We start from the raw sequence: 288358 nt of genomic DNA, 5'->3' as shown, positions 1-288358 counted from the left end.
GAATGTGTATATAAAAATCAACTAATGGTGAGGCTTAACGACAAAGACAGGGTGACGCGGGAGCCAGGAAGTATATCTGAATTATTGCCAAAGACGGCGTTACAGGGATGCAGGAAGTATGGCAAGGGAGACGCAGCGTATTGTTCCCTTCTCAGGGAACAACAGTTACATACGTAACCGAGACGTTTTCATGTGTCAAACACAACTATGCAAAAAAAGCATTTTGGTATGAAGCAACAATCGCATACAGAAGATATAAACATTTAAAGCGAACAGTTTAGCATGTGTGCTTAAAAGGCTAGAAATTTATGATATTATTCTACACTACACAGGGAATAATATGGATTTTTTCCAGAAAACTTCTTGCATAAAATAGATTCAAGCACTTTCAATGACCTGCACCTATGCATGTAAATTTTCAAAAACTTCCCAGCGCCTTGAATTATTTACACCAGATTTACAAACTTTCAAGGATTTCAAGGACCCATGGGAACCCTGTATCTTCTTTTGTGTTTATCAGAAGAAAAAAATTCATACAGCTTTAGAACAACATGAGGATGAGTAAAAGATGACAGAATTTTTATTTTAAGGTGAACAATCCCTTAAACATTTGTATTTACTTTTGGAGCTGTTGAATATCATAATCTATTAGCAGATATCAAATTTTCCAAAACTGCTGAAGCTTTTATCACAGTAATGTGACTGTGCTATATATTGCTTCCCATTATGAAACAGACAAAAAAAAGACTTTGCCAAAAGTCTAGTGCAGTGGTCACCAATCCTGGTCCTGGAGGGCCGGTGTCTCTGCAGAGTTTAGCTCCAACCCTAATCAAACACACCTGAAACAGATTATTAAGGTAGAGACACCGGCCCTCCAGGACCAGGATTGGTGACCACTGGTCTAGGGTGTACTATAAATGTTGTGTATTACGTTTGTTCCTGATTGCTTTGGACTAAAGCATCTGTTAAATAAGTTAATGTAGTAAAGTTTAACACCAAATAAAAAGTAACAGAAAAACCTATGAACATTTAAATAAAGTTTGAAAAACAGCTTTATCTCCCTCTGCATGTTGGACCTGATGATTGTGTGTGTGTGTGTGTGTGTGTTTATTTTATATGTGCATTTATGTAGTAATAGAAACCTTTTCCACACGCTGCTCCTTAATATTATCAGCAGACTGTGAGGCCTCCAGGGCGAGCTGGTTCTTGAGCTCCTCCAGTTGAGAGATCGTATCCTTCAGCTCAGCTGCATGACTGAAGTCCTGACAGCTGATGCACTCTTCTAGACTCTGTTTTGCCTCCATTATCTGCACTCGCACCTCAGCTAGCTATGAACAGAGCGTGAAGACAACCGTTTAAAATAAAGCCAAACTTAATGCAATATTAGACTCCTGGGGGCGTATTACAGAAACTTTCTATCTTAGGTCTTAACTTAAGATATGATGGGTTAAGGTAAGATTTTTCACAAATTCATATTACAGAAGCAAATCTTAAATTGATTTAGGATTCTCATCTTATCTCACCAAATCTTATCTCATCTCTAGTTAGGAAATCCCAAATCGCTTAATCATGTTCGGCTATCAACTGTCATGTCTGTTACCAAGCAACCAGCAATGGGCCAGAAAAATACATTTTATTAAATTCATAGTAATCATAGTCTGTGTTTTTTGTATTAGTGTTTTAGCACATCATCTATCAGTTACCATTCAATTTAAACATTTAATGTGACTTACAAAAATTAAAAAAAATATTCTTCCTAAGTGCTAGGATACTATTGTACATTTCAACATTTGATAGAGACATGACAAGAAATAGATGCTGAGTCAAGTGTGTACTGTATTCACTATAATCCCATCAAGTGTTCACGGATAAGATAACTGTTTTTTAATAATGAGAGATGACAGAAATTGAATGATCGCTCCACTAGTGAGAAACATTGTGATTATGTGAATGTGTGAAGGTAAAAAACATTCAAAGAGTAATCCAAAAACAAACATTGATGTTTTTCATCCTCCACTTTGTTAAAAATGTACAGTCATTATCCCGGAGCTCTATCATAATGTGATTGTTTCAGCTGGCTCCATTAAAGTTTTAAGTTAGGACACCTGTGAGGTTACCCTAAAGTTAAGACCGTTTTTAGGATGTTTTGTCAAGTTAGGATGCTTCTGTAATACCGCTTTCCTATCTGCAGTTAAGATAAGATCATGCATTTAGGAACATCATTCTGTAATAGCTTTTGGCTGTTTCTCAATTCCAAGAACGCAAAGAACGGACTTGCGTCCTCGTGGAGATCGGTCTTGCCAGGCGACCTTGGAAGAACGAACTCGGAAGTTTTGCCGCAATGACTTCTGGGGCGTAAAGCGATTTCAGCAAGTCTGCATTCGATGCATCCTCGATATCAAGAACACATCCGGGTATTTTCATGCGTCCTCTGTCCTTGCGTTCTTGAGAATTGGAATGCAGTTCGACCGTTAATGATGACGTAGAGCGAGGACACGAGGACGCAAGATCGCTGAAGAACGCATATTGAGAAACAGCCTTTGTCTTAAATGAGGTCCTAACTGAAATTACCATGGTTACCAAACAGTTAAGATAAGATTTTAAAGTTAGGACTTTTCTGTAATACGCCCCCTGGGGTTAAACGGGCCTCACTTACTCTGACTTGTTTCCTGCGTTTTTCATTCTCATCCACAGGTTCAGCAACGGGCAGGATGGGCTCTCTCACATCAGAGATTATTTCAGCAACCTGATTATATTATAAAAATGCACATATAAAACAATTACACCTAATTGATGTACAGCAACTTTTTTCTACAGCAGAAGATCAATAAATCAGAATGAAAACATCTTTAGTGAAATGAGGACTGTTTTACTCAAACTGACCACTTGAATTTTCTGTGTGTCGTCTCGTAGAATGCCAGTCAGTTTTTCAACCAGCAGACCAATCAGAGAGATGGGCGTGTTGGGCAGCACAAGAATGTCTTGTAGTACTGCCACCATGCGCTTCCTAGAAGAGATGGTCATAAAGATTGAATTAGTAATATAACCCGAATAAACAATTAACTATCCTTCCAGACCCCTAAAACGGAATACAAAGTAAGTGTCTATCATAAGATTGTGTTTACTTCATTGATCAGTAAGAGACTAAGATAACTCAGACCTGCCACCCTCTTCAGAAGTGTCCAAACACCCTACTAGCAGAATCAACTGCTGTCCAACAAACTGCTGGGTCATCACTATCTCAAGCTGTGTCATATCAGCTCTCTGCTCTTCAGACAGCTCAGAAATGCTCTTCAGAAAACTGAAACAAAACACAAGAGCTCTTATAAAGGTGGGATGCCAGAATAAAAACTTCTTGCAAATGTCTGAGGAAGACAGTGGAAGTTTAAAAATCAAGTTGTTGTGCCACAAACACAAGTCTGTTAAAAGTAGAAGCAACTGACATGTAATAAACGTCTAGCAAAGGTTGCAGCAAATCTGTGTGTGCGCATTTTGATAATGTAAATAGCTCATATTCACCTGTACAAATATTCTGCATATATGGCTGCTTCAGGCAGTAATTGCTCCAGTATTTCCTCTCCCTCATCTCCTTTACTTTTGACAAACTCACACAATGCTCTCCAGTACAACACATTTTCACACGTAAGCGAATCCACAGGAATTAGTTTCCTAAATACAAAAACACACATTTAAATAACAAGACTTTAATACTTTTAATTGCCAATAGTGACAGAAGAATGTGTCGCGAGACCTCCAGACATTAGTAAACGCGTCTTTACATTGACTTAAAGGAGCATTTCACCCACAGAAACATTAATCTTTATTGAAAGTGTGTCATATGTAGTCGAAATGTAACATACATTTACAATTTGGTGCCTATTTGACCGAGAAAAGGGGTGTTTGTAGTCTCACTCCCTCAACAAGGTTATTGGACTTCCTTCTTTAAATGATGCAAAATGATGATTTTTACATCAATGAAAGAAGGAAGTGCGACACTGAAATCTGTATTTCTCCTGTCTCAGGGGAAACAGAGAAAATGATGCATGACCATTCAAAAATATGACTGGGGTTCTAACTATACAAAGCTTAATGCAAATGGGTGAAGTGTCCCTTTAACATTGAAATCACTTGCGCTTGAAACCTCTACCACGGTTGGTGTGAACTAGGGCTGTTGAAACGAATTTCAGTAATCGAATATAATTCGAATATTAAAAAAATAATACTAATCGAATGTTAAAACTACTAGTCGAATGGGATTAAAAAAAAATAGATTTAAAAATATTTTTTTATGTGTTCACTAACGCATTTATGCTGTTAAATACCGCTAGCTACATCGACCCGCATTTCCATCGGCTAATTCATTTGAAACAAGACCAGCAGCAGGAGGTACGTGAGAAAGAGAAAGCGGAGCTGATAGCGATTGCGGAGGAAGGTTATGAGGAAGACGAGAACGAAGCAGCCAAGGTGAAGAGGACAGTGTCAGGAGAAAACCGCTCTCAGTCATATGGACGACCGTTTTGGGAATGTCTTTAATGCTAATTTGTTTGGATAAGTTTTCTTTTCGACCACTGACAAAATACTTGTTCAAGATCACACTTCCTCTAAGGTGTGTTTAAATGAAAAAAGAATAGTGAAATTGGAGGCCAGGGGATGTGTGTGCTGTGTGTATTGTATAACTAATGATGCGATCTACGCAGCCGTCATACGTGAACAAAGAGAACTGCGTTGATAATGAAATTTTTCATTAAAGTTGACAACTTTGTTAATTTTGTGTCTAAGCTTAATCATTAATTAGCAAAAAAGCTATCACCTGTTATTAAATAATTAGATGTTTATTAGTAATACTGCAATGTCTTCTAGTGGACATAATTTAAAACAAGTCAACTATACGAGCTCATAGTGGCATTGGCAATGCATAAGCCCGTTTTTACAAAGTGTGTAGATAGGCTAGGTAGCTATAGTAAATATTAATAAGTCAAATTTGAGCATTAAATAATCGATTATAAATCGAATATTAAAAAAAATAATGAATGAAATTCGAATGGGATAATAGAGGAAGATTGACAGCCCTAGTGTGAACGCAGCATGAGAGGGTCCGATACAGAAAATGCAAATACGGTTAGGATACTGAAAGCAAAGACCATCTCTAGTAAAGCCTGCAAGATTAGCATAGCAACACTGCTACACACAGGGAAGTAGACCAGAGGCTGTTTTTTAATGAACAGATTAAAATGTAATCTTAGGCCCTTTCTCAAATGTCAAGGATACTTCCTTGGCAGGACTAGTCCTTATGAGTCACTTCCTTCAGAGGCTAGGCGAGGCTCCTCTTAAGGATTCGGAGAATACGTTAAATTGAACAGGCTAGCAAGTGCAAGTCATTGCGTAAATGAAAGGTGCGCTTTCGGTGCTGCGCGCACAGGATTGTGGGTGATTTCAGCACGCGAAGAGTGCAAAGGATACACATATGCATCCTTTCCTGTCTATGGGATATTTCTCGAACAAAGGACTCAATTCTTGGCTGAAATTCCGAGGATCCTCAACATTGGAACAGTCCTTGACGTAGCATCCTCGAAATTCTGGCTTCCGAGGATCCTTCCTTGACATTGAGAAACGGCCTTAAATTTTGGCAAGAAACTTTAAGATGGAAACTGACTCTGATTGCCCGCAACAGATATCACTGATCATTATTGACTGTCTGAGGCGCTGCACACTAGCCAAATCGACTGTTGCGGGTTTTATAATGTAAGGTTGCAATCTCCAAAATATAAGCATCTTTGTTGAAAGTACGCCGCAGGTCTAAACTAAGGTGACGACGGGAAAAGTGCCCTCCGTGTGCTTCTTGGATATGATTACAACAAACAGTGTATCAATGACTCGGAAAGCAATGTAAATTTGGGGGATTTTTTTAAGAAAGTGGAGTAGGGATGCACGATATATCGGCAGACATATTGTTATCGGCCGATAACTGCTTATTTTTATTAGTATCGGTTAACGGTCTGATAGCAAAATTAGGCCGATAAATGAAAGCCGATAAGTTATGGATTATTTTGGTTTGTTGAACTACTTTACTTGCTCATTGCTGGCCATGTGGAGTTTTGATTGGTGCTTTCTGTGACATAGCACGAAGATGACACATGTTGCAGGCTTAAGAAGAGTATGCTAGTCTAGCGCAAAGACAAGATGTCCGCGGTCTGGGAGTTTTTCATTGTGAAATGAATATGAATATTTATCAGCCTATATATAACGGTTATCGCCCCCCAAATATAAAGAGTTATCGGTTATCTGTATCGGCCAAAATGTCCATATCGGTGCATCCCTAAAGTGGAGTAATTCTTTAAGGGGTTAAAAGAGAATATAGTGTTCTTAAGCATTGCTGGTGCCATCCTCTCAGAGCAAAGAAAACCTGAACCGATCCAAGGCTCCAAAACCATAATATGAACCGAACTGTGGCACTGGTTTATCTTTTCAAACCTACATAAATTGTTTGTGGGAAAACCCTTTGAGCATTGGTAGAGCAGGGCTCCAGTATGTGTGACCAGTAAATTTGACCTTTTTTGTATGTGACACTGAATTAGAAACAGCACATTGTACTTTCTGCATCTATCAAAGTATTTATTAGTAATACAGTGTAAATTAGTAGAAATGTGAATATTTGGTTAGCATGTTGATTTAGGGTGTGTGCCCCTAAATTTTCTGGTTGCGCCCCTAAAATTTTCAGTTGGGGCCACTGTGCTCCTAGTGAAAAAAGTTAGTCTGGAGCCCTGTAGAGTTGGTTGCTGGCAAACATTTAACTGGATTCAAGTAACTGACCTCTCATCCAACCCAGCAGCATTTTTCAAGAGATCATCAGAACTTGTTGCCATGGAGAAGATGGCATGCAGGGTGGTCACTGCAGTTTCGGCACAGTTCTCTACATCCAGTCTGTGCAACAGCTGTAACACATCTCCTTGCACCAAGCGAAGCCATGCGGGCAGCAAATGGGTCTTAACAACTTCTTTCACAGAGTCTTAGGAGAGATGCACATGAATTTTAATGCACACAGTCCCTTGGTTCTTTGTCAGTTTGATAAACGAATGCTACATTCCTTACCTGCAGAGTCACTGAGGCCTTCATGCAGTAGACTAACTCTCTGAGCAATGGTCAAAGCTCGAAGATGCACTTTTTCTGCAAGCACCTAAAACACAAAGGTACGCTTTTGGTCAGATAGACGATAGTAAACAGCGACTTGTTGCAGTTTGAGTTAAATCACTCCTCAACTTGGCCCATCTTTTTTTACTAGGGGTGTGACGAAACACATACTCCACGAGACACGAGATTGGGTTCACGAGAACGAGATTTTTACACTTTTTAAGAACTCTTTAATGATAAAATATATGAATGGGAAATTCTGAAAATTTTACCTGATACGCAAGTTTCCTGACTTTCTCTTTGACGTCCCTGGTGCGCTTGTAGATTTTAGGGAGTGTTGAAGCCGAGGGAGCGATGCAAGACAGCACAGCTCGTCGAACCTCAGGGTTTGAGTCATTTTCCAAAAGCAACAAATATGCTACACACAGAATGAGACAAAAAATGTATTCTGTCACATGCTTCATTTGTGTTTATAATTACTACAACACGTGTATGTTCATATGTATGAGTAGTAGCATTCTGAATACCTTTAATAGTCGGGCATTCAGGGTTACTGGGATCTTGAAGTCGAGCCATTGCCAGTGCTGCTTGTATCCTGACATTAGGGTATTTGTCTGTGACTCTGACCAGCATAGCTTCATGTATCCTATCACACAGATCATCATCTATCTGAGCGTTTTCACTCAGACTACCCAGCAACTTATTCACCAGCTGGCACACACGAAAGCGGACCGCATGACTGTTTGCAACATGAGACTGAGGGAGAAGAAACACAGTAAATTGGTAAAGGTGAATACAAATCCAATATAAAGTACAAACGTATCACATTCTGATGTGAGATAGTGACATTACCTCCAACAGGAAGGTAAAAAGGAAGTTCAAAAATTCATTGTCATCTTCCTCCTCCTCTTCCTCTTCAGCCTCCTCATTAACAGGCGTTTCAAAAGCAGCAGCAAACTTTGTGACAAAATCAATGACGTTCTCCACAGCTGGCTCCCGGGTGTAAATGATCATGGCATACTTCAGACAGCGGATGAACTCCTCATGAAATTCAGTCTTATCCTCCAACTACACACACATAGGTTTTGCATTTACATCTCATTCAGATTCAGGTTTATATGATGGTGTTTTTCTACTGTACCTTAACATATCTGTTCTTCAAACTGGCAACCAGTTTGGCCTTGTTATTATGAGCCTTCTGTGCCCGCCGGAAAGCCTCTTCAATTTCAAGATCAGTATCTCCAGTCATGTTGAGGCTTTAGACAGTAACACATTACTACAGGTCAGATAAACGCTTCCATTGATATCACAGTTATCTAGTTCCACACAGTATGAATAAAAGACATGGTATGCTTAAGCACATTTATTTTATTAAACTTCAGACCAGCACAGTAACGTTAGAGGTGTTAATAGCACACTTCACATTCATTAAAGTAGCAGTTATGGCAGACGTATCGGATTATTTCCACTAGAGAAGCGTTAACATTACCTGATATTTCCTCGACCCATCGGACACTTTTAATTATCTAAATGAAGAATTATTAACCGAATGAGCAATAATTTACAACACGCTGCATGTTAAAGTTAATAACGTTTACTTCAATCTGTTAACCTCTGTGAAATAAATAAACGATGTTTGTCAGATGCTGGGCGACACCCGCCTCGATTAACTTAACGGTTAGCCCGATAGCTAACAACAACACTGAGGAATAAGAAAAGTAACTTTTCATAATCATCGTTTAAAAAATACCCTCTCGTTCGTGTGTCTGTTTAATATCTAAACGTTCAAAAACGAATTTAAATGTGAAACACTTTTATACCATACCTGCAAGAAGTTAGCTTTGAAGATTCTTGAGTTAAACAACCGTAAAGCGCCACTTTTCAAATTCCGATCTCGCGAGAGAAATACGTAACGTTCTTCCTGCTCCTCGGCTCCTCCCCTCAACCATGGACAACTTTAGCCAATGAACGAAACGTCAACTGCCTCCAGGGGGCGGCATTACGAAAACTAGAGCCTGACACAAGGCTTGTTCGACTTCATACGGTGCCGCAAGAACCAACAGCAGGATGACGTCAAAGTTTCGCGAGAGCGATTTAAAAGCATACTCCTCCGTATAATTTCGCGGTACTTTGACGTCATCCGGCTGTCGATTCTTGCAACGCCGCATGAAATCGAACAAGCTTATCGTCTACGTCTACGACAGTTGGGAATAATACAGTTTATGTGAGTACAAGCACATGTGGAAATTCAAGGAGATAAGGAGGCTGACAAAATATCCAAAACAATAAATTAATATGAATTAACCAAATATAAATATAAATGTCAGAGAGATTGGGATGCATGTCATACAGGTCTGCACTATTACAAAATTCAAAGAACCATAAAAACAAGAGTAAAATAAATAACAATTTAATCAGGAGAGAACTATTTTTTTTACAGGTTTACGTACAGGTAATTTTAATCTAAATCACACATTCTATGGATAACACATGATTATGTGGCACCTGTTCTATGGAAGAGATAGAGCATGTCTTGAAGGCACGTAAGGCATATAAAAGAGAAAGGTGGAGGTAACCAAGATGACTACTATGTCGGTTCAAAATCAGGAATACAAATAAATGCAGAATTGAAATTAAGGAACACTTGTTTATATTTAGGAGTTATTAAATATATCCTAAGGATAAATATATTCTTATGTTTAGGATTTAGGAGTGCGTATGTCATTCTCTTCACGCTCCTTCACAGTAGGTGGCGGTGTGCACCTATGAACTTTGGTCAGTGAGCACGCAGTGAGAACTTTGGTCAGTTGAGACCGTCGTAGTGAAGAATCATGGCAGACGCATCAACGTCAACCAGGTGAGACTTTGTTAAACCTAATTTTAAACCTAATTTTGTTCGGTATTTAAATATTGTAGAGTCTATCCTAAACGGTCAAATAAGCTGAGTTTTACCAATGATAAGGTAGATTGTTTATATTAGGTAGTAGTCGTTGGAAATAGTTCAACATTGGTTTATAGTTGTTTTATAACATTCTAAGTTACAGTTTTATGTTTATTTGCAGTAACGAAGCTTGCACAAGTGTCTATAATGCCGTGAAGGTATGTTTCCCTCACTTAAATCACAATGCTTTAAAATCATTTAATTAGCATGATAGTGTTTTTAACACATTAACTCTTTAACACAGGAGTATTACGGAAAGACGGTAAAGCATTCATCTGATCTGAAAAGCAATGCTTGTTTTCCGTCTACAAGGCTTGTCCCAGAGCACATAAGAAAAGTGCTAGATGAGATCCATCCAGATGTTATAGCAAGGTGATATGTTGATGCGAACTGATTTTGTTTGAAACGCATTGGTATGGCCCTCTGTTATGCTGAGATAGATAGCTAATGTAATCGAAACTCTAAGAAACATCTACAAATAAGATGTTTAAAAAATTGATCTAGTCTAATATCATTTGGTAAATACGATACTTTATTGATGATTCTTCTGGAATTTTGTGACATTACGTTAACAAAAAGATATTTTGGTTAAATAAATAAAAGACTGTCTTTATCCCCAACTGTCTTAAATGCTTTGGCCCCCTGGTGGTAGAGTATGTGTCGTCCTACTTACAGGTTCTACGGTTGTGGTCTGGTGGTCCCTGAATGTTTGGAGGGCTGCAGTGTGCTTGATCTTGGTTGCGGGACTGGACGAGACTGCTACATGCTCAGCCAGATTGTAGGAGAAAAGGGACACGTCACAGGCATTGACATGACAGAAAACCAAGTAAATGTTTTCCTGTAGTTTTTTTCCTGTGTAGAACACAGAACCAGGGACGTGCACAGACATTTTGAGGGGCAGGGGCTCAAGTGAAATAAAGGGCACCTTTCATAATTATGTATATTTTTTCTTTTATTTTTAAACAAAAATATATAAATTAACACAATTCTGACTTCCTTTTTAAAAAAATTATTAAAAAGGTTAATTAATTTTATCTTCCTCAAACTCACGCAATTGTTTAATTTTCAAAAGATGTCTACAAAATAATGTTCAAACAGACACCATGGTCTCCTTAGTATTCTAGGTTTATAGAGCAGCAAAGGAAGCAATTACATGTTTTGAAAACATTAAATTACACATTAATTACAAATTTGTTAAAATGCTAAAAACAAAGTTGTGACTGCTGAGTTAGCGCTACATGCCAATAAATGCTATATCATATGCTAGTGTTTGGCTGATTAGTTGTTACTCAAAATTTATTTTTGTCTAATAAGGGCTCAAAATAAGGTCTGTTTACTAATGTGAGCTTCTGGCATGAGCCTCAGAGCAGAGCAATCAGAGCAGAGCTCAACATTATTATTCATGACCCTTTCAAATAGGGCAAAAATAGACCATTTAATTCAAATGACAAATTCTAGGGTTGTAAATAGACATGTAAAAACGTTTCTGGATATTTTTTGCACTTAATAAAGCAACATACCTTCTATGTAATTATCAAAGAACAATTTAACATATTATGGCAACACATCCTTTGGCACCTTTAATCTTAGGTTTCATATTTATTAGGGTTACACATGTCAGAAACAACAAATATAGATTAGGCCTATTTTATTTGTATTTTATATTTTACTTTTTTGTGATGTCAGTGAAAATTCAGACTGGGCAATTAAAATTCTGAACCATCAGATTTCTTCCCAATCTACTCCAGCACTCCAGTATGACACATTATACTTATTTAACAGACATTACTAAAAACGCAAACCAAAAAGCTTACAACTGCAGTTAGCAATTATTTTATTGTTTGTGCTTTATTATTTTATGAGCAGTCTGTTTAAACTACATACACTACACTGTTACAAGTTTGCAACTCTTCAGATTAATATGGGATTGCCATGAAAAACAATGTCCCTGAATCGTTATGTGTAACAACGTGTCCCATATTTTGTGCATAAAACTGTTAATATAAGAATGCTTTCTTCCTCACACACTTACCGGTAGCTGCCTGCATAATCATGGACATCGCGTCTCGTTCAGGCTCAGCTTTGGCGCTTGAAGCGCGAATGATGCAGCACGAGTGTAGACAAGCCAATTATAAAGCGAAGTAAGTTAGAGAGGCGGGACTAAGGAAAGGTAAAGCCAATCATATTAGCGATGTGAATTTTGGAGGCGGGACTCATCTGTTAACCGTTTGTGTGCCACAAATAGCGCTATTTTTCTTTATATAAGAGTTTAAATCTCATTTAAATGATTCCTGAATAAATTCATGTTAAATTAAATAAGCAAAAAGTAAAAAACACAAGAAACAGACAGACATCAGTTGTTATATGAATAAAGATCATATTATTATTTTTTTTAAAAGCACCCCAGAAAAAAAGGGCACTTTCTTTCCAGGAATAAAAAGGGCAGGTGCTCAAGCCCCCTTTTATGTCTATGTGTGCACGTGCCTGCACAGAACGGATAATTAATGATGATGTTTCATGTTCAAAACTATTTAAAGGTGCATGGTGTAATTTTTAGAAGGATCTCTTGACAGAAATGCAAAATAATATACAAAACTACAGGGAGTGCAGAATTATTAGGCAAGTTGTATTTTTGAGGATTACTTTTGTTATTGTACAACTACAGTGCTCTTGGTCAATTCAAAATGTTAACAAACCCTCAAACCTGAACATTTAAGTAGTAAAAGTGAAATTTTGGCTTTATTAAGAGAATATTTCTATGTACATCATTATTAGGCAACTATTAGTGTGCAGAATTATTAGGCAACTAAATGAAAAACAAAGATTTTACCATCTCACGTGTTTTTTTTTCACCTGTTAAAGTGAGAATAATAAACAGACTCTATATTTACAAAAAAATTAATAAAACAATAAAAAATAAAAAAAGATATAGACTCAGTGACCAGTATAGCCACCCTTCTTTTCGATAACAGTCACAAGCCTTCCATTCACGGATTCAGTCAGTTTCTTGATCTGGTCTGAACCAACATTTGGTGCAGACGCAACCACAGCCTCCCAGACACTGTTCAGAGAGGTGTACTGTTTACCTTCACTGTAAATGTCCTGCTTAAGAAGGGATCAAAAGGTCTCAATAGGGTTTAAGTCAGGTGAAGAAGGGGCCATGTCATTCGTTTTTCACCTTTAAGGCCTTTACTGGCCAGCCATGCAGTGGAGCACCCCGATGCATGCGATGAAGCGTTGTCCCGCACAAAAAAGTCTTCCCGAAAGATGCAGACCCCCCCCCGCACCACTGCTCGAAGAAAGCGTCCTCCAAAAATTGGCAGTAGGTCTGAGAGTTGTTTTTTATTTCCATTTTCAACCTAAAAAAAGGTCCAACAAGCTCATGTTTAATAATACCTGTCTGTGCCTGCCTGCCTGTAATGTAGAAGACACTTTCTTCAAGCAGTGGCACAGGAAAAAGTTTGCATCTTTCAAGAAGACTGATTATTCTGCAAGACAACGCTTCAGCACATACACCACAAGCACTCCACCGCATGGCCGGCCCGCAAAGGCCCCAGAGATGAAAAACCAATGACACGGCCCCCTTATTCACCTGACTTAAACCCTATTAAGACCTTTTGATCCCTTCTTAAACAGGACATTTTCAGTGAAGGTAAACCGTACACCTCTCTGAACAGTGTCTGGGAGGCTGTGGTTGCGTCTGCACAAAATGTTGGTTCAGATCAGATCAAGAAACTGACTGAATCCGTGAATGGAAGGCTTGTGACTGTTATCGAAAAGAAGGGTGGCTATATTGGTCACTGAGTCTATATATTTTTTTATTTTTAATTGTTTTATTACATGTTTATTTGTAAATGTAGAGTTTCTTTATTATTCTCACTTTAACAAGTGAAAAAAAAACAAGTGAGATGGTAAAATCTTTGTTTTTCATTTAGTTGCCTAATAATTCTGCACACTAATAGTTGCCTAATAATGATGTACATAGAAATATTCTCTTAATAAAGCCAAAATTTCACTTTTACTACTTAAATGTTCAGGTTTGAGGGTTTGTTAACATTTTGAATTGACCAAGAGCACTGTAGTTGTACAATAACAAAAGTAATCCTCAAAAATACAACTTGCCTAATAATTCTGCACTCCCTGTATATTATCAGGGGTGTATAAAGACCTTTCATAATGAACCGTTAAGTGTTTATTACCTTAGAATTATACGTTTTATCTACATACACAGAAGGTCCCCTTTTATGGAAGTCGCCATTTTGTGCCACCATGTTTCTACAGAAGCCCTTAATGCACAAACTTTTTTACTAATTTGTCTCCAACGATGAAATGATTGTCCGGTGGCGGCTACTGTAGCTTCTCTATGTGTTTCAAAAGCGAGGGGTGAGCAGTGGACTGAGCCGTTGGTTGCAATTCGCAACCTCACCACTAGATGCCGCAAAAATTTACACGCTGCACCTTTAACATATGGACTTTTGATTTAACTGGAACATTTTTTTTTTTTTTTTAATGTAAATGTATGTTTTTCGCCATTTTGTTTTGCCTAATTTCTTAATGAGTTGGATCATTAATAAACAGTGTATATGACCTACCTAAAAGTCCAGACAGGGGCATGTATCCCGAGAGTTGGCAACGACTGTGGTGCCCTTGAGTAAGGCCACAATAGCCCCAATTGCTCCCTGGGCACTGGGATAGCTGCCCGCTGCTGGTGTTTGTGTGTTCACAGGGATGGGTTAAATGCAGCGGTCACATTTTGAGTATGCATTGCATACCTGACAAACATGTCACACTTTCTTTGTTTTGCAGCTTGAAGTGGCCCAGAAGTACATCGACTATCACATGCAAAAATTTGGTTATAAAAAACCAAATGTGAATTTTGTTCAGGGTTACATTGAGGCCTTAGCAGAAGCTGGTCTGAAGGAGAAATCTTATGATGTTATAATGTAAGGATTTTACTTATGTCAAAATGTCAGTCATTTAGTTTCTGTCAAATTCACAGTTAAATTTCCAAACATAAGCAGCGAATAAAACATCTATTTCATGTTCTTATTGACAGATCAAACTGTGTGGTGAACCTGTCACCAGATAAGGCCAGTGTACTGAGGGAGGCTTACCGTGTTCTGAAGGTACTCCTGTTTTGTACTCACACATTTAATGATGTAATGATAGTAATAGTCATGCTAAAACTGTATGCATTACTTGTCTACCTATTATTTGAAACGTTAGGGTGTTTTCACAATGGCACTATTTAGTTCAGCCCAAATGAGCTTTCGGTTCGAGTACGGTTCTCAGTGCGCCTCATTTGTTTCAAGAAAATGTTTATGTTTTTGCTGTTTAGGATGGAGGAGAATTGTTTTTCAGTGATGTTTATAGTGATACTAGAATCCCAGAAGACCTGAAAAACAACAAAGTATTATGGGGTGAGGATCCTAATAAAGCTATTTTCTGCCTACGTTGCAAGCTACAATGCAGTGCTCATCACTTTAGTTGTGATATTTGTAAGTCACAAATAACAATGGCATTGATGTAGGCTTATTTGAACGCATTCATTAGGTGAGTGTCTCAGTGGAGCCCTTTTCTGGGAAGACCTGATACGATTGGCTGAAGAAGTTGGATTTAGCAAACCACGACTGGTTACTGCCAGCAAAATAACCGTTGGCAATCAGGAACTTGAGAAACTTCTTGGTAAGTTTCAGATGTTTGTTTTTAAATGTGCCACCTTGCAATACAAGGTAAGCAGTAGTTGACTTCATACATTGGCTACATTTATAACTATTTTTTGTTGATGATGCCTCCCCGCAGCATTGGTCTGGTTTTACACTCACCCGATTCTATTAAAGGACAAGTTCGGTATTTTACACTTAAAGCCCTGTTTTCAGATTGTTTATGGTGAAATAGAACGGTTTTGATTGAAATTTGGACATATGATGCTGGCCCGAGAATTTTCGGGTGTTTGTTTTATTACCCCTCACCTCTACAATGGCTGCATAGGTGCACTGGATCAATCCTTCCTAAAATGCATTAAACTTTCGTTTACAAAGACGTGAAACCCACCGAGTGGTCAGGGGTGTCCACTGATATTCACTGATATGCTCACACAAAAATCGCAGCAAAAGATGCTCACGTTAGGGATGCCTTCCCATTAAAAAGACCTGTCTAAAATCGATTCTGAATCGTAAGGCTCTGATTAAGTGTTTCATGCACAGCTTGTGCATGTACTACGGCTTTGTGATCAGTAGGAATTATCAATCTAAAATCACTACGAGTTTGACTTGTTTATAACGTACATTTAAAAAAGCAACACTCATCAAACATAATCATTTAAAATGTTCTTTATTATCATAAAAATGCCTGAAAAAATCTGAAGAACAGCAATATAAATATGCCTCTAGATATTTCCTGGAATAGTGTTAGTAATGATACTTCTTCTGTGGCACAAATGGATTTTCTGCATGAAAGCGCCCTCTGGCTTTTGGATGTGGTGGCATTTTACCGTAATTCATTCAAATTCATTCATTGAGAAAACGCGCATTTGCCTGATTAATTGTCACAACCCTAGCTCACGTGCACTCTCACTTGAAATGTGTCCCCACATTTAGTCCTTTAATTTAAGGGTATTGGACCTGGAAAGTCCTTGAAAGGTCCTTGAATTTGAAGTTAACTAAGATGTGGGAACCCTGTGACAATCCACTCAATTCGTATTATAAACATCAAGATGTAATTAGCCTTTCGCCGAGCCCCGCCCCCCTTAGTTACTGTTGCTACTTCCGACAAACAAATGACCAGCGTGACAGATTGCCATGACGGAAAGGGATATACCCGTGCGTGTCAGTGACATTTTTTGGAGCTATACCGCCGCGATTTCCTCCAGATCGAGGCAAAAGGGGTTACAGTATGCAGTGGAGGGATATATTCAAAATATAAAAATATGCAATGAAGGGGACACGACTACTATCGAGGCTAATGCTTACCGGTCTCACGTAAGAAATGAGAAACCACATGACCTGTAACTCAAATGCAACCAGCACAGCCTTGTGGACCAGTCATGCTCTTGCACTGCCGAGTAAGTTATCTTTCATATGGTATCTATTAATGTCTATTGCGAGTAGCTATTTTGTTAAAATACAAGGGTATGTTGGCTAGCTAAACCTACGTGTGTTTCAAAGCCATTCAAAGCTAACTAACATTTCTCTGTCTGTTGTTTTGAGGCTAGCCGTTTTGAGAATCATAATGTTTTATTTATGGTGATAGATTTCACAAATAGGAAATAGTTTTGTCTTAAAAGTTGCAGGACAGATAATATAATAAATAACACGTATAATATAATAAAATTTCACAGCATTTACAGGATTGGGAAACTCAGGGGTAGGTTTTCCGTTCATAGAATGCTACATAAAAGATAAAAACAAATTATTTAAAGTTGATTGTTAAAGGAATAGTCTACTCATTTTCAATATTGGAATGTGTTGTTGCCTTGACTGGGAGCTGTTGGGTCATCCCTCTGTCGTCTGTGTGTGTGCACGTGGGCGCTGGAGCGCGCTGCGACGCTGCGGTGGCATTTGGCTTGGCCCCATTCATTCAATGGTGCCATTCGGAGGTGGAGTTGGAGGTGGCCAGACACATCGGCGTTTTTCCTGTTTGGGACGAGTGGTTGTGCGAGCAAGTTTGGTGGTACAAAATAAAACACAGCGCTTTTCTAAGCGGATTTAAAAGAGTAACTATATTTTATGGCGTAATAGCACTTTTGGGAGTACTTCGACTCGCCTGAAAAGTCCGTTCCCCTTCTCACTCTCATAATGGGAGAGGGAGGGTGTTACTGCGCCGAGTCGAAGTACTCCCAAAAGTGCTATTACGCCATAAAATATAGTTCCTCTTTTAAATCCGCTTAGAAAAGCACTACGTTTTATTTTGTACCACCAAACTTGCTCGTATAACTACTCGTCTTAAATAGGAAAAACGTTGATGTGTTTGGTCACTTCTAACTTTATCTCTGAATGGTACCATTGAATGAATGGGGCTAAGCTAAATGCTATCGTAGCGTAGCAGCGCGCTCCAGTGCTTACGTGCACACACACAGATGACAGAGGGATGATTCAACAGTTCTTAGTTAAGGTAATAACATAGTTTAATATTGAAAATGAGTAGACTATTCCTTTAAGGGCGCTATGTTCAACTTTGTCGTAAACTGACGAAAAATAAAGTTGGGGAGCTGAAAGTCCCAACACAACAGGAGCTAATGTAGCTAGCGTTAGCTAACATGTTAACTAATGTTGGCAAAATAACTCATTAAATTTAGCATAGAGAGTAGGTTAACATTCTGGCAATTATATTCATGGTAATCATCGCTAACTTTGGTCCAATTTGTGTTCTTGCCTCTAGTTAGTAGATCTAGACCACACAGTAACTAGTTAGCTGTAAGCCTTACCTTTGTGCAGACGTATTTATGCTTCGTAAATGTTCGACACATTTAACTGAATGGGGTAGTCCACAATGTTTTATCCATCGTATGGGCCAGTCCACACTGTTTAATCCATTGTATGCACCGCTCAGAAACGCTGCAGGCGTGAATGTTTGTCGGAGGTGCTCGCATAGTAACGGTTGCTGTGATGTGTGATTGGACAATGGCCGTTTTGGGGGAGGGGCCGGCGAAAGGTCAATTTTTTGGAGTCAGATAAAATTGTGACGTTAAAGGAATAGTCTACTCATTTTCAATATTAAACTATGTTATTACCTTAACTAAGAATTGTTGATACATCCCTCTATCATCTGTGTGCGTGCACGTAAGCGCTGGAGCGCGCTGCCACACTTCGATAGCATTTAGCTTAGCCCCATTCATTCAATAGTACCATTTAGAGATAAAGTTAGAAGTGACCAAACACATCAATGTTTTTCCTATTTAAGACAAGTAGTTATACGAGCAAGTTTGGTGGTACAAAATAAAACGTAGCGCTTTTCTAAGCGGATTTAAAAGAGGAACTATATTGTATGGCGTAATAGCACTTTTGGGAGTACTTCGACTCGCCGGAAAAGTCCACTCCCCTTCTCCCTCTTATAATGGGAGAGGGAGACTGTTACTGCGCCGAGTCGAAGTACTCCCATAAGTGCTATTACGCCATACAATATAGTTCCTCTTTTAAATCCGCTTAGAAAAGCACTACGTTTTATTTTGTACCACCAAACTTGCTCGTATAACTACTTGTCTTAAATAGGAAAAACATTGATGTGTTTGGTCACTTCTAACTTTATCTCTGATTGGTACCATTGAATGAATGGGGCTAAGCTAAATGCTATCGAAGTGTGGCAGCGCGCTTACGTGCACGCACACAGATGATAGAGGGATGTATCAACAATTCTTAGTTAAGGTAATAACATAGTTTAATATTGAAAATGAGTAGACTATTCCTTAATACTGTAAAAAAAGCACCGGAAAAACATCACCACAGTTGAAGGAGTGGATCAGTAGTTCAAGCCATATGTATGGATGCCACATAGATTTGGCGCAGCTACTACAGCTCTACCTTTGCTATGGTCAGTTGGTCACATATGCTGATGGTAGGTTTACTTGAACAGTGAGAGACAGAATAACAATAAAAAAATCCAGAAAAATGCCTCTGGGAGCCAGAAATTTTGTTGATTGATAGGGGATCAAAGACTTATTTTACTCATTAAAAATGCAAATCAGTTTTTAACTTTTTTTGTTATTCTGTCTCTCACTGTTCAAATAAACCAACACTTAAAATTATAGACTGATCATTTCATTGTCAGTAGGCAAATGTACAAAATCAGCAGGGGATTAAATAATTTTTTCCACACTGTTTGTGAATACAAATAATCTGATTTTTTTACAAAATTAATTTTATTTTAAAACAACTATGTTATAAAATAAAATACAAATTTTGATCATTGTCATCCATTAAATTGTTACACTTGTTACACTATTTAGATGTTTTTAAAAAACTTAACTGCTAACTTTATCAAATATCAATTTTAGGTGACTGCAAATTTGTGTCAGCCACGTACCGACTCTTCAAGTTACCAGAAGGTTTAAAGAAGAAGCCCTGTCTGGCCATGTACAATGGAAACATTACGGGTGTGGAAGAAAACTTTGAATTTGATGTCCAATATACCTTCAAGGTATACAATTACGACCAGCACATGATCTGCCAGAAATAAAATTTACAATGCCTACTTTTTTCATTCTTTATATCGTTTATAAGGATTATTGTGAGCATAATTGTAAGAACTACTTTATATATTGCTCAGTTTTATTTTGTTATTTTTTCTTTATGCAATTTATGCAAGTTTAGTTTTATACAAATTAGGGCTGCACGATAAATTGCACGCGATACCACGCGCATCACGTCAGTAATGCTGGTTCCTTGATTAGTATTAAAAAAGTTTATGCATTTATATCAGGGGTGTCGAGCCTTTGTTCTGGCGGGCCACTGTCCTCACAGTTCAGCTCCAACCCTAACTTATCATGGTTTCCTAGGTCATATAGTAGATGTGTGTTGCATTCACCATTGAATCATACATCAATGTTGCACCACCATATTAAACCAATATGTAAAACTTTCCTAAAAAACATACAAGTAAAAAAGCTTTGTTTTTTCCCTGAATGACACAATAATATTTACGTTTCTTATTCAATTTCAATTGTTGATAATAAATCATTTTCCGACTATAATTAACAATTATGACTTTCTTCAAGGCAAATACAGTAATGGAAGTGGATGGTGATGTTGCAAGTATTCTGAGCAACTCCAGATTTTTGGATGAATTCACATTGCAACCACAAGGGGTTAACGTCTCTGAAGGCTGCTGTGCTAAACCCAAGGTAAGTGATTCATTTACTGTAACTGATTGGTGACTGTTAAATTGCACACTCATAATCTGTTTATAAAACAATTTGGGCAATTTTGTGATTAAACTTCAACTCATGTGAGTGCAATATTTCAATTTAAAATGTGATTAAACTCGTAATTGTAGCAAAGATAATCATAGTAAAATATGGCATATGCTGATTTTAATTGCAATTAACTGGCACGTAAACACTTCTCCATCTATTCCCCTGTAACCAAAGTGTGCATGTGACAGACAAGAATGATGTGTCACAAACCTGCACAGATTCCTAAAAATTAGTTTTCCTCCTGAAATCGGTCAACAAAACTAGCTGCGAGCCGTCACTAATCTTTTATCCAGGGATAGCGCAAAGACAGCATAGACATTGCTGCTCCATTGCCATCATATTTCTGTGTTTCACAGCACTGAATAGCCATCAAATACATCAATAGAAGGTGTTTTACATTTAAACTAGATTTATGAAAACAGTAACCAGTACCTACAGTATTTGAGTTCATCATTTGTGCTGTGCATTGGGGTGTGTGAAACACCCCATGGGGGAGGTTTTTAGAACAAAACTTTAAACAGCATTTTAGCTGTATTGCTCTTTTTATTGATAGACAGACTTGAGTTATTAAAAGCACACATCTTTAATTTACATATAGTAGGCATGGTAAGGGGTGTGTAGAGAAACTGTGATCTCGATTGGAATGATTTTAAATACCTGAGTTTTAAAAAGGTGGATAACAAAAATCCATATTTGATTTCAACTGGAGAGTTAGCTTTAAAGTATTAAACTTGCAATGTGTTTTATTATAAAGAAACCGTCTTGTACATTTGTAAATAATATGAAGTGCAGTTTGATTTGTCATGAAAGTACTGTATACACTGTTTGTAAGATTGGCCAATAATTTGATGTAGGCACAGCAGCCTCAGACACAAGGTCATACATTTACCACAGAGCCTTGGCCACAAAGGGAAGTCTGTCCTTCCAACCAAAAAAATGCCATGTTTTCAGTCTTTTTGGTAGTTTAGCTCAAGCAAACACAAGAAAGAATTGAGAATGTATTTACAAGCACACTTAACATAGTCATAGGCAACCCATTTATAGTATTTGTGCATTTATAGATAGATTATCCTTCTGCCATTTACTGGTTTTATTAAGATTTTAAAAACATTTTACATTTTGTAGATACGGTACACTACAGGAAGCCATTTACCCAATTTTCATTTGTCTGATTGTCAAGATGTTAAGATTTGCAGGTGTTATATTGTTAAATGTGTGGTATACTTGGAGCAATTTTGCGCTGTGTTCTGGAGCTTCGGTTGAAAAAATTTGGATCTATCTCATTTGTTCCCTTTATGGATTAAACTTATACATACTAAAGAATCTTTGCTCATAAATTAGAAAATGCTACCAATATTCAATAGTCTTAATAGCTCTAGTATAAATGTACTGTTCTCTTTCTTCAGATGGTGTCTAATAATCCCTTTGAGCTGGTCAAGCAGCTGGGAAGTGCGGGTATAATTCCATCCACTGGAGGTTGCTGTGCAGGCCAGGAATCATGCTGCAAGTGATTGCAATAGTTTTAAATTTAAAAAAAAAGTATTAATTTTGATTTTGAAGTTTCATTTGAAACTAAAAATGTATACTTGTTATTGTTAATTGAAAAAATATTGCTTGATTGTAAATAAAAATATTACCATTAAATTTAAGAATATGAATATTATGTAATATTATGACGGTGTAATATAACGGATGTGTTAAAAACAACACATTAGTGTTAATTCTGGGCCAACACACTAAATGCATTTTGTGTTACTTTTAACACAACTTGTGTTATATTTATACACAAAATGACACATAATGTGTTAAAAGCTTAATGCACAAAGATGTGTAAAAATTAACACATCCTTTCTAAGAGTGTACATTTGCAGCATTTAAAGGTTAATTGTGTTCATACACTTAAATTACTTACCTCTTGTTTTGCAAATAAATGCTCATTTGATTAATTATTTGACATTCATTTTTGTCACTTGCATTATTTCAGCAGCATAATTGAAACAACATTATTCTAATTTACATAACAAACTTCAATTCAATAGCAAACTTTAGATTTGTTTGTGCGTTTGTGTATTTGTTATGTATATCTGCATATGAATAATCCAAATAAGGCAACATCGTTCAAAATCATCCAATCAGACGATCCACATATAAATTTGATCCCATACACGTCTCAGATCAATGGCTGTAACGCCCCATTCAGACCGCCAGCAACAACCAATAGCAGAGCAATGGGATCTTATATAAGTGTGTATTAGTACATGTTAATGATATGCAAAAGATACATACGTCAAAGTAAATGATGACGGGAGTCTTTTCTTTTAATACAACAAACACACGGATTGTAGGCAACAGTTTACTTCCTGGCATGGTTGACGTGGACAAGACCGACATTATTATAATTCCTCCCGCTTGGACTCACAGCCTGTAAGTTAACTCCTGTTAGCATTGCATTGTGACCGAATCTTTCAAACATGGTACAGAGCATCACATTTCAGCCTGATGTCAGGGGTATTAAGGCCACACGCAACGTACAGATTAACTGGCCAATCAGGGACACAGCCCTTTTCAAATTGGTGAGCTTTGTACAAAATGAGAGCGTTTAAGGAAAGCAGTATACACCAGTGGTTCTCAAACTGGGGCCCCTAGGTGGTGACACATAAGTTTATCATACATTCTTTGTAATTAAACCTCAGAAAAATAAGGCTATTAACCAACAGCAATACATTTTATAATTTAAAGGAACAGTATGTAGGATTGTGGCCAAAACTGGTTTTGCAATCACAAAACTTGTGGCTAAAACTGGTACTGCAAACACACACCTGGTGGCCAATACACAACATGACAACATAAACATCAGTTGAGGGCTGCAACTCCACTTTTTAAATGACAATATCCTGGCCAGACCACTGTTGTCAGTGATATAAGTATTTGAAATTAAATGATTTCTTAATGTCTAGTGACATATCAGGGCCATGGCATGAAAATCTGACTTTTTCCATGTTTAAGGGCTATGATTGGGTCCCCAGTGCTTCTATCAACCTAGAAAATTTGAAAAAGATCAACACAGTAACTTAGTTTTGGTAAACCATTCTCTACAAGTACATGAGAAAATAGGTCGTTGAAATTTGGATCTCCTTGTGATAAGGAGCTCTTATTATAATAATAAACACATGCTATATTGCGTACCATAAACGCAACCATAGCTTTAAAAACACAGGAAAAACGGGACCTTTAAGGTTAGTCCTCCTAGAATAAAACTTTCAAAAAATCTTTGAGCTGTGCACTGACATTTTAAAACATCCGAAGGCCATTGATTTGTCAACATACACACCAGTAACGTCTTTTTCTAAGACATGTTTGAAAAAGATGCATAAATGTCTTAAATGAAGGCCTAGTCCTTGCTTTAGAAAAGTTTTGTCTGAAAACAGGCCAATTTGAACTAATTAAATCTTTTGTCTTTAATTTGGCTTTGGGGAATGACTGTCGAGCACCTGCAGGATATCAGTTGAAATAATGACTGACGTGATGATATCTACTAACCCACTTCAGAACCAAGGTACAAATCGGAAATGTAAAGATGATGCATTATTACAATTGCTAAATATATTTTTATTTACCACAGAAACTGCTTTGTAACTCTCACCACCAATGCCCAGAAAGCTACCCATGAGAAATCCCAACCAGAAAGGGATTTTTAGGGATGGCTGCATCTTCACAACTCTTCACTGACCACTGCCTGCATTTATGCATCATCTGGTCAATAGAAAGTTTTAAACACAATTGGGTGGTTTCCTGGACAGAGTTTAGTTTAAGTCAGGACTAGGCCTCAGTTTAATTAGTTTTTAAGGAACATGCCTCACTAAAAGCTTTCTTGTGTACATTTTGAGGCAAAACAAAGGGCACTGATGTATTTTAAGATATGTCAGTGTAAATTGTTTTCAGTTTGGACAAATCTTACATTTATTTTAGTTTAGAACTAGTCTTATCCCTTTCCAGAAAACTGCCCCATACATTTAACTGCCATTATTTTATAGATTGTTTATCCAGAGGAAACAGTGTATTTACAGTGTATTCTGGTTTCTCCAATGGTTTTTATTCCAAAATCTATATTTCAAAAAGTTTTTGTCTTCACTTGTCACGGTTGCATGTGGCTAGCTTTATTATGTAAAACATTAGAGACATATACAGACATACAGTGTTTTTTTCTGTAAAACACTTTAAAATGTTATGCATTCTGAAAAGCTCAAATGTCATACAATAAAAGTGTTCACAAAGCTTTAGAATTTGTGTAAATAATGTAATGTAAGTTATGATGTTACTTTATATGCTCTGTAAAAGTAAGCAATATTACTGTATGTAACGATTAACTAATTACATACTGTGTAAGTGTGTTGCATGATTACATTGTGTATAAACAATATGCTTGATACATTATTGACCTCTTATTAAACTTTATAATTGTAATGTAATGTAATAGTAACACTAAATGAACTGTTCTATCCTATGAAGACTAAACAATATTGAAGATTAGGATTGTTGTAACTTCAAATTGAAGTAATCTACTAACTTTACACAATACAAAAGTGGAAAGGGTACAGTATGTAATATCTAAATAATAAAATGACACAAACAATCATTTAAAAAAAAAAAAACTCAATTCATTGCCATATTAAATAAACACCAAAAACCACATTTCAATTTTTATGTTATTGATTGGACACAACTGTAACTGTAATTGGACACTGTTATTATTTACTTAGATATACGACTGATGACTTATTTTTATCTGATGTAGTGTTATTGTACAGTGAGTGCAACTGGTGTTTTTTTTTCAACTGGTGTTTATTTTAAAATATCTTACTCGCTAGCTGTACGCTAAGCTACGTCACGTGAAGCTAATAAAAAAACATCTGAGAATGATTCGATTTGGTAGATCTTTTTTTATTGCAAGACAAAATAAATACAAATACAAAATAGCACTGCATTGACATACAATGAAAAGGAAAGAAGTAGGAAAATAAATAAAGCAAAACATAAATCATTCTTTAAGTATAATAGAAGGCTGCATGCTCCGGAGGTCGCATTTCTAGGCTGCATGCGTCATCAAGAGTGTCTTATTTCAGAATATTACTAATTATAAAGTTGACAATTATTTTTAGTCAAGTGTAAATTTTTGGTAAATGATTATGACTTGCGAATTTAATGCTCAGTTAACTTAAATAAACCAGGCCTGATGACGTATGCAGCATCCATATGCGACCTCCTCAGGCTGCAGCCTTCGGATTGAGAAACAGCCATAACCTAATTTACATACTACTGTATGAAATATCATTTAAAAGACATCAATTGTAATTTTAACAACGTTTAGTCAAAAGTAAGCAACAGGAGAGAAACGCGATTGGTCAAAAGTAAGACACAGTAGAGAAACACGATTGGTTAAAAGTAAGCCTTCTGATTGAATGACGGGGCAATCGACACATAACACAATTAAAAGAAATATACTGATTAACAAATATATGAATTGTGGGTTTAACACTTGAGGGCCTAAAACTGGAAGGATTTAATCCACGTGAACTGGAAACATCACATGACCTGGTCGCACGTGCAGGAGGTAAGTCCAGTATGTCCAGCGGGAAATCCCCACTGTACGTTCTGTAAATTACACGTGACCTATTGTTTGGCAGAGCGAATAGAATGTTTGACGTCACAATAGAACAGAGCGAATGGAATGTTTGACGTCACAAACAGAACATATAAAAGGACGCGCTCTGGAAAAATTCTCTTTAGAGCAGCGATTCTCTGAGCGAAAGCAAAGCTAATCCTGACAGCTACAGACTTTCAGTCCGTAAAACACTTGCATACCAAACGTTTAAACGCGACAAGTCAATAACACTGTTACAGACTGTCGTGAAATAGACTGAGGTAAAAATGCCTAAATCAAATGATCAGCTCAAGAGCGGCTTTTCCCTTCCGGGAGCCGTAATGGAAGATGAGTGGATGCCACCAGGTCAGTAAATCACAACATTTGGGAATATTAAACTCACTAAGCCTTTTGAGCCTTTGACACATATCTGTGACTCGGACAGCGTCCGAAAACTAGCGGAGACAACACAGAGAGATACGCTAATAGGCGGATTTCAAACACAAATTTAATTGCTCAAACGTTTTTATAAACTCAATAATATTATTACACTAGACAACCAAACTAAGCACATTACGACGAAACTTTCCGACGCTAATGAGAACATATAAATCATTAGCACCGGCTTTAAAGTGACAGCGCCTCATTTTTGGTCCGTTAAATGATTATTAGCACAGAGTACGAACCCCATACCAGCTTGGTTTTACTGATGGATGTATAATTTTATATTATGTATAATGTTAAACATTATATAACAGCTTATATTATAAAAGTTATTTCGCGTTCTTGAAATTGATTGGCTGAGAGCCGTGCGATATTTCTCCTCAGAGCCTTTTTCATTGAGAGAGTTACATTGAAATACATTGAGTTAGAGGCAAAGAGCTGTGATTTTTCTTAATTAACTCATTGAAATACAATATTTATGTGTCACACCAATATGTGTAGGTAGTATTTTTATGTAAGTCTATCAACAATGTTTTTAAAAAATTAAATTCACTGATATGGGAAGATTAGTATGGTCAGGTCAGGTGGCTTGTTAAAGGTGCAGTGTGTAATTTTTAGAAGGATCTCTTGACAGAAATGCAAAATAATATGCAAAACTATATTATCAGGGGTGTATAAAGAACTTTCATAATGAACCGTTATGTGTTTATTACCTTAAAATAAGACGTTTTTATCTACATATACCGAGGGTCCCCTTACATGGAAGTCGCCGTTTTGTGCCACCATGTTTCTACAGAAGCCATTAATTGACAAACTTTTTTTACTAAGTTGTCTCCGATGACATGTTTGTCTCGGGGCTGCTACTGTAGCTTCTCTGTGTGATTAAAAAACGAGGGGTCACCAGCACTTCACCACTAGATGCCGCTAAAATTTACACACTGCACCTTTAACATGTTTTACGCTGCCTCAACAACTTTAAAGGTGGGATGAATCGGCTGTTTTTATTGTTTTATACTGTTGTCTGAGGTATACATATGACGTTCGTGTGGTTTTTACATTTTAAAAACATTGAAGCATTGAAGACCTGGATGTAAACGCCCACTGCCAAAGCTTGTTTTGTGGTCCGGGGATTACAACTATATAGTAAAATATGCAGAGGTGGGTAGAGTACTTAAAATCTGTACTCAAGTAAATGCACAAGTACTTATACAAAAATTTACTCAAGTAAAAGTAAAAGTAACAATCTAATTATTTACTTGAGTAAGAGTAAAAAAGTATTAGATGAAAAAACTACTCAAGTAGTTAGTTACTCGTTACTTCCGATCTGATTGAAAAGAAGCGTAAAATCCCTGAATTTCAGACTACTTGGAGGGCTTTCACAAACCTCTCCTTAAAAGTCTCATTGTTCTGCTTATATACTACTAATAAACCTAGGTTAAAGTAAAGCAGTCTAACTCAGTCCTCCAACACCACATAACGTGTCATTAAAAAAACACACTGACTGTTTTCTGACAGTTAACTGTGTCTTTATTTTCACGTTCACAACAAAATTTGGCTGCATCTGCCTTTAAACAAGCTTACAGTAAGCAAAAAAGAATGTGTGTGTCTGTTTGTTATCATGTTTTTATATGAATAGGTTATTTTCATTGCCATTAATGTGCAATTAATGAACATAAGGAGCTTGATAAAATGCTTATTTTAGAATTTCAAATGGAACTCATCTGTTTTTGCAAATCAACTCTACATTTATTATAATATATAAAACATGTTTCTTTAAAAACATACTTTATTCTTTTATTTTTATAAGTATATAGATTCTTTAGGAAGGAATTAAATAAAATACAACCCAGTTTTTATTGGTATGTATTTTCTACATTTAAGTAAGGTGTCCGGTTATGTGTAGGGGAGAACAGCGAAAAGTAAAATTTTTCAGATTTTTTTTAAGTTTTTACATTTTTAAAGATAATGTTTCAGACAGAGATATATTTTGCTGTGGTCAGTAACTATCAATACCATGTGGAATTTTGAACAAATCTAAAATGACTAGTATAATTTCACTTTGAACATAAGTGGTGAATTGTTTTTTTTAACACAACAAACAGTGTTGGGCAAGTTACTTCCAAAGTGTAATACATTATATATTACAAATTACTGTCATTTGAAAGTAATTAGTTACATTACAATATTACTGTCTCTGAACTGTAATGAGTTACACTACTTTTGCATTACTTTGAGTTACTTTCATCAAAAGAACAGAAGTATGACTAAGCATTATAAAATGTTAAAATGTAGTTTGTTGCTGCTTATAAATCTAGAAGTTATTTGTTGGCCCTCGAGCTTTGAATAGGCAAAGTGAAGATTTATGGCAAAATACAGTAACAATCACTGTCAGAATCAAAAACATAGACAAATGATCTGGTAAAAGTCTGGTAAATTATGGTACACATACCAAACACAATAGAGCCCACTATAATGCAACCTATAGCCTAATAACATGGCAAGACACGCAACCTCTTTTCATTTCTATTCTTAAGTGATAACTCTTAATTCAGATTCACAGCACAAACCTGGCATGCACTGGATTGACACAACTTATCAAAAAGTGCTATTGGAGGATTAGGCCTCAAGGAATACAGCTCATTTCAGTACAATATAAGGATAACATGTAGGCTAACATATAATTGCTTAATAAAACACAGACAAACAGAAGAACATTGCTTTTTGCCAAACAATGAATATAGGCTCCCATACAAAGGCTGGTAAAACTTTAAACAGTGATGTTTAAATGTACTAAATTATATTTAGATAACCATGTTTAAGTCTTCACTAATGTTATGTTGTAGTTTAGGTTGCTGTTTGTAATAGAACTGTAGATAGCATAGGAATAGCCTAGCACTGTAATCATAGCAAAGCTTACCTTGTCATTGCTGGTGTGATATGGATTTTACTGGCAACATTTGTAAAAGTCTCTTTACTTCTGAGGTTCAAGCAGCACAGGAGACCGATAGAAACGTTCTGTTGCTTTTACTTAGTGCTCTTATTCGCAAAATTATGCGTGTGCGGCGCTACCGGACCTGATTGCGACCACTTTAGTCAATGCTTACGGCCGCGGACTTCTACATGTCTATATTTGACGCGCACCGCGTCCAAATCGCATTTCAAATACAAAGTTAAAGTAAAAATTTACATGTTGCATACAGCACGTGGAAACAGACATACGCTGCGTCTCAAACCGCCTACTTCCATACTATATAGTAGGCAAAGAGTACGAGAAGTAGTGATTTTCGCCCACTATATAGTATAGAAGTATGCGGTTTGGGACGCAGCCATAACTATTACACGCAGCTTTTTCATGTGTGGATGCTGGTCGCGCGCATTGGTCAAAAATAAAAAAAATAAAATAACACAGTCTAATTTTGAAATGCATTGTTGTAACGCGCTCGTTACTAAGACTGTAACGAGTAAAATATTACCAAAATTTTATTAGTAATGCGTTATATTACTGCGTTACAGCAAAAACTAATATATTACTGTAATATATTATATTTTGTAATGCGTTACTCCCAACACTGACAACAAAACAATGTAGATTTTCGTGTTACACTTGTTTTTATTAACTAATAACTATACATGACTATGACCTCTTTAATATGTAACTGCAAACATATTTTGTAATTTATCTTTGTAAAAAATAATGAAATTATATTTTCATTTTAAATTTCAGTTTTATCAAATGTTTCAAAAGCAACCAACAGTACAAATTTAAATTTAAACAGTTTGAACACTATGAAAATTAAATAAAATAAAATTAGAATAATATAAATGGTACAAAAGTAAGTGTTACTTTCGTCCCGACAGGATCTCCTCACATTTAAACCCGATTTACTTTTATTTTGAAAAACTCTTGAGAAGTCAAACTTCAGGATGTGTTAGAGCACTAAATAACCTGAAGATTGATGAAACGAGAAACACAACGCGTTATAAGAAAACAATGACCGCTTTTGGAATTTACTTATGGTTGAAAACACCTTTCTGGATCTACACCCGGAAAATGGTGAGTAAATAACGCGATATTTGTCAGCTCTGTCAAGGGTTGCGAAGATGCTGTCATGGTTTGGGATGCAAATGTTATCAGTCCTCTGAGAAAATAGCTTTGTTACTTACGTCCAGTGTTACTTTTGCCCCGGTTCTCCCGTATTATTAATGCAAGACTTAAAGGAATAGTCTACTCATTTTCAATATTAAAATATGTTATTACCTTAACTAAGAATTGTTGATACATCCCTCTATCATCTGTGTGCGTGCACGTGGGCGCTGGAGCGCGCTGCGATGCTTCGGTGGCATTGGCTTGGCCCCATTCATTCAATGATACCATTTGGAGATAAGGTTGGAGGTGGCCAAGCACATCAACGTTTTTCCTATTTAAGAAGAGTAGTTATACGAGCAAGTTTGGTGGTACAGAATGGAGCGTAGCGCTTTTCTAAGCGGATTTAAAAGAGGAACTATATTTCATGGCGCAATAGCACTTTTGGGAGTATTTCGACTCGCCTGAAAAGTCCGCTCCCCTTCTCACTCTCATAATGGGAGAGGGAGGGTGTTACTGCGCCGAATCGAAGTACTCCCAAAAGTGCTATTACGCCATAAAATATAGTTACTCTTTTAAATCCGCTTAGAAAAGCGCTATGTTTTATTTTGTACCACCAAACTTGCTCGTATAACTACTCGTCTGAAATAGGAAAAACGTTGATGTGTTTGGTCACTTCTAACTTTATCTCTAAATGGTACCATTGAATGAATGGGGCTATCGTAGCGTCGCAGCGCGCTCCAGCGCTTACGTGCACACACACAGATGACAGAGGGATGATTCAACAGTTCTTAGTTAAGGTAATAACAAAAACGTGCGTGAAATAATATTATAATAAGGCACTGCACAAAGTGACACTTACCGCCGTGTTGAATTCCTGTACGCTGAGATGTCAGTTCGTTTTGGTGCACAAAGCATACATCGCATTATGAAACTATTCTTTTTGACCTTTTGTAGTGTAAACATAGACCAAACTTGAGGCCAAGCGTGATCTGCCTCCGATAGCTTGCATAGGTCATCCTCCGCTTCAGTCATCTCCTTTCATCTACGCGCGCTAAAGGGTGATACGTAGCCACCCCTCGCAACGCACACAGCCTCTCTAACGTCTCGCGAGACTTTCGAACAAGCCATATAAACTTAAAAAATAAAATATATTTATTATTACCATTTGAAAGTAGCGTAGTAACGCCACCGAATGTAGCAAAGTAAAAGTACAGTTTTTTCATTAGAAATGTACTTGAGTAAGAGTAAAAAGTACCCATCCTTAAATTTACTCTAAAAGTACTAGTTACCCAAAAAATTTACTCAAGCAAATGTAACGAAGTAAATGTAATTCGTTACTACCCACCTCTGAAAATATGTTAGATTTTAGGGAAGTTTATAAAGTGTGCTTGATTTTTTTGTCTGTCCAGCTGTTAGACAGAATACAATTCTGTCTGCATCAGCTCGTGGGCTTGTGACCAGCAGCGGTCTAGGTGGTGCTCAACGGAGGTTGAACATCTCTAGACCTGCAGCTGGTCACATGAGGTTCACTCTTCCAGGAGCTGTGGAGGATGATGAGTGTAGCCCGACAGGTCAGTCACACTTTTATGATGACACCTCAAAAATATACATATGTAATAATATATATTATAAGTTTTTAAAATGCACATTTTATATATTATTTCACATTAAGAGTAAACTCAATAAACGTTTGGAATTGGAACACAATGTAACAGTAGCATACTGTATATATAATGTTTGTCAAAACACCACAATAACTATACAGTAAAATATGCTAGATGTTATAGAAGTTTATAAAGTGTTCTTGATTTCCTGTCTGTCCAGCTGTTAGACAGAATACCATCCTGTCTGCGTCAGCTTGTGGGCTTGTGACTGGCAGAAGTGTAGGTGATGCTCAACGGAGGTTGAACATCTCTACACCTGCAGCCAGTCACGTGAGATGTGCCCTTCCTGGGGCTGTAGATGATGAGGAGTGCAGCCGAGCAGGTCAGTCACACCATTATAATGACACCTCAAATATATACATGTGTAATAAGTTTCTCAATAGAGGTGTGGAATAATATAAAGTAACCGTAGCATACAGTATATACAATTTTTGTTTAATATGTTTCATAATGTTTGTCAAAATACCTCAATAACTATACATTAAAATGAGTTAGATTTTAAAGTTTATAATGTGATGTTCTTGTCTGGTCTGTCCAGCCGTTAGACAGAATACCATTCTGTCTACGTCAGCTTGTGGGCTCGTGACGCGCAGCAGTGCACGAGATGTTCGGCAGAGGTCAAACATCTCTACACCTGCAGCTAGTCAAGAGAGCATCACCCCTCCAAGGGCTGCAGAAAAGGAGGAGAGGAGAAAGAAAAAAGCAGGTCAGTCACAACATTATTATGACACCTTAAAGGGACACTACACTTTTTTTATATTCCAAGAGTTAAATATTTGATTTTTGCTGTTTTGGGGTCCATTCGGCTGGTCTCCGGGTCTGGCGGTACCACTTTTGGCATAGCTTAGCATTAAACCATTAGCATTGCGCTAAAAATAACCAAAGAGTTTTGATATCTTTACTATTTAAAACTTGACTCTTCTGTAGTTACATCGCGTACTAAGAATGACAGAAAATTAAAAGTTGCGATTTACTAGGCCAATATGGCTAGGAACTATACTCTCATTCTGGCGTAATAATCAAGGACTTTGCTTCCGTACCATGGCTGCAGGAGGCACAATGATATTACGCAGCAGCCAAAAATAGTCCCCTGCTATTGAAATTTAATAAGGGGATTATTTTCGGGCACAGCGTAATATCATTGCGCCTCCTGCAGCCATGTTACAGCAGCAAAGTCCTTGATTATTACGCCAGAATGAGAGTATAGAGTATGTAGCTATGCAGGGAAAGAGTTAAGAAATATATTACTGGTATCTGTTGGTAACATTATTATTTGTGTTTTCTGTGTTTTAGATAAAAAACCAAAACAACAAAAGGAAAAGAGCGTCCGTGCTTTTTTTCGTAGAACATTCCAGGCTATACAGGATGCTTTCTGTATGTGCCAAAATGAGGATGACCTGGAGTCATCTGATCCATATAATCCTCAGCCAGGTCCATCCGACCTGCCGTCTAGTACCCGTGCAGATCACACTGATCTGCAGAAAAGTCCATCTGGACTCAAGCATACGGGTTTTCAAGAACCAGCCTATTGCCTGGCTGGTTCATTTACCTTGGAAAAAACAGAAATCCAAGAAGAGACTGATCCTAACCAAGGTCCATTCGACCCGGCGGAGCTTCGTGCTCAACCTGATCAGACTTTTTGTAAGTCGGGCCCTTTCGGCCTGCACGGAGCCCGTAAGCAAAATAGTCCCTTCGGACTTGAGCAAGCGAGCCATGAAGAACCAGACTATTGCCTGTCTGGTTCATATACCTTGAAGAAAACCAAACTTCAAGAAGAGACTGATCCTAACCAAGGTCCATTCGACCCGGCGGAGCTTCGTGCTCAACCTGATCAGACTTTTTGTAAGTCAGGCCCTTTCGGCCTGCACGGAGCCCGTAAGCAAAATAGTCCCTTCGGACTTGAGCAAGCCGGCCATGAAGAACCAGTCTATTGCCAGGCTGGTTCATTTACCTTGGAGAAAACAGAAATCCAAGAAGAGACTGATCTTGAACACGGTCCATTCGACCCGGAGCTGCAGGCTCAACCAGATCAGACTTTTTGTAAGCCAGGCCCTTCCGGTCTGCAAAGTGCCCATGCGCAGAATAGTCCCCTTGGACTCGAGCCAGCGGGCTGTCATAAACCAGGCTGTTGCCCACCTGGTTCATCTAAATTGAAGCAAAAAGCTCAAGATCAAGATCCAGCTGACTCTCAGCCAGGTCCATCTGGCCTGCAGTCAAGTGGCCCAGAAGATTCCCAACCTGCTAGTGAGTTTACTGTTATTATGTTCAGTTTTTTATTGTCAGCTTTATTTTCTCTCTTGTCAAATGCTCTTCTCCTAATTGTTTCAAAACTGTGCCCATTTACTGTAATAAGTGTATTTATACACCATATGTTTATGTAATACCTTCCCCTTGTATTCAAAATATAATGTGTTATTCTGAAGGACTCTTGATTCAGCACAATGAATCTTGAGCTTTTCCATTCATCTTGTCATGATTGTAAATAAATATTTAGGGTTTTTTAATGGTTGTCCTGCTGTTTCACTCATACTTGATCCCAAACATTCCCAAACACACTTTTTTATGATGCTAGTAGCTGATTAGCATTGGATGTACTGAACAACTTGCATTACATGAATATTTATTCTGTCTGTTTTATTATAAGCAGCACTGCTATTGGAGACAAAAAAAAATATTTTCATTTTGTATTGATTGTTTTTCAGGGGCATTTGACATGCTTTATACAGTAAAACAGCATATAGGACAAGGTGGCTTTGGTACAGTTTATGAGGCGACTCGAAAATCCGATGGCAGAAAGGTAAAAGCGCTCTTCATCAAACAGCACAATGTGACCTAATATATAGATCCATGTTCAGTGTTTTGATTTAAATATGTTTATATCAGTTATAGTTTGATGTGACTTACAAATTATTACTTTCCCTTGTAGGTCGCCATAAAATTTATTAAGAAGTCAGGGCTTGACATTTTCGTTGAAATAGTAAGTTAGCAAGATTTTAATATATACAAAATTTTATATACAGTGGGGTTCAAAAATGCAAGAATATAAAGAGTGAAGTATTATTTTTTTAGGTTACTGTTCAAATACCTAAAAGTTAAGGACAATGACACTCTTTAAGACAGATATGATGTCTTTGGCTCTGTTGAAGCACACAAGATGCTCTTTAAGTCATATTTTAATCATACTGAGATAACATGAAACATCAGGTTTTGTCCGTGCCACCTCGACGGGGACAGTTACACAGGGGAAATTGACAGAGCTCAAGCTGAAACAAGACTTAATATCAGCAGGGCTTTTCAATAGTTTTAGGATGTTTTTCATTCTGGCATGTTGATGTATAATGACCGATTCGCTCTGATGCGGTGATCACAGACATTGGATTTGAAGCACAAAGCTCATACAGAAAAGTTACTGCAGTTTTATAGTTCAAACAGAGATGACGATAGAGAGGCAAAAGTTACAGAATGCAGGTGTAAAAAAATCATAAATAAAGACCCCACTGTATCTTAGGAAAAGTGTTGCATGAAAATTGAACATCTCAGCTTTCTCAGCTAACCTCTTTTAATGCTTTTGTACTAGCCTGGACATGCCAAGCCTCTTTACTCAGAAGTAGTTATTAATCTGATGCTGCTTAAACCAAAGAAAAGCCCCTTCATTGTGGAAATGTTGGACTGGTTTGAAGAGGAACATCAACACATCATCGTTTTTGAGTTTCCTCATCCCTGCATGGATCTCCTTGAGTTTGTCCAGAGTAGTGGAGGTTGTCTGACAGAAGTCATGGCACGTCATTTAATGCGTCAAGCAGTGCTTGCATTAATGCACTGTGTTGACAGTGGCGTCTATCACGGAGATTTAAAGCTTGACAACATCCTTGTCAACACAGACTCGATGGATGTGAAATTAATAGACTTTGGAGTCAGCGAACCTGTGATAAGTTTTGGGTCAAGTTATCGCAGTGGTGGGTTGACTTTCTGTATTCTTCCCCCAACGGGACACTAATGCAATTTACAGGGATGGATCTGATGACTTGACTAATGAAATATTTTGTCACCTGTTATTTATGTTACAGGGCGACGCTTTGTTACTGCAGAGATGGTCGCTGAGTTGGGTTTTTTATTGAACCAAATGTTGCATGGACCACGTCTGCTTGGAGGCAAAACCACTGCTAGCAATGCTGTGATATCCAAAGGTAAGAGAACGGCACTAAGAAAAAAATGTATTGTTAAATTTTCTATGTTTTAATTTGACGAAAACAAAGGATATCACTACTTAAACTTCAAAATGCCAACATTGATTAATGTTTCTATATAGTACATATTTCAGAAGCTTATAAAAGATAGTATATATATATATATATATATATATATCATTTTTTTTTTTTTTTTGAAAAACATAAATGTCTAATCAATGCCCTTGCCTACACTTGCGAATACAGAGTGCCAAGACTTAATGGATCGCTGCCTGGATCGTGATCGAAACAGAAGGCCAACATTCGTAGAACTCTTACAACATGAATGGTTTAAAAAGTTATGAAGGTTAGGAGCATATCAAATTTTTCAGAAATATTATACATTAGCTCAAATCTAAAACAGATGCTTTCAGAGGAAAAAGTAGAATGCTAAAAACAAAGTTCTTTACATTTCTTGAATTAGCAGATCCACAAATTGACTCCAGTGATTGAGAGCAGAGGCAGAAGTCATTCATCAAAGTGTAGAAGTCAAAGAAGCAAATGAAAATACAGCACAGAGAAAAAATACAACAGAATTAATAAATTTATTTATTGTCAAAGCACAGAGTCGTTGTGTTACAGAGAGTGCATGTATAAATCAAAAGATAAAGTGAGGAAGTAGTAAAGAAGTTGAAAAATTTGTCCTATCTGCATGCTTTTATGCATTGCACTGTTGGTAGTTTATTGGCTAATTAGTGCAGGTGTTATTAAAAAAGTGTTTTGTAAGTATAGTTGTTAGTTAGATGACAATCGGTAGAATTCACAAATAAATTAAAGTTGATTTGCAAATTAAAATGTTAGTAATGCAGGCAGCTCACACTGTATGCGTATGGACAAATTCTATGTAACACCCACATTCATTGTGTAAAACACATTACAATACTACTGTTTATTCTTATAAACTTAGTGTAACTCTATAACTTAGTTTTATTACTAAGCAGGAGCCGATCCTCGTTGTTTTATTACACTAAGCATTTTACAATCTTCTGTTCGGTCCTCGCTCTAAATGTAATTGTAAAGCAAAATGTGATTGGTTGAAGCTAGAGCGTGTCTCATTGGTCAATGCAATGCGGAAGCTATGCCAATTGGCTGTAGTAGACAGTGGGTGGAGTTCACTTATTTCTGGATTTGTGAGCACGTCTTGACGTCACAAGTGTTTTATAACTTCACAAATGAGCGCAGCGATCCACAAATGCACAGCAAGTAAACCACACATAAATGGCATTAAAATATATTTGTAATTTTTTTTATTTGCCAAATTATTTTGTAAATTCTGTTCATTGTTGTGCAACATCTAATATATTTGTAGATCACTTTCTGTGCATTTGTGATTTCAACATTTATTTGTGGATCATAATCTATTTTGTAATATGCAACAACTCTAACTTAGGAAAAATGTGAATTCATGTAAGACATGCCGCAGTCACACAATACTTTTTGTTCCAATGACATGCAAATCAGCACATCATTCATTGGCATGAATTCATCGAAGTGGCCCATAAGTAGATCTGTAACACTCCTCCGCTTTTTCCTTTGTAAGCCTCCTTTTGAAGTGAGGGAGAAGGGGGTCTTGCATGTAGCATGTGCCAGCACTGCCGCTAAACCACTGTCAGTGGCGACTAATAAAGAGCACTCGGCAGAGTCGGCACTAAGGATGTTCCAGTGTGTGCAGATGCCTATACGTCAGGTGACTCGGGTCTTGACAGATTACGTAAAAAATTATGTGATCGTAAAAAGTGGAATCGAAATTATAATTTTATAACAAGTATCCAACTCCTTCCTTATGGATCTGATTCCAAAGTTGTAATTGAAATTCGATTCCCAACCCTACTCATAAGTACACATGCTTTGTGATGGAGGCTGCAGAAATAGATCTTCAAAAGATTCATGAAGTTAAACTCATCCCAAGAGAGAAAAAAATACAGATTTTTTCAGATGGTTAGCAGAATTAACTACCTGCACCAGATCTTAAGTGTGAAAATATACTCTCATGTGTGAAGATCTCTAACTGTGATGTTCAAGATCATTTTCAACTCAATGACACCTGCAGTTCTGCTGCCTGAAGTCCTCAAAAATAAACCATAGTATGATACATTTACATTTAGACATTAAGCAGATGCTTTTATTCAAAGCAACCTACAAAGATTAGGAAACAATAAAGTGATTTGTCATAGGGAGGCAATAACACAAGAAGTTACAAGTTTTTACTGTTCCAAAACAGTACCTGTTAAGAGAGAGAGTTAGTCATTTTTATTTTTTATTTAAGATAGTGTTTGCAGTCAATATCAATTTGTCAAATATTTTTGGAGTAGATGAGTTTTTAGTTGTTTTTTTGAATGCTGCAAAATATGCAGCTGACCGGAAGCCTATAGGGAGATCATTCCACCAGCAGGGAGTAGAGAAGGAAAATAAGCGGGAACGTGATTTAGTGCACTTTTGCAAAGGTATGACGCTGCTTATTTACACAGAGCTTGGGGGTAATTTTTTTGGTCATGGGCACTGGAGTTATTGTAATGATACAATAAAGTGGAGGAGGCAAGCGCAGACGATCAACACAGTTTTATTAATAATGATGGTAAATATAATGAAACAACAGAGTGAATGACTGAGTCCAGGATGTTGGCAATGGTGAACGAAGGTCTACGGTGGCGTGAAGAGTGTTGAATGGTGAAGTCGGTGATGAGTGTGATAATGGCCAGTGGGTAGAACCAGGAACAAACCAAACACTCACACGGAGACGACAACACGAACACAAATCCAACACGACGACGAGAGACGATAATCCAAGTGATGCAGCAACATGAAATGAGGATCTGACAACAGGGAGAGAATCAGGGTGAGTATTTGTAGCTGATGGGTGATGAGGATCAGCTGGAGCGAGGCAATCATACACAGGTGACAACACTTAATCAAATGAGCACATGGCAGAGGTGAGTGAACAAACAAACATACACACACACATGACACGGAGGAAACAGAGGATTTCCTACCGTGACAGTACCCCCTCCCCTAGGAACGCCCCTTGGCGTTCCCAGCCTGCTTTACCTGAAGATTGTAAACATCAATAAGGCGGTGATCCAGTATGTCCCGAGCAGGAACCCACCTTCTCTCCTCCGGACCGTAACCTTCCCAATCCACCAAGTACTGAAAACCGCGTCCCCTCCGTCTAGAGTCCAGAATACGATTGACCGAATACGTGGTTTCCCCATTAACGATACGAGGCGGGGGGGAACCGGGGCAGGCGGATTAAGACGGGAAAAAATCACCGGTTTAATTTTGGACACATGAAAGACAGGGTGAACCCTCCTGTACGCAGGAGGAAGGCTAAGACGCACTGTTACCGGATTAATGATTTTGGTAACAGAAAACGGGCCAATAAATTTGGGCGCAAGCTTATTCGAAACGGAACGCATCGGAATGTTCTGGGTTGAAAGCCACACTCTTTGACCGACGACGTAACGGGGAGGCTTCGACCGGTGGCGATCGGCCTTAGCCTTGGTGCGCGACCTTGCCTGGAGTAGAGCTCTACGAGCTCTGGTCCAGGTGCGGTGACACCTCTGGACTAGTGCGTTTGCGGAGGGGACCGACACCTCGGATTCAGTACTAACAAAATTAGGTGGTTGGTACCCTAAACTACACTTAAATGGAGACATGCCCGTAGATGACACTGGCAGAGAATTGTGTGCGTACTCCACAATTGAGAGTTGTTGACACCAGGATGAAGGATTGTTGGATGCCAAACACCGCAATGCCCTTTCGACATCCTGATTGGCTCGCTCGGTTTGACCATTGCTCTGGGGATGGAACCCGGAAGAAAGACTAACAGTCGCTCCTAACAATTTACAAAACTCTCGCCAGAATTTGGACACAAATTGGGGACCCCTGTCAGAAACCACGTCTGTCGGAAGGCCATGTATACGGAAGACGTGGTCAATGACAGTTACCGCTGTTTCCTTGGCTGATGGCAATTTGGGCAAGGGGATAAAATGAGCCGCCTTCGAGAACCGGTCCACTACGGTTAAAATCACCGTATTACCCTTGGAGGGTGGGAGGGCGGTAATAAAATCTAGCGAGATGTGGGACCAGGGTCTCGAAGGGACAGACAGCGGTAAGAGTAACCCATCTGGAGGTCGATTGGAAGTCTTACCAACAGCACAAACCGAGCAAAAGACGAAGTCGTGGACATCACGAGCCATACCAGGCCACCAAAATCGTTGCTTGACTAGAAATCTAGTTCTACTAACCCCTGGGTGACAAGCAACACTGGAACAATGACCCCACTGGAGAACGTCTGACCGTAACCCCTCCGGCACAAATAAACGGTTCGGTGGGCAACGAGCCGGGGGCGTTACCCCTTCTAAGGCAGTCAACACCTTCGATTCGACCTCCCATCTGAGCGCGGAGATAATGATGGTCTCCGGTAAAATGGGCTCGGGAGTAGCAGTACGATCGGAACGCTCAAAAAGACGGGATAAAGCATCGGGTTTGATGTTTTTGGAACCCGGCCGGTAAGAAAGTGTAAAATCGAAACGACCGAAAAACAATGCCCACCGAGCCTGCCTGGAGTTAAGTCTTTTAGCAGTTCTAATGTATTCGAGATTCTTATGGTCCGTCCATACAATGAAGGGTACACCCGACCCTTCAAGCCAGTGACGCCACTCCTCCAGTGCTAATTTGACGGCCAACAACTCCCGATTGCCAATGTCATAGTTAACTTCCGCAGGAGATAAACGATGAGAATAATACGCGCAAGGATGAACCTTTCCGTCTGAGGATGCGCGCTAGGATAACACTGCTCCTACCCCCACCTCTGACGCGTCGACCTCCACTATGAATTGACGTGAGCGATCAGGGGTGACAAGAATAGGAGCTGAAACAAAGCAGCTTTTCAGTTTGGCAAACGCAGCCTCAGCTGCATCTGACCACCTGAACGTCAAACTAGGGGAGGTCAAAGCGGTCAGAGGCGCGGCTAGTTGGCTGAAATTGCGAATAAAACGCCGATAAAAATTGGCGAACCCCAGAAATCTCTGCAGGGCCTTGCGAGACTCTGGGGATGGCCAATCTACCACAGCCTTAACCTTCTCAGGATCCATGCGAACACCCTCAGTCGAAATGATGTGTCCTAGAAAAGAAACAGACTGTGCATGAAAAACGCATTTCTCCGCCTTGACAAACAATCCATTCTCCAGCAACCGCAGAAGCACTCGTTGTACGTGTTGCACGTGTTCCTGGAGAGACGAAGAAAAAATCAATATGTCATCCAGGTAAACATATATGAACTGATCGACCATGTCTCGCAACACGTCATTAACGAGTGCTTGGAAGACTGCCGGCGAGTTAGATAGACCGAAAGGCATCACGCAGTACTCAAAATGGCCACGAGGGGTGTTAAAAGCAGTCTTCCATTCGTCCCCCTCCCTAATGCGGACCAAATGATAAGCGTTACGTAAGTCCAATTTAGTGAAAACGGCCGCTCCCTGCAACCTCTCAAAAGCTGAAGACATAAGCGGCAAAGGATAAGTATTCTTTACCGTTATGTTGGTCAACCCTCGGTAGTCAATACAAGGTCGCAGAGATCCGTCCTTCTTTCCCACAAAAAAGAACCCCGCCCCCGCCGGAGAAGAGGAAGGGCGAATGAACCCCGTTGCTAGAGAACTGGATATATATTTCTCCATGGCCGCCGTCTCTGGAATAGACAAGGAATATAACTTGCCCTTAGGCGGAGAGGTACCTGGCAATAACTCTATCGCACAGTCATAGGGACGATGAGGAGGAAGAGAATCAGCCCGCGACTTACTGAACACCTCCTTCAGGTCGTGGTACTCCGCGGGCACGTTAGTCAAATCCACTGCTTCCCCCTGAAACACAGACTCAGAAACATTAACACCAGCAGACAAAAGACAAGACAAATGACACTCCTCGCTCCAGCTAACCACAGATCCGAGACGCCAATCGATCCTGGGGTTGTGTTTATGGAGCCAAGTGTGACCGAGAACAATGGGAGTCTGAGGTGAGTCTGTGATGAGGAATGAGATCTTCTCCGTATGGTTACCAGATGTGATGAGTGAAACAGGAATGGTGGTCTGAGTGATGACTGGAAACTTGTGTCCATCAAGTGCAAAAGGTGCAATGGGGTGTTTGAGAGAGGTGAGAGGAATCTTGGTCTTACATGCGAAATTAAAGTCCATGAAACTGCCCTCGGCCCCAGAATCCACCAAAGCGTGTTGATCCAGTGTGTGAGTAGACCACCGTAGTCTCACCGGAAGGAGTGTCGATGTAGATGAGGTCTTCCTGGCAGAGATCCCACCCGATAGTAGCCTCAGATTTACTATCGGGCTTGATCTTTTACTGGGCAGCGCTGGATGTGATGTTCTGGACTGCCACAGTATAAACACAGTCCATGGGATCTCCGCCTGTTCCTCTCCTCCCGGGAGAGCCGAGCTTGCCCCACCTGCATGGGTTCCAGATCTCCAGGTGGGCTGACCGCAACCTCTGGCCGCCGATGCTGAACCTCGGGACTGGTTGTGCGAGTGGTTCTCCCCCTCCGTCTGGCGGCTTGGTCTAGCCGGTTGTCAATGCGGATAGTGAGATCGATTAATCCATTGAGTGAAGATGGAAGTTCCACAGCTCGAATCTCTTGTGGATGCGGTCAGCCAACCCATGCAGGAAATGATCCCACTGCGCCTCTTCGTTCCACTTACACTCCGCCGCCAGGGTGCGGAACTCGATTGAGTAATCAGAAACGGACCTCTCTTCCTGACGTAGGTCCGCTAACAGTCTGGCCGCCTCTCTCCCGGCGACGGAGCGGTCGAAGACCCGTTTCATCTCCTCCGAGAGGGCGTGGAACGAAGAACAGCAGCTGTCGTGGTTCTCCCACACCGCCGTCCCCCAGAGGGCAGCCTTCCCCGTGAGCAAGGAGAGCACGAACGCCACTTTCACTTCCTCGGTGGTGAACGTGTGGGGCTGCAATGCGAAATGCAAAGAACAATGAGAGAGAAATGATCGACAAAATTTCGGCTCACCCGCATACTTCTCCGGAATCGGAAGGCGTGGTTCGGACTGGGGAATACCCCCGGTGGCGATCGGCGGTGTGGGTGGCATGGGGGGCGCAATGGGTGGCGATGGATGTTGTTGTTGAGCCTGAAGGGCGAGCTCGGAAACCTTCGTCACCATTGCTTGGAAGGCTCGACCCATCTCATCTATCGCCTTGTCCTGGCGATCCATACGACCCACAGCTCTCTGTAAAAACTCTTCTAGATGAGATGGGGAGCGATCGCCTGCTGCCTCCATGAGGGTCAGATCCTTCTGTAATGATACAATAAAGTGGAGGAGGCAAGCGCAGACGATCAACACAGTTTTATTAATAATGATGGTAAATATAATGAAACAACAGAGTGAATGACTGAGTCCAGGATGTTGGCAATGGTGAACGAAGGTCTACGGTGGCGTGAAGAGTGTTGAATGGTGAAGTCGGTGATGAGTGTGATGATGGCCAGTGGGTAGAACCAGGAACAAACCAAACACTCACACGGAGACGACAACACGAACACAAATCCAACACGACGACGAGAGACGATAATCCAAGTGATGCAGCAACATGAAATGAGGATCTGACAACAGGGAGAGAATCAGGGTGAGTATTTGTAGCTGATGGGTGATGAGGATCAGCTGGAGCGAGGCAATCATACACAGGTGACAACACTTAATCAAACGAGCACATGGCAGAGGTGAGTGAACAAACAAACATACACACACACATGACACGGAGGAAACAGAGGATTTCCTACCGTGACAGTTATGTCATTCAATTAAACAAACTTGGAGCAAACTTGCAAGACTTCAGGAGAGGCCAAGTGGCAGAACATCCGTGGCTGCAGGTGGCCACTGACCAAGACTAAAAAGCTAATAAAAAAATTTGATTAAATGTTTGATGGGATAAGTTTATATTCACATTGTTTTCAAATTTACAGTTGAAGTAAACAGACTGTTTTCAAGCTATGGAGTAGAAGCCAGCAGGAGATGTTTAAGTCGTTGTAATCGTTCTGCAAGACCTCGCTGGAGCTACACGAGAGTGCTCTGCTGCTTAAGTAGCCTGACACTTTTGCACCAACAAAGTTTGAAAGGGAGGAACTGGAAGCTGCCAGACTCTGAAAGGAAAAAGGTAATTTTTTTGGTTATGTTTTTTATAAACGGAGAATGTTTAGGAGTTGGTTAAATGTGTGGTTAAATTTTGCTCTGACTTTTTACTGATGCTGAAAATAATTTTAAAAACTACATTTTAACTACAAACTCAAAACTTAGTAACTGTGGGGATTCGAGAAACGTTAGGCATGACTTAATTTTTCTGAATTCTGTTTCTTACATTTTGTAGGTAATGCAATATATTTGAAGAGTTTGGTTCCAAAACGCGATAAACGCCATTTTTGAAAAAAAAAGAGTTACTGCCAAATCAGTATTATATCAGGTCAGTAGTTAAAAGTAAATTCTTAATTTTATGCAAAATCCAATACCCGCCGTGATATTCTGTCATCTTTTCTCCCTTTTTTCCCAAAATGCGACAAACGCCATTCCTCCTTTTTTACAGAACGCAATAAATCCATTCCTGATATTACAGCCCACCAGTCACGCAATGTAAACAAACAATGGCGGCCCGCTGAGTACACGGAGTCCTAGTTTTTCTCATCTACTTTGTACTTCGTGATCAACAAACAAAACAAAATAATACTTTAATTGCATTGCTAAACCTGTGATGGTTTTCTGTGACGGGAAAGAAACGTATGCCATCAACATCTAATAATTTCCGCGAGAGGCACTCGGTTGCTTGTTCTCCCGACAGCATCAAGCCTATCATGCTAAAACATTGACCCCAGAGGATCTTATGAAAACTTTACATTATTTTACTCAAAGTCAACAAAAATCGAGCGGGACCAAAACATTTTACAGCTGATCGCTGTGAAAATGTAAAGAGACGAGGTTAAGTATAACTCCAGCAATGTGTTCTGAATATAACAAAGTAAGTGTTTTGGTTAATGCCATTAATGTTTATTTTTTAATCATTGTATACCACTAGTCAACTAAATAAATATAAAATGGTAAAGATAAATTCACATTTATACATTGATTTAATAGATTTATAGCATTTTGAAATAAAAAACTGTCATGGATTTATTGCATTTTGTGGAAAAAATAATTCGTTTTTATAATAAATCTTTGAAAATCAAGTTATGGATTTGATTTTTTTTAGTTTTTATAACCTAAAGATGCTATGTGAAAGTTTGTAACAGAAAAGAGTGCTTTTCATCTTGTCACTTTCTTGGTATAGAAAATACGTTTTTACCGAAATTTGTCAAAATGGATTTATTGCGTTTTGGAACCAAACTCTTCATTTGTTTATAATGAACTTGAGTTTCTTTTTATAACTTCGGAGACTGCTCTTTTAATTTTTAAGACTGTCTGTGAGTCTTTCAAGCTTGGGCCAATGAAGGATCTTATCTGAACTTCATTGTGACTTTATAATGGACATCATTCTGTGTATTAATCCTTCTGTCTGATTTTGTCATTTGTTGCTTCAGGAACTTCAGAAGATAAATATTTAAGAATCTGAGAATAGACACAGAAAGATAAGTCTGAGTAACAGTAATAAGACATATTTACCTTTTAATGATTTTTGTGTATTCATATCGCAGATTTGAATATCAAGTCCGGGATACGCTCCCTATCCTACAGTAAGAAATAATTTTTTAAATACACAGGATAGAGGCAAATTGCTCAAGAATATTAACAGCACCGGTGATGGCTACCCGAGCTCGTATACTGCGCTTCTCTAGTCACAAACTGAAGGGCAGTGAATGAACAGACACGGCGGTGCTTTGTGACAAATGTGGCGACACATTATATCACAATATCTGAGCTTTGCAATATATCCTGCCACATTGCTCTGTTAATCAATACAATAGATTGTTTTAAAGGAGCATTTCACCCATAGAAACATTAATCTTTATTGAAAGTGTGTCATATTTGTAGTCGAAATGTAACATACATTTTGAATTTGTTGCCTATTTGACTGAGAAAAGGGGTGTTTGTAGTCTCACTCCCTCAACAAAGATATTGGACTTCCTTCTTTCAATGATGCAAAATGATGATTTTACATCATTGAAAGAAGGAAGTGCAACACTGAAATCTGTATTGCTCCTGTCTCAGCGGCAACTGAGGAAATGATGCATGACCATTCAAAAACATGACTGGGGTTCTAACTATACAAAGCTTTATGCAAATGGATGAAGTGTCCCTTTAATAGATCGTCAAATGTTTTTATTTGAATCAGCCTTTTAGATTAGATGTCTGTAGTGATTTATAATACAAAAATTACATTTCCTTTTCCTGCATAAACTGTTTATTTCCTTTTTGAATTGTTGCTTTTTAATTACACCGGCAAATTCATCACAACGGACAAAATAAATATGAAGGTTTTAAAACAGGTTAAAGTTTTAATCTAAGATTTGTTAATCTGTGTTTAAATGTTGCAACACAACTTGAATTTAAGTTAAACTGAGATCAACAAACCCTAGATTAGCTCCAAACTCTGCATAATTTAATCCTTGATGGTGCAACCCACCTTAAGGGTTATGTTTCTATACTAATAAAATCTGAATTTCTTTTTCAGAACTTCATCAAAGGCCATGATAGCTAAGATGAGCCTGAAGGGGAAATGTGGGAACATGCTGTTTCATCTCTGCTTTCCAGATCATCTGTGGTAAGTTTGTATAACAGATATTAAAAAAATAGGACCAGAACATTTCTAAGTGCGTCTGTCTTTTTTTAACACTTCAGGCTATGCATGTTCAAATGACATGAAAAATCAAGAAGCTCCAAATTTGGATTTCTCATCAGTTATGAACCCCTAACATAAGTTAAAGTAACAAAGTCTTTTCATTTTCTGTCCCTTTTACATTCTGTGATCAAAAGTACATCCATATAGTTAATTTTAAATTGTATATTATAATATAGTTTCACTTGTACCAAGCATACCGTTCCCAAGTAAATGTATGGTATGTGGAAATGTTTTTTTTAAAGGTGCAGTGTGTAATTTTTAGAAGGATCTCCTGACAGAAATGCAAAATAATATACAAAACTATATAATCAGGGGTGTATAAAGATCTTTTTATAATAAGCCTTTATGTTTTTATTACCTTAGAATGAGACGTTTTTATCTACATATACTGTACAGAGGGTCCCCTTACGTGGAAGTCGCCATTTTGTGCCGCCATGTTTCTACAGAAGCCCTTAATTGGCAAACTTTTTTTACAAAGTTGTCTCTGACGATGGCATGTTTTTCCAGTGGCAGCTACTGTAGCTTCTCTTTGTGTTTCAAAAGCGAGGGATGAGCAGTGGACTGAGCAGTTGGTTCAAATTCGCAACCTCACCACTAGATGCTACTAAAATTTACACACTGCACCTTTAACCATAAACCACGCAAACACAGTATTATACCAAATACACAAAATAACATTGTTTTTTGAAGAAATGTTTAACTTTATGCAATATTTTCGGGAGCGACTACCAATGAGAGCAAAGCAGTGGAGTTCACGTCATCCTTCTCTCATCAGTTACTGGAGTGGATGGTACTCATTTGTTTATGACAACCAGATTTAGAAACGCCTTATTGAAAGAGATAGGTGACACACAGTGAAAAAGTCGCTGGCGGTCTGAACGAGGTGTAAAGGGGAATAATCCCTCGTTGTGTGGCCCGTCTCTTTAAATGAGGTCATCAGGAGGGGTTTCAAAATCTGGTTGTCATAAACAAATGAGTGCCGTCCACTCCAGTAACTAATAAGAGCTCTTATTGGTAACTTGTGAAGCGACCTTGAGCTTGGGAAAGGCGCTATAAAAATTAAACATATTATTATTGGTGGTTGCTCCCAAAAGTCACTCATTATTGGCATAAAGTTAAACTTTTCTATACTTTGTCACTTCGCTAGACACGCCCCATCCGGTCACCAACGGTCAATGTCGTTTCGTGTGCCAGATGTCGCCAAACTTCTATAGAAATAAAATCGTGGTCTGACCGAGGCGTTATACTCATTTATTATACTTAATGCATTTTTAGACTCAATGTGCTTCCTGTTGTACTGTTCTTGGAAACATCAGAGGTCGACTTGAGTAATCGGATCCAGACCCAACACAAATTAGATGATAGAAGAAGTCATTGCTGCAACAATCCTGGTACTTGTAACATCAGAGCTAAATATATAAGTATGAGAACATGAATAAAACAACAATCTCTTAAATGATTACATTTTATTAAGGTTTTTACTAAATAAACAATGAGTCTTGAGGTTTAGACTATATTTTATTCATCACCCAGTGTTATTCAATACAAATATAAGTCAATAGTTCTGAATCGTATGTAAAATAATTATTGGTTTAACTAGCAAACGTGCCATACTTTAACGGGCGGTTTTCCAGACATGATTTATATTAATCCAGGACTAGGCCTTAGTTACTTTAGGACATATAAGTAGTTTTTACAAACAAACCTTTCAAAAAACTATACAGGTTTGCATCTTGACACAAAACATTGTATGTTAAAAATATGTCAGTGCAAGTTGTTTTGAAATTAAAGCAGCTCAAACATGCATTTTAGTCTGGGACTAGGATAGGTCCGGAAAACCTCCCCTAAGAGTGTCAGATAAAGGCCGTTTTTAAAACGGAAGGCTGCATCCTCCGGAGGTCGCATATGCAGGATGCATACTGTATAGCCCTTTTCACACAGACATTACGTAAAATACATGGGAAAGGCATCCGGGATTTTTCCGGGATCCTTCGTTTTTTTGTTCATTCACACTGCCTTGATTACCCGGCTTCTGATGGTCCCGGAAAGACACGTGACCTATTGAAAGTCTCGCCCTCTCTTCTACGCAGCGTCTGAAGTTTGCATATTATATATTATTTCTCTCTCCAAGAACCACTCGCGTGCATTTGTGTTTATGATAAGATTATAAAGGAGCGCGTGAAGCGCCGTTCTAATGCTGGTGAATGATCTCAGCTTCAGAGTGAATATTTGACAAGCTCCCTGATCTCTGCTTTAATACAGTTTTCAGACATTTCTCATCGTGATTTTTTATATGCATTTAAAACCTGCATTTTGAGGAACTGAACGATATATCTTGTTGGGATGACGCGCGGGTATTTTCCTTTATTATAGCTCAATGAGCACGTGACGCAATATTCTTTTATGCTGCTGAATGATCTCCGTTTCAATGCAGTAAGTAACGAGCTAACTTACCTGATATCTGCTTCAGTCTAGTATGCTGACATTTCTCGTCGTGAATGTTGTAAATCCCTCATTTTAAAGAGTTGAACCAACTTCATGTTGCCATGACACGCGCGTCCTCACTACGGCACGTGCGTCATTGTTTATGCGTCTCATTTATCATTTCCTGATAACTGCTTCAATCTAGTTTGCAACATTTCTCGTGATGAATGTTTATATGCATGTTATCTCTCGTTTTAAGAAGCTGAACCATAACTTTTGTTGTGATGGTGCGCGCGTCCTCACTACGATACGCCCATTACGGCATTCTTTCGGCTTCTTGTTCACACAGAGGGTTATCCGTGTATCTGACTAGGTCCTCTTTCCGGCAACGATCCCAGAAGATTAACGGGACAAGTTTGTGTTCACACAGACGCTTGTCTGGCAATTTTCTGGGTATTTTCTGGGACCAAAGGTCTGTGTGAATGGGGTTTATGTCATGAAGCCTGGTTTATTTCAGTTACTTAGCATTACATTTGCAAGTAATAAGCATATTACAACAATTTACAATTAACTAAGAATATTAACTATGATTGTCAACTTTATAATTGTTAAAATCCTGATATAATAATTAGATTATGTACCCTACAAATGCGACCTACGAAGAATGCAGCCTTCCGTTTGAGAAAAGCCCAAAGAGTGTATGCATGGTTTTGCGTGGATTGATCAGAGATTTGTCACAGGCATGCCTACTGAGCCAGAATGGCCTTGAGGTCAGTCATTTTCAGATTCGTAGCCACGCACACGGTTAAAAAAATTGCTGTGCACACCGCCAAACAAAACACCAGGCAATGATGTCATTTTCGCAGCACGCACCAATGCACTCATGCGGACATGGGTGCATCACAATTCGAAGGCTGTGTCCCCCGAAGGCCATATTTGAAGGCCAATGACATCACCACGCTGTGGCAAAGGCTGTCCCAATATGGAAGCTTTCAAAGGCCTTCAGCAGCTGGAGTGGCTGTCACAACTTTGTTAGGATCCTTCTCTCCTGTGCTCATCCTTTTTTTATTTTTAATACATCCCAGTCATCTCAAGGAAATGAATAGTAAACAAAATAAGCTTTAATTATTGCAATTAGTTTTTTCATATAAGATGTAAGTTCCATTTGCAGTTGCTCTTAAAAACCACAGGAGTGGAATTCAGTTCCAACCCCAAATCAAACACATCTGAACCTGCTAATCACAGCGCTGCCAACTTTTGACTTTAGCTCGGAGTAGGATTTACCGGGGGTGCATATTTTGCATCCAGAAGTAGATGCTATCTGACTTAGCTTGCGCTATTTAATGAGCACGTCCGGTATGCGATACTTTTAAGCCTTAGCAAGGCCTTTCTTTTATTTTCATTATTATTTTACAATATTATTATATTTTCTTTATATATTTATTTTTGATGTTTTGTTTAAAGTAATTGTTAATAAAGCAATAAAAAAACTTGATGTTGAGGATGAGGAATAGTGATCTGAAATGAAATTTACCAAAAATATTAAGGATTTAAAAAAACATATATATTTTTTGGTCATTTTTCTATTTATTTAACAGTGATAAATGAGGGGGACCGTAAAGTACAGGGAGGAGAGATGGGTATGGAAACTGCAAATGACCGCGAGCCGGGAATTGAAATGGGCCTATTTTACATAACAAGGAGAAAACACACACACAAAGCCATGCAAGAGGGTTTGAATTACTGTAGATTAAAGTTAGAGACATACAACTGTTTGTATTAGTACTTGTATTAGAAACTATGACGTATACATGAACACACACACACACACACACACACACACACACAAACAAACACACACACACACACACAAACATATATATATATATATATATATATATATATATATATATATATATATATATATATATATATATATATATATATATATATATATATATATATACACACACACACACACACACACACACACACACATATGAGTTCTATTTATTATTACAAATGCCTTATGTTAGTTTGCCAAATGATAGTTATACTATCTTTTATAGCCTTTATATTTCAAATATAATTATAGATTTTATATTTTTTTATCTTTTCTGTCACATAAGTGTAGATTTGTCATAATGCTTATTCACAGTAATTGTATTGTGTATGCATAAGATGCACTAGGATAATATGCGCTGTATTGTACTTATTTGACTTCTGCTGCTTTAATTCCTATAATGCTCATAACAAAATAATGGTGAATGGAAATTTTGCGCGTGCGTGTGTTTGTGCGTATGGGAGTGTTGGTGTACATGGGAGGGGTTATGATTACACTGCAGTACCCGTGACTCGTAATGTAAGACTGTAGTCACGCCCCGGGTGAGAGACAGGTGTCCGGGTCGGGGACACATGCCGTCACCGTCCTGTCCCGCGCCGCGTGCTGCCCTGTCCGTGTCCCTGATGGCATTAGCGCGTAAGCTGCGCGCTTACCGGGGGAAGCGTCGCGGTGCAGCGCGAGAGTGTTGGACGATCGCTTTAGCAAGCACAATGCTTTCGGCTGTAATAAGGACTCTGCCTTCAGGATCACGTAGAGGCGAGCAGGGTGTTGCGCAGTCGGGTTTGTGATTGATCAGCGTGATCTAACGGAGTTATTATGGCTTCCAGCGCTGGGAAGATGACCCAGCCCACCGGTAGCGGCGCGTGTAACGGGACCGCTGGTGCTGATCCTTCCAATGTGGAGCAGGAATTGTATGATTATCAGATGCACACAAAAATGTGCAAGAAAATAGCGCAGCTGACGAAGGTAAGCGCACAATTAATATACGCACCTAATAAGAGCCATTGAACTATTCAGGTTACAGAGCCTGTCTCCAGGATAACCGCATGTGTGCCGCAGTGATGTATGTATGTGCCTATACTGATGATCCAGTTCGTGTCCTTTAAATGTTTGCTTATGCATGTGCCTATTTAAAGCACTACAATGGAGTGTAATCTATCAATTATTTGCACATGTATTTGCGGTTTGATCCTCTGGCTTCTCTTATTTGAAGGGAAATGCAACAGGATTTAATGTTCTGAGCATCACATCACTCTTTACATTACAGGTGATGCAGAACCACACAGAAAGCTATTCAAGTCACGACTAAAATATTGACCTTAGTTGTATGTTATTGTGCTTATTAAGTTTATATAGTAATACCTCATATAGACAACTGAAGTTCACACAATATAGCTCATTAGAATGTGTGTCGTTGGTTAACAAGAGGTTTAGATGTGTGTACTGTAAGCAACTGTAATACACTTCACTAGTAGAGTTGCTGTTAAAAATGGGTTGTTACGTTTTACACTGTATCTGTTTCTTAAATAGTTTTGTGTGTATTGGTTTTACTATACATTTAGCTGAAAAGCGTGCAATAAATGTGTGTTAACGGCATATTCAAATGTGACAAATGACCCCATATAATGTGGCAATATACCCCACTATTTGGGCATATTGTCAATAAAGGTCAAGGTTTAATATATATATATATATATATATATATATATATATATATATATATATATATATATATATATATATATATATATATATATATATATATATATATATATATATATATCACTGATTCTTGAGAGTCGGGACAAAACAGGTTTTAAAAAACTGTTTTTTAAAATACACACTATATCAATTAAAGTTATATGTTTCTGCAGAGAAAGGTCTTAGCTATTTAACCATGTAAAGGAACAGGTTCTAAATAAAAACACATTTTTAAAAAATAAACATGTTTCCCTTCAGAACTGGATTTGTGTCAACTCCATCAGACACACTAAAAAGTATAAAATTAAAATTCTTTCAATCCAACCAGAATCTAAAGTTCTCAAGTATATTGTTACAGTGTTTAGTTACTCTGATATGTAAAAAAATACAATATATAAACTTAGGTTGTGATTCCACACTATTCTGAAAACTCAGATTTCTAAATATTAGCATTTGCAAACATTGATTTTAACTTTAATATTGTAAAAACAATTTCCTTAAATAAATAAAACATAAGAGATGGTAGATCAGATGGTCCATTATTACAAAAACAACATAAACTGAAGAAAGAATATTTTTTCCCCAAAAGATTAACAAAAAATACATCCAACGCTGTTGGAAAATCTGACGGTGTTGACAGAAAATCTGACGGTGTTGACAAAAAATATGTGTGCATTGCTGATTATTGAACAGATGTGCTCTTCAAACACTACTAATAAAACTACTCATTGTTATTAGAGTATTGAACTTACTGTAAAGCAAACTATAATAAAGATATTGCACATACACCGTTTCCTACTATCAAAAAAAAAAGAACAATAAGGGAAACCAGGGGCCCTCCTCCGCCTCTGTTTTCATTTCACATGTGTGTGTTTGGGTGTGTTGGATGTATGATTGCCCTGCATCATATATATAATACACTCACCGGCCACTTTATTAGGTACACCTGTCCAACTGCACGTTAATGCAAATTTCTAATCAGCCAATCACATGGCAGCAACTCAATGCATTTAGGCATGTAGACATGGTCAAGATGATCTGCTGCAGTTCAAACCGAGCGTCAGAATGGGGAAGAACGGTGATTTAAGTGACTTTGAAAGTGGCATGGTTGTTGGTGCCAGACGGGCTGGTCTGAGTATTTCAGAAACTGATCTACTGGGAATTTCACACACATCCATCTCAAGGGTTTACAGAGAATGGTCCAAAAAAGAGAAAATATCCAGTGAGTGGCAGTTTTGTGGGCGCAAATGCGTTGTTGATGCCAAAGGTCAGAAAAGAATGTCCAGCCTGGTTGGAGCTGATAGAAAGGAAACAGTTACTCAAATAACCACTTTTTACAACCGAGTTATGCAGAAGAGCATCTTTGAACACACAACACGTCGTACCGGATGGGCTGCAGCAGCAGAAGACCACACCGGGTGCCACTCCTGACAGCAAAGAACAGGAAACTAAGGCTAAAACTCACACAAGCTCACCAAAATTGGACAATAGAAGATTGGAAAAACGTTGCCTGGTCTGATGAGTCTTGATTTCTGCTGCAACATTCAGATGGTACAGTCAGAATTTGGCATCAACAACATGAAAGCATGGATCCATCCTGCCTTGTATCAACGGTTCAGGCTGCTGTTGTAACACAGTCTCACCCCATGTCGTCAATATTTGACGACACTTGACCATTCGTCAATATGTGACGCGGAGGGTATACCTTTCGCGTCATTTTTTGACGAACTGGGGACTTCAATACTATTACGTCCGTTGCATTCTCTTCTCCTATTTTCTTACCATTTTCGCGTCGGTTTAGGGTTAGATTACGCAAAATTAAACAGTGTACGCGAAATTAAACAGTCTACGCGAAATTAAATAGTTGTCACCTGGCGTTGGGGTTAGAAACAGTTGTCACCTGGCGTTGGGGTTAGAGTTAGGTTTGGGTAGGGATGTCATTATGTAAATCTAACCCTAAACCGACGCGAAAATGGTAAGAAAATAGGAGAAGAGAATGCAACGGACGTAATAGTATTGAAGTCCCCAGTTCGTCAAAAAATGACGCGAAAGGTATACCCTCCGCGTCACATATTGACGAATGGTCAAGTGTCGTCAAATATTGACGACATGGGGTGAGGCTGGTGGTGGTGTTGTAATGGTGTGGAGATATTTTCTTGGCACACTTTGAGCCCATTAGTACCAATTGAGCATCGTGTATTGTTTCTGACCATGTTCATCCCTTTATGACCACAGTGTACCCATCCTCTGATGGCTACTTCCAGCAGGATAACATGCCATGTCATAAAGTGCAAATCATCTAAGACTGGTTTCTTGAACATGACAAAGAGTTCACTGTACTCAGATGGCCACCACAGTCACCAGATCTCAACCCAATAGAGCTTTTTTGGGATGTGGTGGAACGGGAGCTTTGTGCCCTGGATGTGCAGCTGACAAATCTGCAACAACTGCGTAATGTTATCATGGCAATATGGACCAAAATCTCTGAGAAATGTTTCCAGTACCTTGTTGAATCTGTGCCACGAAGGATTAAGGCAGTTCTGAAAGCAAAAGGGGATCCAACCCAGTACTAGTAAGGTGTACATAATAAAGTGGCCGGTGAGTGTGTGTATATATATGTATGTATATATATAAAGTTACATGTTACACAATGACAAGCACACTGCCTGCCTATTCTTTACAAGTCAGATGCGTATGGTTAAATAATGTAATGCATGCTATATGTGCATTTATTTGTAAATAAAACCCTGAAATAACGGTTTAATCCTTCACTATATTCACAAATAATATTATAATCGCACATTAAGAGGTTATTGGTGGATTTGTCAACTCCATCAGCTTACAGGTCAACTCCGTCAGACATAGAACCTGACGGAGTTGACGTCTGACGGAGTTGACATAAGGGCATGTATTTTCCCTCCAAAACATGTATTGTACACTGCAGCTAGGTACTTTTTCCTCAGTTGCTAGCTGTCCCAATAACCTAACTAAAATGCTTAAATTCAATCCACCATGGTTTAAAAAAAGTATCCTAACAGAAAGATGGTGTTGACATGGTACAGCTGTGACCATAGGAATATTCACGTTGTTTGTCTAAAATATATAACAAATGTAAACATAACAGAGAATGTGTGGTAGTGCTGCATTCACCACAGGCAGGGAGATGAAAATGGGTCCTCAAGGATATAGCTGACCTGAATTTCCTGATTTAAATAGCTTTATAAAAAAAATCTGACGGAGTTGACAGAAACTGAGGACACAACTTTAATAGGTAGATTTTTATTGAAAATATTGTTTGATGTTCACTTCATGCATAGTTTTTTATATTTATACCCCTTATTTTTTATTGGATATATATGTTTTCACAATTGTAGAGCTTTTTTAACGTTTTTTGGGATGATTAATATTGTGACCTCTTGCTGAGGACAAGTGCAATAACATGGACCGTCTAACCACAGACCACACATTTTTTTTAAAATCCCCCCAAAAATAAAAAAGTTTATTCTAAAAATCAAATTGGTATATACAAATCCTATAGATTTAACTTTGTAATTATGTCAATCATGATGAATTTCTTAAATTTTGCTATAAATTAGACTTTTCTAAATGGGACATGTTTTGTCCCGACTCTCAAGAATCAGTGATATATATATATATATACACACTCACCTAAAGGTTTATTAGAAACACCTGTTTAATTTCTCATTAATGTAATGGTGTGGGGGATGTTTTCTTGGCACACTTTAGGCCCCTTGGTGCCAGTTGGGCATCATTTAAATGCCACACCCTACCTGAGCATTGTTTCTGACCATGTCCATCCCTTTATGACCACCATGTACCCATACTCTGATGGCTACTTCCACAGGAAAATACACCATGTCACAAAGCTCGAATCATTTCAAATTGCTTTCTTCAACATGACAATGAGAATATATATATATATATATATATATATATATATATATATATATATATATATATATATATATATATATATTTCACTGGGATATCATGTAGGATGGTAGTTTTTAGGTTTGTGCCTTAGGTTTAGTTTAGGTTTGAGTATCAAAATACTGAAAAATTCTGTAAAACGTGTGACAACTAGGCCAGATCTTGCCTTAAAATGTGCAAATTTTAAATTCCATCTAAATCTTATCCTAAAAAAAGTATTAATTCCATGTATTTTCTTTATTAATATTGTCATAATCACAAAAGCTACTCTGCAAAAAAATCTGTAGAAATTACAGTATTACTGACAGCTGGTTGCCACACTGTAAAAAGGTTGCTGTAATTATGCAGCTGGTTGCCAGCAACTTACTGTAGAAGATAACAACTGTAAAATCTACAGCAAGTTACTGCCAGCTAGTTGCCTGTAATACCCAGTAATACTGTAAATTCTACAGAAATTCTTTACAGTGCAGTAACTTACTGTAGATTTTACATTTATGTTATTTACTGGCAACAGTTTGTTCAAAGTGAAATAAACATGAAACATTTTCAGTCTTTATCTTCTACAGGAAGTTACTGGCAACCAGCTGAATAATTACAGCAAGTTACTGTCATGACATAAACACACATATGATAAAACAAAATGTTTATCTCCAAAACAACTTTTTTACTGAAGCAGACAGTACTTCCATCCAAATTCTGGACTTTTGGAGTCTAATTTGAAATGATGCATGTTTTGCACGCTGGTGAAGCATTATGAAATCAATAACCATAAACATTTTGACACTATGAAAAATGATTACGATGAACATAGGCTCAAATGAAAACTAGGGTTAGAGGCTGTAATACACACACACACACACACACACACACACACACACACTCAGTTGCTTGTGTATAAGTAGAGAGATGGAAAGTGAGAGTGTGTATCAGGTTTTATTAGCATGGACATTAGTCAGAGTAGACACAATATTTAATTAGACACAAATCTAGGCTACAATATAAAACCTCATGAACGCTTACAGTCTATATAACTGTCGTTTAGACCTGCTTACTTTCTGATCAAATGAAATATGGCGTCTGTCCTGCGTCTTGACTGAGGTCCATTGAGGTCAAGCTGAAATATTGAAATGTCAGCAGTGCCAACAAAATAGGCCAGGGCTTGAAATTGTAAACCACCACTGTGTTTTTATGTACATCTGTGTATCTGACAGTTTGCTTGTTGGCAGGAATATTGCAGCTGCTTTGTGAAATCCCTTTATCGTCATGTAAACATACTCCATACGCATTATTTTTAGCTGTAAGTGAGTGGATGGATGAGTCATAACCTGTCTGCAGGCAGTTTAATACATTGTTTAATACTAATGCTGTGCAACAAATACTATTTTTATAGATAAGGAGTGTGTGAAATGTGATATTGTCAGATCTAGGTTTTACTAGCCCCATACATATACAGCGAGGAAAATAAGTATTTGAACACCCTGCTATTTTGCAAGTTCTCCCACTAAGAAATCATGGAGGGGTCTGAAATTTACCCAGCCTCGACCCATCTTCAATGCTCTAACTGAGGGAAGGAGGTTGTTCCCCAAAATGTCGCAATACATGGCCCCAGTCGTCCTCTCCTTAATACAGTGCAGTTGCCCTGTCCCATGTGCAGAAAAACACCCCCAAAGCATGATGCTACCACCCCATGCTTCACTGTAGGGATGGTGTTCTTGGGATGGTACTCATCATTCTTCTTCCTCCAAACCCGTTTAGTGCAATTATGACCAAAAAGTTATATTTTGGTCTCATCTGACCACATGACTTTCCAAATGGTCATTGGCAAACTTAAGACGGGCCTGGACATGTGCTAGTTTAAGCCGGGGAACCTTCCGTGCCATGCATGATTTCAAACCGTGACGTCTTAGTGTATTACCAACAGTAACCTTGGAAACGGTGGTCCCAGCTCGTTTCAGGTCATTGACCAGCGCCTCCTGTATAGTTCTCGGCTGATTTCTCACCTTTCTTAGGATCATTGAGACCCCACGAGGTGAGATCTTGCATGGACTCCCAGTCTGAGGGAGATTGACAGTCATGTTTAGCTTCTTCCATTTTCTAATGATTGCTCCAACAGTGGACCTTTTTTCACAAAGCTGCTTGTCAATTTCCCCGTAGCGCTTTCCAGCCTTGTGGAGGTGTACAATTTTGTCTCTAGTGGACAGCTCTTTGGTCTTGGCCATGTTAGTAGTTGGATTCTTACTGATTGTATGGGGTGGACAGGTGTCTTTATGCAGCTAACACAACCTCAAACAGGTGCATCTAATTTAGGATAATAAATGGAGTGGAGGTGGACATTTTAAAGGCAGACTAACAGGTCTTTGAGGGTCTGAATTCTAGCTGATAGATACTTATTTGCAGCTGTATCATACAGATAAATAGTTAAAAAAATTCTGAATTTTTAGGGAATAAATGAGAAGATTGTGCATCATTTAGTCAATTTTTACTTTAACTGAACAAAATAAAAACAATTATTCAGCAATAACCAAACATATGACTTGAAGAAGATGAAGGGACCGCAACAGCTTCACATATTAACATAAAGATAATGATGTTAATATGTGTAATAATAATAGATAAGAATCCGTAGCTTCTTTACAAGGCAGCTAATTCACATGAATTTTTACGATGTGAATCGTACAAAAACGTATGATTATTAGAAAAAACTGTAATAAACGCCCCGCCCCTAAATCCAACATCACTACATACAAATTATCCACCTCGTAAAATAAATAGAAATTGCCTTGAGATTATGTTGAACATTCTGCTTTGTGCACTCCAAATTATGCTCACTGTCCCTCTATATAAGCTAGCACAGTGTTTCTCAACCCTGGTCCTCAAGGACCCCCTTCCAGAATTTTTTTAGATGTCTCCTTAATTAACACACCTGATTTAAATTATTAGCTTGATAGGGAGACATTAGCCGTTTCTCAATACCAAGTACGCCAAGTTCGGACTTCTGTCCTTCCTAGTTCGGACTTGCAAGTTTAGACTCGGAAGAACGAACTTCTGACGCAAAATGCATTCTGGGAAACTTCGCTCTCATAAGCCCACACAAGTCTCTTCTGATGGATCCTCGATAAAATGGGCGGATCAAGAACACATCCGGGGATTTTATGTGAACTTGGGCTTGATGCGAACTTTGAATTGGAACAGTACTTGGGCCGCGACTGATGACGTTTCACAAGTCCACAAGAACGCAAGTACAGACAAGAACGCATATTGAGAAACGGCTATTCTGGAAGGAGGCTGTTGAGTTGGTTCAGGTGTTTTAAATAAGGAGGCATCTAAAACTTTCTGGAAGGGGGTCCTTGAGGACCAGGGTTGAGAAACACTGAGCTAGCAGACATTTCTGTGTCACAAATATGTAACTCACTTTCAAGCATGCGCTACTAGTAAATAAATGAAGAGTTTCGTGGCAAAACGAGATAACCACCGTTTTTTTTATTTGTTCAGAAATCTCGTTTTTTGGTTGTGCATTACAATTAATTTCAATTCAACTGCAGTTGGTTTGTTTTGATTTAAACCTTCATAACTTAACAAATACAGCTAAGTAGCACCATAAAACAAAATAATAACATGATAACATAATATTAAACATGTTTTGACAAAAATGTTAAAAAATGGATTTATCTCGTTTTGCAACGAAACTCTTCAAATACTGGTCGTAGTAGCAAACACACTGTGCATTGATCATGCTGAATTTCTGACACTGCCAGAAAACTATTGTAGGTGATCTTTGGTCGCAAGACTGAGAAAACATCCTTCTTTGAACCTCTCTCACTGTACGACATAGGAACCACCGATTAAGAGCCACAATTGTTTCACAAGGGCAATCTTTCGTCTGGGACAGCCAAAAATCGTACAGTGTATCCCGGGCTTTATTCTGTGCACTGTAAAACATAAGAGTTCATTTTCATGGACTGGGACGGAACGAGAGAGAAAATAGACAGAGGGCAAAAGTTAAAAGAGGTAGACAGAGACAGACAGAGAGATAGAGGGCGGATAGAAGACTGCGGGGGCAGGCCAATAGAGAGAGAGATAGATTGGGTGAGTAAGGAGAGAGTGAGAGTGAGTTCCTCGCAGTCCATCATATGGAATGTCCAGCTCTGCTGTGGCGGCGATTAATGGCAGACAGTCAGGCGTCATGGTAACACACGAGCCGCTGGAAGGATGAGTGAGACGTTGGGAATCTGATGACACCCCAGGCATGGGGACTTACGGGTAGGACAAGTTGACAGAGAGCCATAGTGACACGTAATATTAGGACCCACTCATATGCCCACACACTCATATGCTCAGACACACGAATACTTATGACCTGTAAAAAAAATACACAACATAATGAAACGCATGCAAACAGCTGCACACAACCAGTCGCAAGCCTTCACAGATGGTTGATGCGTGCAATACAATCAAATTCAGGCGTCTACAGTGTGCAGTGCACATGCACACATACTTTGTATGTTTTGTTTCTCTGTAGACTTTTTAATTATTTGTTTCATAATATTTTTTATTTTCTATTTTATTTGCAAAAAGATGACCTAAAGCTAACATTACCCCAATGGATAACTTGCCTTCAATAAGACATTATGCATGTGAATGTAAAAATTTAATCCACAGTGGCAGCTGTATACATCCCCTTTTCACAATTATGTGTGCATGTTTTATGTACAGGTCATATATTCTTTAAACACTAAGAATGAGGAGCAAGAGGCAACTCTGCAATCGCTACGGCGTGTTGCCACGGAGACGCAGGGCACCGTTCAACCAACCACTAGCCAGGATGAGGAGGAGGAGTCGGCATGTATTCTGAGGACACGCCTTTTAGAGCTCCAGGCCACAGTAGAGGAGGTAAAAACATGATTACACACATAAACACAAATAAAATGACGTCATATTGCTTCATTAGCTAAGAGTCTGTGTCCATTTCAGGTGGAAGAACGTGGACAGAGAGTCGAATTAGAGTATGCGGAGCGCATAGCCGTGTTAACCCAAGAGACAGCGGATCTCCGCAGAGACTACCAGAGTCTTCAGACCGAGAGAGACAACCAGCACCTATTACTGCAAGAAACACAGGATGAAAACAAACGGTTAGAGAACGAGTGCCTGGAGCTACGCAGAGCCAGAGATGAAGAAAGAAAGAGAGAGGAAGAGGAGAAGACCTATAGAGTGGAGGAAGAGAGAAGGAGAGAGGAGGAGGAGAGGAACAGAGAGACAAAAATCGAGGAAAAGTATGAAGAGAGGTTGCAAGCATGTACAGAGGAGTTACAAGCTCTGAGGGACGAGAAGGAGAAATTGGAAAAGGAGTGGAAGAGAGAGGTCGAGGAATGGAAGAAGAGAATGAAGAAGGTGGAAGAGGAGAGGAAGGAGGAGCAGGAGGCAGCTAAGAGGACAGTACAACAGAGTCTCAATGAGCACATCAGTCAGTGGCAGCAGAGAGAGCAAGAGAACCGCAAGTCCCAGAATGCAACGCTTCAGCAGAGACTCAGAAAAGCAGAGGCAGAGTTGGAGGTTCGAGAACAGAGGCTGAATGAGAGCAACAGACATTGCAGCAAGCTTCAGGAGCGAGCAGAGGTACACATGTGCACATATGCCCCCTAAGCAGGGATGGGCAGTATTTCAAATACATGTATTTAAAATACGTATTTGAAATACAAAATAGTATTTTGTATTTTGTATTTTAAAGCCTTTGAAAAAAATGAAATGTAATTTGTATTTAAATACATTTAAGATGAGTATTTTTGTATTTTTAAAATACTCAAAATACTTTGAGCCAGTCAACCAGTCAGGGTGCTGTTTTCATGCATCAACTAGTTCAGACCAGACAACAGAGTTCAGGTAAGCAAATATATCTGGTGCAGCTTTTAGTGGGCAATAATTGAAATGTTGGAGTGGGAAATAAAGCAAAGGCTATTGAGTTATTGGGTGTGATGTGATTTGTGTTATAACTGTCGCAAAAGGAAATTCAAATTCACACTTGCACGTTGGCAGGCAGTTGCACGCTACAGTTGCACTTGCACATTGCACGACTGAGACAGAGTGTTGAACGCTGACAAATTGGCCTACACTTTTGACTTAAAGGAAAAACAAAATTCTTTATGTTTTAGTATGTTCTTACCTCAACTTAGACAAATTAATACATAACTATCTTTTCTCAATGCATGGAGAAAGAGCACACAGCCTGCAGCATTTTGACCTCAGTACGCAGTAACATCTTCACAGGAGTCATGATGATGTTACTGCGCCAGAGGTTGAAGTGCTGCAAACTAAGTGCTCTTCCGCCATACAATATAGTTCTCATTTTTTATTCACTTAAAAATCACGTTTTATTTTGTGCCACCATACTTACTTGTGTAACTATGTAACAGTCTTTAAATAGGGAAAACATGGAAGTGTTTGGTGGCTTCTAAATTCATCCCTGTTTGGATCCTAAGGAATAAATGGGACTAGGCTAAATGCTTACACATTCATGACATGCTGTGCAAAGATTAAGTGCACAAACAGTATTGAAAAAAGATAGGCATGTATTCATTCATCAGGTAAGAACATAGTAAAAATATTGAAAAACTGTGTAAACCTAAAAGGCTTTTATGCTTGACGTGCTTTCCATTGTATAATTCTGTGAAATGACAGAGGGCGACTTGTGAGTAATTGTTCTCAAAACCATCAAAAAGCAGCAATGAGAGGAATTAGTTTGCCGAATAATTTGTCTCGTGAGACGTTTGTAAATCCATGGATTTCTTAACATATAAACTGATTAGGTTGTGGGTCATTTTGACGACACATGAAAAAGTTTTTATGATGTTTTTATAAAACATCACTTTACTTGAAGGGGTGTTTATAAGGCATGTCATGAATATGAAGGAGATTTTATGGATGTTTATGACAACTGTCATTAAGTGTCATTTGTTCAATTATGTCATTTTTATTGCAAATATGACATTGTTTGAGATGTCTTTGTTATAACTTAACTTGCCATGACAACTTGACATTAACCAAGACAACATAACTGACCACTTTTTACCAGTGATACAAATATAATTTGTCATTAAAATGTCATTAAGTGTTAATACTCTGTTAAATAGATTTTATAACAGCATCATGAATATTCTTCAGTTCATAATGTTAATTTGACCGAGTATTAATAATATTTGACATAGTATTAACACTTAATGCCATTTAAATCATGGTTTAATGTAATGTTAACCCACAAAGTTAGGTAGTTTCTTAAGTTTGATAATTATTGTTTATAATTTATAACAAGTTGTATTGTATTGGTTTATGTGTCGGGTTGTCATGACGAAGATTTCTCGAACAGTGTCATCTTTGCATTAAAAATTACATAATTAAGGAAATGACACTTAATGGCAGTTGTCATAAATGTGCATAAAATCTTCTTCATGTTCATGACACATGTCATGTTATGATTATGAAGCTGTCATGTCAGTCTTATACACACCCCTTCAAGTAAAGTGTTACCAAGTTTTTTTTTTCTAGTTTTTTATTTTTTACATGGCAGGGGAAAGCAAGAGGTACGTAAAATAAAATGAAAGTTTCTACGCAGTTGCACACATCTAAATGCTTTTTGGCATTCAGAAATAGACCCAGATAGATTTCAGCCTAATAGGGATACTTGCACAGAATCACCAATTTCACATGTATTTTGTGTATATTAAAAATACAACAGACTGTATTTGAATTTAAATACATTTTTTGACACAGTATTTTGTATTTGTATTTAAATACATTTTTCGACACAGTATTTTGTATTTGTATTTGAAATACATTTCCATGTATTTATGCCCATCTCTGCCCCTAAGCATTAGGCAAAATACGGTTGAAGTCGCAATGAAATTGAAATGAAAAACTATATATATTTTTCTTTAATATTGTGGTATTATTAAAGGAATATTCCATTTTCTTAAAAGAAAATTCCAGATAATTTACTCACCACCATGTCATCCAAAATGTTGATGTCTTTCTTTGTTCAGTCGAGAAGAAATTATGTTTTTTGAGGAAAACATTGCAGGATTTTTCTCATTTTAATGGACTTTAATAGACACCAACAATTAACACTTAACTCAACACGTAACAGTTTTTTTCTACGGAGTTTCAAAGGACTATAAACAATCCCAAACGAGGCATAAGGGTGTTATCTAGCAAAACGATTGTCATTTTTGACAAGAAAAATAACAAATATACACTTTTAAAACACAACTTCTCGTCTAGATCCGATCCAGTGCGACCTAACGTAAATGCGTAGTGACGTAGGGAGGTCACGTGTTACATGTATAAAACGCACATTTGCGGACCATTGTAAACAATAAACTGACACAAAGACATTAATTAGTATCAGTTGACATACAACAATGTAGGAACGGTCCTCTTTCAACACACTTGTAAACACTGGGGCGGAGTTTCGCGTTCGTCTTCTGTGACCTCTTGACGTCATGACGTATTGCGTGGGGTCGCGCTGACGCATCACGACCGGATCTAGACGAGAAGATGTGCTTTAAAAGTGGATATTTGTTGTTTTTCTTGTCAAAAATGACAATCGTTTTGCTAGATAAGACCCTTATTCCTCGTTTGGGATTGTTTATAGTCCTATGAAACTCCGTTGAAAAAAACTGTTACGTGTTGAGTTAATTGTTAATTGTTAGTGTCTATTAAAGTCCATTAAAATGAGAAAAATCCTGCAATGTTTTCCTCAAAAAACATAATTTCTTCTCGACTGAACAAAGAAAGACATCAACATTTTGGATGACATGGTGGTGAGTAAATTATCTGGATTTTTCTTTTAAGAAAATGGAATATTCCTTTAACAAATGACTTATCTGTGAGCTTCATTATTTTTTTAAAAATTTGTGTGTGCTCATAATCTTTAATCAAAAATGCAAATCTCCTCCCCTCCTCAAAACGATCTCTCTTCACTTCCGGTCATAAGTATGGCAGGTGGGCGGGGTCCGGGAGAAGATCGCAGTGATTAGCAACTAGCAACACGACCCAACTTCAAACGATCCAATCAGATCTCGATGGACAAATTCAAATCCAGCCCTGCCTTATTTCATCTCAAAAGCCGTTTCATTCGGATATACGTCACCACTGGGAAAATAAGGCAATCGCTACTTACGTTTCATGGTGACTTTAAGCTGATTGAAATTCATCTTAAGGGAATAGTTCACCTAACCCTGAAATACGTGCAACACAAAAAGAAAATTGTAAAGATGCAGCTCTATACGAACAACTGTCAAGCCGATAAATATACAAAATAATTGCATCAAGCACAATAAAAAGCAATATGATAGCTTTATTGGAGAAACAGTCCCACATTTTTAAATGAAGTTTATTGAAACTGTGTTCGAGAGGAATGTAATTTAACCAATCAGCGCAAAGAGGTCTCTATGTATACATTTGGTGCTTTTCATTGCATAGTACCCCACGGTTTGGTTTGGGTCGGGTCAGCTTACTTTTGCGGGCTTTCCACTGGGTGCAGTACGTAGTACCTGATACTTTTTTAGTACAACCTCGGTTGGGGTTCCTCAGTAGAAATACATGCAGGGGAGACCCATTCGAGATGGCGGCCACGCTGATACATCCGCTCCAATAGGCAGCCTCAGTCTATGAAGCGTCTATGTATATAATGTCTATGTATAGCTGTCCCTCACCTCTGCCCCATAACAGTTTTTTCAGCATCCCTCCTCCACCCCATTGCCACACTGGTATGTCTATCCCAGTTAAGAAGGGGGGGGGGTACTCTAGGTTCAGGCTAATATTTCAAGCCCTCCCCTTGAACCACACGCTAAATATGCTTTATTGTTTATGTTAATGCGAACTCGTGAAGTCAATATTTTTAATGAAAATTGTCCCATATGGAATAGCTCTAAAATTAAAAACTGCTGCCTTTGTGCATGGTGCTTACATCAATCACCATCATTTGCCATTAGAAACCATTAAAACTGATGCAACATCTGATCTGATCTGGAAATATTGTTAGTGAATAAAGTACTGAATGGGGAAGTAGCGTGCAAAATGGCCCTATTACCCAAGATAGCACGTATATGGTGTCCTAAAATACCATCCCCTATGTTCTGCAGACAAAAATGTGGCTACATAGAGAAATGCTTTGGGGTGTTTTCTGCAAGTTAACAGGGCAGCCCATATATGGAAAGCAGGAAGCAGTTTGTTATGTAAGAGCTTTTTCTGAAATCACCTCCTTCCACACAGTATAGTAGGCGAGGCGAGTAGTATGTCCAAATTCATACTCATAGTAATCAAAAAACAGTAGGGAAAAAGTACACAGATGACCTACTACTTCTGGCAAGATTTTGAAGTGTGCATTCGATGGTCACTTTACTATTCTGTGAGCCCCCGGGAGAGGAGTCACCCAATGAAGAAGAAGGAGAGGCATCCTCATATTCAAATATGTGAAAGGCTTTATTCAAATGTACATAAGGAAAACAGTTGTTCCTTGTGAGTAAATTGTGCTTGTTTAACACCATAACACCAACAAGTTAATGGCTCTCTTGTTATGACGATGTATGTAACGTCATGTATTATCATGCCAGATGTAGTATGTCCAAATTTCATACTTTCATACTTTCATACATATTCATACTTCACGGTCAATGAGTGGATATTTCATCTTATTCAGTACACACTGTTACAGTATGTGGGTCACTGCATTAACTACTGAATCGTATGCCAACATTGCTGCCATATTGGGGAAGACAAGTGTCCTGTAAACTGAATAATTTGATTAGTAGATTATTAGATAGTCCTGCTCCTGTCCTGATTATCTCGGTCATAAGATTCTTTGTTTATGTGCAAGTTATAAAGGGCTGGATTTTGGGGGAAGGGGGCGGGGCTAATTTAGATGATAAGTCTGAAAAAAATTCTGCAATGGCTAACTCTTCCCCACATATTCCTCACGTATTTAGAGGACTTAAAATATATGGCAGTTGTCCTGACTATTATTATGCTTTTTATGGTGTTTTTGTCCTTTTGAGAGCTTGACATAGCCAGTATGTAGCCTACTATAAAAGAAGCAGATGGGTTTATAACCATGTCAGTAAAATGTTAGATAAACTGTTCTCTTTTTAAAGCTAATATGCATTTTTCTAGTTATTCATAGCTGTTAAATATTTAATTGGCCAGAAATTGCTTTTTGTGACTGTGATCCCTGCAAAATCAATTTTTATTCATTTATTATTCAGCAATACCTGAATAAGTAATTAAAATTCTTTGGTCAAAAGGTCTAGAAACCTTCTATAGAGAAGCTGGCTTAGATTGGACACATACACATAAATGTCCAAAAAATATCATCAGATACAATATTTGTGACCCGTGCTGTCTACATTAGTCGGAATGTGCACAGTCTAATTTTAAGCTACAGGCAAAAGAAGTTAAAAATGTCGATTTTGGTCGAATTTGAGGTTTTCGTAAAAGTAAGTAACATAAGCCCTCGCCTAGCAATCCCACTTCTCAAAATAGAACTTAAACATCTAAAATGATCTTTTTTGTATGCTTTCTGAGATGTGAAGTCTTTTCGTAAACAAAAGCTGTGTGTCCATCAGAAGCAAAGCACTTTTGCGCCTGACATTTTGGTTTTAAAACGTGCAGAAATGAGAAAATAAAGTGCAGAACTTGTTTGAGTCATTAAAGTGCACCTATTTCATTGCTAAAAAAATACATTATTTTGTGTATTTGGTACAAAAGTGGTGTTTGCGTGGTTCATGGTAAAAAAAAATTATTTTCAACACATACCTTACATTTTTGTAGCTTTAGATTTCACTCTCTTCCTGAAACGCACAGATTTGAAAAGCACTGTGTCACTGATTGGCCATTTATTTTGTCCGTTGTGATTGGCCTGAATACCTCTGACGTCAGCCGGAAATGTGACGGTCCTTACCATGTTTGAAAGATTCGGTCACAATGCAATGCCAACAGAAGTTAACTTACAGGCCGTGAGTCCAAAGCGGGAGGAATTATGATAATGACGTCTTGTCTACATCACCAATCCAAGGAAGTAAACTGTTGCCTACAATCCGTGTGTTTGTTGTTTGTTGTAGTCCAAGAAAATAGATTTACGTTGGAGATGATAATTCACGTCATCGTTTTCTTTATGTACCTTTTGCATAACGTTAACATACTAATACACACTTATACACCAAAGGAGATGTAAAAACGTGAATCGGACAATAGGTGCTCTTTAATAGAGATAAAGTGCTTGATGTTACAAGAGTTATTAAGAATGATAAGACACGCAAACAATCTTCTCATGCTGACTGAATTCAAAATTGACTTTTCTGACTCTATCAACTTCAAACAGGTGTAGCTCTGTCATTTTTTTTGTCAGATTTCAACAAATCATACATCATTTTGAAGCTTTTTAATAGAGAATGAAGCAGTAACTCATTTTTGAAAATGTACTCACACACATATGAAATCAGTCATGTCATGTGAGAACACAGAGGAAATACACTGCTGTAAAGTGCCGGAGAAATCAAGATGACATAAATCGAGCCGAGTGGTCATGTGTTACTGACCTTTCAGCAGGGTGCGCGTCTCAATGTAAGGGCCGGTAATTACTCCTGCGACTGACACTTCCGATTCTAATTGAGACAGAGATTAAAGGGATCCCACAAACACCCACAATTACTGTCACTCAAACACACAAACAGCTGCGCAGAAAACAGATGGCAGATCCGACTACAACAGTCAACCTACAAGAGATCTGTACTCAACTCTAATTCTGTTACCTGCATCAACGTCTGCACAGAACCAACAGAAAAAGACTTAATCATTACATGTGCTTTGTAAATGCACGCCACGCAAGCAAGTTGTTACACTTGGCACCAACAGCTCGGCTGTCTCTGATGCATCGCCACAGCTAATGCGCATTAGACCTGCTAGAAATGCTAGACGTAGAGTGGAGATGAGTAACACTTTCTGCTTTGGCTTGACATACTTCACAAAAAATTAACAGAGCCACCTCATATCTGCTAACTTTGAACAGCTGCCTTGATGTCGTAGGCTCCAAGTGTGCATGAGACAGCCAAAATTCAATGATTAATGTCAACCTGGGATTCATGAGCCTTAGATCATAGCTGCTGTACGGTTATCCAATTAGAAAATCCTAGTGGTGCTAGCTTGTGCAAAGCCCTCTCTGTCTGTCTAAGGTGTTGTGGGTGGATTTCAGGCTGTTGCTACAGTGTTCTGAATGGATTTTATTACTTTACATTCAAATGTCTGCAGAAGTTAAAATATGTGACCCTGGACCATCATTGCATTGATATATGGATAGGACAATACTTGGTCGAGATCAGTGGGGGCCAGTGACTTCTTTTTTTCGATGCGAAGTTTGTCACAACATGTATGTAGCCCGTCATGTGTGTGGTTCTTTTTTCAAAATATGTGTTCTGCGCATTGAGAGGTCCTGGGTGCATCACGTGTCTTGTCAAAATAAGTGCCTGCTGCAGATGCGTCTAAAGGGTTTATGATAAAAGAGAGGCTTGTGTTTGCCAGATACTCGCATAATCTCATGCGTAATCAGAGTTTTCTGTTAAGGGAGTGTCTTGCGTGTATTTTGTGAACGTGAGCATCTCTTTTATCATGAACGGTTTTGACGCATGTGCAGCAGGCACTTATTTTGACAAAGGACGTGATGCACATGGTTCACATGACGCAGCAAACACATATTTAAAAACACGAGCAACACACATGACAGTCCTAACACTTATTTTGAATTAGCGCCCCTCGGATGAGCAGTCACAAGCCACCACTGGTCGAGATACAACTATCTGGAACTACAAAATCTGTAATCTGAGGATGCAAAAAAATTCAAATATTGATAAAAGTCCCATATAAAGTTGTTCAAATGAAGTCCTTAGCAACTGCATCCATTTACAAAAATAACATTTTAATATATTTACGGTACGAAATTTACAAAATGTCTTCATAAAAAATTATCTTTACATAATATTATACTTTTTGGCATTAAAAAATCTATAATTTTGGTCCATACAATGTATTGTTGGCTAGTGCTACAAATATTCCCGTGCAATGTTTTGTGGTCCAGGGTCTCATAGGCTGGATTTACACAGCAAATCTTTACACTGCCCAATTCTGATTTGTTGCCTGTATCCTGATATATCTTTGACAACACATTTACATCATCTTTTAAAAGCGGCATTTACACTAAACATTTACACATTTACACAACATTTACACTAAACACTTGGCAAAACAATTTAAGGTAGATACTGACCTGGAACAGAATAAACCACGTTTATTACGTTTATTTAAAACATTGCGATATGCAATGGACACAGACAAAACGATAATACAATGTTTACATAGATTATACCAGTTTATTTATTTTTAAAACTTCAGCATTACTCCAGTAAGGGGAGGTTTCATCCTCCGTTGCGCTGCTAAGAAGAGGCATGTGATCACGGGTGGTGTCCACCTGAGGTGACGTCATAGACCAACACCGCTTTATCAATGACGTACAACACTGCAGACGCGAGTGCATGTATCTGATTCCGATTTATTTCCTCATGTGAATGAGGCCTGCAACTCATCTGAGAATTTCGGAATCTATGCGCTTTTTACTGCTTACAACTTTGTGGATCATATCCAATCTGTGCCACATGAGAGAGAAAAATTGGAATTGAGTCAATGTGAATGCAGCCATAATGTCTTCTAAAGCCAAATGATACAGTGATTGTAAGATGAAATATGGCGGCAGGTTCATGACGTTGAATCTCATTGGTTCTTGCATGTCTTTTTAAAAGAGATGGGATGGTGAAAAAATTATGAGATAATTTTTATTTTCTAGTGACCTAGTCATTTTATTGAGTAGTTCTTTTTAATCGCCACTAATGATTAAAAGAAACCAGAAGTCTTTATTAGGTATGTTTATGCAACATTACTTCATCTCTCTTTGATTTGATTTTGATTTGCTGCAGGATCTGGAGGAGCAGTTAGAAGATGGGCGTCGCCGGGTGGCCGAGGCAGAGGGCGTGGCGAAGAAAGCAGAGGAGGAGTTAGCTGTTGCTAAAGAACGATTGCTACTGCAAGAGAATGAACTCCAAAGCAAGTCAGGTACACACACAGGACAAATTATTAACAACTTTTTGCCAGTCTTTAATACTAGCAATGTCAAATGTAAAATGTTGAAATGATATGTTGAATAAATGAATCAAGTTTAGCTCACATTTCACATAAGATAAATAAATCAGCACTTCCACCTCGGCACACAATAGAGGGTATATATTGACGTCACTTTTCCACGTGACCACGCGAGAGCTCGCTTGGTTGAGTGGCAAAACGTGCAACAAAATGGCTGGTTTTTATAGGGGCTGCTGCGAAAATGCCAGTAAAACTGACTATTATCAGCTTAAATTGAATTTAGTTGGACTTGATAGCAGAGGTGGACAATACTTAGTAACATTAGTAACATTTTCCAAGCCTCTGTGCTTTATTAGGATGTTTGTATTGGGAAAATTTTTTACTTCACTACATTCTAAAGCATAGAATCACACTGTGTATTCTTTAAAGGAACAGTATGTAAGAAATTTATATCAATTAATCATAAAATGGCCCTGATATGTCACTAGACATTAAGAAACATTTTCATTTCAAATACTTATATCACTGACAACAGTGGTATGGACAGGATATTGTCATTTAAAAAGTGGAGTTGCAGCCCTCAACTGATGTTTATGTTGTCATTTTGTGTATTGGCCACCAGTTGTGTGATTCCAGTACTGGTTTTGGCCACACGTTTTGTGATTGCAATACCCGTTTTGGCCACAATCCTACATACTGTTCCTTTAATATTGCATATTAAAATTAATTTAATACCTAATTACATTAGAATTGTGTACTTTTACTTGAGTGAAAGTACGTTAATGTACTTATTAAATGTAAAACAAACACGTGAATTTATGAAATGTAATAGTATCAAAATTATGATAATATGCTTTGGAATGTGTTTTCCAAAGAAAAACACGGGTAAAATACAAAATACTTGAAAAAATATGTTTAAGTAGAAAGTAAAACCTCTGCTTGATAGTCACCCAGCTTATCAACCCACCTGTGGTCTGTGGACTTTGGCATGAACGATCAATTTACTTCTCCTTTCGGTGGTTTTTGGCAGTCTGTAAAACGATAGCTCCGAAATCTTGTTAATCTGTTAGTACAGTCTATCGCAAAACAGCTTTTTCCCATTTAGACGAGTTTTCACCATGTTTTCGTCGATGTCACGCTGAACTCAAATGCTGCTGCTCTGTCTTTTGCCACTCAGTGGGCGTAACTGCAGTCCCTCTCGCTGACGGTGACGTCATATGCATACCCTCTATAACATCATCACTCCTGACTCCTCCCCCTCTTGCTCAGACCTCCGTCAATATTACAGTGCTCAAGGTCGAAGTGCTGCAAACTAAGTGCTCTTCCACCATACAATATAGTTCTCATTCTTTATCCGCTTAAAAAATCCCCACGTTTTATTTTGTGCCACCGTACTTACTCGTACCTATTCACGTAACAGTCTTAAAATAGGGAAAACATGGAAGTGTTTGGTGGCTTCTAAATTCATCCCTGTTTGGATCCTAAGGAATGAATGGGGCTAGGCTAAATGCTAACACTTCACAACGCGCTGTACAAAGATTAAGTGCACGTATTGAAAAAAGATAGGTATGTATTAATTTGTCTAAACGATTATTTTTTTGCCTCATAGTTCCCTGACAAGGTTGGAAAGTTTAGGGCACACCTTAAATCAGCCTGCAATGCAATTATTCACATTTTTCCCAAAATAACTGCATTACTGAAAAATATTAAATAGACTTAACTCTATGCAGATGTTGCATGTCATTATGTACAATTGATGAAACTTTCAGAATGGGAAGTTATGAACCAAAGAATCATACAACCCCCATGACTAATTATAGACATAAGATACATACATAATAAGTTGTATCCAGATAGCATATTGTAATGAGATGAGTAGGGCAAAATACATACTTGGACTGTATCCTTTACACGTTTCTTGTATTCAATCAATTTTTTCTTAACTGGGCACTGATGTCTAAGCCATTTATTCTCATCTGTAATGCTTTTGGTGTTAATGTAGACTAGAAGTTTTCCCGTTCTCTCTCTCCGTCATCTCTGAAGTGTCTAATTAAACTCACGCGGGCGCCTTTTCGCGGTTTTGAGTGAGTGAGATGCAGACCAGGTGTTGTGTCGAACTCAGTTCCCCCTATGTTTCCCTTTAGTGTAGTGCTTTTATAGCGTTTTCATCACGTTACATTTCGAAAGATTAAAGATTTGAATTGGTTATACTAAAAAGACATAATATCATGTATTTTATAATACAATTTATTAAATATTTCATACATTTGACAGTTTTCTATTAGGGTATTTCTTTAAAATATAGCCTGTCTTTTTCTTTTTTTTCCTTTACTGGTTGTTTTAAAAATGTAATGTTTGCATACATAATTAAATAAATATTATACATATAATATGATTCATACTGTAAAAATAATTGACTTACCATTAAGAACAATACAGATACATTACAGAAATCCACACATATACATCTCAGTAGCCATTAAAACTTTAAATATATAAATAATAAAACCTATAAAGTGATAAAAACGCCATAAAAACACTACACTGAAGGGAAAAATAGGGGGAACATAGGGGGAACAGACTTCGACACAACACCGGCGCCAGACACAAATTCACGGACGGGCATTTCATTTTTTAGGGGGGGCACAAATGAGAGCAACGTCACTGCAATGCATAATATCATCAGTTATGCATTAAGTGGACAAAAAAAAGCGAGGAAGAACTAACATACCTCTCCATTAACGCAATACGGAGAAGTCGTAAAGATTGGACCTAGCTTACTGAAGCAATCTAAACGCAAATAAAACACGTCACAGGGCTTGACATCAACGCTTGTCCGGTTAATATCAGAGACAAGTGGATTTTTTAAAAGGCCAAGTGAAAGAGAATTTTACTTACTCGACCGAACAAGTAGTCTAGTCTGATTAAAAACGCCAATAACAATCACCAAAACAGGATGATGATTCTGCATCCTTTAATCAAAGGCGACCGAAAGTGCATAATGTAAAAACGCAAAGTTAAACAAATAAGCACAGCAAACACAAAGTGTGTTAACAAAGTGGGTTAAACATACTGCGGTAAAAATTTGGATTTTTTAATAACATGATACAGTTAAGCAGCATCATATCACGGTTGAAAATGTGACAGATTTAATGACAGTTCACTACAAGTAATTAATATTAAGCCACTTACATTTTAGACGCAATATTGACTGTTTTTGTTGTTTCAGCAGCGAAAATAGTGAAAGATAACAGCAGAACCATAACGTGTCAGTCTCACTGCAGGCAGCACTCAATCGTGTCTTAACATTAAGCGGTGGCGCGCTTAGCAAACAACCAAACATTTCCGCGCTCACTACTGACAAACCAATCAAATTCGTTTAAAATATATATATTTTTTAAATCAGACCAAACACATTTTTATTTTTATTCATGAGTTATATGTGTACAAAACAATAACTTTAATTAATAACAGTGGCCTATTGATAAAAACATGGAGCTGGTGAACAGGTGAAGGGAGACCGCAGGTTCGTCCAGGGCGGGCACTAGTGACTCACAGGGCGGGCCCGGCCCCCTAAAGCCCGCCCATGGCGCCGGGACTGGTGAGATGTGATGACATTACCCGGGCTGCTTAGAGACCCATCGGTAGATTAAACTGAGCGCGTGTGCGGTAAAAACCCAATCGCGCATTCCGTATTTTTGTCACAGGTGCCTGCACATTCGCGAGTACTTCTTAAAAAAAAAGTACTGTGCTTCTTTTGGGCACTAGATGATCCTGCTGCTCAGTTAAACAGTGTTTGAGTTCTCCTCCATGTTTCGCTGTGCCACTGACAGGACGGGGCGGAGTTACGCAACATCACACGCAGCAGTTTGTTTTTAAAGGGAAAGTATTAACAGGATTAAAAACCGAAATAACCGACATGATAAAATAATGCCGGTTAGAGGTTCTGAATTTCGGTTTCGGTTATTTTTCGATTAATCGCCCAGCCCTATAGAACATAGTAAAATATTGAAAAACGGTGGTGTTTTCCTTCAAGATGAATCGCTTCTTGTATTCCTGTAAGTCGTTTTGGATAAAAGTTTTTTTTAAATACATAGATGTTAAAGAGCCCCTATTTTCCGTTTCATGATTTTACATTTCTTTTAGTGTGTAAATGTGTGTTAGTACATGCTAACAATCTGCAAAGTTACAAATCCCAAAGTCTACGATAGTGAGTTGCAGCTCACTAGATCAAACTGTGACTATGCCAAAAACATTAGGTCATCAGGATCTATACTGTCGTACTCTGCCAAAAATGATCAGCATTATTTTCACCCTCTTTAGAGGCTAAAAATAATATAATAGGCTAAAAAATTTACAGAGATCCAACTTTAAGTTTTAGATCCACCTCTCATATAAAACACACACAAACACTTCCTGTGTCCCCGTAAACCATGTTTATGGCATAATAAACGTCATTATTCACAATTAGTGTTTTCCCTTTGGAATCTAACCCATTTTCTCGATGTTGTGAGCAGCATGCTGTACGTTCCTGTAATTAAACATCATCAATATATCTAAATCCTTTAGTAGTCAATAAGCCGACATTTCTATTTCAGCAATGATTGTTCACAGTTAGTTTGATGCAATTGTTCCATTGTTGCTATTTACATCTCCGCTGAAATGATTGTTTTTGTCATATGACAGTTATGATTACCAGCTTTAGTTTACTGATTCTTCTGTCTCTAATGATCTTATCATCCTTATGCTTGTGTGCTTGTGTGCTTGTTTGTGATTTTCTGCAGAGGAGTTAATGAGTCAGAGTTCCTCTCAGGTCAGGGTCTCTGCAGAGGTGGACGAACTAAGGGCTCAACTCAGTCGTCTCAACATTAGAAACAAAGAGCTGGAGCTTCAAAACAGTGGCCGTTCTAATGACCACGCCCGCATGCTCAAACAGGCAAGCCACGCCCACACGTTCAAATGCATCACTTACGCTGCGTCCGAAAATCGCATACTGTGACAGTATGTACTGAATTAGACGAAATACCCACTCATCAACCGTTAAAACAGTAGATACTCAGGGCTCAACATAAAGGACTGCCCGGTGGCCCGGGGCAAGCATGAGAGACATTCGGCCCAGTAAAAAGTAATGTCCCTTGCCCAATCGGGCCAGAGCTTTACCCTCAGTCACTAAAATATAATTTATAATATATATATATATATATTATTTAACATTGTGGAAGCAGACATTAACTTGGGTTAAACACAACGGAAGAAATTATATACAAAAATCGCAGCAAAAGATGCTTTCCAACAGGTGTTTTAGCATTCGTTGTTAACTTGTGGACCTATTTTTCCAAACGCCTCACACCAGTATGTTCTTCCGCTGAGAGCTTAAATAATAGACACTCCAGCCCAGGTGGTGGCGATAATCCGCCTTTGCCAATTGCAAGAACACAAACAAGGTTCCCGGCGCGGAGTAATACCGTACCTCACAGCACATCTAATACAAGTCAATGGAGTTGGACAAAACTACGATAAAACCTGTTGGAATGCGTCTTTTGCGGCGATTTTTGTGTGAGCATATCAGTGAACACCCCTGACCACTCGGTGAGTTTCACGTCTTTGTAAATGAAAGTTTAATGCATTTTAGGAAGGATTGTTCCTGTGCACCTATAAACCCATTATAGAGGTGGGAGGTGATACAAGAAACACCAGGCCAGCATCATATATCCAAATGTCCAGTCAAAACCGTTCTATTTCATCATAAACAATCTGAAAACAGGGCTTTAAGTGTAAAATACAGAACTTGTCCTTTAAAAAAACACCAACATTTTTCACTATTTTGCTATGTTTTTACCTCAAATTAGAATAATGAATACATCCCTATCGTTTATCAATGCGTGCACTTAATCTTTGTACAGCACGCCGTGAATGTGTTAGCATTTAGCCTAGCATTCATTTCTAATTATGGGTTCATACCAGCTGCGTTTGAGGTGTCAAATTCGTGTTTACCGCGTATAGTTTGCCGCTTGAACATTTTAAGTTCACTCGCTTCATTCGCGAGTGAAATTCTAGTCATCAAGGCATTCAGGCAGAAATTTGCGTCATGGAAGGGGCTTCTGCGACTGTAATCACGTCACTACTTGATCAAGCTCCTGATTGGTTAACGCAGCACGTTTTTTGCCAAAGTTAAACATTTTCAGCTCGCGCGTTTGCCGCGGCAATGCTCAATTCGCGCTAACTAGACACGGAATCGGAATCGTGTCTACCGCGCTGCGCTAAATATCTAATTCGGGCCGCGAGATCTCCAGACGCGCGTTGACGCGTCTTCACATTGACTTAACATTGAAATCACTTGCGCTTGATGCCTCTACCACGGCTGGTGTGAACGCAGCATTAGGATCCAAACAGGGATGAATTTAGAAGCCACCAAACACTTCTATGTTTTCCCTATTTAAATACTTGTCACATGAGGAGATACACAAGTATGGTGGCACAAAATAAAACGTGGCGATTTTTTAAGTTGGTTAAAAAATGAGAACTATATTTTATGGCGGAAGAGCACTTAGTTTACAGCACTTTGACCTCAGGTGCAGTAACATCATCACTCCTGAGAACTCCCCCTCTCGTTCAAGTAGTCAGGAGTAATGATGTTACTGCACTCTGAGGTTGAAGTGCTGCAAACTAAGTGCTCTTCCGCCATACAATATAGGTCTAATTTTTATCCGCTTAAAAAAATCACCACGTTTTATTTTGTGACACCATACTTACTCGTGTAACTAATCATGTTTGGATCCTAAGGAATAAATGGGGCTAGGCTAAATGCTAACACATTCACGACGCACTGTACACGCATTGAAAAAGATAAAGATGTAACAATTCGTCTAAGATTTGGTAAGAACATTGTAAAATATTGAAAAACTGTGTTTTTTTTCTTTAATTGTCACTCTTTCATTTACACTTTACTTACTGTACAATATGACCCTGGCGATTTTCATTCATGTTTTTTGTCAAACTACAATTTACATAAATACCTAGCTTTGCTTCAAACAACTTGGTGTTGACAATGCCTGCTTTCACATTCTCATACACCAAAATAAAATTATACCGTACACAAGCTTTAATGTAGCGCATCAGATAATGGTGTGCCTAGACAAGAAGAAAGAAAAGTTATGTTGGAAAATTTAAAATTATAGTCAGTTGTGGCTAAGCAAAAAGCAAACTGCAAATAATGTTGATGGTACATTTACATTTATTCATTCAGCAGACGCTTTTATCCAAAGCGACTTGCAAATGAGCATTTAACATAATAGGATTATAATTTGAAGGGAACAATAAATAACCATTTTTGTTCCATAGCGGAATGGTTTTAGACACACACACACATAAGTAATAAATTGTTGTGCTCCTATTGGTTTCATCATTAGGTAGCCATCATTTTAAATGTATGTGACAGAACCTTCAAAGCTTAAGGGCTTTGCAAAGACAACTAATCAAAGACAAAAACCGAATGATTTTGTCCTAGGATGAAATAAATCACTTGCAATCCGTGAAATCTGGCACAGACATAAATCGCACAGTGTTTACTCAGCTTTAAATCCAGCCTCTGCTGTTTACTACAGCTATTCTGATATATGAGCACAAACAATTCAATGGTGAAATACTGTGGCGTGCCTGGCTAAATGTGATATGTTCCTTTAAAAGCATTTCTATGTGCATCAACCAATTTTAAAACATCTCTGCTGACACCTCAACTATGTGTTTTTATCCTGAAAGCATCATTTGAGGTTTTATATCATGAAAAATGTGTGTGTTTGTGCTTTAGCATGCTGATGCTCTGTCCTCTATGCGTCTGGAGCTGCAGCGTGCTCATACTGAAGAGATCAGACGCCTTCAGCAGGAGGTGGAGAAAGAACGTCAGAATGATAGACAAGAGCTGGAAGAGGAGAAGAAACAGGTGCAGCAAAAGATGGACGAAGAGAAAATAAGGTTGAAAGAGCAACTTCGGAAAGCCCTGGAAGAAGTCATACGCAAACATGCCAGTGAACTACGGCATGCTCACGCAATGCTGGATGCAGAGAAGAAGAAGACAGAGCAGGTACAAAAGCACGCTCCAGCGGAAAATGCTAATTTTTCATGACAAAAGTGTCGATGTACTAACCTTCATTGATAGTTTCCCTTAAATAAATCCAACTCCTCACGTCATTGTATAATCTGTTTGGTCTATTTTGAATTTATCAATAGGCCGTTGTCACCATTTACTTTCATTGTGTGAAAGACAACAAGTCATGACAGAATTTAGATTTTAGGTGAACTTTGACTTCATTCAGTCCCTCAGAAATTAGACATCAATTCATAACAGTTAATTTATATGTGACCAGTCATGAAGGTCAGATTGGTCATTTTTAGAAATGGAAATTTATACATAATTTAAAAGCTGAAAAATAAGTTTTCCATTTATTTTATTTCATTTGGCCAAGATACAACTATTTTAAAATCTGGTGCAGAAAAATCTAAATATTGAGAAAATCACCTTAAAGTTATTTAAAGGGACACTCATTTATATAAATATACTCATTTTCCAGCTCCCCTAGGGGCTGTTTACACTTGGTATTAAGATGTGTTTTCATCGATCGGATCACAAGTGGACGAGAGAGACACATTACGTTTACACCTGGTATTTAAATCGGTCTCTTTTGTCCACTTTCGACTGCTTCTGTCCTGAATACTGTGAGGGGGTGATCTGTGAGACGGTGGGCGAGTCTCTCTGCTGTCATTTAAACCCGAGCGGGAGTAATTATGAGTTTATATGGACGCAAACTAATATTATGTCGGAGTCCACTGCTTGTTTAGCAAGTAAACATGCTGCACAATGTTTTGTTAGTGTATATGTTAGAGCTTTCTCTGAATTTTCAGCGCAATTGATGAAATAGGATTGCGCAACTTTCACACGCTTTCAAAACAAAACTACGGAGATCAGCCGATTTAGTTTTATCAATGAATGGCTAAAAATAGCACTGTTCACGTATGTTCACGAATCACGCCAGAAGTAAAAAAAAAAGAAGTAAAACTTGTGTTTAATACCTCAGATAAGATAAATGGGCGGAGAGAAGGCGGTTGCGTGTGGCTGTTCGAACACATTCAACCACATGTGCGTTCCGCAACTCCAAAGCGATCCGATCGAAAGTGGTTTTGACTACCTCTGGATGTGGTTGAAAGTGGTCGAAAGTGGACGAGCTCAAAACGTTTTGAACACCGTCTACACCTGGCATTAACGTCGTCCACTTGTGATCCGATCGACGAAAACGCATGTTAATGCCAAGTGTAAACAGCCTCCTAGAGTTAAATATTTGATTTATACTGTTTTGGAATCCATTCACCTTATTCTGGTGTAATAATCAAGGACTTAGCTGCTGTAACATGGCTGCAGGAGGCGCAATGATATTACGCAGCAGCCGAAAATAGTCCCATTAGTAACTTTAAATGGCAGGGGACTACAGCCAAAAATAGTCCCCTCAGTAACTATCAATAGCAGGGGACTATTTTCGAGCAGTGCGTAATATCATTGCACCTCCTGCAGCCATGTTACGGCAGCAAGGTCCTTGATTATTACACCAGAATGAGAGAATAGTTCCTAGAAAAAAAAAAATGTTTTGTCAGTCATGTAACTACAGAAGTCAAGTTTTAAATAGGAAAAATATCCAAACTCGTTGGTTATTTTTTAACGCGATGCTAATGGTCTAATCAGATTCAATGGATTATGCTAAGCTATGCTAAAAGTGGTCCAGACCCGGAGATCAGCTGAAAGGATTTCAAAACGGTAAAAAAACTCTAGAGGAGCTGGAAAATGGGCATATTTTCAAAAATAGTGGAGTGCCCCTTTAAATAAAGTCCTTAGCAACACATATGACTACTAATTACATTTTTATGATACAACATTTAAAAATATCTTCATGAAAAATAATCTTTACATAATAATCCTAATGATTTTTGACACAATATTGCTACAAATATATCCGTGCAACTTATGACTGGTTTTGTGGTCCAGGGTCACATTACAGATGTTTTAGGAGTCCTATTACAAGAAGCAGCCAGAAGTTTAGTCCATAAAGAAAAGTGGAAAATGGTCACGTACAATTAAATTACGATTGGTTGCTACACAAACTGAAAGCAGTCCAAGATTGCAGGATTACTTCAAGTGACTTCAATTTTATGTAGATTAAAGTAAAAAAACTTGTTATAAGTGTTATTAAAATTGCCCCCATTAAACAAAGACACTAGTAACTGCAATGGTATACATAGTACAGCAGACAGATGCAATAGCTTATATATTTGGTTTCTTTTTAAGTAAAGAGAGAGATGATCTTGAGAGATCACTGACCATATCAACATTATGTTGGCTTTAATGCAGGCTGAGGAGCAGATGAAAGCCAGTCAAGAAGAGAGACAGAGTTTAGAGACAGAAAGAGCAGAGCTACACCAACAACTACAACTGTCCAACACAGAGATAAGATCACACACAATATACTACACAGGAACATTTTGTGATTAAGCGTTTCTTTTTAAAAAGTCTTGGATATGAGTATATTCCACTTTGTACAATTGGTTAACAATATATGGCACAAATGTAATTTTTTACTTTTACCTAATAAAGTAAAAAAGCTAAAGATGCAAAATCTTCAAAAACCTAAATATTAGCTATTCATTCTATTTTCAGGTCAGTTCTATTAGTTTAAAGCCTTAAATGTCACGTTCTTCCTGATCTTATTTTTTAAACCCTAGTTAGTATGTAATGTTTCTATAATAGCATAAATAATACCTGTAAAATTAAAAAGCTCAAAGTTCACTGCCAGGCAAAATATATATTCGCCTTTCAAAGCCTTCAGTGAACGGCTGGTTTGGACTACAGCCCTGTATTACCTGCTTTAATGACGTCACTAGAACAGTTTTGTGACTAAACTCCGCCCACAGGAATACGTCAGTCGCCAGCTAAGCTAACGGCAAGCTAAGCTGCTGTCAAATCACAACACACTAAACAAACTTCACAATCAAAACTTATTACGTATTTCTGAAGGAAGGACTTTATAGAGTAAGGAAGACATCAGCCTGTTTTTAGGACAGTGAATACAGCAGTATATAAGTAAAGTGTGTGAAAAATACTGGATTTTTTCACACGAAACATGAACACACGTTATATTGCGCACTGTAACCACAATCAAAGCTTCAAAAACACAGAAAGAACGGGACCTTTAGTCAGTTCTTTTAGTTCAAAGTTTAAGCCAATAAACATTGGAATAAAAAATAATAACAAAAACTTGCTCCACAATGGGTAACAGGGTTGCAATTTTAACTTAAATTAAAACGTAATAGGGATTTATTGTAGTTAAGGACTAACAAAATATTAGTTTACATGTAATGAAAAAAACGTATTTTCCATATATTAAAGGAAAATATTTGATTTTTGTAACATTACCTTGATGGATAACAGGAATTGAGTCAAAAGAATAGCAGTATTAACATTAACAGAGACATTATTTAACAACTTTCTTATCTAAACTTTGGGGTTATCCCTGAAATTATGAAACCCTGCTGGTCCTGCTTTTGTGGGGTTAACCCTGCATTGTGGTGCCAAATACAATACGTATTGTGAAAAGCATGTGACGACTTGCCCCAAAGTCATTGAGACAACTTTCCCCAAACTAACAAGTGTGCTAATGTTGGCTGAATCTCAGGGTTTGCTCAACATAGCACGTCAGCTAAAGTATTGTCTCCTCTATTTTGTGCAAAATAATCATTTTTAACATTTATACCTACACTAACAAAGTTGTATTGCATAAAAAGTGCAATTTTTACTTTTTAAGCCAACGTGTGCAAACGTAAGATTAGAGCGATCCTGCCCTTAGTTTTTTTGCTGTATTGATTACTATTAGCAAAACCATGATCTTACTACACTAACCATGGTTCAACTGTGGTTTTTGAAAACCATGGTTGCCAAAACCATGGTTATTTTGTGGTTGCCATAGTTTTACTACAGTAACCATAGTTTTTTTTTATTTAACTGTAGTAAGACCATGGTTGATTTTCGTAAGGGTGACCACATGTTAACACAAAGTTGACTATAGAAGTCGTCGTCACACAAAGTGGCTATTTGATTTTTGAGATAGAGCCTCTAGTGTTGGCGTTATGAACAGTGTAACAACTTACCCCGCTCTCCCCTATTGAGTTTTTTAGTAATAAAAGTTAAACAAAATCTCACTATTGAAAGTATTCATAACTAATTACTAGCTATTAAGATAGTTTAAGGCCACAATAATGTTTTCTGATGTCTTCAGGTTAAGTAGTAATGTAGAGCTGTTCACAGATCCCTGGCCAAACAAAGGCTCTGGTATGAGAGTCAGAAAAAAGAGGTTAGACACAGACTGTGAGCCCCAGAGCTCTCCAGATGACCATGATAAATGAGATAGCAAAAATAACATTTGTACTACCCTAGGGAAAGGGATTCGGCTAATGCTAAATCTGCCAGCAGGCTTGAAATTGGGTTATGATCGCAAACTAGTACTTAACAAGTGATAGAGGGAAAGAAGAAGAGAGTGTTGTTTTATTGCTGTGTCACATCATAGCATGAATCATCACAGCTCCTGCTATATTTTAGATGACAGCCGTTTGTTTTATAGGCCACTTCTAAGTCAACTTAAATACCTTGATTTAAAGGCTATAATACACGGTTAGTGCAAAGTTTAGTGCATCAGGTAACCATAAAGTTTAAGGTTCAATTCCTGAAAGGGGCAATCTTTGAGAAACTCGGTGTTGGAATGTTTGATTGGAAGATTGATTTCAAAGTCAATTTTTTGAAAGATGGGCCCCATAAATGACGTACAGTATTATTACAGCTATTATATGGTTTTAAAGGTCTTCAAACATGATTTTCTCTGGCTTGCAGATAGCGAAATTGGAGGGGGTAATTCAGACACTGGAGAGTGAAAGAGAGGAGGAGAGAGAAAGGATAAAACAAAGAAAGAGGGAGAGCGCAGAGGTGGAGCGGCGGTCTGCGTGCTGCCTGGAGTGCATGCGGTTAAGAGAGGAACTGGAGATCGCACACAGCAGCATGCAGCAATTACAGGTACTCGTTCTTGCTTGCTCAACACACGCTTCCATCTGACTCAGTGTGGCAATAGTGTCCCTTTCTGTCACCGCAGCACTCCATCACACACACACACACACACACACACACATATGGAAGGCCCTTATGGCAGCACAAAGATGCGCTGATCTCAGCAGATCTAAGAAGATGAAATAATTGGAGGATTCTGAACAGAGACATCAACATTTACCTAGCAAACAATCCACTTCATGTACCCCTGAATAATCTATGCATCTATCTTCCTATCAATCCCTGTCTTTGTTTTTATATGTCCAAAAGGAGGAGTTTTCTGCTCATAAAGAAGGACTGCATGCGGAGATCTCTGCTCTGCAGCAGGAAAGAGAAATTCTGCAACAGTCCAATCACGGCATAGAAGAGAGGATCAGGTGTGTGACATGGAGAAAGGGAGTGGCTTAGATTGTTGTTTAATATGTGTATTTGAAATGTTTTATGCTGCTAATATTAAAATGGGTAGACTGCAGTGTTATTCATTGAAAATTGGGTGTTTGACATTAGTTTAGTTTAGGATTTGTACATTTGGTTAATAACATTAAAGAGCCCCTATTGTCCGATTCACGATTTTACATTTCCTTTGGTGTATAGGTGTGTATTAGTACATGTTAACGATATGCAAAAGGTACAAACCCCAAAGTAAACGATGTTGCAAGTTATTGTCTCCAACGTAAATCTGTTTTTTTGGACTACAACAAACACACGGATTGTAGGACACAGTTTACTTCCTGGGATTGGTGATGTAGACAAGACCGACATTATCATAATTTCTCCCGCTTCGGACTCAGCCTGTAAGTTAAAGGCGGAGTCCACGATGTTTGAAAAACGCTTTGGAAAAGAAGACGGGCCGACTACCAAAACACACTTATAGCCAATCAAATCAAATCAAATGCCGGGTTGCGTATGTGTGGGGCGGGTCTATCAACAGAAGGTCCAGATTCTATTGGGGTAGGGGCGTGTTTGTTTAGGTGATTTCAAATATCAACATTGGCTTTCAAACATCATGGACTCCGCCTTTAACTCCTGTTAGCATTACATTGTGAGCGAATCTTTCAAACATGGTAAAGAGCGTCATGTATCCGGCTGACGTCAGAGGTATTCAGGCCAATCACAACATACACATTAGATGGACAACCAGGAACACAGCACAATGAGTTTTGTACAGAATCAGTGGGTTTCAGAAAGAAAAGGAAATCTGGGGCTACAAAAATGTACGGTATGTGAAAAATAATGCGAACACAGTGTATTATACCAAATACACAAAATAATGTTGTTTTTAGCAATGAAATAGGTGCTCTTTAACATCAGTAGTACATTTTTTGGTATTACTAAAATGGTATTATTGCAAATTCTCTATGTTACACTTTTGTTCTTATAAAATTATTTAGTCTTTTCAAAGGAATAGTTCACCCTTAAATAAAAATTAGCCCATATTTTAGCTACCATCATGCCATCCTTGGTGTATATGACTTCTTCTTTTAGCCAAACACAGTCAAAGTTATATAAAAAATATTCTGGATCGTTCCAGGTATATACCGTATTTTCCGCACTAGAAGTCGCTCCGTAAGTCGCATCAGTCAAAAATGAGGAAAAACATGTATAAATTGCACCGGATTATACGTTGCGTTTATTTAGAAAATAATTTCACAAAATCCAGAACAGACATTTAATCTGGAAAGGCAAGTTGTTCAACTAAACAATAGCACAGAACAGCAGCCTAAATAGTTGTCCGTACATGTTAAAGGAACATGAACAGTTTTTTACACATACACAATAACATACAAAACATACCTGAGAGGCTGAATAGGCTAAATTAACACGACAAGCCAAATCAACTTCACCAAGCTCCCGAAGTCATTCAGCATCACTGAATCCATTGAATTACATAAATACAAGAGCAGCATAGAGCGGACTCTCACGGCTGTAGACGATAATGGTTTCTCTTGGTTCATATGAATTAATTTTGACATACAAGTTGCACCTGACTAAGGGCATTTTCACATCTGTAATTCGGTTCATTTGGTCCGGACCAAAAGCAAAAAATTATACATTGTAACTTTTTTAGCAGATTTGGTTCCATTTCACACCACACTGATTGCTCTGATCCGCACCAATTGGAACGAACCAAAATTCTGTCATGTGATAAGATCAACATCACTCATTGGCCACATGTATTTGAAAGTATTTCCTAAACGGCTTCACGATTGGTCAGAATCAACGTGCGGGAAATTCCAACGGAACCCCCGGAAGTAAACAAAAGAAGGATAATACAGCAGACACCATGGACAGACGTCTGCGCGCTGTAATTATGTCTCCGTGGTTGTTATACATTGTTTGTATACAGCACTCTAGACAAACTGTTCATTTTCAGAATGAATCGCGGATGCGGCTTGAAAACAACGGTTTAATGCACTACAAACGGCGAAGACAAAAAATTTCCGAGGCTCTGCAAGCTGGTCTCGGTCCGCTTGTTTGGTCCGCTTTTGGTGCGCACCAGAGTTGGATTGCCGCATTCTCACCTGCCCAAACGAACTGCACCAACTGAGCAATCGAATTCTGGTACGATTCAACCGAACTAAACAAGGCAGGTGTGAAAACCCCCTAAAAGTTCCAGGACCAGCCAAACTATGAAAAAAATTTGACTTATAGCCCGGAAAATACGGTAATGGCTTTTATACCACAGGGCTGTTGAAGGCTTTATTCTGATGAGAAATGGTCCACAGGTATGCATTTTTTTTCGATAACTGCACACCTGGCCTGTCAAATGTCTTAAAATAACCACAAGAGCAATGTATTAGCAATGTCTGTGGTATAAACAAAATAATTGACTCCGGGTCTTTGAATTATTTGGAAATTAATGCACACCCACGTCTTGCCGCATTACCACTTTGGGTGTGCATTATTTTCGAATAATTCTCAATTATTCCCTACATAGTGTCCCATTGTTAAGCTCCAAAAAGTGTATCCATCCATCAAAAAATAATCCATATGGTTATTAAATGTCTTCTGAGGTGAAGCGACGGGTTTCTGTAAGGTTGCGCAACTCTCTCCTGAACAGGCATACTGTCATGGTTTATACAATTTGAAATATAAATGTATCCTAACAAAAACTCAATGCTGCAATATTAGATTACAATCTTTTCATAAAGACAATATACTGTATTTTATCTGTCTATCCATCTATCCATCTATCCATCTATCCATCCATCCATATATATATATATATATATATATATATATATATATATATATATATATATATATATATATATATATATATATATATATATTTATTTATTTATTTATTTATTTATTTATTTATTTATTTATTTATTTATTTATTTATACAACGGGGCTGTTGAATGCTTTATTCTGATTGGCTGAGAAATTTTCCATGGGTGTTAATTATTTTTCTGTAAACCGTACACCTAACTTGTCAAATGTCTTAAAAATAAACACCAGAATAATGTTTTGGTAACCATGATATAAGCTGAATAATTGACTCTGGTCCTTTGAATTATTTTTTTTAAAAAATGCACACCCGCTTTGCGTTGTGCCGCATTACCACCCTGGGTGTGCATTGTTTTCAAATAATTCAACGGCCAGTCATCAATTATTCTTAAATATCTTACATATCTATGTCCATATATTTATCTATATATTTTCTGTGTTTTCTTTTTTATGTAAAGCTGCTTTAAAAGAATGCAACATTGTAAAAAAGCGTTTTAGTAATGGATTTGAATTTTGGATTTGTTTATGTGTAGGCTACAGTTTGAGAAGCAATTCTCCGATCAGGTCAAGGAGCTGAAGAGAGAAAGAGAGGAAGAGATCAGAAAGATGAACCAACAGTGGCAACACAAAGTAGAGGAGCTGCAGACGGCGGTAACAGACGTTGGATTGGTTTCGATCAATTAATCGTATGCATGCCTGTCTGCATCATTGTTTGATTTCTGTGTGTAGTTGGAGGAGAGGAGAGCACACGCTGAGAAGATAGAGGGAGAGCGAGACAGGCAGTATAGTAATGGTGAGATAGAGCGAATGAAGCAGGAGATACAAAAGACAAGAGATATGAACACTACCCTCAGAGCTCAGCTTCATTCCACTATCCAGGAGAAAGAGAGAATGATGAGGCATCAGTTACAGGTGAGGGTACAACTTCTCCAGTGTTCATATGCATTGTTTAAAATGATTTATTTATAAAGACTCCAGGTCTTGAACTTTGGAAATCAAATTAAAATGTTACTTGAAAAGCTAATTGAATCTTTATTTATTATTATCTCAATTATTATTCCTGAGCGAAAGATGCCTGTAATCTCACTGTATTTCTTCAAGAGTTATAAAAGAGATCTCCACAATATTTGTGAACTTTGCCAATATAATTTAGGGTACGCAATTCACATAAATTGTATAGCTCTATACTCTTACTTCTATGTACAGCAGTCCTAGTACACGCACACAACACTCTTTTGTGTTTGGGACTTTAATCGTCCCTGTCCGTGAGTGCTGTAGGTGGTCAAAGAGGAAGATGAGGACGATGAAGATGGAAAGGTTGCAGGTGATAGAGATGAAGAGAGGGACAAGAGGGTTTGGCGCGAGCGAGAGGAAGAACTGTTGCGTGTGGAGAGAATAAACCACCAGCGGGCTCTTCAGGCCCTGGAAACACAAGCCAATGAGGAGCTTCAGTCAGAGAGGCAACGCTTGCTCACACAGCACAAACTACAGCTGGGTAACCATCAGATCCTCTATACATCATCATTTTTATCATTAAGGGGATTTCTAAGTGGGCTGTTGACATAGGGTTTCCACCAGATGTGGCCATCAAGCCAAATATTGAATTCATTTTACTTTATTTATTATGACTCAACTTGTATACTTAAATGTTCTGATTTCTTTGTATGAATTCAATGTTTGGCTTGGTGGCTACGTCTGGTGGGAGTTTTGTGTCGGTAGCCCACCTGGAGATCCCCTTGATGATAGAAATGCTGACATGTCAAATACTTATTTTTCCCTCTGTACATACAGATATGAAATATTTAAGTACTATATTTCACTGAAAAGTACTGAAAAAATGGTAGCTGTTTTAATTGAAATAATTTAATTTAATTTTAAATCTCATTTAGAAAACTACTTTTTTGTCTTACTGACTACGCTAACAAGCCAAATTGCGGTTCAATATATTACATAAGTAATCTTTCAAACAGCATTTTTATTAACCAAATAAATGTATGACATTTTTACATGCCACCATATACTGTAGACCTTTGCCAAGATCATTTTTATTTGTCTGTGTAGGGAACCATATAAACAATTGGACACTCTGGCCTTAGAATTGGTATTAAATAGTATTGAATGGTACATTGGCAAAGTCATTGTATTATTTGCAGACTGCTTGTTGGTCCTTGTGGGAACAAATGTCTCATGAGTCGCCACAATGACCTAAAGCAATGGAAGTTCATTTCTAACTTAAGTGTGATAGGTTGAAGGTCAGTCTATAGGAACTATATTCAAGTGACAAACCGGATGGTTCCTTTAATTGTGTGTGTACAGACAAGCAGAAGGCGGAGCTGACCCAGCAGCACACTGAGTGGGTGAGACAGGTCACCCAGAGACACATGCAGCAGATTGAGGACCTTCAAAATGAAATACACACGCACACACAAATGATGGCCTTGCAGCAGGTACACACACACACAAACAGACCTACAGAGATGACTGTGGGTACATACACATACCCATACACTGCCTTAGGGTGTGAATCACAGCACGACTCTTCCTCTCTCCTTCTGTCTTTCCTTCTCAGGATCTAAAGCAACAAAACCGTTTACAGTCTTTAGAGAGACAGCTGGATGAGAAGAGCAGTGAAGTACAGGAGCTAAAGAGAGAGAACGAAGAGCTTAAAGAACGATTGAATGCAGTGAGCGCACAAAAAGAGGAACAAGACCACAGACAGAAACATAGGAGGTCAGTAAGACGATCACACAAATACAGTAAGCTCAGTAACAAGATGATCATAGACAAACTCACACAAAGTAGCTCAGTGATAAGATGACAACAGACAGCATTACATTACATTAAGGAGCACAGTAACAAGATGACCACTGACACAATCAAAACCAGGAGATCTATAACGATATAACTAGAAAGGCACTCATACACAGCATGTCAGTAATTGGATGATAATTGACGCAATTACAAACAGGAGATTTGTAACAAGATGACCACTCGCACAATAATAAACAAGGGATCAGTAACAAGATAATGACAGGCATAATCACACACAGGAGTCCAATAACGAGACAATCACAGGCACAGTCCGCACACAGGAGTCCAATAACGAGACGATCACAGACACAGGACTACAATAACGAGACGATCAAAAACACACACACACACTGGAGTCCATTAACGAGGCAATCACAGACACAAACTTACACAGCAGTCCAATAACGAGACGATCACAGACACACACACACACACATACACACAGGAGTCCAATAACGAGACGATCACAGACACAAACTCACACAGGAGTCCAATAACGAGATGATCACAGACACAGGAGTCAAATAACGAGACAATCACAGACACAAACACACACACACACACACAAACTCACACAGCAGCCCAACAACGAGACGATCACAGACACAGGAGTCCAACAACGAGACGATCACAGACAAAAACACACACAGGAGTCCAATAACGAGACGATCACAGACACAGGAGTCAAATAACGAGACGATCACAGACACAAACACACACAGGAGTCCAATAACGAGATGATCACAGACACAAACACACACAGGAGTCCAATAACGAGACGATCACAGACACAGGACTACAATAACGAGACAATCAAAAACACACACACACTGGAGTCCATTATAGAGGCAATCACAGACACAAACTCACACAGGAGTCCAATAACGAGACAATCACAGACACAGGACTACAATAACGAGATGATCACAGACACAAACTCACACAGGAGTCCAATAACGAGACAATCACAGACACAGGACTACAATAACGAGATGATCACAGACACAAACACACACACACACACACACACACACACACACACACACACAGGAGTCAAATAACGAGACGATCACAGACACAAACACACACAGTAGTCCAATAACGAGATGATCACAGACACAAACACACACAGGAGTCCAATAACGAGATGATCTCAGACACAGGACTACAATAACGAGACGATCACAGACACAAACACACACACACACACACACACACACACACACACACAGGAGTCCAATAACGAGGCAATCACAGACACAATCACACACAGGAGTCCAATAACAGGACAATCACACACAAAGTAACGCACAGGAGTCCAGTAATGAGACAACAATCACATTCACAATCACACATAGGAGTCCAATAACGAGGCGATCACAGACACAATCACACACAGGAGTCCAATAACAGGACAATCACACACAAAGTAACACACAGGAGTCCAGTAATGAGACAACAATCACATTCACAATCACACATAGGAGTCCAGTAACGAGGCGATCACAGACACAATCACACACAGGAGTCCAATAACAAGGCGATCACAGACACAATCACACACAGGAGTCCAATAACGAGACCATCACAGACACAATCACAAACAGGAGTCCAATAACGAGACCATCACAGACACAATCACACACACAAGTCCAATAAAGAGACAATCACAGACACAATCACACACAGGAGTCCAATAACGAGACAATCACACACAAAGTCACAAACCGGAGTTCAATATGGAGACCATCACAGCCACAATCACACACAGGAGTCCAATAACGAGACCATCACAGACACAATCACACACAGGAGTCCAATAACGAGACCATCACAGACACAATCACACACAGGAGTCCAATAACAGGACAATCACACACAAACTCACACAGGAGTCCAATAACGAAACCATCACAGACACAGGAGTCCAATAACAGGACAATCACACACAAACTCACACAGGAGTTCAATAACGAGACGATCACACACAAAGTCACACACAGGAGTTCAATATGGAGACCATCACAGACACAATCACACACTGGAGTCCAATAACAGGACAATCACACAGAGGAGTCCAATAACAGGACAATCACACACAAACTCACACACAGGAGTCACACACAGGAGTCCAGTAATCAGACAACAATCACATTCACAATCACACACAGGAGTCCAATAACGAGACCATCACAGACACAATCACACACAGGAGTCCAATAACTAGACGATCACAGACACAGGAGTCCAATAACGAGACAATCACATACGAAGTCACAAACAGGAGTCCAGTAATGAGACAATCACAGTCATACATAGGAGTTCAATAACGAGACAATCACAGACACAAATTGCACACAGGAGTCCAATAACGAAACAATCACAGACACAAACACATGAGAGTCCAATAACGAGACGATCACAGACACACACATGAGCCAAATGACCACTGACAAAAGAATCACACATAGCAAGTCAGTCACAAGATAACGACAGCATGTGCGAGTATGTGTAAACAGTATCTCATAATTGGTCATTATAGTCAAATCTTGTTTCACTATTCTAATGTTTGTTGCATGTGCATCTGATGTGCAGTTTTGCAGATGACAGAGATGAAAGTAGTGAAACCGATGTGTTGGAGCACAGGAATGACATGGAGAATGTAAAGAAAGAGCACAGAATGGAGATCCAGACCATAATATCAGACTTCAGCTCCGCCCAAACACGACTACAGGCCCGCATTGTTGCCTTGGAAACAGAGTACATACCCCACCCACATCAATAATTCAAAAAACACACAGACAGAATTAACCAGGCAAGACCGTTTCAGGCTGTAATGATTGATTGTGACTATGCCTGCACGGCCACTGCTCACAAAGTGATTTTGCATGTTTATTGTAGCAGAGGCATTCTTTTTGCGATAATGATCGCCTTTTTGTACATTATCCAGCTTTTTATACAGCTACTGTCATTATCAGTTGATTTGAGCTTAAATTGTTATGTGAAAAGAGAGAAGCTGCAGATGCATAAGAGATAGAAAATTAGTGTAGGAGACATGGGACAGGAACAATGACCGGCTATTTTACAAAAAACATCTGACCATTGAATACAGAGATCAATACAAATCAGCTACTACAGAGGCATTTACTGTCATATAGATAAGGGATAATGTACAGGTGATCAGGATATCAGATAACAGACTGACCAATCAGGATGAAGTATTGCAGAAAATCTATGTAATTCATGCTTGCTTATGGTATTGTTTGTGTAGGTTGAGAGAAAGGGAAGATAGAGGGAAAAGGAGAGCTGAAGACCTCCACACCATCGCCAAACTACAGGACAAGCTTACAGAGAGGGACCAACTCATTAAAAGTCTGGTGGTGAGACACAGTCTTGTGTAAAACCGGTTGCTGCTGCTGTGCTCTCTCTTTATCTTACTGCTTTTACACTTCAGGAGGACCTCCACCAGCTTTCCCAGCATCCTCCTCTCTGCAGCGATGAAATATTGAAGCCTTATGACTCAAGGACTCAAGCAGGGACCCTCACACCTACTTTGAAGGTAGCACACATATGCACTCTAGAATCACACATCGCTAATACAATACGTATAGGTCATGATGTCCTACAGTCAGCACAAGTATGCTAATGTCTCTACAACATATCAGGTGAAACTATTGAATTATTGATTGTTTATGTTACTCTTTGCCCTTGGCGAAAAAAATTCTGCTGTTTCATCCCTAATGAAAGAATACTGTAACAGTAGCTGGGAGCTGAACTTCCAAGAAAAGCCCCATGTTTTTTTTTTAGCGAAGTTGAAAGAAAAGCATAATCTTGCCATGTGTTTGAAGAAAAAAGGGGTGGAGGAAACTAGCATGCCCAACCTCTGCTCGTACGATGGAGGGTCGCCCAAGACAAAGTGCTCACCTATTATGGATCGTAGATTTTCCAGTCTGGAACAAAGCAGTCGAGGGACTCCCCTAACAAGGACACATACACCCACCTCGCCTCATGCTGAACGCAGAACTTCTGTCAGACACAGCCGCCCACCCTCACAAGAAGTTCGACATCAGTCCCAGCTTAAAATGAACTATAACCAGCATATCAGGTATTTACAAGCATACTAGTACTCCAATTATATAGTTCTGAACAAAGGCATTTTAAAGGTACACTCCACTTTTTTGGAAAATATACTCATTTTGATATTGATGATATTACACAGTGCCCTAAAATAGACCCTTGCTTTTGAAAGTTACTAAGGGGACTATTTTCGGCTGCTGCGTAATATCATCGTGCCTGCTGCAGCCATGTTACGGCAGCAAAGTCCTTGATTATTACGCCAGAATGAGAGTATAGTTCCTAGCCATATCTGCCTAGAAAATCACAACTTTTAATTATCTGTCAGTTACACGATGTAACTACAGAAGAGTCAAGTTTTAAATAGGAAAAATATCTAAACTCTTTGGTTATTTTTGAGCGCAATGCTAAATGGTCTAATCAGACTCAATGGATTGTGCTAAGCTATGCTAAAAGTGGTTGCGCCAGACCCAGAGATCAGCTGAATGGATTCCAAAACGGTAAAAATGAAATGTTTAACTCTAGGGGAGCTGGAAACTTAGCATATTTTAAAAAAAAGTGGAGTGTCCTTTTAATAAGTAAATTTTGCTAAATACAAATCTTAATGTGTGAAAGTTCTACCGTGAAATCAGTGATTTTATACTTCCTATATATGAGGGGTGTTCAAGTCAAGTATGAGAGACAGGTCCTCTTTTGACTTCAACAACCCTCTTATTATTTAATGTCCACCCCTGTATGCATTTCATTTTCCATGAAATCCCTTATAACATGCATACATTTGCGAATAAGTGCAAAATACTGTATCACACAATGCAGTTCACTCAAGGGGTATATTATTTCCCATGTGACAAATTAGAAGTATTCACAACTGCAATTTTTAAAATCTTTATTTATTTAAAAAACAGGTTTATAAAAATGTGCCTTTTACCAGGATTGGACAAATCAAGATCAGTAGAGTTTGGTTTAGAGCTTGTTCAAGCAGATTTGTGACCCAGTCTGTGAAGTAGTTTATTAGTTATTTACTGTTTTCTACATAAAATTATCCTACATAATGTACAACCTTGATATCTTTAATACTGACTTGAGTAAGGCCATGTCTAAGATTGAAATGAAACTTTGATGCTCCTAAACTCAAACAGATTGAGACTTCAACTTGGATCTTGCAGTGACATTTCTAAAAAGACTAGGGTGTACCTAGCCATTAAGGCCCTGCCCCAAATGGCACACTTCATTTGGACTTTCGGTCTCGTGGCCTTACATTGCACATGCTCACTTCGGCCCTGTCCCAAATGGCACACTCCGGACTTATGGACTTCCTCAGATTCAACCCTTTGATGACATCATGTAGTGCAGACCTTAGGGACCCTTGACATGAGTTTCAAGAGGGCGCACCAAAGTCATATTTTGGGACAGACTCGAGCGCCACGCCGGAAATAGGAAGAGAAGTTGCCCATCAGTGTGAACTTCCTTCTGTCATCTGATTGGTCTGATTGCTTTTTCGCAAGGAAATTCTGGGTTGATAAAGTGCGCAAAGTCTGCTGCAGTGCGGGCTTCGCCAAAGACAGCATCAAGGGTGCAAAGGGGGTGCTGATGAGCACACTTTAGAGCTTAAAAATGACAGATGGGACACCCCTCAGACTCGTAGACTAAGCAATCACACGCAATTTTAGGCCACGAGGCTAAAAAGTCAAAATGAAGTGCGCCATTTGGCCTTACTATGGGTTCACACTAGCAAGTGTTTGAGGCGTCAAATTCGCATAGCGCATCTAGTTTGCCGCATGAACATTTTGAGTTTACTCGCTTCATTTGCACATGAAATTCTAGTCATCGAGACATTCACGCGGAAATTCGTGTCATGGGAGGGGCTTCTGCGATTTTGCTTGCTTCCTGTAATCACGTTACTACTACAGCATACTCCTGATTGGGTCACACAGCGCGTTTTTTCCGCCAAAGTTCAATTTTTTTAACTCTCACGTTTCCCACGGCAATTCGCACAAATGAGGCGGAATTGCATATACCACGCCATGCTGAACGCCTCATTCGTGCTGCGAGACCTCCAGCCGCGAGCAAACGCAGCTTCACATTGACTCTACATTTAAATCACTTGCGATTGACACCTCTAGTTCATTAGTCTATTAGTCCGTAGGGTGTCCCATCTGTCATTTTTACGTGCTGAAGTAAGCTCATCAGCACCACCTTTGCACCCTTGATGCGGTCTTTGGCGAAGCCCGCACTGCAGCAGGCTTCACGCACTTTACCAACCCAGAAGTCCTTGCGAAAGAGCAATCAGACGACGGATGGGAGGAGCTCACACTGATGTGCAACTTATCTTTCCAGTGGGAAACTTGAGTCTGTCCCAAAATACAACTCCGGTGCGACCTCGTGTCAAAGGTCCCTAAGGTCTGCACTACATGATGTCATCAAAGTGTGGACTCTGAGGAAGTCCACAAGTCCGGAGTGTGCCATCTGGGACATGCATTTACATTTTAATGCTTACAGTCACAGTCATGTTTAAGCTTTCAAGAGAAGTATAGTCATATTTCATCCTGAGACCCAGCCAATTATTTTTGTCCACTGAAGTGGACGTTAGGTTTTCTCTTGTGTTATGCTTGTCATTCTGTTAAATCCTGTTATTCCTGAAAGTGTACACTTGGCTCTTTAAAATTACGTCACATGTGAGGGGATGTGACCTTGCCAACCTACTTATTTTGTATTTTCAAAATAATTGCCAATTCAACCATCACTTTTATGACGTTAAAATAAAACTTATAAGTAAAAAGTACTGTTTTCCACTACAGTGGACACATCATAAAATTACAAAAAAAAATAAGTTATGTAAGCAATGTGTTCGTTATCACCCCAACCCAAAGAAATTCTACAACTTTTTTCCTTGATCTCAGGAGGTTATTCATATAACCAAAAACGTGTGCATATATTTGTGTTGTAGGACTCCAGCTGAGCATAGAGTTATTAAAACAGGACCTGATGGACAAGACCCTCAGAAACAGGAGTGGTTCACCAAATACTTCTCTTTCTGAGCCACCATCAAATCTTCCAGTTTGTGCCCCAAGACTTTGACAACAGGCTCACCAAAGGCTCCTTTTGTGCATACTCGACACCAAATAAGCTTTTCTACAAGATGCATCTCACGTTTATCTTGTTCCCGATGTCTTAAATGTCACAAAACAGCAGAAATTATGCATTCACCCTGAACAACTCCTCATACTTATGAAGGACAGCAGGGTAGGACTTTAATGGTAATGGAGCACATGGACACCTCAAAGAGGTGGCAGATGACGTTCCCTTGCAGTGGTTTATCTTCTCACACATTATACCTCCAGCACAAGGAAGATCATGCAAGGTGAACCGAACAATTCAACAATTCTGCACAAATTTCAATGTGGACATATATTAATATATATATATATTAAGTGAACTGCCAAGTTTGTAGTGGTGGAAATGTGGTGTGGAATGCTGAAGCTTTCATAATTAATAAAAAATAATGCAAAAAACTTGCTGGCTTTGCCATACTATGCCAAAACTGTATAACTATATTGATGTATATTAATAAAACTACATATTTTGTTTTTTAAATAACATGATAAAACATTTTATTTGTATTTTAACAATTTTATAGAGATAAGTAAAAATATATACTTTTTACTTTTCCTAGACTTGCAATCCTAAATACAGAGGTCTACCTATTGTGTTCATTAAAACACAGCCACGTACATATTTTACTGAAACAATCTGCACTTTGTAAGAGCTTCTGTGGCTGACGCGTAATCGAGTATTTCAGAATGGAAAGACTTGATGGTGCTTTTCAGTGTCTTCTGCTGGCTTGACTGGGATTTGATCTTGTAGTTCATGCTTAGCAGTTTGTCAGCCAGATAGTGCAGCCACAGCACATTAGAATGGGGGTTATATGTTGACCAGCAATTACTAAGAGAGAGAGAGAGAGAGAGAGAGAGAGAGAGAGAATAAGAACAATGAGAAGCATACTCGAAAACAAATCAATGCAAATCTCTTTCTTTGAGGTACACACTTGTTTTCCTTCTTCATCATGCGGTAGATTTCAAACTGGTAATCTCCCTGACCCATAAACAGCTCTTCATCAGCTGAGATGTCACATGATACTGTCAGTCCATCTAAATGAGAGACAAAACGTGTTGAAGTGAAGAAACAGCATGGGAAAGATTCATTTAAAGCTGAAGCGTGTCATTATTGTGCCACTACTATAAGGAGCCCCCCTGATGGTTAAGAGTCATGCCCCTAATTCACACCATTGGTTCAGGTAATGTTAACTTGTGTTAGGCTACTTAAACAGAGAGACAAAGCATTTAAAATGTCAGAGAAAAACACACTTAACATTAATTAATGCACCATGAACTAACATGAATAATTGTATTGACAATAATAAGAATTAACACATGCTGAGAAACTATCGTTCATTGTTTGTTTATATTAGTTAATGCATTTACTAATGTTTACTAATACAACCTTATTGTAAAGTGTTACCTCTTATTTTTTAATTGAAATTAACATGAACTAAGATTAATAAATGCTGTATAAGTATTGTTCATTGTTAGTTTATGTTAGCTAATGCATTAACTACAGTGAGGAAAATAAGTATTTGAACACCCTGCTATTTTGCAAGTTCTCCCACTTAGAAATCATGGAGGAGTCTGAAATTTTCATCGTAGGTGCATGTCCACTGTGAGAGACATAATAAAAAAAATCAGAAATCACAATATATGATTTTTTAACTATTTATATGATACAGCTCCTAATAAGTATTTGAACACCTGTCTATCAGCTAGAATTCTGACCCTCAAAGAAACCTGTTAGTCTGCCTTTAAAATGTCCACCTCCACTCCATTTATTATCCTAAATTAGATGGAGGTGTTTGAGGTCATTAGCTGCATAAAGACACCTGTCCACCCCATACAATCAGTAAGAATCCAACTACTAACATGGCCAAGACCAAAGAGCTGTCCAAAGACACTAGAGACAAAATTGTACGCCTCCACAAGGCTGGAAAGGGCTACGGGGAAATTGCCAAGCAGCTTAGTGAAAAGTTCCACTGTTGGAGCAATCATTAGAAAATGGAAGAAGCTAAACATAACTGTCAATCTCCCTCGGACTGGGGCTCCATGCAAGATCTCACCTCGTGAGATCTCAATGATCCTAAGAAATGTGAGAAATCAGCCCAGAACTACATCGGAAAAGCTGGTCAATGACCTGAAAAGACCTGGGACCACCGTTTCCAAGGTTACTGTTGGTAATACACAAGACGTCGTGGTTTGAAATCATGTATGGCACAGAAGGTTACCCTGCTTAACCCAGCACATGTCCAGGCCCGTCTTAAGTTGCCAATGACCATTTGGATAATCCAGAGGAGTCATAGGAGAAAGTCATGTGGTCAGATAAGACCAAAATAGAACTTTTTGGTCATAATTCCACTAAACGTGTTTGGAGGAAGAAGAATGATGAGTACCATCCCAAGAACACCATCCCTACTGTGAAGCATGGGGGTGGTAGCATCATGCTTTGGGGGTCTTTTTCTGCACATGGGACAGTGCGACTGCACTGTATTAAGGAGAGGATGGCCATGTATTGCAAGATTTTGGGGAACAACCTCCTTCCCTCAGTTAGAGCATTGAAGATGGGTCGAGGCTAGGTCTTCCAACATGACAATTACCTGAAGCACACAGCCAGGATAACCAAGGAATGGCTCTGTAAGAAGCATATCTAGGTTCTGTCGTGGCCTAGCCAGTCTCCAGACCTAAACCCAATAGAGAATCTTTGAAGAGAGCTCAAACTTCATGTTTCTCAGCGACAGGCCAGAAACCTGACTGATCTAGAGAAGATCTGTGTGGAGGAGTGGGCCAAAATCCCTCCTGCAGTGTGTGCACTGCAAACCTGGTGAAAAACTACAGGAAACGTTTGACCTCTGTCATTGCAAATAAAGGCTACTGTACCAAATATTAACATTGATTTTCTCAGGTCTTCAAATACTTATTTGCGGCTGTATCATACAAATAAATAGTTTAAAAAATCATACATTGTGATTTCTGGATTTTTTTTAGAGTATGTCTCTCACAGTGGACATGCACCTACGATCACAATTTCAGACCGCTCCATGATTTCTAAGTGGGAGAACTTGCAAAATAGCAGGGTGTTCAAATACTTATTTTCCTCACTGTAATTGCAATTGTTTATTATAAATCGGTCCTGGAGGGCCAGTGTCGGCCTAAGGGCAGGGCTATGTTGACAATCCAATGGCCAGACCTCCAACTTCCACCAATTAATTCCCAAAGGACAAAATCAAGTTCCACCCTACATTTTTTTCATTGCAGATGCTGTTTCACTTGGATATTTCTCACAATATGGAAGAAACGCCATCACAACTTATATTTCTGCTGACTTGAAAAGACATAAGTAGTGTAAAAAATGTAGACTCACCAATCTCCAGGCGTGAGAGCGAGTAGTCGATTATATTGACGTGAACTCCTCGCGTCTCTACAGAATGCACCGCTCCGTTCAGGATAAACTCGCTCTTCTTCTGCTTAGTGTTTTTCACCAGGATGTTCCCCCAATGAAGATCTCTGAAAAATCAACACACATCTTTTACCTCGCCTTACACTGATAAACATGTCTTTTTCTACATGCTAACTAGTGTTCCATTTAAAAGAGACATTTTTGTTGTGTTTTCACATCTAGTTAGTTTAAGCCCTTCAAACGCTCTTGGGACAGTTCAGTATGTATATGTGAACAAGCCAAGTGATCTCAGAGCCCCCTAAAAGGACCCAAAAGCAAACCGTACTCAGACCACCTCCCAATGTAGTCTGAGTATGGTTGGATTTTGGGCTCTTTTGTGGTTTGATTTCTTTTTGACATTTAAAAGCAATGAGGTCCTGGCTCTTCGCACATGTTTTGACATTGTATCAAAATCAACCGCTGCACAGAAAGCTGGGGTCTGAGTTCTTATGAAGTTGTGATGTGAACAAGAAAGGGTCTGAGATCACTTCAGTTCTGAAGAGGACCAAAAAAAGAACTGGGTCCTGTTTTGAGTCCACTATATTGTGAACACCAAAAGGACTTAGGTCACATTCGGCTAGTTTCATTTCTTCTTCACTATAAGTGATTTCTTTTAAAATTAACTATGTGAGAAAACCGCGTTTAAACTGCATGATTTTAGCCCTGATTTTGACCCGCCGACAGGTTTTGAGAAATCACAGACAAGTGCCTGAAATGACAGGCAAATCAGTGCCCGTGCACCCGAGTGACAATCACACAGTGTGAACTATCAAACACATGATCTGAGACAATCGCAGTCGAGTCACCGACACACGTGAGATATCTGGCATGCTAGATATCTGGACCTGTCGGCGATTCAAAATCATGCTGTGTGAAATGTGTTCTGACTGAAAATAACATCGCTAAAGACCTTCAGCCAATGATAGAGCAACATACAGGGCAGCTGGAAGTTCAGGGAGGAGTTATGATCCCAGTCCCACGTGAGAACTCCGGTCTTGCACGCGTGACCTCGCGTTGATTTATTGTCACTTCTCACGTGCGTTCGGTTGTGAGACGTAGTTTGCGGACCGGGACAAAGTTGTCTAAAATATAACCCTGATACCCTTAATATTAACTGAGTAAGACCATGTCAAAGATTGAAATCAAACTTTAATGTCTAGTTCTCATGATTGAGACTTAAAGGAAGTCATTTAAAAAAAAAAAATCCAGATAATTTACTCACCACCATGTCATCCAAAATGTTGATGTCTTTCTTTGTTCAGTTGAGAAGAAATTATGTTTTTTGAGGAAAACATTGCAGGATTTTTCTAATTTGAATGGACTTTAATAGAGCCCAACACTTAACAGTTTTTTTCAACGGAGTTTCAAAGGACTATAAACGATCCCAAACGAGGCATAAGGGTCTTATCTAGCAAAACGATTGTCATTTTTGACAAGAAAAATAAAAAATATGCACTTTTAAACCACAACTTCTCGTCTAGGTCCGGTCCTGTGATACGCCAACGCGACCTAACGTAAATGCGTAATGACGAAGAAAGGTCAAGTGTTACATATATGAAACGCACATTTGTGGACCATTTTAAACAATAAACTGACACAAAGACATTAATTAGTATCATTCCACATACAACAACGTCAGATGGTCCTCTTTCTCCAAACTCGTAAACACTGGGGTGTAGTTTCGCGTTCGTCCTCTGTGACCTCTTGACGTCATGACGTATTGCGTGAGGTCACGCTGGCGTATCACAGGACCGGGGAAGACGAAAAGTTGTGGTTTAAAAGTGCTTTTTTTTGCTAGAAAAGACCCTAATGCCTCGTTTGGGATCGTTTATAGTCCTTTGAAACTCCGTTGAAAAAAACTGTTAAGTGTTGAGTTAAGTATCAAGTATTGGGCTCCACCAAAGTCCATCAAAATGAGAAAAATCCTGCAATGTTTTCTTCAAAACACATAATTTCTCTTCGACTGAACAAAGAAAGACATCAACATTTTGGATGACATGGCGTTGAGTAAATTATCTGAATTTTTATTTTAAGAAAATGGACTATTCTTTTAAGGCTGGATTTCACAGACAGGTTCACATTTAATATAATTTAATAATATAAACATTACCTGTGTTCAAAGCACAATGCCTGCTCAGCTACAGCCAGAGCTGCAGTCACTTGATGTAAAATACTCTTGGCCTGGGCCATGGAGGACAGCTGAAATAGCAAACAAAGTTTTTAGTTTCTGTCAAAACGATTGTTCACAAATCTAACAGTAATAGAAGTAGGCAAACCGGTCTCTAAAAGACAACAATACCTTTCCTTTCATGTTCTCCAGATCACTCCCTCCAAACTCAAACTCCAGGATTAAAAACATCTGCTCATCATCAAAGAAATCTGTGCCAAGGAAAAAAACCCATTAAATATCATAACACAATTAAATAACTTTTAACTGTTCACACCAGTGGTTATGAAACTCTGGCAATCTACTAACTTTTTATTGAGAACATATTATTGTTATTGAGGAATGTTTGTAACAAAACCGATCAGAAGCCCTATTGACTTCCATGGTATTGTTTTTCCTACTATGGAAGTCAATGCGCCTTCAGTTTGGTTACCAACAATCCTCAAAATATCTTCCTTTGTGTTCATCGGAACAAAGAAATTTATACAGGTTTATAACAACATTAGAGTGAGTAAATGATGACAGAATTTTCATTTTTGGGTGAACTATCCCTTTAAGCATATCTTACCAGGCCTGTCATTTTCAGATCCCTTCTGCGAGTCGAACTTATCCCAGGCTTTAAGCAGAGCTTCAGGGTATCGTCCACGAACACAATGAAGACTAAAAGATTAAGATTTTTTTAAATGACTTTCAGTCAACGCATTTCTATTCACAACTACTTCAGATCCTGATTTAACTTTATAAAAGTTTGCTAGAAAAGACTCTCATACTTGTTGAGTCCGATGAAACCGTCTGTCTTATTGATTTCCTTTAGGTTAAGGCTGCTCAGTTCTCTGTGGGAACATTGAAGATTAGCATATCTGCTAAGTTTTACATTGTATAACGCGTTTGCTGAGCTATGCCAAGTGCAAGTCTTACTTGGAAATAATGATTTCATGAAGAATTTCTCCAAATGTTTTCTGGTCTTCACCATTGACCTTCTGACTTCCCTCCACTGGGATAATCTATAGTATTTACAAAAAATTTATGACTTTAAACAACTTACACAGATACAAAATGTGTCTGCCTATACAAATATCCTCAATTATGAACAGAAAAACTGAAACCACAAGCACCATATGAGCGTGCATAAATGCAATCCAGAATCAAGTATTGAAATGAGACTACAGACCCATAACAAAACAACAAAAGGTCCATATAGATGTTTACAATTTCATTTCTGTTCACAGTGAAACATAAAAGTAAGTGCTGAAGAAACATCACCTGAAACAAAAGAAGCTTTAAAGCAAAGGAAAATTGTACGTTTACATTTTGTCTACGTACTTTGAGAGCAACAGTCTGGTTGGAGTCATTTATGGTTGAGAAGACCTCTCCGAACGTTCCTTCACCGATCTTACTGCAAACCTTCATGCGAGATGGAGGGATACAGTCGCTGAAGGAAATTGGGCCGCTCTGCTGACACTCCTGATACACTTTTTCTGCATCGCTGATGTCATCATCACAAGGAGACTGAACAACATACAAAAAAAGAAGAGAATAAAAATGAGACGATACTATCCCATTAAATCAGCTTAAAGGTGCAGTGTGTACATTTTTTATAGTTTTATTTTGACAGCAATGCAATATAATATGAATAACTATGTTTTCAGTGGTGTTAAAAGACCTTACATAATGAACTGTATTGTTTTTATTACCTTAGAATAAGCTGTTTTTATCTACATACACTGTGGGTCCCCTTACATGGAAGCCGCCATTTTGCGCCATTATGTTTTTTACAGTCGCCCTTTAACGGACAGACTGTTATAGAGAGCACGTATACCTACGTTGTCTCAGACAATGACATGTTTGTCCTGTGACAGCTACCGAAGCTTCTCTATGTGCTTTGAAAGGAAAGGGTGCAATTCGCAAACTTACCACTAGATGCTGCTTAAATCTACACACTGCACCTTTAAGTACATTTTTAAATTACATACAAATATACAAAAGGTGCCAAATACAAAAGTTATTAGCAATAATTCAGAAAAATAAAATAATATCAAAATAAACCATGATAACAGTGTATGGGAGATACAATTTAGTATAGGAAATGCACCTTCATAGTACAATAACTGAGGAGTTACCATGGGTGTATTTATGGTGGACCGGAGCAGGCGTGAAGGCGTGAGTCTGGATAAAGGTGTGCAGGCAGGTGAAGCAAACAGTTCTTGACTGGTGTCTGCTAGAAACCGAGAGCGTGGGGTCTTCAGATGAGACTGAGCCAAACGTTGAGGGGTGGGAAATGCTGTGATAAATAAACATGAAGAAAACACACACACATTATTTAAAGTGTTTATGTGGAAATGGTGACTTTAAGACTATTGACACAAGTGTTCAAGCTCCCAAATGTGCAAGTTTTTTTGTGTATGAATAAAGTTAAACTGATTCACCCAAAAATGAAGATTCGGTCATCATTTACTCACCATCATGTTGTTCTAAACCTGTTTAAGTTTCTTCTGTTGAATACAAAGAAGATATTTTGGGGAAAATACTGTCAATGGGTGCCATAAACTGTGTGTTTACCATCATTTATCAAAAGAAACTCATACAGGTTTAGAATAATATGGGGGAAATGATGACACACTTCATTTTTGGGTGAACTATCCCTTTAACTTTGTGCGTGTTTATGTCAATGTGGATTATTTGGCCTGCTTCAACACATACCGGTTTTCTTCTTATGAAGTGATAGCGATGCCTTGAGTCGACCCCATGTGTTTGTGGTGAGTGTGTCAGGAGTAAAATTGGCTAGGATGGAGGACAGATTCATCTGGTCCATTCTGAGAGGCGTCACAGCCAGAGCAATCCCACTGGTGCCCTGCAGCCAGCCACATGCTGAGTCCTGCATGTATGCATAGAAAATTATTGTCAAATTTTCTGACAGATAGCACTTTTGATTTTGTTTAACTTCCACTGAAACAGGAAGTTAAATATCCAATAACGTTAATAGCGTTTACCTCACAGCCTGGAATCTGCTAAGCAGCCTTGCATCCAAAATCACTATAAATCCTACTTATTCAGCATTAAAGGAGTAGTCCACTTTAAAAATGGGGTCCACTGACTTTTCATAGTAGGAAAAAAATACTATGGCAAGTCAATGAGCCCCATCTATAAAGTGGACTACACCTTTGAAATGGAGCATTCTATAAAGCATTTTTGCGTGCAGTATAAATAAATTTTAGACATAGAAAAGATTGATCATCTGGCACGTTTCTATTGTCATATGACTTGTTGGTTCACCTGTGCAGTACAATTTAACCAAAAGAAGACATTTCTAGGTAACTAAATTACTTGCACATTAAAAAGCTGCATGGATCACAGTTTTCCAGTATTTTTTTAAATTGTTAACTTTTTTAAACAATAGTCTATCTTGGGGTTTTCTTACATTTTTGGATTCACAAGTTTGCATACTGATATTCAAAGTATGGTCATAAGCAATTTTGGATGCATGAATGCTGAAGTACAGAACGATGTCATAGAAATTGTCGATCAAAAATGACAGACATAAGAGTCTGTACATTTTAAAGCTTATATTTTTAAGGGGCAAATCACACCAAACGCATCTATGGCAGTTGCAGGCGCATTTTTTGAAAGATTTTCTATGGGCAGTAAACATTATGTACGTCGTTTATGCGCGCCGAACGGCTTGCGTTTTATGCCGCAGCACACGGTTTTGAAGAAGCGCTGAGAATGGAAAAGCGATATAATTCGCACCTTTCCATTGTCCAATCAAATAAGGGGGGAGGCGTGCCTTTCGATGTAGTGACGGAAGTTTACAGTTGTTTGAAACAAGCGGACTGCAGTCACTCACTGTCTCCTGCGTGTTTGTGCACCTTTCTCCCTTACAGTGGGTTTACACCAGATGCGAGTTCAACGATTTGCGCGAGTAGATTACATACAAAGTCAATGCAAAGATGCGATCAGATGCGTCCTCGCGTGGGGGGATGCGAATGATGCGTTATGGGTGGTGTGTTTGCCGTGAAAACACGCGCCATTCGCCTCAAACGTGTATTCGCCCAAGTTGAAAATATTCAACTCGAGCGAAAAATTTGCATGACACGAAGTTAAATCCCTCGAGTAATCTAGAGCGAGCAACGCGGCGCGATTGCACGCTTTGCTTTTGTTGTAAACCCACAGTAATGCTGAGTTTACACCAAACGCGTTTTGGCCGTCAAAATCGCGTCTACCGCGCCTAGTTTGCCGTTTGAACACTTTGAATGCATTCGCGCGTGTAGAGCAGAGTAGACGCGCGGAAAAAGCAAGCATTTGACGCGCGTCCGAAGCAAAATCCGCTTCTTGTGGGAGGGGCAACTGCTGTGCGAGTGTCTGTTTGCAAGATGACTGATGTTACTTGTGCATTTATCAAGAGTTACCAGTTGATATTGGGTAACCTTACTATAGGGGGAAAATAAACGGCGCGGGTCGATAAACGTCACGTGACTCAAAAGTGAAGTGTGTATTACAACTAACCAGGTTGCCCAAAGTCCTTACTGACACTCTTCCAAGCGAGGTCCTTCTTATTCTCGTCTCCTCTATAGAAATAACAACTTGTGTCATATAGCTTCGAGTGACTGCTTGAGTGAGTGACTCCGGGCGGGGCTGCCACCCGTCTTCCGCGCCGCGGGACCTCCTGACGTGCGTCAACGCGTCTGCACATTGACTTAACATTCAAATCACTCGCGCTTTACGCCTCTATCGCGGTTGGTGTAAACGCACCATTAAAGGTGCTCTAAGCGAATTCACGCGTTTTAGACCATAAAACATTTTTGTTACATACAGCAAACATCTCCTCACTATCTGCTTGCTGCCTGTCCTCTGATCAAACTGTAAAAAAACGCGATCTCTGTAGACAGCCCAGGCTTCGCAAACTGCAATAAAAACAAAGTGGCCAAACCTACCACCAGAAACGATAAAAAAGTGTTCCAGCCAATAAACGACAAGAAGGATTTGGGGGTGGGGGTTGGGCGCGTTCATGAAAGCACGGAAGGGAGGGGGAGGAGTTAGCCACGGTCTGTTTGTTTGAAAACAGTTCAAACATCAACAAAAAGTGACGTTACCCAGATTTGCTTAGAGCGCCTTTAAACAAGGTCAGAGCATGCGTTCTTTTTTTCAAATGTTCTGCTAGTATGACAGTTAACAGCAAAAGAGCGCTCAATGTTTGACTGACAAGACAGCTGCATCGGTGGTTGCCTAGCAATATAAAAAGCCGTGCCACACTGCTCTTTTGAAAGTGACAAAAAAAGGCAGTGCAGCACGCCTTGCGCTTCCTTATGTTTAAAACATGTTTGGTGTGATTGGCCCCTTAATGCGTTTTTAGAGCACACTAATTTATAGATATCCTCAAGCCAAACATATTGTACTGAATGACAAAAAAAATATTTTTGATTTCATGTGGACTTTAACAAAATTTGCGTAAAAAATGGAAGTAATGGTCACCCATTTAAAACAAGACTAACAACCTATCAAGGAACTACAGAAAACTGAACAAATGCCTTCCAGGGAGAATGATAACTGACCCCTGCTAAAGTTTCCGCTCCACCAGACAATATGCTGCCCCATGAACTCGAGTTTCCAGACTGTGCTTTTGTTCGTTCTTCCCTTTTTCTCTGCTTCACGTTGCGTTCTCCAGTACCCCTCCGTGACCAGCGGCTGACATTCAGTCCACTCACACAAACTTTACGGCCAGTGTTAGTGCTAGCACCTGTGCGCTCTTTAGACACAGCTGGTGGTCGTGCCGCACTAAGACCCGCCGCAGCAGCAGGATGCGCTATTCGTGGTGGCTGAAAAGACTCAGACAGACGGCGAACAACTGTTTCAGTATTACTATGACTCATTGGGCTCTTTGATGTTACAATGCAGTTCTCTGTCTCCTTAAAAGGTGGAGACGCGGCGCTCTCTGTCTGGCAGATGTTTGGATAGTCAGTACAAGGTCCTGGTGCTACCACCTGGTGGACATAAGAATAGGCACCCATATCAAGACGAGGAATTTTGACAGTCAGGCAAGATAACAGACACTCAGCCTTGAGACGGTCAATAAGAGGCTGGTTTGACCACAGGTTTGAACTGGTTTGACTTTCCTCATTTAAAGGGGAACTGGGGGGAGATTTAGAGAAAATATAAAGGGGTAGAAGAGATGGTTTGGATGGTGAAGAATAGCTGGATGGTAAAGGAGAATTGGTTTTGCTGCTCCGACTTGTTGCAAGGAGGGAAAAGTTTGAATTGTTTAAGGAAATCTTCCTGCCCTGCTTCCTATGGCAGCTCTGCATTGACTGTTTCTCGGAGATGTCTAATTTGTTAAGCATTACAGCTGCACCCACACTGCGACACCTGCATATAAAAACAAGACAAATCTATTTAAAAGAAAAACTTTCAGTACTGAATGAATTCTAATGTATGCTAGGCACTTAATGGTTGCTTAAACATCTTAATTTAACTAAGTTTTAGTCCTGGCTTTAGCTAAGCCTTGTCTGTGAAACCAGGCCCAAAAAACACAAATATAAATATAAGCACAATTTAACTGGCCTTTCAACTTCATAAAAACAAAAAAGTTGTTCCCCAAAATGAAAATGTTCTTAAAGGGATAGTTCACCCAAAAATGAGAGTAATGTCAGTAATGACTCATCCTCATGTGGTTCCAAACTCATAAGACCTCTGTTCATCTTTGGAACACAGTTTAAGATGTTTTATGCGGCTTTCACATAGGACGCGATGTGTGCTGCACTCGCCACTGGGTTCAGCACAGCGGCGCGATTTGCGCTCTGCTGGCCAGACCAACTAGGCGGGGTTTTCAATAAATTACTACAGTATTTATATTTGGGTTAAATAGAGGATGGGAAAAACAGAGACTGATGTTGCCTTTCTCCATTTCACGTAACTTTAAGCTGCCTATCTATAACAAGCTACTTGACTTAAAACACACCTGACATGCCAACTTGAATTGCTATGACACTGCTTTCCTTGCGATGTCTCTCTAGGAGCATAAACTTGTATTATAAAGCAGGGAAATTCCGAGTATAAGCTTTTCGTTAACCGTTTCTATTGGCCGCGCGGGTAATCGTCACGAAGCGCAGCGCAAAAGTTAAACTATTTAGAACTTTGACAGCGGCATGAGCGAAAGCTATGCTTCGCTACACTCGCTCTTTGCTCCACTCGCGCTTTGCTCGACGCAACAACAAACCGCCCTCGCGTGGCGCAAGCCATTAAAATGAATGGGTTTCATAGCGCAGAGCACACCGCATCCTATGTGAAAGCCGCATTATATTTAGTCCGAGAGCTTGTTGACCCTTCGTTGAAAATCTACGTGCAGAATACTGTCCATGTCTAGAAAGGTAATAAAAACATCATCAAAGTAATCCGCGTGACATCAGTGGGTCAGTTAGAATGTGTTGAAGCATCGAAAAACATTTTGGTCCAAAAATAACTAAATTACGACTTTTTCGAGCATTGTCTTCTCTTCTGCCTCTGTTGTGAAGCGTATGCGCGAGACTAAAAGTCATGTGACTGCAGTGACGCGGATGATGTATGATGCGGCTGACGTGTTATCTGGTGCCCCCTGTTTTTTTTTGTGCGCCCGGGCTTTGTTTACAGTCTGAGGGAGACGCACGCTGTAAGTTTGAGAAAAAAAAAACTTTGCAAACATGTCTGCGCTTCACAACAGACACGGAAGAGAAGACAATGCTGAATAAAGTCCTAATTTTTGGAGATGTTCTTATTACTTTTCTGGACATGGACACTGGACAGTATACCGTATGTAGATTGTCAATGAAGGGTCAACAAGCTCTCAGACTAAATTTACAACACCTTAAGCTGTGTTCCGAAGATGAACGGAGGTCTTACAAGTTTGGAACGACATGAGGGTGAGTCATTAATGACATTATTTTCATTTTTGGGTGAACTATCCCTTTAATTTATGTAATTTAACTGGACAATTTACAAGAACTTAAACATTTTAATCCAATATAAAAAGATAAAAGAATGCCATTTTTATGTCATATACTGTAAATCTGGGATGGCATGAGGGTTTGTAAATTCAGAATTTACATTTTTGGATGAACTACTCCTTTTACCTATCAGAAGTTTGGAAACAGTTTTTCACCACAGCTATAGAATGATCTCAGGCATTACTCACCTTTCCTTAAGGCTCTCAGCTAAAGAGTCAACATGTGATGGAGGCGAAACACATGCAGAACCAGGGTTTGCCTGTGCAGATGTTACACCTACACCTCCCTCTTTTCTCTGATCCCTCACTCCATCCCCAGATGAAATCTCCACAACAGAATCATCTCCCCCCTCTGTCACCTCCACAACCGAATCATCTCCCCCCTCTTTCTCCACAATCACTTGCTTTCCCATATGATTTGTGGGTCGCTGTCTTTTTGCTGTCTTCTCATTCTTTAAACCAAGTTTACTGCTATTGGCTTGCTGATGTTCATCAAAGCTGAGGGAGGAGATCTCACTGATGGAAGGCTCAGGTAAGTGCAGGAGCTGTTTGCAGACCACAGAAGGGGTGCTGGACAATAGGGGATGTTTGGCAACAAGGTGCTGGTCATCGCTATCATTGAAAGAGACCTCACCCAGGGCTGCACGGTTTTGGGAACGTTTTCGATTCTTGTAGGTGACGGGACTGTTTAAGTCAAGGTTCTCCGTGCAGAATGGTTTCCTGCCCGCTTGTCGCTTGTTTCGTAACGAAGGGAGAAAATCGTCGGAGGAATCTAGCGTGCGGTGAACAGCAACAGACTATGATAAAAAGACAAAGAGGGAGATACGTTAACAACTCTAATGCTTTATAGATAAAACTTCACAATTATCACGCTTTCCCAAACACAAAGTATAAAATATTGTTACTCACAACACGTTTGCTGGTGTGTTTCTGAGCTTGGACAGGTGCCAGTGGTCTTTTGCGTTGTGTGACAAACTTGCCCATACAAGGAAGGTCCGATACTTTCTCGGGACTAAAAGGACGCAAATATAATCTTACTGATGGACTCAAGACTCAACACTAGTGATGTTCTTCATCATAGGACTTACCCAGCACATTTTTCAGCAGATGGTTTTGGAGGGATTATAAGGGAGTCATCCTCATTTTCACTGCTGCTGAGAATGGCTTGTATATTCTGTTTCTTCTTCTTTGTCATTCGAGGCTTTCTTACAGCTTTCCTCACTGATGGTTTAGCATTATTCTTTTTCCTACATATTGACATACATAAAGAAAAGAGTTGCAGGTGTTCAGCTCTATTTTTTAAGCTCTATTTTTTACATTTTTGATAAAAAAAGACAAGTATTGCAATGTTTCGCAACATGCAACGCATTGCATTGTATTGTTATACGTATTGTATCATTACCCATGTATCGTGATACGTATCGTATCTACAGGCCCTTGCCAATACCCAGCCCTATGAATAAGCAGAAAAGGATGTGGCCTTTTCTGCGGCTTTGCATGTTTTTAAATCAAGACAGATCAAATGTGCATTTTAGTCTGGGACAAGGATAAGCCCTGTCCTGGACCCCCCCCACCCATGTGAATTTAAAATGCTTTTTAAACAATTTTACATTTAAAGTGCATTTGTGCACTGTTTAATGCAACACAGAAGCAGCAAAAGGGCATTTACACAGAAATTAAAATTGCAGAAATAATATGAATTTTATATGAATATAAAAATATAAAGTGGTGTATGTGATATTACTATTGTATTATTGTTATACATTATGTAATACATTTATTTGTGACCCAGCCTGTGACTAAAGCCTCAAAGTTTGATTTCAATAATTGATTTTAATATGATTTTAATATAATTTTAAATTTTGTCTTTCTTAGTCAACATTAAAGATACCAATGTTATATTTTCACAGAATACATACATAATGTAGGATGTAGTAATGTAAACCACAAAAAATGACTTTAGCTAGGTTTTCACAGGCAGTATCACATACTGTATGTAACTTTACTGTATTAAACACACAATCTAGAACAGACAACACCCTGCTCAGAGCACAGCAATTCACATACCAAAAATGTACAGGTAGACAAAGTGTCATAATTTAAGGGTGTTTTAATACCTTAAAAGTAAAGTTTATTAAGTTTAAATAACATGCTGTAATGTTAAATCAGGAATCAGGTAACGACAGCTTAAATTGCAGTTGAACAGAAAGATTGTTAAGAGATATTCCCTGACCTGTACGATGAAGGTGGGGTATAGTTCTCATCATCACTTTCTTTGTCCTTAGCAGTCATGCCTTTATTCTTAGCTGGACGAGAGGCTGCATTTCTCATTCTTCAAAAAACAGAGAAAGTGAGGGAAATTAGCATGATGAACATGGTTATATTAATAAGTCAGTCGGTATATTAGTGTGATTTACCGTTTCTTGGGTTGAGTGGTCTCTGAAGTGGACTGATCTGATGACAGAGTGCTCGAAAAAGAGAAAGCCACTTTCCTGAGATCAGGTGAGAACCAAGGGTCAACTTTACACATTCGTTTACCATATGTTTTCATAAATACAGGTCCATTTCTTCCTTTGCCAGCCATCTTGGGTCTGAACTAAAGAAAATATAAACATTTAAATTGTTAATAAACCTGTGATGAACATCTTTGTGTAGTAAATGCAGTAAAAAAAAATGCATACTGTATTTTACAGTATCGTCATTTGTAAATAATCTTGACATAGACAAATGTCAGTGTTTAAAAAATTCAAAGATTCAATCTTGAATTTAAACAAACAAACCTCTCAATTCTTTGAATTTTACTAAACATTACAAAATGACAGATTTTGAATAACTACAAAAGATTAGGGACAAATCATTGTTTTGTTGTTTCGTTTTATTATGTTGATTGTAAAGAGACGTTTATATAAAACTACTCATTAATCCATGTTTTTCCATGACTTGCATGCACTTATTTTTAAGACAAATGTCATGGATCTTAAATGCGCTACGATTAGAAGATAAACCAAAGTTATTAACATAAAACAAATTAAATGTGTAACTAAAACTAAATGAAAGTTAATCTTTCACAGAGATTCTTAAAACAACTAATAAAAACCTAACACTAAAAAATTAGCAATATGCTAACTTAATCGGGAAACAAATGTTTTAGCTTGAAGCGTTTATTATTTTGACAACTGAATTTACCTTGTGATGGTGTAACCGACATGCAGATCCACTGTCGTCTGTTTGAAAATGAACAATATGTAAAATATTATAAAAAGTAAAGTCTAATACAAAATGAAACAATGAACATCACTGAGAGCCATGACGGAAAAACCGCTTCACGTTCAAACTGAGAAGCGTTGCTGATTGGCCGTTAACGGAAGACGTCACAAAACAGGGCGTGACATGTTCGCTTGTTCCTTCTTCCTTGGATATCGAGTCAGTCGATGTGAAAACTATATTTTCCTCCTGATATTTTTAGGCAAGTTGATATTCTTTCAAAGTAATAAAGGCCATTAGTAGCATTATTCAGGTGTTCATTAGCAACTAGACTGGTAAACACAATTTGAACCGAATTGGGTACGTGCTGCTTTTCACAGCACAGTCATACTGGACCAGTCACCATCGTTTGTGATTAAATGCAACGTCAACTTGTATAAATACATAAGAACAATTTTATATAACAATTTGTGTACACATTTATCGGGGTAAACAATAAAGTACAGAGTCGAATTGGACTCTTTCTGAGTCGTCAAGCGCCCCCTGGAGGGATACAGGGTATTCATACATAATAAATACACACATACACACGCATGTATATAATTAAGAAACATTTGCATGTGTATATACACGTTTATATTTATATATAATCTATATTAGATATAAATATATTTTTTCTTAAAATTATACATGTATGTGTATGTATTTATATAAACATAATTATTATACACAGTACACAAACACATATATTATGTAAACACAAATTTTGTTCTGCAAACAATTAGTCGCGACTTATCGTGAGGCAGCACTAGTCCTTATAGCTTATTTTAGCATGTCACAGCTGTGTAATTCGCCTAAACTACAGCGCTGATGGATAATACATACCCATGTAAATCTTGGATGCTGATCTTTCAGGAAGTCCACCCACACCCGAAGTCAAATAAAGTGATCGTTTACCCAAAAATGAAAATTCTGAATTTATTTACTCACCCTCAAGTTGTTACACACCTGCATCAATTTCTTTGTTTTGCTGAACACAAAGGAAGATATTTATTATTATGCAGGAAACAGAACACCATTGACTTCCATAGTAGGAAAGAAAAATACTATGAAAGTCAATGGTGCTCAAAAACGATTTGGTTTAAACCATTGCTCAAAATATCTTCCTGTGTGTTCAGCAAAACAAAGACATTTATAGAGTAAATGATGACCGAATTTCCATTTTTGGGTGAACTATACCTTTAACTTGACCTCTAGGGTGTCTGTGTTTACCAGGAGATTCTCCGGTTTAACACCTTGTCAAAGCATCTTTGGCAATAGCACACATATGCGGCTTTCTTTGCTTGCCTCAAGTCTCACCAACTTCTCACTTAATCTGCCTCCATGGTGCCTTCTGAAGTCAAACAGGTCCTTGTGTGCCCCTCCAGAATGATGATGCACTGGTCAGGCAGTTCCTTCCAGTCCAGCAAATTTATGATCTCTGGATGAACCTTATTGGATCACCCCTTAATCAACTAAGTGAGCAAGACAATGTGTCCCCGTGTGCATGCTTTATTATTTTTATTGCTTGAGGGGATTTTACCTTTCTTACCAAACTGCTACAGGAGCTCAAGTGTTGTAGAAGCTAAATTAGGTTGCAGGGGCACAGAAATATTTTATAGGTTGGGGTGCTGTGTGGTCTTAATCAGCTATGTCTTCAGCAAACTACAGGCTACTTTAAAGGAATAGTTCACACAAAAATGAAAATTCTGCCATCATTTACTCTCTCTCATGTTGTTACAAACCTGCATAAATTTCTTTGTTCTAATGAACACGAAGGAAGATATTTTAAGGAACGTTTCATAGGATAAAAGGATACTATGGAAGTCAATGGGGCCTCTGATCGGTTTGGTTACAAACATTCCTAAAAATATCTTCCTTTCTTTGTGTTCATCAAAACAAACAAAATTAATACAGGTTTGTAACAACATGAGAGTGAGTAAATGATGACAGCATTTTTGGGAGAACTATGCTAATCTATACTAATTCTTTAATATCCTCTCTGAATAACAATAAAGTTACTTTTGAGTGTCTGTATGTATAATTTACTTTATACAGTTCGCTTAATTGTTAAGTGTTTGTGGTGTACTTTAAGATCGCTGCAGTTTGAGAGAGAGTTTTGATAAGGGCACGGGTGCAGCCTCCGCAGCCATCTTTATATTGGCAGATACTATTCGCATCTCAGTATTTTTGTACATTAACAGGATGCAATAAAAACATATTATATGTTATGTTAGTATAAATAATTATATATTTATTAAAATAAATGGATGCTGCACTGTTGAGAGTTTAAAAGACCTCCCTTTTCTGTCCCCTAGCCCACCCAATAAATACTTGTATTACTAATAAACTCTGTAGACACTTTTTCCCCTTTTTCAAACATTTTCTTGATTTTTACCAAAAATAAATGCCTTTTTGATGTGATATGTGATAAGAAACAGAAGACGAGCAAAGTCGGCAAAGGGTTGATTCGCGCCAGGGACATTGTGTGAAAAGCGAACCATATTTACTACACACTAGGATGTGTTTTGTGCTATCTTATTTAACACATTATGTGTCATTTCGTGTTGATTTTGTGTTTAAATTAAATAAAAGGGACAACACAAGATGTGTTAAAATAACACAAAGGGTGTTGTTTAAAAAATAACACAGATATGTGTTAAGTTAAGGACAACACATTAGATGAGACACAAGATGTGTTATTTTAACACATTCGTTTAACCCTTAAGGATGTTAAGTTCTGCATCTCTGCATCTTTTAAACTTTAATTTTAGTTAAATAGCAGTTTTGTGTTAATAGTGTTTGCCAACAAAGCTATTTCTTGCATTTACAATCCTCTGAAATTAGGGGGTGCTGTAGCACCCTCAGCAACCCTATTTCCGCACCCTTCGGTTATGAAATTGGACCTCTGAAAGAGCTTTCTTCTGGGCAATGATTTGGCTGGTGTTAAAGTTATAGATAATAAAATATGTTTATACCACCAGATTTATATATTTGTAAAGTGGTATAAAAACATTTTAGTAATATTCTGCAAACTTGCCACTTTGATTACTTAAAAATTATTTGTATTCAATATTTACATGTTGTGGTCTAATTGTGCATTATAAATATCTATTAGGGTGTGTGTATGTGTGTGTGTGTGTGTGTGTGTGTGTGTGTGTGTGTGTGTGTGTGTGTGTGTGTGTGTGTGTGTGTGTGTGTGTGTGTGTGTGTGTGTGTGTGTGTGTGTGTGTGTGTGTGTGTGTACATGTGCAAGGTTAATTATGTATTATTAATGTGTGTTCATGCCAGACAAAGATTGTGTTACTCTACATACAAGTGGAAACACGTATACGCATAAAACATTAATCACATTTCTTTAACTCTTACAGAAAAGAATCGGAGGGGGAAAACAGATTAGACAATGAACAAAGTGACAGATACAAACAACCAACCAACCCTTCAGCCGTTACTTATGCTCGATACAGCACTTGCCTTGAGTACCTTATTGCTTTTATATAACGGTTACCACACAATATTAAAGTAAAAAAAAAAATATTAGTGCAACTTTCATGAAGTTAAATCAATAAAAGCATTCCTTCCGCTAGAAAAAATAGTCCCTGACTGCAAACAACAACATGAAAGCTCAAATAAAAACAACAAAGTGTTCTCAGACTTTGGCTGAATCCCAAACCGCCTACTTCCATACTATATAGTACGCAAAGTAGCGCTTTTTACATACTATATAGTATGGAAGTAGGCGGTTTGGGATTCAGCTTTGTCTCATTATATGTTTATGTGTTGCTAAGGGTGTTGCGAAGGGCGCAGTGATATTAAATAGAACCGTTGGGTGAAGCGGTCATAGCAGTGTTTTATCGTGAATAAAGCACACCTTTTGACCAATCAGAATCAAGGATTGGAACTAACCGTTTTATAAATGTACAACATGTCCCCATTTGTCAACAAATACAGGATCTGTAATTAACTAATATTAATGCTCACTAACTACAATTAAATTAATAGTTTTCCCATAAATGAAGAAGTTCGCCATATTCAATAATTTGGAATAACATTGAGATAAGTAAATGACAATGTCATTTTATTTTTAGGTGAACTCTTAAGTTGAATGTACAACATTTGCCAGCAAATACAGAATGAGGTTTTGGGAGTTTTGACACATTTACCCATTATATAGTTATTTGATTTTGAGTGATTTAGGCGGCATTGGCCATGACAAGGATGCTCATAAGAAAGACCATGATGAAAAACACCCACATGAAGAACCTATCCATCACCTTTGCAATCTTTTTCCACTCAGCTCCTTTTGCCTGGTGTCCCCTCTGCTCTCTGAAACAGTTAGCGATGTACTCAATGTTTCGCACCGCTTTCTGATGTTGCCCACAGATACAGGGCTTATTGTAGTTGTCCGCTCCATACGTTTTGCTGTAGCCATTGTCATATCCAACTCCACTGAAATAGCCATTGGCATCATCGTAGGTATATCCCTTGAGTTTTTCCGGAATTGAAAGTTCGCTTTCTTTTAATTTCTCCTGACTCGTCAGTGGGTGCTTTTCGCTTCCGTCTCGACCAATGTAGTGTGTGTATTTGGTTGGATTGCTTTTCTGTCGGACAGGTGAATGTGAGCGGGTCCTTCGTTGATGTCCATCCCTCTGAAATTCCCTGTTCTTATGATGGTATCCGTTTCCAGGGAAATTATTATCATGCCTGTGCTCTCTGTGATTGTTGTACCTATTAAACTGACTGTGGTTTCTGTCATCATGGCGACAGTCAACATAAAAATCCTTGTCGAAATACCCATCTCTCTCCAGGCTGGCCAGGGGGTCTTCAGAAAACAATTGGCCTCTTTCGCTTTCAGGTGTGGTGCAGTTCTCCCCTACCTCATAGACAAAGAAGATTTTTGACATGTAGTCTATGATGAGGACTTTGGCCCAGTGGGGTACAGGTTTTGCTTCTGCTCCACAGAAGTGGATATTCATGATAAAGATAGTCAAAGATGTTGAGGCGGTTATCATGGTCATTGTTGCAATGTAGTATTTGCCTACGAGAAAGACAAAATAAAGAAAGAGATGACACCATTCAAACAGTCTGTGGTTAGGATTGGAAAGCACTTTTAACAACAGTTGTGACTCTCAAGCAATAGATTAAAAGGGAAGTCTAATGCTATTTTATGCATTCTGAGTTATTAATACTGTAAAGAGCCTGGGGTCAAATTGACCCAAAAGATCACTGATGCTACAAAATGTGTAGATGACCAGTGTTGGGGAAAGTTAGTTTTAAAAGTAATGCATTACAATATTAAGTTACTCCCCAAAAAAGTAACTAACTGCGTTACTTATTTACTTTTCATGGAAAGTAATGCTTATGTTACTTTTAAGTTACTTTTGCGTTACTTTTTCTTAAGGGCTCGTTATAGTTGTGCGTAGGTCCTACGGCGTAGCCGCAACGGCGTTGGTTCCGCGTTGGTTTTCATGTATACTTTTGCGTCGTCGTCCGCGTTGACGTGCAAACACACGCGCAGACCGCTGGTAGGCAGTATCCACGCGTGTAACCACAGTAGCAGCGCGACCGTCAATGAAGAAGAAGCTTGGCAAGTTTAACCCACAAACGAAGAAACAGCAACTTCTTGTGTATGCTTTGAGAAGACAAGCAATGATGGAAGTAAATAAACAGCAACTTTTGTTGCAGTTTGAGTTAAATCACTCCTCAACTTAGCTCATCTTTGTTTTCAACGTCGCAAGCAGAAATACCTATGACGCGGTTTTTTTATCTGACGGGAGGGGTTCTGGTGGACCGGTCACAGCGCTTGCGGTCTGCGTGGAACTGACGCGCTGTTAAATTTTTTGTGAGGTGCACGTCAGGCTACGCACAGGCTACGGATAGCCTACGCTGTAGCTACGGCATAGAACTTACGCACGACTATAAATCGGGCTTTACTTGGCTGAGGCTTGATCTCTTTCAGGCCTTGCAGGTGTTTTTTATAATCGCAAAAATGTCAAGCTCTGGCCTGCCATCTCCGTTTCTGACTCAAACTGTTCCTGCTCAGGCGCACAAAGTGCGTAATTCTACGTTAAAATGTTCATATCAATTCAGTGCATTATTTTATTTTTAAATTGAATTAATTAAACTGAAAAGTTACTTTTTTAAAAAAGTAACAAAAAAATTAATGTGTACATTTATAAAGTAATGCATTACTTTATTCCTTACTTCAGAAAAGTAATATTATTACGTAATGCGCGTTACTCGTAATGCGCGTTACTTGTTATGCGTTGCCTCCAACACTCTAGACGACATTGAAAAAATATCATTATGTAAATTTTAGGTTTGCCAACTTGTCCCCGTTAAATTAGAACATGCTATTAAATCTGAAGCAAAAAATGTCGATCATGTATATACAGACGTTAAACTTTGAATGGGGTCAGATTGACCCCGAAGATAATAGGAGGGTTAAAGAGTTGGATTCTGATGCTAAATATCTACACTGAAAAAAACAACTTGTAAAATTTACTTAAAAAATCCTCGTAACAATTTGCACGAACTTTTTTTAAATACAATTTACTGCTTTTTTATAAGTAAAACTTACATGCTAAAATCAAATAAAATTTACTTAAAATTGCATGATAAAACATATGTTAAATAATTAATTAAATGTTACTTAATTATTTTATTTAGAAGTTAGATTTATTTTAATCGTTTAGGTAAAGTCTATTAGGTTTTTTTTAAATTGAAGCATTGCTGTCCTAATAATATTAAATAAATCGTATTTTCTGTTTGTTATTTTCTTTAACATATTCCTATGGACCTAGTTATTTTTAGTGTTATAAATTGCATTATAACACAAAATTATGACAACAAGTCAGTCATTGAATAAACTTGATTCGGAACAGAAACGCACACAAACTGTGTTTCTGACATGCATTATCAGCACTGTGGAGAAAATTACAATACAATGTTCTGAACAGGGTTCATGTAAAGAAACACTGATCACCTAAACGGTGACTTCACAAAATTATTATTTACAACAAAACAACATCAATAATATAAGAGCTTAAACCTTTATGACAAATATTTAAGTAGTTAAAGTTCTTATCAGTTCTTATTCTGTGATAAAGCTTAAAAAATAAAAATATTCAGGCGCAAAGAATTGTGGGTATTCCTTACAACATGTGCAAATAAATGTAAGTAAATTTTACTTATAATATCTAATAAGACTTACTATTCCCACACAGTTCATTTTTTACATGCATTAATTGTGTATTTATCATCATTTTACTTAGGAAAATCTAGTTCTCAATAAATGTTATTATTATTATGTAGAAATTATGAGAGTTAATCTAATAAATATTACTACACCAAAAAGTTCGTTTTTTCAGTGTAGTTGTACGTATTTCTGTGCCGAATACACTTCGTCAGGGTTGGTATAAGTCTCTGAAAGTTTTGTTTCGAGTATGGCCATTTATGTATTCATATGTTTTTGTATGGGCACTTTGCATGAGTCTCTAGGAGCTTGGCTGTTTTCAGAAAGCCATACAGCTGTATACATCTTTTATAAATCGGATCAAACTTAAGAGTCTTTTGAGATATGAGGGATCTTTTTACTGTATTCTCCACTTTGTTTGTCATACTTTGTGCTGCGTGATGATGTGGATCAACTTGTCAGACGTTATTCTTGATTTTGCCGTTCGCTTGTATGGTGGCTTTGATGTCAAAACACCTCTTGAAATACTTGCTACAGATGCGAAAAACGCATAAAATCGAACCTGATTTAAATGTTTTAAAAGTTTTGGAAGCCGTGTGTAAACGTGATTGACACAAAATAAGGTCATATTAATTTTTTAGCATGCAAAAATTTCGGACGAGTATTTTGGACCCTTGCCTCTCGTAATCCAGTTGTTTGTGAACAGAATCATATTTAGCCCTTTAAAGCAGCCTAACATTCATATTCAGCTGCTGGGTGTGCATAGCCAGAAATAATGCAAACATTTCTAAAAGCTAGATAATCACACTGCTCTTTTGTAAACTCACCAATTAATGGAACGCTTTCTGAAGGTGGCATGCTCTCCGCCACCATCATCTGAAACACGGTCAGGGCCAGCAGCACCGTCACCCCAAGCGAGACCTTTTCTCCAGAGTCAGCAGGCAGGTAGAAGCCCAGCGGGGCCAGGAAAGAGATGAGGAAACATGGCAGGAGCAGGTTGAAGATGTAGAAGGAGGAACGGCGTTTGAGCAGAAGCGTGTATGTGATGTCGGGGTACGGATCAGAGCAGCAGCCATACATTATGACGTTCTTAACAGCTGGCATTCCATGACATTCCCATTCCACATTCTCCACAAAGTCGGAGAGGTCACCGCTCTCCATCCCCATTCTGATGTCCACCTGAGGTTACGGTGAAGGAACATGGATTTTTAGTTAAACAGTTGTAGGCCCCTGTTTTTTATTTTCACTTGCATTATGTAATTTATATTTTTTATTAGATCTTTCTTTGAATCACACGGTTTATTGTGGCTTTAAGACACCAACACTGCTGGAAAAAAGGTACAAAACGGTTAATTTTTGTACCTTTATGGGCATACAACACATTGAAATGTTATACCTTTTGGCGTACAATATTATACCCTTAAGACATATTGTGTACCTAAAGGAACACTTAAACTTACATTTTAGAGGTACAAAACTGTTAACTGTACCTCTGAAGGTACACAATAGAAGGTACAATAATATTCCCACAAAGGTACAACCTCGTATTATGTATGGTAGGGTACCATCCCAGCGACAGAAAGGTACAGTTTTGTACCGTCTTTCTGCATTGCATTGCTCAATTTTGTCTATACCAGTGTGTATATGTACCTGGTTGCCATTATAGGTCCAGGAACCAAAGGTGAGGTTACACTGCTGACTGTCAAAGGGGAAATAAGAGACGTCCACCCTACAGGAGCTCTTGGTAATAGCAGGGGAGTCCCAGGTGATCTCACCATTGTACCTTAACACCACATTAGTTTCAGGAGGTCCTGAGGAGTCGTCCTCATCCGCACTAAGACAAAGAATTACAAATGTCTATAATTATGTGTAGCAATTACATTTGTGGTTATGCAATACATTATCTATATAACATTATTGTTGCAGTAGAGGAGTTTCGGAGCATGTTTACTTATTTTATTACAGTCTATGTATATTTGCACAATGTGTGTGATGCTAAATGTACTGAATGCACAACACGTTTTACTTGTTATACAGAACGATGTCTGGTCTCCAAACACGGCTACTGGGTATTCGAATGACCTCAAGTCCATCATACTCATCTTTGTCCCAGCTTAGGTATGCATCATGCCAGACTTGACGCACCCACAGGTATGTGGTCAACACCTGGTTCCTCTCATCCTATGAGCGTAAAGCACACATTATTTGTTGGCAAATTACATTTGAAATCCAGATACAGCCACATTGTGCAAGTTTTGTAGATATACACTGGTAAAACTCAAATGACCAGTCACCAATGATTTTTAAAGCTAGTTAAGAATAATGCACACTAGCATCCTATACCAAGGACCACATTAATAAAGACAAATCAATTTTTCTTTCATATAACAACAGTAGGAGTCTTTGAATTAAGCCACACAATGTCTTACTCTGCAAAATTAAACCCCTATTGTTTACTTTCTCACAACAGAGAAGAATGAAAGGGAAGAAAGTCTGAATCCTTGGGTTGCACTTAGTGCCTTCTACATATCACATCTCATTGGTTAAAAGTACTACTCAGGTTCAGTAAATGAATATTTGATTGATCTTGATCAGGGTGAAAATTCAGAGTCTCTTAAATGAGAAATGTATTGTTCTTTTAGACACACACATACAACAACTACCAGCATATCATCAAACAATCACCCAACCAACCAACCAACCAACCACAAAAGACACACAAACACTGAAGAATGCGTAACAGCAGTTTTTAGAATTATGATCAGAATCTTCCGTATAAACTAATTTATCTGTTGTCCTTTCAGAAACGTATACTTAAAATAAGAAAAAGAAACGTAGAAAAATCAAGTCTAAACGAAAGAGCACCACCTGTAAACATATTTAAAAACTAATTTGTATATTATACGCAGCCAAATAACCCAACATGTTAAATAAGAGAAGGAAGGACAAAGTTTTTTTTTACATTTAAAGACTAACTAAACCCTTAACCAACTTTTTTTAGTTAATGATCTGTAAGAATTATGCTTTATTAGTGCTGTTCATTGATTTTAGTAAGTTTTTTGACATTTGGATATAAAGTGTTTCAATACTACAATATATGGTGTAAAAACGTCTGAGTGCTGCCCTCTTCAGGTTGAACGGTGGCTACTGCAGTTGAATTTTCCTATTGGATGTTGGGTCCAAAAAGTAACTTGTGACATAAGCAGGTTCAAGCTCACCACGCCCTTGTTACGATCTCACCACATGCTTGGTACGAGCTTAGTTCGTCCCCACTATCTCTGTTGGGATCTGCCCACTTTTCTTGCATTTTTCAAATATTGCCAGTGGGTGGAGTCAGGCTCTGACCAGGGGTTTAGTTACGCTTTAAGGTTTAAATAAAATGTGTGTCCAAAAAATAATAATAAAAAGAACTTAACCCTTAATGTCCTCGTTTCCTGTTTACACTACTGGCCCTTGGGGTCTATATGAGCCCAAAATTGAAACATATTTGTAAGAAAAATATAAATTTTCAATAATACAACTAATATATAATTCTTTTGTGTTTACTTCTCATCTATACAATGAAGCTGAATTTTGAAAGATTTGAAATACTTTTGTACATTTTACCACAAGAAGCCTCAACTAAACCATTAGCTTGCATGTGAAATATAGATTTTTAATGAAAAAAAATCACTTAAATGATTATCTAAATTTGATTTAAATTGTTTCTGGATATTCATCTAGGTGTTAGATGTAGAATTCCACCTTTCGCTGGTTAGAGACAAACCTAAAGGAATTACCGTTAAAGAAAGAAATAGCTTTGACCAGCGGAGGCCCATAGAAAGCCATTCATTTTACTGGATATGGGCAACTGCTCACATCACTACTTTAGTGATACATATTTTTTTGTGATACAATTTTTGTCAAATTATGTATATAAACATTAGAAAGGACATTAAAAATAAATATTATTTCAAATAGTAGAATTTTTTGTAGTTTTTGATGCATTTTTACAAAATGCCACAGAAATTTGACTGAATGTAAGTGTGTGTGTGAGAGAGAGAGTGAGAGTGTGTGTGTGTGTGTGTGTGTGTGTGTGTGTGTGTGTGTGTGTGCGTGAGAGGGAGAGTGTGTGTGCGTGTGTGTGTGTGTGTGTGTGTGTGTGTGTGTGTACATGTGCGTGCATTAGCTCACACTCCTTTATACCTTTTTTTCTGCATTTGTGGCTGATTTTATTTGCCAAATTCTATACAAATGCTCTCTGTGGCAGTCCTGTGTTTGTGTGTGTGTTTGTGTGAGCATGTGTTTTCTACATTGCATTTGTGCACAAGTACTAGGCATTCATTTTTGTGTGAAAATTTTCAGATTTACTTTGGATTTATTGATATATTTTTTGACAAATGGAAAAAAATTGCATTTCCGTTCATTTTCAAAAGGTGGCATATTAACCCCAAAGACCAGATTAGTAAAAAAAATTTACACACCTTCAGAACCACTTTTTTAACTAATGAAATGTCGATCGGGGTCATATAGATCCCAAGGACCAATTGAGGAAAGAACAAAATACACTTTAAGTCATAAAAGTCTTATTTTTCAACTCTTTTGTTCTTTGCTCAAATTGAGTGATGCCCTAATGAACACTTGGTAATGAAGACAAAACATGATCCGCTATAGCACACTTGCTTGAGCTGTAACTGTTACACATTAGTCACGTAGCTCGCACTATAGATACCACATATAGGGTCGGGTTCCCAGACAGGGCTTACCCTAGTCCTAAATTAAAGTGCATGTTTGAGCTGCCTTAATTTAAAAACACCTTGCAATGACATATCTTAACGTATGTTGATGCCATTGTTTTGTCTCAAGATGCACACCAGTATTGTTTTTTTTTGTAAGGGTAAAAACTACCTAAATGTCCTAATATAACTACCATCAGCCAATCAGCGTTGATGATGCATATGACATTACTGCTCAGGTGATTGGTTTATTCTCTATTTCACAAAATCGCATTAACATGTAATTAGATATGATAATAAAGCATATTTGGTGTGCTGTCCAAAGAGACGGTATAGAACTCTGAATTTTAACCCCAAACCAAGAGTACTTCTTCTCAATTGAGATGAGTACCAGTGAGGCAAAAATGCTGGATCCTGTCACAGGACAGCTATATCCATGACCATGCTTCACCCCCAAAAAAAGGTTTTTCTGATTGCAATTTCACGCAAGTCGTTTTGTATATTGTCAAGATAGCATATAAATGGGTTAAAAGAAAAACAAACAGGTGAAAGAAAATAAAATATAATTCATTTAAAAGCACAGGTGAAAGAAAATAAAATATAATTCATTTATCACCTGTCCCAGTGCAAAAACTATACTTGACACATCTCAGCATGCTAGCGGTAAAGTCTATTTCTTTCCATAACAACCAGCATGCTGCAGCAAGCTATACCAAAGATAAGAGATATTATTAGAGGCAGGACTGCTGATACTAAATTGGGGAAATGCCCAATATGGCCGCACTAGTAAAAAGAGCCAATCCTGATCAGTCCTTAATTTTTCTTTCCCCATAAAGTAAATAGGACTTGGTCTTGCATGACTGAAATAGCTGGGCGGAGATTTTGCAAACATGGCTACTGAGTGCCACAACTTCCCTAAAGGGACTTTGGCTAGGTATCTGCACAGAAACAATAACTCAATGGAAATAAAAATGTCTAGTTACCAGACTAAGCCCTAATGGCCATGAATGCAATTTAGATTGTGTGGTTGGTGTGTTTATCTTGCTGAAGGCTGCTGGTTGTGATGGCAACAAAGAGACTGTGAGCATCCTGACATGTGTCAAGTGCAGTTGTTGTCTTGACGCTTTTGCATCCTTTTGAAGCTAAGGGAGGGGGGTCATCGTTTATTGGAGGACTGTGTCATGATCCTGTCAACCCTGTATGTCTTTTACCGTGTTTCATGTGACAGGGTCATGGCAGCCCTCACTGTTGTCTTGTTTTGTGTGGAGAGTCACGCGGCCTATGTTTATATTATGTGTACCTTGTGCTCTCCTGTATTAAGTTTTGACCCGCCACCTTGTTTCCCTCTCTTAAACGTGAATGGATTAGTTTATGCAGGCGTTTCAACTGATTGGGACAGCCTATCAGCTATCACCTGACCTTCAGCTTTCCGCCAAAGTCACCATGGTCAGATTTAGATAAGAGACGAAACCACTGACGAAACAATGGATGAAGACGCAGCAGCTCCATTCTGGGAATGTGTCAACCCGTGGCCCCACCTCGCCAGACTAGGTTTAAAATTTTCTGAAAAAAAGTTAATAATAGTTTTCTTTTCCAAGTGTTTGCTGTGTTTACCAAAACAAAACTTCAGCAGCAGGAATCACTGGTGAGCCCGGAATATTGTTGTTCAAAATGTAATTACTCGTCATCACACTCTTACTTGATCTGGACAAACTCAGCATCACAAGACTCCAGCTTCGACATTTGACCACTGTTTATGATTAAACTGGTTTGCAGTAACATTAATTTCTTAATTTATGCCAGGAGTCCATAATAATGAATCTGTAACGCTCGTTATTTTGAATAGAAATCATTATCCGTAAAACATTTATTCTCGTCTTCTCCGGTTTATTTGTGTTCAAATAGATAAAATATACAGAATCCGCCAGGGCTATTAGTACAATGGTGAGCATATTTGGGGAAATAATGATTCATTATCACATGTAATAATACACCTAACTTTATCACTATGAATACAAACAAATATGATAGCTTTAAGTACTCACTATTAAGCTAGCATATTGATACTAGTAAAGTTTAAAATATATTTTGTTTGATTCGGTAACAAACAAGCTAGTTATATTTATAAGACAAAGCTAAAAACAGGTTGCATTGATACAAGTTTTTTTTATTACCATCAGTCACTGTGATGAAGGTGAATTTCGTGGAAGATTCATAACATATACGGTGTTTTGCATGTAAGAGTTTCCGTGATGAAAGCTTTGTTGACTCTGATGAGGACTACACTCCGGAGACAATACCGCTACCGCAACGTCGACTCGCAGAAAAGCCACGCAATATTTACTCTCGTTTGATTTCTACGTTTATTCAATTTTTTGCCTTGTTTGCCCTCGCAGACTGCATATGCAGGTACTATGAGTTCTGAATGCTCTTTCTCTAGATTTCATGCCTCGTGCACGTTCAAATCAATCGGGTGTGCGCATGTGTGGGCAGATCCTGTAGCAACAGGGGTGGTGCCATGGTCGCTAGAGAGAGTGATAGTCACGCAAGCCAATCATGTGTTTCGTCCCGAATGGAAATAATTAGCTGTGTTTAAAACAGTCGTGAAATGTCTACAGACACTCGAGTTTTATACTCTCTTTTTCAGATTACTTACATTTTAATTATGTATTGGTATATAAAGTTTTTTAGATAATTCCTGCCTATCCTGCCTTTAAGGATATATTTATATTGCTTTTCTTCAAAACGTTTTAGGTATTTTAATGATAATAAAGAATATGTATAATGATTATGTTTAACGAGTGTTGCTTTTTCAAATGTTATAAACAACTCAAACTAACAGTGATTTTAGATCAATAAGGACTTACTGAACAAAAGCTGTAGTACATGAAATAGCTGTGAATAATATTGTCTGTGCGATTCAGTATAGTTATCGGCCTCGTACTATTAGCATATATCGGCATTTATCGGTGCACCCCTAATTTATATGCATTGAAACAAAATACAAGGATGGTTAGATGAAGAATCATGGATGGATGCATGTGTGGATATCTATCTATTATAGGCAGATATATAAACAATATCCACCTTTAGTATATAGAAAGAATTTTGTTTAATTATTTGTGTTTAAACAAAATTTTCTAGCAGGTGTTACAACAAACCTTCTGCTTCTTACAATGAACCCCACCTATGGGATAAGTTTTAACGTTTGCACTCCTGTCACTTTCGGTGTAATTGTACAATAACGGTAGGTCCCACAAACAAACTTTAAGTCTTCATTTGTAGCAAAGATGTGTGTGTTAAAGGAATAGTCTACTCATTTTCAATATTAAAATATGTTATTACCTTAACTAAGAATTGTTGATACATCCCTCTATCATCTGTGTGCGTGCACATAAGCACTGGAGCGCGCTGCGACGCTTCGATAGCATTTAGCTTAGCCCCATTCATTCAATTGTATCATTCAGAGATAAAGTTAGAAGTGACCAAACACATCCACGTTTTTTCTATTTAAGACGAGTAGTTATACGAGCAAGTTTGGTGGCACAAAACAAAACGCAGCGCCCCTCCAAGCGGATTCAAAAGAGGAACCACACTGTATGGCGCAATAGCACCCATGGGAGCACTTCGACTCGGCGCAGTAACACCCTCCCTCTCCCATTATGAGAGGGAGAAGGGGAGCGGACTTTTCAGGCGACAAAAAAGGTTGCAACCCAATATAGTGCAATATGTAGGACATAGGGAGCAGTTTCGGACAGAGGTCAGGATTCATAGGGTGCATGTTTCTGTTGAATGGTTACAAATGTGGTTACAAGAATGCTAATATGGCAAGAGGGGTTTTAGCTACTTTAGTCCTCCTTGTGCATACACTCAAAAATGCTTTGTTGTTTTATTGCATGATTAAGTAAAATATTGACCAAAAAAATCCTATATGACCCAACCATGGACTGAAAAACCCAGCTTTTTAGGTTAATTTAAACTCAAGCATAGGTTTGTCCATATTTTTCCCAAGCCATGCGTTAAAACAACTCATATACTTTTTAGAGTCTATTCAGAGGTCAAAAGTTTAGGGCTATTGCATGAGCTTGCGGTTTGAGCATGAAGCTGGAAATACATGCCCAGATAACACATGTCATGCCACATCAAGGCCAGACGGACAGTGCGTGGGTGCTTTACAAGTGAGATATGCGCCTTGAACTGAAGTAATGTCAGGTCATTGTCTACAGTAGATCTCTTGCGTGTGGCTGTAACCACAGGTTTTCTAAAAAACTTTTTTGACTGAAAATTGAGGACAACCACTTTTGTGTGTGTGTTTAGAGCTCACCATGTCTTTGATCTGTGAGAGTGTGATCTGTAAAGTAACGTTAAGGGCTTTGTCCGTATCCTCCACGGGTCGTAAATCATTCGAATAGTTCTCCATTAGATCATTCAACAGTTTTTGAGCATAGCGACCCTGAGCGGAGAACACAACTAGAGAAAGAGAAGGAAAGTTTTTGTTTTGGCTTATTGTAAATGTAATACATTTAGTCATTTACAGTAGCAGTCGTTTTTATGCAATGCAATTTACAAAGAAAGCTCACAATCTGTTGTAAAAGTAAACAAAAATGGAGAACACAATTGGAAGTTTAGAAAATATTGAAAATATTTTTCAAGTCTCGGAAATTAAGTGTTATGAAATTCATGTAATGAAAGTTGTTTCACGTAACAGATGTTTACATATACACTCACCTAAAGGATTATTAGGAACACCATACTAATACTGTGTTTGACCCCTTTTCGCCTTCAGAACTGCCTTAATTCTATGTGGCATTGATTCAACAAGGTGCTGAAAGCATTCTTTAGAAATGTTGGCCCATATTGATAGGATAGCATCCTGCAGTTGATGGAGATTTATGGGATGCACATCCAGGGCACGAAGCTCCCGTTCCGCCACATCCCAAAGATGCCCTATTGGGTTGAGATCTGGTGACTGGGGGGGGGGCATTTTAGTACAGTGAACTCATTGTCATGTTCAAAAAAACAATTTGAAATGATTCAAGCTTTGTGACATGGTGCATTATCCTGCTGGAAGTAGCCATCAGAGGATGGGTACATGGTGGTCATAAAGGGATGGACATAGTCAGAAACTATGCTCAGGTAGGCCGTGGCATTTAAATAATGCCCAATTGGCACTAAGGGGCCTAAAGTGTGGCAAGAAAGCATCCCCCACACCATTACACCACCACCACCAGCCTGCACAGTGGTAACAAGGCATGATGGATCCATGTTCTCATTCTGTTTACGCCAAATTCTGACTCAACCATCTGAATGTCTCAACAGAAATCGAGACTTATCAGACCAGGCAACATTTTTCAAGTCTTCAACTGCACAATTTTGGTGAACTTGTGCAAATTGTAGCCTCTTTTTCCTATTTGTAGTGAAGATGAGTGGTACCCGATGGGGTCTTCTGCTGTTCTAGCCCATCTGCCTCATCCGGTTGTGCGTGTTGTGGCTTCACAAATGCTTTGCTGCATACCTCTAGCATCAACAAGGCATTTTCGCCCACAAGACTGCTGCATGCTGGATGTTTTTCCCTTTTCACACCATTCTTTGTAAACCCAAGAAATGGTTGTGCATGAAAATCCCAGTAACTGAGTAGATTGTGAAATACTCAGACCAGCCGTCTGACACCAACAACCATGCCACGCTCAAAATTGCTTAAATCACCTTTCTTTCACAATCTGACATTCAGTTCAGGAAATTGTCTTGACCAGGACCACACCCCTAAATGCATTGAAGCAACTGCCATGTGATTGGTTGATTAGATAATTGCATTAATGAGAAATTGAACAGATGTTCCTAATAATCCTTTAGGGGAGTGTATTTCAACCCTACTGAAAAATCCAGCTAAGACCAGCATAAGCTGGTCTCCCAGCTTGGTTTTAACCCTTTTGCCGGTGAAGCAAGCTGGTCTAGCTGTGTTTTGTTCACTTTTTAGTTGGAAGACCAGCTGATCCACCAGCTTTGCCAGGCTGGTAGGACCAGCTTAAACCAGCTACTGCCACCTTAAAAAAAGCTAAAACCAGCTACCAGCTTATGCTGGTCTTAGCTGGAATTTTCGGTAGGGAAGGTAAAATATGAGGTGCTCAGATGCAAAAGCAGCTTATCGCCACCTCCGTCAAAAATGACATAATGATAAATGAATGCTCTCGGCAAGTATTATATTACTTTCATCAAATACTTTCGCTTCAAATCTGCTTAATCCCAGCCTCAGGTCATTCAGAAATACCTGTTTGTTGGCAGAATCCATTAAGAGTCTGATAAAAATTGCACAAGGGTTTTGCATCTGAGCTCTTCATATGATTATAAGTACATTTACACAAATTAGCCGGTTTAAAAATCTTTTTTGTGTTGTTTCCTCAGTGATCAGTGAAAAATCTTCTATGTATTATCTTTAAATTTTCAGCATCCTCTGCACAATTACAGTAAATACTGTATAGCAGCTATGCGAGATCCCCTTTTCACTATTTGGACTCACGCAACTATTACAAAAGTCTATAAACATTCACTGATGCTCAAGAAAGCAACACACTTTAAAGTTAAGACGTACCCATCAATATCAACAAGCATGTGAACTTACCATGTAGCAACGTGCCGGTGTGAATCACAAGAAATATGATCTTCATTTTTAGGCAAATGGCAAAAAGAAACTGGCAGTTTTTTTGCTGTTGTTCCTCAGATCTTGTACATAGTTACAGAAAAAAGTCCCATAGCGCTCTGAATGTTACAGCAGTGTGCTAACTGTGCCAGTTACAACACCAAAGGCCTGCGTGTCATTCTTACTGTTTCACTGGAACAAGAGCCGGGGTATCACATAGCGCACACACACACACAATTCATGTCACTGTGAGGATATTTACCTTTTTATAAAAAAAGGTGTCTCAAATTTTTGTGTCATTTTAATAAGCACAAACACATTTTGTGTTTCTTTCAGATCATTAATGAATTGTTTGTTGTGGTCGTTTGTGCGCACGCATGTGTGTGTGTGTTTGTGTGTTTCGTGTCACTCACAGTGAGAGCTGATCTAACAAGTGTGTTGTGTAGACAGGTCATGTGGTTTAAATGTAACACATAATGAATTTTAAAGGAAGATAGATTAGCATCTCGCCCTTACACTCAATTTCAAGAAGTAATGGCTGACATAAGATCTTAATAAGGAATACATTAACATTATGATCATTGCCTCGGGCTTTGAGGTAAAAAGTGAAGAATTCCTAAATGTTATTTATAATCATTTTTTTCTTTACGTGTGTGTCATGTGTTGATTTTCAGTGTCATTAAAGCATGAGAACAAGTAACAGTGTTCCTAGTATTAGTATTTCTTGTCTCAGCGGCATAAAAATGTATTATAAAAAGATCAAGGAGACAAGACCAAATAGTTAAAAGTTTATAAACTAACATGAATTTTAGATTTTTATGTTGTGATAAAAGTCAGTTGAATGTATATTAATTACGTGGCAAATTTCCATGTAAAATTGTTACATTAGGTCAATGTAAAAAGAATTTAGTTTTGCATCCAACAAACATGATTTAAATACACCTATATTAATATAATAATATTATGTAGAAATTTGCAACGTAAATACATTTTTTTGATGCCTTTTTCTTCAGTCTGATTTTTTGAATGAATATCAATGTCACATAGTTGAATTAGTGCTTATTTAACATTCCCAGATGAAAAAGAAGTACAATTCCATAGTGTACTTAAACTGCTCTATTTTTGTGCACTAATTTTATACGTAATATACTAAAAATACTTCTCTGTGCTATTTTGAGACACCATAAATATGACTTAAAATGTGCTAAAAATTTATTTAAAAAATTTATTTTAGGTACCACTCATCTTTGTAAGAAAGATGGGTTCAAGTTTAATACAAGTGTTAACTAAATACATTTTTATGTTAAAAGCGCATTTTAGTTCTCAAAATAGCATAGATAAATACATGTAATCTTAAAAACATCCTAAAAAGCAATGAAGAAGAATGTTTTTGTATATTAACCTCCTGAATGAAATCACATTTTTTGATGTGTGCACCATAATACTTAATTCTGTGTTACTGGAACCTGTTGTTCATGTTCAAAATAAATATTTGGTTATTATATTTATTGGTTCTTCCTAACCCCCCAAAAAGCTGGAAGAAATCTGAAAAAAAATAATAAACCAAAGCTTGGGTCTTAGGTGGTTAAGTACAAAATTAGTGCATGAAAATAAAGCACTTTAAAGACATTATGGAAGTGTATTACTTTTTTATCTGAGCTAGTAAAACCAGATTAAAGTCTCATAATCAAATTGTGAGATTAGGTGCTTTATTTGATTTCACATTGAATACAATTTTCGGCCTTAATGTAAAAAAAAACTAGGTGATTTTTTTCTTAAAAAGTTTCATTGAAAACAGCTTTCTCGCATTTGCCAGTCACTTGAGAAGCATACGTGTCACATGATTTTTCTTTGAAGACTCAAAAATGCATACTATAACTTCCCAGAAACACCCCATACGTGGCCGCTTCTAAGTATCACCCCATACGTGGCCTTCCTTTCCATTAATGGTGAATAAAGAGTGATTCGAGAGCAAACTGCTCCGTAAAATTTCTCGAGCTTTGATGTCACCTGCCTTACGGCCTGGGCAGTGCCACATCAAGCCTTATGCTTGCTGCAGTGACTGCGATAGGTAAACCCACAAACATCCATCAGCATGAATTTTGGAAGGGTCTACCGTGAAAAGAAGAATTAAGTTTTAGTTGCCTAGCATCAGTTAATTGAAGTGTTAATGGAAATAATTTTCGCAATAGTTTTTTCACAAAAGTTTTGCGCAAATGGAAACCAAGCTAATGTCATAGAATTTTGAACCACACACAGTGGTGGCCGGTGACTTCTTTTGGTAACACTCTATTTCGACAGTCCACCAGAGATTTTAATGCTCCGTTCAGACCAGCCGCGGTAGAGGCGTCAAGCGTGAGTGATTTCAATGTTAAGTCAAGGTAAAGACGTGTTGATGCGCGTCTGGAGGTCTCCTGGCGCGAATGAGGCGTTTAGCGTGGCACAGTAGACGCGATTCTGACTAGAATTTCATGTGCGGCTTTCACACGCGAATTTGCCGCCTTAAACACAGCTGGTGTGAACCCAGGGTAAGGCGCAGCGCGAACGGCGTGGAATGGGCAGGAGGCGCGGATGCCGCACTTAACGCAAATTGAGTGTTGCAGCAGAAAAACACGGAAGTTGAAAAATTCGAACTTCGACAAATTTACGTGCCGCGTTAACCAATCAGGACCTTGCTGTAGTAGTTACGTGATTACAGGAAGCAAGCGGAGTCTCAGCGGAGTTGCAGAAGCCCCTCCCATGAGGTGAATTTGCACGTGAATGTCTCGAATGACTAGAATTTCACGTGCGGCTTTTACACGCGAATGAGGCGAGTAAACTCAAATGTTTTTTGACGCCTCCACTGCGGCTGGTGTGAATGCACCTTAATACTCTAATGACAGTTAGTTGACGTATGGTTGCAAATTAATGAAAGTTAGTTGACATGTAGTTGTAATGTTATTTATATTTAGGAGAATGTCTAAAGTGGACTTTTTCGAGGGCCCACGATGCGAAGCTTGTCAGACATGTATGTAGCCGTCGTGTGTGGCTCGTCATTTCAAAATATGTGTTTGACGCGTCATGTGAATCATGCGTCTTGTCAAAATAAATGCCTGCTGCAAACGTGTCTAAAGTGTTTATGATAAAAGAGACACTTGCGTTTGCCAGATACTCAGAGTTTAATCAGAGTGTAGAGTGTTAAGCGAGTCTTGCAAGTATTTTGTGATCGTGAGCGTCTCTTTTATAATAAACCCTTTCGACGCATGTGCAGTAGGCAGGTATTTTGACAAGATGCATGATATGCATGATGCACATGGTTTACATGACGCAATGAACACATATTTTAAATTTGCACTTCTCGGAAGAGAAGTCACCGGCCGCCACTGACCACACATGTAACCTTTTACATATAACCACACATGTAACCTTTAATTTTACAATGTAAGCATTTCTAACAGCAGATGTCTATAAATCACTTTAGTATGCTGGTTGTTTTAACCCTTGGTTGGGTTAGAAATTGGCATTTTCTACGTTAACTCAACCCTTCAGTCGGGTTTGTCCATATTTTACCCAACCAGCATATTTTGTAGTATAGTCGAGTGAGACAGCCCCCTCATGTTTCCCAACACCTACGCGCAGGAATTCGAACACATACACACACAAGGGCAGCGGGGTCTGAAATGAGATGAGAACAGGAAGTGGTTCTCGAAGCGTCTCGTTCTTTCTCTTTCTTTCTTTCTCAGGCGTAGGTGAGTTTCATATCCTGTAGTGCATTTCGACATATTTTGCTCCACAACTACATTACCCATAATTCTCTCAAGCAGAAGCGGTCTGGCAGCGCATAATAATAATAAAGATGTTTACGATAATTGAATCTTTCCTCTTCTTTATCATTTTTTACCTATGGTCTTCTGCTGCAGAGCTGGCTTGTTTATTTTTAGAGCTAACGTGACCTATAATGAAAATGACTCAGGGTTTTCACTCCCCTTGCGTACTCTGAAATTAAAAAGATTTTTCGGTATCATTTTCAAAGGTGTCTTCCCTGTCCTACACACATGTTCCTCACTGACTCACCGAAGGTAACACGAAAAGTGGAAAATCCTCATTGTAACAGCTGTGCCTGTTTTAGCTGTCTGTTGCTTTTTCAGCATCCCCCCAGCAATGACGCTTAAATGCATATCTAACATTTAAACTGATGATACGCAATCTCTAAAGTTTTGGCTTAACTGTCATAAATAGGTGATTGTGCAAGGCTTTGATGCTCTATGGGTGGATTGTGTGTGTGTATGTGTATCAGAGCTCTCGTGTGGTAAGTGAACAGTGCAGGTGTTTCCTGTTGTAGAGAAGAGAACAGTGTGTGTGCGGTAGGCTCGCGAGAATGAATGCGTGTATGTGTGCGCGTGTGTTGATTCTGTGTGTTGTGCCGACCACAGCATTTTATAGAAGAGAAGCCCTGCTGGACAGATTTGCATTGAGCTATATTGTTAATATATATTTCTTTTGCACATATTACTTTTTTGGCCTTGTGTTATGTATGTCCTCCCTGTAAATGTATAGGAATTGATAATGATTTAAATACGTCAGGGTTCTTCTGTTAACATACGTGCGTGTGTGTTGGCATGAGTCAGGGAGAAACAATTATGAAGTTTTGTTTGCTTATAATAAATCTTTAATATATGGATATTTACAGTGCAGAAGTAAAAGCCAACCAAATGATTATTTACAAAAATATAAGTAAGAAAAAATATTTCTAACCTGTCCTATAACGTTCTATCTTTACTTTCTAGATATCAATTTATTGCATCTATTGTTACTATTCAATATAACCCACACTTGTTGCTGTTTAAGATGTATATTTTACCCTTGAAACATGCACATAAACATACTTAAAGCATCCATGCATTCAATGTTTTTATAAGGAGTACCAAATAGTCTCATTATTTTCACTTCCTCTTTTGTGGTATAAATATCACAGTTTGTTGACCATATTGCCTGCATTCATTTCACCCTTATCTTTTTAGATGAGGTTAGTAGTACTGAAAGTAAAAAAATAACTAGAATTGTGTAAATTAAATTATTTTTTTTTATATTCTGTCCAAATTCATTAACACTACTTAACAGTTTATTATTTGCCTTACTTGTCTAAAGTTGATTTGTAAATTCAATTATATAGAAACAGTCAGTAGTTATCTATCATTACAGAAATATTCATATAGAGTGTGAAGCCACAACTTCTAAAACATTTATGGGTGGTTTCCTGAAAAGGGCTTATCATAGTCCCAAACTAGAATGCATGTTTGAGCTGCCTTAATTTAAAAACATCTTGCACATATCTAAAGACATCATCAGTGCCATTGGTTTGTCTCAAGATGCACACCATTGTTTTTTGTAAGGTATGTTTGTTTAAACTACTTAAGTGTCCTAGAATAACTAAGGCGTAGTCCTGGATTAATCTAAACCCCCCTGCCCCATTTACAGTCGTAAAAATGTCGTTTACATTTTTTGTTTTGTGCTACGAAGCATAAAGTGTTTTAAAAGACTTCAGAGAACAATCTCTCCTTCTGGGATGTGGTTTCTGGGTATAAACCCTTCGATTCTCCAAAAGCACAGGCCTATATTACTTCGTCTCCATAAACCACATAACACACGCTCCATCTTTCTGACTTTCTTTATTCTTCTGCTCCTCTTGCTTTTTATGTAGTGCTCATCATCTCATCTTGTCTGAATGATCATTTCATATTTTTCTAAAGTTTTATTAAACCTCTCTCTTGCCTTGTAATATATAATATGAAAGGTCAAAATGAGAGCACATAGGCTGTACTTGAGAACATTATAAATAATCATATGTTTTTATCATTATCTGTTTGTAATATCACACAGACTGTGAACATACAATACTAAAATCTAACAAACACAAACCAATAAAAAACAAGTAAGTAGTCACTATATGGCTGTAGCCGTTGAAACTGCATTAGAATTTAGCTCAATATAATGTCAAGTCTGGTTTTACATTATAGCACACACACACTTGTATCTTACAGTCACATTGACACCCAAACCTGGAGTGTTTAAGAAAAGAACATTCTCTAATTCTGGTTTGCGTTCTGTAATGTACATTTTATTTTTGGCGTAAACCAAAGTTTATTTTTGTGTTTGATACATTTCTTGGTTGATGGATATTTTATAAAATTATTGGGGACTTTCCTACCCTCTGATCATATAAACCATATATATATATATATTCATATATATCATAGTCTTAAACAAGGTCGACAAAGCAATAAAAGCTATTCTGGGATTTAGTCTTAACTCAGCCATTTTCTTTATCGCTTTGCTCTGTTTTTGCATCCCATTGAGTAGCCATGCACCTATTTTTCAATTTGATAGGTTTAAAAAGGACAAAAAACACAAAATGTCCTGTGATTCCCTGAAGTTGTGTCAAGTTGCACTGCAGTAGAGTTCAGTAAGGACAGACTGTTATCTACACTGATGTGATGTGCCGTCTTTACCAACAACACTACTTTGAATATACATGCACACGGGTGCACGTTTACGACATATAATACATTTGTTATAAAATGTGTACACTCTTAATCTCTGCTCAAGTGTGATCCTGGACCACAAAACCAGTCATTTATTTGAGATATATATACACATCATCTAAAAGCTGAATATATAAGCTGTATATTGATAATATATAAATATATTTTATTTTATACCATGGGTCTGTTGAATGCTGTATTCTGATTGGCTGAGAAATGTTCCAAGGGTATGCATTCATTTCTGATAACCGCACACCTAACTTGTCAAATGTCTTAAAAATAGGCAATGTTTGTGGTAACCATGGTATAAGAGGAATAATTGACGACGGGCCATCGAACCACAAAAAAACAATGCACACTCCCGGCGCAACAGCACTCTGCTTCGAGTCGTGCTGCATTGCACCTTGGGTGTGCACCATTTTCTTATAATTCAATGGCCCGTCGTCAACCACTCCTTACATATAGTATGGTTTGCTAGGATGGGATAATATTTGAAAATCTAGAATCTGAGGGTGCCAAAAAATCTAGATATTGAAAAAATCACCTTTAGAGACATGAAGTATTTAGCAAATGAAGTCTTTAGCAACACAATTTAATGATAAAAAAATTACATATTTATGGTTAAAAATATCTTAAAAACTAGCATAAAAAACTATAATTTTGACCCATACAATGTATTGTTGGCTATTGTTACAAATATACCAGTGCGATTTATGACTGGTTTTGTGGTCCACGGTCACAAATGTCTCTTGTATCCAATACACAAGTTTGCGTGCAGGTTCACACATCTTACATGGACGCTTAAAGGAGCCTATGGCCATTTACCACACACAGTGAACATACAATATTAAAAATTAACAAACACAAACATTAAAAAGAATGAGAAAGTAGCCACTAGTTGTACCTGTTGAAACAGAGTTTCGCTCATAATAATGTTTTTGTTAGTCTTGTTACACACTAGCACACTTATATCGCACACTCACATTGACAATCAATAGTGCATATACCCATAGTTTACAAAATAATTATACAGTATAAATCATATGAAAACTTGAACTATATACTTTTTATCTGTGACACATTATTTATTGGTCGTTTTAACTATACGGTTCTGATCACATCAGGTAAATACAATTTCCAAGGTTGTGTCTGTATAGACGTTTGCCCGTAACATTTACAATGTCAGTGTCACATTTATGACAGCCAGCGTAGTTTCAACACTCCAATGCACTGTAAAAATACTTTGCTGCCTTAAATTTTTTTGTTAAATCAACACAGATTTTCAAGTCATGTCAACAGAGATGAGTTGTCACAAAATATAGTTGAGAAAAGCCAACTTAATTTTATAGCAACTCATCTGTAGTTATAACATCTCTAGTCAAGATAAATAATAGTAAGTTGAAATGACTTGTAAATTCGAGTTGATTCAACAAAAAGTATTTTTTACAGTTTGGTCGATTCATTGATGTCAGGTTTTGCATTTGGCATAAATTTAAGGCAACTTGCGTGTTTTAGCAAATGTGACCCTGTCTTTAAATCCAGGCTAAAGTCTCATAATCTAATAGTTCAGGAGCATTAAAGTTGACATGGCCTTACTCAGTCAATATTAAAGATATCAAGGTTATTTTTTACAAAATTTTCTTTACATTACGTAGCATGATTTTATGTACAAAACAGTAAATGACAAAAAAGACTTTAGCTGGGTTTTCAAGGACTTGGTCACAACTTTGACTTTGTTTAAACTTAGACTGCCTTGCTCTCATTTATGCAAAACTGATACAAACACACACATTTCACTACACACACGTTTCTCGGTTCGCTGTACATGACAGACCACACAGACATAACAAACTACAAGCTTTAGTTTTTGACTTAATAAATGACCCCATAAAGGTAGTCAACATTTTAGGAATAAACATTTCAGGACTGAACTCCTAGATGTAGCTTTTCCTAACCTACACAAACTGTGTCCGACAGAGAGCAAAAGCATTGTCGGCAAATCATAAATACTAAATGAAAAGATTTGTTTTTACATTTAAGGCTAAAATGTTTCTTAGGATGGTACGCAACATTTGTCACAGCTCTGTGTGACCCAAAGAGATTTAATGGGTTCTTCTTTACTTCTTACTAACGAATGAGACAAAATAAAAACTAGTTTACAGAGCTAGTCTGCATTTTCAACAAATGTTACAATGTAGTTAAAGCATTTAATCTGAAGCGAACAGCTTCATGATGAATTATTTACGTCTTTTTGAAAACATACTGACTGTGCTTCAAAAAAATCGGAATTCTGGTTAGTGACCAACAAACTGTTGTTCTAAGAACATGTGGTACAATTAAATATAATCCCTGTTTAACAAGTATTAGGAGATTTTACAGGGGTTAAAGTCTAGCAGTCTCCGCCTTGTCTGTCTTCGGGCCCGATTGACGGCCGTTCGAACCGCGCACTCAAAAACCTGCTGCACGCCACGGTTGCTGAGTGCCGAGCATTCCAGGTATCCCTTTGCACGGATCTCCTGTGCCACCTGTTTGCCCTCCGAGGCCGCTGTGCAGTTAGCACGATATGGGCCCATCTCACGGTGGTCCGTCTGTGTGGCGACCACCAGCACGGGTACCTTCGGAAGATATTGCCTCACTTCGCCGATCCATTTCTGCCGCAGATTAAGCAACGAGTTAGGATTCGCTACGGAATAACACAGCAACACCACATCCGCCTGCTGGTACGACATTGGCCGGATTTGGCGGAATGTGTCGTGTCCTGCCGTATCCCACAATCCCAGACCGATCTGGATCCCGTCCATGAATACATCGACGCCAGTGTTTTCATAGACGGTAGGTTTGTAGCTGTCTGGGAACGTTTCAGAAGTGAAGCGTACAAGGAGTGCCGTTTTACCCACAGCAGAGTCCCCGACCAGTACACATTTCACAGAGGTTTCTTCTACCCCGTTCATCATTTTGTCTCGACGGTTGTTGTAATCACTTTAGGGTACAGTCTACTGAGCCAAAACAGAAATAATCAAGAGTGTCCAAGAGATGGTAAGGTCATCTCTAGAGCTGTAGGTTTTTAACCCCAAGAATGAAGACCCTTCAATTCAAACACCATTGTGAAGTTTTTCTCACTTCTCTGTACTGTAATCCAATGCAGGCTTAGGAACTGAGGTCATCGTAGAGGTCTTCAAGCAGCGCAAACATTCAGAAGAGGGGAATTTGGCGGACAGCTGTCTTTTTTATGAATTTTTCGAGTGTTTTACGCTCTTTGATTCCTGAATTAAGGAGAGAATGAAATAATTGTTATTCCATCTCAAAACAAATATTATTACACAAACAAAAAAGCTTTACAAAAAGTATTTCAAATATCTTGAAACACCAATCACTGGGCGTGTCGAATGCGTCTATCGACTAACACAGAATTTATGAAATGTGCAGTGAAAGGTGACAACTAAAAAAAAAGTTTAAATGTTTAGAAAACTGGAAATATAAACACAAATCAAACAGCATTCATTTTCTTTATTCTATCATTCATTTAGCTAATGGTGCATGTTTGTTTGACATATGCGGTATGAAACACAACCTCAAAAATAATATCGAAACAACGACTAGCACATTCTAGGCCTGTACCAGGTTGTCACGAAAGTACACAATTAAAAAAAATGCTCTAGCTTATACCAAACACGCAGATCGAAATAATTGTATATAAACTATCAAATCTCTTGTATAAAAACTCTTGGAAACATTGTCACCCATGAGGCTTTAGATTAAGTTGCGGCCTTTTCTGTGAGGCACGGCTAAAATGTGTTATACATATATATATATATATATACTTTATACATAAAGTTATACATACTTTATATCTTTTTGAGATTTTAAAAGAGCTGCAATAAATAAGATGTACTGAAATCTCATGTAGTTTCGTGAAATAGTACGAGTATGGCATACATACATAAATAAATAAATAAAAGAAGTAAAATTTGAGATTTCGATGCTTTCAGCAATGGGACAAATAACACATATTTACACTATACTACAAATCTTAAGTTAAACATAGACTTATTCTGTAATGTTATTTCTTATAATTATTGTTAATAAAAAATAAATTTATAAAAAATAAAGAAAAATATTGTCCATTCAAACCCTTCTTAAAATAACTTTTTTTAAACCAAAAAGCATTAAATATTGTTTAAGAACGAAGATTAAGAAATAAAAACAAAACGGTTTTAAACATTTTTGAGATTCATTTTATGTAAAAGTATCGAATTCGGATTGTTGGTTAATGTGCCCCACCATGTGCATATTTACCAACCAAATTTGTTATAAAAAAAAGTATTTCTCCTGATTACAAACTGAGACAGAATTTAGTAATAGTACATTACGTAGTATAAACATTTTAGAAGACAACTCACCTCCTTCAGCTCTTCAATCTTGGGATTCATGAACGGATACGAAGGCCAATTTTGCATCTGCTCTGCTAAACAATTTATTTCAACATGAACAATAAGTTTAAATCTAAATCTATCTTAATTTTAATTGTTTAACACAGGAAATGCACAAGTACTCTTGAAGACAGAGATAATGTAAGCCTTCACAGACAAAGCAGATGTTGCATCCTTTGGTAAAGGGAAGTGTAATGCGAGGTTGGGCTCTTTCCCCTGTGAAATCATACATCATATCTCTTGTAAGCTTCCGCTGAGCCTGTGTGACGTTCTTAGCGAAAGTACCGTATTAAGAGTTTTGCTGCTTCTGCTGTCAAGAACTCATGGTGCATTCAAAACTCTTAAAAATAAAGGTGCTTCACGATGCCATGAAGAACCTTTTTTGTCTAAATGGTTCTTTAAAGCGCCTTTAACATCTGAATTTCAAAAGATAATTTAAGGTGAAAAGGATTTGTATAAAAGAAATTGTTCTTAAAACCAATGGCATTCCTGAAAAATATTTTTTTAACGCCTAAAAAGGACACTAATTGTACCTGCTGCGCTGATTGTATCTTAAATGGTTTACATCATTCGAATCATAAGAATCTTAGCTTTCCCAACACGTGACATGTTTAGCTTTTTGTTTTTGAGTTGTTGTATGTCATAACGGTACATTGGAACTTTAAGGGACCTTTGACTTAATGGTTCTTTGAGGAGCCATAAAATGTTATTTTATGGCATTCTTTATTTTTAAGAGTGAACCTTCAGATACACAAAAGAATCAAGATAACTATTATTATTCTATGTAACTAGAATAATACACTATAACTATATACACATTACTATTAAATATTATTCATCATGTTCTGTTGATTCTTAATCTTAATGATAAAATGTTCTTACACTCTAAAAAATATTTGTAACCCAGGGCTGGGAAACTATAGGACAGAACACATTTCTGGGTTAAAAATGACCCAAATAATGGGTTGTTTTAACCCAACTGCTGGGTTATTGTTAATCAACCATGTTGAAAAAACCCAGCAGTTGGGTTAAAACAACCCATTATTTGGGTCACTTTAACCCAGAAATGTGTTCTGTCCTATAGTTACCCATCCCGGGGTTAAAAACAGTGTAATTTTGTTTATGCTGCATTCTTCCCAAATGTGGTACTGTTTTAAAAATAAAGGTGTCATAAAAAGTTATTCGCAGCCATGCCATACAATGGTGCGTTTACACCAGACACAGAAGAGGCGGAAAGCGAGAGTGATTTACATGTTAAGTATATACAAAGACGCGAATAGGCATCATGCAGCGCAGTAAGGGCGAGTTGAAAAATCTGAATTTTGGCTGATTTTCGACCCACGTTAACCAATCAGGAGTTTGCTCAAGCAGTGACGTGATTACAGGGAGCGATTGGAGGCAGAAAAACAAAACAACAACGGAGGACAATCATCATCGCTACTTGAGACATATTCGTACATTTACAGGAATTAAAAGAATCTTGTTTGGAAGTGAGTGAGGAGGTCGGACAATCTGGTAAATTTACTCAATTTGACCCATATAAGCCCCTCCCATGACGCATATTTATGCGTGAATGTCTCAAAGGACTAGAATTTCACACGCAAATGAAGCGAGTAAACTCAAAATGTTCAAGTTATTTGTTGCCTCTTTCGCGTCTAGTGTGAACACACAGTAAGAATCATTTTTGGTTCTCCAAAGAACCTTTCAGTCAAAGGTTCTTTGGAGACCAATTCCTTCTTACCCTTAGTAGTCGGACCTTTTCCTGATATAAACAACCTTATGTACAACAGGAAGATTTTGTAGATGTTAATGGTTCTTATGGTACCACACATCCTGAAAAAAACTTATATATATATATATATATATATATATATATATATATATATATATATATATATATATATATATATATATATATAAATTTATATATCTATAGGAATATAATATATTTCTATAAGTGTTTATTGCTAACTAAGAACAATATAAACAGCATATGCAACATTTTTCAAGAAGGACATTTGAAGTTAGCAAATTATAAACATGCATGTCAAATGCTATGACATTAAGGTTATTTAATATAAAGCTCATCTTTAAATGTTTTGATCTTTAAAATTGTATAAGTGATCGTGTCCCTAAATACTGTAAACCTAAACACAAGTTGAGTGTGTAGTGCAATAGAAACCTTCACTGTAAAACATCTTGGTTTTGAAAGTCAAGTCAATTCAATCTACTATTTTAAGTTTTGACTTATGATAAGTTGACATAACTTAAAAAAAAAGGTAAAATTATTTAACTTAAGTTAAAAGTAACAAAAATATTTGTTGATTCAACACAATTTTTTTATAGTGTACCACATATCAGAGCAGCTGTGTTCAAGGTACAACATTTCTGTGAATAATGAATGCTTTTTTGTCTAAGAAAGCCTTTTGTTAAATTTTATCTGCCACAATGTAATTCGTTGCCACTCTATATACCATCAAGTCAACAACAGCATCTCCCTCTGATGGAGAGGAAGAGCACAGCATTCACATCAACAGCTGCTACTTTCATCATGGAGGAATTTGACCTTTACTAATTGAAACAAACGTCAGCTACTGAGCGTGCAACATGCTGAGTTATATTTTCCCCCACCAACGTTTTCTATTGATTTAAGAGGAAATTGAAAGAAAGAGGAACAAGGATGTTGAACACGTTCAGATGTGATTTGGAGGCTGAAGAACATAATAGGCAACGCTACAGTATAGTTTCATTTTACGGTAATACTTTACAATATGGTTGCATTTGTTTAACATTAGTTAATGCATTAGCTAACATGACCTAACAATGAACACAATTTATTTATGTTAGTTCATGTTAATTTTAGCATTTACTCATACATTTTTAAAAATCAAAAGTTGAAATGGTTAACATTACTTCATGTACAACTGTATTTGAAGAGTTTGGTTCCAAATCGCAATAAATCCATTTTGACAAATTTCGGTAAAAGGTTTTCTATACCAAGAAAGTGACAAGATGAAAACCACTGTTTTCTGTTACAAACTTTCACATAGCATCTTTAGATTATAAAAACATAAAATATTCAAATACATAATTTGATTTTCAGAGATTTATTATAAAAATGAATTATTTTTTCCACAAAATGCAATAAATCCATGACAAGTTTTTTTTCAAAATGCTATAAATCTATTGAATAAATGTATAAATGTGCATTCATCTTTGCCATGTTATATTCATTTAGTTGACTAGTGGTATCCACTGATTAAAAAAATAAACATTAATGGCATTAACCAAAACACTTACTTTGTCATATTCAGTACACTGTCATTGCGGCGGTTAATTGGGACGTCGTCGCTGAACTTTTGTGACCGCGATCAACTCTAAAACATTTGGTCCTGCTCAATATTCATTGACTTCGCGTAAAATAAAAGTTTTCATAAGATCCCCTGGGGTCAATGTGTTAGCACGAGAGAGCTTGATGCTGTCGGGGGAACAAGCAACCGGCATTTTTCCGTCTCCCGAGTGCTTCTCACGTAAATTATTAGATATTGATGGCTCACGTTTCTTTCTCGTCACAGAAAACCACCACAGGTTTATCAATGCCATTAAAGTAATATTTTGTTTTTGTTTGTTGATCACAAAATACAAGATGAGGAAAACTAGGATTCTGTGTATACAAGGCGTGGAATGGTGTGCTTTAATTTGTGGAGCTGATTTATTGCGTTCTGTAGAAAAGGAGGAGTGGCGTTTATCGCGTTTTGGGAAAAAAGGGAGAAAAGATGACATAATAACACGGCAGATATTGCATTTTGTGTCAAATTAAGAATTTACATTTAAATACTGACCTAATATAATACTGATTTTGGCAGTAACTCATTTTTTCATGGGGTTTATCGCGTTTTGGAACCAAACTCTTCATTTGCATTAACTAACAATAAGAAAGATTAATAAATGCTGATAACTATATTCCTCATTGGTCCCATAAGCTAACATAAACTAATGTTCACAAATAAAACCATATTGTACAGAGTTACTGGCATTTCACTCATATTAAAACTCAAACAAATACATGTTAATTCTTTATTCTTCACTTCTGTTTTTCATCATTTATACACAAAACTAAATCATCAAGTTCACATATAAAATTTCTCTGGTGATTCAAAATATACAATTGGACTTCAAAAATATTTCCAGAACGACTGTGAGAATTCTCACACATAAGAACTGTGATTTGCATAGCAACATTAAGATGCCTATAAAATAATGTTACATCAAAATCCAAAACTGGATGTATAAAAACCAAATTTGAGATAAAACCCCAGAACCAGCACTACAAAGGGACATAAAATGTTTGACTCTAAGCCCAAAAAATAAAAACGGTGTCCAAAGAATGAAGCAAGACTATATTTTCTGTCTTAAAGTATCTATGACATGGCCCTTGTTATGTTGATTACAAACACAGTAAACTAAAATGCAAAGCTGATTTATATGTATTTCCTGTAACTCTGTGAATATGTATGAATATGTAGAGTATATACACTGTATGACACTAAAGTGAGCGGAGACTCATTTAACATCGCCAAACGTAGCTGATGTTGATATAAACAATGATCATATAAAACTGTGTTTATAAACCAAAAACATGATCAAAACAATGTACAACAATAAAATGACATATCGAGCATTATAAATACATGACAAACATCCCCCTCTGCTTTTGTATTCAAAAACAACAAAAAAAACTGGTATGGTTAGACAAAACAAATGTGTGGTCTTCATCTCTTTTGACAAAAGGCATTTTTTAAAACTCACTGATTATGCAAAAGTAATCACAGAACAATATTTAAGAGAACTTCAATAAATAAGTAAACTAGCTATAATGGTCGACATACACTACAAAGCATCGTGTAAACATGTAGTACCTTGATATTTTTATGAACTCTTGGAAAAAGAAAGTGGACAGAGAGGTGTATGTTGTTTAAAGTAAACCTTCAAAGTTGTTTAAAGTAAAAAATACCTTCAGCATTGCTGGTACCACTGGATCACAGAAAAGACACTTTGGTTTAAGGCAGAAATAGTAAACACTTTACTGTAGCAGCTCATTTAATGTAGCGTGACCAACACCAATCCTGTTTTAGGCTCAGTATAACTGTAAGAAAACACAGGTCCAAAGAAATTACGATACATAGTAATATTCTGTTTCCTAATTATTCTGTGAGGTAATAATTATTTGGTAACACTTTACAATAAGGTTGTATTTGGTAACGATTAGTAAACGCATTAGCTAACATGAACTAAACAATACGTCTACAGCATTTATTAATCTTAGTTCATGTTAATTTCGGCATTTACTAATATATTTATGAAATCAAATGTTGTAGCGGTTAACATTCATTAATGCACCATGAACTAACATGAATAACTGTATTGATCGTCATATTCAAATTATAGTGCTTTGATAGAAATTAAAAGATTGGAAACACTTTTAAATCCTTGAAAATATACTTGTGCTGAACATATTAACTTTTTTATTAGAAAACTGAAATTTTATTTAACAAAAAAAATATATATATATATTTTAAATAGATGACTTACTGTGTGTTCACACCAGCTGTGGTATGGGCGGCAAAAACGAAATTTGACAGGTGCATAAATTTGAGCACCCTAACAGAAAAATCACATCAATATTTTGTAGAGCCTACTTTAGCCAGTCCCTCCAGAAAAACGTGATTATGCGATCGCATGATTCAACGCATAATAAGCCAAAGTCTGCATATTTATGCGGAGGACGCATTTTTTACAAATACGCCGCAGTTTTGCCGCATAAATTGCAGATTTCATAATCCCCGCATTTTCGTAGCAAAAATCACATATATATCTTAGCAGTTGAAAGATGTTGCATTTACTTCACACAAGCGGAGCCATGTCCCCTGTTGCCCTTGGAACGTTATGAAGCGACATGATTATGTGACGTGAACATCTTTGAAAAGCTGCAAACAGTTTTTGCAAGTTCCTGCAATTTTCATCGCATTTTTTAAGAAAACGCGCTATTCGCTCGTAGTTGGACGCTTGAACATTTTCAGTTTACTCGCTCGATTCGCGTGGGTAATTCTAGTCATTCGAGACATTCACGTGGATATTGCTTTATGGGAGGGGTTTCTGCAACTCCGCTCGCTCCCTGTAATCACGTCACTACTAGAGCAAGCTCCTGATTAGTTAACGTGGCGCCATTATCCGCCAAAGTTCAGATTTTTACAACTTGCGCAGAACGCGGTCTCCGCGGCGTGCCTTCCGCACGCCTCACACCACGCCTTCCGCCCCATTCGCACCGCACCATCCGCGCGTACCGCGCCACAGGATACCTATTTGCGTCTTTGTATTGATGTAAATCACGTGCGCTTGCTGCCTCTTCCACGTCTTGTGTGAATGCCACATTAGACTGAATATTTAAGAACATTCTTCTCAGAGTTTCATTACTGGGCTATCAAACGCATCATTGCAATTTATATGAGAAGGCCGAGTTACCATCCTTGTATACCCAAAGTAGTTTTAATTGGTATTGTTTTATATATACTGTAAGTCGATTTGCGGTCTTACCCCACTTTATTTTTTAAATTCAAACGAATGCTACAAACTTCGTTCAAATGATTTGTTGCATCTTAAAGTTTCCAGGGTTCTAACAGAGACGGGGAAAAAATGTTTTATATATAATGCCACCTCCTCTTGGAATTACCTACAGGATACCTTAAAGCTTACCACGTTACCGTCATTAAATGAGTTTAAGCTACTTTTAACAAACTACATGTTTTATTCTTTGGTAAATTGCTGTTGTGATTTTTGAGTGTGTTTTTATGTTTTATTGTATATTTGTATACTCTTACTATTTGTTGCTTCCTCTTGGCCAGGTCACTCTTGTAAAAGAGATTTTAATATCAATGAGTTTTTAACCTGGTTAAATAAAAAGAACTGAAACATCAAAAATGCCATGAGTAATATTTTGCAAATTGTAGGCAGAGGGTGGCTACAATGCTGATGATAACAGAGCTAACAGATTTTTTTTTTATGCTTTTAGTCTTAATTTTAAACAGATTTATCTTTGAAAACCTGATAATCTTATTGAAAGTAAAAATTAGATTTTTTTTTATTTTGTCATCTTATGCGACGACATTCATATACACAATCCATATATTATAATCAGGGCCTAAAACTAACTTTTTCCCACAACTGCCAATAGTCAGTGACTTGAGAAAATGTACTGGCCATGACTATTTTTTACTGGCAATGAAACTGGCAACTCCTATACCAACTCAACATATCTAGCACTTTGCAGCAGGCCACTATTTGTTAAAGAGATAGTTAACCCAAAAAAGAAAAATCTGTGATCATTTACTCATCCTCATCCTCTTCTAAACCTGTATGAGTTTCTTTATTTTGCTAAACACAAAAGAAGATATTTGGATAAAAACATAAACACACAGTTGACAGTACCATTGGCTTCCATATTCCATTTGTTTTTCCTACTATGGTAGTCAATGTGTACCATCAACTGTGTGGTTACCATCACTTATCAAATTATCTTCTTTTGTGTTCAACAGAATAAAGAAATTCACACAGGTTCACAAGTGATTAAAAGATGATAGAAATGTCATATTTTATTTCTTCATGCGCCACTGCGCAGAGCGATCGACGTAAGACGAGAAGGTACGACAACAATTTGTAAATACTGATCACAAATACTTATCGCGATACCCTGATGTCATACACAGATCGGTCTGTGCTGCACCGCATGAAGTTAAAGGCATCTTTTAAAACAGTGCCTAGAATTTGTATTAATGTTACCAACCACTGCCGATTGACACCTTATAATCGTAAATGATGATTTTTACTTGTGATTGGTGCAGTGCGAGTGGGCCCACATTATAACTATGTCCAAATATTCTGTGTAAATCTATATTGTGTTATGAAAGTGTTTTGTTACATGAACAGCATTGGATGAATGAACAACGTGCAGTTAATTCAAAAAGCAAGTTGGACAAAAACAGTAAGACACACTGTAACAATAAGTATAACTGTAGTGATGGGTTTTGAGGTAGTCAAGTACAGCCGGCCTGATACGTGCCACTCCCCCTTGACTGTGATTCCCTTTTCCCGTGATGACTGACAGCTGGGGGCCGCACAAACCCTGATGCCATTCTAACAAAAGACGTGTCCATTAAACTGTTATCCAATAAAACTGTCCACTCTATTCTCTATTCTCTAGTTACGTTACGTTGGTTTACATACCTGATGTTTTGTCGTCAAGCACCTTGATAAGGTGATGAATGGCCTCATCCACATGCAGTCCATGAAGATCCAGAATATTCTCAGGAAGGAGCGAAGCGTTCACTCGCTCAAATATCTGCATAGCTGCAAGGTGGTTCGCCTCACGCATTTTCTCTCCATGCATGCGGCCCTACAGGTATACACAAAATTGTGCAATTTATTTTACAGAAGATCACCGTCGCACTGCAACTACAGTAGTGGCCAAAAGTGATGTCCGACCTTGGACAACTGACACCTTCACCCTTTATTTTAACATATTATCAAAGATGTCATTTGTAAATTTACAAATTTAAAATGTAAATTTGTGATGGTACTCCAAAAACTAAAAAAATAAGGTTACTATAATTAAACCATGGTTCATTTTTGTAGGGTAAACACCAAATGCTCTGATTGGCTGTGACTGCGTTAACACTTGACAGAAGGTGTGTCTGAAGTGTGGCCAACAGCCAATCACAGTGGCCGCAATACATTCTCCTCTGTTCTCCTGTCTTGCATAAACGTAATTGGCTGGCTCTGCACTTGATTATTTGCATAAGGCGATCTGATTGGCTGACGTACGCATTGGTGCAAAGGTCATGGGTTTGAGTCGCTTGGATAAGAGGTTCTGCCAAGTGCATAAAAACAGAAAAAATAAAATATGATTGTCAAACAATGTTCATCTTTATAACCTGTTGTGCGTAGAAACTGGCCACGTCTTTACGACGCTGTCTATGGGCTTCAGCTGCTTTGTTAAAACTCTCTATCTGCCGTTGTTTATGCAGCAATGCCTCCGTGCGGAAGTCCTTATACTCCGGATCTTCCGTATCTTGGAATTGAGCAGCGTCCTCCTGCGCATCTCTCGGTTTCACTCTCTGAGTAAAGAAAAAAATATCAACGTAGGGCTTTTGTTTGATTTTTTGTATGTTTTACAATTACATGTAGAAAGCTCACCCTCTCTTTGCTCTGCGCTCTGCTTGTGCCGTTGCGTTGAGAGGCAGGTTCAGAAGCCACAACATTTTTGACTGGCCCGTCATCCAACAGAGCATGCAAAAACTGTTCGGTCTGCTCCAGTGAATAACTACACACACACACACACATACAAATTGTCAGGCAGGGGCGTCATGCACCAATTTTTTTTAAGGGGGCTCAGTGTGCACAGCTCACAGAAATTTGTGCATACACAGACATCAAACGAAATATTATAGAGCTTTCAGTCTTTTCCATAGCACTTACATGTCTAACCATCTGAACACTCCTGCTTTCATGCAAAAACCTCCAAAATAAAAGTGTTGACTAACTTTTATATTAAATACTATTCAATCGGAATAATGACATATTGGTATCATATTTACATCTGAAACGGCATGTTTTATTAATTTAAGTTTTACTAAATGACTTGTTTAATTGTGTCATTAATGCATTTTGCACAACAACTGCATTATACCATCAAATTAATGTAATTTTAAATCCATAAAGTATATAAACAACGAATAAACACGAAAATGAAATAAGCTATAGCCACGTGATTGATTTTAATGTTCAATAATGATTTTTAAAAAGGTGCAGATAAAATTATTACATTTGGCTCAAAAAAAAAAACAAGGGGGGCACGTGCCCCCTCAGTTTGAATGGGCATGACGCCTCTGTGGTCAGGTAATTCATGACGGAATTTTTATTCTGGGGTGAACAATCCCTTTAAGACAATCTCAATATAACACAGACTGTGATGTTAAAGTCCAGATGTACGTCCCAAACATTAACTTACTTGTGATCTCTGAAGAGGTCTCCAAGAAAATGTCGGTCTATAGTTGGGAACATAGAGAAGAGCTGGTTCTCTTTTAGTTTGGCTGCGCTGTCTTTTTTATCCAAATCTTTCCGGCTTGTCCTGGACTAAAACACAGACGTGGCTCATTGGTACCTCTTTTTACAATAGTGATTGAACAGTGCTATGTACAGTATTCATGTTACCTTCTCTATGCAGTCCTGCATCACCTGCTCTTCAATCATGATGTTTCTCAGAGAGATGGGAGCACAGGACATACTCCAGTGGTCCATAAAAGGAACTTCTTCACCCAAAAGTGACTGGTCTCTCGAACCGGCTTCGTAACAATGGAGACACAAAAAGTAAAAGAGAAATATGCAATGTGCATGTTTTCATATAAACATTGTATACATTAATAAAAGAAAACAAGAGATTAAAACCATTTTCTTTTTGAAGTGGTCAATGATTATGGAAACAGAAATTAAGAGAAAATAATTGTGACTGTCTTTGAAAACCCAGCTAAAGTAATTTGTGATTGACTGTTTTCTACATAAAATCATCCTACATAATGTAAAGAACATTTTGTGATAATATAACATATAACATAACATAATTGATACCTTTAATATTACCGAGTAAGACCATGACAATGTGAAATCAATAATTGGAACGAAACTTAAAATTTGCTTATGTAACTTTAGCCTGGATTTCACAGACAGGGTCACATACTGTATGTGTATGCGTGGCAATAGATGTACACTCTTACTTGTTATCCAAGAAAGGCATAAACCATAACTGTAATAAGGTTTCAACATCAAGTTACATTTATATTGTCATTGAAAGTAAAACACTTCCCAAATGGATTCTCTATGTGGTTACACGGAGCAGGAACTTTTGACTAGTTAGATTTCAATATAGGCAAGGCTGTCCAATGCAATGTCTGTTTGTGTATATCAAGAAAAAATAAAACAAGCTGTCTCACTCTCTTGTAGTAGCTGATAGGACAGTGCAGCGTGTCTGTGCTTCTCCTGCCAAAAACAACAGAGATTGGGTCATTTCTACATCAGAAATCAGATTAATATTTAAATACTTTACAGCAGTGTTGGTCAAGTTACTTGGAAATAGTAATTAGTTACTGATTACTTCTCCAAGAAAGTAATTAGTTACTTTACTATGTTACTTTTCAAAAACATGATGCACGACCTAAATATGCCATAAAGCAACAGACCTTTCAGCCTAATTCTATTCTTTCTGTATATTCCATCATCTTAAATTTAATCAGATGAAACATTCTCTTTATTAACCTCTTGATGCGCACTAATTCGTGGGCGTGATGGCGTCAGTTTTTTTTAACGCTGCTAACAACATCTATATAGCCTACTGTCCACAAACATTAATAATATTAACATTACTATACATCGTTTAAAACAGGGGTGGGCAACTCCTGGTCCTGAGGGCCACAGCCCTGCAGAGTTTAGCTCCAACCCTAATCAAACACAGCTGAAATATCTAATTGAAGTCTTCAGGACTGTTTGGAAATGACATTCAGGTGTGTTCGATTGAAGCCCTCAATGCCCACCCCTGGTTTAAAAGGTCTACGGGTTTAGCATCAGCGTATGGTCTCTGTTTTGAGATACAGATGCTCTAGCATCATAAATGTAGTATTTTGTGACAGAAGCCCAGATGACAACATGCAAAATATAAACGGGACTTCTTACCTTTGTGTTGATACAACGATCGCGAGTCGAATCCAGTCTGTTTCAGATGTGTGAATAACCCATGAAAACCGTCTAATAGAATACATCCAAGGACCATTTTTGTCCACAAATGCGTATAATCCATGAAAGTCTGTTGTTTACATCAGATTTCGCATGAACGCCTTGTAATAGAATATAATATACAATCTGAAACTATTACGTCATAACACTGTATATGAGATGGAGCCGCAATGGTCAATGGAGTTTTTTTCAGTAAGTTTCACATTCCTGTCCGCAATGGTCAATGGAGTTTTTTCAGTAAGTTTCACATTCCTGTGCCGGCTAACCGGCTCGCTAAATGTGTGCCCAGATTTGAGGTGGAATTTTTCGCTGTAGATAAAAGTTTTATAACGCAGCCTGCTTAAGGGGAAGCAACAGTAATCTAATTACTGTTTTTGCAATTGTAATCCCTACTTTACACGTTACTTGAAAAAAGTAATCGGATTACAGTAATGCGTTATTTCTACTGCGTTACTGCCCATCACTGCTCTACAGATACAACGATCGACACGTGTAACTTACTTGGATAGTTTCTTTCCATTTCTGATGCAGAAGTTTGGCCAAGTTAAGGTCTATCTGCACCGCACAGTCATCTGGTGAGAATGCACCTACAGCCATACAAAGATCAAAATAATATTTATAAATTTTAACTGTAATAAAATGTTAGTCATTTTTTGTCATTTACAGTTCTATCCATAAAATCACCCTAGATAATATAAAGAACATTCTTTGAAAATATAACCTTGATATAATCTTAAACACAGAGTAAGGTCATAAAACTTTGATGCTCCTTATATCATCATCTCATTAGACTGAGATTTCACAGACAAGGTCAAAAACATAAACTAAAAAATTATAATCACGGTTTCACAGACAAGGCTTAAGGTTAGTCCTAGACTAAAACACATGTTTCAGCTGTCTCTACTGAAAATAACTTGCACTGACAGATCTTTAAATGTGCCAGTGCCATTAATTTGTCTCAAGATACACACCAGTAACGTCTTTCTCTAAGGCATGTTTATAAAAGATGCTTAAACATGTTAATTTAACTAAGACCAAGTCCTGGCTTTAGCTAAGCCTTGTCCGTGAAACCAGGCCATAATATTTTGCATCTTGAACCCTGATGTAGACTGGACTCAAGCCTGTGTCTCTGTGGTAACTTCATACAGTATGCAATAACCACTATGCCACAGCGCTAATATGCCAACAGTAATATGCTTTACCTTAACCTTTGCATGCATTTATAAAAAAATGTGAGGCACAGATTTATTGATTGATATATGAAAAGACAGACAGACAGACAGAATAATTGGTTATTGGTTACCTGGGCTGACCCCAACAGGTCCAAACAGCTCAGTAAGCTGCAGTGCAAGTTCAGTTGGAAGTTTCAGTTCCAGGGTTTGAATGTCCATTGATTTTGGATCTCTCTTCTCTTGGTCTGTCCTCCTTCTCTCCTTTTCACGTTCCTTCCTCTCTTCTGCCTCTCTGCGCTCCATTTCAACAACCTGATGCAAGATTGACTGTGTTATGGCATCCACTTCTGTTCTCGTCTCTTCCTCTTCCTTTACATTCTCCCCTCCCTCCTCCTCACCCCATGCCCCCAACGCTCCCTCCAGGCATTGGTGAGTTTTCCCACTTTCTGTTACTAATGTTTCTTCCTGATCTTGACCTTGCAGATCTGGGTTGTCCTCTTTAGTGTCTACTGTTGGTTGATGTACATTGGAGGGCTCACATTTCTCAGTTTTCATGCTTACACCCTCATCTGAACCTTCGGCTTCACTTTGTGAACTTTGTCCAGTGCTCCAATCATCATCAGCTTGGCTCAGGTCACTGAGGTTTGTTTCTTGGGACTTGGGACTGACGCTACTTGCTGAACTGTTGCAGGAGTCTTCCACATTCGGCTCATCAAAGCACGAATCTGGTTTGCAAGCATCTCTGGTTGGTTGGACATCTGTGGCTATTGCCGTTTCTGACGTTTCTATGGATGACACTTTCTCCCCATGTCTGTAATCACTCGACGCTTCCACAGGAACTAAACACCCCAAGTCAGCCTCCTCTTCATCTTCTTTATATAGCCGTTCTCCTGAGTCTAGCAACAAATTAGTTGTCCACTCCAGATCTTGATGGCACTTCTCATAAAGGTCCTCCAGGATTTCCATGGAGACGCGTCTGAAATGGAGGCTGAGGATCTCAAGGTTGTGCTGTTTGGAGTGTGACTCCCTAACGTCGTTCTCTTCCACCTGACACCCTTTCTCGTGAACTACGCGGTATGGCACACCCTGCTGGCAGGCAGACGGCTCTTCAATCGTTTTTGGAGTGAAACGCAAAGGGTTACCCTCCAAAATGACCACACCCTTACAAGTAAAATCTGAGGATACTGCAAAACATTTTCGCTGATCAATTCGCCAAAGCACAGCAAAGTCTTGAGGGTGTGTTTGAGTTGAAGCACTGGAACATGACGCCATATGCAATGAAGGTGTTTCTCCTGAAGGTGTAAGACCGGGGGATAGATGTGAAATAAATGGAGATTGTGAGGGGGGTGAAGAAGGGCTTTGATTGGTAAAGGTAAGTGCCAATTTACAAGGTTTTCCTATTCTTCGACTAAGCCCTCTTCGCCTCTCTATACTGCTATCAGTTTCTACACCAGCCCTTACACAATGAGATTCTTGGATGTTGGGGCTCATGCTGCTTTTATCCTCTGACAACAGAGTCTTGTCTTCCTCAACCTTGTCCTGTGTGTGCATGCCTGTGTCCTCTTCAGCAGACACTTGAGTCAACTGCTCAATCAATTCTTCCTTTTGTTTTCTTCCAGAATTGAACAAATCATTGCTTGGGTCAGTGCACTCCGAGAACTTCTGCACACAGTCAGGGAGTTCAGACCAGGACATAGTCTCCAGGTTCAAGTCCTCCTCTCTTTCACCCAAAAATTGGGAGTTCTGAGGAGTCGGCTTACTAGGACCTGGAGATGGATTACCTCCACCTTGCAAAAGATCTATAAGTTTCTGAAATTCTGAAATCTGATTCAGTTTGTCAGGACTAGATTGCTCGTCCTCAGAAGAGGAAACATTCTCTCTTTCTTCCACTGCACTAGATTCCATTTCCATTTTCTTTACAGAGTCATTCCTTGCAGTCTGACATCTACCTTGGCGTTGGCTTTGAGATTCCAAAGGCCAGTCTCCCACAAAATCCAACAGCTCTGGTCGTACAACATTATCCTCAGAAAGAGGCTCCTCTTCACATCCCTCCTCCTTATCCTGCCCTGAAGACTCATCCTTGGGGTCAAAGTTTACAGGTTGATCAATAGTGTTTACTCCCAATACTTTTCTATCATACGCTCTGTCCCTCTTTACTCGCTGAGCAATGGATTCAGAAAAGGCTACAGGCTGCTCCATTAATCTCTCTTTAGTTGTCCCGCTGTCCACAAGACAGCCATCTAGCTCAAAGTCCAACCCTTCTCCATCAAGCAGGTCCAACTGCTGTGTCCCAGATCCTTCCACAGTGTTCTCACCAAACAAAATGGGCTCTTTGGAACTAAAGGATGCCGTTTCACCTTCTTCTTCACCTTTGGAAACTGGACTAAAAGTCTGTCTCACAGAGGACACATCAGGCATAGATGAGGAAAGATATGGGTTCAGTTTGCTGAACCCAGAGTCACCTACAAGATCAGGATGACTGATGCCAGGTGGTAAAGACTGCCTGAAGGGAATGAAAGGAAAAGATTGAAACATTCTCCATTTATTGTCTTCATGTACAGACATTGCTAAAAAAAACAATACAGTATGACATAACAAATCATCAATAACATAAATGTAATGCATGTGCTCACTGTGGTTGGCCAGCATCAGTTTGAGTTAAATCCACAACACTTGGTACAGGTTCTGGTCTTTGTGAATACATGATGCTCTGGACAGAGACAAATCGGTCATACCGATCCAGCATACGTCGGATCTTTTCTTTTGTTACTTGGTGTCTTGTACGTCTTTACAAAGAGAGAAAAAATATATGAAATTAACATTTGTGACTGAATATTATTTAAAGCTAAATATTGCAGTCACACATTAGTCTTTGTTATTCATACTTCAAGGGTGGTTTATTAATTTAAAGTCCCTGTAAAGTCAATCTTGAACTATGTAGTGAATTGCAGTGTAACATCATTAAACAATTTTCACTGTTTCTAAGTTCAGCACTTGTGTTCAGCACTTGTGTTCAGCACCAAAAATGGTGGCTCGATGACGCACTTGAGCCACCGCACATGGCCCCGGCACTTACATAATTACAACCATTCAATTTGTAGAGGTATTTGAACGTTGAGAGAGATGGCAGCTTTCCTGCGAGTGGGCGTGGTTTCAGCGCAGACAGTGGACATGCCCCCACCGCTTGATAGTAGAAAATGCTGCCTATTTTCCAAAATTTTTATAATTTATTTTATTTACTTGGCTTTTTTGTCATCATTCAAATTAGTTTGGGTTGTCAATAACAATTTTTTCTGTGGTGTGACAAACTCAAAACACATTTAACATCTGACTTTATAGGGACTTTAAAACTGTTAATACAGATTGCAACAGTGCATAAATTAGTACTCATGTAGTTTTCAAAGGATGTTTGCAAAAGTGTGTTAAATGCGGTGAATTCTTATTTGTGGTCATGTCTAACATACTTCTCCAGCTCTCTGGGTTTTGCTTTCCACCAGGTATCTGGCTCACGAAACAGCACCTTGTACCTGTATTTTTGTGCCATGAAAAGTAAAAGCTTATGGTGAGCACAATGAACAAGTGAGTCTGTGTGTTACATGTTGGTGCTAACTCAATAGCATGCCACACTGTAAGTATGTAACAAGAAAGGGCGTACAAGACTTTAAAATACCATTCAAAATAATAGCAAATCTTTTACAATATAAATAAATATAGCATACTGTCATAGCTGATACTGTACCTTATTTAATAATATATTTTATTATCAACTGCTCACCATGGCAACGTATGGTTTCATCTCCCAACATTGCATATTGGTGTTGTCTATTATGATGGGTGTTTGGCCTTTTTCAAAAGCCTCTTTTGCTGAAAAGTTTGTACAGATTGATCACTAGAAAGACACTGCATGAGGATCAAAGTTCAAAGATCACAGGCTGTCAAACAGTACACTAAACTTATTGTTGTGTTAGTAATTGCAAACCAATCGTTCAGTCTGTATTGGCTTGGCCTTGTGTATAACTCACCTCTCTGGTGATTCCACTCATGGGCCTCTCCTAGTAAATTCAGCTCATAATAGTACTGTCCATTTCGAGTAAAATAGTCATCGGTGCTCAAAACGACTCCTCCTGGGTTCTGATCCAGCATAGCACTGGACAACAAAGACAGACAGAAACCATACAACAAACCGACATGCTTTATAATTAAGACAAATGTATATTTTGAAAATGGGGCTGATAAGTAGCTGGAAAAATGAATTAACCACTAGTTAACATGGCACAACGGTTTTTAATGACCGGTCCAAAACTGATACCCATCTAATGTGACCCTGCCTTTGATATCCAGGTTCAACCAGATTGATCTCAATCACCTAAATTTCAATTTTGACACGGCCTTACTCAGTCAATATTAAAGAAAAAAAAAAACAGTAAATCACATTCAGCTAGTTTTTTTTACAGGCAGGGTCACAATTTAATCGAAGACCATTTAATTTAAAAACGAAATCCCAGGACTCCAAACACCATTCCTAGGAGAGGTTTTTACAACTCCCCCTAATGAAATGTAGTCTAATCTCTAAATAATGCCATTATGTATGAAAACACTAAAAAAGAAAACCCTTATGCCAGATGTCTTCCTTCTTGCTTACAGGGCAAGGGTGGTTTTGCCGGATCCAGGAGCCCCTCTAAGTAACACCAGCACGTGCCCCTCCAATTTGAGTCGGTTTTTTGGGGGTAGAGTCCATGACTGTGGTACTGTTGCAGAGGGTTTTAGTGGAGGTTGTCTCATAGGTCTTTGAGCCAACCACTGAGCAGCAGGAATGGGGTTCATGTTCCAGGGAGTGGGATTGGGAATGACAGGTGTGATAAAGGCCGGCCCAGCGCTTCGAGGATGAAACTCAGTTGCCTGAGCGTTCCAGAACATGGCTGGTGTGTGGAGCGCTTCATTATGTTGGCTCACTGCAGAAACCCTTGTGTGGTTATGAAGCTGTTCAGGTCTGCGATAGACATGAAAGGCAGAGGGCCGTGGTTCAGTTGAGCTGGCCTCCAATGTTAGGTGACTAAAGTCAAGAGATACGTTTTTCTGCTCTGAAATACGACCCCCACCGAAACTTAATTCACCCACTGGTGAACTACCACCAGAGGCCTCACTGAGCCTGGGGTTGGAGTAGGCGGTTTGTTCAGTCACAGAACCACATTTAGTGTTGCCCTCCTGGTTTAACTGTTCACCCTCTGATAGAGTTTGAGGAGGAGATATATGAGTTTGGGATTTTCGAGGCAGAGAGGAGAGGGGGATTGACTGAGATGGAGGGGGGAGAGCTGAGAGAGGTATGGAAGACATTAGTGAACTAGCTTGTGTTTGCCGTGGTGCAAAAGTTGCAAGTTCTCGATCTAATAGCGTATCAAAATCTTCTGTGAGGTGCGTTTCATCAAGGCTATGCTGTGTTTGGGATGCAGGCTGGTTTGAACTGGCAATGCTCTGTGCTGTTCCCAGGAGAGCAGCGGCCTCCTCAAACCCTGAGACACGAGGAGGGGGCGGGGCCATGCCATCATCAACTGCATCTGACAGCACCAACAGAGAATCCATTGCATTCTCCACTAATGCAAAAAAAAAATGAAGTAAAATCACTGTATTAAGTAAATATTTTAAAACTGATTCAAAAGTAAGCACCATATGTAGTTTGGGGAAATTAAAACATCATCATGGCATACGAAGTATTGTCACACTACGCATGTTATAAAATACTATAGTAATACATGTATCCACATTTAATTCATATCTGCTGCGTGCATATTATAAACTAGTCTATACTAGGACTTACTGTTTGTGTCTCTCAAAATGAATAATAAAATAATTCTAATTAACCTCTATCACGTGCAAAAATTACAGTAATAGATGACATTAATCCATTCACCTTTAAAATCTGCCTCTGAGAGCACCATGTAAATAACTTCAGGATCAAGATCTGAAAACATTTCTTGCATGCTCTGGATGATTTCGTCTCGTCTTTGAGATCCCGACTGGCCGCTCATGGAAAGCGTGGAACCAAAGTTGCTATTGCCCCATGATGAGTCCGCCTGGGTCACAGCAGATCCGAACGTCCCGTGTGTTCGAATCTCGGGACCGCTTCCCTTCATCGCACCACGCGAGGGACTTTGTCCGTTTTTCTTTTTCTTTGGCATTCTGCTGTTCCAGGTTTACAGAACACCTGCAATCGAGCCACTGTTTACTGTTTTGCTAAATGAAAAGAAAGTAGAAGAAAACGAGTCAAACAACTCTCCACGGAGACCAAAAATCCTGCAGCGCCTCAAGCGGCTGGAACATGAACATGTGTGTTGTGCTTTGCATTTAGCAAACGCTTTTGTCCAAGACAGAATACTCAGTATAAAATTATTTAATATTTACGCTTATTTTGAACTGCTAATATTTTCAAATAATAAGTATTTAATTAATTATTTATAATTTGTATTTATTTAAGGGCAATATTTACCCCACGGTATTGATTTCCATGAGAACTATTAAATTATACTAAAATATAGCTAATATTAGATAACAGATAAAAAACAGACAACTCAAGATTTTGCACTCACATTTTAAAAACATTATAAAATATTTTACATTTATGGCATTTTGCCGTAAACACTGGTGAGGAGCCAAAATGGCGCGTCTATTCTGACATGTACGGTAAATTACATTTAGGCATTTTTTGACGTACAGTAAAGTGCATAATTTAATCAGTGTGCTTTAATTTAATCAGATCATTCATACATTTATTTAATCATCCTTCACAATCATTTTGGTCAAAGTTCACATTCATAAATGTTGTTAATAAAAAAACTCAACTTTATGATATTGTTGACTGAACTTGTATGTTCTGATTTTATATTCATAGTGGCATAAATGTTTTATATTTAAATGTCTGCAATCGTGTACGTTTCATATTGTTTACGTCAAAGCACATTAATGGGCGCTTCGTTTTTGATATATACGGTAATGTTTCTCCCTCCATACTGAGTTGTAATACCGACTTTCATCCAACGGGGGCGATCCGTCTCCATTTTCCACGCGCGGACGTTCATACATCCCTGTATGAAAGAGACGGAGCTTTGTGCCCGAAACTAAAAAAACATCCAAACCTGAACCCGAACCTGACCCATGAATTAAAACAACGACTTATACGTGAGGTAATGATCGGGGATTTGTTTGTAGGAGTTTGTTAGGCGACCGTGCTTGCTTGAGGGAGTTTATTGTACATAGTTTTATGTGGGATGGTCAAGTTGGTGGTCGGTGTTTGCCTCGCTGAGTGAACTTATACAGAGAAAACAAGTAAACAATTAAGATATCCTAGCATCTTAAGTTGGGGGTAAGGGTCGCCGGGGAGTAGTATCGAGTGAGAAATCCGGAATGAATACATTTGGGGTAATATGATGCAGCGGTTGTTATTATAACAGGCAAATGTGAGTGTTGGCTGGATATTTGTTGAATAGTTTGAGGCCTTGAGCTGACGGCTAGGCCATTAGCCGCTCAAATGGGTATTTTACTCCACGAGGTGTTTTATACATTTCCTTTTATTCTCTGAATAAGAGCATTTATTTCTAGCGCCAGTTATATGCACACTCCTGTCAGAGTACGTTTTAAATGTCTGAATAGTATTTGTTTTTCTATATAAAAGCGCGGGTGTCAGAGCGGGTTTCATTAGCTATGAGGCTAGTACTGCCGTTAGCTTCATTAGCTTCCCATTTTTATTGCTTAAATTTCCGATAACGGTCGCATGCAATGTTTTCATGCCATTCTACGTTTTGAGGGGGGTTAATTAAACGTCCAGATAGCAGTATACGGGAGCACATGAAGTGTTTTTTGGTGGTTTTTAAGCGGTGTGGTAGGTTCGTACGCTGAACTTTAGTGTTGTTGCCCATAGAGGCCAGTAGAGGACCGTGTGTCTGGAGAAAGATGATGGAGTTCCCGCAACAGCCTCAGCAGCAGAGACCTGCTGGGGACGGAAAGATCATCTACCCGCTGGGAGTCAAAGAGATTACTGATAAAATCAGTAATGATGAAGTCGTCAAACGGCTAAAGGTAAGAACAACTGTGATGACCATTTTAATCACATTATTGGAATGATTATGTTAAAACACTTACTGACAACTTCAAATGTGAAAAGCATTCTGAATTGTTTAGAATCTAGATTAAATAAAAAAACAGTCATGCCACTTACTTCTATGCTTGGCAACGTTGATCTGCTTTAAGTGTACCATTTATAGTAAACGTGGGTTTAAAATGCCAGCATCGTTATTATTTTTGGTCATACTACTTATTACTCAGGCTTGTGCCCAGTCAAATCCAGCTAAAGTCATATTGTTTTATTTACTGTTCTATGTAAAATCATCCTACATAATCTAACGAACATTGTGTCAAAATATAACCTTAATAAATTTAATATTGACTAAGTAAGGCCATGTCAAAGATTAAAAAGTGGGACCAAATATTGAAGGTTTGCTTTTTTTTAGTTAGCAAGCCACAATCAAGATCGTTGAACCAAACCACATAATATAGTATAACATAATATAGATGTCGATATATTGTCCAGCCCTGAGTACATTACTAATGGATTGATGCAAGTGGTTCGCAGCTATTTTGGCATTTTCTGCATGTGATGCTTATTGGACCAACTCAGCATTATAATTAAACTCACCAAAGTACAGACAGATCCATGATGTACGATGAGTTGTTTGGCCACCAAACAGGACTGTAGTAATTGGTTTAATGGATGATTTTTGTGAATAGTTGATCTCAAAGCCAATTGCTATCATTCAGTGATGATGTTTTTCTTCAGAAATGCTGATGATCATTGATTCACAGATATATTATGTTGGCAAATACATTTTTTGTGAGGCTCCAACAGGACGCAGGGCCTGAAATTCATTTGTCAAAGTTGTAGGGATGTGGCGGTGACTGAATTTTCCCACCGGTTAACTTAATCCGTGTGTATCACTGGGTGGGAGGGGCTTATAGGGGTGGGCGATATGACCACAATCTTATATCACTCTTTTTAGGATTCTTTTTATATAATGATAACAATATGTATGTAGAGCGCACAGCAAATTGACTTTGTTGCTTAAACCTCAATAGAGACGGTAGTCTAAAATCTCTACAGGTTGACCATTTTTTCTCATACCTGCCGGTTTATCGCCAATCACTAAGGGCTTATAAATGAGCATGTAGTCGTACGCATTTTATTTTCACGTTTGAATTAGAGGCAATTGTTAAGCAGCGCTTGCGTAAGCTGCGTTAAAACGCTTATGATTCCGCATGCAATGCAAGGGCAACAATTGTTTTAATAAAGTGCTTAAGCCAGTGTGCTACTTCTGACGGAAGTCTGCCAGTCCCAAGCTGTGACACCTGCTCTTCCTTCATTTAAAGGGGTGGTTCAATGGTATTTCATGCATTCTGACTTATTAACACTGGTTAAGAGTTGTGTCCTCGTGCTAAACGTAGGCAAAGTGTCAAAAAAGCAGTTGGATGGTTACAGAGTATTTCTGTGCCGATCGACTTTGCCAGGGTTTGTACAAGTTTCTGGAAGTTTTTTTCGATTATGGGTCCAGCTGACGTTTCAGGGGTTTCTATACGAATCAAGTCTTTTTATGGGCACTTCTCCTGGAAAACCCCGCCCACCCATCATTCAGCGGGAGATGATAGAACTTACAAACATCATATCATGCAACAGCTTTGTTTAATTTCAAAACTCAACAATGGCTTGAATGAAGTGTGTTTTTGGATGTAAGGAGAAGAAAGCCAGCCTCATGGAAACCATGGATATAGTTTGTTATCCGGGGTAGCAGCAGAGTTTTGCGTGTGTGTTTGATGCGCTGGATTTCATTAAAAAGTCCCAACCGGGTCATGAGTTGCATGTGGTAAGTAAGACTTCGTCTTATGTTGGAAATCGGCACGACATATTATATAAATGACACAAACATGTAGTGAATCATAAGTTAAAAAGTGTTGTATAGTGTTGCATGACTCGTACCTGCTCCTCCCGCGGTAGTAACTCCTCCTTCTTCATTTTTTGTACGTTATCGGAAAGAATCAGTAAAGCTAATCTTTCTTTTATAAATCTGATTAAACTAAATACTCTTCGGAAATATAAAGGATGTAATACTACTCTCTGTGTGCTTTAAAGCACATCTTGAATTATGGGTTTATAATTATTCTTAATGAAAAACACAACAACAAAAATGATTTCGCTTATAATAAACATTATAAATGTATATTGTAACAAAATGAGTAAGCACAAGGCTTCTGCCATCGTCATTGTCAGTGAGCTCACCTCACACGCTCTGACAATAATAAATAAAACCTGACAGCGCATTCAGCTCATACTGGATTTAGGCTGCAGACACATTCAGTTTTTCGTGTCTGCTCTCTTTCTAACGAAACTTAATGATTTAATTACAAGAAAAAAATCAAAGACCGTGGAAAACAGTGCCGTAATGGGCAAGTGATCTAATAGTTGAGGGGCTAAAGCACCGCGTATCACCGCTTACCAAAAGCCACTAAATGCCACCTCCATCGAAAATGAGATGATAATATCAGCCGAATGCTCTTGGCACGTATTATACCTTCATCAAATACTTCAGCTTCAAATCCTCGGGTCATTACGGGAAAATACCGGTTTGATGGCAGAATCAAAATGCTAATTATAAGAAAACATATCAGATGCACTTACCAGGTTTTGCATCTGAGCTCTTCATATCATGTAAAATAAGTAGCAAAAATATCTGACCAACACAAACAAAACCTATATTCGTTGATACACAATGCTGAGAAAATATTACAGAGGTCAAGCTGAACAGTGGAGTTGATGTTTTAGTTGTAAAGCACAATAATGTTTACATTTCTGAACCAATTCCAATAGTTTGCGATCTTTGTAAATTATAGTGGAATTTCTCATTTCTGGTTAAAATTTTAACTTTTACATTTTTAACATGACTACGAGGTCATTGCAGATTTATTCTCCTCCGCTTCTGTCTTATGCTATAACAGAAATAGGCCTATCACACTTGAGGAAAATTTTAAGTGCTATAATTGGGTCCCCAGTGCTTCTATCAACCTAGAAAAAAGAACTACCCTGTAACTTTGTTTGTTTTGGTAAAGTTGTAAGTTTTGGTAAACCATTCTCTGCAAGCATGTTGAAAAAATAGGTCATTGAAATTTGTCTCCCCTTGTGATGTCAGAAGGGAATCTTATTTTAAAAATACCGCCCCTTAATCTTCACTGTTCAACCACGGCACTGCCATTTACTCCAGAGAAAAAAATTGACAGCACAATTGAGTTTCATTTTCAACAAGCCACCATCATTGTGATCAGTGTTTGCATTTCATCAGTTAATTTGCATTTTAACAGACACACTCAAAACGGCACATTTTTGCTCACACCTACAAAGGGGCAATTTTAAGATGTTAATAAATTATCTATATGGTATTTTGAGCTAAAACTTCACATGTACTCTGGGGACACCAAAGATTTATTTTACATTTTAAATAGTCTTGTGAAATGTCCCCTTTAAAGTAAACTTATCTATCTAACTAATTTACTATCTAGTGAATGGTAATGGTCCATTTGTTAAAATGATTAACAATGAAATATACTCTAAAGCATGTATTAATGTAATGTTCATTTCATCATTTTCTAATACATTTACTAATTAAAATCAAAACTTGTATCTTAACATTATCTAACATATACAGTAAAAAAGATAAACAACTACTTAAACAAATGTATTGCTTTTTGTTCGTTAATGTTAGTTAATACATTAACATTCATATGATAAACAGATTATAGTGCAAATGTGAAAATAAACCTCACTAACCGACATGAGGGTTAATACATGACACATTTTTTGTGTACAATAGTACGTGTGATAATTTACTTTTGACCAGTCAAAGTATTTTCTTGTCTGCTAAAATGCTGTCTGAATTTCCTTATTCCGATAACTCTGAGGGGATTGTGTTAACGCCAATAATTACGGGCCAATACAGGACAACACGCATAAAAAACAATTTGGGCAGTTTAGAATTAATACTTATTAATGATTATCCATCTCTTGAAACATGTCTGCGTGTCTGTCCTTCAAGTGCTTTGCTAGAGGCGTTAGCTTATTGCTCTGTAGCAACACTTGCATTTTTGGCTTACTTGTGTCCTTCGGCTTACCATGTTTATTTGACTGGAATTCCGCTCCACACACCATTCTTGCTTGGCTTTCTTGTATTGTTAAACTAGAGGGAACGAAACAAGGAACACTGGCTGGGCACTGCGTTCACGTGCTGTGTGTGCGTGTCGTTTGAAAGAAAAAAGAGAGGTCGAGAATGCGCAGCTGGTGACGGAGTATTGATTCGTGGGACATGAGTTTTAGAATCGGTTTGGATTTTCAGTATCAATATGTATCGAAATACCATTAAAGCTGTCTATTGGAAAATTATGTATAGGCAAAAGCAATTAATAAAACTTGTCAAGTAGTAGTGTTTTGGCTTACTTTTTGGTTAATAATTGTGCAGACAATCCTTGATGTAATATTTTTTTAATTTTAAAGATACTTCCTGTCATCATTTTAGCTTTTCTATGTTGCAACAATTTGGTAAAATATCCAAAACAAATGGCTAAAAAACACTTCAACTTATCCGTTTTAAATAGAGGTCGACCGATTTATCGGCCGGCCGATTAATTGGCCGATTTTTGGCATATTTTTAAAAATCGGCTTTGGCCGATTTTGCTGCAAAATTAGGCCGATTAATAGGCAGGCGCATCTGCGGGCACCTAAGCGCTGTTGTAGAACTCGTGACGCTGCCTCTTGCTGCAAGCAGATCGCTCCCGTCTCGTGTGTGTGCAGGCATGCCTTGTTCACAAACAGCTTTACTAAATGATGGCGGATCGCGCGAATTAAGCAGCCAGTACAACAGCGCGACGGGCTTATGTCTCGCGGTGCACTGTCCGTGCAAAGATTAGGCTCATTTCATGTGATTAATGAGTGATGATGAGTTTTGTTTGCGTGACAGAGAGAGAAGAGCCGCGCGTGCATGCTTTCTGTCTCCCTGCTTTTATTACTCAAAACAAAACTGACTCGATGGCGAAAGGTCGGAAGACCAAATCATATCCACAAAGGAAATGTTTTTCGTGTTGTTACAGTAAGACTTTGTTTACAGTTTTGCGCTGCTCAGCCTGGATTAGAACACAGCGCGTCCGATTCGCGAACTGACTCCTTTGAACGGATTCGTTTGAATGAACGGTTGAAACAACAGATCTGTCCCAACACTAAACTCACAAGACGTCACTGTCAGCACAATCAGTCACTTATAGCGTCTCAGAAATGAGAATGTAAATGTGTTTAGAAAGATTTGCCCTAAATAACAGTCTCAACTAAAAACCATAGACATTTACTATGTTAACTTTATGATGAATAAATATTTTATCAGGTCTACCAAATAAGGATTTTATCCTACAAAGCAATAAAAGCCATGGTAAAAAAAACTGATCAAAGATGATGACAGCAGAGTGTCAGGTAATATCTGTGTCTGATAAATGCATGGTGCAGAGGAGGTTGTAAAACTCTTCAGAAAGACCAGTCATATATTTTTAAATACTTTGACTTAAATAGTGACATTTTTGCATTTAAAATATCTGCTAATAATGATGAGAACATTTTGATTATTATGTACAAATAGAAAATCGGCCAAACATATCGGCCATCGGCTGCCCTGATTTCTAAAAAATCGGCATCGGCCAGAGAAAAAGCATATCGGTCGACCTCTAGTTTTAAAGTCTCTGTTCACCACTGTATTTAGTGTCCAAACATTTTGCCGAAACCAACAGAAGAGAGCACAAATAGACAGATGTAATTGAGGCCTTTGGCTATTATGTTATTGTTTCACCTGTAATTGTAATCCCGATTCGTTTTTTGATTAATTGTGCAGCCCTACTTTTTGAATCTAGTAAAACAATTACATCTATGTATATTTTTGTGTTCAAGCAGTCATGATCTACTGATCGCATTAACTTGCCTTTGAGCCTTTTTACACCTGATCACTTGGCTATCTGATTGTCAAAACACTAGGTGTAAATGCTCTTTGAAACTGAGTAATGTGCTCGCAGGACCAGTGAAGCCCCGTGGTGAAAAGCAGAGAGTTTGCGCAACTGTAGCGCTAATCACTCCGCCCAAGTAGCAGTGCTTCGCCTTCTAAGAATAACGTTCCCAGTATGTATACAGTTAAAAGATGGCTGTGTCTCATATGACCTTGTTATTTGTACATGCTGTGACTATATAAATCACAACAGATAAATAGGAAAATGTGTCGTTATTTTGTCACTTATTGGGAGCAGTATGCTAGCTGGAGCCATTTACTTCCAGTCTTCGTGCTAAGCTAGGCTAGTGGTGGGTGCGTTACAGAGTTATGGCACGTTTGAAAAAGGTATGTGTGGAGTTATCTAACTCTGGGGGATACGGTGAATAAGCTAAAGACCCAAATAGTCGGCGTGTTCCTTTAACAAAGATTCCTGTTAGAGAGATGCAATTTGTTAAGCGTTTTTCCACCGTCATCATCCTGTCAATCATTGTGCCGTCTCCCTCTGCTCTGTGCTGCGCTGTGCTGGATTGAGCAAGCAGATGCGTGTCCGCTACCCAACATAATTAGTGCTGCCTTTTGTAGTTTGTCATTGCAAGTTTCTTAAGGCAAAGTAATGAATGGTGTATTTGCAATTTTCACACGAATAGAAGATCGGATTAATATCAGTTTAGCCAAGACTCATTTATGTGGCTGAATGTATATAGAACAGTTTTAACAAAAGAGATGGCTCTCTGATCAGAGAAAACTATTTGTCAAAATTTTAGCAAATATTCTGTCTAAGATGTTTTTTTTGTTAAATGCTCTCTCATTAGTGGGTCACAGTGTCCGCTAAATGAATAAATGCAAACATGTAAACATTTCAAATGGACCTTGCCTTTGTATTATAATGTAGTTATAATGTATATATCATGTATAATGTAGTTAAATGTCATTTATCAACAGAAATGTTTTCAGCACATGCCATTGTAATATTTGGCTAACATATTGTCCATTTTTATGGATAGATCCCAGTGTTTCCTCTAGGATTTTTTTCAGCTGTGGCGGCAGGGGGCGCCCATGATGATTATAAATGTACATTTTTTTTTTTTTTTAAGTAGAATATAGGCTACAGTAAACTAACATGTATTTTTTTATCATTTTCATGCTGTCATTTACTTTTCCTTATATTTATAGCATATTGCTTTTCTATGTTTGATCTAAAATGTATTTTCTTAAAAAACGTTACATAGCTACGTACGTAGTTCGGATATTTCATTGTAGTTTTAATGTAGTGTGCATTGCAAGTTGTGCTCGTGTTTAGCATTACAGAGCTGTTGCAAACTCACGTACAGTCCTGTTTGATAATCCGCACCGCTGTGATTGACCGAACATCCATCAGCAGCAATTTTATTTCACACCCGGACCATTTGACATAAAGACCCCGAGCCGGTCACACCGCAAATCGCGCAGTTGAATAGAAACCTTTAACGGTCTTCAGACAGATCTAAAGCACGGGGCCATTTAAAAACGAGTCGAATTTTGGTCTTGGATGTTAGACCCGCATTTTACTCTTGTCTATTGAGTCCCGACCTGCATCTACAACGCATATAACACGTTAATATTATTACACTCGTTACATCAAATATTAGGAGTTTTTTTTTTTTTTTTTTTTTAATATTAGGAGTTTCACCCGCGGGGCGCGGTTACCCCGACCTTGCTGTTTCGTCTGAAAACAGATAAAACAGTCTCACCGTCTGCCTCAAGTTTCTATTACCAACGTTCTTCTCTTCCACGGGAATAATGTAAGTTTCCTTACCAACAGATTCGACTATTAATGTCTTGCAGTCGCATATAAGTAGTATTCAGTATTTAGCCTTTTGTTTTTGGACAAATATCATATCATTTAATGTGAAACTTTGTGAGTGTCGATCTAAAGCACAGAAGATTGATTGACAGCTGAGCGGTCAGCAGCGCGCTACTGCGCTTATAGCCTATATTCTGAATAACTAATGACCAGATAAGTTGATAATATGAGTACAGTGATTACAAATGAATGTCCAAAAAACTCGTAATATGTTAAATCGAAAGTTTAATAATGTCTTTTCTCGCAGCCCTGCGCTGCGTCCGTGTATATGCGCCGGTGAACATCAAATGCGTGATGACCTTGCACCTTAAATTACCCTAAATTTATAGCCATAAAGATAAAAGTAAAACAATATTCGAAACTTCAAATTATGTATTTTTATTTGTGTAAACTCACAATAAGGAGAAAACTTTGTGCTTATTTAAAATAATTAAAAACATGACGTGCTTTCTGCTGCTTTGGTCAGCGCGTCACAAAAAAAACAGAAACTCAAATACTTTTTTATTCGTTTTGTCAATTTAATTATTATTTAAGTGTAACATATTTCGTATAGGCTTATTTATTTTATTATTATTTCTCAAAACAGAGACGTAGCCTAATCATCCTCTGTTGATTTAAATCTATTTCTTCATTAAACTAAACCCATGGAAGAAATTATGATACTTTAGGAGATTTATTTATAAATGAGTTAACATTAACAACGCGAATCCAGAAAGGAATTTATTTCTAAGACAGCCAGTCTGGCAGGGCGGACATTTCTGTAGCTTTTTTGCGAGCTGCCGCCGTGGGTTTTGTCTAGAAGGGATACAGCAAATGCCGAAAAGTTAAGGATTAGATTTGGAGGTAGGATTATTAGGATGAAAACAGCGGCTCTGGCTAAATTAGATACAAATACGTCCTACATTCGTGTGAAATTTTGTATTTAGGGTTGGGTTTGGTTGAAGGATTAGGATAAAACAGTGGTCATCCGGCGAGATTTCGTTTGTTGTATCCCTTCTATCCACAACCGCAGGCGTGGCGGGGATGTTTTAGGCATGGCGGGCCGCCACGGTAGAATGTATATAGCGGAAACACTGGATCCATTCGGATGTGGGAAGTAAACATGAATTAGGCCACCTTTTATAAATGAGTGGTTTAGAATGAACTTGCAGATTAAAAAGAGTGCTTAGATTTGCCAAACATCTAAATCGTAACAAATCAAAAATACAGCTAGACTAAGCAGAAAGAGGCATCAACTAGTTACTTCTTATCTGTGCTCTCACACATCTCCTAAACTGTGAGCTAGCTTTTAATATGCACTATTTCCCTAGCAGTGTGCATTGCACTAATGCTGTGAATTAATGGGCAAAGATGGTAGAATTGTTTTTGTTGGAGAAAGCTTGGGTTGTTTCGGGGGTAATTAGAGTGGCTGCCTGACTGTTGTGTTTGCAGATTTTCCACTGTGCTGTTTTGACTGCTTGCCTTGAGCTCAGAGCATTGACTGCCCTTCCCCCACTCCACACACACACACACACACACACACACACACACACACACACACATAGTGCACCACAAGTGAAAGACAGAATGTAGACAAAAGCAGCTTCTCCTGGGTCCTAGAGCTAGATGAGTTAATGCTCATCAAAGACTTATGTAGGGCTGCAGCTATCGATTCTTTTTGTAATCGATTAATCTAGCACTGAATCGGTCGATTAATCGAGTAATCGGATAATTTTTTGTGTGTTTTTAAACAACCAAAATAAATAATGCATAACGAAAATGACTTGGCTGTAAAATGTTCAAGCATTTGGCTTTTATTTCTAAAAAAAAACTGAGGTATTTGGCTCCAAGAAATAAGCCTATTTATTTCAAATTTTTACCCATTTAGTGTTTATAAGTGCTAGTGCCAACAATTAAACACTTTAATTTATTAATATGCACAACAGGTTTCATGCTGTAATCTAGCCCTGACATCAAAGTAAATATCTGGTTTATGTACATTTCTACACCTGCAGCATTTACCATTAGGCTTTTAACATATAATATATCATTTCTGGGGTACGCCTATTTGCTATGGTAACAACCTGTGTGTATGCGCGCACGTGCACTTGTGTTTGTGTGTGTGCACGCGTTCTGGGCGTGAGGAAGAGTGACACCCCAGTCAGACGTTCAGTTGCTTCATTGCATTTTGGTACGGCAGAAATACATACATATCTTTTCAATAGAACGCTGCATTTGGTTTGCATCACTTGCATTGCGGTGCATTTTAGGTTAAGAATCCGTTCGAAAAATCACAACATCACGTCCCGCTGTATACAGTGAATGCATGCTGAAATTATTGTTGCGTGGCTACATAAAAGTTTAAGCATATGTGATGCATTGCGCGATCGGTCTGACTCGCGTGAGAGAGAATAACTTCCTAATGCTAAACTCCAATAAGACAGAGATTATTATTATTGAACAAAATATGTCAGATTACAAGTTGCCCATATATGATTGCACTGTGGTGCCGTTTTTTGGTACACACACCTGTAGTGCATGCGTGTGTGTCAAGGGGTTCTTTTTTTAAACTATACTGTCCTGCAATTGAACGTGAATACGTTTACTACTTAAAAACATCAAAGCTAAACATCATATCTAGTCAAACCGCATAACGACATCGCTACAAATACAGTATGGGATTAAAATCAGCGGAAGCTACGTTTCATCGACTCTTGGTGAAACAACAGTGGATGGTTTCAGTTCAGATGCTGAATGTAATGATCCCAAACTTTAGACAGTCTCTCTCTGCCGTTTATGGACATATTCGCTCCGCCATCGCGCCAACTAAATTCAAAATGTATCACGCGCTATGACGTGCTTCCTGAACATTGAACAACGGTCCGTGTGAATCAGATCTCGGCGCGTGTAGTGCGCGTCATAGGAATTTAACGAGGCTTCGAGGCAGAATTTTTGCCTCGAGGAATTTTTTGAATCGAGTAAATCGAGTAACTCGAGGAATCGTTTCAGCCCTAGACTTATGGTATTAGGACAGCTGGAAATCATGATGGTGTTGGATGAGAAGTTTTGTAAATAAGGTTTATAAATAGAGGTTTTGTAAATTTGTATTAAAATCATATTATTATTATTATTATTATGTAAAGTGCTAGAAGTTTGACTAAAAATGTGTCAATTTGTAAAATTCTTATGTAATTGCTGTTTTTGGCATAAAATCATCCTAAAGTAGCATCGAACGTGGCATCAACGATCGTTGACAAAAACAATGATTGTGTGGGCTTTTTATTTACTTTTTGTGATTATGCAGAGCTCCAGATTAACTTTTTTCAGAAGGAGCACAGTGGCCCCAACTGAAAATTTTAGGGGCGCAACCCGAAAGTTTAGGCACACACACCGTAAAACAACATGCTAACCAAATATTCACATTTCCACTGTATTACTAATAAATACTTTGATAGATGCAGAAAGTACAATGTGATGTTTCAAATTCAGTGTCACATCAAAAAAAATTTACTGGTCACACATGTGAGACTGGATGTAAAATTCAGTTGCACACTCTAAAATTTTGGTGGCAAAATGCCACCATTTGGTGGCAGTCTGGAGCCCTGTTATGTGCGGTATTTGGAGGTCTGACTGGTTAGCTTGTATGGCTGCAACAACTAATCGATAAAATTAATAATGACATTCGTTAGTCTGTGATTTCACATGCTCCTTTTTTATACAACGCAAGCTGCACGTTTATCAACTGCTTATCAACTGCTTATCGCTGTTCCGAATACCATTTTTGAGCTTCGAAGCTCTAGTAGAATCAAATCAAATATTCGAAGCTTCGGAAGGAGGGGCAGAACATATTTTTCTCTTTAATAAAGGCAGGAATCTGTCTGTCTACAGTTTTATTATGTGGCGGATGTGTATAGAGCGGGAGTGTGAAGCGCACTTCCTGCTTGGCAAAAGCTCTGCATTAACGCTGTAAAAATATTTATATATATATTCGAATCTCAAAATTGAAAATCGAATGTGAACCCACGAAACGAATATTGGAATATATGAATATTCTGGTCCAGCCCTAGTTGCCAGGTCATCTGGCTTTCGGCGGAGTCCTGAATTTGGCTACTTTCAAACTGTTTTGCGGGTTAGAGATAGCAGGATTTGGTTCATTAGTTGTTGGTATTTCGGCTGTGAATAGTCATTTGGATGCTTTTGGACTAATTATTTAATGGGCATTGGCCTGTTTTTTTTTTTACATGGATCTGGCCACCCTGACAGGACAATGGCCGAAGCAAAAGCACAAACGAACGCTGGTTTATAGGGGTGTGATGAGATGTCGTGCAACTAGATCTTGCGAGATTAAAAATGTCTTGCGAGATTTATTATGTCACAAGATTCCTCAGGGAGGTGAAATGCTGGCCGTTTCTCAAACAAAAGACTGCATCCTTCGGGGGTTGCATTTGTAGATTGCATATTGTCTTATTACAGAATGTTAATAATTATAAAGTTTACTATTATATTTAATTATTCATAAATATTTAAAAATTTGTAATATGCTTGTGACTTGCGAATGGAGTGCTCAGTTAACTTAAATAAACCAGGCTTGATGATATATGCAGCCTGCATATGTTTGTGACCTCTGTAGGATGCAGCTTTCCACTGTCTCCTGATATCAGCAACAAGGTTGAGTTTGTGGCAAAAAAAGTGCATGCATTATATCTGGAGTCTTTTACTGCGTGTGCTTTTTGTTTGGGCTTCCAGTAATGTTTGTCTGATACGCGGCGTTGTGATTGTCTGTTAATCAGTGTCAGATGTGAAGTGTCTCAGCAGATCAAACTGTCACTCTGAGTTTACATGATTGCTTGCATATTTTTGCTTAAGAATGACAGTGGCTGTATCATTTTTATTGTAAAGAATTCAAGGCTCAAAATTAACTTTTTTATTTGGTAGCACTGGTGCTCCCAACTTTAAAAAGTTAGGAGCACCAGCAAAAATTTAGGCGCATTTATCCAAAAATTTAAAAGCACCACAACTACAATGTAAATGTTAATAGATTTATTTTATTAAAAATAAAACACCACCACCGGGCTTTACACATCCTATGGCCAGCATTTAAAAGTTGGTCTTCTATTTTATTTTATTTTTTGCTGCATAAATTCCTAAATTAATACCCAATGCTGTTGAAATAGTATAGCAGCAATAATAATTTAACAATTACAGGTAACATGATTAAGATTACATAGAAAATCTAGCACACACGTAAAACACTGATTAATTGTGACATTACAAAAGTGACCCTAATATAGAAGGCTAATATATATAGGTATTGATAACTGCATTACCAGGATGCTTTTACTACTAAATAGGCAATGTTTTAAAAAATACAACAAAAACATACCATCAGCATGTCGTATTCCACAGCAACATGGACCACAAGGATGTTTGTCGAATGTCCATTCACCAGCGCATGCGCACATACACCATCAAACACACTTTGACAGACAGGAGGTCGGTGTCTCCATCAATAATAAACACATTTGTCATGACACGTCTTGTGTTTTTGGCACTTTCGCCATGTTTAAGCAAGGTACGTCTGGCGCTTAAAATGTTTTGATTCCGCCATTAACGCCGTTTTACAGAATTTACAGTAAACACAGTAAGTTACATTTTCATAGCGAAGACACTCGAAATCTTTAAGCCACTCTGAAAGGTTTAACGTCAACTCGTATTTTCCGGTGGTGGAGTTACATTTGAATCCGGATCGTTTTCATAAAATACAGTAATAACCTTGGCTGTAATCGGCTTGCTCTCGTCATGCTCGCGACGCGTTCGTCTTTTCACATTTCCGCGCTCCACGGCAACAAGGAATGACTGACGCTCATATTAGCCAATCTGCGGTCTTCATTAAACGCAAGAACTTAATGGTGAAATTTGATTGGTTATGTATCGTTGGAGAGAACACTGAACCTGGGACAGCGCCAGCACGCAGGATCACAATCAACTCGCGTCACAACAAAATGGGCAGTCGCACAAATGCTCCCAAATATATTTTAAGGTCGCACAGATTAAATTTCGGTCGCATATGCGACCAAAATGGTCGCAATTTCGAGCCCTGGAATTGGACAAATATTAAAGATTCAAATGGATTTAAACGTTGTTTGGCTAAAAATAAGCATTTCTCCATCTAAAGTGAAAGTAAAGATAACCGCGAGACGAGTCCGCTAGCGCCCTCTGAAGCTAACTTGGTTTTGATACTTTATTTGAAACAATTACAGACAAAATTTCATTTATGTAATTTTAAAGGTTATTGCTAACTTGGGTCTGTTTTTATTACCAAAAATATTAAATTACTTCATTGTCAATGAGCAAAATAATAGTTTGGAACAGTCCTAGATTAGTTAAATAATTTCAAAATATTGTGATTTCAGTTTGCCATTTATATATTTTATCATTGAGGATTTTTTTTAACTCTTTCCCCGCCATTGACGAGTTATTTTGTCGATCCGCAATACCGCACTTCCACAACTTATAAAACCCGGAAGTATCGCCCTAGGGCAAACAGCTGTATGTCCGTCTAAGTTTTGAGGATCGCTCTGCATCTGATCTCTATCCAAAGTCCTTGGAATTATCTCAGCTTTTTGTTCAAAATTTTGTGTATTTGAGAGGTGATAAAAAGAGAACTAATGAAGGTAGGGTGAAATGTTTTTTGTTTGTTTTAAAGCAGAGGATCTGTTCTTTCATTTAAAAAATTGTATGTTTATATATTTAGCATTTTCTGGGGGGCATTAAACTTTTGTGAAAATCATGAAAAATGCTGGTGGGGAAAAAGTTAAAAAGTGTAAAAAGTAGGGGTGTGACGAGACACTTAATCGACGAGACGAGACACGAGATTGGGTTCACGAGAACGAGACGAGACAATATTTTTACACTTTTTAAGAAACCCTCGATGATAAAATAAATGAATAAGAAACTGAAATCATGTTATTTTTAAATGTTTTAACTAATCAAGGACTGCCCCTAACAATTATTTTACTAACTGATAATGAAGTAATTTGTTATTTTTGGGTAATAAAAATAGACCCAAGTGAGCAGTAGCCTTTAAAATTACATAATAACGAAGATGCAATAATAATTGGTTCAAATAAAGTATTAAAACCAAGTTACATTAAACAACATTACATTAACAAACACATTACATTTGTGGTCTATAAATAAAAAGCATTATGTATATATTATAACAAATGCCTGTAGGGGGAGATAGTTGACTCGTCTCGCGGACGCTATATTCACTTTCACTTTAGACGGAGAGAAACGCTTATTTTTTAGCCAAACAATGTTTAAATCCATTTGAATATTTAATATACGTCCATTTCTTTACAATAAAAATGAACATGCAGACATTAAATCATGTAAACTCTGTGATGGTTTAATCTGCTGAGACTTCACATCTGACACTGATCAACACACAAACACAACACGTCTCAGACTTCAAACGAACATTATTGGAAACCCAAACAAAAACGCAAATGCAGTAAAAGACAGAATATAATGCATGCACTGTAAGAGGCGTTAATTACACCAACCACGCTTTAAACGCTTGGAAACGCAAGGCGCGACGCACTGCCTTTTTTAAAAAAGAGCAGTGCGAGTCGACGTGGCTTTTAATATTGCTAGGCAACCACCTAGTCAGCTGTCTTGTCAATCAAATATTGAAGCGTGCGCTCTTTTGCTGTTAACTGTCATATTAGCAGAAACTTTAAAAAGATGACGCTTGCTCTGACCTTGTTTGAGGGTGAGAGGTGCACAAACACACAGGAGAGAGTGAGCGAGTGGAGTCCGGTTCTTCAAAGCAACTGTAAATGTCCCTCACCACAACGTAAGGCCCGCATCTCCCCTCATTCGAGTGGACAATGGAAAGACGCGAATGACGTCGGGCGCTTCTCTGCTTTCAGCGTTCCTTCAAAGGCGCGTGCTGCGGCCGCCGGCAAAAACCGCAAGGCGCTCAGCGCGCAAACGCTCCATGCCCATAGAATATCATTTAAAAATGGCGCCTACAACTGCCATAAAAGCTTTTAGTGTAACTGGCCCCTAAAAGGGTCAAACAGAAAGCTGCATCCTCCGGAGGTCGCATATGCAGGCTGCATACGTCATTAAGGTTTGTTTCAGATCATTAACTGAGCATTACATTCGCAAGTCGTGAGCATATTACAACAATTTGCGTTTAACTAAATTATTAGTAAACTTTATAATTGTTAGTAGTCTCTAATAAGACAGTCTTTATGAAGTAAATGCAGTTTAAAAATGCAACCTCCGAAGGATGCAGTCTTTTATTTGAAAAACGGCCAGAATTTCACCTACACAAGAAATCTCGCGAAACACACTTAATCTTGCGATACATATTCAATCTCGCGAGATCTCGTCGCACGAGATCTCGTCACACCCCTAGTAAAAAGTTAGTTCTTGTGATCCCAATCTTGTGTCTCTCGTCCCGTGGAGTAAGTGTCTTGTCACACCCCTACTAGTCAATAAAGCAGGGCTCAACATAAAGGACTGCCCGATTGCCCGGGGCCAGCATGAGAGACCCTCAGGCCAGGAAACAGTATTGTCCAGGGCTCCAGACTAACTTTTTTCACTAGGAGCACAGTGGCCCCCAACTGAAAATTTTAGGGGAGCAACCAGAAAATTTAGGAGCACACACTGTAAATCAACATGCTAACCAAATATTCACATTTCTACTAATTTCCACTGTATTACTAATAAATTCTTTCATGATAGATGCAGAAAATACAATGTGCTGGTTCAAATTCAGTGTCACATCACAAAATAAAAGGTCAAATTTACTGGTCGCATATGTGTGACTGCAGGGCTCGAAATTGCGACAGAAATTTAATCTGTGCGACCTTAAAATATATTTGGGAGCATTTGTGCGACTGCCCATTTTGTTGTGGTGCGACTTTTAGATTGTGATGCTGCGTGCTGGCGCTGTCCCAGGTTCAGTGTTCTCTCCAACGTTACATAACCAATCAAATTTATTTCACCATTAAGTTCTTGCGTTTAATGAAGACCGCAGATTGGCTAATATGAGCGTCAGTCATTCCTTGTTGCCGTGCTACATACGTGAAGCGCGGAAATATGAAAAGACGAACCTCGAGCATGACGAGAACGAGCCGATTACAGCCAATGTTACTACTGTAATTAATGACGACGATCCGGATTCAAATGCGACTCCAACACCGGAAGATAAGACTTGACTTTAAACCTTTCGGAGAGAGTGGCTTAAAGATTACGAGTGGCTCCGCTATGAAAATGGCTCGTTGTACTGTGTTTACTGTAAATCCTGTAAAACGGCGTTGGTGGCGGAATCAAATAATTTTAAGCACCAGACGTACCTTGCTTAAACATGGCGAAAGTGCCAAAAACACAAGACGTGTCGTGACAAATGTGTTCATTATTAATGAAGACACCGACCTGTACGTCTGTCAAAGTGTGTTTGATAATGTATGTGCGCATGCGCTGGTGAATGGACATCCGACAAACATCCTTGTGGTCCATGTTGATGTGGAACACGACAATGGTGATGGTATGTTTTTGTTGTATTTTTTAAAACATTGCCTATTTAGTAGTAATAGCATCTTGGTAATGCAGTTGTCAATACCAATATATGAAGAGTTTGGTTCCAAAACGCGATAAACGCCATTTTTGAAAAAAATGAGTTACTGCCAAAATCAGTATTATATCAGGTCAGTAGTTAAAAGTAAATTCTTAATTTTACGCAAAATCCAATATCCGCCGTGTTAGTCTGTCATCTTTTCTCCCATTTTTCCCAAAATGCGATAAACGCCACACCTCCTTTTTTACAGAACTCAATAAATCCATTTATGATATTACAGCCCACCAGTCACGCAATGTAAACAAACAATGGCGGACGCGCTGAGTACACGGAGTCCTAGTTTTCCTCATCTACTTTGTACTTCGTGATCAACAAACAAAACAAAATAATACTTTAATTGCATCGCTAAACCTGTGATGGTTTTCTGTGATGGGAAAGAAACGTAAGCCATCAGCATCTAATATTTTCCCTGAGAGGCACTCGGGAGACGGGTGCTTGTTCTCCTGACAGCATCAAGCTTCTCATGCTAACACATTGACCCCAGAGGATCTTATGAAAAACTTTACATAATTTTACTCAAAGTCAACGAAAATCGAGCAGGACCAAAAACATTTTACAGCTGATCTCTGTGAAAGACGTTAAGCGACGACGTAACCGCAATGACAGTGATCTTAATATGACAAAGTAAGTGTTTTGATTAATGACATTAATGTTTATATTTTTAATAAGTGTGTACAACTAGTCAACTAAATGAATATAACATGGCAAAGATGAATGCACATTTATATAGGCTATTGATTCAATAGATTTATAGTAGTGGTGCACGATATATCGGCCGCCGATATAATATCGGCCGATATGGTCATTTTTTTACACATCGGCATCGGTCCGATGTCAAAATAGGGCCGATGTGAACAGGCCGATAATCATTCCTGTGTATTTGACGTGTGTGTAGGAGACGTGAGTGTGGGGGCGAGTATGTTTGTTTTTGCACAAGCGCATAAGTTACACATGTGCTGAAGCAGGTTCTGTCGTTTGCCTGGTCGTTCTTCAAAGTGTCTGAAGAAGATCCTCGCTATGCTGTGTGACAGGGGTGTCCAATACGTCGATCGCGATCGCAAAGGCAATGCCGGTAGATTGCACATAAGTTAACTGTGTATCCTTATGCTGCTCAATGCCTCCAAGAGTAATTGTGACACACGTAAGTCTTGAGTTGCTGTGCCTTTCTTCTCAAATGTGTTTTTATAAATCTTATGCCTGCCCGCCAGAGCATGTGAGCGGTGCGGTAATATTTCCATCAGAGCGCAATTCCGAAATTTCCGCTCTGCTCGCTCATCCCAGAATGCCCTTTGGTAATTTGCTAGTTCGAGAATCTGTAAAAATGGCTAGCAATAAGTTATGGAGTTCAAATATTGTTTTAATGAAGTCGCAGCCTTACATAGAAATGAAAGAAATAAAACTAAGATGACAGAATAACTGTAGTGTCGTCTGCATCTAGATGCAGTTTTAAAGATTAAAATTAGGCTACTTTAATCTAACTGATCAACACAAATACAAAGCGCCATAATATAGGCTAACTGATTGCTTACCAGCATTAAAACCACTTAAAATAAGAACCTTTATAGTTCTCCGCTCCGTGGATGAGAAAGCTTCAGCCAAAAACGCATTTAATATTAACTGACTGAACACTGGACTCTTCCCTGGACATTTAGATATTATTTTTTTTTCATCAACAGCATGCGTGGAACATTATAAACATTGATGATAATCTGCCGACTCGACTGATTCAGCACGTCCTCTATTTTACAGAGAGTTCGCTTAATTAACGGCTTTTCATTCGGTCCGTGTGAGCTAAACATTTTTGTGCTATAATTTGCTCTCGCGGCTATATTTCTATATATTTTTTGACCAAGTAACACTCGGGATAAAATGTAAGTTGTTTTAGATAGCATTTAAGCTTCTGAAATGATGACAAATCAGTCTGACTAAAATGATATATCCAGATGAATTAGCCAAAATAATGATTTATTCGTTTTCATACTATATAGATACACGTTAATTTATCTACCAATATACTATTGAAAATGACATAAATAAATACTCATGGCCTTCTGTATTGCATTCGTTTTGTACATTTACAGGTTCATAAATACTGTCTAATTTTAATTTCTTTAAGACAGAGCTGTGTTCTGTATTTACTGATGCACTGTAAATTTGCACTTTAAAAACCTTCTTGTTAAGAAATTGTTCTTCAATTTATTTTAGTTTTTTCAAATAATATATTTATATAACAGAATAGTTTGTTAATCTTTCTCATAAGGGGAACGAATTATTATAATATTTCGTAATTACTTATTACATTTATTATTACTTAAAATTAGTAAAACATGTGAATGTCGTGGAAACAATTTGTTAATTTTAATTATATCCGGAGCTCCGTATCAGTTAAACTATAATAGCCAACACACAACTGTACATAACTGCGATTTATCAGCTAATACTTTAATTAAATGCAATTATCCAAGAAAACAATTAGGCTTACTAAAAAAAATTATATCGGAGTGGGATCTGAGCGGGAATTGGTTTATTTGCGAGCCTGAGCGGAAAGTTAACGGAGCGCTTGCTTGGGCGGTGAGCGCTTGAACAGTAGAGCGGAATATTTAGCGGAGCGTCACACCGCTCTGCTTCACTCACATGCTCTGATGGTGGACAGCCCTAAATCCAATGTAGAGATATATGCAGTATAGTCCACGCATTTAAAGTGTTTTTAGCATGTAGAACTTGTCGGCTAAAAGTCTGGACACCACTGTCTTAGAGTAATTGTGAAACACAAAGTCTTTTTGAGTTGCTGTGCTTTTCTTCTCAAATGTGTTTTTATAAATCGTATGCCTGCCCGCTGCAGCTTAGTCGTGTAAACTTCCGAAATTTACCAGGATGCAATCGCATTCTTTCCTTCATGCAGCTGATGCACGCGCCCGGTGTGTGTACGCGCGCCCGAGCGAACGAGGGAGGAAGAGAGAGAGAGAGCTGCAGCATTGTGCTGATTTATATGCTTCTGATACTATTGTCATTTTCTTTCTAGTTTGTTTTACTAAACCGTATCTCCGCTATTATAAACAGTACTCGACATGAAATTGAGTAATGGTGACAGCCCTAAATCCAATGTAGAGATATATGCAGTATAGTCCACACATTTAAAGTGTTTTTTTAGCATGTAGATCTTGTCGGCTTTATCATTTTAAAAGTAGATCACCACACAAAAAAGTCTGGACACCCCTGCTGCTGTATGCAATGAGAGTGAGGGTCGGGTGATACGAGGGGGAGTTCGGGACAAATTGTTCAACACAACCAATTTGATCACCCACTTAAAAAATAAGCATCCCGAAGCTTACAAAGAATAAGCTTACATATCAATCAGCTAATTGATGACATTTTGCACATGGGTAAAGGTGCCCAATCAGTCATTTCTGGGAATAAATTACAAAAGTAAAAAAAATGTTTTGGAAAATAGCTCTTTATTTGATTATCATTAAAATGTGTTTTTTATACAGAGATATCGGCATCGGCAAATATCGGTATCGGCCATAACAGACAAGGGTCATATCGGTTATCGGCATCGGCCAAAATTTTCACATCGGTGCATCACTAATTTATAGCATTTTGAATAAAAACTTGTCATGGATTTATTGCATTTTGTGGAAAAAATAATCCGTTTTTATAATAAATCTTTGAAAATCAACTTATGGATTTGAATTTTTTATGTTTTTATAACCTAAAGATGCTGTGTGAAAGTTTGTAACAGAAAATAGTTGTTTTCATCTTGTCACTTTCTTGGTATAGAAAACACGTTTTTACCAAAATTTGTCAAAATGGATTTATTGCGTTTTGGAACCAAACTCTTCATATATTAGCCTTCTATATTAAGGTCACTTTTGTAATGTCCCAATTAATCAGTGTTTTACGTGTTTGCTAGATTTTCCATTGTAATCTTAATCATGTTACCTGTAATTGTTAAATTATTATTGCTGCTATACTATTTCAACAGCATTTGGTTATTCATTTAGGAGTCTATGCAGCAAAAAAACAAAAAAAAAACAAAATAGAAGACCAAATTTTAAATGCTGCCATAGGATGTGTAAAGCCCGGTGGTGGTGTTTTTTTTTTTTTAATAAAATAAATCTATTTACATTTACATTGTAGTTGTGGTGCTTTTTAATTTTTGGATGGATGCGCCTAAATTTTTGCTGGTGCTCCTAACACCAGTGCTACCAAATAAAAAAGTTAATTTTGAGCCCTGGACTGTATGTAAAATTCAGTGGCACACTCTCAAATTTTGGTGGCAAAATGCCACCATTTGGTGGCAGTCTGGAGCCCTGTTGTCACTGGCCCAGACTTTGTGTTGCGCTGTGCAGACCAATCGGCGTATGACTTAAGTACCAGTGATTCAAAAGCATACAGAGAAGTCCGCTCCCATTATCATCTCATATTCAAACATTTAATGTCAAGAGATACCAGAGAGACATACAAACATAACATCTTGACTGATAAGAGGTGAGAACATGATAAAACTCTGAGGGGATTTAATTAACTTTGATAACAACAGGCAAAAAAACAAAAATAGGGGAACACGCATAAACAACAATGTGGGCAGTCTAGAATTAATCTCTTGAAACAGGTCTGCGTGTCTGTCCTTCAAGTGCTTTGCTAGTGGCGTTAACTCACTGCTCTGTAGCAACACTTGCATATTTGGCTTACTTCACTTGTGTCATTTGGCTTACCATGTTTATCTGACTCTCATTTGAAAAAGCTACACAGTACTTTTGCTTGGCTTTTATGTACTGTTAAACTAGAGCAAATTGACAAATTTCAAAAACTGTGGAACTTTGCAAACCATGGATTGTTTAAATTAAAAGTGACACGTGCCCTTATTTTGAGATTAGAATTTCACATTGTTTGCATAAAAACTGTTTTGCATATTAGCCCTTTTGACTAATCACTAATTTTAAATGTTGTAAGCATGTTCACCTTTGATTAAACACCAATATAGTGTTAACCTCTTAAACCCTGAGGACCCAGTCCCGGGTACAAAATTTCGTATTTTGACTCAAATAAAATATTCTTTTAATCTTTAATGATCCATCATGGACCCCAGTAACACATATGAGATACTGTTTGAAAGCTTAGACTCTCTACTTTCTCCAGATATGCATCACTTTGAGAAATCTTTTACTGTAAGAAAGTTATTTACACTTAATTTACACTATCACCCCCCCCATAATTTTTTATATGATTTAATATTCACATATTTCATATTTTTCAAGTATGACAAACATGGGCAAGTCTTATATCAAATGAAAGCTCTCATTCTCAGGAATAAGGCTACAGCGTTATTTTTGTTCTTTTGTCAACACATATCCAACAATAGTTGAATGAATAATAAGGTAAAAAATCGTCTTTTGTAAACATATGGGAAAATTGAGTGTGGACTGCCTCAGATAGCACAGATAGCCACAAATGATACACCATCTTTTCTCTTAGGTCCTACTCTAAAAAATGAGTCCATTCACAGCATTTTCTTAGGTTGTGTGCATGAATAATCCCTTGTTATTTATTATATGTCCAAAACAAAAAATTAACATTTATATGAAAAATGTATTTTCGCACACTTCAGTAAAATGAGAATAACTTTTGAATGCGACATGCTAAAGAGATCATTCTTTTTTTGTGTGTTTACTGTCTGCTGCTGGTAACAACCAGAACTGTCTGCAGTCTGCTAGAGCACACAGAACCAGAGTTATACACTATCAGAGGCAGTATTTACAACATATAAAAAGAAAATTTGGTGTTTCCTCATATGAAAAACAACATAAATAACACTATTTGTCACAAACAGCAGCTTTTTATGTAACTTCAAAGGGTTTTCTTTAAAATGATATAAAGCAATTGCATTTATTCCACTGTATGTGGTTATGGTAGCACTTCAAATGTTTTTTGGCAGAAATTTAACTCCATAAGCGTATTATTCCTCCCATCAGTTGGAGTAAAATAACTTTTGCATAGATTATGATAGAGAAAAAAATCTTTTTTCCTCTGTAAGCTGGCAATTGCTGGAATCAAACAAAACTGTCTGCAGGGAGCTGAGGCACTCAGGGCCAGAGTTATACACTTTTAAATAAAAACTTTAGAAAAAAAACATCAAAAAGCGCCTATTTATTTTTGTGTTTATTAGAGGACTGACATCACATACAACCATGTTTAGCACTTTCAACAGTGTTTTATGTAATTTCAAAGGGTTTCCTGTAAAATGATACCAAACATTTGTATGTAAACCTCTGCATGTGGGTATGGGAAGCTTTTGAAATTGGGTAGACCAAATCCAGGCGAAAATCCCCAAAAAAGCTTCAGGGTGGAAGAAGTTAAATAAAAAATTGTGTACAAGATGTTATTATTTAGTTAGAAACACAATATGCTATTCTTATCTTAAAACTGTAAATTGTAACTGACACCTATCTGTCCTATTAGCTGGTGGTGAAGACGTATATGGACATGGATCAGGACTCTGAAGAGGAAAAGCAGCAGTATTTGGCTCTGGCTCTTCACTTGGCCTCAGAGTTCTTCCTGCGAAACCCCAACAAAGACGTACGGTTACTTGTGGCCTGCTGTCTCGCTGACATTTTCAGGATCTACGCACCAGAGGCCCCATACACCTCACATGACAAGCTCAAGGTACGACGCTCTCTACTCTAGACCTTCATTGGACAGAATTGCCTCTTATGCCCCACACCAGTAGCTCATGACTAAAAAAGTAAAATGACAATAGTAAAGTAAGGGGGTGCCTTTATGTCTCAAACAATACCTTACATATCGATCTCACTGACTTGCTCTGTTTACTTTCTAGGAAATTTTCCTCTTCATTACACGACAATTAAAGGGATTGGAGGACACCAAGAGCCCCCAATTCAACAGATACTTTTACTTGCTTGAGGTGAGAGTTCATTCAGGTAGTAAAAATGTATTAATTGCCCATTGCCATACGATAAAAATAATTGTGTACACATTTAAAGCTGAAGTGTTTTAGCAAAAATTGCAAAACAAAAATATTGCATTTTTTAAAGTCAACAGGAAGTAAACTTCTGCTATTGTCTAGTTATGTCCAGTGCAGTCAGGCTGCTTAAAGAACAACACTGTAATTTTGTTGGGTGCCTCTAGAACCAGAGGTCATACTTTAAAGTATTGGGTAATATGATTTAGGTGTATGTTAATGCTCAGTGCTTCGTCCTAATGTTGCAATATGTTTCAGTTTGATTTTATGTTTACCGCATAGCAGTTTGATTGTCATTGCTCAATTTTTTAACTCTGATTTGTGCAGAACCTGGCATGGGTGAAGTCCTACAATATCTGCTTTGAATTGGAGGACTGTAACGAGATCTTCATCCAGCTCTTTAAAACTCTCTTTTCTGTCATCAAGTGAGTGGTTTTCTGGTTTATTTTACTCTGAATTGTCCATCCCTTGGTATAGAGATAAAGTAACCTGAAAACCACGCCCACTGGAGGGAATACAATCCATCCGTCTCCATTGACTTTGTATTGCACGAGGCTTCCTCCTTGTCATTTCTGGCTTATAACATAAAACAGAATAATTCCTAAAAGATGCTGTGTGACAGGGTGTACAGCTAACAAGCCGAAAAACCCAGAAATACATTTTTATAAGATGTCGACCCCAAAAAACTAGCGTTTAAAGACACAAAAGTGGATACAGGCAACTTTTTATAGTACTATTATTATTAGAACTACGTCCACTAGAGAGAAACGTAATTGGCGAACCACTTTTGTCTCCTTAAAGGCTGGGTTTTACGGCACGGTAGCTCATAAAAACTTATTTCTGGGTTTTTTGCTTGTTAGCTGTACACCCTCTCACACAGCAGCTTTTAAGCATTATTCTGTTTTTTGTTATTAGCCAGAAATGACAAGGAGGCAGCCTCAGGCATTACAAAGTGAATGGAGACGGTTGGATTGTTTTCCCCCCGGTGGGCATGGTTTTCGAATTAGAATAAATGCGCTCTGTCTCTTTAGCATTTAAGATTGTTTCCCTTTAGACTGTTTTCCACACTGGTTCATTAAACTGGTGTTTTATTTGTTGCTGAACTATTTAAGATTTTGATATTTTTTGTTATGTGCATACCCAACTCAGTCTCTCTTTATCTCTTTCAGTAACAGCCATAATCAGAAGGTGCAGATGCACATGTTGGACCTGATGAGCTCCATCATCATGGAGGGAGATGGAGTGACACAGGAGCTGTTGGACACGATCCTCATCAATCTCATTCCTGCTCACAAGGTAACCAGTTGCACAATTCATTGTTGAATTATACAACACCTTCTGACTACTGATTAACCAATCCACTTCTAGATATGTAACCAGCTTGTGGATTAACTTTTTTTCGTGCTGTAGAACCTGAATAAACAGGCATATGACCTGGCCAGGACTCTTCTCAAAAGAACGGTTCAGACCATCGAAACCTGCATCGCTTCAGTGAGTCATCTCGTAATTTCACAAAATTCATCATTTCTTTTTAAAGGGATAGTTTGACCAAATATGAAAATGACCACATGATTTACTCACCCTAAAGCCATGCATATGTCCATAATTTTTCAAACAAACACATTTTCAGTTATTTTAGAAAATGTCCTAGCTCTTCTAAGCTTTATAACTGTTAAAATAGGGTTCACTTCCTTCAAGTGCAAAAAATGTGCATCCATTCTTCACAAAAGAAATCCAAACTGTTCCAGGGGGATGAATATCTGAGGATAATCAATGTGATTTTGTTAGAGAAATATCAATGTTTAAAAATTTTACAAACGAAAATAACTAGCTTCTGGTAACTGTCCTTGGACTCTTTTGCATTCACTAGAGAGTTTTAGCATAGTGAGTACACATTGCCATAGGTATGCTGTAATGTAATGGCGTAGTGACGAACGAGGGAGGGCAGAGGCACAAAACTGGGAGCAAAAGAACAACTCCAGTCACAAGTTAAAATGAGGATTTAAAAAAAAATGGCAGAGGATTTCTCATGCTACGCTACTAATTGTTCAGGTTTTTTGCGCACAAAAGTGTTTTTGTCCCTTTATAATATTATTATTGTTATTATTGAACGACTGATAGAACATGGACCTTTTTGGCGATGTCTTTTTTCTGGGAGATGGATTGTGAATGTAACTGAAATCAATGGGATAGTCACAAACCTCACAGTTTTCAACAAAAATATCTAAAATGTGTTATGAAGACAATCGGAGCACTTGGTGGTTTAGAAAGGCACAGGGGTAAGTAATTTATGATAAAATTATCATTTTGGGGTGAACTATCCCTTTAATCATGCAGCGCTCTGCTTTTACATTTGTTATTGAACTTGTGGATTTACGAGCTGTCTTTTCTTTTTGTAGTTTTTTAATCAGGTGCTAGTGATGGGAAAGTCCTCTGTGAGTGATCTCTCCGAGCACGTGTTTGACCTCATACAGGAGCTGTTTGCCATTGACCCTCTGCTTCTCGTCTCTGTAATGCCACAGCTTGAGTTCAAACTGAAGGTGACTGAACACACGTGCATTTATGCAAAGAAAACACTTGCTGCTTAATCAAATCTAACCTAAATCTGTTTGTTTTTGTTTGAATAGAGTAATGATGGAGAGGAGAGATTGGCTGTAGTAAAACTATTGGCTAAACTCTTTGGCGCAAAAGACTCTGAACTGGCCACTCAGAATCGGCCACTCTGGCAGTGCTTTCTTGGAAGGTGAGATTCTCCTGCCGCTATGAAAACTGCACTAAAGGACTCTTTTACTTGATCATTTGCTTATTTTTAATTATCTGTTGTTTTGTTTTCTACAGGTTCAATGACATTCATGTTCCTGTGAGACTGGAATGCGTAAAATTTGCTAGCCACTGCCTTATGAATCACCCAGACATTGCCAAGGATCTTACAGGTGTGAAAGGGTTAAATGTATTTTTACTTCATTGCTGTAGATCTTCTGTAACTCATTGCTGTGTCTGACTTCATCAGAATATCTGAAGGTGAGGTCACATGACCCTGAGGAGGCTATCAGACATGATGTCATTGTCACCATCATCAATGCGGGTAAAAGAGACCTGAACCTGGTGAATGATCAACTGCTGGGGTTCGTCAGAGAGAGGATGCTGGACAAAAGGGTGAGAGATATGCAGAATTACCACCATCCTACCTAAACATTATAATTTTATTTGTCAGAATTTCAAGCTTCAAGAAACTTCCCTATTGTAGTGAGTCTTGCAAAAACATTTTTACTAGCAGCTAACTGCTGTTTTAGTAGAAAGATGATGCCAGCTGATAACTTCCAGTGGAAAAATAAGAGACAACAGAACATGAGAGACATGAAAGTATAATTGTTTTGTTACCGTGCACAAAGGTCGAAAATACGATAAGCAGCAATTAAAATGCTGCTGTTGACCTATCAGAACAAAGTTATCCATACAGATTTGTGATTACTGTGATTCTGCGACTCATGTCATAAATGTGTTTGGTTGTGTTTTTTATGAATAGTTATAAAAAGATGGGTGAATTATGCAGAATATAGAGAGACAATATGCCATTTTGTGGAGTTTTGAAAAATATGTATGTATTATTTTCAGTGGCGTGTCCGTAAAGAAGCAATGATGGGTTTAGCACAACTGTATAAGAAGTACTGTCTGCACCATGAAGCTGGGAAAGAGTCTGCTCTAAAAATCAGCTGGATTAAAGACAAACTGTTACACATCTACTACCAGAACAGCATAGATGACAAGTAGGAGCAACAAACACATACAAACAAATGATTTGATGTGGTGCAGTTGTTTTTTTTATAAACCAATGTATTTGAAACCAGAGATTTGTACTCTGTGTGTTAGGTTGCTTGTTGAGAAGATCTTTGCACAGTACATGGTTCCTCACAGTCTGGAGACTGAGGAGAAGATGAAATGTCTGTACTACCTGTATGCCTGCCTGGACACCAATGCAGTCAAGTGAGTCTTAATCGACTGACCTGTTATGAAAGCCTTATCAGATTGCCAGTATGGAGTCTTATCTAATTGTTTGAAATAGCATTACTGTATCAATATTAACAGCTTTCAAGTCCCACTGATTAGTAAAACCTATATCAAGCTTAATGTGTGTCTCTTTTTCTCTCAGAGCACTGAATGAAATGTGGAAGTGTCAGAATATGCTGAGAGGTCTCGTTCGAGAACTGCTGGACCTACACAAACTGCCCACAGTAAGTCACATAAACATGCACTAGTAAGCTTCTCACGTATGCATACATATGAGCTTTTCACACTGCGCTTAACCCCAAATTATCTTCGTTTTAAACCTCGTTTTTAACTCTAGGTTAAGGAGTGTTTACACTTGTGATTTAGAAGCAGGGTTATCCCTGAAATTAACCTAGGGTTATGAAACCCTGCTCTGAAGCAGGGTTAACCCCGCATTGTGATGCTAAACGCATGCAGTGTAAAACGAAACGGAGTTAGAATGTTATGACTCAATGCTTAACAACGGATAGACAATCAGAAACTGAAGAGCATGTATCTCATATCCTGATCTGTGAACTGAAAACACCTGAATTGGAGTAAAAAGGAGGCTTTAAACAACCATGTGAGATTGATGTTGCGACCTGTCCTGACACTGATGCGGAAGTGCGAAGCAAGGGGTTATTTAAAGCGGCAGCGCGCTATTTTAGTTTAGTCAGTTTGAAATCGCTTCCAATCCATGACTGTTGACACCGCAAATATGCAAATGAAACCCAGGGACAGGGTTTATAAATGTACAGTATTAAACATCAGATTATACAGTTAAGAAGGTCCAGTGTGAAACAGGATTCCAATAACCCTGGATTTAAAATAATGCAGGGTTAACTTTGTGTGAAAGCCCTGTAGAGAACTCTAAAATGTACATTTTTTTATAGTTTTACAGTTACATTGATGCCTACTAAGTATTAAAGCAGAAGTGTGGTACATTTTTTACGCGAGGGTCTACGTAAAGAGCAAGTGATGCAATTTTTGTCATCAGAAGAGGGCACGCATACTGTGCTCGCACCCCTGGATTTATGAAACCCTTCATACATTGATATGCGTACATGCGCGTACAGGAGAATGTAGTATGTAGCCCAAGAGAGTCATTGCATTTTGTAGCAATGTCCATGCATCGAATGTCTGCAGACCTGCCAACCTTTACGCATTTCGCGTAACAGATACGCATTTAGACATCAAACTACTCTGCTACGATTTGTCACGTCAAAATACGCGAAAAGCCATTGATGGCTTTGAGATCAACTGTCTGTGCATTTGCGCACTAGGCTACTCGTCTATGGGTGTAACTGCATTGGGCAGCAACCTGTTTGGAAAAGAAGACGTTGAACAATCATAGTGCTAGTTTTAAACTTTTCAAACCGGAGAGCAGGGAGCCGGAGAGCAGGGGAACAAAATTGTTTTTCATCTCGGTCCATCTTCATACTGTGACTTGTTTTACAAGGAAGGATGGTTCAAAACACTGTTTTTAAAGGTAAATGGCGAGGGTATGGGAATTGTGAATTGGGGCGTCTTGTCCCCTTTTACTGTTGCACGTGCCCCATTGTAAATCTGTTGTATCCAGTGTCCTATGTTGTGCCTCAAGTTAAAGTTTTTAGTTTATTTGCCAGTATATTAATTTACATTGCTAATCGCGGCAAAAAAACTAACTGAGCTATATGAAAAGTAGTTCACGCTTGTAATCGCGTTGCAGTCCCACATTAACAGAAAACACAACCTGGCGCGAGCACGCAGAAATTGATGTCCGCGAGCGGAGCGTCTGTGTTTATTTTTTGTAACGTTAGCACTCGTCGCCGCTCGTTCAGAATAGCATGTGACAGCAAGTGAGAAAACATGACAAAACAGAAGTTTCTGAATAATATCAATCTTATTCTTACTTGATTGTTACTGGCTCCTGTCGATGCACATCAGATTTTTTTGTGCAGAGCAGGGAAACAGAAGCAGAAAGTATAGATGATGAGGGAGGTAAAACCAACTACATGCGCAGCCAGTCAAAACCAAGTATAGAGGTTTGCATTATTGCTGAGAAAATCAACACATGTTTGTGTACTCTTCTGTATTGTCAGATATGGAATGACTGTTTAGTTCACTAGATCTAATTTAGGACACTACATAAACATTTGGCATCACTGCTGAAGAAAAACAGTATAACAGCAAGACCAGCATATGTTGCTGTTTCAGAAAAAATACTAAGAATTGGCAACGTCTACCTAAGAATATCTAAGCCTCTGTAGCACTTAGAAACATGAAATAAAATGTAGAAGGGTAACTTTGCAGTATCACATTTTATATTTCCTACTATTAGATTTCTATTAGATTTCCATATTAATAGAGTATTCAACTTGAATATATAAATATCCTCACAACATTATTATTTCTCAAAACTTTGACAAAAATTATTTTCAAATGAACTGTATTCTTACAGTTATTCAAAGACGCACACATTATTCCAGATATGATTTGAATATTAGACGAGATTATATAACGGCAATGAACGTCTCATATCCGCATATGAATTAACTTTACAGCATAATGAAATTAATCAAAAGACAAGGAAGCAGGATTGGCATGTAAATTGTATTATTATTAGTGGGAAAAAAGCAATATTACTGAAATAAACTCTGAGGTAATGCCCCAAACACGTTAAAATAAATAAGCAATAACCGTGGAAAAAACATTATTATCTCTCAAAACTTTATATGACAAAAATTATATTTAAAGGAAATATTCTTACAGTTATTGAAAGATGCACAAATTATTCCATATTACTCCCGTTTATGAGCACATTCATCTCTGGTCTCGCTCTGTTATGTAATAGATGATTGAGGTGCGCATCTCCGTCTTTCAACCAGGTATCATTTTGTAGAGTTACTCATTTAGAAAAATTAGCCATGATTTAATTATTTTATTAATATTATGAAAAAGTTTTTTTTGGGGGGGGCAAATTGATTACGATTTGTATTAGCCTACCCTAGTTTTACTACAAATAGGCTACGAAACATTTTTTTTACCACGGAGGGCCGGTGGTACACGAAGCCGGCAGGAGGTTCAGAATTGCGCAATGCAGTAACCGGCGGTAGATGTAATGATTCAGCGCGCAGCATCAGGAGCAAATGGGTTAAAACATATTAAAACTGTTCATGTTAGGTATGTTCAAGAAAAAGTAGTGGGAGGCCTGTGCCACAGTAGAGCTTTATGTCAATGTGCCTGCTAGAAAATAAAGCAAGGATATAGCATGCTATTTGTTGATTCTTTGTTATTTATAATGTCTCATGTATTTAAGACAATACAATTTTCAATTATGTTTAAGTTTTGTTTAAGAGGCATTTTTTTTTAATTGCCTTGTCATTAAAATAGTTCTTCATAGCCTACCTGTGTGGTGAAAAACTAGATATGGTGGTGAGTGGGAACTATGTGCTTAGTAATAAGTTGTGATAAGTGAGTATGTGAACTCAATCACTAATGATCAGCAAATGTGCCTGACCTCACGCCGCGCGCTGCAGTAAGTTGCTACTCAAAAAAAAATGTCCAAGGTTGGCAGGTCTGGTACAGGTACGAGTCAAATAAACGTTGCTTTTTCAAATAAACGAGGTGTGCTTACGTTCGCATACACATAAAAACAGACTACACTCCGGGTTTGATAGGGATTGTTAACCCCAAAATAAAATTTCATGTCATTATTTTATCATTTTCATATCCTGTGAAATGCAACAGTAGAATTTTGTAAAGAAACTATGTAGGATTTTCCATATTTTTGCAATGATCACACCTGTCAAACTTTAAAAAGAGTAAAAACATGCATAAAGTAGGTTATAGGTCTCCGAAATGTACGTCATCAACATAATTTTTTTTGCTTTTCTCTGTATAGTCTGAAGCAAACACCACAGCCATGTTTGGAAAATTAATGACCATTGCTAGTAAGTATCTGTAATATCTTTCTGTAAGTGTACAGTTATATGATCTAACAGGTTTTACAGTGTACAATCATGGTTTTTTTTAGAGAATCTCCCTGACTCAGGAAAAGCTCAGGACTTCATGAAGAGGTTCAATCAGGTATTGGGTGAAGATGAGAAACTGCGTCTTCAGCTTGACCAGCTCATCAGCCCAACCTGTTCCTGCAAACACGCTGAACAGTGTGTGGTGAGTTTGACAACGGCATCATCAGTCACATTCAAATGTTGAAGAGTATATGGCTTTTATTTATTAAGCACGTGTTGACTACAAAATATTCTTATGAGCTCCTCAACAGTTTAGTGGGGTTGAAGCAGTATTAACTCATCTGAATGTTTTCTTTCAGAGGGAAATCACACGGAAGCTGACGTTCCCTAAGCAGCCCACGAACCCATTCCTGGAGATGGTGAAATTCCTGCTGGAGAGAATTGCTCCTGTTCACATAGACTCTGAGGCCATCAGGTATAGTGTCTTGAAAATGTTTTGTCTGAAGTGAATTTTGTGAACAAGATGATAATACCAGGGTGTAAGTGGGTTTTTTGGCATATGCATATTCAATTTTGCTCTGATTTCAAGAATAGTTTATATATTAAAACCACAATCATACTTGTTGAGACTAAAGTATCGAAAAACACTACCAAGGTTGTATTTTGTTCACTTGTGTGCATTATCTCAAATGTTTCCAACAATGTTTAATTAAAGAGAAATCCTAACATGCAAGCTTCCCCTTAGTAATGGTTTCACGGCCTCAAGCAATTAGGGCTGCAACAACTAATCGATGATATAATTTGTTGATCTGTAATGCCACATTCTCTCGCAACACTGACGAACAGCACAGACACGTGTCCGCTTCATACAGCGTTAGGTGCTTGCTTTTATAGACGGTTTCAGCAGTAACAACATAAACCAGCGGCTTTCTGCGAAGAATAAATAACAACAAAGTCCTTTTAAAGTATTTTATTTATATAACAAGCAAAATAAACACGTAGATTACATAGGAACCCAAAACATTTGTTGTTTTCGACGAGGTAGTTGTTTAAGAGGTTCAGTTTAGCAACTAGTCAGACCATTAAACAAACACAAACCGGAAGTAAAGTTCGGAGCAGACGCTTATCGCGCCACGCGTGCCCGATGAAACAGTCTATATAAAGTCAAGTGCTGATTCTTCATACAGTGTGAGCTGTGTGCTCAAAACCAGGCGCTTTTTCTTCATACAATGCAAGCTGTATGCCAGGTTTTTATTACTGTAACAATGCATGCATATCACTCTCATATCATATGGCTTATTTATTTTGTTAAAAACTAATGATGTTAATTCTCATCAAGGTCTAAAGTTGAAGATCAAAATGAGTTCAATAATCTGTGGCAAAATGTATTCACCAGCACATCCCTAAAGACTCCCTACATTTGGTTAATAAATATTTTGAAGATGTTTGACCATTTAAAAGCTGCACAAACTTTTTTTAGTTAAATCTTAAACATTAAAATCAAAAAGAGTATTAATATTAAAACTCTGTAATAGTGTGTTGCTTTTGCACTTTTAAAAGTAAATGTTTACATGTAAATAGGGCAATAAATTGGGGTATTTAGCTATAATAAGGGGATAATCTAATTTAGTAAATGTTTGTTTTTATCCGATTAGCCAATTAATGGGAAAAATAATTGCCAGATTAATCGATTATGAAAATAATCATTAGTTGCAGCCCTACTAGCTATAAAAATTGCATATTCTACCTTTAAAGAGATTCTTTAAAGTTCACCCAAAAATGAAAGATATTTTGAGAAATATGAGAAATTAGAAAACTCTTCTTTGTAGAAGAAAGTCTTGTCACCTTAACAATCTGTGTTGATATACAAGACATGGACTACAATGCTTAAATGTGTACTTATCTAGCTTAAATGCTTCAAAATAACAGCGTCTGTTCTGTTATGAAGATCTGATAAGAAAAGCAAAAAGGGACTGTGTGCACCTGCAAATGTAAAGGCAGAAATGTAATGAATGATGAAGAGTGAGAGAGGAATTGAAACTGAGTGGTGTGGGAGAGAGTGATAAGGCCAATATATGGGCCATGTGGTTTTTTCCAACGGTTGTGTAACAGACTGAATGGATGTTTGAGGGTGAGACACCTAGTGATGGTTAAGTGTAATTACAAGTGATGAATTAATTTATGTTTGTGTACAGTGCTCTGGTGAAGCTGTTGAATAAGTCAACGGAGGGTACTGCTGATGATGAGGAGGAGGGCGTAACTCCTGATACTGCCATCCGTGCCGGGCTTGAGCTGCTCAAGGTGGGAAATTATACTTGATGTACTAGAATGTACTTACATTTTTTAAGAGGTTTCTTAAAACACAATACATCCTCCCCTTTCCATAAATGTGTACTTTTTACATCAAATAGCATTAAGTGGACTTAAATAGAAAATTGCAAATACTGAAAGTTTTAATACTGCCGTATTCTTGACTAAGTGTAATAGGTTTGCTGTTCTTCTTCCCCCCTCAGATTTTGTCATTTACTCACCCCACTGCTTTTCATTCAACTGAGACATACGAGTCTCTGCTGCAGTGTCTGAAGATGGAGGATGATAAAGTGGCGGAAGCTGCAATACAGATCTTCAGAAACACAGGACAGAAGATCGAGTCCGAACTGCCACAGATTCGCTCGTACGAACACCAAACATTTACATTTAGTACACTGATAAAGACTCAAGTCAGTTCTGTTAAAGGTAAAATTTATGGTATGGTGTATGAAATATTATTTTTGTGCAGGACTCTTATTCCCGTACTACATCAGAAGGCAAAAAGAGGCACACCCCACCAGGCCAAACAGGCAGTCCACTGCATCCATGCCATATTTCACAACAAAGAGGTCCAGTTAGCTCAAATATTTGAGGTAAATCTGTGGGACTATATCCACTTTTACATGTACAGGTATTGCTATAAATTAAACATTTTATAGACATTTTCTCCAAATGCCAGAGCATCTATTTTAAAGGGGCACTCCACTATTTTTGAATATATACTCCTTTTCCAGTTAAACATTTCATTTTTACCGTTTTGGAATCCATTCAGCCGATCTCCAGGTCTGGTGCTGCCACTTTTAGCATAGCTTAGCATAATCCATTGAATCTGATTAGACCATTAGCATTGCGCTCAAAAATAACCAAAGAGTTTTTATATTTTCCTATTTAAAACTTGACTCTTCTGTAGTGACATAGTGTACTAAGGCCGACAGAAAATTAAAAGTTGCGATTTTCTAGGCAGATAGGGCTAGAATTTATATTCTCATTCTGGCGTAATAATCAAGGACTTTGCTGTCGTAACATGGCTGAAGGAGGCTCAATGATATTGCACGGTGCCATGTTGATATTGCAGCCATGTTACAGTAGCAAAAGTCCTTGATTATTACGCCAGAATGAGAGTATAGTTCCTAGCCATATCTGCCTAGAAAATCGCAAGCACAATGTAACTACAGAAAGTTTTAAATCTGAAAAATATTAAGAACTCTTTGGTTATTTTTGAGTGCGATGCTAATGGTCTAATCAGATTCAATGGATTATGCTAAGCTATGCTAAAAGTGGTACAGCCAGACTCTGAGATCGGCTGAATGGATTCTAAAGCTGTAAAAATCAAATGTTTAACTCTAGGGGAGCTGGAAAATGAGCATATTTTCAAAAAAAAGTGGAGTGTCCCTTTAACAATTTCAGCATTTGGTTCAGGCGACGCATGATCTCAGCGTTTGAATATTAGCAATACATAGAAAACCGAGAGCTGTTGCATTTGTCATTTGACATTTACTGCTATTGTGTTATTGCAATCCACATTTTTGTGAGAAACCTGCTACTCGTATTGCAAAATCCAGGCCCTTTGATTATTGTAATATTATCATGATATATAAAGCATGTCTCTCTTTGTCTCTCTCTCTCTCTCCTATTCCAGCCATTGTCTCGCAGTCTGAATGCAGATGTTCCCGAACAGCTCATCACACCACTCGTGTCCCTCGGGCATATCTCAATGCTGGCCCCAGATCAGTTTGCATCACCCATGAAGTCCATCGTAGCCAATTTTATTGTGAAGGACCTTATGATGAATGACAGAGTGAGCATGATGATTTATTTCTTTGGTTTGGGCATGTTCGTATTTTGAATCAACCGTAAGATTAATATTCTCTTTTTATTAATCTCTCTCAGTCTATAGGAAACAAGAATGGGCGGCTGTGGACAACTGATGATGAGGTTTCCCCCGAAGTGCTGGCTAAGGTAGAGTTTGTGTGTAATCTGGTTGAGTAAACACTATTTCTTGGTGCTTTGTGTGTATTAACGTGTATGTGTGTGGTGCAGGTGCAGGCCATTAAGCTGTTGGTGCGTTGGTTGCTGGGAATGAAAAATAATCAGTCTAAATCAGCCAACTCTACTCTCAGACTCCTGTCAGCTATGCTGGTCAGTGAGGGGGACCTCACGGAGCAGAAAAAGATCAGGTACCACCTGCTGGGCTTGTACAGAGTCACAAATTCCTACACTCATATGGCTGATTGCAGTCCTAATTTTATGTATTTGTGGAAACAGTAAGTCTGACATGTCCCGGCTGAGGCTCGCAGCAGGGAGCGCCATCATGAAACTGGCTCAGGAGCCTTGCTACCATGAGATCATCACTCCAGAACAGTTCCAGCTCTGTGCACTCGTCATTAATGATGAGTTTAAGACACAGCTGTCTTAAGTCATTTTGTGTTTTAGGATTAGCTTCAAGGGGCTTAACTACCTCCCTTCCTCTCTCTCACTGCAGGATGAGTGCTACCAAGTTCGCCAGATCTTTGCTCAAAAGTTGCATGTTGCTCTTGTAAAGTTAATGCTGCCGCTGGAGTACATGGCCGTGTTTGCTTTGTGTGCTAAAGACCCAGTAAAAGAGCGTCGCGCTCACGCACGGCAGTGCCTGCTCAAGAACATCAGTGTCCGCAGAGAGTACATCAAACAGAATCCCACGGCCCATGGTAGATACACTCATTCTTTGTTTGAGCAGTTATGTGATTATTGAACATGTACCACTGACATATCAAGCCAAGAACTCCGCTTACTGTAGAATTAGTAATGATTTGTTTATTTTTTAATGTCTTTTAGAGAAGCTGCTGTCTCTCCTTCCAGAATATGTGGTGCCATACATGATCCATCTTCTAGCTCATGATCCAGATTTCACTAAACCCCAGGACCTTGAGCAGATCAGAGACATCAAAGAGTATGAGTTTTAAACAACGTCCACACATTTGCACCGTTTATTTTGGTCATCATTCGTGTACACCAGTGGTCTCAAACTCCCGGCCCGCGGGCCATTTGCGGCCCGCCCTCCCTCTCTCTGCGGCCCGCGTCAAATTTCAAAAATATAAAATAATCTGGCCCGCAGAAAGATTTTTATTCACTTTTATTCACATGCGATCAGTTAATCTGGTCGGGACTTTGTAGTGTTTGTCTAGAGAAGATTTGTTACTTCCGGGTGGATATCAGCTGTTACTCAGAGAAGATTGAGCTGCGGTGGGCTTAGTTCACCTCACGTCACAGCATCTAATGGAAACACCGCATATGGAGGCAGAGCGGTAGATGTAATGCAACACATTTTAAACTACAGAAGAGCCATCAAAGTGCCCAGGTTAAGAAAAGAGAAAAGATGAGGAGAAATGTAAAGAAGATAAAAGTATGTATACTGCTATATATAATGAAGTATAATATATTATTATGTAGCTTACTATTCAATTACACATAGAGCAGTACTATTATTTTTTCTGTCCAATATATCTTATATAACATGGACTAATTCAAAAATTATGGGATTACTTTCAATTATTCATATTTTCCCACATATAATAGAAAATTTATGAAAACTGAAATAATAAAGAACATAATGAGGTCAATACTATGACTGAAAACAATCCAAAATAAATCAAAACAGAAACACTTACGGGTGGTAATTTTTATAATAGTTTATAAATGTATACAGGAATTAAATTTGTTAGTTTAGTGCAAGGTTTTAATAGGTCTTAGTTAAGATAAGATTAAGAAAAGATTTACTTAGGCTACTTTTATAACATAATGTATATTAAAAAGATAAAACCATTGCTTATATATTTTCAAGTATTATTATACATTAAATAATAGAAATTAAACATGACATTTACAGAAACATTGTACTTTTTTGAACGTTAAAATAGCTCTGCGGCCCCCCGATGAACTGTCTGTCTTAAAAATGGCCCCAAGCCAGTTTGAGTTTGAGACTCCTGATGTACACGCTAAAGTGTTTGTAGAGATCTGCAAACACAAACCTATGCTTTTTAAAGGTGGGTGGGGGGAAATCTGTAAAAAAAGTTGCTTTATTTTGGCTCCCAGTTCTGGATTAAATTACTTATTTTTGGTTCTGTCTGGGAGATTTTAAGAGATCTGACTTATGTAGGCACACAATTATTTAACCAAGACCTGAATTTAGATAAAGTTAAGAATATATTTATGCAAAATACCAGTATACAGTGTAATCCAGATGAAAGAGATACAAACAAAAGATAATGAACTATAGTTTATCTATACACTAGTCATAAAATATCATGCTATTATTACACAAATTGTTGGAATGCTTGATTCTGATTGGCCAGTCGCGACATTTGCAGGTTTGTTATTCCCAGATAACAACCACTAAAACTAATAGCATACTGGAACCTGGAAATAATTTTGACATTTATATTTAATTTTGTGAAATATTAAACTCTACCTATGTATTTTCATAACACATGACGTTATATTTACAAATGATTAAACCAAATAGTGTGTTTGTGACATTTGAACGTCTTGTCTTAAAACCAAAAGTAAACATGTTTTCTTCACAGAGGGTCTGCATTTGTTAAAAAGAACAAATAAAATATTTCTAAAACTTAACTTTACATATGAGCAGGGTGCGATTTGCTGGGGGGTGGTGGGGTGGCAGGCGTTATCCCCACCTCTGGTCTTTATGATTTTATACCCGGTGGGGATAACCCAAAAAGCTAACTCAATCGCATATCGCCACCTGGACTTTTGAATGCGGCTCCGCGCGAACATTGATTTGTGCATGCACGCGTCAGCCGACTGCTGCGTCGCTTTTACAAGCTTTAATTGGGTAACTACATTGCATAAAAACTACATTGCGTTGTACCAAACATAACTACTTTGCATATGAATGAATGAAATGGTATAAATGAATACAGTAGTTGACTGCTAAAATTTAAACTTAAGATTCACACTGGGGCACAAAAGATTTACACTGGGGCACGTGCCCCAGTAAAAGGAGTCTAGTGATGTCCCTGATCCCCCCATGATTAATGGTCATCAAATGGTCAAAAATGAAGAGAGCGCAAACAACAGTAAAATCAGAAATGGAGTATTACTGTCAGCGCTTCTGCTCCTATGACAATAGGTGACAGCGTGTCTAGGTTATGTCATAATCCTTTTTTAATCCATGCTCGGATTTTCCAAATGTCGCCAACCCACCGCGAAAACAGCCAAATAATAAATGCAAAGGATTCCAAGCACCATATCAGCGAATTTTACAGGACTGTCACAAAACAAATCCCAAAAATATTACCATTGAAAAAGCAGAAACTACCGTGTTTAATCGAGGGGAACTCACAGGTTGACACAGGAAAGCAACAAAAGAGATCAAAAGTCTGTCATGAAACAAACTAGTATTTTCTGAGTCTAAGGTCTTGTCTAAGTAGGCATATATAGTCTATTTATTGTTATATTGAGAGTACGTTGTGCATTGCATTCTTTTCTATTACCATAAATATTATGATTATAAACAAGTGTTTTTGCATGTCTGGCGCAAAGCATAAACAGATCAGCTTGTCAGTGAGAGCAGTTAAAATGTGCACTAAAGTAAACCTCACTCCCCAACCTCAAGAAAGGCTCTAGTGACAGATGTTAGAGCTCATGGCCTTTAGCCTCCTTGTTAGTGTGTTTGACGTTTATACGGGAGCGGTTTGAATCTTGCTCGGTGCGGGTACAAGTAGGACTGGTTGCATTTCAATACATATTTTATTTAAACAGTTACAAGAAATGGCTTATGAGGTAAATAGCCATGTAATAAGCTTAAAAACGTACAGATGCGCCCCCTTCGCATCAGGTCCTGATCACACTGTCGGGGCTTATTAATGCACTTTGAAAGCAGCATGGCTTAAAAGATGGCTCATGGCTTAGTTTTTTTTTTTTTTTTTTGTATTGACCTAGATCAGGTCCTTAATGCTCCATCTGAAATTATATACTAGTGTGTGCGCCAAATAATCATTGCTTTCTTCTGTCTTCAGGTGCTTATGGTTCATGCTGGAGGTTTTGATGACAAAGAACGAGAATAACAGTCATTCATTCTTGAGGAAGATGGTGGAGAACATCAAACAAACAAAAGATGCTCAATCCCCCGATGATCCTAAGGCAAATGAGGCAAGTCACCTGTTGATCTGTTGGGGTCTGAGAATTAAAGGAACAGTATGTAGGATTGTGGCCAAAACTGGTACTGCAATCACACAACAGGTGGCCAATACACAACCATAAGGGCTGCAACTCCACTTTTTAAATGACAATTTTCTGGCCAGACAACTGCTGTCAGTGATATAAGTATTTGAAATGAAAACGATTTTTTAATGTCTAGTGACATATCAGGGCCATTTTATGATTAATTGATACAAATTTTTACATACTGTTCCTTTAACTTATTTTGTATTCTATGGAAAGATGTTCGAGTAGGGTCCATGTTTTTTTACCCTGTGTTTTTTGTGAACATACAGAAACTTTACATCGTTTGTGATGTGGCGTTATTTGTTATTGCGAACAAGAGCACTTCCTGTCATCTGGATTCACCAAAAGATCCTGTACTGCCTACCAAGTTCTTCACCCCACCTGACAAGGTAATTCCCACCCTGATGATCCACTCTGCTCTTTACAAACAGACCTTCCTAAAAAATGTATTCCTTCTGTCCCTCCCTATAGGACTTTATCAATGATAAGGAATATCTGTCAGCAGAGGCCAAAACGGTTCTTACGACTGGAAAAATCATAGTAAGGATTTCAGTGATATGGCTGCATATGCCCTAAATAAACATCCTATCCTCTCCTAACTATTTACGAATGTTACCCAGGGGACTTTTGCCTAAATGTGAAAACTACAAAGTTAAAACACTACATTAGTAATTAAATGAAATCGTAGGGGTTCAACAGACAAATGCATTTGGGTGCCCATGGTTTATAGCACTGAAGTTGGCTAATGAATTCCTTGACAATATAATATTACACATTGTTAATACTTGAATATAAATTTTAGATGCCTCCAAAACAAACAGTCGTGCTGGCAACACTGAACAAGCCTTTAGTGACAACAGTGCGCCGGATGCCTGCTAAAACCACCCCCACTGAAATGGGGACCATTGCAAGTACCAACTCCCAGCCCGGCTCCCCTGGAACAGATAAAAGCAGGGATGTGCTTATCAGACTACTAATGAAGTTATTGACTAATCATGCAGATAAACTCTTTAAAGTTGTTCAGTAGAATAAATCAACTTTTGATCAGTCTAAACAAAAAGTACTTGACAACAGATCCTCTCTCTCTCTCAAAAGGGATGTGAATTCTGAGGCCTCAGAAACGGGAGCAAGGGAGAACGAAGAGAATCCCGAGAAGCGTGCTGTTCCTGCAAGCGATGGGACGGAAAACAGCAAGTCTGTCAACCCCGCAGGGTCACAGGCTACTCCCAACAAACCTCGTCGGGGTCGGCCCCCTAAAAACGCCACAGGTGTAGCCATGCCGGATAAAGAGGCTGGGGCTACGACGGGAAGAGGGGCCGGCCGAGGTCGGAAAAGAGCGGCGCCTGCACAGGATCCCGCCTCCACGGCCTCAACTGATCCAATCAGTACCAAGACACCAAAACAGCAGAAAGAAGCAGAGCCGAAAAGGGCGACACCACAGAGACAGATCGACCTGCAAAGGTAACACGAATGCCAAATCAATTTGTCACTAGAAACTTTACGTGATTTCGTTTTTTCATTCCTTAATTTAATTAAATTACCGAAACTAATGTTTAAATGTTAGTTTATTTATGCAGAGGTATGGCACTATTTATGTTTGCTTAAAATATTGTTTTAATGAATATTTGAGATTTAAATAGTTTAATGTAGTTACCATTTTATAAAAGCACTTAGTTATGAGAGGCTGTTTTTTGAGAGTATAGCAATATACTTGTTGTTTAAGTATATTGTAGCTGTCTAGACTTGAAATAACCTTTATCATGTCTTTTGTTTTGTAGTTATTCCATTTTTTTTTTATGAAAATAATGTTTTTTAGAGTATAAACAATTGTAATATAAGAAACCCCAAAGATAGTTTTTTAGAGGTGGACCGTAGTGATGTATTTTTACTCTACTTGAGTACATTTACTTAATGTGTTTTTTCTTTGGAAAACGTTTACTTCACTACATATTAAAGCATAATTATTACTCTAATAGATTTTATAGTAACTTGCATTTAAAACTTGATAACATAAAGTTTCTAGTTTTACTTGAGTAGTACTTAAACGGATAGTTCACCCAAAAATGAAAATTCTGTCATCATTTACTCATGTTGTTGCAAACCCAAATAGATGTCTTTGTTCTGATGAACACAAAGGAGGATGTTTTGGGAGGTGTTTGTTGCCGAACCGTTGCACCCCGTTCACTTCCATAGTATTCTTTTTTCCTACTATTTAAGGGATTAGTCCATTTTCTTAGTCCAAAAAAGTCCGGATAATTTGCTCACCACCGTGTCATCCGGGATGTTGATGTATTTCATTGTTCAGTCGATAAGAAATTGTGATTTTTGAGGAATACCAGGATTTTTCTCATTTTAATGGACACCAACACTTAACCGTTTTTTTCAACGGAGTTTCAAAGACTCTAAAGGATCCCAAATGAGGAATAGGGGTCTTTTCTAGTGAAACGATTGTCATTTTTGACAAGAAAAATAAAAAATATGCACTTTTAAACCACAACTTCTCATCTATCTCCGGTCCTTTGACGTGTCAGCGCGACCTCACGTAATTGTGTAGTGACGTAGAAAGGTCACGTGTTACATATATGAAACACACATTTGCGGACCATTTTAAACAATAAACTGACACAAAGACATTAAGGCATAAAAAAAATAAGTTTGGTTCTGGTTGGTTGTCAGTTTAGGTCATGGGTCGGTAGGGATTTTATTTTATTATTATTTATTTTTTTTCAGTGGCAGCAAGGGATAGGTAGGAAATTGTTAAATTTTTAAATTGAATAGCGGATATATGAGGTGACTTTGGCTATATTGCGTGTTTGTCTCACGCAGCGCAGCACGTCTCCACGGATTATCTCTTTTGTCATAATCAGGATTTGACATTAACGTTTTTGCTCACCAGCCAAAGTGGCTAGTTTTTCAAAGTTACTAGCCACTCAGCATTTTCACTGGCCAAATTTTTGTTGCTGGTAAAATCAATTTTATATGATTAAACTTGACTTTGGCATCCTAAAATGACTTTAATTCGAGCAAATTTACTTGCTAAATTAGATGCAGACTGAATTTCAAATGCAGTCTGACTACCCAAATTAAGACAACATTTATTAGCTGGTATATAGCTGGTATATCAGTATAGATCATATAAGGTGCATGAAAAACATGCTAGTAAGTAAGGCATAAATAGATTAACTTTGAATGAATATATTAAAAGTAGAGCAGGGGTGTAGAAGAAACACTTTCTAAACTGAAAAGATAAACACAAAACCCATCGACAACCACTTTAAATATTTATTAACAACAGCAGTAAATACTGTCAAGAAATGTACATTAATTTTACTGTCAGCTAGTTTATGCATTTGTATTTTATAAGCTTGATCATGGTTACTGATAAAAGTGATTTAAGACTTTTTAATGACAAATGTTGAGAGGGCATTATTGTAACATTAAAATGATGCGCAAACCTCTCAGCTGGCGGGTTTTCTTTGATTTCGTGTGCATTCAGGTATGCGCTGAATTTCTCTTCGCTCTTGCCCTGAGAGTTTGCACGCAATTTATATCTAATCAATCACTTCCATGCAATTGTTTTATCTTTCCCGAAGTGTGTATTCGCTCTGACTGCGTCCTCTTGTGCATTCGCAAATCTATCAGCTCTTGCGCGCTCTCGGGAAGGTGACGCTTTGGTCCGCAACGCCCCGCTGATCACGTGCGCGTCTCTCAACAAACGGTCTCTTTTAGTTGCGCTGGGTGCAGAGTGCTTATGGATGTTGTCGCATTGCGTATTGTTTATCATTTCGCATAACTTTTAAGAAAACTACAATTAAAAAAATTATATTCAACCTGGCAAAGTGGCTAGTGGGATTGGCTGTCTTACCCGCCACGGCCGAAATCTACCCGCATTTGGCGGGTGTTAATGTCAAGCCCTGGTCATAATACCATAAATTCAAATATTATAATTCACTTTCTGACCGCAAAAAAGAGCCTTGGTTTGTCCTCTCTGGAAGAGAAATGCCCACTTGCATATCGTTGTTCAGCTCGTCTTTTTTGGTCTGTAAGTTACAACTTTCGGCGGGCGCAAAAGATTACGTTGGTGTGCACGAAAAAGCATCTCGAATGCACACCAAAAGTTACCAGTGCTGTTGTAAGTGACGACAACGATGTGTGAACGATTGTGTTAACGACCGTATAGCTGCCTTGTTTTTAGCATTCGTAGAGGACGTTGCATCGCGTGCTTTACAAAAACGGTGCTGTAGCCTACTAAAAGGTAAATTATAGTTCGCCTCAAAGTTTTTTTATTTGTGTATTTATTTAATGTGTATTATTTCTTCCCCAAGCTCATAAAATAAATTTGGGTCGCACATAAATTGGCAGGGTCGGTCGGAAACCGGAACCAAACAAATTTTTTTCTTATGCCTAATTAGTATCATTCCACATACAACAATGTCGGAACGGTCTTCTTTCTCCAGACTTGTAAACACTGGGGCGTAGTTTCGCATACATCACCCGTGACCTCTTGACATAATGACGTTTGCGTGAGGTCGCGCTGGCGCATCACAGGACCGTAGATAAACGAGAAGTTGTGGTTTAAAAGTGCATGTTTTTTATTTTTCTTGTCAAAAATGACAATCGTTTCGCTAGATAAGACCCCTATTCCTCGTTTGGGATCGTTAGAGTCTTTTGAAACTCCGTTGAAAAAATCTGTTAAGTGTTGGTGTCCATTAAAGTCCATTAAAATGAGAAAAATTCTGGAATGTTTTCCTCATGAAGCATAGTTTCTTCTCGACTGAACGGAGAGGGGCATCAACATTTTGGATGAAATGATGGTGAGTAAATTATCTGTATTTTTTTTTTAAGAAAATGGACTAATTCTTTAAGTAAATGGGGTCACAAACGGTTTGGTTACAAACATTCCTCAAAGTACCTTCCTTTGTGTTCATCAGAACAAAAAAATTTATGCAGGTTTGTAACGACATGAGAGTGAGTAAATGACATTTTCATTTTTGGGTGAACTATCCCTTTTAAGTTGGGGGCTTGTTAGACCCCTTTTTCTAGGGCACGTCCCACACTGTAAATGTGCTGTGCCCCACTGTAAATCTCAAGTTTAAGTTTCAGCAGTTTTTCTTGCCAGTGTATTTATTTATTAATTGATAACCGCAGCAAAAACAGATCTATGTGCAGCATAGTTACCCAATTCACACAGATATCCATGTCTGTGCGCGTCTGTGTTTTTCCTTTCTGCAGCCGCGCACAGCCGCCAGGTGACGTCCAGGTGACGCCACACGACTGAGTTAGCTTATGAAAACATGACGAAACTAAAGTAAGTTTCTTAATGATAGTCTTAAACATGTTAATACTGTTCGTGTTAAAGTGATACTCCAGCCAAATATCAAAATTACCCTGTGATGTACTCAGATCATTTTTCTGACAAACACATATGGAGGTATTTTAGTAAATGTCCTCGCTTTTCCAAGCTTATAATGGGAGAAAATGGGGATCAGGGAACAACTTCTAACTTTGGAGCCCAGAAAAGTGCATCCATCCTTCACAGAAGTAATCCACCTGGCTCCAATGGGTTAATAAAGGTCTTTTGTAATATTGTGAAAAAATTCATATTATAAACTATAATAACTAGCTCCTGGTAATGACGCCGTCTTGGACTCACGAGAGTCACTGCGCAATGTACCCATGGCAACGAACGCGTACTGTGCTAAAACTCTTGTGTGAATCGTGTGAGTCCAAGATGGCGCCGTTACCAGAAGCTAGTTATTATAGTTTACTGTTTTTTTCTTAAACAATTGCATTGATTACTGGCAGAAGACCTTTATTAACCCATTAGAGCCGTGTGAATTATCTGATGAATGCACTTTTTGGTGTTTAAAGTCAGAAGTAGTTCCCTGATTTCTGTATCACTTTAAGTAATGATCAAGATACTTAAATATGTTTAAATACATACATGTTTATCTTTCCCAGTAGTTGCAGTGTAGGAATAGTGGATTAAGAAAGGAAATTGTGTGTAGTACATTGTGTCCCTCACTTTTGCACGCAGCAAGCTTTCTAGAAAAAAGTAATAGAAAAAATAATGGAGGGCAGTGTTTCCCATACATTGATTTATTTGTGGTGGCCCACCACAGAATCAACACTGGCCCCCACAAATAGAATTTTCATGATTTACATTTTTATTTCACTATTTAAAACAGCTTAATTCGGATTAATATGTAATTTGATATATAATACAGATACAGATCAAAGAGTAGAAGTGAAACATATTTCACTGTAGATCAAACGCAAACACAACATGATGATGTCACATATATGCTAATTAGCAGGTGACGTCATCACCACCACAGTCTCTCAAAATCCTGTGGGAAACACTGGAGGGCCTGCGGACACTAGAGCTTTATCTAAAAACACCCCTGTACTTAAGTTTTAAATGTACAAAAATGTCTTTTTTTTAAAGCAGTGGAGTAAAAAGTACGATATTATGTTTTAGAATGTAGTGAAGTAAAAGTTTTTCAAAGAAAAACACTCAACACAATAAAGTACTCATACTTGAAAAACATACTTGAGAATATGCATATTGCTGGTGTATACCGCTCCAATACTCCAATGATTTTGGTTAAAAGGTGTTTTTCACATGAGAAATGCCTGAGCTTGCTGATAAACATCAAACTATAGCTCTGTGCATTGCATTGGTGATGATGATATGAGGTGTTATGCACCAAATTTGTGACCCGCGCTGACAAAATAAGTCTGAATGCGCACTGTCTAATTTTGAGCTACAGGTGAAAGAAAGCACAAAATATCGATTTTCGAGTTATCGAGGTGTAGCTGTGTCACATTTTTGTCAGATTTAAACAAATCCTTCATTTTGAATTTTTTGTAATCGAGAATGTCAAAATATAAATTTATTTTTGAAAACCAAACTTATTCCAACTCACTTTGCCAGCACGGGTCACATTTGTATGTAAAATGCGAAACCCTTCTAAATTGTCCAGATGGGTTTTGCATGAAAGCATTTAAATGTCCCCAGTGCATTTTGTTCTCACTCGGACACGCAAATGTTTCTTGTCATATCCTTTCCATGTATTTACATGGCATGTGATGTAAGCAGGCCTCTTCTCATGGCACCTTTCAGGGCTCCAGACTAACTTTTTTCACTAGGAGCACAGTGGCCCCCAACTGAAAATTTTAGGGGCACAACCAGAAAATTTAGGGGCACACACTGTAAATCAACATGCTTACCAAATAATCAAATTTCTATTAAGTAATACACTGTATTACTAATAAATACTTTGATTATAGATGCAGAAGTACAATGTGCTGTTTTAAATTTAGTGTCACATCATCACAAAAAAACTCAAATTTACTTGGTCGCACATGTGCAAATGGATGTAAAATTCAGTGGCACACTCACACACCATTTGGAGGCAGTCTGGAGCCCTGCCTTTTAACTGTGATTCAAGTGATATTGAATGTGTAGATGAGGCAGGTGTTTTTTGTCCAAGATCAGTGAGGGTAGCACAGAGAGCGTACGAACACGGCAGCCTGAAGACTTATGGAAGTGAAGGGGAGACAGAGAGAGAATTTGAGTCCAGTCCAGAGTATGTGCTCTCACTCACACAGCTTCTGGAGCAGCAGGATGAAACCATTCACATGCAGCTCAGGGATGCACCAGGCCCCAAACAGAAAGAGGCCGACTGTACAGCAGAGCAGGTCAAGCTGTCAGTGAGTGTTTTAAGAGGAAGGTTCATTTAGCAGAGTAATGTCAAGCCTTTATCTCAGGCTATGACCATTTTGCCTGAAAGCAAATGATTTTATTTATGTATGTTGTAGCTGTTGATGTGCAGAAATTGTAAATTCAAAATCTGTTTCCCTATTGTTTCTGTATGCTGTTACTTGTTCCGTGTAGTAAGAAGAGATGATTTAGAAAAGGTATCAGCTGTAAAAAAAAAAAAACACTAAAAGTAGTCCATTCAGGGCAATCTGTAACCATGTGATAGCTTTGTGTAAGAAGCAGGATATATAGGCAACTGTTATGTTGGTGTTATTTTTTCCCTTTTTGGAGGTTAAAGAGATAATTCACCCAAAAATGAAATTCGCTTATTTACTTACCCTCATGCTATTTAAATGTACTTGACTTTTTCAGTTAAACACAAGTTTTTAAGAAAATATGTATGTATACATATAGAAGTTGTAACTCTTCCATCACAGAAGTAATCCAACAGACTCTAAAACGAAAATGAAAAGTACCCCATAGTATACTCAATTTAATGCCATCCTAATGCAGGGGTTCATACCAGACGCAGTAGAGGCGGCAAGCGTGAGTGATTTACATGTCAAGTCAATGCAAAGACGCGATTAGGCATCCTGCGGCATGTTAACCAATCAGGACCTTGCTGTAGTAGCGAGCGGAGTTGCAGAAGCCCCCCCATGACGCGAATTTCCGTGTGAATATCTTGAATGACTAGAATTTCACGTGCAAATGAAGTGAGTAACCTTAAATGTTCAAGCGTCCAACTACGCACGAATAGCGCATTTTTGCCACCTCTACCGTGGCTGGTGTGTGCCATAGTTATATTAACGAACCTAGCTGTTCCTAGTTTTGTCACACGTCGTCTGGGACAACATAGTGACAAAATGCGCTCTATAGAACAATTTGTCAGGTTAGGGCTACTGTAGAAACATGACGACAACTTCCATGTAAGGAAACCCGCAGTGTATGTCATTAAAAACGGCTCATTCTAAGGTAATAAAATCAATACAGTTGATTATGTAAAGTCTTTATACACCACTGATAATATAGTTATGTCTATTATCTCTGTCAAGAGATCCTTCTAAGATTTACACAATGCACCTTTAAAGGCACTTTTTGGCCACTCGTGGGCACTAGACATGTATTTTTCACGCCTAGCACCACTAGTGGCCACAAGCGCCTGGCCAACCTTAAAACTAAACCTTTAAAACGCTACACGATCAACATTTTGAGGCATCAGGGAGAAACGCAGTCATGTTACAACTTTCTGATGAGTAACTCGTGGCAGAAGCCATTTCTCAATCTGAAGGTTGCAGCCTCCGGATGTCGTATTTCTAAGCTGCATACGTCATCAAGACTGTCTTATTTCAGAATATTAACAATTATAAAGTTGACTGTTATACTAAGTTAATCGTAAATTGTTGCAATATGCTTATGACTTGCGAATGTAATGTTCAGTTTACCTTAATAAATCCAGGCTTGATGACGTATGCAGCCTGCATATTTGACCTCCGGAGCCTGCAGCCTTCCAATTGAGAAACGACCAGAAGTATTTCCTTGCCTTTTTTGAAACAAATATTGTTGCATCGTCTCTCTCCCTCGCCACCAGGATTTTCCGCAATGGCGCTCGTTTTTCCTCTCTTTTGTGTGAAAACTGTCGCTCCAAATCCAAGTAAACCGATGTGTTTAGGTCTGCCGCTTTGTAATACGTCATGCGAGTGACAGCGGAACGTAGCAAATGGCTCGGATCTGATTGGTGAATGAATAGGGTTTGGTTTTACACTGTGTGAGTTTGAGCAAGTTCGACTGCTATAGCATCCTGGATTGGAATATAAATACCATAGACAGTAAAAGAAAGGTAAATACGTGAACATGTGAATGCAGCATCTGAATACAGGGAACTATATGCAAGATAATCGCCGTCATTTATAAAGAAGATTGCATTTATGTATGAATCAAGATCGTGAGTTTATAAAAAAAATTGCCTTAAAGGGAAATCGAACCCGGGTCGCCCGTGTCATAGGTCCGTGACACTAACAAAGTGCCACAGAATCACATAATAGAAGTTGCTCTCTCCACTCCTTAAGTAGCCTCCAGCAAAATTCACGTAAAAACACGTGTGCTGAGGAAGTGACGTATGCCGTAAAGCAAAGCAAATTTTGTAGTTTTTTTTGTGCTCTGGTTACTACCAGAAACCCTACGTTTTAAAGTACGAGTAAAAGCGATACAGACCCCGTCAGTCTATGGTAGACATGTCATTCAACCTATTTAAAGTCGATGTACTATCACAAGGGTCTTGAAAATATATTATGAAGGTTGAAAAATTACATGGTGTCGCTTTAATGAAGCTGTTTTAAATGCTTTTTAGAGCATTTTGAGACTTAATGTGACCGATATTTTAAAAACCGGTTTTGAGAAAAGAAACTGATTGCGTTTGGCATGAGGGTTAGTTAACTGAAAATGTTTGCTTTGGGTGAACTAATCCTTTAACAGCTTTGGTCAGTATAAACTATTTATTTCTACGTTGAAACATTAATAGATATGCTAAGGAAAATAATCTGCATGTTTGGTTGGATGGAATCAGTAGATGACGACTTGTTGCTGTGCTGCTGCTATAATACAGACGAATTTATGATTCTCTTTGTTTCAGGTAAAGCGTAGATTTGTGAAGACGAGGATGGTCAGGCAGTAAAGGATCAAAAGACCCAACCGAAGACACGTCCACTTCACGTCCACATCAGATGTTCTTCACAAATCTGAACTGTCATTACCCCTTACCTCATAAATGAGGATTGAATTCTTTAGATTCAAAACGTGTATGTAGAAACACAAAACTGTTTCTCTTCATTCGTTATAATTTGTTTGTTGTTTTTTGTTAAAATTGTTTCTTGTTGCTCTTTGCCTCTCTGTCTGGAGCTATTTTTAAAAACGAACATTTTAAAGAAAAAAGTTTATTCCAAGCTAAGGTTGCTTATTAAATGCCTGGAAAGATTTTCTACTTGTTTTCTTCTCCGTCTCCTCTTTTAGTTCTCTTATGAATCCAAAGATACAAGAAGTCATTAGATTTTTAAAGTTGCAGTGCAGAAACTGCAAGTGAAAATGGTCCACTATGACTAGCAAAGATGCTGTTTATCCGGTTGGGTGTGCGAGCATGACTTCCTCATTGTTGCGTATTTGTTTTACAGTTGTTTCACAGTAAAGCAAGAGCCATTTTAAATTAAAATTTAACTTCTAGACAGTGCCGAAAAATACAGATCAGGCCATATTAGATCCTTCCGGACTAAGAAAAAAATTTAGGTTGTAGATGAATGTAATTTAATAACAGTGAGCCAATCAACAGTAGCCTTTGCATTTGAAAGTAAAAAAATCCACCACAATTAACTATATTTAAAGAAATAAATGCATAAGCATGACACATTCACAAATTACACAATATAAATTTTCACCTTTTTTAATTCAAAAGAATATGACAGTTTCACAATAAATAACCATGCTTGTACGGCTCGAGTAGGTTTTGTTTCTGTCTCGTTTTGTAAAGGAGCTTAAAGTGACTAAACCCAGAGCCCATGACCTGCATTTCTCCTTTTGACAGAAAGTTTTGTCCTTTAATTCACTTCTTCGTGCAATATTGAACAGGGTGATCACTACAGGAAGACAGTCTTTTGTTTTTTGTATCATTTTTGTTTTTCATACAAAATATAAATCCAGCCATCGATGGTGCATTCTAGAGATGAACAGTACTTTATCCTGAAAAAAAAACTTGGCTGTATGTACATGAGAAGGGTTTATGAATGCAACTAGCTGTAAAAGTGGGAACACTTTGAAAAACGTGGGATTGTGGGAATGCTATCAAATCATGGCAGGCCAAGCAGTTACAAGGGAAAAACATTTAACACTTTTAACCCATTTAGGAACTGAAAATGGTGAAAAAGCATGATCGCCCTTGGACCATTTTGCTGTCGAGCATCTTTGTAGACTAGAAATATTTTACCCAAGCTTTCAATTATGGCTACCCTGCCGCTGGAATTTGAAAAGTTAACTGCTTAGAAAATCACCTCACACTTTAAATTCTTAAAACTTTCACAACTATACCTCATATGTCTTGTACATATTTATGCCATAATGAAACACAAAGTTGTGATTGTGGCACAAGAAAAAAGCCAATCTTCAAAGTCTCTATACTCTACGTCCTCATCTCTATGTGTACAAAATTTGTCACGAGTATTATCATACTTAACTGTAACTTTTCATAAAAGAAATTCTTCAACAACAAAAAAAGGCAACTTAAGTGTCTGTCATTGATCAAGAAACTGCTGTGACAACTAATCCCACAATCTCCCCCTTCCAAAACAAAGAGGGAAAATTGAGAAGAGGAATCTTGCTGTCATTTCCAAATTTAACACTTCAATGAATTATTCTGAAACCTTGTCTGTACTCGCACCATAACACCATGTCATCTGGCCATACTGTCTGCTATACAGGGCTGATTAGTGCAAAAAACATTAATTAAAAGAATCAAATGAGCAAATAAAATCACACATTTGTTCATAGCATGGAAAAGAAGGGGTACTGCGAATCTTAATTTTTTAAATTTGTTTAAATCCTAAATATCCCATTCAAAAAAGCATATCGCAAAAAACTTGAAAAAATAACATTCCTGCTGTTTTTCCTTTTAGATGTGCACACCTTAAATACACTAATTTACATGTACCAACATTGCTTCACAGATGCAAGTGGATGTTCTTTCGTTTCTTTTTAGTGTGATATGACAATGATACAGGTTTTGCCTTTGCTTGGGATTCTTGAAACAGCCTAAATCTGAAGAGGTAAATGATTGTAGCAAGGCAAAAAAAAAAAAGAAAACATGGGGAGAAAAGACAAAAACATTTGCTATAAGAGACAGAGGAGGCCAAGTTCTAATAGTCTCTAATCTGCTGCCTCTGCGACCTTTCAAAACTCTCACTCTGAACACAAACCTAGACAGATGATGTATGTATGGGTGAGTTGACTGTGATGGGGGAAATATGGTCTGATGAAGAGAACTGGGTGATCAGTTGCTTAGTAGCAGCTCTGTTGCCGTCTCCACATCCCACGATTTTGAGGACAAAGCTACTATTACTGCATTCTGTAAAGAGAAAGGAAAAGACAATTTTAAGCAAATCTGTCACATAACTAAATAGAGGATTGTGTTAGCAACGCAAAAGTGCAAAGGTTTGATTCCCGAGGAATACAGGTTGATATACAGAATTAGGTCACTTTGGATAAAAATGTCTGCCAAATGTGTGAATGTAAATAAAAAGTTGGTTCAAGTTCTTTTATTTGATTGGGGTCACTACAGCCAAAATATAGCTGCAAGAAGCGAAACAAGGACACAAAAGGAAATTAAGTTGAGTTTGGATGAGCATACGAGCCTGATATAAAAATGCTCATAACAAAAAAACATGTCAGACGCACTTAGAGGGTTTTGGATCTAAACTCTAAATATTTCCATAAATCAACTTGCAAATGTTACATAAATTACACGTTTAAAAAAACTCTTCAATTGTGAATTCAAAACAGGTACATACAACATATTTTCTGTCAACACATGTTTCCATTGTGTTAACCATCATGCCATTGTCTTTCCGATTCAGTTCCATTGTTTAATACACAACTACCGCGTATTCATTTCTTAGCAATGCAAGCAGCTTTCTAGATGTGGTACTTACTTTGTCAAACCCCATTGCACAAAGTTTGTCTATTTTGCGTGTGTACTCGGGACTGGACACAGGAGCACCAGCGTAAACGTGAGACCAGAGTCGAGCGGTCTGTTTGAACATTTCTGGATTTTGCTTATACTGAAAAAACCACAAAAGTGACATATTTTAAGAGATTTCTAGGATTTGTTATTGATGGTTATGGTTTGTACACACTGTTTGTTACCTGGTTGGCTACCACGGCGTCTTGTGGATCATCTGGCTCTGCGGCAGCTAACAGAGCCTGTAGTGAAAGGAGAACTGTTCGCAGTGTCATAGCAGCAGCCCTGTACACAGGAGGTACAGACAGAATAAGTAGGAATAAGGGTACCAACTAGTTTAAAAAGGCAAAGAGGAAGTAGGGTAAAAACATTTCAAATTTGGTATGTCAAGTACATTACATGATGCAAACTATACAAGCACATCAACTGTATTCACTCACCACTGGTCTTTTAAAATATCCAAACATATCGCCCCGGTAACTGAACTTATATTGGGATGCCAGATCTTCGTGATAAACCGCACCTGAAATAAGATCGACTATTTTTTAATTTTAAGGCACTTTGTTTTTTCACACTTATTTTGAAAAAATAAATGCGACCTGCCTGTGAAAACCCGGCTAATGTTATTTTTTGTGATTTACTGTTTTCTACATAAAATCATCCTAACATTGTCATAATATATTCTTGATATCTTAAATATTATTAACTGAGTAAGGCTATGTCAAAGTTTGAAATTAAAGAGACAGTCCACTTTTTTTAAAATATGCTCATTTTCCAGCTCCCCTAGAGTTAAACATTTATTTCTTACCGCTTTGGAATCCATTCAGCTGATCTCTGGGTCTGGCTGTACCACTTTTAGCATAGCTTAGCATAATCCATTGAATCTGATTAGACCATTAGCATCATGCTAAAAATAACCAAAGAGTTACGATATTTTTCCTTTTTAAAACTTGACTCTTCTGTAGTTACATCGTGTACTAAGACCACCAGAAAATATGGCTAGGAACTATACTCTCATTCTGGCGTAATAATCAAGGACTTTGCTGCCGTATCATGGCTGCAGGAGGCCCAATGATATTAAGCAGCAGCCGAAAATAGTCCCCTTAGTATCTTTCAATAGCAGGGGACTATTTTCGGGCACTATACTTTTGGGTATAGTCGGTCTTAGTACACGATGTAACTACAAAAGAGTAAAGTTTTAAATAGGAAAAATATCAAAACTTGAGTTTTTTTTTTTAAGTGCGATGCTAATGGTCTAATCAGATTCAATGGATTGTGCTAAGCTATGCTAAAAGTGGTAGCGCCAAACTCGGAGATCAGCTGAATGGATTCCAAAACGGTAAAAATCAAATGTTTAACAAAAAAAGTGGAGTGTCCCTCTAACCGTTACATTATGAGACTTCAGCCTGAATTTCACAGACAGGATCACAAATGGTGCACATTACTCCAAAAATAAAAAACCTCCAACCCCTTGCTTCTGTTCTAGTATAACCCCTACTCATTATCTTATAACCAATGAATAAAAATCTAAACATTTGTTTTGTTGAATATCCTGTAACGATGGGAAATACGTCACATTACAGAAGTTTAAAAAAAGATTGTGCAACAGTGTTACAGGATGACTTCACATAAACATGATGAATGAACACAAAAATATTACCTTGGGTGGATTAAAGGGATATGTCTCAGGGATCTTGATTTCTAGCTGATATCTGCCTCCTGTTGTAAAAAATGATCTCAGTTCAGTATCACCATACAGACCTACACAAACCATGGTGACAATCCAGAAGACTAGGAGATTATGAGTCTTACCTTCATACGGTGTGTCTGGTGGTCCTGCTATTTCTCCCTTTAACTCTGTAAAGTTTTCATCCACCAGGTCTACTTTTATTTGATTTTTACTCGTCTGTTATACACACACACATGCAAAAGAAAATATATAAACTTCTCAGCATTGAACATATCAGTTATCATGAAATGATAAGAGTTCAAACACTGCCATGGTTGTCTATGTGACACTGTCCTCAATATTTTATATACAGCATAACATCATCTCTGGGGTGATTTTTTTTTACCTCTATGGCCCAGAACAAAGACGTGGCTAATGCAGTTTTAAAGTCACGGGCTGTGCCTCAAAACCTGGTTAGCTACCTACCTAGAAGGCGTTTGTAGGCCTCATATATTCTTAAATATCTTTATAGGTAGGCAGCTTGTTAGGTGTTTTGACACAAAGCCATGGTAACGTTACTGCACTCCTGAAAACTAGTCAAACACAGCCCAGCTAACTGACACTTACATATCACAAGCAGCACGGCGTTTAAAAATGTATATTTACAAAAAACACACTCCAAACTACTAATACGCCCGCATAGTATTGTGAAATAAGTGACAGCGAAGCTAGGAGGCTAGCTATGAAATAGCATGTTAGCACACAGGCTAGAGCTCGGCGCAAGCTATACAAATATCGCAGTACATAACGTGTTTATAAATTATTTTTAAACATTTTTACTTAGTTGTTATCTTAAAAAAATAACAAGACAGTATTTGGCTAACGTGTGACTTCCGTTTCTAAATGGCTTGATCTGACAGCTCATGCTAAAATTAGCTTAGCAGGCTACGCTAGCCCACTGACTTCAGGGCATAGTTGTTTATGCCCTGACTCAGTTTTTCGTAACGTGCATTGAAAAGACTAAATGAACGTAACGTTTTGCAAACCTCTTCGCTTTTCAGCACTTCTTTGAATTCTCGCTTGATCCTCTGCACAGCGATATTTGCCATGGCTGATTGATTACTCTCTCTCTCACTCTCTCTCCTTACTCTCTTCCGCTATTTTGAGCCTCCAGTCCGCAAAGACTGATAGAGCGCTCTCTCTCTCTTTCTCTCTCACTCTCTTTCTCTCACTCACTCTCTCTTTTGAAACACAATGGCTATGGCAGCCTGGAAAACTCCGTAACACCGCGTTTGTCCTGCGTGTTGAATCGGGTGGAGACAATGTGCAGTAGCTCTTGACATGTCCAGAAAGCATTTAGATCTTGTATGGTGTTGTTTGGTGTTGTCAATGCTGTCACATGATTTTGTGCTCCGAAGCACATCTGTTTCTCTCCTCCACGATTGTTCCAAAACACATCTGTTCATCTGTAACCTCTGGGGCCAGTTGTTCATAATGTTAATCCCATGCTTTGCTATCCAGGATCAGTTAAAACATCTCACTTTTGTCCTGGTTTTTCAAAGCAAAATTGGATTTGATCACCCTGATCCACACTTTTTCAGATCACACGTCTATGTTGACTGTTAGCTATGTAAAAAACAGCATGTAGTTCGGTCAGTATGGGGTCACTAGTGTTTACTTGAAAAGACAGTAACCTTTTTAAAACTAAGGTTGTTAAAACTACTTTCGACTGTTTGTTCTCTGATGATTGTGATTGTAATCAATATACTGTACAGTGCCAAATGACAGTTAAAGGTATTGAAGAGGATTTTCTTTTTCCGGGTGGAACATCAAGACTATTGGTCCTCCTAGATGTCAATCAGGAGTGTTGCGCAAATGCATTTTTTAAAAATGTGGAAAAGGCAGTTCTTTTCTAAAATTCGAGAAAATCCTCCGCTATACCTTTAAAGTTAAAGATTACTTTGGTTAAAATTAAATGTTAATGGGGACATATCATGAAAATCAGACTTTTTCCATATTTAAGTGCTATAATTGGTTCTCCAGTGCTTCAATCAACCTAGAAAATGTGATAAAGATCCACCCAGTAAATTAGTTTTGGCAAACCATTCTGCCCAAGCATGTGAAAAATAGGGAAGTGAAAAAAACACAGTATTTCAAAAGCAGTTGAATGTAGCGTTGTCATACTTGGTAAGGCATCTTTACATGTAACCACAGTCTTGCCCATGTAATGATATAATCCACATTTGACCAAAATTGAGTTTAAATGGACATACGTGCATATTTTACAGTAACGGTGGTGGATACACGTTCTTCCGATCATTAATTAGAATGGCCAAGTCGCGTTTCATATTGACAGATGAATACGCTCAGTTTATTAAATAGCCTACGTCTTATTAAATATGCTTAGTTTATTTAAGATTAATTATAAATTTATTAAATGTCTCTTGCAAACTATAAAGGGACAATGAATCAATACACTGACATGGTAATGCTAGACAGCTACTTTGTTTGCAAAGTCCTACCGTAATTTTGTCACTCCTAGACGTACGTCTGGCGTCAGGGGGGAAACGTTTACCTCGATGAAGGAAAGTCATTGTCTCACCAGGCAATGTTTATTCGGCTATCCAGTGCTTAGCTTCGATGAAACTTCACGAGACCGTCGAGATGCTTTCACAAGGGGGAGATACGCGGCGTGATTGACAGCTTTGACACCAAATGGATATACATGAAAATCAGATGACATGATTTCACAACTTTTCATTGGCCATTTAGATATGTGAAACATACTGTATACGTAAATAAACCTGGACATTCAATCCGTCGAAAAATCTAAAAATCTGCAAAATGGACATACGTGGTTTTCATCGGACAGAGACGATATGTGAAGTTTTAGCTCAAAATACCATATAGACAATTTATTATAACATGTTAAAATTGACCCTTTGTTGGTCTGTGCAAAAATGGAAATAGTCTCATTTTCATGCCATGACCACTTTAAATCATCTATATGGTATTTTGATCTAAAACTTCACATACGATTTATTTTACATCTTAAAAAGACTTGTAAAATATCCCCTTTAAATACTTTATCATAAAGATTGAACTAATCAAGAACAAAATTTCAACAAAAACAATATATTTATAAATATTACCTGATAGAAATGTGGTATTGTAGACTAACTATAAAAAAAATTTAAAAAGAAAGTTTTATTACATATTTGTTTCTGAAATCCACCCTTCTGCTGGTATCAGAATAATCCTACTTTTTGGGATCAAACAAATCCCAATATTACTAAAAGTTTTGAACAACACAGAGTAACGATTTGATCCAGATCAAAACCTAGACTGGATTTTGTGATCCAATCCTAATTCAGAATATATATTTTTGTTTTGAACAACCCATTTGAAAAATTTTATTTAATCCGATATACGAAATCCCAATGGGATTTTTTAACTTTTGAACAACTTGCCTATATGGAACTTTATAATATAGGTAGGTAGGTAGGTAGGTAGGTAGGTAGGTAGATAGATAGATAGATAGATAGATAGATAGATAGATAGATAGATAGATAGATAGATAGATAGATAGATAGATAGATTTGTATAATGTGGATTATTTTAAAGAAAAGGACCTCAAAAACTAAAAAAGTGCTCACGAGCATTACCGGCAGTTTAAACACTGTCATTATGAGTCATGGATGTGCTCTGTTTATTTCTTCATCGCAATTTCTTCATTTGATTGCTTCATGGCACTTCAGTGTATTGTCATGCCAGCTGAAAGATAGCTAAAGTGTATCAACTACTACACTGAGATAATGTTACTGTGTAAAATTAATGTTACCTCCAGATCCTTAAACTCTTGCCTGACTGCAAACCTCTCTTTGCACAGAGGTGATTCACCCGTCTCCCATCGTCTTTAGGAAACCATTTTTTTATTTCCGACAAAAAATTTGTTCCAGAGGTCAGTTTAGCCACTAGCCAGACCAACAAATAAACAGACCGGAAGGTGACTTTGGGCCAGCCGCGTAACTTAGACAACATGTATGCTTCAGATGAAACTGCCTCTAGTAGGAAACAAAGAATCCATTGTCACTATTAAGGTGCGCACATTAAGAGAAACAAACAGCGGCAGATTCAAACCAGTGAATTCATTGATATCTTCTTTAAAGGGGACATATCATGAAAATCTGACTTTTTCCATGTGTAAGTGCAATAATTGGGTCCCCAGTGATTCTATCAACCTATAAATTGTGATGTCAGAAGGGGATAATACAGCCCCTTAATCTTCACTATCCAACCACGGCACTGCCATTTAATGCAGAGATCAGCTCATTTGCATTTAAAAGGACACACAAAAAATGGCACATTTCTGAAGGGGACATATTATGAAAATCAGATTTTTTCCATGTTTAAGTGCTATAATTGGGTCCACAGTGCTTTTATCAACCTAGTAACTTAGTTTTGATAAACCATTCTCTGCAAGCATGTGGAAATATTGAAATTAGTCTCCCCCGGTGATGTCAGAAGGGGATAATACCGCCCCTTAACCTGCACTATCCAACCACAGCACTGCCATTTAGTACAGAGATCAACTCATTTGTATTTAAAAGGAAACACCCCAAAACGGCAAATTTTTGCTCATACCTACAAAGTGGCAATTTTAACATGCTATAATAAATAATCTATATGGTATTTTGAGCTAAAACTGCATATACACACTATGGGGACATCAAAGACTTATTTGACGTCTTAAAAAAGTCTTGTGAAATGTCCCCTTTAACTTACTGTAAACTTAAGCGCTTTTAATACACACATTTTAATGCTAGTTAAAGGAAACAGTCAGCATTACATGCATGAAATCCACTCATGATCTGTCTGGCATTTCAACAGGGTGACCAGACCCATCCAGAATGCAGCAGGGCATCTTGTCTTCAATCAAACAAAAAGAGTCTCAATCACACACACCCCTTCTGATCGCACTCCATTGGCTACCTGTAGCTGCCTGCTTCAATGTTAAAAGTCAAGCAAAGTAGCTAATACAAAATCTTTGAGACAGTAAAAGAAAATTTCCCTCCTTACCTCAACTCACTCTGACAAGGATACATCCCCTCAAGCTATTTACACTTGGTTAATAAGCAATGCCTCTTTGTTCCATTACAACAAGACACCAAATGACTCACAAAACATTTATTAAGGATATATTATTCATAACATTTATTAAAACATTGTCCAATACCAAGCATCGGATAGAGTAATGTACAACACACTGCCACTGGACTGTGTAGCAGTAAAAACATGTTTTGTGGAGTAACAAATCACGCTTTAGATGAGCGAGCCTATGCCAAGGGAATGTTACCTGTCTGACTGCATTCTACTAACTGTGAAGTTTGGTGGAGGGATGGATAACTTCCAGTAAAGTTTAATCTTAATTCTTTAGCATTTGAACAACATTATGCTTCCAACTTTGTGGAAACAGTTTAGGGAAGGCCCTTTTCTATTTCAGCATGATTTTCCCCAGTACACAAAGCAAGGTATCACCATAAAGATATGGTTCGATGAGTTTGATGTGGCAGAACTTGACTGCCCTGCACAACCCTATTGAACACTTTTGGGATGAACTGAAATGGAGATTGCGAACCAGGACTGCCTATCCAATATCTGATCCTCATAGATGCGCTACAGAAAGAATAGACACAAATTATTACAGAAATGATCCATAATCTTGTAGAAAGTCTTGTAAAAAGAGGGGAAGCCGAATGGGGGGGGCAACTAATGTATTTGGATACAACTTCATTGAAGGGGACTTTTTTCAAGTGCTATAATTGGGTCTCCAATGCTTCTATCAACATAGAAAATGTGTAACAGAACAACCCAGTATCTTAGTTTTGGTAAACCATTCTCTGCAAGCATGTGAAAATAGGTAATATAAATTTGTCTCTCATTGTGATGTCACAAGGGGATAATACAGCCCTTCAATCTGCACTATCCAACCACAGCACTGCCATTTAGTGTAGAGCAATGGTTATCAAACTGGGGTCCGCGAGATGGTGCCGGGGGGCCCCAGTTTTATGACATTTTATAAAATACATTAATTTATCATGAATTCTGTAAAATTAAACCTAAAAAAATAAGGCAGCACTACTTTGTATAATTTAATGTTTTGTTTAATTAAAATGTGTAGTTTTAGAACTGTTTTTTGACATAATTATTTTTTGAGGGGGCCGCGGAGGAATGCACCATACACAAAGGGGGCCGCACGCTGAAAAAGTTTGAGAACCACTGGTGTAGAGAACTCATTTGCATTTAAAAGGACACCAAAAAAGGCACATTTTTGCTCTCACCTACAAAGTGGCAATTTTAACATGTTATAATATTATATATTTTATACTATATAGGCCTACTATAATTATATGTATGGCATTTGAGCTGAAACTTCACATACGTACTCTGGGGACACCAAAGATGTATTTAACATCTTAAAAAAGTCTTGTGAAATGTGCATCTGGCAGATGTTTTATCCAATGCCACTTTCAAAGCGTGTAACATATACTGTAACTTTTTTATTAGCACACCAATTAACAGCAGCTTACCCTGAGATCGAACCAATGACTTTAAAGTTGCTAGCACACCCACAGTAACTTACTGTCAGCTGAGCTAACGTAGACTAACTGTGTTCCGTACACAACAATGTTTCGTACAGACGACCTTTAACTGCCAATAACTCAATAAATAATTTGAGATCACACACAAAATTTATATCTGTGTCATCCTCATTTCCCCACCTTTCATCCACGATCAGGAAAGAGAACCTCATGCAAACTGTTTCAGTGATTATTTAGAAAGTCTGCAGGGTGCGCCTCTTGTGTTTGAAAACGGCCGGTGGGCAGGCTTACGCTAACAAACTGCAGCTTCGGGGGGAGACAAGTGGGGCAGCAAAAATTAGGATTTTGGTTTAATTTATGCTTCACACTGTATTTACGTCTTTATAAAATGAATGATATTTATCACAAACTGTTAAATATATAACCTTTTGTTGGAAAAAATATTTGAAATTGGAACATTTAATGTTTAAAGTCGGTAGCATCCGATGACTGTATAATAAACCCAGTCGGATAGCACGTCTGTCAGCATCTTGTATGCAGTGATTATGTTTAACTTAACTTTCATTATGCTTTAACAAATTAAAGAACATCACAATCAAGTCGAATAAAACATTATTTTATATTTAATGTCCATTTTCGCAGTTGAAATCAAGTTTTGCGCTCTGTACGGAACATCATTGTTAGCATGTACGGAACATCGTTTTCCCTCATCATCTTTCGTACACAGGCGGAGGAGGTACTTTTCCTCACTTTTCTCAAAAACTATTGGTCCTAAAGACATCAATCAAAGTTTGACTAATACAATAGGCCTTCCCCCAGAGAATGCGCACACAAACATGCTTATTTTGAGCAAGTTGCTTCGAGGAGTAGCCGAAAGCTATCGAAAAAGCACGAAAGTGTACGGAACACAGTTAGTCTACGTTACATGAACAATGCAAACGTGTATATAATTTACACAGCAAAGCATTAAGCGATAAAAAAATATTCTACCCATTTATAGCGGATGTGGTCTGGTCTGTGTGTGGTAAATAAAAAAATACGGCATTTACATATTTACACGGCACATTTTACGTCATAAAACGACGTGGCTGGCCCGGATTCCCTGTTGCGAATGTACGAATCCTACTAAGGCGAAATACTAGTCTTACGTTTTTCAATTACGCATTGTTATATTTTTAGACTCTCTCTCGCTTAAATTTAAATGTCGTTCGGCGCGCCACCGGAGAAAACATACGGAAATATGAAAAAGAAACCAATAGGTTTACCTTATTAGTATTAATTAGGTCACGTAACGAAGCGCTACAGGAAGGATACAAGCATCACCAACACAAACTGTTTAATATTCATGAAGCGAGCCTTCGTCATAGTAGGATTTTTTTGTTTTGCTTCTTGATCCTTATCTAAACACAGACGGAACAGCAGCCGGAGCTGCGGCCCAATGCCAAATAGCTGTGTATACACACGGAGAAATTGCACTTGATTTTGACCGTGCGACTGGAGACACTCGAGGTCAAAATTCACATATCGGTCCTCCTCGTTTCAAGCGAATGGTTTTAATTCTCTTCGAGTGAGTTGAAGAACTACTCGGTAAGACATCTGTCTTTCAACATCATTTTTGTTTTGACTTTGGGTTAATGACTTCATCTTTTACGTTATTAAGTGCTTCCAGATTCAACCCCCGAAATAAATAAATACATTTCTTTGAAATAACATAGTCTTTGTAGTGATCTAATACTCCCACAATGTTTTTTTGCTCAAAAAGTTATAGTTTGCAGTGACGGAACATGTTTTTTAGTTTGTGAAGTAACGTTAGCGTATTTAATATACAGTCAATGTTTTAATGTTTATGAATGTAGAAAAGTAAAACACGTAAAGGGTTACTGAAGTAGGCTCTAAATGTATCAAAGAGGAAGGAACAACAATTATTTTAACACCGTTGATGGTAAAAACATAATTTGCATTACTAAATAAACATCATTATTCTGAAAAACCTAACTTTGAAGTACTTTAATTTGTTCATAATTTTGTATAAATGAAACGCATTAACTTGTTAAAACCTGCAAAAAGTTTTGCTAGCGTTGTAAGTTAGTAGCTCACATAATGCATGAACCATACTTTTATGAAAACAGATGTTACCAGGAAAAGAGATTTTTTGTTGGAGGATCCGAGCATTTATTTAGTCTCAAACCGCCCCAAAAACCTCCATACACTCATGTACGACATTCATGATTACGTAACTATGCATCGATAGCTTTAAGGGTACAATGAGATCAACATAATACTTTACATAAGCACAGTTTTGTGTGTATTTGAATGCTAAATGTGGGTCATGATTGATGACATCCTAAACCTAACACCTGAAACCATTTTAATTGTCCACACCCATCTTTCTTAAAGCATGCATTTTATTGAGCAAGTATATTGAGTGTGTGAAAACCTCTGCCTTTTTATTTAGGAGGGGATGGCGGAAGGAGGTTTTGACCCCTGTGAGTGCATTTGCTCTCATGAACATGCTATGAGGAGGCTCATCAACCTGCTGAGATTTTTCTTTTCATCTGATCTAGATCACAATTTCAAAAAGCGTGACTTGTTGTTTTAGTAAATGTTTACATTAACTAAGTAAAATGTAATTAATGACATTCACAAGCTGAATTAACTAAGCCATAAGGATGTTCAATGTGTGCCACACCTCCTTCATACTTTATCTCCATCTGATCATCACACTCACCTACAGTATACACATTTATTGGCCTCATTATCAGCACTATTTAAACACCCCTCTAACAGGACTCTTTGTCAAGTAATGTTATTATAGTCAAAATAGTGGTTCTTGCCTCCCATGTGTCTTTGCTTGATTTTTGTTACCTGTTTGTCAGATGTATAATTAGTCTATGAATTGCAGGATTAACGTAAACTGAATGGGGCGGTTTCCCAGACAGGGATTAGACTAGTCCCAGACTAAAATAAATGTAAGAGCTGTCTAAACTGAAAACAGCTTGCACTGACATATCTTAAAATAACCTTTTTTTTTTGCCTTAAAATGCACACAAGTAATATTTTTAGTGAGGCATATTTGTTCAAACTAGTTATATTTCCTGATTAAACTAAGGCCTAGTCCTGTTTTAAGTTAATCCCTGTCTGGGAAACCACCCCAAGTTGTTTCCTATAAACATTGCATTGGTTTTGAAGATATTATTTATTGAAGACTCACCCATTCATATAATTGTTAAGTGGGGTTGCATAACGATTATTTGCGATTAATCTATTGCTGAATAAAGGTTTTCGTTTACATCATATATTTGTGTGAACTGTGAATAATATTTGTGTAAATATAAATATGCACACATGCATGTATAATTTTAATAAAAATATATATATATTTATATATTAAGTATTTTTATATTTATATTAGGGCTGGGCATAGATTAAACTAGATTAATCTCATACAAAATAAAAGTATTTTTTGCATAATATATGAGTTTGTGCTGTGTATAAATATTATGTATATTTAAACACACACACACATACATGTATATACATTTAAGAATTGTTTTATTTATATATCGTTTTTTATTTATATATATAATATAGAATATATAAAAATATAAATAAATATATATACACATGTAAATGTTTCTTAAGTACATGCATGAATGTGTGTGTATTTATATACATAAAAATCACACAGCACAAACTCATATGTTATGCAAAAAATTACTTTTATTTTGTTTGAGATTAATCTAGATTAATCTATGCCCAGCCCTAATTTATATATAATATAAATTTTACATAAATATAAATATGCCTCTAGACATTTCCTGGTACTTCTTCTGTGGCACAAATGGTGTTTCTGCACGAAAGCGCCCTCTGGCTTTTGGATGTGGTGGCATTTCAACGTAATTCATTAAAATTAATTCATCGAGAAAATGCGCATTTGCACGATTATTTGTCATAGATCTAGTATATACACATATAAACATTTCTTAAATATATACATGCATGTGTATTTATTTATACAAAGTTATTATACACAGTACATATGATGTAAACAAAAACCTTTATTCTGCAATAGATTAATCATTTGTAAGATTTATAGCAGTTTGGGAAACTTTGAAAAATTTTGTTCAATTATGTCAGTGGGGCAGGAACTAGACCTTACCTTTTCGATTTGAGCAAATGTGAAGCTCAGTCATTTGGTATATGACAATATAGAAAAATAATATTTGGCAGTTTTTGCATTATAAAACAAATTCGGTATGTCCTGTAAGTGTCAAAGCAGCTAATAATAGTTTTGAATGTAAATAATGGTGTTAAACTTTTTTTTTTTTTGGTGTGGAAAGCTGCTTCATTTCATATGTTAGGATGCATACCAGTTTGATAGGGTCTTTGGGTTTTAGACTGGTTTTTAGTATTAAGAACTTTGGCTTATCCAATAACAGAAATAACTAGGTACAGCATTTATTTTTTAAAGGCGGGGTGCATGATGTCTGAAAGCCAATGTTGATATTTGAAATCACATTTATATTTGAAACAAACACGCCCTTGCCCCAATAGAATCTAGACATCTTTTTTGATAGACCCGCCCCACACATACGCAACCCAGGCAACAATGTCAGTAAGTAGACATGCACCTTACTGCTGATTGGCTACAAGTGTGTTTTGGTACTCGGCCCGGCTGCCTTTCCAAAGTGTAAAAAATCATGCACCCCTCCTTTAATTTCAAGACCAACCACAACTACTCAATTTCTATTAAATAACTTTTCCAAGAGAGGATTTAGATTTATCCAGGACTAGGCCTCCAGTTATATTTGGATATTAGGATGATTTTACAAACATAATTTAATAAAGAAGTGCAAACTGTTTTCAGTTAAGACCACTCAAACGTGCATTTTAGTCAGGGACTTGACTTTAACCCTGTCTGGGAAACCACCCCTGAATGATTAACATCTCATGTTGTTTATGAAACATGATGACTGGATGTAATTTGGCTGTTGTAAAGAATTTGAACGTCCAGTAGAGGGAGCTAGTGTGTTTTTTTCAGACTTGCTTCAGCCAAAGATTAAACCTTGAGTAAACTTGTGTTTTTGCCGAGAGTTTTAAGTTGGTCTGCATGTTTGGAGTTAGAGCACACATTTAGAAACCACTAGTTTATCCCCACTAAATAGTTTGTCAAATTAAACTAAATGTCAATAATTAACATGCGTTAAGCCCTTATGCACAACAGTGGCATGTTATCGTTTTATTTCTGCATGACTTATCTGTTTATTCAGTTTAATAAATTAACATGTACTGCTTATTTATTTTCAAGCTGAGGCAATCCCAGTCCTATTGCACAGACACAGAGTGCCTTCAGGAGAGTGAGTCAATCCATCCAAAATGCATAACGCACATAACATACAGTGTAAGCTGTCTTGTTTTGTAACATTTAGCATTTTTTTTTCTTTTGGTTGTGTAGTGCCAGGACCCAATTCCTCAGTAGAAGGGGACATCACTGTGCCCATGATTATTATGGGATGGCTAGTTCTGGCTCTTGTGCTTTTTCTGTTCCGCCCTGCCAGTTTAAGGGGCCCTTCAGCCAGCAGCAAGCCCACTAGTCCACATGGTGTAAGTCATGACTCCTATCACAATGATACTGTTTACATAAAATGACATGAAATGACATCAAACATAACAGCTGACTCAAAACTGTGCTAGTATAATCTATAAATATGACCCTGCCTTTGAAATCCAAGCTAAAGTCTTGTGATCTTATTTAGAGATTAAAAGCATTAATGTTTGATTTAGTTGATTTCACTTTAATTTCAATCTTTGTTCTTTGAATGTTCTTTACATTAGGACATTACATTACGTGTAGGGTGATTTTATATGAAATCTTAAAAAATGGGTTTTCACATATGATAAGAAGTCAAACTTAATGACTCCCACAGTAAAATTTCACTCATTAAAAATTACAACAACAGAAATCTTTAATTGTATTTGCTTATTATTTGCTAGACTTTCCAATGTGTATTATTTACTGTTTTACTGTGAATACATAATTAGTACTGTTGCAACTTGAGGGAAAACACCACAGTTTTTCAACATTTTACTATGTTCTTACCTCAACTTAGACAAATTAATACATACCTATATTTATTCAATGCGTGCACTTGATGTTTGTGCGGCGCGTCGTGAATGTGTTGGCATTTGGCCTAGCCCCATTCATTCCTTGGGATCCAAACAGGGATGAATTTACATTTCCATGTTTTCCCTATTTAAAGACTGTTACATGAGTAGTTAGTAAATTATGGTGGTACAAAACTTCGCCCTCAGGCGCAGTAATATTGATGGAAGTTTGAGCAAGAGGGGGAATAGTCAGGAATGATGATGTTAGGGCGCAGATGTCGAAGTGTTGCAAACAAAGTGCTCTTCCACCATACAATATAGTTCTCATTTTTTATCTGCTTAAAAAATCGCCACGTTTTATTTTGTGTCACCATACTTACTCGTGTAGCTGCTCATGTGGCGGTCTTTGGATGGGGAAAACATGAAAGTGTTTGGTGGCTTCTAAGTTCATCCCTGTTTGGATCCTGGGGAATGAGTGGGGCTGGGCTAAATTCTAATACGTTTATGACACGCTGTACAAAGATTAAATGCACGCATTGACAAATGAATACATACCTATCTTTTTCAAAGTTGAGGTAGGAACCTAGCAAGGTGTTGAAGAACTGTGGTGTTTTCCTTAAACATTAATGTATTGGTTTAGCTAATAATGAAAGTTCTGTCATTATTTATTCACTCTCGCATCCAAACCCATATTACTTATCCAAATACATATATTAGTCTATATGATTTGATGCACATCATATTAAAAAACTTCTAAAAGAGATACTGTAACTTTTTGTGAGGAACAGACTAAAGATTTATTCAAAGACCATATTGATCTCTCTGACTACATTAATAAGATAAACATTGATGTTTGATGAATAAGTGTGTTATTATTTTAAGTCATATCTTGAATCGGTTGATCAAGTTCACAAAACCGGTCTGAAAGATTTGTTCAAGAACCTGACTGATACTGGTCAGACTGGTTAGCGGCTTCTGGCTTACACAGGCATATGTGTTCAGATGATTTTAAATTACACTGCAATGATGCATTTCTGTACTTTTTAAAGTTTGATATACTCTTAAAGGCAAATCATTATACAGATAAATTCTGAATAACATGTCATATTTTGTGATCTACAGAGAATAAAAAGTCATTTAGGTGTATGGACAGGCAGAGTAAATAATGACAGAATTGTAATTGATCTTTGTGATCTCTGAATTGGCTTTTTTGTGATCCCATTTGTCTCTTCATTTAGAATCATGGCAGAGAGCCACCAGCCCCACCAGTGGACTAGCGGTTTACCTCTTGCAGATGATCTGATCTCATGACCGTATGGCCACAACAACTGTTAGTTTCCCTAATCATCTTTACATGTTTCAGTTTTTGATTATTTTATCTAATAACAGGGCATGTTTCTACAATGTTGAAAATAAAGCAGCAAAACAGAAATTACTTGAAAATCAGTAGCAAGTGGAAAAATGATAAAATATGATAATGTGCTAAATATCTCAGTTGTTCTCATCATCTTACTCTTTCATACTATATTTTTGAGAGAATTATTGGGCATTAACAAGTTGTTTTAAGTGATACAATGCATATAAGCCTTTCTAATAATACTAATCCTTATAAAGTTATATATAAGAAAATGTATATTAAGTCTGAATATAAGTATGATCTAGAGTAGCCTAGATAACATCAAGATTTTTAAATGCGTCATTATTATAGGTGGAGAGGATGTTTCTCGTCTTATGGTAGCTCATACATTCCAAAACTATGACATCACAGACACGTGACGTCATGGATTTGTTTAGAAGTACGAAGTTTGACTCTGCATGACATCATAATAAAACAGACGTATTTTAAATGATTCATACATTTGAGGTTGACTATTACCAAGAGGAATCTATGAAAATGACATGCAAGAGTAAATCATAAAAGGGGTGTATTTCAGGATTTACTTTGTTCTGTTCACTGTTGTCATGGTTATATGAATGTTGTGACGGTCTGGGTGTTACTGTCAGATAGCTAATCCAAGGGCATTATTTACAGACATTTTAACATGCCTCAGACTATGTTAATGTATTATATCTCTCTATATATTAATTTTGACAGAATAGTGTCATTAGAAAAGTGCCATTCTCAACAGAGTTTTGTTGTATTTGCCCATTAATCGGCCTGTTTATGTAGTTACAGCTAATTAAGCAATTAATGGGGGATTTTGTCAAATGTCAGTGATTAAGAAAATATTACATTTTCTCCAGACTTTCAACATTTATTTTTGAAGAATGAGATTTTGTCTTTTAGGTCATGCTCAGATGTAAACTTATCAACTGCACTTTAGTTGTGGTAACCTTAAAATTGTGTTTATAGAGAAAGTGAAGGTCCACAAAAACACCAAAGATGATAATGTAAATAATAAATCAGATTAAAATGTGGATAATTTAATAATACACTGTCCCTCAGGCCTGTACTTGTCATTCTGTCAGACTGTGTACATTATAAGGGCTTGAACTATGCACTTCATGTTTCTTCAAATAAATATGAAAATAACATTGTGTCCTTGTTTTTCTTTGTAATGTGTGAAAGAAAAACATTTATCAATGGTGCTAGTTGCGTATGTATGCTCTTGCACAAGTTTTTAATCAGACTGGGTTGGTATGACTAGTCTCAAGTGTAATTTCTGCGTCAAACATACCAATAATCGTTTCCAGAGAGGGTCATATTACTTCTCCCCGTCACTGATTGGCTGTTGAGGCTGCGTTCATACACGTAGAGTTTCACTTGACCGGCGTGCATGTCAAACGAAAAGTCCCAGTAAAGAAACACCTGCCATGTATTTACATGTTAAGTTACGTTAGATAGTACAAAAAAAACATTTATCAATATTTCTCATTTAAATAGCAGTAAAAACACAACTTAATGTGCGCCTCGCAAGTTAAGTCAGACTCTTGTTTTGAAAAACATGTTTTGACCCGGAAGCGGACGTCTGCCCCCGCCCTCTGTGAAGTGTTTACGTTGCTGTCCCCCTCCCGGTGGGTGTGTGCGTGTGTGTGAGTGAGTGAGTGAGTGAGTGAGTAAATGAGTGTATGTGTATGTGTGTGTGCGCTGTTTGAGTTTATGTGTTGAGGATATATAGTAGTTTGATTCATTCGAGAGCAAGTCACATCTGATAGAGGAGCCCTACTTGCATACTGCACTAAAACACATTGAGTTCATTCAAACTTTACTGTGAGACAAGGTAAGTCTGTTTTACCTCTGTGTGTATTTATACAGTAGTTTATTTAACTGAATGTGACGTTTTTGGAGTCTTGAAGCTAAAACAATGAACCAACCTCGTATTTTATAATCGAAATGCTTAGTTTGGTTTTAAATTTTAAACACTGTTAAAACATTTTAATGAGAATGTCGGTAGTTATTAAAAAAAGCAAAATCAGTTTATAGAAAAACAGAAATTAAAACTACATTAAAGATTTCTTCTTTACTTTTATGTTTTACTTTACCTGGTTGTTCATAATTTGGTTGTATAAAGAACAAAGCTAATAACTGTAGTTATCCTCAATGCCCCAGGTGGTATGTAATATGATACCCAACTCTAGACCCCCTCACCTCCTCATGGTCCCCTGGAACCCCGCTAAAGGCATAAAATACCCCTTACGGTTATTTTTTTTTACAAAACTGCTGGACCCCATTTATGGCCATATCTTCTTTAATTTATATTTTTTATGTGTATATATGATTTTATTGACATGTTTAGTGTTTTTAAGAAAATTTACTAAACCCATGACTCGATCTGCTTCTTTTTTCTAAGATGTTTCAGATTAAAAAGATTTGCTGTATAGGAGCCGGGTATGTTGGTGGTCCAACATGTAGTGTAATTGCCAGCATGTGTCCCGAGATCACAGTAACAGTGGTGGATGTTAATGCGTCCCGGATTAATGCCTGGAACTCTGATACGCTGCCCATCTATGAGGTAAAGATATCAACGAAATATTCACGTCAAATACTATCAGCATGCTCAACAAGGACTACAGTATGATTTTTTTATTAAGTATGTGTTGTGAAAAGTACTATGCAAACAAAAATAACAAACAGAAATGGATTGACAGTTAATCACTTACTATGTAATTCATATTGAGGATGATATTCAAAAAATAAACCATAATTACAAATCTTAATATAAGTAGACTTAATCATGAGGGTCTGTCTGTGACATCATATGAGTCACAAAATGTGTTGTTTTTGGCTTTTGTAGCCAGGTTTGAATGAGGTGGTGATGTCATGTCGTGGAAAAAACCTTTTCTTCTCTACGGACATTGACTCTGCCCTTAAAGAGGCAGATCTGATCTTCATTTCTGTGAGTTCAACAACCAATTTTTGTGTTTATGAGCAAGAAGTGAAAAAACGTAAGACACTGGCCCTGATCCTCTTTCACTATCTTTCTCTTAGGTAAACACTCCCACTAAGACATACGGTATGGGCAAGGGCCGCGCCGCTGACCTGAAGTTTATTGAGGCGTGTGCACGGCGAATCGTGGAGGTGTCGGACGGGTATAAAATCGTTACGGAAAAGAGCACGGTGCCGGTTCGTGCAGCTGAGAGCATCCGCAGGATATTTGATGCAAACACCAAACCCAGTCTCAACCTACAGGTGGGTGTTTATTCATGAATATGTGAATATTCATATGCATATATATGGAATAAGTTAATATTTATGGCTCTATATGGATTTCATCAAACCTATACAGTATCTTGACTTCATATGGTAGCTTTTCGCAGTTAGTTTAAATAATCCTGTTGTGTGATGATGTACAGAGTACAGATGTTTCTCTGTAGTCACTTAAGTAATAAAAGGTCATAAAAATGTGTACAGTAATTAAGGCATTTTTATCTATAAAGTCTTCTGCTGTTCATGAAGCAACAAATTTATGACCCCTATTGCAGGTTCTCTCTAACCCAGAGTTCCTTGCGGAGGGTACGGCGGTGAAGGACCTGAAGGAGCCAGATCGTGTTCTGATAGGTGGAGATGAGACTCCAGAGGGTCAAAGGGCCATCAGTGCTCTTTGTGCTGTATATGAGCACTGGGTCCCCAAGTCACGCATCATCACTACCAACACCTGGTCCTCAGAGCTTTCCAAACTGGCGGGTGTGATTACAGTATATACCGTTTGTGTGTCTCAAAGAAAAAGTAAAGGAGGAATATCATGATTGACTGTTTCCATCGGAAAATTTTAATAATCAGGGTTCCCACGGGCCCTTGAAATCCTTGAAAGTTTGTGAATCTGGGGGGGGAAATTCAAGGCCTTGGGAAGTTTTTGAAAATATACATTCATAGATACAGGTCATTGAAAGTGCTTGAATCTATTTTATACAAGAAGTTTTCTGAAAACAAAATCCATATTATTCCCTGTGTAGTGTAGGATAATATCATAAAAATTCTAAACTGTTCATTTTAAATGCTTATATCTTCTGTATGCGAATGTTGATTCATACCAAAATGCTTTTGTGCATAGTTGTGTTTGACACATGAAAACGTCTCGGGTTACGTATGTAATTGTTGTTCCCTGAGAAGGGAACGAGACGCTGCGTCTCCGTCGCCATGCTTCCTTCGTCCCTGTAATGCCGTCTTTGGCAATATTTCATATAGCGATATACTTCCTGGCTTTCATGTCACCCTGTCTTTGTCGTTAAGCGTCACCATTGGTTGAATTTGATATACACGTTTAGACGCACTTACCCCTGGAAGCGTCCCCAAAGTGTCACCGCAGTGACGCAGGGCGAGTTCCCTCGAAAGGGAACTGTAACAATGTATCTTAAAAAGTAACACGATGTAACCTTGCTCTCACTTGAAATGTGTCCACCCATTTAGTCCTTGAATTTGAGGGTATTGGACCTGGAAAGTCCTTGAAAGGTCCTTGAATTTGAAGTTAACTAAGGTGTGGGAACCCTGAATAATGTGTGTGTGGATCTGTCTTTTAGGCGGCGAATGCGTTCTTAGCCCAGCGAATCAGTAGCATCAACTCCATCTCTGCCCTGTGTGAATCTACGGGTGCTGATGTTGAGGAGGTGGCCAGAGCCATCGGCATGGATCAAAGAATCGGGAGCAAATTCCTTAAAGCCAGCGTAGGTAAGTCTTTAAGAATCGATTTATTTTTTCCAATTTTCAGATGATGGTTTTAGATTTAAACTGAATTTTGCGTCAGTTTTTTCTTTAATCTTCTGTGTCTGTGTCAGGTTTTGGAGGAAGTTGTTTTCAGAAGGATGTGCTGAATTTGGTGTATCTATGCGAGGCGCTAAATCTTCCAGAAGTTGCTTCGTATTGGCAACAGGTGATTGACATTTTATTTTAATAATTCAAAATATTTATTTATTTATATTTATTCAAATATGGCACATTTTGTTCGATTTATTTTTTATTTTATTTTTTTAGGTTTATTTATTAGGTTATATTTTGATAACTGTGTTGTTTATTCTTTTGCTTGTGTAGGTGATTGACATGAACGAATATCAGAGAAAGAGATTTGCCTGTCGAATCATTGACTGCCTGTTTAACACCGTTACTGGGAAGAAAATCGCCTTGTTAGGTTTCTCCTTTAAAAAGGACACCGGGGACACAAGGTACACACTTTGACCCAGTCATTAATTACATCTTTATCACAACTCATTCATGACATCTCAAAAATGACTATTTCACCTACAAACACATATGACATAACAGTTTGAGTTAATCATCAACAGGGATTGTGTACAAAGCGTACACGCTAAACTAGTTTAAACTATTCCCTATTAAAACTGACTTCATTACCACACTATACACACACACCCATGTGTCCATGGCCTTTATCCAGAGTAAATAAGACCGCCACGCTCCGCCTCTGCATGTGTATAGTGCTGCGTAGCATGAGTGTGCGGCTTTTTATCTTCACTTAAACCAGCATGACAAATCTTTTACATTATGATACGAACACATGCTGAAGTTGAAAATGCTTTTATGTATATCAGGGGTCTCCAATTGTAATATTTATCTATACATTTTTTTATATTAGCTTGGCTTGGTTTACATATGTAAACATTTCAAACAATGCTAAAACATATCAACAAGTAAAATAAAACAAATTCAATAATTAAAACAAAAAAGTTTGAGTAGACTATATCAAAAAGTAGTCCTCCAGATTGTTTTATCCATTGTGGTAGCCCTTGCTCACAAAAAGGTTGGAGACCCCTGATGTATATTAATGTGAAAAGACAAATCAACATGAATTTCAGACATGATTATACAGGCTTTAAAAACTATATGAAGGATTAAAAGTGGTAATTTCCGGATTTGTGTGTTTCAGAGAGTCGTCCAGCATCTACATCTCTAAATATCTGATGGACGAAGGAGCCAAGCTGCATATTTATGATCCGAAAGTGCTGAAGGAGCAGATAATCCAGGATCTGTCCCAACCCAGCATCTCTGGAGACAACCCAGAGAGAGGTGCGTATATGCTGTTCTTTAGCTCTCAAGTTTTGGTGAATGATTGGAGTGGTTTAAGTGCTGTGTCATGCTGAATCTGATGTAGGGCAGAATGACTTTGTGTACTTTGTCTTTTGCCAAATCTCAATTTGCAATAAAAGCATACTCTTTCTGAGATTGGAAAGTATTGTATACATTGTATAAGATAAAATGGAAGTGATCCACATACATTGCTCGCTTACAAATCCAACACATCAAAACACAACTCCTTGCATTTCAGTTTGATCATTCATGATTTTTTTTACTGTTTATTCATTTGTTGAGGCATCAATTAACTCCTCCATCTCTCAATGAGTTGTGGGAAATAAAAGCTGTTAAAAAGTGTTTGCATGGATCTGCACTTTTTATTTCACTGGAAATAATACACCATCCAGTTACTTTAAAGGTAACATTTCACAAGACTTTAAGATGTCAAATAAATATTTGCTGTCCCCAGAGTATGTATGTGAAGTACCAAAATACCATATAGATAATTTATTGTAACATTTTATAATTGCCACTTTGTAGGTGTGAACAAAAATGTGCCGTTTTGGGTGTTTCCTTTTAAATGCAAATGAGTTTTAAATGCACTAAATGGCAGTGGTGTGGTTGGATAGTGCAGATTAAAGGAATATTCCATTTTCTTAAAAGAAAAATCCAGATAATTTACTCACCACCATGTCATTCAAAATATTGATGTCTTTCTTTGTTCAGTTCAGAAGAAATTATGTTTTTTGAAGAAAACACTGCAGAACTTCTCCAACTTTAATGGACTCCAACAGAACCCAACATTTAACACCCAACTCAACACGCAACAGCTTTCTTCAACGGAGCTTCAAAGGACTATAAACAATCCCAAACGAGGCATAAGGGTCTTATCTAGCGAAACGATTGTCATTTTTGACAAGAAAAATAAAATATATATACTTTTAAACCACAATTTTTCGTCAAGGTCCGGTCCAGCCCGATCTAACGTAAATGCGTAGTGACGTAGGGAGGTCACGTGTTACATATATAAAACGCACATTTGCGGACCATTTTAAACAATAAACTGCCACAAAGACATTAATTAGTATCAGTTGACATACAACAACGTAGGAACGGTCCTCTTTTTTAACACATGTAAACACTGGGGCGGAGTTTCGCGTTCGTCCTCTGTGACCTCTTGACGTGATGACGTATTGCGGTGACGTAGTGGGGTCAGCTGGCGCATCACGACCGGATCTACACGACGAGAAGTTGTGCTTTAAAAGTGTACATTTGTTACTTCTCCTGTCAAAAATGACAATCGTTTCGCTAGATAAGACCCTTATGCCTCGTTTGGGATTGTTTATAGTCCTTTGAAACTCCGTTGAAAAAAACGGTTAAATATTTAATTAAGTATTAAATGTTGGGTTCTATTAAAGTCCATTAAAATTAGAAAAAATCTGCAATGTTTTCTTCAAAAAACATAATTTCTTCTCGACTGAACAAAGAAAGACATCAACATTTTGGATGACATGGGGGTGAGTAAATTATCTGGATTTTTCTTTTAAGAAAATGGACTAATCCTTTAAGGGGCAGTATTATCCCCTTCTGACATCACAAGGGGAGCCAAATTTTTCACAGTATGGTTTACCAAAACTAAGTTACTGGGTTAAACTTTTTCACATTTTCTAAGTTGATAGAAGCACTGGGGACCCAATTATAGCATGTAAAGGAGCATTTCACCTGTAAAAACATTAATCTTTATTGAAAGTGCGTCATATTTGTAGTCGAAATGTAAAATACATTTCGAATTTGGTGCCTATTTGACCGAGACAATGGGTGTTTGTAGTCTCACCCCCTCAACAAAGATATTGGACTTCCTGCTTTCAATGATGCAAAATTATGATTTTTACATCATTGAAAGAAGGAAGTGCAACACTGAAATCTGTATTTCTCCTGTCTCAGCGGCAACTGAGGAAATGATGGATGACCATTCAAAAACATGACTGGTGTTCTAATGCAAATGGGTGAAGTGTCCCTTTAAACATGGAAAACGTCAGATTTTCATGATATGTCCCCTTTAAGGATACTTGTATCGTTTTGGGAGATTTTAAATATACAATTTAGTATGGATAGTAAATGTCTAATTTAATATGGCCTCTCTTTGCAGTGTCTGATCTGGTAACTGTTACAAAAGACCCATATGAAGCATGCGAAAGCGCACATGCACTGGTCATCTGCACGGAGTGGGACATGTTTAAGGTACACCGAACACTGTACCATGGTCCACTAAATGATTACAAAATATTAATACCATGGTACGTTTAAGTGAACAATATGCTGTGTTTGTTTGTAGGATCTGGACTACGAGAAAATATATCACAAGATGCTGAAACCAGCATTCATCTTTGATGGCAGACGAGTCCTGGATCACCTGCATGGCCAACTCCAGAACTTCGGCTTTCAGGTCTGTCACATGTTTGAATGTACCAAAGTGCATAAGGAGACACCATGTCATACCTCTTTATTTTCTTCAAAATTTACGTGGTGACAATGGTGTGTGTGTTTGGTTTGTGTAGATCGAGACCATTGGAAAGAAGGTGACCACCCGGATTCCTTTTACGCCCTCTGGAGTGCCACGACTTGAACCACCCACCAAAAAAGCCAAAGCTTGAGACACACATCGCACACGCACACCTGCATGCGGATTGTACACTGATTAAAGTCCTTTGCTAAGAAAACCAAAGTGTGACCACAGAGACGTTTCTGTCTTGAGTCATGCGTGTGCTTTGTGTGCGTGTTTAATAATCTGTATAGTCTCATATTTTATGAGACTTTCTTATCACTCGTGGCTGTTCGCTGTATATGCAGACAGTTATGCAATGTTTTAAATGTGATCATTTACATCTTATTTTTAATACCATAATTCTAAATATATATATTTTTTAGATATATAATAACACACACAGAACTGGTGATCTCTGATCTGTATTATGTCCCACTACTGTTCAGTAGTGCATTGTTTACAATCTAAAAAATTTCAGTGTTATTGTTTTTAATGACAATCACCTTTTTTGAGAGAGATTGACAGAAAGAAGGAGAACTTTTCTTATTGGGACCAAGTGGGACAATTTAAATGGCTGTAAACATTTGCCTTGAGTGAGGCATTCGATTGTATTAGAGAAGGGCAAGTAGCTCGAGTCATTAATCTTTTCAATATGTTGTTCGAACTTATGTATGGTTTGTGTTAATGTAGAATCTCAGTTGTAGCTTTTGTAAAATCATGTACTGTACAAGTTTATAATGGTTATGTAGAATAATTGCTGAAAACACATTTCTTAAATAAATATGGACCAATGAAAAGAAGCACTGTTCATTTCATGAGAAAAAATTAGGTAACACTTTATTTGAAGGGGTGATATGACACCTTCATAATCTTGACGTGACACGTGTTATAAACATGGAGATTTTATGACAACTTTCATTAACTAAGTATAATTTTTTCAATTATCTCATTCTTAATGCAAAGATGACATTGTTTGAAATGACTTTTTGACAACTTGACATAAACCAATACATCATAATTTGTCATAAATCTGTCATAAACATGACATACCAGAATAATTATCAAACTTAAGAAACTACCTAGATTTATGAGTTAACATAACATTAAACTGTCATTTAAATTTCATTAAGTGTTAATATTAACAAAATGCGACAGACACATCAAAATATTATACTTAATTTTATGTATGTGCACAATACATAAAAACTGACGAATCCTTTCTCACACAGAGGGTTTTTCTAACATAGAAGAAAAAACTAACAAAACATTTAATTAATTAAAATAACTGTTTTCCAGTGATATGGACCCATTATTGTACTGTTTTAATGTTAGGTGAATCTATCTTCAAATGCAATAAAATATATTTTGATACATTTTAATTATTATTATTATTATTTTTGAATGATTGATTTTATTTGTTAAACACATGGAGGAAACTTTAAAAAAAACAGTTGTTATAAAACTATTTGATAGAGTATTAACACTTAATGACATTTTAATGACAAATTATATTTGTACCACTCTAGTTGAGGTCAAGAAAAATATTCATGACGCTGTTATAAAACTATATGACAAAGTATTAACACTAAATGACATTTTATTGACAAATTCAATTTGTATCACTGAAGTAGTCAGTTGTCTTGGTACTGTCAAGTTGTCATGACAAGTTATGATGCATTGGTTTATGTCAAGTTGTCATAACAAAGACATTTAAAACAATGTCATCTTTGCATTAAAAATGACATAATTGAACAAATGACACCTAATGACAGTCGTCATAAACATGCATAAAATTTCCTTTATGTTCATGACATGTGTGACGTCATGTTTATGAAGGTGTCATGTCAGTCTTATGAACACCCCTACCACAAGTAGTGGTACCAAAAATTAACCATGGTTAAATCAGTAACAATATGTACAACAAATATATTTTTGGACAAAATGTTTATCAGTAATATCAGTTCAACATTATACATATATGGATGCAAAGATGCAAAACCCTATAAACTAGGTGTCTCCAATCCTGCTCATGGTAAGCTACCTTCCTGCAGACTTCCAGAATCAGCTCCAACACACCTATCTGTAATTATCAAGCAACCCTAAATACTTTGATTAGTGGCTTCTGCTGTGTTTGATTGGGGTTGGAGCTAAAATCTGCACAATGGTGGTCACTTGATCACGGCCTCGGGCCATTCAGAAATACCTGTTTGTTGGCAAAATCCATTTAAAGGCTGATAAAAAAGGAACATGTCAGACGCACTTAAGAGGGTTTTGCATCTGAGCTTCTCATATATTGTTTTAGTAATTGATTTGAAATAGATTTCTAAAACAACTAAACATGTGTATTTAAACAGAATCACTTTAAACATTGCCCCAGCTGTACTCTTTCTAAATCTTGATCATGTGGTGTGGATGTCTATAGCTATTTTTAAATGAATGACTGAATGAATGTAATATTAAGTTGACAAATGGTTATTGCCAAAATGGGTAATTTATTCGTAATCTTTGTTCTTTACAGTGTTTACAACACTAAATATTAATCCTCTGTTGCTTTTGCCCCGGCAGTCTTTCTCTTTTCCAGCAGATTCTTCAAGAAAAACTCGCCTAGGAGCACAAAACCATGTTTAAGCCAATAATATTGCAGTCACTGCAAGTGTCAATGTATTGCATAAAAACCTTTATCAGACATTAAAAATAAGCACTCAGGTCACTGTTACCTGCTTTGTAAGAGGAACGCACAAGTGGACCGCTGGCTGTGTAGATGAAGCCCAACTCCTTGCCAACTTTCTCCCAATATGCAAACTTCTCAGGAGTAACGTACTCTTCCACCTTTAAACACAGAGTCACACAATCATTCGGATGCCTTTAAGAAAAGACAGTCGGTCAGCTTGCTTATCATCACATAATGTATTTGTACCTTGAGGTGACGTTTGGTTGGCTGCATGTACTGCCCCAATGTTAAGCAGTCCACTCCAGATTCTCTTAATTCTGCAACAAAGCAATGACTGGATTTTACCTACTGTGGTAAGCATTACAATACTTCAGTAATTAGCGTGTGACCGCACATTACCATTCAATGTGGCGTGTATCTGCGAATCCGTCTCTCCGAGTCCCAGCATGAGTGAAGTTTTGGTGAGCAAACTGGGTTTCACCTTTTTGGCATGACGTAAAACGCTCAGTGATTGGTCGAAGTTCGCACGGGGGTCACGCGCAAACCTTAAGAGCACAGATCAAGATCTGCAATGAAATCTTCAAGCTTTGTACACCAGTGAGATTACAATTACGATAGATGAGAACTATGATGCTGCTAATTCAGATGGGCAATATTACTGCCATCTGGTGGTGACTGTATTTTTCACTGTAATGCATATAAAAAAATTCCCATATTACACAAGACTGCGCTGCTAGACATCACACACAGCATTGTTAGACACAACAAATTATGGATTTAAATAGATGCTGTAGACCTTGTGATAGACCCTATGACTATGCCAAAGACCCCATCAAACTGCTTTGTATTTCATATATCCTAGACATATTGTATATCATATAAGCAAATCATTTTTAATGAAATTAATGCCCCATCATATTACTTTAAAAGAAAGGAGATTTGAATCCTCCGACTAAACCAGGATTATTAAATCAACAAGCTACCAAATATGCCAAAAATGACAGATCTAACTATGATGACTATGCCAGAAATGTTACAAGATCATTTACCTTGAATACAACATACTTGGCAGTTGTAGACTGATATCAAAATGCACCAACCTTTGCAACTCTTTGACCGTCTCTACATTATGAGCATAAACATCAAGCCCAGACAAAGCAACTTTCTCCACTGACGCCAGATCACCACGAAAATCAGGCGTCAAACACTCCACCAAGATAGTAGGATTCCTAAGAAACAGAACAGGGACATTTTTCAGAATCATTACATTTTTACACACACACCTAAACAAACTTTATATCAGAAAAAAAATCTGCACCTCTCTTTAAGGTTGGAGACGGTCTTTGCAAAATGCTCCGCGCCACCATCAGGAATATCTGATCGGCACAATAAAATGATTGATTAGCTTGTTTAGGGCATACGTACAGAATTTAAATAGACGAAGCATACATGTTGGTGCATATTGTGTTTTCTCACCATCTCTGTCCACTGATGTGAGTACTACATAGTCCAGTCCCCATGCTGCGATGGCTTTGGCTGTGTTATATGGCTCATCAGGATCAAGAGGAGGAGGACGTCTTGCTGTTTTAACTGAACAGAACCTACAGCCTCGTGTACATGTGTCCCCCATTAACTATGGGAAGAGGATCAAGCATAAATGTTGAATCAGGACTCTGCTCCTGGGGATGTAAATCTATTTGCCGGAGCGCTCACCATAATGGTTGCTGTAGCAGTAGCATGCTCTCCTCCTCCCCAGCACTCACCGATATTGGGACATCTGGCTTCCTCACAGACCTGTAATTATAGTAACAACACTTTACAGTTCCTGTAACAGCTATAGCTATCATAAAAATGACAGCAGCTTAGAATTTGAAGTGATCCACAAAAGAAAGTCTTACAGGTGAGGAACACAATGAATGAGGGTAAACGTCAACAACAATAAAACATTCATTTGGGAGTGATCTATTCCTCAAATTGAACACTTATAAACTTGTGGCCATTGTGTCAGGCCTGGCATTCACATGTTATCAGACACTCACTGTGTGTAGGTTTAGATTTCGGAGCGTGTTTTTTAGTTTGTTGAAGTTCTTTCCTATTGGGATTTCTGTCTTTAGCCATGGTGGTAGCCTTAGTCTGGAAAATAGACAAAGATGGTTAAACCTAAATCATACATGGAGTAAACTTAAATATGCATACATAAATTTTAAAGTAACAGAAAAGTATGTAATACATAATAATTTTTACATTTATATATGAATATTACATAAATAAAAAATAACAGTAAACACAAAAGGGCTTTCACACTTAACCCTAAATTGTTAAAGCAACACTAAAGAGATTTTGCTCTTTGCCCCCCCCTACAGGTTAGAAGCGTAGTTGCCCATTACCACTGTCGTAAACACTAGCTCCGTTTACATGGACATTTGTAATCCGTTTAAATGATCAATCTGAATAAAAATGCTCCATGTAAACACCTCAATCGGACTAAAAAGTGCCAATCTGATTAAAAATCTAATCCGCTTGTTAGGGGTGGTTTATACCTTTTGAAAGGCGCATTTCCGCCACCTACAGGACGGTGTGGAGCATATTTACACGTGCAATGACGTAGAATTGCCGTAATGACATGTGACGCAAATAACTCGAGTTTGTTTTGTTGAAGGAAGTCACAAGAAGTGTTTGTCTTGTTAATCTTGTTCCTATTATCCTTCAATTCCCCATAAAGTGATACAAGACAGCGTTGTCCGGTCAGTCCATGATTTATTCTCTGATCCACAAACGCGTGTGTTTGGACTCGCTCTCGCGAACGGTCTCTGCAGCACTGCGTGAAGTAAAATACGCTTTTTGGGCACACGTGAATGGGTGTTTTTGCTGCTGTTTTATAATCAGCTGAGACACATAGCAAATCTTGAAACAGCGTGAAACTATATTTGTGCAATGTGCGCATGTCAAATGATCAAATCTGATGTAAATCTTGTGTCATATAAACACGCACATGAATCCGATCACATTATGAAGTGTTCATGTAAACGCTATGATAGGATTTATTAATCGGAAGGATTTTGATCCGATGGAGGCAAAATGTGTCCATGTAAACGTAGCTAGTAGCATAGCTGGCTCTGATTGGATTGTAGATCTGCCGTAAAGCAAGTTTTTGTAGTTTTCACTCGAACTACAGAACCGCGACCCGATGGTTGGAAAGTTCTTCAGTGCGGTTTTGGCCAGTTTTGTTTCGAGTAGATGAACGACTGAAACTTTTTTGGAAAAGTTATTTTAAGGTAAAAAAACCTCTTTGGTGTTGCTTTAACACTGGCCCTGTGTCTCAATTCGTTCCCTAGCTCCCGAGGTCATGAATCAGTATATCGTGTACACAGGTTCGGACACTGGTAAGGACCCTAGCTCACTTGACATTGGGACAATGTTCACTTATTTTTCTGTCACGTGGCTGCTTAAGCGCGTTGTGGTCATTCACAGCTGCTACCCATCAACAACCTGCAAAACCAACATCTCTCTGACTTAATTTTAAACAGTACATTGTGAAAAACGCTGTCATTATTCTCTTACATAACCGTGCATACAATTGGAGGAATATAATTACATTTAAAATTTAATATTTTTTTACAATAAAAAAATACTATTATTTTAAATATTGAGTAGATTGTGGTTCCTTACTGTGTAGCGATGTGTGTTTATATTTAAAATTAAAACAAACGTTTGTCTTTATAAAAGTTCTGTCACATTTCATAAAGTTTATTGAGTTGGATCACGTGATGTACCATTGGCGAGCTTCAGAAAAGGTCATGTGATATCCGGGAAGGGAACATAGGGACCATCGATGCTCACTGGTTTTTGCGTTGCATTGTGGGAATTTTTAGGGAATGAACGTACCAGTGCACTGGACGGATTTTGCGATTGAGACAGCCCTTAAAATGGCCGACTCCCTGATCGGTGCCCTGACTACTGAACAAGGGAGTTGATTGAGACACACGGAGGGTTATTCTAAACCCCGGGAAAAAGCGGAATCCTGGGTTATCTGTTTTACGTTTCACACCATTTATACTTATCCCTGGGAATTCATAATCTGACGTTTCACACTGTGCATTCCTAAACACTAGGTCACATGTCTCCAACCCTGCTCCTACACACCTGTTTATAATTATCAAACAACCCTGAACACCTTAATTAGCTGCTTCCGCTGTGTTTAATTGGGTGATATTATGATACAATAATATTACGCAGCAGGTGAAAATAGTCCCCTTATGCTGGGTACACACCAAAAGATTATTTCATCTTATAAGATTTTCAAAAAGTTATAGACCACAAACATGAGAATAAAAATCCTAGATTTAACTGTTTTGCTCCTATAGTGTGTGGTGTGCCATGATGTGTCAAAAACAGCACACTACACACAAACAGTTTTTCAACCAAAGTCTCGACTGTGAACCCAGGAAATCTCGCGAGACTTCAGAATAAGCATGGTGGACGATATGCAGGAAGACATTTCTATGATAGTGTTTGGAATGATTTTCACAGAAAATTTAAGGGAAAAAAGAAATGGGTTTGGGTGAAGTCATGGACAGCGGGAAGATGGTCTGTACAAGTTCACTTTGCATCAACTTACTTCCCTTTGTGCTGCGCCATGACTGCTTCCATCTTCCATAATCTCGCTGTCTGATTGGATATTGTTTCATTTCACGTGATAATCTCAAGAGCGTGTACACGTTTGTTCTTGGGGTTCCCCCCACACATCAGGATTTCTGGATACATGTTTAATATTTACGATCGGGGGGGCTCCAACATTCTTCCGATCAGGTTCGGACACTCTTAAAGGTCACGTTCTTCCTGATATACCATTTTTTAAACCCTAGTTGGTGTGTAATGTTGCTATAATAGCATAAATAATACCTGTAAAATGATAAATCTCAAAGTTCACTGCCAGGCGATATATTTTCTTCAATAAAATTCCTCTTTAAAAGCCTACAACGAACGGCCGGTTTGGACTACAGCCCTCTATTTCCTGCTTTAATGACGTCAGTAAAACAGTTTGTTGACTAAACTCCGCCCACATGAATACGTCAGTCACCAGCTTTGGCTCAAAAGGCTCTGCTAAGCTAAGCTGCTATTGAATCACAGCACACTAAAAACAAACTACACAATCAGAACTTGTTACGTATTTCTGAAGGAGGGACTTCACAAAACAAGGAAGACATCAGCCTGTTTTGAGGACAGTGAAAACAGCGCTATACAGAGAAGTAAATTGTGTGAAAAATACCATGTTTTTTTACACGTGAAACATGAACACATGTTATATTGCCCACTATAAACACAATCAAAGCTTCAAAATCACAGACAGAACGGGAGCTTTAATAAACCTCACACAAAGGGAAAATCTGATAAAATAATCTGTAGAACCATCAAGATAATTCGGGACATAGCTAGGATTGTCGGAAGTGGGAAATCGGCCCAAAATCAGCCCGATTATCTTTTGGTGTGTACCCAGCATAAATAACTTTCAATAGCAGGGGACTATTTCGGGCACTGCCTAATATCATTGCGCCTCCTGCAGCCATGTTACGGCAGCAAAGTCCTTGATTATTACGCCAGAATGAGAGTATAGTTCCTAGACATATCTGCCTAGAAAATCACAACTTTTAATTTTCTGTCGGTCTTAGTACACAATGCTAAATGGTCTAATCAGATTCAATGGATTATGCTAAGCTATGCTAAAAGTGGTGCAGCCAGACCAGGGGCCTCATTTATAAACGTTGCGTACGCACAAAAGAAGGCGTACGCCACTCTCTACGCAATAGTTGTTATTTATAAAAAGCAAACTTGACGGGAAAATGTGCTGTCCGTCACGCAAGCTCTGACCCAGGCGTACGCACAAAAACGGGTGAAATGAGAAATGGCGACACCGACGGCAGATGGAAGAAACACGTGAAAGTGAAAGTAAAAATGACAACACTACCTCTCATAAATAACATGAAGACTTCACAAAGCAAGTCTTACAATTAACAGCCTACACGAACACCCGTTTGATCGATCAGCAGTGAAACAAAATAAATAAATAAATAAATCGAAAATTACATCAAAAATTCAAATGAACACATATTTGCTAAAAGAAAAGTAAAAATATGTTCTGCAATAATATTGGCATGTTGTGCAATTCATCCTCTATGTACAAAACTGATATTCTCGTCAATGTGTCCGTCTGGCGGAGCAGATATAGATGCAATTACATAGACAGATAGATAGATAATTAAGGAGATATATAGTTAGATAGATAGATAAATAAATAGATAGATGTATTAATTGTCCACTGGGGAAAGTTGTTTTCATCTTCATAATCTACGGAATTATGGTATTCATGCATATGTCTTTAGTGTGTTTTATTTTTGATAAAACAATGTATGGCGTATGTCTCAACCATTCAGGAAGCAACAAGAAATTACATTTGCGCTGAACAATGTCCCATTTCCACGTCGATTATTACCGACATCTGTAGCTTGTCAGATGCAATTAAATGAATGGAAATAAAATGCCCCATCACAATGCGTAATGCCCACACTGTGCCCTCCAAACAACGTTTTTCTCCTCTTTTCCCCCTCGCCAACGATAACTTCTACTTCACATTGAGTGAATTTACGTTTTTTTTTTATTTCCTCTATGTGTTTGCCATGATTTCGCAATCAATGCATATTAACTTGTGGGCGTTTCACGGACTATTTATGGGCAACTATGGGCGTGTCATGAAGCCGCAAAAGCTGCGCTACATTTAGAATTGATTGTGATTTATTAAGGGAAAAATGCGTAGGATGTGCGTGCGCGCGGTTTAATAAATCCGAATATTTCTGTGCGTACGCCCGTCCTATGTTTCATCCGTACGCCACTTCTGACGCAAATCCTACGCAAAGTTTTATAAATGAGGCCCCTGGAGATCAGCTGAATAGATTCCAAAACAGTAAGAATCAAATGTTTAACTCTAGGGGAGCTGGAAAATTAGCATATTTTCAAAAAAGTGGAGTGTCTCTTTAAGCGCAGTGTGAAAAGCTCTAAAATGTGTTGTAGTGATGAGGTGCTGTATATTTACTATGGTGGCAAATGATTTCTATATTATGACAGTCAGTACATGTTTAAAAACACAATTTTACTGTGATACTTTTGATATTTTTGTAATTAAAGGCGGAGTCCATGATGTTTGAAAGCCAATGTTGATATTTGAAATCACCTAAACAAACACGCCCCTACCCCAATAGAATCTGGACCTTCTGTTGATAGACCCGCCCCACACATACGCAACCCGGCATTTGATTTGATTTGATTGGCTATTAGTGTGTTTTGGTAGTCGGCCCGTCTTCTTTTCCAAACCGTTTTTCAAACATCTTGGACTCCGCCTTTAAGCTCATGGTTAGTTTATTCATATTCCAAACAAACCTCCCCATGTCTACACAGACGTGTAACACAGACCAATATCCATTACCTACCTAACTGTTACCAATTAAAGGGGACATATTATGAAAATATGACTTTTTCCACGTTTTAGTGCTATAATTGGGTCCCCAATGCTTCTATTAACCTAGAAAATGTAAAAAAACAACAACAACCCAGTAACATAGTTTTGGTCTTTGAAAGCATGTGAAAAAAAAGGTAATTAAAATTTGGCTCCCTTGTGATGTCAGAAGAAGATAATACTGCCCTTAATCTGCACTATCCAACCACAGCACTGCCATTTAGTGCAGAGATCATTAACATTTTAAAAGACACACCCAAAAACTACACATTTTTGCTCACACCTACAAAGTGTTAAATTTAACATGTAATAATAAATTATCTATGGGGTATTTTGTACTTTGCACAATGTAGTCTGTGGACACCAAAGATTCTCAAAGATTTCATCTTAAAAGTCTTGTGAAATGTCCCCTTTAAAGTGTTATAGGGCATTATTGAAAGTAGATGTGAGTGGTGTACATGTATATAATTACCGTTCTCCCTTTTCTCTCTTTAGGCTACCTCTGTATTCCTCCCACTTGCTCTTTTCTGACAGCTCTCCTGATATAAAGTCCTGCAGGTTGAGTCCATCTTCTTTAATCCCTTTTTTCTTCTCTGTAAGTGTGGCTGATGTGTTGGCAGCAGATGTTAGTCTGTTAGAGTAAACGTGTGACAGCAGTACAAAATCACTCCACAGTGACTTTAATCAATTTAAAAACTTTTATACCGGTTGTGAGATCCTTATCATTTAGTTCAGATAAACTCAAATGCTGCCGATAGTCGATAGAAGGGAATGAAGTGAGAACTTTAGACATATTTAAATATACATTGACCCCTGTACAGCCTTCAATAAGGTTATGTATATGTAACTTACTGTTAGGCAAAATACGCCAAGAAATCACTTACGTGTGACACTTCAAAGCATTTTGAGGGTAAAAACAATTGATTAGAGGAATATCGAGCCGCTGCAGTACAACTCCGGTTGATCAACGCCATGACTTTAAATCCAGTTTGAGCCAGAGCCTGTCATTGACAACAATTGCTCTGACATCGATTAACTCAGACTTAATATCACTCAAACACTGACAATCCTGTTTGTGGATGTTATTTATATCAGTTATATCAAGCCTGTGTTTACAATCTTTGTATTTATAAAAAATGTTAGATATACATATAAAACAACTTTAAATTATATATATATTTTCCGAAACTTCCAAAGATTCGGTAATCATTTGATCGTGCTTTAAAGTTCGGGCAATGACGCAACACGTAGTAGTTACTTTTACGTCATGACGTCTTTCCTCCTTCCTTTCCTCCTCTATCGGCGAGGTAAGAACATGGCGTACCCTGTTCTTGAGCGTTTTAATCAAGTACAATCTGCTCAAATTTAAAGTCTGTTGAGTTTGCCCAGTGTCTGATGACTTTGTACACATGTCCATGAAAATATATGCGGTTATATTTCGGTTGAATAATCAGATGGTGTTTGATTTTTTGCAGTCTGAGTGATCAGTGTTTACGTGTTAGCATGTCAGTTACAGGCCGAACTAAGCAAATCATTCATTGGGTACGAGAGCATATTTGAGTAATGCTCGCATTGCGATGAAGAAACAAGTGTATTAAAATTCCTAAATGCCTTTTATAACGTAGAAAGACATGGTTTCCATTACAATACAATCGATTTCAGCGTGTGAAATGCCGGGTTTGATAAAACGTTATACTCCGATGTCTTGTATAATGCAAGAGACCGTGAACATTGGTGAATAAATGACTGATAGAATAAATGTTAAGTGAACAATTTTCGTTAATATCCCTGTTCCGTTTTTCAGAATGAAGACCATTCTCAGTAGCCAGACTGTGGACATCCCCGACAACGGTATGTCAAACTAGTTCAGGCCTCGTGCAATATGAGTGCGTGTTGATGATAATACTGATGCTTTGCTCGCAAGCACCGCTAACTGTTCGTGTTTATATTTTCAATAATTAGTTGTCTTCTATTTAATATCTTTTTAATAAGTCTTTGCTTTTTCTTTCCAGTCACTGTGTCCCTCAAGGGGCGCAAAGTGATGGTGTCGGGACCCCGTGGCATCCTTCGTCGGGAGTTCAACCACATTAACCTGGAGCTCAGTCTACTGGGCAAGAAACAGAAAAAGGTTGGCAGTCGCATTAAACACATGCATTATTAAAAGGGTTGCAAACAATGCTGTGTAACTTCAAATGTGTGTATACTCATTGGTTTTTTTGTGTATGTTTCAGCTGCGTGTTGATAAGTGGTGGGGTAACAGAAAGGAGTTGGCCACAGTCCGCACCATCTGCAGTCATGTCCAGAACATGATCAAAGGTGTCACACTGGTAAGTTAACTGCGCTCTACACACACAGCCTTTTAAAGAACTGTTAACATGCTTAATTGTAAAATAAAAAAGATTGGGCATGTAGGAAGAGTAGCATCTGATTATTTTTATTTTCATCCGTAGGGCTTTAGATACAAGATGCGATCTGTGTATGCCCATTTCCCTATTAACGTGGTCATTCAGGAATCTGGCGCTCTGGTGGAGATCAGAAACTTCTTGGGAGAGAAGTATATACGTCGTGTCCGCATGAGGGCAGGTGTATGTAGGCTTTTTAGTCTGAAATTAGGGGTTGGCGATGGATCGCCTGTGATTCTCATGCGTGTCTCATCGGTGAAGCCGGTTTCGTGATTAGTAGTAAATCGCCATCACCTGCTTTCAAATGGAGCGTCATGTGCTACACGGAGCCGTATTTTACGGAGAAGCTGGGCAAAATTGTGCTCATATTTGTGGACAAATCGTCTCCGACCATATACACTAGATGTCGCCTTGGGGTTCTAAGCATGCGTCAAAACTTCCGCCATCTTGGAACAGGGGTCTTGTCATAGGACGTAGCTAGGTAATGTTACTATCTCCGCCTGTACTTCGAATTCATGGACGATGGCGGACTTTTGTGCTGCGTATGGATGTTAGGCCTGCTAGCACTATGCATTATAGTTAGAAAAAGTAGATTTTCATAATTTAAAAAAAAATAAAAAAAAATCTTGACTCAATGCTAAATTCATGTCTGACTGTTGAAACGAACCAAAAGAAAACCAAGAAAATCGCATTCATGCTGATTTATGGTAATTTTATTTTTGTTACACCATTGCCTACAATGACACTTACGCAAGGCTTCCCTGTTTCAAGATGGCAGCTCTATTTGACGCATTCGGTCCAATGAACCGTAGCCAAGGCGACATCTAGTGTACATATCTATGGTCTCCGACGATGTATGCGATTTTGCAGAGCTTCTCTGTGAAGTGTGGCTTTGTGTAGTAAATGCTGCTCCATCACCTGCTTTCAGATGGCGATTTGCTACTGATCACAAAACCGGCTTTACTAATGAGGTGCGCATAAGAATCGCTGGCAATTTATCGCTCACCACTATCTGAAAAAATGTAATGCCATTGCAAAGCTAAATCCTTTTCTGACAATACAGCGATATTGGGCTGGGCAGTATATCGAAACAGTAGGAATATTGTAATCATCATATGCATATAGCTATGGTTTGCATTAAACAAGCGATTTTATTTTAATAATAATTAAAAAATAACGTATGTGTAAAACTGTGCATGATAGCGGTGATATTTTATTGTTTGTTTACATGAAAATGTTTTTGATTTATGCAACACTAAGTTGTACTTTCAGAAGTTTTGGTTACGTAAATTGATTTTAGTGAAAAAATAACATAATTGCTTAGCAAGCTAAATAATGCACATTGGATATCGCAAGTTGCATTTTTTTCGTCTTATCGCACAGCCCTACTGTGGTTTTGATTCCAGATTGTGTGCAAGTTGCAAAAACATGGAAATATGTTTTGTTTAGGTGTATCATGTGCAGTGTCAGCTGCCCAGAAAGACGAGCTGGTTCTGGAGGGTAACGATATTGAGCTGGTGTCAAACTCAGGTGAGCACTTTGTTCAGCGACAACTTGTGAGAATTTTTACCTGGTCCAAACGTTTATAAACCTATGTAATAATGTTTGTTACATTGTCAAAAGTCTAGGAATTTTGTGTTTACATTTTATTTCTGGGTAATATACCCGTTTCATAACACTTCCTTGAAGTATTGTTTACGATAATGTCTTTTAAATGTTAATGTAATTTCATATCTTAAATCCCCTGGTTTTAATCCATGTGTATGTCTAACATTTAGATTGTTAAAGGTTGAATTTTATTTACATGTACTGTTTCTGAAAGTTATTGATCCCTGGTCAAAGCCTAATTCTTATTCCCTCACTCAGTCAGCACTAGACCTGAACAAATATGTATGTCTATTTTTGGTTACCCCTTTAGCTCTATTATCTAGTAGTCCCATCCTTTGGCTGCTTAACCTGGGTTCCTGCTTATGAGAGTGATTGGTTAGACCGTATTTTATTGTGTCTGAGCTGTAGTTGGTTGTGTGACAGAGAGACTGGGATTAAGTATGGGAGCTGTATGTGTGTGTAATTGTGACTAGTTTTGAGTTTGTGAGTTGTTAGTGTGTGTGCATGCCTGCCTCACCTTCCCAGCGTTTTTGTTTCAGCTGCCCTCATCCAGCAGGCCACCACAGTGAAAAATAAGGATATCAGAAAGTTCTTGGATGGTATTTACGTCTCTGAGAAGGGAACTGTATTGGAGCAGGAGTCATAGAGAACACGTGAGGTCAGAATGAGGTCGTCGCTCGAGGACAGAAACCGCCACCTTCGCCTTCTGTCTTTTTTTATGCACCAACTTCTCCTGCTTTGTGTCATGTCACTATTTGTTTCTTTTTCACCCACTGACAATCTGCCAAATCATGTTGCCAAAGTGCGTAACCCTTTTAACAATGCAGGATCTTTTTGATTCACTCCATCACTGTCTTGTAAAAAAAGTATTTCATTGTGCTTTTACTACATTTCATCTCTGTAGGGGTTGATTTCACATTCACAGATTCACCAAAGCATGATCACTAACAAGGCTTCTCTTTGTTCACAGCTATAACCACTGACTTGGTGTGCATGTTACATGACTGATGTGTCTAACACTGCTCATACCACATGAGTTGTGTTCTTAGGTGCTGAATCAACATGCTTTTTGACTTGTCTTTTTGATTTTTTTCTCATCAGCTGCCCTGATCCAGCAGGCCACCACTGTGAGGAAGAAGGACATCCGGAAGTTTCTGGATGGGATTTATGTCAGTGAGAAGGGCACAGTGGTGGAACAACAGGAGGACTAAATTAGTCTCTGTAAAATCTGTCAATAAAGGCGAACATCTTTTTCATCCACACATACCTGTCTGAGTTTTATTTTTAGGGTTGGCTTTATAATTTGTAATGAATGTCAAGATTGGACAGTTTAAAACTTGGTAGTGCAATGAATAAAAGGAGTGTAAATTGCATAATGTTTGATTTCATCTTTTGCTGTGATCCAAATGTGTATCCTGTGTTTTTATTGACACTTAAAATGTCTTCTGCATTCTCAACTATCACATTTTAGCTTAAATTGGATACACATAATTGGCTTGGAACCCTGATAGGAGAAAATGACTGGATCCTGTGATGCTAAATTTTCAAAAGTGACCTTTTATAATGCCAACTTTTGCATCGTAAAGAATTACGTAAAGATGGATTATATTTACTGTTGCCCATTACTCTCATCACAACATTTAACCCTCATAAGACCCGATTTTCCTGTATACGTTATAGTCCCTTGGGGGTAAAAATGACCCCAGAGATTAAAAGAGTGATTACAAAAAATAAATTCAATTTTAATGATACAAATAATATATACTTTTTTTCATTTACTTCCCATCTATTCATTAATGCTGTGTTTTGGGAGATATGAAGTATTTTATACCCGTTTACCACTCAATTCCTCAACTACACCATAAGCTTGCTTGAAAAATATATTTTTTTTATGAAAAGTTCACATAAGTTATGATCTAAATATGATTTAAATTGTTTTTAGATGTTGATCTAGATGTTATGTGTTGAATGCAGCCATTTGGTGTTTAGAAAAAACAGTTTTGTGGTTACAGTTTAGGAAATAAATGACTTCGACTAACTTAGTAGAGGCCCATAGAGACCCATTCATTTTACTGAATGTAAATGAACTGCTTAGCATCAATACTTTAGTGAAACATTTTGTGAATGTATGTTTATATAAACATTAGAAAGGACATTAAAAATGAAAATTATTTCAAATAGTAGAATTTTTTGTAGTTTTTGATGCATTTTGAAATATCTGTTTTACAAAATGCCACAGAAATTTGACTTAAGTGTGTGTGTGTTTGCGTGTGACTTTATCTTTCTGTGCGTGTGTCTGTCTGTGTCTTTATGTGTGTGTAAGTTTTACTGTATCTTTGTATGTGAGTCTGTGTTTGTGCGTGTGTGTGCGCATTTTACTTCTTTGTTTTGCATCTGTGGCTGTTTTTTTTGCCAAATTCTATAAGAAATGCTCTCTGTGTCAGTCATACATTTGTGTGTCTGTTTGTGTGTGATTGAGCATGTATTTTCTATTTGTGCTCTAGTACCAGCCAGGCCTACCTTTCTGTGTTGAAAGTTCAGCTTTATTCTGGATGCATTGATTTTTTTTACAAATAAAAAGAAAAAAAAAATGATTTTTTTTTGCATTTCCCATTCTTTCAATTGGGGTCATTTTTTACCCCCAAAGGCACTAATTAAGTGAATTTTTTTACGCCTCTTTAGAACGATCGAATCAAGCCCAGTTTTTTATATGAATCTTGACAGATAATCTGGAAAAGTCACAAAATCTTATTCCAGTGAGATGAAGGGAACCATGTTTTTAAACTAAATAAAAAGTGCACTAACATACTTTTAGCTTAACATATATAAAATGTTGAAAATTAAATGTTACCTTTTAAAAAATAAATAAATTAATAATATATTTTGCAGATAAACCAAACATTATTTCGGTGCGCAGCTCGCGCTCTCTCCATCTGTGCTGCGTCATCACGCTGCGCCTTTAGCTCACCATCATTGGCGCCAAAGAAGACTGGAGAAAGTACTACAGTCCCGAAATCTGTCCAAAAATTAAGATATTGACACATGCTTAGAAATGGTGAGTCTCCCCATTCATGCGCAATCTATAGAAGTAATAGCACAATAAACGAAGAGCTTAGTGTAGGTGATCAGGATGTTTGGCTAAAGCATGAGCTCAATTTACTTAAATCTGCAACATTTATTTGCAAGGTGTCAACAAGTACCTTACACCAGCTTTAACTGTAACGTTACATATTCCCGATACTGTCTCTCGTGCATCTTGTTTACGCTTGAATGTAGTAACGATTTAAGTTTACCTTTAAGTTTACAATATGTGTACTGAGAAGTTTAGAGCAAATAACGTTACGGTGAATCCAAACGTGCTGCTTAATGACGATGCAGGTCGGATGTTTGTGTTTTTTGTCTGTAGTCAATTGTAAAATGTAAACATTTACATTTATTTGTTTATGTTAGCAAATTTAGCTTGTATCCTAATCGAATTGCACATGACGGTGCATTCAACAAACAGTACACAAATTGTACAAGCCCAACTTGCATTAGTTTTGGTAGAGTTAGTATACTATAGTATTATACTATAGTATTATACTATAGTATTATTACTTTAACATCTGTATTTATCGGTATTCCAAATGTTATCGTTTCAGGACATCCGGAGGTTTTTTGCGCCCACCAAACCTGCAGCGCCCACCAAACCTGCAGCGCCCAAACCTTCAAACGGAAGCAGTGCAACCGATGAAGAGCCCAAAAAGAGACAAAAATCTAAAACTAAGGTAGAAAGCATCTGTCTTAGATTTACAGTTTGTGTGTGTTTACATTGCAGAAATATTTGTCTTAATCATTTTGTTTTCTTTTCCAATCCTTTTTCAATCCTTAAAACTTACTTAAGAAGCAAATAATATGATGATTTTGTCTTGCGCTTATAGAAATAATTGTATGAAGGTACATAATCTCATTTCATTCTCATACACTTCTTATTGTCATTAATTTAAATGCTTTAGGTTCTTCTGTTTATGATCTAAAAGATGTGAAATGTATCTCTCACTTTTTCTCACTTTAAGATCACAAGTCCCAAACCTGCTGAGAAACCCACTGGAAAACGAAAGAAAAGAGGCGTAATCGATTCAGGTTTATAAACAACATTCAGCGTATATCCTTTGACAATAATGTTTTGTAAATTGTTATTTTAATGTTATATGCTGTTATTGTGAATGAATACAGACTACCAAATACTATCAGAAATATTCCATTTTATTTATGCATTTTTCACTACTAACCTCTGTCCTTATCTTAGACTCTGAGGAAGAGAAGAAAGAGAGGAAGACTAAGAAAAGCCCTAAAGAGACTGTTTCCCCCCCAGTAAAGACACATCCAGTTACTTATGTGTCTGATTCGGGTAAGAGACTTCATGAACAACTTAAAATGTTTTCTCATAATAAATGAATAAATTATCATACTGTTGTGGGTTATCTATTGATTTGCTGTGATATGATTGATTTTATAATTGATAATCTACTTTACTTTTCTTTCACAGATTCAGACGATACGTTTTTGTCTCTGAAAAAGCCTTCCAAACCCAGAGAAAATGGAAAGACTAAAGGCAAGAAGGAATCGGACTCAGGAAAAACAAAAGAGGTAAAGGCATCCTCCGCTAAATCTCCAATCAAATCCCCGAATGCGGGTGTGAAGGCAGGGGTGAAGACCTCCCAGCCCACCATCTCCCCCAAGACAGCACCGACCCCGCCCAAACTCATCTCAGTAATAGACTTTTTTGGAAGCTCAAGCGTTCAAAGGTCAGACAAAAAGATGGTGGCCAGCACTAAACGGAAAGCAGTAAGTAGATGGAGTAAATTAATATGTGTGTACATAAAAAGTGCAAAGACAATCAAACTTATTAGTGTTGTCTCATCCAGCCCACACAGGATAATGATGAGTCCCTCAGTGATGAAGCCATTGCGAAACAACTTCAGATGGATGAAGATATAGATGTGAGTTCAGGCCATATTGACTGTGTTTACATGTACAAGTATATCCGTAAATTAATTAGAATTTGGTCATATTCCAGTTATGTATTCCCAAAGTCCTTTTAAAGGGATAGTTCACCCAAAAATGAAAATTATGTCATTAATGACCCACCCCCATGTCGTTCCAAACCTGTAAGACCTTCGTGCATCTTTGGAAACACCGTTTAAGAAGTTTAGATTTAGTCTGAGAGGTTTCTGACCCTCCATTGAAAATCTATGTACGGTATACTGTCCATGTCCAAAAAGATAATATAAACATCATCAAAGTAGTCCATGTGACATCAGTAGGTCAGTTAGAATTTGTTGAAGCATTGAAAATACATTTTTGGTCCAAAATAACAAAAATTACAACTTTATTCAGCATCGTCTTCTCCCGCGTCTGTGTGGCACAGTGACACTGCTGACGTACGGCGCTGCTGACATGTTTTCCTCAGACATGTTTGCGATGACTTTTTTTTTAAAAAACTTGCAGCGTGCGTCTCCCTCAGACTGTAAACAAATCTCGGGGGACAAAAAAAAGCTGGGGCACACCAGATAACTAGTGATGGGAGAAACGAAGCTTTTCGAAGCTTCGAATCAATTGAACCAATTGCTTCGAAAATTGATTCAGTTTTTCGAAGCAGTTCGAAACCCACACACGCTGGCAACCCCTGCTGGTCAAAATAGTGTAAAAGCAGATGTGTCCAAACATTTTACACTTTTTTTTACAAAATAATAGCAAGATTTTTATTAAAATATGTTACAAAAAATTATTTAACTTAATTAAGACATAGTTATAAGGGGAATTATGTGTTTTTAGTTTTATTTAGGGCAAACAAATGATTAAAACTAACTACCCTTTTAAATATGCACATTTTTGTCATTAAATCTGTCTATAAACAAAAAGAAGACAAATGGCAGTGTTATTAGTCAGAAGGATAAATGTTTTATGAATTTTCATAGTAAAACTGACCCGAGTTCACCTAAACATATTAGACACTGGTCATGTGATCAACTCCCCCTAGTGGTGAACCATCGGATTTTCTAAACGTTTCGAAACAGTTATGTCGTAATGAAGCCTCGTTTGCTAAAATCACGTGACTTGGGCCAGTTTGAAACAAGCTCCGTACCACTGATTCGAATAAAAAAGATTCGTAAATGTTTCGAGGCCTCATGAAGCAGTGCTTCGAAAACGACCATCAATACAGATAACATGTCAGCAGCGTCGTACGTCAGCAGCGTCACTGCAGTCTTATGCACGCGGTTCACAATAGACCCGGAAGAGAAGACAATGCTGAAAGTCGTAATTTTTGTTATTTTGGACCAAAATGTATTTTCGATGCTTCAACAAATTCTAACCGACCCACTGATGTCACGTACTACTTTAATGATGTTTTTATTACCTTTCTGGACATGGACAGTATACCGTACATAGATTTTCAATGGAGGGACAGAAAGCTCTTGGACTAAATCTAAAACATCTTAAACTGTGTTTCCAAAGATGAACGGAGGTCTTACGAATTTGGAACAACATGAGGGTGAGTCATTAATGACATAATTTTCATTTTTAGATGAACTATCACTTTAAGGAAGCCGGGTCACTCCGCCTCCAGGTTTTTTTAGAACAAAATAAACTAAGTCCCTCTCCCAGAGGATTCTGATTGACTATTGGCCCTTTTTACTGGGAGGCGGGACTAGAGAGGCTATTTTGACTGTTGCGATCTCCCCCATTCATATCCATACCAGTGATGCGTCTTGTTAATGTTATAAATATCTTTGGTATTCCTCATGTAAACGTGTGTGAGCCCACATTCAGATTAAGCCAATATTCTTGTTTCTATAATCCTGAATTATGCAGCTGCCTTAAATTCTGAATTCTGTCTTCTTATTCCTAATATTCAGTTTTTTTTATGTCTTTTATGTGTTTAACTAATTAATTTTTACAATGAGGAAGATTTAAACAAGGAATGCACCAAAACCTTGATCTAATTGTTTTTTCTTTATCAATTACCCGTGTCTGTATTTATGTTAGATGGAGAAGCAGATTCATGATGATGAGGAATTTGCAAAAACATTAGCTATGCTTGATGAAGCCCCCCTGCCGAAAAAGGTTGGAAAGCTGCACACACGCGTTTGTTTAGATTTCATAACTGATTTAAACATGAATATATACCATTAACCCTGTAAGAAACATTTTGCATCTCCTATGCATTTATTATGTTCCCCTTTGTTTGTCAGGCTCGTGTAGATTCAGTCTCACCATCCAAGAGCAGCTCTCAGGTTAATACAAAGTTAAAAGACTCATCACCTAAGAAAAGCCCCATCAAGACTAGCTCTAAACTGGCTCAAATGAAAAGACGACAAGAAGAAGAGAATGAGGAAAAGAAAAAAGACAGGGTTGAAAAGAAGATCTCCCCGAAGAAAGAGCCCATCTCACCGAATAGTTCAGAACGGGCAGCCACACCCAAAACAGGAAGTGCGTCCATGGGAACAACAAAATCAAGAAGTATTTCCACTCCTAAAGGGGGTGCACCCAGTAAAATCTCACCAACAAAACCAGAGGTACGTATTTGTATAAAGAAATTGTTCCAACCATTTATAAGTTCTCAAATTTTTGATTTAATGTTTGCTTTGAAATCATTTATAAGCTTTATAAGATTTTTGTTTATAAACAATAGAAATCAAATAATTTGCAAAGCAAAGATGTTCAAGATTTTAATGTAAGATTTCTGTTTCAGTGACAGAAATAAACTCACAAGGTACAAATAGAAACAAAAAGTCCAGAATACCTGATTTTATTTTGATAAAGGTTTCTCATACCAATTAGGACTTTTTAACTTCCAGTGAGAAAACATTCTCCTTATCTCTGATTTTTCAGAATACTAGTCCTGAGGACCCTGAGAAGAAACGGGCAAATTCATCAGCCTACCGAAACTATCTGAACAGGGATGGCCCACGAGCGCTTGGCTCTAAAGAGATACCACAGGCTAGTACACACCATGCATATAGTTAACCATTTAGTTATCCCTGTGCTATAAAGTCCTTAGAGATAATGTTTTTTGTGTGTGTGCTTAGGGAGCAGAAAACTGTCTGGAGGGCTGTGTGTTTGTGTTGACGGGTGTGTTAGAGTCTCTGGAAAGGGATGATGCCAAGTCGCTAATAGAGCGGTACGGCGGGAAAGTCACAGGAAACGTCAGTCGCAAAACCACTTACCTTGTTCTGGGACGTGATAGTGGAGCCTCAAAAACTGAGAAGGTCCCAGTTTTCCTTAGACAGCATGTCATAGTGATTCACTTATTTCATACTGTTGATCTTTTCATAGAAACATACGAAAGTTTTAACATAATGTTTCTTTAATGTCTACTAAAGGCGGAAAGTTTTGGCACCAAGATCATTAATGAAGATGAGTTGTTCGACCTTATAAGAACCAAGCCAGGCAAGAAGTCGAAGTATGAAATCGCAGCAGAAGCGGAGGTAAGACAGGCCAGATCTTACATTTACTGCACACTAAGTGTGTAAAAATACATTGTTGTGATGAGAAATATGGACATCAGCCAGTTAATTGTTATTTTCTTACTCAGTTCAGAATGTATTATGTTTGTAGTTTAGATCATTTGGAGCTTATGTTTGCTCATTAAAAACATATTCAGTAGCTATTAGAAAGTAGTAAAGTTGGTTCTTTTAAAAATCATCTTTTAAATGTAAATTTTATTTAAACTAAACTAGCACTATCAACAGCCATTTGTGTTTTGATGTCTCCAGATGTCACATTGTTTTTTGAGTATCACACAATGAGCATTGTTTTTTATGATGACATGGCAATTTAAAAACAATCCAACCCCTGCTTTCCAATTAGAAGACAGTAATGCTAACACGTCTTGTTAAATGTATCTTATCGGGTTTTAAGTACTTAAAAGCAGCCTAAGTTTGTGTTCACACTGCACTTTTTATTTTAGTGACTTTGATTCATACTATAGCGGTTGGTGGTAATATGGCATTAAATATTACATTAAAAAATAAACTTTCATTCATACACATGCAAATGTGTCAGACCGGAAATGCGAAATGCTCATTGTGTTGTTTCGCTGCGGTTAACCCTGACCTGCGAAATTTGTGCCACATGACGTCTTGTAACCAATAGATGATTGATATGTCAAAACGTAACCTTTTTAGGTGGAGGTAAAACAGTATCACTCAATCCTATTTTGTGCAATAGTACTAAAAGCAAAAGAATCTATAATATGTGATTTAAAAACAACACTGTATGTGTGATATCATATCCAACTGTTACCCACATACACAAGGGTCTGCATTAAATTTTTGATGCGTAAAGTGTAGTGTGACTGAATGAATTATCCGTTTATTAAGTGTTGTGTCATGGGTAGTGACCGAGGAGCAAACTTCCGATCTTTCTGATGAAGCCAATACAGAAGTGACTTAAACTGCAATTCATTGACGGGCTGCTAGAAGTTGACTCCAAAAGGGAGTCAATTCCCAAAGACTCCTATGTTAAAATGCCCAACTTTACAGTAGAAAATAATGTTACAGTCTGGTACAAATTTTTTTTTTGGTCTATATAGATAATTTTGCCCTTCATGACAACTGTGAGGGGGTGAATTTGTTTTGTAACTCATCCATTTAAATTATATTAATACTTAAAGGTGCTCTAAGCGAATTCATGCGTTTTAGACCATAAAACATTTTTTGTTACATACAGCAAACATTTCCTCACTATTTGCTTGCTGCCTGTCCTCTGATCAAACTGTAAAAAAAACGCAATCTCTGTAGACAGCCCAGGCTCCACAAACCGCAATAAAAAACAAAGTGGCCAAACCTAGCACCACGAAACAAAACAAAGTGTTCCAGCCAATAAACGACTAGAAGGATTTGGGGGTGGGGGTTGGGCGCGTTCATGAAAGCACGGAAGGGAGGGGGAGGAGTTAGCTACGCTCCGTTTGTTTGAAAACAGTTCAAACATCAACAAAAAGTGATGTCTCACAGATTCGCTTAGAGGGCCTTTAAAGTTCTCCATAATTAAAGGCGTGGCCACTTGACGGGTGAATTGATTCTGCTGTCACTAGAGTCGAGCTAGGTGGGTGTGGTTTCAGCCAGCCTCCTCAGCTTTACCCACGTCCCGCCTCTTTACACATTTTTGGTTATCGACGAGTGATGAGCTTCAAAAAAAGCTCTTCACAAACCAATGGGTGATGTCACGGACACTACTTCCATATTTTTTACAGTCTATGGTAGTGATGCTTATTTCTTAGGGCCTGTTCACAACAGGAACGATAACTATGTTAACTTGATGTTAACTAAAGTACCATCAACACCAGCGGTTGATGATGTTATGTTTTTTCTAAAGGCCGCGGTATACTTTTTTTCGCGTCCGGGCCGCACACGTCAGCGCAGCTTTTAAAGTATACTCATCGTGGCCGTGTTCGACATGTACGCACTACAATTTCTTATTCAAATTAATACTCTACCAGGTCGTCAGGGCAGCACTGATTTGGTGACATTTACAGTACATTAACTCTTTCCCAGCCATTGACGAGTTATCTCGTCAATTTAGAGGAAATGCTTCCCTGCCAATGACGAGAATTTCCGGCATTCCGCTATTATCCACCAGGTGGCGCACTTCTGCAACTTTTACAACCCGGAAGTAACGCCTCACGTAAAAGAGAAAGAACTCTGTGTATGTTTTAAAGATCGCTCTGCATCTGATCTCTATCAAAAGTCCTTCACAAAAATGGACTTATCTTAGCTTTTTGTCAAAATTTGGTGTTTTTGAAGAAACCTACCCATATGAGAAGTGATAAAAAGAGAACAAATGAAGGTAGGATAAAACGGGTTTTTTGTTTGATATATTGTATGTTTATATATTTTAGGAAGAACATTTTCTGGAAAGCATAAAACTTTTGTGAAAATCATGAAAAATACTGGCGCTGGCTGGCAACTTTTTTTTAAAACGCTGGCGGGGAAAGAGTTAAAACATTTAGAATAAGTGAAGAAAAGTTGCAGATCCACCATTGCAAACACAGTTTAGATTGAACAACAAGAAAACAAAGAACAGGAATCAAACATTATGGTGACAAAAATGCTCTACAGTTTCTGTTCTTGGTAGAAGTAAAAACTAAAGAAGAAAAAACAATAGTGTGTATGCAAATGCTGCAAATGTTGTATAATTGTTTGAAGTGGAGTGTCCTGTCTCAATATTTTCACGCGCACTTGAAGCTTGCACCCTGTAGTTTCATGTTTTAAATGTGCAAGTCCTTTAAATTCAAATTGAATTTGGTTTATCTTTCCTGGTCTTCTCTTAAATTAATCCCAATGATTATGTGTATTGCATTTGTTACAGGTGTAAAAGCTTGTGTTTAATAAGGGACGCGTTTCTCTCTCGCCCGTCTCTCTTGTTCGCGTGTCTCTCTCTGACATTGTATTGAATCGGTGACATCATAATCGAATCAGTTGTTTCAAATTATTGTCATTAAATCCTAAAAGTGCAGAGTGTTCTGTACCAACTGCAATTTTGTTGTTATTGTGACCCAAATCACACAGTTTGATTTGAGTTTCTGATTCATTTTTCCACCCCTATGCTTGCCAAGATGTAATCTGCCCTGATCATTGACAATCAGCTAATGTCTCGGAATGATAAAAAATTGCTTTTATCTGCCGATGACTGTTGGACTGATTATTGGCTGATATATCAGGCAACCCTAGTTTTTATAGATGGCATTATCACCTTATAGCAGACACTGTATAAGCAATAGTTACTCTGTTGTTGTTGAAAAATGTCACTATACATGTTTTTGGCAAGTGACAATAGACAGTCTATTTTCCATATTTCAGAATAAATCTGCTACCGCAAAGACCCCGGATTCTAGAGGCAAGCGCACTCCTCCAGCCAAGAAGACCACGCCACAAGGGCCCAGCCCCAACAAGAAAAGCCCTTCGGCCGGCAAGTCTAAATCCGGCTCTGTCTCTGAAACATCTGTGGCTTCTCGTTCAAGTTCAGAAGTCAAAAAAAGTTTGGCCTACGATCAGACCAAGACAGCATCACCTGGATCTCAGTCCACACCAGAGAATGATGGAAACAGCCTGTTGTGGGTGGATAAATACCGTCCCCGCAGTCTGAAGAATCTAATTGGGCAGCAAGGGGATCAAAGTTGCGCTAACAAACTTCTGCGATGGTTGCAAAACTGGCACAGACATCACAGCGGCAATGCAAAAGCACCACGTCAGTATAAAATAATTGACTCTTTGTCTTGTGTTTATTTGACCGTGCATATGTTTGGCAATGGCACTGTTATTTAGTTAATGCGGTTTTATTCAAGGCAGATATAAGCTGGTTAGTTACAGTCAGTGTGTTTGAAAAACTTCAAAGTAATGTAAACATCCAATGTAGGTTGTGCAGGGAGGGTGTTGCATAATTTATTAGTGTATTTAGTATTATATTCTGTGTGATGTATATAGTAAATTAGTAGGATATTCCGAACTTACCTGGTTTGTTTATCCAATCACTAAGGTTGACAATTTTGTCATTTTGTTTCTTTTTCACACACTCTTTTTCTGGGTAGCGGCCAAGTTTAGTAAGTTTGGGAGCAAAGATGACGGTTCCGGGTTCAAGGCCGCGCTGTTGTCTGGCCCTCCTGGCGTCGGGAAGACCACAACCGCTGCTCTCGTCTGTGAGGTCAGTTCCTTCCCGCTCATCACCGCATAACGCTTAACATTTGCTCGACCATTTAGAAATCAACTGGGTAATTTTTCAAAAGCATTTAGTGTCGGATCAATGGTCGTATCATTAGTGAATTATAGACTCTTTGTGTCCATGTTTATTGTTTCATTGCTCAGATTAACACATTAATCGAGTGCCATGTGTGTTTGTAGGAGTTGGGTTACAGCTACGTGGAGATGAATGCCAGTTGTACCCGCAGTAAGAACAGTTTGAAAGAAGTGATTGCAGAATCACTCAACAACACCAGCATTAAAAACTTCTACACGGGTAATAATCTCAGTTAACAGCTAATTCATCTGGTGGCATCTGTGGAATAACTTGGAGTTAAACCTAATGAACCGTTAACAATGTATTGTGCTCGTAGCAATAAGCTTACTTACAGACGTACTTGATTGGGCAGTGATTATAATGTAAACACCATGTGTATATGTTTAATGGTGTCAGGTGCATCTCAGACAGTGAGCAGTAAACACGTCCTCATAATGGACGAGGTGGACGGAATGGCAGGAAATGAAGACAGAGGAGGAATACAGGTATAAACACACTCGCCTAGACTCACATTCACTTGCATTCTCTCTCTTTCTCCAAGAGGTGGAGCTCAGAGAGCAAAATTGGATGAGATGGTGTTAAATCTTTAATCCTCAGAATATCTGTTGTTAGTTATTGACTAATGCAGATTATTTTTAAATAAAGAAGCAGTAGATGGTAGCACAAGAGACTGTCCTGTATTGTGAATGAAGTTAAGCCTAAAGAGTGGAGTTGGGTATAAGTACCCATTCAGCCATATTGCTTTTATTACATACATATTGCTTTGTGCTCCTCAGTGGCAGAGCATTGCATTAGCAATGCAAAAGGTCATGGGTTCAAACTCAAGAAACTCATATAAAGATAAAATGTATACATTTAAGTCGCTTTGGACAAAAGCATCTGGGTGATTCTCACGAAATCCAGACTTAGGTGGTGTCCAGCATCAGATAAAAAAAAACTTGAAGCCAATTTGTTTTGCACATATAAAATTAACCCTTTAAATGGCGCAGCCCTTTTTGAGTGGGGGGTTTGTGAAAAGGTGATATACACCTTTAAATTAGTATAACTCTGGCCTTTTTTTTTGTCTAGAAGCCTAATTTTGGTTTTAATTTTGGTAATTTTTTGTTTTAAAGAAGACACTTCAACATTTTTTAGGGAAGTGTCTGGAGGTGAAAATATTCATTTTTTTTTAAAGCAGTTTACATTTATTTGTAATAAATGAAAATGCAATATAGTATTATTTTTAATACATAAAATTGTAAAAACACTGATGTTTGTGCTGATTTGCTGTGAGGTTTGCTGCATACTTGTGTCACAAATGAATAAATTACAGTTACTGCATTATTATTACTGCTAAAAGGTTTTGAAATATGAAAACTACATTCTTAGACCTTTCCAACAATATATCGTTTGTCGTGATAGATTAACATTTACATAGAAAATATTGAAGTAAATGTAGGTGTCCCGCTCACGGGACAGCGCCAATTAACGGGTTAAGTCCTTACTATAACCATTTTTTTTTTTTTTTGAGGATTTAAAGGCGGAGTCGACGATGTTTGAAAAACGCGTTGGAAAAGGAGACGGGCCGACTACCAAAACACACTTATAGCCAATCAAATCAAATCAAATGCCGGGTTGCGTATGTGTGGGGCGGGTCTATCAACAGAAGGTCCAGATTCTATTGGGGTAGGGGCGTGTTTGTTTGGGTGATTTCAAATATCAACATTGGCTTTCAAACATCGTGGACTTCGCCTTTAACAAATATTTCCTATAAAATTATTTAAATTTTTTAGATGATCATTAAAAAAAATTATCATTACCACAACACGATAATACATTTAAATATATGCATTTACAAACTCATGTTTTGGTAATGAGAACTAAAAAGTTGTCTAGGTACTATGACAAACAAAATTTCAACTTTTATCTGGAGAGAAAAAAAGAACAACTTACCTGGTAGCTATCTTGAGTGTCACAGTCAATTATGTCCCAACAATTTGTTTTGAAAATGTTAGTTCATTGAATGGATGAGAAAATTTTTCTTGGACACATTTATATTCCTTATTATTGTCTCTACATTAACCAATGATCACCAAATACCACATGTTTCTTTACTGTAAATGTTTATAGTATAACATGCACCAGCGCGTCATAACCTGAAAACCACGCCCACCGGGGGGAAACAATCCAACCGTCTCCATTGACTTTGTATTGCGAGAGGCCGCCGCCTTGTCATTTCTGGCTTATAACAAAAAACAGCTCGTTTTTTGAGGTCGACAGCTTATTTGCATAACTGCGCTCTGTCTCTATGCTTCTTATTTTGATACTCTTACTTTGCATTTACTTTTTTTTATCAAAATGTTTCATGACACCTCATAAGTCTAACTTCGTGAGAATCACCCATCTGCCAAATGGATAAATGTAAATGTATAAAGTGAGTAAAGAGTAAATGTTTTGAAATTCTGGAATCTGTGGGTGCAAAAAAATAAAATATTGAGAAAATTGTCTTTTTAAAGCTGTCCAAATGAAGTCCTTAGCACCATATATTACCAAGAAGTACATTTTTTATATATTTACAGCAGGAAATTTACAAAATATATTTATGGAACTTGACCTGCACTTAATATCCTAAAGATATTTGGCTTAAAAAAAGATAATTTTGACCCATGCAATGTATTGTTGGCTATTACTACAAATATACCTGTGCGACTTAAGGCTGGTTTTGTGGTCCAGGGTCACAAATGTTAAAAATATTAGGGGCGCAAAGGTTTATTATGCAAATATATTTTTTATAGAATGTTTTTTTTAAAAGCCATCTTTTCATTCATAGTCCCTGATATATGAATAGTAAAATCAAAGTACAAATGTTTAACCATACTGACATAGTAGTATTGTAGTGTTCATTCCTAACAAAGCTATTAATTTCCTTGTTGAGGTAGTGTTTGACTTCAATGCTTTTCTCTTTGACCCACACAGGAGATGATTGGTCTCATAAAGCAGTCAAAGATTCCCATTATTTGCATGTGTAATGACCGGAATCATCAGAAGATCCGCTCACTGGCTAACTACTGCTACGACCTGCGCTTTCAGAGACCTCGTGTGGAGCAGATTAAGGTGATGACTTGGAATTTGATTTACATCAACATTTTATGTAATTAAATGAATGCTATTTTTATGTAATATAAATAACAGTAGGTTGTGACATGATAAATACAAGTGCAACAGTGAAAATGCTGCTGTATTTATAATCTATTAATAAAAGCGGAGTCCACAATGTTTGAAAAACGCTTTGGAAAAGGGAGTCGGGCTGACTACCAAAACACACTTGTAGCTAGTCAGCAGTAAGGAGCGTGTCTACTAACCGACATCCTTGCCGGGGTTGTGTATGTGTGGGGCGGGTCTATCAAAAGAAGGTCCAGATTATTGGGGTAGGGGCGTGTATGTTTAGGTGATTTCAAATATCAACATTGGCTTTCAAACATTGTGCACTCCACCTTTAAATGTTTTATTAAAAATTATATTATGTGGATATTAGTTTAAGTGAAACATTTTACTGTATGTACACCATACACTCATGGTGGCAAGTAGGGATGGGCATAATTAATCGACGATCGATAATTGATTGTTAAGAATTTCGTCGATTTCGTAATTTGTTATCAATTAATCAAATGCATTTTTTTATTTTTTTATTTTACTCCTGTTTCACAAATACTCCGTATGCAGTGCGTTTGCGTATGTGTGCGGCGAATTCCTCAAGCACCCGTTGCAGTGCGCTGCTGACCGCTTACTCTGCATATGAAACATTCATGTGATTGACACTTTCTGTGAACACTTTTCCGCATAAACAATAGAACAAAGCATCATTTTTTTACAAAACAATATATTTTAGATATTATTTGACAGACTAGTAAGTGTGGATTAAGAATGTTTAAAATCTCTAGCCTGGTGGTCAGGATCTGAATGGATCAAATCAGCAGTTTTGCAATGCTTTATTTATCTCCACATATATCATAAATAAAAATAAGCAGAGTAACTTTGCAAGTCTACCCTTCCACATTATATATTTCCTACTATGTATGTATATGATTTCCAAATAATAAACGAGAGTATTCGAACGACAAAAAGCGTCTCATATGGAAATAAATCCTCACAATATTATTATTTCTCAAAACTTCATGACAAAAATAAGCAACTGTATTCCTACAGTTATTCAAAGATGCACACATTATTCCGCAATTTGAATATTATCAAACGTATTCATATAACGGCACGTTTCATATGGCAAATAAATATCCTCACATAACATAAAAGCATAATGAAATTAATAAACAGACAATGAAACAGGATTGAAATATAAATTTTATTATTATTACCGGAAAAAAGCAATATTGCTAAAATAATCTCTGAGGTAAATGCGTCAAAAACGCTGTTACCCGCACAATAAGTCTAAATGAGCAATAAAAGTGAAAAAAGCATTATTAGGCCATGTCTCAAAACTTTATATGACAAAATATATTTAAAAGAAATGTATACTTACAGTTATTCAAAGATGCACACATTATTCCATATTACTCCCGTTTATGAGCACGTTTGTCTCTGGCCTCGCTCTGTTATGTAATAGATTGACAGGTGCGCATCTCCGTCTTTCAAACATATATAATTTTGTAATTACTACCTTAGAAAAAATTAACCATGATTTTTTCATTGTGAAAATGTTTTTTTTTGCAGATTAAAAACGATTTGTATTTCCGCAATTTTACTACAAATACCATGGTTATGGTATATTGTGGAGTTGGAGACCATAGTAAATGTCTACTGTTGTTTTACAACAAATAAAAACGAAAAGACTATGTTAGTATAATTATACAATGGTAAATGGGGCTCACAAAACGCACGCTGTTTCACACATACTCTGTATGCGGAATAAGCCAAGTTAGCGCTGAGGTACCTGTGCATAGTCAGTCTCCTCAGAGCGGCTGTTTTCGGCGGCGGCTGGACTGACGGTCACCATGGATTGCGGTCGCGTCTGACCCCAAAATATGCTTTTATTTCTCAAAAAAATCAGTAGACTGGTGCAGATTTTATGCGAGTTACTAAAGTTAGTTATTTTTCACGAGGCTTTAAGTAGCTTAATTTGTTATAGCCTAATGTTAGGAAGGCTAATATCTTGCACTTTCTTCTGGCTTGAATAATTTTGAGTTACATTTTGACAAAACCTTTCAGGTATTATGTTTTTTTGTTTAATTTAATGTTTAACATGAATCTGTTTTTTTATTTTGGAACTAATAATGAGGTCTCTATTTTAGAACGCTGGCTCGCAGCTGCAGGTTCCGCTGCTTTAGAGCACCGCACATGCACGCACATATATGTTGGAAACATAGTTTAACTGTCTGCCACAAGTTGATCTTGTAATAAAGGTCTCATCAAGGAAAAACACGCTGTATATTTGTATTCATTGCATTTTTTAAGTATAAAAGTTAAATAACAAATTTTATTATAAAAATATTAATGATTAATCGATAGTCGATCGTTAATTCTCCCGACGATCGACAAAGAAAACTTAATCGAATGCCCATCCCTAGTGGCAAGGACTTTACAGGGCAGTTTCCCGAACAGGGATTAGATCAGGAGTGTCAAACTCGAGGCGCTTGGGCCAAATCCGGCCCGCCCCCTCATTTTATGTGGCTATTATTTTATTGTTATAATAAGTTTAATTTTTTGCAAGTTATTTTTTTATTTATTTTTCGGCTGACAAAACAAATTTTGTCCCACCAAAAGTCTTTTTTGATAATTTAATGTAATAAAGGAGTAATAATGCTGATGATTTGTTACCTGCACAATGAAGGATAACAGAGAAATTGGATCATGTGCTCACATACAAAATGTGCTTTTGCTACCACTTTTAATTTTAAAATAATCTGTAGAATAGTTGTACACTTAAATACACTTTGGGGCGGTCTCCCAGACAGGGATTAGACAGGGATTTAGTCCTAGACTAAAACTAACGTAAGAGCTGTCCAAACTGACAACTTCTTGCACTAAAATATCTTTAAATACATCAGTGCCCTTTGTTTCGCCTCAAAATGCACACAAGCAATGTTTTTAGTAAGGCATGTTTGTTAAAACAAGTTATATTTCCTAATTAATCTAAGGCCTAGTCCTGGTTTAAGGTAATCCCTGTCTGGAAAACCACCCCATTGACGTTACTTGTCCTGAACTTTTACTTTCAAAGATATTAATTGAGTTATTAACAAAACCAGTAGTAAACGAATGCAAATGTAATAAAAAAAAGTTGATACATTCATATAGTTTTACAAATACAACTGGTCCTTTAAGATCACTCTAATGCTGAAGTGGGCCGGGATGAAATTGAATTTGACACCCCTGGTTTAGATTAATCCAGGCCTAGGCCTTAGTTATATTGGGACATTTTAGTAGTTTTTAACAACATACCTTACAAAAACAATACCGGTGTGGCTATTAGAGACAAAATGATGGCACTGATGATATGTAAAGATAGATAGATGTGAAGACCGCTCAAACATGCAATTTAATCTGGAAATAGGATAAATCCTGTCAAGGAGATGGACAGGCCATTTCATCCTAGTATTAAGTTAAAAAAATTACCAAATTATCTGTATATTCGATTGATGCAATCTGACATTTTAAATAATGCATTTTAGATAACAAATATGCATTTTTTTTAGAGACAGAAATAGTGCATGAGAAGTCCTACAAGCTCCTAATTATCTTAACACCACAATGTGTCTTATTTTAGCCAATGTTATTCTTATTATAATGTTCAATCTCCCTTTTTCACGATAAGGCGGCAATGATGTCTGTGGCCTTTAAAGAGGGGTTGAAGGTCCCACCCCCAGCACTTAATGAAATCATCCTGGCTTCCAATCAGGATATTCGACAGGTATGATAAACAAACAACTGATTTAAGTGAAATGTTGTTGGACTCCTTACTGTATCATTCTGTATAAAATGATCTTTATTACTTGTGTATTATTAATATATATTTTTTATTCATAAGCTTTTATCATTCATTTATCGTTTGCTATAGAAGCCCACATATGGTGCTTAATGTGTTTTACACAGCTTTATTATTATTGCACTTCTGTTTCTAGGTGCTGCATAACCTGTGCATGTGGTCGGCTAAAGACAAAGTCATGACCTATGACCAAGCCAAAGCTGATGCTAACAATGCGAAGAAGGACATGAAAATGGTATGCACACAATGTTAATTATGTATGTATTGATGATTTGAGTGGTGTCTAGAATATAAATTTGTTTTTGTTTTTCGTGTCCAGGGTCCATTTGATGTATGTCGAAAGGTGTTTGCTTCAGGAGAGGAAACTGCTCACATGTCTTTGATTGACAAGTCAGACCTTTTCTTCCATGACTACTCGTTAGCGCCGTTGTTTGTCCAAGAGAACTACGTACATGTCCGACCGGCCGCGGCAGGGTGAGGTTTACAAATGCACGATCCCTATTGAGTATGCGTAGCTATAGGAAAGCATTAACTTGTGTTTCGTACGACTTTAAGATGTCTAACCACAGATGGGAGTGTAATGGTGTAAGTGTGCTGTTTGTTTTGCAAGGGGGAATCTGAAGAATCATTTGGTGTTGTTGAGTAAAGCAGCAGACAGTATTTGTGATGGAGATTTAGTGGACAGACAGATCCGCAGCAAGCAAACCTGGTCTCTTCTTCCCACACAGGTACATAACACATACTGCAACCGTAAGATCATCATTGCTGACACAATGACTAAAGTCAACACTTCAGTTGCTGTAACAGTTCTTCGACACTTACCCCAGTTTCACAGATAAGGTTTAAGGCTAGTCCTAGACTAAAACACATGTTTGAGCTGCCTCAATGGAAAATAGCTTTTTAAAATAAAATCTTTAAATATGCCAGTGCCATTGATTTATCTCAAGATACACACCAGTAACATCTTAATTGCACAATTATTTTTTTTTCTGTTCTTTTTTCAAATTTTGTCTTGAGCAAATATACAAAATGTACATCTGTACAACAAAGGAATACGCATAAGAAACTTGCGCATTTCCAAAAACAAGAATTTTTTAGGGATGCAAAACTTCTGTGCTGATCCCAATATTTGATTACTTAGAATGACGCCTAACGATATCAATATAATCTGCCCTAATCATTGCTTGTTTTTAAAGCATAACTAAACCCCTGTTCAGAGCCTGGCAATATTTGAAAAATGCAAGAAAAGTGGGCAGACCCCAACGGAGATAGAGGGGACGAACTAAGCTCGTACCAAGAGTGTGGTGAGATCAGAACAAGGACGTGGTGAGTTTGAACCTGTTTACGTAGGGTGGTACCACTTACGTCACGTAGTACAGCAACATTCTATAGGAAAATTCAACTGCAGTAGCCACCGTTCAACCTGAAGAGGGCAGCACTTTGACGTTTTTACACCATATATTGTAGCAATGAAACACTTTATACCCAAATGTCAAAAAAGTTACTCAAATCAATGAACAGCACTAGTTGGTTTAGGGTTTAGTTACTCTTTTAACAATCAGACGATGTCCGATAATGGGAAAAAATAAGGAGCTCTGATGCAAGAGCCGCTAAATGCAACCTGCGTCAAAAATTAGATAATAATACCCAAGGTGTCCGCGCGGTAGTGAAAAGAATTTACCAAAATTAAGGCCCTTGAAAGGTAGTAAAAGGTTACAAACGCAATTTGACTTGGTAGTAATTTTTTGGAGGTTCGTATTTGTGTCTCCATGTTTTAACTTCATCTAGCATAGTTAAAAAATATATACGGCGCTAAAAGGACCTGAGTAAGTCGGAGTTCATATTTGCTGCCGAAGTTTCATAGATATGTACATATCTATGCCGAAGTTTAAGGAGTCTGTGCAGATGATGCGCACACACATCACACGTATATTTTCTCTTTCGAGGTTACGCGCCCACGTCACGTTGCTGTGCATGTGGTCACAAAAGCGTAACATTTGTATTTAAGTACGTATTTGAGCAGCGCATTTTTAAATTAAGTAATTTTAAGTCGTTGAAACACAAACAACAGTGCTCGCACGTGCTGTTTCTGTTTGAGACGAGCGTGCAAGCCGCGCATCCACTTTTTATTGAGCTTGTGAGTATTTTTGACGCTGTATTAGCCTTAAATACACCATGCGTCAAAAATCCCAGCTTTTGCAAGTATCCTCATTAACACGACAATTTAGGTCTTGAGAGAATGTAAGCATCTAAAAGAGAAAACCTTATATACCTAATATGTATGATGAGTGTGACAGTGTCTTTCTTATACCTTATAGTTAGTGGTAAGTGGTGCTTTGCATACCCCTCTCACACCCCCCAAAAAAGGGCTGCGGCTTGATGTCGTGTTGGTAGAAAAAAATATTGTGGAGGTGGTAAAATAGGTAGTAAATTCATCTCTGATTCCTGCATGTACCCTGTAACCAAATGCTCAATGCACGTATTACATGTTCATTAAATACCTTTGCTTCAAATTCCATTAATTTTGGCCTCAGGCCATTCAGAAATACCACTCTGTTGGCAGAATTGATTTTTCAGCAAAGTTCTTCTAACTGTATGGAAGATAAAATAGATAAATGACGGTATGCGAAATGACTGTGGATCAAATTCAAACTTTAGTCCCTTGTGAGTACTTGGACATGAATACAACCCGTAGGTGGAAGTGACGTGGATCACAGCGACCTCTAATGTTTGGTTCAGCTTCTTCATTTTTACATTCTGACTTTGATTTTTGCAACTGTCGTGTCCAAAGAAGTGGAAGTTTTTGCTAAAAAAGCTTGCATGCACTTGGAGGGTTTTGCAGCGAAAGAGAGTCAAATTTTTTAAAATGCAAATAAAAAGACTAAAGTGACATTTTGTGAAAATAAGACATTTCAATTTCTTACTAATAACCATTTTCATTGCCATTAAAGTGAAATTACAAAACCTAAACCTAGAGCTAATTTACAAGAAAACTTGTCTGACGCACTTAGAGGGTTTTGCCATAGACTGTAAAAAAAAGATGGACGACGCCCCTTGGCTCTCTTCCATTTGTGAAAAATGAAGCCGCCAGTGTCCCGATACGGCGCTGAAATCTTGGTTCTTGAGTCTGCGCAGTAGCGATTTTGGGACCAGTCCTGCGCAGTAGTGAGCAGGAAGTAAAGCCGGGAAAGCAAGCCCTTGCTCTCGCAGAATGCGCATATCATAGCTCATCATGACGTGACACCACCGTTTTTATAGCATTAAATAACTAACTAAAAACAAACTTATTTTAAAAACAAACACTTGAATTTACATCAGCGTGATAAAAAGTACAGTAAATGACAGAAACCAGCTTCGGACAAAAGATAATTGAAGTGTAATTAAATTGTCCCATTGAATAACAGGGGAGGCGGTGGGGTTTATGACCTATACTGGGACCAGTCACTGGGGGACGATCGAGATGTTTTGGCTTCACTTTTCAGGGCTTGTGCGGCACGCTTGGGTTTTGCATGTGAACTCCTCAGTTGCTTTTATCTGTCAATCTCAAATATAGACTAATATATGCGGTGCGTCCATAAGGTGCCGTTCACACCAAAGCTTTACGCTGGCGGCGGCGTATGTTTTCAGTTGTTTCCAGTGAAAGCGCAGCATTTTTCAAAAAAGTCTGCAGCAGCTGTTTTTTCCAGCAAAGACAGAAACCAAAGCGCTCAGCTGAAGAAAGCTGGCTGTCGGCAGAAAAAAGCTGGCAGTCGGCGTCTGCCGGCCGTTTTCAGACACGTTTAAAAACTTTGGTGTGCACACCCCCTAATTTTTGTCACTTTAAAGGGTCTGTATTAAAAATTTTGATGAAGACATTAACCAACCTAGATTCAACTTTTGCATCTTTTACAAAAACTATACACTTTATACCAGTTCTTATTGGTCAAAACTTTCAGCTACGTATTTGAACAGGCGAGCGTTTCCCAAATTAAAACCTTTGCAGAAGAACAACATTGTAGCATTATTTTTATGTGCACTGAAAGAAATTTGTTCATGCAGCAAGTAAGGTCATGTATTTTTGCATAGGTCTGTGTAAACAAACCAAGATTTTTCATACATTATTGTATTTATTTCCAGGCGATCTATGCAAGTGTGTTGCCAGGGGAACTGATGCGGGGTTATATGAGTCAGTTTCCAACGTTTCCCAGCTGGTTGGGCAAATTCTCATCAGCTGGCAAATACAGCCGCATCATACAGGAGATCGCTTCACACACAAGTCTAAAGTGAGAGAACATACACAATTTCCTCCGAATCTAAAGTATTAAACAGTTGCCTAAAATCTTCTCTGCAACATTTATTATTTACAGGACGCTAAGTAGCAAGGAAGCAATAAATCTGGATTACCTGCCGTATTTGCGCTTGGCAATACTGGAGCCTCTTCAGTCCCAAGGCGCAGAGGGAGCCGCTCAGAGCGTGAAGCTCATGGATGATTATGACATCATCAAAGAGGATGTTGATAACATAATGGAGATCAGCACATGGGGCGGACAGACAGATTCTTACTCTAAACTAGATTCAAAGGTGTGTGAGTTTGCAAGTGCCGTATATTTTCTTATATTATAGACATATGCCTCAGGACACAAAACTGGTGGTCCGGTTAACATAGCATTGCTCAGTCTAAGTTAATTGTGCATAAACTATCAAGCATCAAGTGCTGTCCTTCACACGTTCCCTCGTCAGCTCCGTTTATTGCTTTGTTTTGCAGGTGAAAGCTGCGTTTACACGGGCGTACAATAAAGAATCTCATCTAACTCCATATTCCTTACACGTGGTCAAGAAAGGCCGTAAAGGCGCCGTTGACCCTGAGCTTGTAGGAGATCTTGACAGTGGATCTCAGATCCAGGAAGAGGAAGAGGAAGATGATGGGGTCACTGCAGATGCCATGATCAAGGTAGATATCGAAAAGCAAATCTTATTTCAAACTAGTACCTACTGTAACAGTAATTTTTTTTGTAATAGCAAACTTATAACGATCATCATGTGATCTCATTCTTACAGCAAAAGAAAGCCAAACCAGCGAAAAAAGAAGCCAAGCAGGAGAAAGCTGTGGATTCTGGAAAGGGGAAAGGCAAGGGGAAAGGAAAGGGGAAGAAATAAGACTGAGACGAACCGAAGGGAGAGACAAACCCCGCCTCTTTCTGTTTTCATAAAGATGGGAGTGAAAACAGAAATGACATCAGGTCTATAAACAAAATGAGTCTATGAGTCATACTTATGCACTTCCTGAAAACCATCACTCAAGCTGCTTTCAGTAGAGCGAGGAACAGCAGTGCATATTTATATAGATTTTGATTTGTAGTTATACAAAAGTATATACAGTGTTGAGGGCACTTACTATCATCTCGGTCTTGTAACAAGATGGGGAAGTACATAAATAGCCCTTGTTCTTTACCCATTTCCACAAAAACTGATACTGTTGTGTTGTCTTTCCTATATGTCCCCTATAGGTCACTCATGAACACTTGTAAATAAGTAACTGCCATATTAGCATTTTTCCTTTATTTTCTTCCAGAATCTCCTTTTCATAGTATTTCCACTTTTTCTTATGGCAGCACTTTTGAATACAGACTGATAGTGTGTATTAGTAGCCTGAAGATTATTATTCTGTAAATGTGTGCGGTTCGATGATTAAAATGAGGATTATGTCACTGTGATGTATGGTGTTTGGTTGTTATAATTATCTCCATGGCTCATTCTGCTTGATGATGCCCATCAGAAGTATTGATCAGACACTGGTGGCCCAGAATGGGAAAACAACTAAATTGTACTATAATTGCTATTATATATCTCTGAAATCTCAGCGAATGACTGCAGGAAATGTATTTCTGCAGGAACTCGTAATTAACAGTATAATTCTCAATGCTTAACTTGTAGCCTAACATAAAGACTTTAATAATTATTTACAGCAATAATAAAATGATGCATTACTTACACAGGGAAATATACATATGGTGTAGAAAGACAAATCTATGCTGTTATTAAAAGGGGACATTTCACAAGACTTTTTAAAGTAGGTATATAAAGTTTTAGCTCAAAATACCATATATATCATTTATTCAAATTGCCACTTTGTAGGTGTGAGCAAAAATGTACCGTTTTGTTGGATATTGCAGATTAAGGGGTGGTATTATCCCTGTCTGACATCACAGGGGGAGCCAAATTTCAATGACCTATTTTTTCACATTGCAGAGAATGGTTTACCAAAACTAAGTAACTAGGTTGTTCTTTTTCATATTTTCTAGGTTGATAGAAGCACTGGGGACCCAATTATAGCACTTAAACATGGAAAAAGTCAGATTTTCATGATATGTCCCCTTTAACAATAAGGGCCAAAGACTAAACCACATAAATGCATCTGACAACATATATAGATATGATTATATGGTTTGTTGCATTCCGAAAATGTTTTCTATATTAAACTAGTCCTTGTAGGAATGCGTGATTTATGACTTGCCACCTGTGTTCATTAAATAATTGAACCACGCTTCTAATGTATAATGTAAATTCCCAGTATTAGTTATGCCTTTTTTGTTATATCTTAATAATTCATATTTGAGCTATTCAATGCTGAAAAGTGAATGTGAATTAAGGGTCAAGTCTCTGTAGAGATGTGAAAACAGCCAATACAGTACAAAAACAGTTTAAATATGTAAGGAATGATTGACAAAGGGACATTGAATTACTCAAAAATAATGCATGTGCATTATTTTTTCGAATAATTCAAAGGACCAGGGTCAATTATTCAGCTTATACCACGGTTACCACAAACATTGCTCTGGTGACTATTGTAAGACATTTGACAAGTTAGGTGTGCGTTTATCGAAAAAATAATGCATACCTCTGTAACATTTCTCAACCAATCAGAATAAAGCATTCATCAGCCCTGTGGTATGTGTGTGTGTATATACACTCAACCAAAGGATTACCAGGAACACCATACTAATACTGTGTTTGACCTCCTTTCGCCTTCAGAACTGCCTTAATTCTACGTGGCATTGATTCAACAAGGTGCTGAAAGCATTCTTTAGAAATGTTGGCCCATATTGATAGGATAGCATCTTGCAGTTGATGGAGATTTGTGGGATGCACATCCAGGGCACGAATGCTTCCGTTCCACCACATCCCAAAGATGCTCTATTGGGTTGAGATCTGGTGACTGTGGGGGCCATTTTAGTACAGTGAACTCATTGTCATGTTCAAGAAACCAATTTGAAATGATTCGAGCTTTGTGACATGGTGCATTATCCTGCTATAAGTAGCCTTCAGAGGATGAGTACATGGTGGTCATAAAGGGATGGACATGGTCAGAAACAATGCTCAGGTAGGTCGTGGCATTTAAACGATGCCCAATTGGCACTAAGGGACCTAAAGTGTGGCAAGAAAACATCCCCCACACCATTACACCACCACCAGGAGCCTTTGCAGTGGTAACAAGGCATGATGGATCCATGTTCTCATTCTGTTTACGCCTAATTCTGACTCTACCATCTGAATGTCTCAACAGAAATCGAGACTCATCAGACCAGGCAACATTTTTCCAGTCTTCAACTGTCCAATTTTGGTGAGCTTGTGCAAATTGTAGCCTCTTTTTCCTATTTGTAGTGGAGATGAGTGGTACCCGGTGGGGTCTTCTGCTGTTGTAGCCCATTCGCTCTCAAGGTTGTGCGTGTTGTGGCTTCACAAATGCTTTGCTGCATACCTCGGTTGTAACAAGTGGTTATTTCAGTCAAAGTTGCTCTTCTCTCAGATTGAATCAGTCGGCCCATTCTCCTCTGACCTCTAGCATCAACAAGGCATTTTCGCCTACAGGACTGCCGCATACTGGATGTTTTTCCCTTTTCACACCATTCTTTGTAAACCCTAGAAATGGATGTGCGTGAAAATCCCAGTAACTGAGCAGATTGTGAAATTCTCAGACCGGCCTATCTGGCACCAACAAGCATGCCAATTTCAAAATTGCTTAAATCACCTTTCTTTCCCATTCTGACATTCAGTTTGGAGTTCAGGAGGTTGTCTTGACCAGGACCACACCCCTAAATGCACTGAAGCAACTGCCATGTGATTGGTTGATTAGATAATGGCATAAATGAGAAATTGAACAGGTGTTCCTAATAATCCTTTAGGTGAGTGTGTATACACACAGATAGATAGATAGATAGATAGATAGATAGATAGATAGATAGATAGATAGATAGATAGATAGATAGATAGATAGATAGATAGATAGATAGATAGATAGATAGATAGATAGATAGATAGATAGATAGATAGATAGATAGATAGATAGATAGATAGATAGATAGATAGATAGATAGATAGATAGATAGATAGATAGATAGATAGATAGATAGATAGATAGATAGATAGATAGATAGATAGATAGATAGATAGATAGATAGATAGATAGATAGATAGATAGATAGATAGATAGATAGATAGATAGATAGATAGATAGATAGATAGATAGATAGATAGATAGATAGATAGATAGATAGATAGATAGATAGATAGATAGATAGATAGATAGATAGATAGATAGATAGATAGATAGATAGATAGATAGATAGATAGATAGATAGATAGATAGATAGATAGATAGATAGATAGATAGATAGATAGATAGATAGATAGATAGATAGATAGATAGATAGATAGATAGATAGATAGATAGATAGATAGATAGATAGATAGATAGATAGATAGATAGATAGATAGATAGATAGATAGGTAGATAGATAGATAGATAGATAGATAGATAGATAGATAGATAGATAGATAGATAGATCGACAC

General features: G+C 37.8%; 15 protein-coding genes across 28 annotated transcripts in view; 8 read left to right on the top strand and 7 right to left on the bottom strand.

The window, feature by feature from the left end:
* ncapg (non-SMC condensin I complex, subunit G) overlaps positions 1–9100 on the bottom strand; it is a 15852-nt gene extending 6752 nt beyond the window's left edge. The window contains exons 1-12 of one of the 2 annotated variants that reach the window (XM_055205436.2): positions 8954–9100; positions 8270–8384; positions 7981–8196; positions 7656–7884; positions 7401–7546; positions 7090–7174; positions 6811–7006; positions 3520–3669; positions 3161–3301; positions 2884–3007; positions 2657–2746; positions 1143–1328 (exon numbers count right to left, since the gene is read on the bottom strand). In XM_055205436.2, coding sequence (XP_055061411.2) covers positions 1143–1328; positions 2657–2746; positions 2884–3007; positions 3161–3301; positions 3520–3669; positions 6811–7006; positions 7090–7174; positions 7401–7546; positions 7656–7884; positions 7981–8196; positions 8270–8377 — 1671 coding nt within the window. In that variant the 5' untranslated portion in view covers positions 8378–8384; positions 8954–9100. Of the gene's footprint in view, positions 1–1142; positions 1329–2656; positions 2747–2883; positions 3008–3160; positions 3302–3519; positions 3670–6810; positions 7007–7089; positions 7175–7400; positions 7547–7655; positions 7885–7980; positions 8197–8269; positions 8385–8617; positions 8828–8953 lie in introns of those variants that run through there. The other variant, XM_055205435.2, reaches the window with a different exon arrangement.
* A 759-nt stretch (positions 9101–9859) lies between these two features.
* Positions 9860–22929, top strand: as3mt (arsenite methyltransferase). The gene is made up of 11 exons (XM_055205439.2): positions 9860–9985; positions 10191–10227; positions 10314–10441; positions 10745–10895; positions 14876–15012; positions 15126–15195; positions 15408–15489; positions 15623–15754; positions 20061–20203; positions 20781–20906; positions 22385–22929. Exons 1-11 carry the CDS (start codon positions 9960–9962, stop codon positions 22487–22489), a joined length of 1137 nt encoding a protein of 378 aa, XP_055061414.1. The 5' UTR covers positions 9860–9959; the 3' UTR covers positions 22490–22929.
* A 3690-nt stretch (positions 22930–26619) lies between these two features.
* Positions 26620–46752, top strand: LOC129444649 (uncharacterized). Of its 4 annotated transcripts, none has more exons than XM_073864334.1 (11): positions 26620–26985; positions 32560–32721; positions 32975–33136; positions 33353–33520; positions 34108–35058; positions 35517–35611; positions 35741–35791; positions 36392–36770; positions 36882–37001; positions 45011–45201; positions 46613–46752. In XM_073864334.1, the coding sequence occupies exons 1-11, from the start codon at positions 26907–26909 to the stop codon at positions 46634–46636; spliced, it is 2382 nt and encodes a 793-aa protein (XP_073720435.1). In that variant the 5' UTR covers positions 26620–26906; the 3' UTR covers positions 46637–46752. The 4 variants fall into 4 exon arrangements, with proteins under 4 accessions (XP_073720435.1, XP_055061408.2, XP_055061407.2 ...); XM_055205433.2 differs by lacking the exon at positions 46613–46752 and adding an exon at positions 37248–37347 and having other exon boundaries at positions 26623–26985; positions 45011–45146; XM_055205432.2 differs by lacking the exons at positions 45011–45201; positions 46613–46752 and adding exons at positions 37248–37347; positions 37468–37603 and having other exon boundaries at positions 26624–26985.
* Positions 46753–47470: 718 nt separating this feature from the next.
* On the top strand, positions 47471–99713 carry fam184b (family with sequence similarity 184 member B). 2 transcript variants are annotated; one of them, XM_073864333.1, is made up of 19 exons: positions 47471–47793; positions 62504–62680; positions 62762–63403; positions 72799–72934; positions 77746–77897; positions 80769–81041; positions 83355–83453; positions 85887–86063; positions 86364–86470; positions 89861–89978; positions 90057–90239; positions 90606–90822; positions 91644–91774; positions 91897–92057; positions 94734–94898; positions 95410–95518; positions 95593–95697; positions 95987–96243; positions 99160–99713. In XM_073864333.1, the coding sequence occupies exons 1-19, from the start codon at positions 47749–47751 to the stop codon at positions 99248–99250; spliced, it is 3345 nt and encodes a 1114-aa protein (XP_073720434.1). In that variant the 5' UTR covers positions 47471–47748; the 3' UTR covers positions 99251–99713. The 2 variants fall into 2 exon arrangements, with proteins under 2 accessions (XP_073720434.1, XP_073720433.1); XM_073864332.1 differs by lacking the exon at positions 47471–47793 and adding an exon at positions 52647–53104 and having other exon boundaries at positions 99160–99712.
* Positions 99714–99792: 79 nt separating this feature from the next.
* On the bottom strand, positions 99793–116271 carry haspin (histone H3 associated protein kinase). Its single transcript, XM_055205430.2, has 18 exons — positions 116078–116271; positions 115309–115487; positions 115125–115223; positions 113980–114138; positions 113801–113903; positions 113081–113688; positions 110469–111279; positions 107620–107794; positions 107040–107200; positions 106243–106428; positions 105838–105923; positions 105690–105752; positions 105488–105579; positions 105052–105131; positions 104863–104951; positions 102678–102820; positions 100258–100360; positions 99793–100154 (listed from the first exon to the last, which is right to left on the bottom strand). Exons 2-18 carry the CDS (start codon positions 115473–115475, stop codon positions 99950–99952), a joined length of 3330 nt encoding a protein of 1109 aa, XP_055061405.2. The 5' UTR covers positions 115476–115487; positions 116078–116271; the 3' UTR covers positions 99793–99949.
* A 3918-nt stretch (positions 116272–120189) lies between these two features.
* On the bottom strand, positions 120190–135369 carry chrna9a (cholinergic receptor, nicotinic, alpha 9a). The gene is made up of 5 exons (XM_055206656.2): positions 132369–135369; positions 125356–125510; positions 124980–125163; positions 124157–124508; positions 120190–121172 (listed from the first exon to the last, which is right to left on the bottom strand). The coding sequence occupies exons 1-5, from the start codon at positions 132573–132575 to the stop codon at positions 120328–120330; spliced, it is 1743 nt and encodes a 580-aa protein (XP_055062631.2). The 5' UTR covers positions 132576–135369; the 3' UTR covers positions 120190–120327.
* A 7406-nt stretch (positions 135370–142775) lies between these two features.
* On the bottom strand, positions 142776–146454 carry rhoh (ras homolog family member H). Its single transcript, XM_073864331.1, has 2 exons — positions 145603–146454; positions 142776–144465 (listed from the first exon to the last, which is right to left on the bottom strand). Exon 2 carries the CDS (start codon positions 144154–144156, stop codon positions 143566–143568), a length of 591 nt encoding a protein of 196 aa, XP_073720432.1. The 5' UTR covers positions 144157–144465; positions 145603–146454; the 3' UTR covers positions 142776–143565.
* A 3241-nt stretch (positions 146455–149695) lies between these two features.
* Positions 149696–164934, bottom strand: n4bp2 (NEDD4 binding protein 2). 3 transcript variants are annotated; one of them, XM_073864329.1, is made up of 16 exons: positions 164551–164933; positions 163285–164233; positions 162665–162789; positions 162422–162506; positions 162107–162187; positions 161276–161428; positions 158774–161145; positions 157972–158057; positions 156675–156720; positions 155899–156029; positions 155696–155820; positions 154882–155008; positions 154620–154802; positions 153913–154081; positions 153704–153822; positions 149696–150783 (listed from the first exon to the last, which is right to left on the bottom strand). In XM_073864329.1, the coding sequence occupies exons 1-16, from the start codon at positions 164816–164818 to the stop codon at positions 150733–150735; spliced, it is 5070 nt and encodes a 1689-aa protein (XP_073720430.1). In that variant the 5' UTR covers positions 164819–164933; the 3' UTR covers positions 149696–150732. The 3 variants fall into 3 exon arrangements, with proteins under 3 accessions (XP_073720430.1, XP_073720431.1, XP_073720429.1); XM_073864330.1 differs by lacking the exon at positions 149696–150783 and having other exon boundaries at positions 153366–153822; positions 155899–155993; positions 164551–164934; XM_073864328.1 differs by lacking the exon at positions 149696–150783 and having other exon boundaries at positions 153431–153822; positions 164551–164934.
* A 724-nt stretch (positions 164935–165658) lies between these two features.
* On the top strand, positions 165659–218459 carry pds5a (PDS5 cohesin associated factor A). Of its 5 annotated transcripts, none has more exons than XM_073864309.1 (33): positions 165659–165820; positions 166555–166712; positions 190690–190893; positions 191066–191152; positions 191537–191634; positions 192379–192505; positions 192620–192700; positions 193609–193749; positions 193837–193952; positions 194048–194142; positions 194220–194365; positions 194825–194976; positions 195080–195193; positions 195360–195441; positions 199119–199167; positions 199251–199390; positions 199548–199663; positions 201384–201489; positions 201702–201862; positions 201968–202091; positions 203138–203296; positions 203389–203457; positions 203539–203675; positions 203764–203894; positions 203988–204185; positions 204313–204427; positions 207516–207648; positions 207993–208112; positions 208195–208263; positions 208526–208684; positions 208826–209184; positions 215220–215439; positions 218118–218459. In XM_073864309.1, the coding sequence occupies exons 2-33, from the start codon at positions 166587–166589 to the stop codon at positions 218157–218159; spliced, it is 4176 nt and encodes a 1391-aa protein (XP_073720410.1). In that variant the 5' UTR covers positions 165659–165820; positions 166555–166586; the 3' UTR covers positions 218160–218459. The 5 variants fall into 5 exon arrangements, with proteins under 5 accessions (XP_073720410.1, XP_073720426.1, XP_073720428.1 ...); XM_073864325.1 differs by lacking the exon at positions 215220–215439 and adding an exon at positions 212956–213031; XM_073864320.1 differs by lacking the exon at positions 165659–165820 and adding an exon at positions 165861–165962.
* Positions 218460–218902: 443 nt separating this feature from the next.
* On the bottom strand, positions 218903–224215 carry ube2kb (ubiquitin-conjugating enzyme E2Kb (UBC1 homolog, yeast)). Its single transcript, XM_055205422.2, has 7 exons — positions 223920–224215; positions 223017–223110; positions 222865–222923; positions 221645–221727; positions 221390–221489; positions 221176–221304; positions 218903–220592 (listed from the first exon to the last, which is right to left on the bottom strand). Exons 1-7 carry the CDS (start codon positions 223980–223982, stop codon positions 220518–220520), a joined length of 603 nt encoding a protein of 200 aa, XP_055061397.1. The 5' UTR covers positions 223983–224215; the 3' UTR covers positions 218903–220517.
* Positions 224216–230857: 6642 nt separating this feature from the next.
* Positions 230858–238113, top strand: smim14 (small integral membrane protein 14). Its single transcript, XM_073864306.1, has 5 exons — positions 230858–231062; positions 231931–232016; positions 234789–234832; positions 234931–235079; positions 236819–238113. Exons 2-5 carry the CDS (start codon positions 231937–231939, stop codon positions 236855–236857), a joined length of 312 nt encoding a protein of 103 aa, XP_073720407.1. The 5' UTR covers positions 230858–231062; positions 231931–231936; the 3' UTR covers positions 236858–238113.
* Positions 238114–238628: 515 nt separating this feature from the next.
* Positions 238629–246387, top strand: ugdh (UDP-glucose 6-dehydrogenase). The gene is made up of 12 exons (XM_055205411.2): positions 238629–238801; positions 239372–239533; positions 239816–239917; positions 240010–240210; positions 240504–240701; positions 241539–241686; positions 241794–241888; positions 242047–242177; positions 242897–243036; positions 245192–245283; positions 245378–245488; positions 245601–246387. The coding sequence occupies exons 2-12, from the start codon at positions 239372–239374 to the stop codon at positions 245694–245696; spliced, it is 1476 nt and encodes a 491-aa protein (XP_055061386.1). The 5' UTR covers positions 238629–238801; the 3' UTR covers positions 245697–246387.
* A 1672-nt stretch (positions 246388–248059) lies between these two features.
* Positions 248060–256807, bottom strand: lias (lipoic acid synthetase). Its single transcript, XM_073864295.1, has 11 exons — positions 256658–256807; positions 256238–256418; positions 250298–250391; positions 249972–250052; positions 249735–249891; positions 249577–249634; positions 249359–249487; positions 248658–248803; positions 248505–248575; positions 248305–248416; positions 248060–248191 (listed from the first exon to the last, which is right to left on the bottom strand). The coding sequence occupies exons 1-11, from the start codon at positions 256737–256739 to the stop codon at positions 248124–248126; spliced, it is 1179 nt and encodes a 392-aa protein (XP_073720396.1). The 5' UTR covers positions 256740–256807; the 3' UTR covers positions 248060–248123.
* A 183-nt stretch (positions 256808–256990) lies between these two features.
* Positions 256991–261037, top strand: rpl9 (ribosomal protein L9). Of its 2 annotated transcripts, XM_055205414.2 has the most exons (8): positions 257000–257072; positions 257570–257616; positions 257778–257893; positions 257997–258092; positions 258216–258348; positions 259617–259697; positions 260315–260433; positions 260877–261037. In XM_055205414.2, the coding sequence occupies exons 2-7, from the start codon at positions 257571–257573 to the stop codon at positions 260419–260421; spliced, it is 579 nt and encodes a 192-aa protein (XP_055061389.1). In that variant the 5' UTR covers positions 257000–257072; position 257570; the 3' UTR covers positions 260422–260433; positions 260877–261037. The 2 variants fall into 2 exon arrangements, with proteins under 2 accessions (XP_055061388.1, XP_055061389.1); XM_055205413.2 differs by lacking the exon at positions 260315–260433 and having other exon boundaries at positions 256991–257072.
* Positions 261038–262675: 1638 nt separating this feature from the next.
* Positions 262676–285215, top strand: rfc1 (replication factor C (activator 1) 1). 2 transcript variants are annotated; one of them, XM_055205410.2, is made up of 24 exons: positions 262676–262830; positions 263417–263542; positions 263831–263897; positions 264064–264165; positions 264304–264602; positions 264683–264757; positions 266805–266882; positions 267011–267334; positions 267651–267758; positions 267848–268027; positions 268142–268246; positions 271619–272006; positions 272347–272459; positions 272657–272771; positions 272949–273037; positions 275508–275645; positions 279358–279453; positions 279665–279763; positions 279848–280002; positions 280139–280256; positions 283645–283790; positions 283875–284088; positions 284273–284458; positions 284566–285215. In XM_055205410.2, the coding sequence occupies exons 1-24, from the start codon at positions 262828–262830 to the stop codon at positions 284662–284664; spliced, it is 3423 nt and encodes a 1140-aa protein (XP_055061385.2). In that variant the 5' UTR covers positions 262676–262827; the 3' UTR covers positions 284665–285215. The 2 variants fall into 2 exon arrangements, with proteins under 2 accessions (XP_055061385.2, XP_073720387.1); XM_073864286.1 differs by lacking the exon at positions 262676–262830 and adding an exon at positions 263133–263153.
* Positions 285216–288358: the final 3143 nt, after the last annotated feature.

The sequence above is a fragment of the Misgurnus anguillicaudatus genome, chromosome 3 (assembly GCF_027580225.2).
Source record: "Misgurnus anguillicaudatus chromosome 3, ASM2758022v2, whole genome shotgun sequence".
NCBI lineage: Eukaryota > Metazoa > Chordata > Actinopteri > Cypriniformes > Cobitidae > Misgurnus > Misgurnus anguillicaudatus.
This window is presented reverse-complemented; position numbering and strand designations above follow the sequence as displayed.

Bases quoted from the DNA above. Each gene is read 5' to 3' on its own strand.
- haspin (XM_055205430.2), bottom strand. From the start codon at position 115,475: ATGGCTGGCAAAGGAAGAAATGGACCTGTATTTATGAAAACATATGGT. The intron at 105,132-105,487 runs GTAAGATATGCT...TCCTTGGCACAG, and splicing joins ATCTGAAAATGACAGGCCTG to ATTTCTTTGATGATGAGCAG. The intron at 100,155-100,257 runs GTGTGTACCTCA...TCTCTCTCTTAG, and splicing joins ATGATGAAGAAGGAAAACAA to TAATTGCTGGTCAACATATA.
- chrna9a (XM_055206656.2), bottom strand. From the start codon at position 132,575: ATGACTAAATGTATTACATTTACAATAAGCCAAAACAAAAACTTTCCT. The intron at 125,164-125,355 runs GTAAAACGTGTT...TCTTTGTCTTAG, and splicing joins GACATCGTTCTGTATAACAA to TGCGGATGAGGACGACTCCT. The intron at 121,173-124,156 runs GTGAGTTTACAA...TCTTTCTCGTAG, and splicing joins AGAAAGCGTTCCATTAATTG to GCAAATACTACATTGCAACA.
- as3mt (XM_055205439.2), top strand. From the start codon at position 9,960: ATGGCAGACGCATCAACGTCAACCAG. The intron at 9,986-10,190 runs GTGAGACTTTGT...GTTTATTTGCAG, and splicing joins GACGCATCAACGTCAACCAG to TAACGAAGCTTGCACAAGTG. The intron at 15,196-15,407 runs GTACTCCTGTTT...TTTGCTGTTTAG, and splicing joins AGGCTTACCGTGTTCTGAAG to GATGGAGGAGAATTGTTTTT.
- rpl9 (XM_055205413.2), top strand. From the start codon at position 257,571: ATGAAGACCATTCTCAGTAGCCAGACTGTGGACATCCCCGACAACG. The intron at 258,093-258,215 runs GTAAGTTAACTG...TTTCATCCGTAG, and splicing joins TGATCAAAGGTGTCACACTG to GGCTTTAGATACAAGATGCG. The intron at 258,349-259,616 runs GTGTATGTAGGC...TGTTTTGTTTAG, and splicing joins TCGTGTCCGCATGAGGGCAG to GTGTATCATGTGCAGTGTCA.
- ugdh (XM_055205411.2), top strand. From the start codon at position 239,372: ATGTTTCAGATTAAAAAGATTTGCTGTATAGGAGCCGGGTATGTTGGT. The intron at 239,534-239,815 runs GTAAAGATATCA...TGGCTTTTGTAG, and splicing joins ATACGCTGCCCATCTATGAG to CCAGGTTTGAATGAGGTGGT. The intron at 242,178-242,896 runs GTACACACTTTG...TGTGTGTTTCAG, and splicing joins AAGGACACCGGGGACACAAG to AGAGTCGTCCAGCATCTACA.
- rhoh (XM_073864331.1), bottom strand. From the start codon at position 144,156: ATGATGAACGGGGTAGAAGAAACCTCTGTGAAATGTGTACTGGTCGGG.
- pds5a (XM_073864309.1), top strand. From the start codon at position 166,587: ATGATGGAGTTCCCGCAACAGCCTCAGCAGCAGAGACCTGCTGGGGAC. The intron at 203,676-203,763 runs GTACCACCTGCT...TTGTGGAAACAG, and splicing joins ACGGAGCAGAAAAAGATCAG to TAAGTCTGACATGTCCCGGC. The intron at 203,895-203,987 runs TTAAGACACAGC...TGCAGGATGAGT, and splicing joins ACTCGTCATTAATGATGAGT to GCTACCAAGTTCGCCAGATC.
- ube2kb (XM_055205422.2), bottom strand. From the start codon at position 223,982: ATGGCAAATATCGCTGTGCAGAGGATCAAGCGAGAATTCAAAGAAGTG. The intron at 222,924-223,016 runs GTAAGACTCATA...TTTTTACAACAG, and splicing joins ACCAGACACACCGTATGAAG to GAGGCAGATATCAGCTAGAA. The intron at 221,490-221,644 runs GTGAGTGAATAC...TCCTGTGTACAG, and splicing joins GATATTTTAAAAGACCAGTG to GGCTGCTGCTATGACACTGC.
- lias (XM_073864295.1), bottom strand. From the start codon at position 256,739: ATGGCGTTGATCAACCGGAGTTGTACTGCAGCGGCTCGATATTCCTCT. The intron at 256,419-256,657 runs TGTCACACGTAA...ATTTTGTACTGC, and splicing joins ACCCTCAAAATGCTTTGAAG to TGTCACACGTTTACTCTAAC. The intron at 248,192-248,304 runs GTAACAGTGACC...TTGTGCTCCTAG, and splicing joins GCGTTCCTCTTACAAAGCAG to GCGAGTTTTTCTTGAAGAAT.
- LOC129444649 (XM_073864334.1), top strand. From the start codon at position 26,907: ATGCCTAAATCAAATGATCAGCTCAAGAGCGGCTTTTCCCTTCCGGGA. The intron at 37,002-45,010 runs GTAAGAGAACGG...TCAAATTTACAG, and splicing joins CAATGCTGTGATATCCAAAG to TTGAAGTAAACAGACTGTTT. The intron at 45,202-46,612 runs GTAATTTTTTTG...TTGTTGCTTCAG, and splicing joins CAGACTCTGAAAGGAAAAAG to GAACTTCAGAAGATAAATAT.
- rfc1 (XM_073864286.1), top strand. The intron at 263,898-264,063 runs GTTTATAAACAA...TCCTTATCTTAG, and splicing joins AAGAGGCGTAATCGATTCAG to ACTCTGAGGAAGAGAAGAAA. The intron at 264,758-266,804 runs GTGAGTTCAGGC...TATTTATGTTAG, and splicing joins AGATGGATGAAGATATAGAT to ATGGAGAAGCAGATTCATGA.
- smim14 (XM_073864306.1), top strand. From the start codon at position 231,937: ATGGCGGAAGGAGGTTTTGACCCCTGTGAGTGCATTTGCTCTCATGAA. The intron at 232,017-234,788 runs ATTTTTCTTTTC...TTTCAAGCTGAG, and splicing joins AGGCTCATCAACCTGCTGAG to GCAATCCCAGTCCTATTGCA. The intron at 235,080-236,818 runs GTAAGTCATGAC...CTCTTCATTTAG, and splicing joins AGCCCACTAGTCCACATGGT to AATCATGGCAGAGAGCCACC.
- fam184b (XM_073864332.1), top strand. From the start codon at position 52,955: ATGGCTTCCAGCGCTGGGAAGATGACCCAGCCCACCGGTAGCGGCGCG. The intron at 72,935-77,745 runs GTACACACACAG...GATTTTCTGCAG, and splicing joins TGAACTCCAAAGCAAGTCAG to AGGAGTTAATGAGTCAGAGT. The intron at 86,471-89,860 runs GTGTGTGACATG...GTTTATGTGTAG, and splicing joins GGCATAGAAGAGAGGATCAG to GCTACAGTTTGAGAAGCAAT.
- n4bp2 (XM_073864328.1), bottom strand. From the start codon at position 164,818: ATGCCAAAGAAAAAGAAAAACGGACAAAGTCCCTCGCGTGGTGCGATG. The intron at 162,790-163,284 runs GTAAGCAAGAAG...TTTGTTGTCCAG, and splicing joins GGCAAAACCACCCTTGCCCT to TGCTATGCTGGATCAGAACC. The intron at 161,146-161,275 runs GTGAGCACATGC...CATTCCCTTCAG, and splicing joins ACTGATGCTGGCCAACCACA to GCAGTCTTTACCACCTGGCA.